Source organism: Cynocephalus volans, chromosome 8, assembly GCF_027409185.1.
Source record: "Cynocephalus volans isolate mCynVol1 chromosome 8, mCynVol1.pri, whole genome shotgun sequence".
Classification (NCBI taxonomy): Eukaryota; Metazoa; Chordata; class Mammalia; order Dermoptera; family Cynocephalidae; genus Cynocephalus; species Cynocephalus volans.
The window spans coordinates 124,927,063-125,215,420 of record NC_084467.1 but is presented as its reverse complement, the minus strand read 5'-3'; the positions used below and the strand labels follow the sequence as shown (position 1 = coordinate 125,215,420).

Below are 288,358 nucleotides of genomic sequence, written 5' to 3'. Positions count from 1 at the left end.
CACTGGACCCCAGCCCTCCTGCCACTCAAGGGCATCTCTCCAGCATTTTCCCCTCTTTCTCCTACATCAATGATTTTTTTCTTTCTGATTATAATTACCAGTACAAAAACATGCTCTTTTTGCTCCTATTTAAGAAGAAAGCAAAAACGAAAACAAAACAAAACAAAACAAAGAAAAAAAAAAAAACCTTCTTTTGACCCCCTTTCCATGCCAGGCAACACTCTGTATCTATCTTTGCTCCCATAGCTAAAAATCTCAAATGTTTTATGCTCATCCACTTTCTCGTCTGTCAGTCACTATTAAACTCATTCGAATCAGGCTTTGGCCCACATACTCCCATGAAATGCTCTTGTCAAGGTTTACTAATTTCAATAATCAATTCTCAGGCCTCTCTGTATTGACTTGTCTGCAGTTAATCACTCCCTCCTCCATGAAGTGCTTTCCTCACTTGGCTTCCAGAACATCTCACTTCTCAGCCTACTTTTCTGAGACTTCCAATGTTAGAGTGCTTGAGGGCTCAGTCATTGGTCCTCGTCTCTTCTCTCACTCTCTTGATGATATGATTCCCAGTATTAGGGGTTGAATTGTGTCACCCGAAAAGATATGTTGAAGTCCTAACCCTTAGTACCTCAGAACATGATCTTACTTATAAATAAGGTCACTGCAGATGCAACTAGTTAAGATGAGGTCATAGTGGAGTAGAGCGGGCACTTAATCTAATATGGTGGGTGTCCTTATAAGAAGAGGAGAAAGACACAGAGGTAGAGACACAGTAGGGGAGAACACCATGTGATGACAGAGGCAGAGATTGAAGTTCTGCAGCTACAAGCTGAGGAATGCCAAGGAGTGCCAGCAAACTGCCAGAAGCTAGGAAAAGGCAAGGAAAGATTCTCCTCTACAGGTTTCAGCGAGAGCATCATCCAGTTTGTAACACTTTGTTATAGGAGCCCAAGTCTTATAGCTCTGAAAACAATCTATATGCTTAAGAGCTTTAAATTTATATCTCTATCTCATACCTCTTTCCAGCTGTTTTCTTCACATCCCCATTTAGGTGACTAATAGACATCTCAAACTCAACATGACCAAGCTGAATTTCTGACCCCATCATTTACCTCCACTCTCAACTTCTCCAGCTCAATTGATGGTAACTCAATCCTTTCTGCTGCTCAGGACAATAGCCTTGACACCTATTTTTTTCTTATACTCTACATCCAACATGTAAGGAAATCTTATTGTTTCTAATTTTAAAAGATAGCCAGAATCCAACTATTTCTCACCTCCCTCCCTCACATCATCCTGGCCCAAGACACAATCGTCCTCTGCTCAAAATCCTCCTGTTAGAGGTTGAAAAAAACCAGTGCCATTTTGTGCCCCAGCTGCCACGTTGGCTTCTGTTTAATCTCATTTCTTTGCTTCACTGACCAGTTATACTTTAACCTTAGGGCAAGCTGTAAAAGGAACATAGTTTTCAGGGAGTGAATAATTTATTACAATAGGTGGTGTCAGTGGTCTGAGTGCTAACATCACAAGACCTCCACCTGGTGAATCACAAGACACCTGTTGAATGATGTGATCAATTTATTTTTTCTTAAGATATTTCCTTGAAGTTATTTTTAGTAACAGGGGTTTTGCTGTAAAACAGTGTTGCCTAAATGCAGAGAGAGCTCTCATCTGCTGACATCTGATTCTTCACTGTGTCCAGTTTTCCTGTATGTAAGTCAACCTGATAAATAAATATCTTTGTATTTCTTTGAATGGACCTGCTTACCTCCTTCTTCAGTCTCAGAGTATCTTCTCAATTTGGAGGGCATTATCCTTTCAATCTCTTCCTCGCATAGCTTTTGATTCCACGCTTAGTAAAAGCCAATGTCCTCCCCATAGCCTGTGAGGCCCTGCATGAATCCTTTCCTCCCTCTTACCTGTCTGTTACCATCCCCTTCTATTTCCCCTGCTTGCCCACTCTGCTTCAGCCACCCTTCTCCCACTTCCTGTCTCTTGAACATCCAATGCATGATCCTGCCTGAGGTTCATTGCATTAGCTGATCCACTTGTCTAGAATGCTCCTTTCTTAGACATCCTAATAATTAACCTTCTCATCTCCTTCAGGTCTTTGTTCAAGTGTCAGATTCTCAATAAGCCCTACCCTGACCATCTCATTTAATATTGAAAACTGCCCTCTGTCCCCTGCACTCAGATCCTCCTTATATTGCTCTAATTTGGGTTAGAATGTAAGCTCCTAGAGGGCAGGGATCTTTGTTCATTTTGCTCACTGATGTTCTCATGAATATTTGCTGTAGGTGAAAACACACATATACATATGTATATTTGGATATGTGTTTATCAAGTGCCTAACTGCATTTTCACTTAAAAATTACATTGTTAAAATAATAACATTAGGGCTGGCGGGTTAGCTTACTTGGTTAGAGTATGGTATTGGTAACACCAAGGTCAAGGGTTTGGATCCCCATACTGGCCAGCTGCCCAAAAAAAAAAAAAGTAAATAAAAATTTAAAAAATAAATAGGTAAAATAAGATAATAAAATGATACATATTTATGGTAAAAAATTCAATACAGAACGTATGTAAAGTAAAAAGTAAAAGTGCCTCTTTCCACTAACCCACATCCAAATGTAATCACTGTTTCTGGTTTGGTATGTATTCTTCCAGACTTCTTTTAATGCACATACAAATATGCACACACACATTTATAAAAATGGGATCATATTTCTTACATATTTTTGGAACTTTTAAATTTACTATGTCATGGTCAACTTTCTATGTCAACACAGATAAATCTATTTCATTGGTTTGTGGAGATGGTCATTACCTAAAGTTGTATTCTAGCAAAATATCATCAATTTGTAATTTGAGATTTGAGATATTTCAGAAAGTACTAGCCCAATTTATATTTATTTATAAAGAAAGGAATTATGAAACATGTTATTTGTAAATAATATCACTGATGAACATACAATTTAAGAAAATACTTTTATATTACCATCTAATAAACATAGTACTAGAGAAGCCCCATTTATTTTAAAATTATAAATGTATGCGTATCTCAGAAGCTATTCTTTACCTAAACTAATTTTGCTAAAATAATTTTGGATTGGAAGGTCAGAGAGAGCTCTTTCAATTACTCCTCTCTTGCTTCCCTGCCCTTGACAGGCTCCCAGAAATGTGCGCTGCAGATACAAGTCAGTTTAAGGGAAGGTGAAGAGGTGGCAGGAGGGAAAATAGTTCCTATTGTGCTTAGGCAGCTGTCAAAAATGACCCCTACTGGAAATGTTAGTAGTTTTCTACAGCCTACTTTCAGTTTCTGTACTACAGTTGCAAGTATTCAAATATATTTCTTGCCCAATGTTTCTACCTTTCACCAATTAAGCAAGCCCCTCTCCACCCCTTCCTCATGCCTCTCTTCACTCTTTTTTTTTTCTATTTTGTCGATATACATTGTGGTTGATTATTGTTGCCCCTTACCAAAACCTCCCTCCCTCCTCCCTCTCCTCCCTCCCCCCAAAAAATGTCCTTTCTGTTTGCTTGTCGTATCAACTTCAAGTAATTGTGGTTGTTATATCTTCTTCCACCACCACCCCCGGTTTTTTTCTCTGTGTGTGTGTGTGTGAATTTATATATTTATTTTTAGCTCCCACCAATAAGTGAGAACATGTGGTATTTCTCTTTCTGTGCCTGACTCGTTTCACTTAATATAATTCTCTCTAGGTCCATCCATGTTGTTGCAAATGGCAGTATTTCATTCGTTTTTATAGCTGAGTAGTATTCCATTGTGTAGATATACCACATTTTCCGAATCCACTCATCCAATGATGGACATTTGGGCTGGTTCCAACTCTTGGCTATTGTAAAGAGTGCTGCAATGAACATTGGGGAACAGGTATACCTTCGACTTGATGATTTCCATTCCTCTGGGTATATTCCCAGCAGTGGGATAGCTGGGTCATATGGCAGATCTATCTGCAATTGTTTGAGGAACCTCCATACCATTTTCCATAGAGGCTGCACCATTTTGCAGTCCCACCAACAAAGTAGGAGAGTTCCTTTTTCTCCACAACCTCGCCAGCATTTATCGTTCAGAGTCTTTTGGATTTTAGCCATCCTAACTGGGGTTAGATGGTATCTCAGTGTGGTTTTGATTTGCATTTCCCAGATGCTGAGTGATGTTGAGCATTTTTTCATATGTCTGTTGGCCATTTGTATATCTTCCTTAGAGAAATGCCTACTTAGCTCTTTTGCCCATTTTTTAATTGGGTTGCTTGTTTTTTTCTTGTAAAGTTGTTTGAGTTCCTTATATATTCTGGATATTAATCCTTTGTCAGATGTATATTTTGCAAATATTTTCTCCCACTCTGTTGGTTGTCTTTTAACTCTGTTGTTTCTTTTGCTGTGCAGAAGCTTTTTAGTTTGATATAATCCCATTTATTTATTTTTCCTTTGGTTGCCTGTGCTTTTGGGGTCATATTCATGAAGTCTGTGTCCAGTCCTATTTCCTGAAGTGTTTCTCCTATGTTTTCTTTAAGAAGTTTTATTGTTTCAGGGTGTATACTTAAATCCTTAATCCATTTTGAGTTGATTTTAGTATATGGTGAGAGGTATGGGTCTAGTTTCATTCTCCTGCATATGAATATCCAGTCATCGCAGCACCATTTGCTGAAGAGGCAGTCCCTTCCCCAGTGAATAGGCTTGGTGCCTTTGTCAAAGATCAGATGGCAGTAAGTGTGTGGGTTGATTTCTGGATTCTCTATTCTATTCCATTGATCAGTGTGTCTGTTTTTATGCCAGTACCATACTGTTTTGGTTATTATAGCTTTGTAGTATAGCTTAAAGTCGGATAGTGTTATGCCTCCAGCTTTATTTTTTTTGCTCAGCATTGCTTTGGCTACACGTGGTCTTTTATTATTCCATATAAATGTCTGGATAGTTCTTTCCATTTCTGAGAAAAATGTCTTTGGAATTTTGATGGGGATTGCATTGAATTTGTATATCACTTTGGGTAGTATGGACATTTTCACTATGTTGATTCTCTCAATCCAAGAGCATGGGATATCTTTCCATCTTCTTGTATCCTCTCTAATTTCTCTCAGCAGTGGTTTGTAGTTCTCATCATAGAGATTTTTCACATCCTTGGTTAACTCAATTCCTAAGTATTTTATTTTTTTGGTGGCTATTGTAAATGGGCAGGCTTTCTTGATTTCTCGTTCTGCATGTTCACTATTGGAGAAAAGAAATACTACTGATTTTTGTGTGTTGATTTTGTATCCTGCTACTGTGCTGAAATCATTTATCAATTCCAAGAGTTTTTTTGTAGAGGTTTTAGGCTGTTCGATATATAGGATCATGTCATCTGCAAACGGGGACAGTTTGACTTCATCTTTTCCTATCTGGATGCCCTTTATTTCCTTCTCTTCTCTGATTGCTCTGGCTAGTACTTCCAACACTATGTTGAATAGGAGTGGTGAGAGTGGGCATCCTTGTCTAGTTCCTGTTCTTAAAGGAAAAGCTTTCAGCTTTTCCCCATTCAGGATGATATTGGCAGTGGGTTTGTCATATATGGCTTTAATTATGTTGAGATACTTTCCCTCTATACCTAACTTAAAGAGGGTCTTTGTCATGAATGAGTCTTCACTCTTATTTTTATTTAATACTTACATGGCCCTTCCTAAGTACTGCTAGTTCCTCTTCTAAGTGCTTTACAATTATTAACTCATGTAATCTTTTGAAGCGCTATTACATAATCTCCATTCTTTATGTATGTACGTGGTGTGTGCCCACACACAGCGGCATTTACTGGGCAACTGCTATGTGTGGGATTTCCATTCATTATGCCATTTAATCTTCACAAGAATCTAGTGAGTTAAGTGCAACTATGATTCCCAGTTTACAGATGTGGATTCTGAGGCAGAGAAAAGTTACATAAAATATTTTTTGGGGGGTACTGATTACAGAATTGAAGTTCTCACTTTTGAATTTAATGAATGGAGGTCTCTGTTAACAAGCTGCTTATAAGTCATTGTGGGGACAAAGTGAAATAATGCAAATAAAATGCTAGACAGGGTAACTAACTGGCACATAGTAGGAGCCCAATACATGTTTGTCAAATGTACCGAATGTCTGTGTCCTAGAGACTGTCTTTGAAATTTGCTTGGGTTTAATTAACAATTTTACATTGATTATTGGCCATCTTAAAAGCCAAAGTTTTTCTACGGAAATCTTCACATGGACGTAACTCTTGTAATTTTGGACAGGTTCTCCTCTTTTCTCTTTTGCCATCCTGTACACAGAACAGGGAAGCGAGACTGCTTCAGGTGAGGCCCACAGCCCACAGAATCATGATGGCTTCACTCAAAGGTAGACACAACCCAAGTAAAACCCACCCTTATGAAACCAGTTTGTGGGTACATTTGCTCCCTCTTCCTTACACATGGCTTTCAGTTTGTTAGAGCTATTTTGTCAGCCATAGTGTGTCCATGTCCTTTGTAAGACTCCTCCAACATTTTCTGGAAGCATGCGAGTATGAAAGCAGAAGAGAAAACTGTTATGTACAAGATATGACAAAAGGAAAAAGAACAAAGCTAAAGCTTAAAGGCTTGTTTTCCAACTTATGGATCCCAGCCATGTGCTTGACAAGATGCAGAATTCTAGATCTCCCCCCACCCCAGACCCAGACCCAGACCCAGACCCAGATGCTCATTAGAGGAATGTTTCTCTAGTATGACATGACCTTCAAAAATAGCAAATATTTTGTGACTACCTTTTCATATCCTGAAACAAATTCAATATAACATAACCTACCTACAAACAGAATTTCAAAAAATGGTTATCTTAGTAATATAAGGGAGTGATTATATCACTATTCTATCCAAAACTTTCATCTCACCCAGAGAAAAACCAAAGGATCTATAAGACCCTGCACAATCTGGTCTCCTACTTCCTCTCTGAACTCATAACCGATTTCCCTACGTCTTACTTCTCTTAAGGCACACTGGTCTTCTCACTGTCCTTCAGACAATCAAGACATGCTGCCTCCTCAGGGCCTTTAGGCTGGCTCTTCTCTACGCCTGGAATACTCTTCCCCAGATGTCTACTTGGCTGACTCCCTCACTTCCTTCAAGTCTTTTCTTAAAAGACGGTTTCTCAGTAGCTCTTTTCCAGACCACCCTATTCACTTTTCCAACCCCCACCCCTATTCCTGACACTTCATTTCTTTTTCTGAGCTTCATTTGTTTTCTTATCACCTATGACTATATAAAACAGAATATATTTTGCTTTTTTTATTGTGTCTCCCCACTCAGATATATAAGTTCCACGAGCGCATGGATTCCTGTCTGTCTTGTTTACTGTTGTATCCTTAGTGCCTAGAGCTGGCGTATAAGTGGGTACTCAGAAAATAGTTGTTGAATGAAGTAAAGAACAACAAAATAATGCTCGTTTCAATATGTCTTACCAGATGACATTATGAAGTGGTCAGACACTTGAAGTTGTGGACAGGATCACCATGAATGTGACATATATAAATGTAGAAGGAGTCATCATTATTCGTAAATCTAGTACTATGAGTGGCATTATTAACAGTGACTTGATTTCCCAAAACGATGAACAACTCTTGCTGAGGTTTGAATAAATCAAAGTAAACTCTTCCCTCAATTTACAACAGTACTTTGTTGTATTCCTGGACAAATTGGTATACAAAACTATGTGCTTTTTGCGTGGTTTTGTATACCAATATACTTGTATACAAATAGTTTGGGTCTAGACTCAATATAATAAACAGTTGGGGGGGGGGTGTTTTGTTTTTGGTTACATGTGAGAAGAATTGTTCTTTTAGCATGGGGCTCTTCCATGCACTGAAAGATGAAAGATCCTGGTATCCTTGGCCCCTACCCACTAAATGGCAGGAATGCCCTCTAATCATTGTGACAACTCCAAAATGCCCCCATAAGATTTCCAAATGTCCTATTGAGAACCTCTGAGTTAGATGCTTTCTTTTCCAAATAACAGAGAAACAAACCCATACTAGTTTAATTTAAAAAGTTATTTTTTAGCTCCTATTACTGATCAGTCCAGGGGCACATTAATTCCGGGGAAGTCTTTATCTGGGCTCAAATGGTTCATCTAGGACCTAAATTTTCCTATTTCTCAGCCCACCTCCTTTCCTTTCTATTTTTGATGGGTGGCTTGTGTGGGGATCCGAACCCCCCCTTCCTTTTCTGTGCTCTGTTTCCTAAGTTTTGGTTATACTCAGGCAGTCTCCCTTCTTGCAGTCCCAAAATGACTGCCAAAAACTAGGGCTACAAGCTTCCTCATTTACATCCACAGAGATGAGGAAGCAAGTTGTCCAGTATTTCAAGCAAAATGTCCTGGAGGCTTCACTCCGACCAGAGAGGCTTGAGGCCTGTCGTCTCCATGCCTGAACCAGTCACTGTGGCTGAAAAGGGCCTGAGGGGAGGGAGCAGGGTGAGTAGGGAATGCTCACAAGCATAGCCAGCCCTGGAGCTGAGGGAGAGATCAATACTATGCAAACCCCGTGGCAGACCCCCAGGAAGAAGCAGTGGCTTCCCAAAGAAAATCTGAAGGTATGCTCCCTGCAGGAGAGGCAACAGATGCTGCACAAACAGCAGCTATCCACAACTTGGGAAGAGTCGGTATCTCTGGGAATGGGGCCTGAGACTCCTTTTAACAAACACTCCAGGGGATTTCCTTAATTTTAAAACAGCTCTATTGAGATAATTTCTGTACCATGTAAATTATGAGTTCACCCATTTAAAGTGCACAATTCACTAGGTTTTAGTATATTCAAGGAGTTGTGCAACCATCATCATACTGTATTTTTAGAACATTTTCATCATCTCCAAAAGAAACCTTCTATCCATTAGCAGTCACTCCTCATACCCACCCCATCCCCAGCGGGGAACTGCTGGGTCATATGGTAACTTCATACTTAACATTTTGAGGAACTGCCAAACTGTCTTCTAGAGTGGCTGCAGCATTTCACATTCCCACCAGCAACTTATAAGGGCTCTAATTTCTCCACATCTTCGACAATACTTGTTACTGTCTTTTTGATTATAGCCATCCTGGTGGGTGCAAAGTGGAATCTCATTGGTATTTGATATGGATTTCCCTAATGATGAATGATATTGAGCAGCTTTTCATATAACTTCTTTGAAGAAATGTCTGTTCAGATCCCTTGCCCAGTTTTAAATGGATTATTTACCTTTTTATTGAGTTATAGGAGTTCTTTATATATTCTAGATACAAGTCCTTTATCAGATGTATGATTTGCAAATACTTTAGTTCATTCTGTGAGCTGTCTTCTCATTTTCTTGATGGTGTGTTGTTTGAAGGACTAAGTTTTTATTTTGATGGAGTCCAACATATCAAACCTCTTTTATCAAGTGTGCCTTTAGTGTTGTATCTAAGAAATTTCCAAGGGATTATTATACTCATATATTCCAAAGTTTGAGAACCAGAGGCCCCTGAAGACATAATTTATTTATTTTTGTCATTAATTTATTTTAAAGGTTTTATTGTGCTAGGCCCTGGTTCTATATTAGTGAATAAAAAAGCTATGTGTTTTACTCTGTGAGAGTTCTGCTCTCATGGAGATTACATCTACTAGTGCGGCACACCATAAAGAAATAAACAGAAAAAATAGATATATATGTAATAAATCGGGATGTATTTTATATAGAAAAAGAACAGGGAGCTACAAGAGAGAACCTCTATTAGATGGTCAGGGAAGACTTCTCTGAGGAGGTGACTTAAGCTAAGATGTGATGCTTCAGCCTGTGAAGAATCGGGGAATAATATTCCATTTGGAACAGATAGCACACATCACAATTTTGTTTTTACTAGTTTTATGTGGACTGTTGGACTGAAACAAAATTTTATATAAAAGATGTCTCATCATATGTTGATTCTTCAACAAGCATTTAGGATTCAGTTGGGTGAGGTCTCTCATGATCTTAGTTCAAAAGTCTTTGGAGGATCCTAAAGGAAAATGGCTTATGAAACTGATTTAGGAAAGGAAAATTATTATGTATCTTTCTCTTCTTCTAACTCACAAAAAAATTAAATTCCTTCACAAAATCAATGTCATGTTTTCACACGAATGTCACCTATACAGTGATATATAGTGAAATAATTACTTTAATAACAATTTTGTTTTCTCTACGCCTGACTGAATACCACGTATAGCTCAATATTAGCTCTAGAAGGAGGAAAAAAAAAAAAAAAACAATCTTAAGGGAGGAATTGAAAAATGCATTTGTTGGCAGCAATTTCTATCCCTGAATGCACAGTAAGTTCTGAGCTCATGAGCTATGGGAAAAAAATCTTTTGTGATAAATAATATATTTGATAATGAACAGCTGGAGAAAATAATGTTTTCCATTGAAAAGTTCAAAATGAAATAGAATAAGCACAGGAAAACCTTGCTCAGTATGCAGGACATCTTTTGCATCATGGATGGATATGGAGCCAATAGAGCCCTAATTGTTTGCTTTTGATTCTCATTCCTTCCAGGCCAGATTGTGGCATATATTTCAGATCTTTCTTGAATACCATCCTTTAAAAGGGATTAGTTCTCAGATTCTATGACACTAGGTGATTTACTTACATGATCTCATTTAACCTTTTCAACTCTACAGATAGGCAGGTATGAGTGTCCCTATTTTGTATATGAATAAACTGAGACTCAGAAAGGTTAACTAACTTCCCCAGGGTCACAGAGCTTAGCCAGTGTCTGAGTCAGTGTAAATTAAGTAAATATCCAGGGATTTCAGAATCAATGTCTAAAATACTCTTGGGAACAGACTGCTTTAAGCTCCTTCAAGCATCTGGCTTGCTGGGTGACCTATACTTTGAGGAGTTTCAGCTTCCAGTTTTTGACCAAATAAGGTATCTCTCCCACAGGGATATTAAGGCATCCATTTAGTTTTTTTCCCTCCCCATTATCCCATTTGTCCCTGAAGCAATCTGAGTGTTTGGCAGGTGCTAGATAGTAAATTATTGTTCTAAATGGTGCCTCAGTGGCCTAATAATAATAAGGAAGCAGCTCCCACAGTGGCAATCTGTAGACAAGGGAATAATTAATGAATTTATCAAAGCAAATGGATTTCAGAGGAATTCAAATCCTGCTCTAGGCACAGCATCAATTTTTTGCTGGAGTTTAGTGAACTGGGCTTTATAACTTCTTGCCTGATTATTTTGCTGCCCTGTTTGTCCTTCCTTCCTTCCCTTTTTAGCAGTTTTACCGTTTGTTTCAACTTTTCATCCCCCTAAGACTGCTGCATGGAAAACATAGGAGGCCGGGGACAGGTACGGACAGTGGGGAATGAGAAAGGGGAAAAAACATTATGAGAAAAAACTGTTCTGTCCTCTTAGCTGAGGGCACCCTGGTCTTTGTATTCTAATTACTGCTCCCTGGACTTCTGGTTCAGAGAGAGCGGAGAGCCGCAGTAACGATCTGTTTACTTCCACGCCCCACTCCCAGGAGCTGCGGATTCCTCAAAGTCTGGCTTCGTGGTTGATTCACTGTGATATTTCCAGGGCCCAGGACAGTGCCCAGCCCGAGGCAGATGCTCATACCCGTTGGCCGGATGAATGAAAGGTGAGCAGGGGAAGCGATGCCAGGAGAAGTCCATGGCGAGACTGGAGGAAGGGGAGAATGGGATGCTGAGAAGGCTACAGAAAAACCCGAGAATATACGTGTGATGGAGAAATGGAAAAGGGGACGTCCCAACGGATGGAACCGGGACGAAAGGACGGAAGCAGGGAAGGCCCGAGCAGGGACCGCAAAGGTTTACAGGAAAGAAGTGGGGAGAGCCGGGAGGGCAAGGGCGAGACAAAGAGCGGCAGCCAGGGCCGATCGTGGGAAGAAATGGGAAAGAAGTGGCCGGGGAGGGAGGGCCGACGCGAAGGAAGGGGCGTGAGGGACGGCGGGCGGCGGCGCGCGGGAGGCGGGCTCGGGGGCGCGGGGAGCCGGGGGGCCGGCCGGGGCCGCGGAGGAGGGGCGCGAGCGCGCAAAGTTACTTGGCCCGCGGCCGGCCGGGCTCCGCGTGCTGGTGGCGGGCCGGCGGGAGGAGCGAAGCGGGGCTCGGCGGGCTGAAACCCGAAACCTCCAGTCCCCGAGCGCGGCCGGGAGGAAGGAAGCGGCGGCGGCGGCGGCGGCCGGGCCCTGAGCTGCGGCGGCGGCGGCTCCTCGGTGAGCAGCGGGCGGGGGGCGCAGGCCGGCGCGAGCACGGCGGGGAGGGGCTTGCCGGGCAGAGTTCATCGTGCGGGGCGCGGGGGCGCGGGCCCCTTCCCCCACGCGCTTTTCTTCTCCCCGCACCCGTCTTGGAGGTGGGGGCTGCCCCTCGGCCGCACTGCGCATTGCTTGGGAGAGCTGGAGCTCTTTGTGGGAAGATCTTGGGGGCGCGCCCTCCCCGGCGGCCAGGGGCTTCTGAGAGGCCCACTCCATTCTGCTGGGTGCAGCCCGCCCCATTTCTCCAGCGCCTTCGGAAGCCCCCTACCACGTACCCCGGGAAGGGAGGGCGTCGGTGTGTGCCCTGGACGCGGGGCTGATGGGGTCCGCGCCCCCTGAGGCCAAGGGGCTTCACGCCCCGCTCAAAGATTAGAGGTGTGGGGCGAAGCGGCCACGATGCTGGGCTGGAGAGCATGAAGACCAGGTGAGAAACATTCTCCCAGTCGGCACTCGGGGTGCAGTCTCCCCGAGCCTGGGCTGGAGGCGCGCCCAGAAGTCGCCCGGCGCCGCGGGGTGGGCGCCTCTGCCCCTCAGGTCTGCGACCCCGAGATTCCGTTAGTTTGGGAGCTGGGACGACTTGGCCAGCGCCTTCTGGGCCCGAGCATTTGGGCCCTGTGCGACCTTTGGACAAAGGCGTGTGGAGTGAGAACGTTTGTTGGATAACTGGGATGATCTCCTGCGCTTCCGAGAGGTCAGCCCACCAGTAACCATACAGCTGTTCATTGGCATCACTTTATATCACATCTTCGAGGCTATTTTTGTTCGTTATTGTACCTTTCATCCTTTTTGCAAACTGCTTTGAAGAGCAGGTCATTTGATCGTCCTCTCTGTGAAGTGGGGAGGTGGTGTGTGGTTTTGGAGGGAAAGGACCTCAGTTCCTTGATCTGTCCAATGGGGCTACTGATAGCATCAGGCGAGCCTGTCACAGCATGCTAGAGGCTGGGGGAGGACGGGCATCCCTGTGCCTCCTGCCTGTCCAGCCAGCGGAGGGTTCAGCCTGGCCTCTTCTCCCTCAGTGATCTGGACCTCCAGATGACCTCTGGAGAGCTACTGCTTCGAGAAATAGGTGGTTTTCTCTTATAATCCATTTTACTACAGCCACTAGGAGCAGTTGAGGAGACACAGTTCCCAGGCCTTCAGGACAGAAAGAGGAGGTAGGAGGGACCTCGGATCACACAGACAGGGTCTCTTCTTCCAACTCTAACGGGGTTGTGTGCCACCCACTTCTGTCACTTCTTCCACAGAGCCCTTCTTTCTGTCCTAGTCTACACCCATTTTATATTACCCTTGTAAGGTGCTTACAGGCGCTTTCATATGCAGTTCTTTATTTCAGTGACACAACCCCTGTAAAGCACTATTAGTCCATTTGATAAGTGAAGAAACTGAGACCCAGGAGAGGTGCAGTACTCTGCTCAGGTATTAAGAAGCTAAGATTGAACTCAGGTCTTTTGACTTGGCAATACTTTTCACTGTGGCCTCCCCAATAGCACACAGGCGGGTCTCTTAACTCAGGACTTCTCTTGCCCTACAGCTTCACCGCCATACCAGTGAGAACAGAGACCCCTCATAAAGAGGCTCCTTGGCATTTTGGAACCAAATCCAAGGACTTAAGTACTAAAAGTGTTCTCCTTGTGTTGCAGCCTGGTGCACTGGGAGTCCTCTGAGAAACCAAGGATTGCCGTGTGGTCAGAGGGGTGTGAGCTCTCTGTTTGGGTTCTGTGGAAGACAGAATGGGCTGAACTGGAACTGACCTAAATGTCAGCAAAAGGAGGTATAGTTCTGTGTGTGAATTCCACTGCTGGCTGGGGCCAGTTAGGAAGGCTGGGTGCAGGAGGAGGGTGGGCAGGAGGGCTGGCGGGGGTGGGGGATGGGGGGGGCTGTGTGCAGAGCCCGCCTCCCCATAAGGAGGCAGCTGCAGGTGCGACAGGTTTCCAGCAGATTGTTGCCTGATCTGAGTTTGGGCGGAAGATGAACATTTTTATGGGGAAAAACTCTGTATTTTTAAAGATGGCAACAAATTCAAAACATTTTTTAAAATGTTCAGGGTAACCAAATTATGTGTGCATGCTGGTTGTGGCCTGTAGACTACCAGTTTACAGTGTCTGTGTTAGTCCTTAGGAGATACTTATTGTCATTCCAGGATGCAATAAAGCCTGGCAGGAGGGGAGAAGTGGTGCCTTCTTGCTCTTCTTTAAGAACAAAAAACATCAACAAGACTAAAGATTAGTCAGTGCTAACTGGAGTTTGTCTCTTCATTCATTTTCTGACTACTTCATTCATTCAACCAGTACTAATCTTATCTATGATTCTGTTTCACACCAAAAGAGAATGCTTACAACTAGTTTTTATCTATTTCCTTGGACATTTTCTGTGCCCAGTAGGGGAGAAGATGGTACTGATGGCTAATATGTTCAGGGAATGCTGGGAGCATAAAGGAAGGAGTTTTTAGTTGGCCAGAAGTAAAACATGAGGAGGTACATTTGAATTTTATTTTGGTTTGTGTTTTTTTAATGCTAAAGTAATAGGTGAGGAAGCACTGTTAAGAACAGAGTCTGAAGTGAGAAGTGAGTCTGCAGTGAAGCATTTCAGCCCTGCCCTTTACAAACTTGTCACCTTGGGTAAAGCATGTAATATAGTAATTTTTCAAAAATATGGGTTATTATAAGAGTTTTAAAAAATACAGAAATATATAGGAAAATAAATTAAAGTTCCCTCTGCCTCTCCTCTACTCTCTCTCCCCACCTCAGAGGTAACTACTGTAAATGTATTTCTTTCCAGGTCTTTTTCAATGCATAAGTATATGCCCACCAAGTCTGGAAATATAGGTGAATATGTAATACATGGCTTATTAATATTTTAGTATACACATGGTAAAATACTATTTGCATTTCCAGTTTTAGGACCAACCTGGATATATTGAACGTACTTTAAAAAATACATAAGTGGGGGTCATATATAATAATGCTCTGTGATTTACTTTTGTGATTTAACAATATCAGTTGGAAGTCTGTCCCTATCAATAACAGATATTTTTTATTTTTTTTAATGGCTACAAAGTATTTCATAATATAAATTCACTATAACCTATTTAAACATTCCTTATTGATGGACTCCAACTTAATCTGTGTTTATTTATCTGTGTACATGTAGAGTATTTCTGGATAAAAATTATTCCTAGACGTGGAATTGGTGGGTCAAAGAGAATGTACATTTTAAGCAGTTATTTAAGGAGAACTCACTTTGTTTATTGAGGTCTTGGAGGTTGTGCAGAAAAAGAGATAAAATTTATTTATTTATTAAATTTACTTGTTTGGGATAGTAGTATATTTGAAAGATACGACATTCAAAAGTTATAAAAGATAATGTCTCCCTCCCACTCCTGTTCCCCAGCCGTCTATTTCCCTTTTAGATACAACTAATTTTGCCAGGTTTTTTTGTATTCTTTCAGAGATAGTCTATGCACCTACAGGCAAATAAAATGAATCTTCCATTTTCTCCCTTCCAAAAATAAGCATACTATATACTCTGTTCTGCATATGGCATTTTAAAAGTCTAACCTAGATCTTGGAGACCATTCCATATCTGAGTTATGTGCATTTTTAAGTGCTGATAGATTCTCCCAAGTTTACCTTAAAATAAAAAAGGCTTAATTTGATTTACACTTCCTCTAATTTCTCTGTCAAATCCTTTGCCAATTTTTCTGTTCAATTATTTGTAATTTCATCAACTTGCGAGGATCTTTCTGAATTCTGGACTTAATTCTTTTCTTGTTAATAAATCAAATATCTTGCCTTTCAAGTCTTCTTCCTCAACTTTGCTTTGATTGTGTAGTATTTAATTTTCATGAGGTTAAATCTATATCGTTTTTCTTTGGGGCTTCAAGTTTTCTGTCTTGCCTAGGAAGTCCTCTCCTACTTCAAGAGGCCGGCCCCGTGGCTCACTTGGGAAGAGTGTGGCGCTGGTAGCCCCGAGGCTGTGGGTTCGGATCCTATATGGGGATGGCCGGTGTGCTCACTGGCTGAGCATGGTGCAGACCACTCCGTGCCAAGGGTTGCGATCCCCTTACTGGTCAAAAAAAAAAAACAAAACTATTTTTAATTATTGCTTCTTTTCTTTCTCCTTTTTTTCTGTTTCTCTCCTATCTGTAACACTGAGGAAGTCAGGGTTTGAATGTGCCTGTGAGCCTCTTTAGCTAATCTATATCTATTTGACCTTTAAAGTGACTTTTTCTACCAAGTCTTAAAGATGAGTTCTTCTCCATGTGAGTGAAGAGGGAGAAAGGGCATTCTGGACAATGGGAACAGTGTGCCAAGTCACAGAGTTGGAGGTCAGCAGTGAGTATTTAGAGAGCTGTAAGCAGTTTGGGATAGCTGAAGAGGGGGTCTCTGCAAATGAATGAATTCTGCAGGTGGCAGGGAATAACCTGGTGTGATCCGGCTTGTGTAGGGGACGATCAGTCTGGCAACAGTGGAGAGGACAGATTGGAGTAGGGGTGAGATCAAAGAGAAGATGAGATAGAAATGACTGGTAATAATCCAGGGGAAAGATGGTGAGGCTTTGAGTTTTGAGTTAGAATTTATTGATGCACCAGATGTCCATGATAGGGAATGGAACAGACCAACATTTATTGCATTATCTCATTCAGTCCTAGCAAATCAGTTTGGAAATCTAAGGCTCTCACAAGTTCATTTATCTGCCCAAGGTCACACAGTCAGAAAGTGTCAGTCAGGGCCTTAGCCCCGTCAGGATTACCTGGCAAGAGTGGTCTGGGAGGTCCTAAGTTTCTGTCTTGAGAGGCTGGGTGGGTGGTGATGTTTTACCTAATGTAGAGAAAAACACAGAGAATAGCATATTGGGATGGTAGCAGCAGAGGTGATGAATTCCATTTCGTGCATCTTTTATCTGAGGTGCCTGGGTGTGATATATGGGAAAAAACATCTACTAGGGGGGTGGATATGAATCTGGAGCTCCAAAGAGTTGTCTCGGCTATAGACGGAGATTTTGGATTCGTCAGTGTTGTGGGCAGAGATATGGAGCATTTAGAGTGAAGAGGTATCAAATAGGACTCTTTGTTTTGCAAGTGGAAGAAAATCCGGTTCAAACTGACTTAAGCAAAAAGGAAAGTTATTGACTCATGTCGCTCATAAGCTCAAGACTGTATTTGGCCTCTGGCGTGGGTTCCGGATTCAAGGGATTTCAGCAGGACTCATTCTCTCACCTCCTTTTGTCTCGACCTTCCTCCATGCTAAGGTTCCATGTGGTGGCCCCCGGTAGCTCCAGGCTCTACCCTTACGATGGCAAGGGGAAGCTGCAGGTTTAAATCCAACAGGAGAGGGGGAGCTGTCTGTCTCCAAGCCATCCCAGTGACAGTCCCATTACATCTCAGAAACTCTGAGTCAGAGGGAGTTGGAAGGTGCTGGTTGGCGAGACATAGATCATGGAATGGAAAGGGTGCATCTCCAGAGGAGATTCAAGGCCAACTACCAGAGCGAGGGGAGGAGATGTTGAGGAGGCAGATGAAAAAGGACGAAATGGTGCCCCAGAGGGCATCTTGGGTAAAAGTGACACTTACAGGGCAGGGTGATTAGTGGGTAAACAGAACTGGTAAGAAACCTAAGGAGGGAGAGACAGGAGACAGCAGGAGCAAGGGAGCCAAGGGGAGAGGGAGTCTCAGAAGGAAATGAAAGCAGTCAAAGGGGTCAGAGGCTGCAGAGTGCTCAAAGAAAGGCCTATTGAATTTGGCTAGGAGGTCATTGGTGACCTTGCCCAAAGCAAAAATAGTCATTTATTTTGCACCTGGCTAGGACTACCTTCTATAGGTAGACACCTCTGCCTACCTGTCTTCTGCATTCCCCACCCCAGCCTGGGGTCGGCCAGGTAAGGGCAGAGGTGTCATGATGGCAATTGGGAAATTTGGGCTTTGTCAATAATTAGGTATGTCACTTTACCTCTTCAGCTTCGGTTTCATCATCTGTAAAATGACAGACTAGAATGAGTTACTTCTATGGCCTCTTTTAGCTCTAAAACAGTGGCGTCTTTAGGGAGGTTAATGAATTGAATCGCTTCTCACCACCTCTGTTACCATGGTCCTGGTCCAAGCCTTTGCTTCTACTTGGGCTGTAGCTGCGGCCTCCAAACTGGTCCTGCCTCCACACTTGCCCCCTGACGTCCATCCTTCACCCCACAGCAGCGTAACCCTTTTAGAGCGTAAGCCAGTTACCTCCCTCCAGGGGCTTCCGTTCACGAGAGTCCATTCCACACTCCTTACCCTGGCCCGATTGTCTTCAAAGTTAACCTTTCTCCTGTTCTCTCCCTCCCCTACAGCCTTCTTGCTATTCTTTAAACATGCCAAGCTCTTTCTAGCCTTAGGGCCTTTGCGAGGGCTCTTCCCTTGGCCTGAAATTTCCTGGCATCATTTTCTGGTTTCTGCTCAAATGTCACCTCCTTGGAGAGCCTTCCCTGACTATCCACTCCTGACCCACCCACCCATTCCCTCTCCCCTTACTCTGTTTTATTTTTCTTAATAGCACCTACTACTGCCTGGAATTATTTTATATATCTACTGCTTATTTGTTTACTGTCTGTGTCTGTTCCCCCTAAAGATAGGCTTCAGGAGCTGAGAGATTTTGGCAAGCCTTGGTCAGTGCTGTGCCCAGCTGTAGAGGAGAGTTGGGCACAGAGTAGGTATTCAATAAATATGTTTTGTGTAGCTCAGTGAGGAACGAGAAGGGGAAAGCTAACTGGAAGACAAGAATATAGAAGTTTCCAGAAACCAGTGGCAGCATGGCTATCATGGTGAAGGAGGGAGGGGACATGCCCTACCCCTTAGTCTCAGATACGGCCATCAGGAAAAAAAAAGCATTCAGAAGAAATACTCCTTTAAGCCATTTAAAAACAATATTCTCAATTTTAGCAGTACGGGTTTCATTAATTTGCTTGGTTCTATCGGGATAATGAGTAAAAAATTAAGGGTAAAAACCAATTAACGTAGTAATCATTGTCTCGTGATAGAAGCAATCATCTCAGTCTTGTTCTCAGCATAGCTTCTGTCTCTTCTTGTCTTCACGGAGCATGGGAGTTTTATATTTCTCGATCTGTTTATTAAGTATATACAGTAAAAAATAGAATGAGAAGAGTGAACTCCACTTGCTCCTGTAAAGCAAGACTTCTTAGCCTCAGCATTACTGACATTTCGGGCTGGATAATCTTTGTGGTGGGGCGGGGCTGTTCTGTGTATTGTAGGATGTTTAACAGCATCCCCCACCCTTAGAGGCCAGTAGTGTCCCCCCAGGTGTGACAACCAGAAATGTCTCCAGGTATTTCCAGGTGTCTCCTGGTGGGGATGCAGAATCACCCCTCCTTGGGAACCAGTGATGTAGGATGTTGGGGAAGTGACTGGGTTTAATTGTTTTCTAGGGTCTTCTGCTTGGACATTTTCAGACCCTCCCCAGCCATCCTGATTCTCTTTGCTGACATCACTTTGGCTTTTCTGCTTAAAAAGATGAAATTTGCTCTTTCAGGGAAGGGGTTGTAAGCCAAAGGAAGCATGGACCATGGGCCCCCATAGTCACAGGTAGAAGTAAATGAAAATTCCATTTTCTCTGTCAGCTGGTTACGTGTATGCTGCAACCCTGGCTCAGCTCAAGCTCCTGCGTGGTCACTACAGCAGCCCAGCTCTGGGAGGGAGCACATTTCTGCCGTTGACTTCAAATCTTGAGGCCCTAAGCTCCTGCTGCCGTCAGAGAAGCATCCATTTTGCATTCTCTTGCGGTGCATCCTTTTTCTCTTCCATTTCATGCAGTTAAGTAGTCAAATGAAACCTCTTTGGTTTTAATTAAAATTCAAAGTAGGAAAAAAAGAATGGAGTTTTCTTTTCATGTCTTAAATAACTTTCTTAAACATTTTTTGAGTTTGTTTTCCAACATCTACTGTGCTAGCTGCTTTCACCCACGTTACCTCAAATATTCCTCTTGACAATCTTATAAAATAGGTTAATTTTACTCTTTTCTCATGAGAAAATTGAGGCTCAGAGAGGTTGAGAGGCACACACACATAGGATCACATGGAAGTCAAACCTTGGTTTAGGGAAGATTCCAAAGCCTGTGTTCTTTCTACTGAATATCAGGTCTAAGTGGACGTTAGTGACTAGAGGGAGTAGAAAATATTTATTTTCTCCTCATGCAAACTGCTGCTGGGAATTCAAAGGGGAAGCTGAGGAAGCATTCATAGTCTACCTGGAAGGGAAAGCATCCTCACCTAAAATAAAACCTTGTGCTATGAGAAGGCATGTATGTCCAAAAGGATAACTAAAATATAAAAGGAGAACTGTGGACAGTAAGAGATGGCAAGGGTCATTGTGGGGATGGAATGTTCTAGGAAGGCATCTTCAGAATTTGGTTCTTAAGGTGAGCCTTGATCTAGTTGTTATTCAAATAAGTGATAATAAGGAGGTGAGTGGCCTGGGACAGGGAATGGATCGTGGTGGTGAACCCCAGGCTTTCCCAGGCTGCATGGATCTTCTCCTGCCCTTTTAGTATCACTTCAATTGGAGAAAATGCTTAATTACAAAAAGCTTCTGTGAATCAGTAACAGTGTAAAAAATGAATTTGCCGTATCCACTCATCTGATGATGGGCATTTGGGCTGGTTCCAACTCTTGGCTATTGTAAAGAGTGCTGCGATGAACATTGGGGAACAGGTATACCTTCAAATGTGGTACATCTACACAATGGAATACTACTCAGCTATAAAAACGAATGAAATACTGCCATTTGCAACAACATGGATGGACCTTGAGAGAATTATATTAAGTGAAACAAGTCAGGCACAGAAAGAGAAATACCACATGTTCTCACTTATTGGAGGGAGCTAAAAATTAATATATAAATTCACACACACACATACACACACACACACACAAACCGGGGGGGGGGGGGGAAGAAGATATAACAACCACAATTATTTGAAGTTGATACAACAAGCAAACAGAAAGGACATTGTTGGGGGGATGGGGGGAGGGAGGAGGGAGGGAGGTTTTGGTGATGGGGAGCAATAATCAGCTACAATGTATATCGACAAAATAAAATTTAAAATAAATAAATAAATAAATAAAAAATAAAGCATCTTGGGAGAAATAAAAAAAAAAAAAAAAAGAATTTGCATTTTATCGACCACAATAGCATTTGTAGATGTTTGCAGAGTAATAGTTTATATATGTGGGAGACATCATTTATTTGGTCTTCAGATGGTGCAGGCCCCTCACAGTAACTGCCATGCACAGTGTGGGAATGCCTAACTTAGAGGATGTGTGACAGGATAGTGTATCAAGGAAATAAAAAGGAAGGGGAAGCAAGATAGCCGAGAAATAGGAACATGCTACCTTGCTATGCAGGCCTGTGCAGATAGCTTCCACACAGACATGTGGTCTCTTCAAGAGATTTGGCCTTTTGGAAAATTCTAATGATAGTCCTTTAGTATAAAATATATTTGTCTGCACTTAAATACCTACCTTTCTGGTGCTATCAAACTCAATAGGACTAACGGTCTTGCTTTTAAATTCAGCAGTTTCCCTCAAACCACTTAAAAAATATTAAAGCTAGATTCTGAGCTCTGAGCTCTTCCAAGGGTCCCTGTTTTACTGGAACATGCCTCTGTTACCAGAGCCATGTCATTTATCTGCAAAGTGCTAAGAAGTACAAAAGCAGCTCTCCCCAAAGGCACAGGAGGACATGACATATGTTTGACAGAGTCCATACTTGGATGCTTTGCACCATAGCCCTCCCTTAGGATATTGCTAACTCTTACCTTTAGTAAGCTTGACAAGGGAGACTACAGGTAAGTATACTTTGTATAGGGAAAAGGGACAGTTAAAGGTTGAAACAAATTGCAGAGAAAGTATAGAAAGGAGGTACAGAATACGCGAGGCACAACGGTATAAGAGGAAATAACACTACCTTTCTCAGTCTTGAGGGAATGACTGTGTTTCAGATCCTATAACAATGGCTCACTGTGATAACCCACTAGCTGAGTGACTGCGGGCAAGCTAACAACCTTCTCTGAGGTGCCAAAAGAAAGTGATTACATTAGAATTGATCTCTAAGGCCTTTTCCAAGTCAAAATTCCCTGTATCTTGGGATTTAATGACCTGGAAATATTATGAAAATCATTACGCTTTATTTACTTTGTTTTAAAATATAGGTAGAATAAATTTTCATAAATTTTGCTTGAAGATTTATGATACAGAGTTTTGACGTTTTAAGGTGGTAAGGTGGTCAAACCCCACCAATTCAGGAAACTTGGCTATCCCAAATGAAGCATTTTCTAAGGATCAGTTTGGGCTTCCGTGCATTTTTGAAAGGGAAATTGTTACTGGAGGACCTCTCCTTCTATTGATTGGAATCTTTGATGTTTAGAGATATCACAGGAAAGGACGGGCAAGTTAGGGTAGTGGGGTTGTTTGCACTGGGGGTTGAGGAGAATGGGACAGGGTAGATTGGAGCAGTGGATGGATGAATGAAGACCCCATTGCATCAATCCCTACCAGCAGTTGGACTGCACCAGAATATTCATGCACAATACAGTTTGCCTTCCTCAGCATCTCTCTTCTCACCTTCAACCTATCGTCAAATTAGGATTGCTTTTCACAACGTGTAAAGGAAACTTTACTGTAGGGACTTAACTAAAAAGGGGTTGACTAGCTGTGGCTGGGTACGGTGGCTTCACAGATTGTTACGTGACTTGGGCTACTTCAGTCTTTCTGCTTTCCACATCCAACCGCATGGTCAAAAAATAACTGTGTTGCCTTCAAGCATTGGGTTTGAACTCCAGTCAAGAGAAAGGGAAAGGAAAAGGGCAGAAGCCACAGTTGAGTCCGTCCCTTTTTATCAGGAAGTGGATAGCTTCCTGCCACCTTGTAGACTGGGTCTAATGGCCACCCAAGCTCTGTACAAGCAGGTATATATTTATAGGCATATGTGGTACCCCACATCAAATCAGGTTTCTGTTGATGGGGTGAAAGGAGAATGGATATTGACTGGATAATGAATAGTGTCTGCTACTCATCTGCAAAAATACTCTCCAAAAGCAAGAAATGCCTAGTGTGCCAAGGTGTCCAGTGTCCCATTGTTCATTTATGTATTTATCACATATATTGGGCATGCACTGTGTGCCAGGCACTGTTCTAGGTGCTGACCGAAAAATTTATGGACCAAAATTTCCATGCCCTCATGGAACCTACAGTCTTGTGGGAAAGAAAGACATTAATGAGATAAATAAATAAGTACACACCCATGTGCTAAGGAAAAAAAGTAAAAAGAGAATGGGGCTGCATAGTGCTGGAGGAAGTTATGAGATGTTACATGGTGTGGGCTGGGAAGGCTTTGCTTAAAAGGTGACTTAAGACCTAAAGCAAGTGAGAGCAACTCACAAAGATATCTGGAGTAAGTGTATAGGAAACAGCAGGTGCAAAGACCCTGAGGTGGAAGCATGCTTGATGTGTTTGAGAAATAGTGAGGAGGCCAGAGCAGTTGGAGTGGAAGGAATAAAAGGTAATTTTTATTTCCAGGAGTAATGGAGAACCAGACCACGTCGGTTAGAACTCTGGGCTTATTCTGAGTGACATGGACATCCTTTTGGGTTTTGAGTAGAGCAGTGACTTATTTTGACCTCTGTTTTAACAGGTGCACTCTGGTTTTGTGTTGAGAATGGGGGAATGGGCAGAAGCAGGTAGATTAATGGAAAGCTATTTTAATAATCCAGAGAAGACATAATGTAGCCTGGACCAGAGAGTTGGCAGCAGAGACATAGTAGATTTCTAGATACTTTTCAAATGTAGAGCCAAAAGATTTGCTAATGGACCAGATATGGGATGTGAGAAAATGTGAGGAACCAGGAGTGACTCCAGAGTCTAGGGTCTGAGCAGCTGGAAGGATGGGCGTACCACACATGAGATGAATGTGGAAGGAGCAGGTTTGAGAGGCTAAAGACTGGTTTTGGACACAGTAAGCTTGCGATGCCTATGACATGCAAGTGGAGATGTTGAGTAGCCAGTTGGATGGAGAAGTCTGGAGCTACAGGGAGTGGCATTGGCTTCTTTGTGTCTGAGCAGGAGCTCCTTAGCAGACCTTTGGTCCAGTTGCTTGTTGAATCACCACAGCCACTTCTGGCAACAGCACCCAAGAGACTTGGAACAGCCACGGGCAGTTCTGACCTGGCCTGACCCAGCTTTGCCTTTGGGATTTGCTGGGATGCAAGTTCCAGGCAGGATGGCTGTGGACCAGTGTCTGTGGAGCCTTCCCTGAGCCTGCTTGGGAAAAGCTGGCGTTTCTGCTCTTCTCCCACTGAGGGAATAACGCGGTCCAGGCTGACAACAGAAAGATACCTGCCTCATGCGCAGCTGGAAAAGTTACTTCTATGGTGAGGACTTGCTCTACCCTCAGATTGCTAAAGCCTTCCCAGAGAGACTCTCCCCTGAGTGAGTTGTCTTCATTATGAGTTCAGCTGGTTGTTCGTGAATTTTCTGGGAGGCTGACATGGACCCTATGCTGCCCTTGTTGACTGGGAAACGTTAGGGCAGTTAAAGCAGCTTTTAATGTTGCTGGAGGCCTGAGAAAAAGGCCAGTTGCCTTTTAAAAAAACTCACTGACCATCTATGGCTCCAGCTTTGCTTAGAACTGAGTGTTCCTCACATTCTCCAGCATACCACAACAAAAACTGCAAACAGAGGCATTCGATGAACAAAAAGTCGAGCTGTGTTTTACCTTGTAGCCTGGGGGTCATCCCACCTGCCAGGATCAGTGCAGCCCGATTAATGGTTTTATTCAGAAGGCCCAGCCTGGGAAGTCACCACTGTATTAGTCCCTCATCTGTTACAGGAGGAGGCTGGACTGACATTTTTTGAGGTTCTTCTCATCTCTAACAGAGGGTGAGAAGCTGTGAAGATAGCTGACTTTGTTCATTTCATGGCTCTCCAAACCCTATGGGGGAGAGAAGTTAAAGAGAAGATGCCCATGTGTATTTCTTTTTCAAATTTTTTTTTATTGTGGTAAAATACGCATAACATAAAATTTACCGTCTTAGCCACTTCTAAGCCTACAGTCAGTGGTACTGAATACGTTCCTATTTTGGTGCAGCCGTCATCACCATCCATGCGCAGAACTCTTCTCCTCCCCAAACTCAAACTGTATATTCCCAGTGAACAATAACTGCCCCTTCCCCTCTCCATGTAGCCCCTCACAACCACCCTTCTACTTTCCGACTTTGTGATTTGGTTACTTAAGAACCTCACGTAAGTGGAATCATAAAGTATTTGTCTATTTTGTGGCTTAGTGTAATGTGCTCAGGGTTCATCTGAGTTGTATGTCAGAATTTCCTTCCTTTGTTAAGGCTGAATAATATTCCATTGTGTGGATATACCACATTTTTCTTAACCATTCATCTGTCAATGGACATTTGAGTTGCTTCTACATTTTAGAAATTGTGAATAATGCTGCTATGAGCATGAGTGTACAAATATCTCTTAGAGACCCTGTTGTCAGTTCTTTTGGGTATATAACCAGAAGTGGAATTGCTGGATCCTATGGAAATTCTGTTTCATTTTTTGAGGAACTCCTGTACTGTTTTCCACAGCAGCTGTACTGTTTTACATTCCCACCAATGGTGTACAAGGGTTCCAATTTCTTCACATCCTCACCAACACCTGTTTTTTATGTTTTTGTTGTTGGGTTTTTTTGTTTGTTTGTTTTTGTTTGTTTGTTTGTTTGTTTTTGTCTTTTTCGTGACCGGCACTCAGCCAGTGAGCGCACCGGCCATTCCTATATAGGATCTGATCCCGTGGTGGGAGCGTCGCCACGCTCCCAGCACCGCACTCTCCGGAGTGCGCCACGGGCTCAGCCCATTGTTTTTTGTTTTTGATAATAGCTATCCTATGAGGTGGTATCTCATTGTAGTTTTGATTTGCATTTCCCTAATGATTGGTGATACTGAGCATCTTTTCATGTGCTTGTGGGCCATTTGCATGTCTTCTTTGGAGAAATGTCTGTTCACGTCCTTCGCCTATCTTTGAATAGGATTGTTTATATTTTTGTTGTTGAATTTTAGGAGTCCTCTCTATATATTCTGGACATTAATCCCTTATCAGACAAATGTCTTACAGATATTTTTGCTCATTCCGTGGGTTGCCTTTTTACTCTATTGACAGTGTCTTTGGATGCACAAAATCTAAAAATTTTCTTAAAGTCTAGTTTGTCTTTTTTCTTTTGTTGCCCGTGCCTTTGGTGTTATATCTGAAAAATCATTGCCAAATCCAATGTCATGAGTTGGTATATTTTTTTGTGTTGTCCTCAAGCTTTAATCTCCTCCCTCCCTCATTTTTTGTCTGTTTCTTTCTCTCTTTCAATAATGTTATTAGAACAATAGATCATAAAATATTTTAGACTAACTAAATCTTTATTAACTTATTCCACAAACATGGAGAGTATTCCCAGTAGAATATTGGCATAAATGAAAGCAGATTGGGAGCGGGAGCACAGTAGCACACCTGGCTGGAGCAGAGGGTCCATGAACGGGCTGGTGGGGGAGAAGTCTGGAACGCAGCTGAGGCTAGACCATGGAGAATCTCATCTGCTGTGGGAATGGATGGATTAAATATAGATGGTACATTCACAGCCATAGGACCAACTTGTAGAGTAAAGCCTACGGTTCTCTTGAACTAGTCGCTTAACCTTTCTGAGCCTCAGTTTTCCCATTTTATTTATTTAGCAAATATGTAGTACCAAGCATATTCTAAGTGCTGTACAAATATGAACTCATTGACTCCTCTCACCGACCCTACAAGGTAGGTACTCCTCTTATCCCTAGTGGGAAAACTTATGCCCAGAGAGGTTAAGCAACATGTTGAGGTCACAGAGCCAGTAAGTAGTGGAAGTGGGATTCGAACTCAGGTTCTCTAGTTCATGCTCTAAACCATTATGTTATGGTGCTTCTCAAAAGAGGGGAGAAGAGTAATCCCCACCTCTAAAAATTATTCAGGAAATCAAATGAGATGATGTGTGTAAAAGTATGCCATGTGTTGCACTGTGTTTTGCAAATACTGATTATTTTTAGTTAATAATAATTAAGCAACACTCTGGAAATGGGTAAGATTCTGAAGGGCATAGGGAGAAAGGAGTGGATCAAGGACTGAGCCTTGGAAATGTCTATACTGAGAAGCTGCGAGCTTGGATTTGGAAAGATATTTGACAGCCTCACCGCTGATGCCCTTGTTGACAAGGTCGTCATAGTCCATGACAGGAGCTGGAGAAGAACCCTGAACTGCAGACTTCCAACTCCACTTTCAGGAGGATGCTGTGAAGGGCAGTGAGGTACTCCATAATGCACATGCGGAGAATACCAAAGCCTGGTGTCTCCCACTGGCAAATTAAGAATTCAGAAAGGGACCATATGGTCACTTGGAGTTCTAGCTCTCACTTTTCCTTTCCCTGATACATTTTCCCAAGCAGAGCAGAGCTCAGACCTGCTCCACATGTCAAGTGAGAGGTTCTGAACAGGACAGTACTAGATCTCTGGTACCCTAGTGAAGAGAAGAGCAAAGCACCAGGCATTGCAGCAGACTCTGGGTGCTCGATGGGCACATCCTCCTGGGGTTGCAGAGCCAAGTCCCTGCACCTGCCCTCTTTGGAACAACATTTGAGTGACTGCCAGGGAAGGACAGAGGGAGTGCAGGGAGGGAGCTGGGCACCTGGCTCTTTACGCACGTATGTGTAGAGACCCAGGGATCATGTGATCTCTTTCTGGATCTCAGTGAGTTGTGTGGCCTGGTTTGTGGGTGGGACGGGAGTGGGGGTTCACTCTCTATCTTAGTCACCTTTAGTGCAAAACAAGGTGATTATTAGAACCTTCTTCCCAACTCTGTACCCTGCCCCCGCACACATACCACCCCAGCTAGTGACTGATGTGTATGAAGTGCTTTGAGGTGCTCAGATGGAGAGTCCCTAAGAGTACCACCAAGACAGCAGCGTGGTGCCTCCACGTGGGTTGTCTGCAGTGGTGTTCAGGAATATCTCCTCACCTACAGGGCTGTCCATTTGAACATCTTATGTACCTGCTTGTTCACATTTGCTTTCTTTAGAACAGGGATCTGGTGGTCCCCACATTTCAGCGGGTGGGCTCTTTATAAGAATTGGGTGTGGGATGCATGGAATAGGAGTGAAGTGGTGTGGCTTGCTCTAAGAGGGATGGGACTGGAGCCCCAGGGAGGCTGTGGAGGAGGAGATGGACCACTGCCTTGCTCAGGCATGTTTAAGGGTATCCGAAAATACCTCTGTATATTTTCTAGAGCAGAATTCTGGAGAAGACGGGTATGTCTTGTCCTGTCCAGTGGCCCCTGGTTAGAGAGCTGAGCCTGTTTGCAGGCTCTCAGGCTGTCCCTTAGATAGCCCCATTTATAAGGGGAAAAGGTCTCCTTTTCCTTGCAGTGGCTTGTGGACTGGGACACGGATCTTCTAATCCCGAAGAGACTGCACCCCGGGAGTGAAAAGCTTCCCTATGCGTTCCATAAGAAGAAAGTACATGATGCTAGGGCCTAGGGGTCCCTGGTAAGGTCCATAGAAGACAAGGATAAGAGGGCTTTGAGAAGGAGGTGGAGGTGAGCAGAGCCTTGCCTGAAGAGTCAGCCTAAGCTTGGAAAAGGGAAGGTTCCTGGTGCCACTGTCCACAGGGGTGGAGCCCTGGCATGTTATATGCAGACCACGATGTACCAGCCTATTAGTCAGCATTCTTTAAGTTGTGGGTGATAACAGAAACGCAGCAAATTTAGCATAAGTGAAGGGTGAAACTGACAGGCTTATGTGACAGGAGAACAAGAAGATGCAGATCTCAGCTGCTTTCATTGGCATTTGCGGACGGCTTCACTTGTGCTCTTTCTCTCCGCTTCACTTGCTGGTAAGCTCGCGCCCTGTAGTGTCACAGACGGCCAGCCAGCTGCTGTGAACCCAGGCTCGTCTTTTATCAGACCGCCAACCCTATAGCAGGCTAGTCTGTCCTCCACCAGTTCCAGCCAAAGTCCTGGGCCTAGAGTCCTGTGACCAATCACAGAGTCCCACTCCAATCACTGTACCTAACTGGCCCACCCCAGGTCAAGAGCTGACCCCTGGAGCTGGAAATGAGGTTGGCTTTGCTGAAATCACATGGCCTAAACATAAAGGAAGGTCGTTTGCCAAAGTAAAATGAGGGTAAACTCTCCTAGCATGCAGTGAAGGCACACTGTGCCAGGTGCTGTTCTAGGCACTTTATACAAACTCAGTCCTCACAGTAACTCCATGAGGAAGATAATACTCATTTATAAGCAATGAAACAGAAGTCAACTAATTCACTTAGGCTTATGCAGCTAAAAGGTAGAGGAGCTGGGCTTCTAACCCAGGCAGTTTGGCTTCAGAGTCTGTAGCCTTGACCACCATGCCATGCAGTCTTTCTGACGAAGGCAGGACAGCAGCAAAATGAGCAGGAAAAAAAGTTCACTGTGCGTCAGCCAGCATCAAAGAGCTCTAGGTGAAAATATGTGGTGAGACCACAAAATATCCAAATTTACACAATTAAATAAGAAAGAGATCCTACTACTATATTGTAGCAATCTGTCCTTGCAACTTAAGGCATTTCTAGAATTCTTTATTAGGAATAACCACGCAATGACCACAATAGATACCCATCTCAAAACTCTAGAGTGTTGCCCTGTTTGTTTTTGGCAGCTGGCTGGTACAGGGATCGAACCCTGGACCTTAGTGTTATCAGCACAACGCTCTGGCAGCTGAGCTACCTGGCCAGCCCTTGCATTGTTTTTTAACCCAAAATGATATTGATCACTGACTTGAGTGACAAGATTTGGCTCTGAATGACTTGAGGCCACTGCCGGTAGTCTAATCCAACAGACAGTTTACTATTTTGGGGAATGTACAAGAAGACTGAAGGTGATTCCAAAAGAGGAGTGACTGTGATACATTGAGCTGTGGTGGTAAAGGTGAGTGAGTGTTCAGCTTCCCGGGTAACCTGTCTGAGAGGAATAGCTCTCTTTCTCAGGGATAATTTCTGATAGATTTATTAAAACCTCAGTCATGTTACTGTCTAGTTGTTTCTCAGAGGAGCCGCACAAGGTGATGATGTATTTGGTCGGGAGAGGGAGGGTGTAGTGAGCATGGGAATTCTGAAACACCTTTGTGTCTGGCAGCACAGCTGCCCAGGAGAGTGGAGATGTGAGTCACACTTGAATTTGCTTCCACCCAATGGGCCCTGGCTTGTCAGGCCCTGGGTGAGCTAAGCTGGCTACCTGCCAGGAACCTCCATGGGCTGGGGCATTCCGAATCCCCTCTCTTGTTCTTTAAAGATATACCCCTGAGGGGTTTGCTTGTGTCTTCCCCACTCCAGACCTCCTGGCAGAGACTGGGATTTTGCATTTCCCAGGGGGAGGGCAGCTCTTTGGCACACATTCCCACTCTGCCTCCTGGGGAGGATTGGACCAGAGGACCTCAAGGGCTGCAGCCAAGCCTGGGCTCGGATTCTCCAGTTCATCGGTGTGCCTGCTGATGGGCCCCTGAGAGCAATGAGGTCAAGTGGGACTTTTTTCCTTTTGTTCCATCGCCTGGTATGGAAGTTTTGCATCCTATTTTTATTCTTTTAGTGGTTACCTTTATAATGTTAACATTCATATTTGACTTAACAGTGGCAATGTTTTGCAAGCATTCATCAACAAATAATTATTGAGTTACCTACTGTGTACCAGGTACTTGTCCTGGAATATTAAGCTTCTGTTTTCAGTTAGACAGGAGGAATAAGTTTTTGAGATCTATTGCATAGCATGGGGATTATAGTTAATATTAATGTTATGTATGTTTCAAAACTGCTGAGAGTAGATTTTAAATGTTCATACCAGTAAAAAATGTTAAGTATTGAGGTGATGGATAAGTTAATTAGCTTGATTTAATCCATAATGGATTTAATTCCATAATGTATACATATAACAAAATATCACATTGTACCCCATAAATATATACAATTGTTTGTAATTTTTAAAAAGAGCTTTCGTTTTGTTTAGTATTTTAGTTTCAGCTTAGTTTTAAAGCTTCCAAATTAGTTATTTTTATATTTGTGGTTGATGTTTAATTTTTTAAATTTATTTATTTATTTATTTATTTTTATTTTATTTTTTTAAAAGATGACCGGTAAGGGGATCTTAACCCTTGACTTGGTGTTGTCAGCACCACGCTCAGCCAGTGAGCGAACCGGCCATCCGTATATGGGATCCGAACCCGGGGCCTTGGTGTTATCAGCACCGCACTCTCCCGAGTGAGCCACGGGCCGGCCCTAATTTTTTAAATTTAAACTTCATTTTTTACACTTTTTATTTAGATTTATGCACACATTTACCAATTTCTTTTCTAACAGTAGATTTTTGCATCAGTTTTCTCTGGATTCAGTTTTCTTCTTCATGAAATGTATCCTTAAGTAGATCACTGAGTTAGGACTCATTAGTAATCATTCAGGCTTTGCCTCAGAAGTATATTTTGCCCTCTCTGCAATGATATTATTGAACTTTAGGGCACACGTTTTTTCCTTAGTACTCTGAAGATATTATTTCACTGTTTTCTGGCCTTTCTTTTTGCTTTTGAAGAGTCTGCTTTTTATCTAGTTGTTTCTCCTTTATAGGCAAATTTGCTTTTGCAGTTTCTCTGTAGCTCGGTATTTGTCATTTTTCATTATGATGTGGTATAGACTTTTTATGATTTATTCTCAGAACTTGATATACTCTTTCAATTTGAGGACTCATGTTTCTTTAATTCTAGAAAGTGTTCAGTCATACCTGTAAATTCTGTGTCAACATTAGTAAGTTAGATACTTTTGATTCAAGTAACAGAAACTCAACTCAAAATAACTTTAAAAATAATTTTTTTAAATGTACTGCTTCATGTAACAAAAAGCCAGGGGAAAGATGACTTCAGGCTTTGTAAATTTATTAGCTCAAGGATCCAGCTTTTCTGCACAGCATCCCTAATGTCCCCAAGATGACTGTTACAGGTCCAGGCTGTCTTTCTCCTTGCCATTGGGATCATTAAAAGAGATTTTTCTTCCCAGTGTCTTCATGAGATCAAAGTAGCTTTTCCCAGAAATCCTCTTTCACCACCTCTACAAACTTCTCCTCCTGCTTAATTTGCCAGAATTGCAGGGCACAAGGGAACACAATGATGTTCCAATCAGTAACTGGATCCCAGAGCTAGGGATAGGACCAACCTTCTGAATCATTTGGAGGAGGATTGGACACCAGAAGAAAGAGTCTGCTAATAAGAAAAAACTGAGAATGGTTGTTGGGTAGGAACCCAGTAGTATCTACTACTCTCTAACTGCTCCTGCTGCCCTTCTATTCAATATATGTTGGATCTTCTTTATCTTGTCCTTGTATCTTGACTTTTATTTCATACTTTCAGTTTCTTATTCTGATTGCATTCTGAGTAATTTCCTCAGAACTCTCTTCCAGTTCACCATCTTTCTCTTCAACTAAAGCTGCTGTTAACATACCCATGAGTTTGTAATTTTGATGACTGCAATTTTAATTTCTGGAAGTTCCATTTTGTTCTTTTTGACAATTGCATATTATTTTTCATGATGTCTTGTTCTTTCATTATGGTTTCTACTTCCTTTGCTTTTAAAGCTTTTAACTGCGGGGCCAGCCCCGTTGCTCACTCAGGAGAGTGTGGCGCTGGTAGCACCTAGGCCACGGGTTCGGATCCTATGTAGGGATGGCCGCTGCGCTCACTGGTTGAGCATGGTGCAAAAAAAAAAAAAGCTTTTAACTGCATTTATTTTATAGTCTCTTTCATGTTTTTCTACTAATTCAAGTTCTTGCAACATCAGTTCTCCTGTTTTTTGTTTTGTTGACTGCCCCTCATGGTGAATACTGTGTGCTCACCTTCATCAGGTGTTTTTTGTTGTTTGTTTGTTTTTGGTTGTTTTGTGAGTTTGGAAATTCCCTGCAGAGTCATTTTGTGTTTTCATCTGCCAGCATTAATTCTTACATGGATTTGTTAGCTTGGACTTCTGCACCATGAGGAATGTATACATTTGGAACTCCCATCAGCATGGCACATGTCTCACTGTTTGATTTTTCATGGAAAAAATTTTTGGTGATCCGCTGGAGCCTCAGATAAATGACTGTGTTTTTGCTACTTCCCTTTGCCAGTGGGAGGAATTTTTCTAATCTCTTTTTCATGAAGGGGGAAACCCTTCTAGAACCTACTCTTTATGCAGGGTATTGGTTCTAGTTCTCTGCCTATGGGGCCTAAAGTCATCCTCCCACATAAAAACTTCTATTCTAGGGGTCTTGAACTAGGTCTAACACCCTTCTGGTTATAGGTGTGAGATTACACCTCTGCTTTTGAGTTTTCTTCTGTTTCTATTACCTGTAGATTTCTCTTTCTATTTTCAAGTTTGGCTTTTTTTTTTTTTTTTTTTTTTTTAAGTTTTGGGTCATATTTAAACCAGCATTTCTGTGCATTTGGGATAGGAAAGATGTTCCCATCACTGTTGCCATGTTGTTGTCTGGCTCCTGTAATAAGTGAAATATGCTGTGCTTTGCTTGAATAAAGTGGTTATATCTTATAAAGTACTTCCTGTTTATTTTCTCATTTGCCTTTACTTTATATTTTAATTTCTTAATCTTTGACTGCATCTTGGGGAATTTCCTGGGACCTATTTGTAATTGAATAGTGAGTTCATACTGATACCTCCAGTGATCCATATAACACCACAAGATTCTTCCTCATTTTCCCCTTTCTGTAATTTGTATCTTCTTTTTCCCACAGTGAGAAACTTTGTTCCCAACATAAGCATGTAACTCAATTGTTGTACACTCAAACAGCTGTAAAATTACACCACCATTACCAATATATAACCTACTAAGTAAACTTAGTTCTTTTTTCTGTAGAATTTATACCACTGAGGATATACAGTCAAAATATTGTGTTTAAAAGCTACTTGACTTAATTCTTTTCTGTATATGGTTATGTTATCAGTCTAATATATATTAGACTTATTTTTTTTCTGTCTGCAGTCAATTTTAGGTTTACTTTTTGCATCCATCTTGATTGAATTTTTTTTGTGTATGTAAAACATTTACATGATTCAAAAATCAAAACTGTAAAAAATACTTAGGGAAATTTTACTTCTATCTCTATCTTAATTTCTGATTTATCTTTCCTGTGTTTCTTTTAAAATAAACATATTTGTGTATTTTTGTGTGCATATGTATTCTCATTTCAACTTCTTTCTCACTTATTTCCAGTTTTCTTTTTTTTTTTTTTTTTTTTACAACTAGTGCCTCAATGAATAAAATAACCTTGTCCATCGATATTTCATATTGTATCTTCAGGGTAAATACTTAGGAAGGGGATTGCTGGGTCAGAGTGTACATGCACATGTAGTTTGTTAGATATTGCCAAATCCCCCTCCATAGGGCTGTGCCAGTGTGCATTCTCATTTGGAAGGCAGGGGAGTGCCTGTTTCCCCACTGCCTCACCGACAGGGAGCGCTGCCAAGCTTTTGCATTTTTGCTGGTCTGAAAGGAAAAGAAAGGTATCTCGATGTAGTTTTAATGTGCATTTCTCTTATTTTGAGTGAAATTGAGCATCTTTTCATATGTTTAAGTACCATTGGTATATATATATATATATTTTTTTTTTTTTTTAAGATGACCGGTAAGGGGATCTTAACCCTTGACTTGGTGTTGTCAGCACCATGCTCTCCCAAGTGAGCTAACTGGCCATCCCTATATAGGGATCCAAACCCGTGGCCTTGGTGTTATCAACACCACACTCTCCCAAGTGAGCCACAGGCCGGCCGGTATATATTTTTTGTGTGCTCTCTGTTTTTACCCACTCTTCTGTTCTGATTTTTTGTTTGTTTTTCTCTTGATTTTTTAAGGAATTCTTTATAAATTAAGATGATTAGTACTTTATCTCTGATATGTCATAAATATTTTCTTCCATTGTTTCACTTGTCTAATAATTCAAAGATTATTTTCTTAATCATCATACTTACAATAATATACTTACAAGAGTAATATGCTTATGTAGAAACTTTGAGACATTAATTAATAATATACTTACAAGAGTCAACAAAACCCAGAACTCACCAGCTAAAGACAAATAGCAGAAACAACTTTACAAAGACATAGATGTAGGAGGCATACCTATAAAGTATATTTATGGCACAAAGCTGGAGTAACTAATATCTTGCATAACTGAATCAAAATTCAGAATATTTTAGCAGCCTGGAAATATGGGCCAAAATGCACAAAATAAAATTTAGTAGAAATAATGTTTTGTACTTAGGCTTAAAAACATTAATTCCATATGTTCAAGATTGGGGACATCTGCCTTCACATAAATTCATGTATGCATAAACTTTGGGTTTTAGTTAATCACACACTTATATAAGCCCCACAGGATGACATAGTTGCTACAAGAAAATGTATTCTTGTACAGTGTACATGGAAGGAGATTATCCTGACCATGGAGAAAATTGCCCCTTTGGAGTTGGCACTTACCAGACCACATCCAGAAAGGTATGTTTAGTTTTGGGGACCACAGATCAAGAGGGTCATATATTATCCATGAGCAAGTCCAAAGCAGGGAGGCTAAGATAGTGAAGGATCTCGAAACTGTGTCATGACAAATGATCAGGGACTGGAGAGATTTAATCTGCAGAAGGAAGGCAAGTAGTTTTTGAAATATTTGAAGGCTCTCATTGGAAGAGATATTTAAATTATTTGTTGCTGCTCTGTAGAGCAGGCCCGGTATCAGAGTTATAACCTATGCACAGCCAGGCTCACTACAAGGGAAACTTTCTTACTATCATTTAGGACTCCTGGCAAGGGAAGGGCTGCCTTCTTAACCTACACACTCCCTGTGGCCACAGGTGTTTGGATAGAGGTGGCAGAACCACCAGGAGGGATGTGGGGATGGTCCTGCTACTGTGTATAGGCAGTTTAGGCACTAGGGTTCTTGTTGTCTGGCTCATGTACAACAATCTTTCCTTTCTTTCTGGTGACTTCTGTTTGTGGGAATGAGAGCAGGTGGGGAAAGTGATCTGTGGGATTTTTTGGCTGACTAAAGTAGATGAAAAGTTTTGGAGAAACATTAGTCTGTAGGATTTAATGCTAACATGTGTCAACCTTGAGTTTTAGCCAATATCCTGAGCCAGTTTCCTGAGAGCAGGGACTGCACCTTATAGACAGTGATGTCTGTGGGCCAAGACCTCACATTGTGCCTCCACTTACCCATTTGCAATTAGTGCTTGTATCCTTGCCCTCCCTTGCCATGTCTGATGAGAACAAATAATGTTGTGTCAGTATAAATTGTACTGATCAAGCCCTGTGCAGGGAACTCAGAATTATTCCTATTGTAATCTTACTGTCAAACTCTAATGTGCATACGAACCAACTGGGGATGGGGTTAAAATGCAGATTTTGGTTCTGTAAGTCAGAGGTGGGCCTGAGATTCTGCGCCTATAGTAAGCTCCCAGGTGATGCTGATCCTGCCGGTTCAGGGCCCACCCTGAGTAGCAAGGGTCTACAGGCAGCAGTCTGCAGGGTGTCCCCCATAGACCACTTGTGACAGGACCACCTGTCCCTGCCCCAGCCTGCTTGTTTAAAACGCAGATTCCTAGGCCATACCTCTGATCTCTGGGACCCAGATATCAGTGACGGATCAGCCCAAGAATTTGATTTTCGAACTGGCAGTTCAGGTGATTCTTAAGCACATTAAAGGTTTTGAATCACTGGCCTTGGGGCAATAGATAGGGTGGTTTAGATTGAAGGAAGAGATCATTCAAGGGACATAGTGAGTCACACACAAAGTTGGAAGTAGAAAATAGGCCACTTATGCAGAGCTTGAGTGGGGAGGACTGGCTGAGAGTCTCTGGACTAGCTGGGCGACACTGGGCATGGGCCTGTAAGCCTTAGCCTTCCCTTTGTAAAGTGGCGATTATGTGACTTGATGAATCTCTCCTGTCCCCTGGTCTTGCCTTGTTTTTCCAGTCGTCCAGCATGCTCTGCCCACTCCACGCCGAGGTGCACTGACCATGAGCCTCAACTCCTCCCTCGGCCACAGGAAGGAGCTGAGTAACCTCACTGAGCAGGAGGGTGGTGGAGGAGGTGTCATCATCACCGAGTTCATCGCCATCATCATCATCACCATTTTTGTCTGCCTGGGCAACCTGGTCATCGTGGTCACCTTGTACAAGAAGTCTTACCTCCTCACCCTCAGCAACAAGTTTGTCTTCAGCCTGACCCTGTCCAACCTCCTGCTGTCTGTGTTGGTGCTGCCCTTCGTGGTAACCAGCTCCATTCGGAGGGAATGGATCTTTGGCGTGGTCTGGTGCAACTTCTCCGCCCTGCTCTACCTGCTGATCAGCTCGGCCAGCATGCTCACGCTCGGGGTCATTGCCATCGACCGGTAAGCTTGCTTCAGACTTAGGGAATTGAAGAATGCCAGGATGAGAGATCGTCTGGTCCAGCACCTTACAGATGGTCTCAGCTCCTTGGGAGAGTGTCTGGGGCCTTGGCTGGGGAAGGATGAGCAAGTGCAGTTCTGCCTCTTCTTGTCTCTTCAGCCAGAGCCCCTCTGGTTTTATCGGTCCTACACTGCATGTAATTTTATTGTTTTGAAAGAGGTTCTATTGCTCACATTTAAAATGTAGAAACCTAGGCCGGCCCGTGGCTCACTCGGTAGAGTGCGGTGCTGATAACACCAAGGCCACGGGTTCGGATCCTATATAGGGATGGCTGGTTTGCTCACTGGCTGAGCGTGGTGCTGACAACACCAAGCCAAGGGTTGAGATCCCCTTACCGGTCATCTTTTTAAAAAAAATAAATAAATAAAAATAAAATGTAGAAACCTTTGATTCTCAGTTTGCAGATGGAGAAATGGAAGCTGAGGAAGGTGAAGTGTCAGAGTAGCTGTTGGGTCCAGGTCTTCTGCCTCTGCCTGTCCTTTTTCCTAACGTGCTGCCTGCTGTGTCTTGCTGTGCTTTTGCCTGAGCTTGACTGGTGGAGCCCAATGAGGAAACGCCCTAGCTCTCCCACAGCCCAGGACTGGAAGGAGAGCAGGGGGAAGGGAGACAGCCCAGGAATGAAGACAGTGATGCCATGGAGGCTGTGTGCACTTTTAGGTGGCCCCTGAGCTCGGGGTAGCTGCGCGTGGTAAGGAACAGCCTTGCTGCTGCTCTGAGGCCCTGTCTCACTGGGTCTTCACACTCCTGCCTTATGCTGTCAGATTTAGTTGTACAAGTCTCATGGGCTTTGTTTATTGGAATTTTGCTGATGGTCACTTCATTCATCACAGGCAAGGGTTGGCTTCATAAGAGCAGAGAAGGCAGATTTGAGGTCTGTGTGGTTTACCAGAAATTGGGGAAGAAGTTAGCAATGGGGTCAGGGAAAACACAGAGGGGGCTTACCAGGGATATTGTCACTGGGTGACACAAGGCCCCAAGCTTTTTTGAGACCACCAGTTTTTCAGCCAATGAGTGGTAGTTGGACTGTCCATCCGGAGCACAGGCCTCAGTTGTACCTAAGGCAGGAATCCTTTTGGCTCTCTGGGGCTGTGTGGTGTATGTAGAATGAATGAAGCCTCTTAGTCAAAACAGTCAGTCAGCTTCTCTGAATGTGTTTTTTTTTTTCCCAATAATAAAATACAGAAAATACAAAGAATGAAATCATAATCTAACAAATCAGAAGCGATCACTATTTTCGTTTTTAGTATATTTGCTTCCAGTAATTTTTCGTTACATGCAGTACGTTTGTGAAATAGGCTCACGGCACGTATGGTTTTGTGACCTGCTTTTTTCACTTAACACATGATCATGAGCATTTTCTCCCATGTGCAAATATCCTTGTAGAGCATGATTTTGAATGGTTATCCATCCTGTGGATATACAATATCTTATTTTTAAAGTCTCCAGTTGCTAGATATAGGTTGTTTCAAATAGCCTACTATTACATATAGCACTTTGAGGAGCATGTATGTTTGTGGAATGGCTGTGTTTTCAATAACAATAAATGCATTTTTAAGATTCTTTACATACAATGGCAAATTGTCCTTCAGAAAGTTGTACAGATTTTTACTCCAGCAGCCATTTGTCAGTCTGCTATCAAGACTGCTGTATAACATTTTTTAAAAAGTTTGAAAGTTTGTTGGCAATGGGGAGGAATGAGATCTCATTGTTGTTGTAATTTCTGTTATTAAAAAAATCATTAATTTTTGAACCTCCCTTCCCAGGCTCTGGGTCCTGTGGAACATGGAGTGAGGATAAACAGTTCAGTTGCAGGGATGAGAACTGGTCTTTAGGTGCCTCTTACAGAGCTGTCTATATGTAGAGGCTCGGTACACAGTACCAGCTGTCTGCAGTGGTTACTCTAGGAGGCTGTAAGTTGCTTGCCTAGATCATGGGTCTAGATAAACGAGAATGAGATTTTTCACCAGCAAGCATGACAAATCCTCAAATCCTGCCATCAAAATGCACCATTTTGAGATGCAAACCCTCTTGAGAGGGTTTACCTCTTTCAATGCCTTGTTCTTTGATGCTGGGAATATTTGTCAGATATCTACTCTATGTGAGGCCCTGTGCTAAATCCTTGAGGTGGTAGGACGTGAACGTGAACAGGATGCAGATCCTGCCAACCAGGAATTCACAGTTGAGTGGCAGAGGCTGACCTGTGCGTGCTGATGTTAACACAAAGCAGAAATGACTGCAAAGAGAGCTCCACCACTGCTGCCACTGATGGGAGTGTGCTTCAGGGAAAAGGTGGCATTTGAGCGAGGCCCTAAACAGCAAGTAGGATCTCACAAGTATGTATGTAAGAGGTGAAAAGGGGCCCTTCTGACTGAAGGAGCAGCTTCTATTCATTCATATGGCATGCAATTATTGAGCACCTAATGTATACCTGGTACAGTGGTTGTGCTGGGAATACATAGCTGTAAAAGACGAGTAAACGTGCTGAGAAGTTCACAGTGCAGGAGAGGAAGGCATGCGATCAAAAAGCTCTGGGACCACGTGGTATGTATGTGATGCAGTATGTTTAAGGTGCTGTGAGAATGCAGTGGGGCAGGACAGAACGGGGTGGAAGTGCATCAGATGTGCACATGGTATGGTGCCTGACACGCTGGAGCCCAGTGGAGTTGCTGGACATGAACAGATTCATCCCTCTGCAGCTTTAATGCAGGCTCCACAGCCTGGCCCCAGGGTCATCTAGTGACAGAGCTGAAGGTGGAGAAGGGACTCCTGCCTCACCGTGATGGCAAGTTTTCCAGGTCTGGTTATCTTTGAAAAACAGTTCTTTTCCCCCTCCAAGCACAAGATGGATTCACAGTGGTTTGGCTTGATCTTTATGACTAAAATGTATACGTGTTGTAAAATTTGGTGTCGTCAAATATTTTAATGGCAGATACCATTTATTTTTGATTATTGGTCATTCGTGTGGCTTAAAAACACAAATTGACTGGACCAGCTACCATTTCTATATCCATAAAAATGATCATCATTTGACCAGATATTTATATGTTCCTTCCCCTGCCTTCTTAATTTCAGGGAACTAATTTTGCTTGCTCTTAGTAATTTTGGAGGTCATGTATTTGCCCTCTAGATCAGAAATCTGAAGATACAACCTGTGTGTGTGTGCATGCATGTGTATGTGTCTTGTGTGTGTGTGTTTCTCTGGGTGTGTGTGTGTGTGTGTGTGTGTGTGTGTGTGTGTGTGTGTGTGTGTGTGTGTGTGTGTGTGTGTGTGTGTGTGTGAAAGACCGAGACAAAGACACAGAGAAAGGAAGGAGAAGGAGGGAGGAAAAACAAGGCTAGTGGTCGTGCTTTTAGCTATAGTGTGTTATGTGCTTGTCATGTGCCGGGCACTGCCCTACGCTCTCATCAGTATTTAGCTCAGCTCACCCTCACAACAGCCCTGTTAGCCCCCATTTTGCAGATGAGCAAAGTGAGATTTTAAGACCTTAAGTAAACTTGCCCCCAAAGTCCATCTTGCAGCCCAGTGAAAAGAGAGCAAAGGCAGAATATCACAGTTGACTGGAGTGAAAGTCACCATTTAAATGTCAATGCCCTAAACCAGCCAGGTGGAAATAGGACCAGCTGGGGACTTTGACCTGTAAAGAGTTTTACTATGAATAAGTCTATAACATGTGGTTGCCTCTGGCTTAGCTGTGAAGCTGCTAGGGTGCCAGGTCCATTTAAAATACTGCTCTTATGTTCATCTCACCCTATGGTGGATAAAATTCCAGTTCTAAAAATAATATTGTAATACATGAAAGGAGCTGGAACTACGGATGGTTAGTTATAGAGAAGATCATGAATGCTTTTAGGAGATTGTCCAGTGTAAGTTAATGTGTTCACCCCAAGGTAGCTGGAGTTGGCTTAGATTTTGTTCATGTTTTTAGAGAAGATATCTTATTAAAAATAAAGTTTGCTGTCGAAGTGGTTGGTCTTGAGGCAGAAGGGCTAAGCATCTGGAACACGTTACAACTTTTCAGTCACATGTGACATTATGAAAGCCTCTGTTGGGTTCAAGGGTCGAGCTTGGACTTGTGTCTAAAAATGAGTCGTTAGAGAAGAGATCGAAAACCTCACAGAAAGCAAAAGAAAACCCCTCTCTTTTGGCCTGTGTTAACCTGCAGAGAACAGGGAGTTGCTTTTGTTCTGTATTTTCTTTTGAACCTACAACTAGGCCTCAATGAGGTTTCAGCTTAAGAAAGGAGTTTTGAATCTGTGCTTGAGAACATGTAAACCCATGTTTTGTGGGAATGTTCTATATCTTGATAGAAGTGTAGATTTCTGCATTTCAACATATATAAAATTTACCACCCTCTTCTAGAAAAGAACTAAAAACCAAGTGACTCATGGAGGGTATGGCTGTCGTGAGCAGCGCTGTAGCGTAGGGGCTTTTCTGACTCTGGGAGACTGACCTTAAGGGAGCTGGCTCTGGTTCCACTGTCCAGGCATCCTAAGGGGACTCAGGATGGGAGAAATCACTGCCATGTCCCTCTGGAATTGCCCATACCCAGACCTTAGCCATTGAGTGATATAAATGCTGTTAAATAAAGGAGAAGTCTCACCATAGAGTAATAATAATAGCTGGGTGTTGAGAATAGCCAGAAGGAAATCTGGCAGAGGGCAGCTTCTTAATTGTAATTATTTTTATGGCTGCCAGGACAGGGCTTGTCAAAGGAGCCAGGACAGTTAACATTCACCAGGCCTGGCCTCCCACACCCACACCCAGCTGCCCGCCCCGCAGGATGGTGAGGTCGGGATGCCTGAACACTCTTTAAAGGGGCAGAGGAAAGGAGAAATCTCTGGCTTGTTTCTTTTCAAAACTGAAGGAAACCTTCCTAGAAACCCCTCTCCCCCCAATCCCAACCTAGCAAACTCCCTGCACATTTCACCTGCCAGAATGATGTCCCAGTTGGTCACTTGGCAAGGGGAAGTAGACCACCATAATGGCTGGATTCATCTCCTAGGACACAGAAGGGCCCTGTGTCCCTGTGGGTCATGATGTTTTGCAGGATCATGAGCAGTATGGAGATTGCATCCTCAAGAAGGCCGGGGGAAAGGCCGGGGGCAGGCAGAGAACAAGTTCTGTCCCCACTGCCATTTAAAGGTTACCACGATCCAGGACTACTGCACGTTCTAGCCAATTCATTCCAAGAGGCAGTCCTGTGATGTGGGTCCTGTAATTCCCATTTTACAGCTGAAGGAACTGAAGCTCTGAGAGGTTAAATCAGCTACTCAAGGTCACATGGCTAGTAGACATCAGAGCCTCCATCTGAACTCGGGGACTTTCAGCTCCAAAGTCATGCTTTTTCGTCTTGGCCACACAGCCTGTGTAAGATGCAAACCCAGATACCCATCAGTGTGAGTCACCACCCACCCCAGTTCACTGTTCAGCCACTGCAGTACATACCCTAATCACAGTGGGGTCCTCTCCTTGGACCTCATACTCCAAAACACTCTCTTTCCAAGCGAGATCTTGGCTTGGGTTCTGGCTCGAGATCAGAGCAGCCCCAGGCTTACCCCTGATGAGGTGGCAGCAGCTCCCGTCAGCATGTGGCCGTTCAGCGGCTGGTGCCCAAGGGTGACTAAGAAAGTTCTGGTGGAAGAGGTGGCTTCCCAGGTGAGGTGCAAGGCATGTAGCCATAGTCATTTCCCAATATCCTGCCTACACCAGGCAGCATCAGTGTGGCCACTGTGTCTCTTCCACACATTGCCCTCGTGGGAAAGTCCTATTCATGTAAACAGCATTTTCTTTGGATAAAATGTCTGGGTGGGAAGAGTGGTGGTTTACTTTCAACACCATGGTCTAAGTCCTCCCATCCTAGGCTCCCAGGCTCCACGTGCGCTGGCTCCTGCACACCCTTCCTACCTTGCGCTCCACGCTTCTGCCTGACGGGGCTGCGGGCTGGTTTCTACCCAGACTGGCCCTGGGCCAGTGCCTCTGACCTTTTAAGACCCAGGCTATGAGTGTCACCTCCTCCGGGAAGCCTGACCTGACCCTCCAGTCTGGCTCAGGGGCTGCTGATTTGAATTCTTAGCCCTCCTGGCCTACCTTCCTTGCAACAGAGCCTAGGGATTGGGAACCACCCGCTGGTCCATGGACTCTGGAACAAGATGGCTTGTAAGGAATTCCTGGGCATATGCATTGGGGACCATAGAGTCAGATTGCTGGGGTTTGTATCTTGTTTCCTGCATCTATTCAGGGCAGGTTATTTGGCCTTTCTCCACTTTAGTGTCCTCATCTGTAAAATGAGGATAATGACATACCTACTGCTTGCAGTTATGAGGGTTCAGCGTGGCCCTTCCTGCTCCAGACTCTCATCCTCTGCTTGAGTGTCTGTCTTCCCCCACATCTTCCCACCTGTATTCCCAGGACATAGTACAGTAATTGGCACATAGTACAGTAATTGGCACATAGGAGGCTTTCAGTACATGTCCATCAAGTGGTGAACCCCAGAGTCCTTAGACATCATTCTGGTTCTCAATGATCCCTCTGAAAACCGATCTAAATGGATTAACGTCAACAACAGCAGGACTGATCTGGCTGCTGCATGAGCCCTCAGGACCTCAAGGTCCTCAAGACTAGCCACACTACCAAATGTGCAGTGACTTGGAAACAGGACCGTCTGAGCTCTGTGTTCTTGCTGGTGTCCGGCTCTTCACTGAGGAAGAGTCCTGCAGAACTGTGACATGTGGTACCATCTGTGACTTGTCCCGGGAGGGTTGGAAGAAGGTGCTGCTTTTAGGAGCATCCACCCATGGCTGTGTCAGCTGAGAGAAACTCAACAGAGTCCCTACCCAGGAAAGCAGCAGAGCCCATCCTGGTGTGTTCTCTTGCTTTTGACTCCTCTCTCTCACCTCCCTCCATCCCTTTTCTAGCTACTATGCTGTCCTGTACCCCATGGTGTACCCCACGAAGATGACGGGGAACCGCGCGGTCATGGCACTTGTCTACATCTGGCTCCACTCCCTCGTTGGCTGTCTGCCACCCCTGTTTGGTTGGTCGTCGGTGGAGTTTGCTGAGTTCAAGTGGATGTGTGTGGCTGCGTGGCACCGGGAGCCTGGCTACACCGCCTTCTGGCAGATCTGGTGCGCCTTGTTCCCCTTTCTGGTCATGCTGGTGTGCTATGGCTTCATCTTTCGCGTGGCCAGAGTAAAGGCACGCAAGGTGCACTGTGGCACGGTGGTCATCGTGGAGGAGGACGGCCAGAGGACTGGGAGGAAGAACTCCAGCACCTCCACCTCCTCTTCGGGCAGTAGGAGGAACGCCTTTCAGGGTGTGGTCTACTCGGCCAACCAGTGCAAAGCCCTCATCACCATCCTGGTGGTCATTGGTGCCTTCATGGTCACCTGGGGCCCCTACATGCTTGTCATCACCTCCGAGGCCCTCTGGGGGAAGAACTGTGTCTCCCCGACCTTGGAGACCTGGGCCACATGGCTGTCCTTCACCAGTGCCATCTGCCACCCCCTGATCTATGGACTCTGGAACAAGACGGTTCGCAAGGAACTACTGGGCATGTGCTTTGGGGACCGGTATTACCGGGAACCATTTGTGCAGCGACAGAGGACTTCCAGGCTCTTCAGCATTTCCAACAGGATCACAGGTAACTTGGGAACTTGTTAGGAAAGGGATACCCACCCTGAGGCAGATGCGGTCTCTGGTCCTCTCAGCTGCTCTGGCCCATTGATGGGTGAGTTCTCAGGCTGGCTGTGGCCTCAAGACTCAGAGCACAGATATTTCCTTTGGAGAAGGAACATCCCAGAGTATCAGGAACCCCCAGGTAGTTTTCTGTCTCTCAGCAGCTCAGGGCCATACCGTGGAAGAGGCCAGATGCACTCCCTGATGTGCATCCCAAAAGAATTCGGCAGAGGGTGCCACTGGTCAGAAAGCTGTTTTCTGAAACCCCAGCCAAGCCCCACTGGCCTCAAGAGTGTAGTTACTTCTTTCCTAGAGAAAAAGGAATCCAAGTTGGACCAGGCTACCTTCTCCTCTTGGCACATTCTTTCCTTTCAATGTGTCCTCTTTTCAGTATTCCCTCCCCACCTCAGCTGCTCGTCCAGCCTGTCTCTCATCTTCCAACCACTCAGGCCCTTCCTCATGTGGCCTCTGACAGTACCGGGTGCCAGTGCCAAGCCTCAGTCCTCCGCTGAAGCGTCACTGTCTTGTATGCGCAAGGCCGCCCCTCCGTCTGATCTCTGATCCAGAGCGCTCAGGCTCTGGAGACAGTCCCACTGCCCTTCATGAGACTCAGAGGAATTTCTCTAGTCAGGAGTTAGATACTTTTTTCCCTTTTTTATTTTGAAAGAATTTTAGATTTCAAAATTTAGTTGGAAAAGCAGTACAGAGAATTTTCATACACCTAGCTTCCTCTCGTGTTAACATCTTGCATAACCATAGCTCGATGGTCAGACCTAAGACATTAACTTTGGGGCAGTGCTGTTAACTACAGACTTGATTCAGATTTCATCCATTTTTTCCATTAATGTCCTTTTTCTTTCCCAGGATCCAGTTCAGGACCCCACATGGTCTCTGGTTGTCATATCTCCCTTTGTCTTCTGCAATCTCTGATAGCTCTTCATTCTTTCCTTATCTTTCGTGACGTGGACGCTTTTGTAGAGTTCATGTCAGGGATTTTGTAGAAGGCCTCTCTGTGTTTGTCTGGTGCTTTCTCAAGTTTAGAATGAGGTTTTACGTTTTTGGCAAGACTGCCACAGGGATGATGTGCTCTTCTTAGTGTCGTTTCAGGGGACCCTGTGTCGACATGCCATGTTACTAATTATGTCACTCTTGATCTCTTGGTTATGGTGGTATCTGTTAGTTTTCTTCACTGTAAAGTCACTAATTTTTGCATTGTGACTAATACCTACCACAGAGGGGGACATGCTTTGAGACTGTGCACATATCCTGTTTCTCCTCAGCCCTTGCCCACTGTTTTCAGCATGCACTGGTGGGTCTTGCCTCCAGCTGTTATTACCATGTTGTACTGAGGTAAAGTATCTGGATTTTTAGGGCCATGTTTGAGGGAGACCATCATCTGGCCAAGCCACTAGAAGAGAGATTTTGAGAGCACTTGGTACTGACTGTAGTTCTTATCCCTTGCTAGATGACTTTGGGCAACTCTTCAAACCACTCCGGTTAATTTTTCCTCTTCATGTAATAGGGAGAAAGAAATAACGACCTAAAGAACATGACTACTGTGGCAGTGATAACAAGAGATTCTTTCTATGTGACAATGAAACACACCAACATCACTAATTTATTTCATGGGTTGATGGAGTATTATATCGTTTTTTCTTTTTTGGCAACTGGCTGGTATGGGGAGTAGTGTTATGTCTTGAGAGAGGAAGGAAGTCTAGGACTTATTTTGACCACAGGAGAAAAAAAATCTCTCTATATCCTAGTATTTTAACCACTCAAATGCCCACCCCCTGCCACTGGCAAGCCCACATTTCCAAGTATGACTTGTGAGCCAGGAGTACATGCAATTTTTGGCTTCATTTCACTGATTAACTTATTTGTTCAGATTTTGTAAGAATCACTTGTCTGCTAGGCAAAAATGTAATAGATGTTTCCTCTTCCTATGAAGTTTAGAATGAGGAAGTACAAAATTGAGGAAAGAGAACAGAAGAGGGGAGGGTAGATAGAACAAAGCCAAACATCTGCATTTTGCATGGGTTAACTGTACCCATGCAAAAATCACTGTGATTCTCCTGGAAGAGTTTGTGAGGCTGTGATTACAAGCAGAAAACACCAGCTGTGGTTACGTTGGCAAGTCCAGGACAGCCGGTGGTCTCATCCTCATTTAGGGAAAAGCATCTGCTGGCATGCTTTTGGGTTGAAGAGCTTGTGGGATGATGGGTTGTTGGCCTTCCCCAGGAATGGGAGCTGGGGAGTCCCTGGTGTTCTTCCCCAACGCTTCTGATCCCGGGAGGCTGCCAGCAGCATCAGCATGCGTCTGGGAACAAAGCAGAATGCAGGCCCCCAGCCCAACTCCACACCCTGTGCTGCCCATGCCAGGAGTGCCGGCTGCCTTTCTGATTGGGAGGACCCCGGCCACCTCATGTCCCTGGTCCCTCTGTCTGAGCCAGGGCTGCCAAGATCCTGTCTAACACCCTATGTGGGCATGGCGTGGATCTGCAGCAGATTCCTAAATCCAAATCACTTCCCCTGCCATCAAGCTGCTTCCAGGCCACCTCCCTCATCCTCAGAGAATGCAAGAGCTCTGGTGTTAGCACGGGGAAGAAAGATGATCAGATTTGTTCCAAAGCCAGCAAGAAACGACTTGGAGGCTCTGTCTTGGTTTTGTTCCTCTCCGTTTGCATGGGCACCTGGAAAGTTTTAACCAAAGAAATCAGTAAATGATAAACTTGTCTAAAACAGGGTTTATGAGCAATGGCAGAAACAGAATTTCACAAATACCTGGAACTTCATGAGCACAGGACAACGGTTATTTAATACATAGATAGATTTCAGCTATAATCGGATTTTAGTTTTCTCATTCTGTTGACCTCAAAGTGAACAAGTGCAAATACTTAGGCTTTCTCTGCGGTGCCAGCTATCACTGGGCCACCAAATACCTTCTGCTTGTGAAATCTCATTAGCAGATTCTGGAGGGAAGGGCTCACTTAGGAATTTAGGTCTCTGGGCTACCTGGACGTTGCCAGGCACTGCCACCTCATGGTGGACCCTGGGGCACACATTGGCTTCTAAGTGCTTAAATGTAAGATAAATGCTAACATTTGGTTTTAGGATGCTAAACCACAAATCCAAAACTGACAGCTGGCTAATAGCAATCAGAACAAAGAGGAGGCCTTCGGGAGAGAGAGCAAGTAGCTCTTGCATCAGCCCTTCACCCGCAGAAACAGACCCTTCCCTCCGTCCAGGGCTGGGGAGCCTAAGCACCGCCCCTTACCCAGCCCTGGAGGTAGCCTGGACATTGTGGGAGGGCAGCCTCTCCAGTGCCGCTCTTACCTGGGGCTGATGCTCAAAGCACCTCCAACTGGGCACAGAACCTTTCCAGTTATCTCCTGGAAAGGAGGACACTGACTCACACTTACTCAGGAGAAAATGCCTTGCTCCAGGTCCTTCTTTGAGAGGTGTGGGCTGGAGGGAGGGAAGGGTGAGCCTGGAGCCTTTGAAGTTTCTTCCTTTGGTTTTTTTAAGTTCCTTTCCTGGTAGCACTTACAGATCTTCTGATTGCTACAAAGTGCCTGCTTCACACCAGAATCATGCTCCTGTTCTTTTAGCTTCAAAAAGGCACTAGTGCCTTTTAACCACCCTGTGCTTCTTGGAAGCTGCAAGCCTGATCTCTTGGTGTTTTTTTTGTTGTTTTTTTTTTTGAGGGGTTGGACTGGGCTCAGCCAGTAGATTTATTGTTGTTTCATGTGAAAAATCTCAGGTTAACTGTACCCACTCTCCAGTATTGAATGCTGGATAACATAGCATAGAGAGATGCTACCTGGCTGCTGTTTCCAGGCCTTTTAGCTGAGCCACATTGGTCTGGCTCAAATGATTCCTCCCAGTGGCAGAGACCAAGACATGTTCCTGGCTTTCACCGCAGCCTCAGAGATGGTGTCCAAAACCCACTGTGGCTTCAGCTGTCCCAGCTGGCAGGGGCTGGACCCACAGGCTCCACTCCCCAAGGCCAGGCTTCCTGCTGAACACAGTCATCCGTGTTTGGAGGCCAAGACCCTGGAGGGGATGGTCACATGCAGGGGAGATGCTTGAGGTCTTCTCTGGTCTCAGCCCTCTACACCAACCCCCAGGAAAGGCAAAGGCCTCTGGCAAAAGCGGGACTCCCAAAGGTAATGAAAGGGACATTCGGAGAGAAGCTCGCTGTGACCGCCCTCCCTCCCTCCACCACCCTTTCCTGCTGGGGTCCAGGGAGGAAAGAAAAGAGTATGTTGTATCACCTGTACCCTCAGAAGAATTAGGATAAAATTAAAGAATGGGGACTTCTCTTATCTGTGGGTAAGCTGTAGTAGAATACAAGACTGTCCTTTATGGCAGGTCATTAAATCTACTAGGCAGTAGATCCTCCTCGTGAGATCTGAGGAGTTTGACTTTTTTGTGCTATATTTTTAATTTCTAAGAGGTTTATGTTATCTCTGTGTTCCTTGTTTTTTACAGCCATCAGCTCTTTTTTTATGGATTCATTATTTTCCCAACTTTTTGAGGATGCCCAATTATAATTTTTTTTCTTAAGCTACCTGCATTGTCTCCACTGAGATCCATCTCTCATGTTTTCTTTTTTTTTCCTCACCTCTGTCTTTTATGCTAGTGCCTTTACTTAAATGTGTAGTGACCCTTGGGCATCCCTTTGCCTTTAATAACGAGTCACTAGAAAGCCATTGGGAAGCCCTGGGTGTGGTGGGGCTGGCAGGTTTCTTGACTTTAGGGTGGTCTGGCTAGGCCATTTTATGGGGCACTGAACTCTTGGTGTCTGCAGGTCTTTTCTCTAGGGTTGATTGGTTTTCCCAGGGAAGGGTTCTCTAGTCTCCACCCCAGGTTGAGTGGGATAAGGGGTCAGGGTCTCATTGTTAAATACAAGAGTACTCAAAAGTTTGTGGATCAATGGAATTAAACAATTATATAGGGCCTGGCTGGTTAGCTCAGTTGGTTAGAGCGTGGTGTTCTAACACCAAGGTCAAGGGTTCAGATCCCCATACCAGGCAGCTGCCAAAAAACCAACCAAATAAAAACAAACAAAAGATGATACTGTTGTGAGGTTGTCACCCAGGAAAGGAACCAAACAATTAAGAATTTTAACAGACTCTTTATTAGCCAGCTGGCGACTACCTCCCCTAAGTATTTTGGAAGAGCAGCAGCTAGTCTTGGTCTGGTGGAGTTTATAAAGGCAAAAACCACATCCCGTTGGCACACGGGTTTGTCCAGGTGCACAAAGCAAGCTAGGGAGCTAGATTACAGGAGCCAAAAGTGAGCAATTAAAGCAATCAAGCATAAAAATTCTCATTGTATATGGTTCCCGTTTCTATGCAACGGTTTTTGTTTCTGTGAGGTCAACGGTTTCTCACGCAGAGGGGGGTAGTCTGGCAATGAGAATGGAGTAGTGCCTACCTGAGATGGCGTTGGTCATGTCAGGGTTTTCTGTTACAATACAAATCTTTCCATGAAGCTTTGAGGACCCCTCGTATGTTGACTCTCACTTTTCTCTCTGTCTTTACCGTGTTGCTCCCACCCTTGGCCGTGCCTGTGTCTCCGAATCCAGAAACCTTGCTTCAGTCTCTCCACTCTCCTACCAACACCGGGGTTGGCTGCCCAAAGCCCGGACTGGAGAAAGGCAGGGGAAGGGCCCAGCTGCTTTCTACAGAGACTTTCCATGGAGCCCCACCTGCCAGCAGATTCGTGGGCCTCCAATTCCTGAGCTTAGGCCTCCCCCACTGCCAGCTCAGTTCTCTTTCCTGAGTCAGTTTCATCACCCTCACTCATCTGTCTTACAGCTTCTAAAAGGCCTCTCCCCCTTTGGGGTTTAAACTTCTTTTAAACTATCTCTTTTTGGTATTCAAGTAGGACTTTGGGAGGTATACACGGGGGTTAAGTCCTCCATGTTTAATTGGAAGATCTTCTCACAAGACTTAGATTTTCCTCTTCCATCTGCCTTATGGGTGTTTTGCATTGTCAGGAGAACTGTCCCCTTTGGGAGAACCCAGGAATCCTGACACAGTGGGTTAGGAATGAGGAGCAAGGTGGAGAAAGAGCAGCCAGGGTCACCTACCTTTCAGTGGGCTGAGAGCAAGTTTTGCAAGGGGGAGCAGGGAGAACAGGAGGGTGGGAGGCGAGGGCCGTGGGGAAGACTGAAGTGGAAGAGTCCATGTTCCATGCCTCAGCAGTGTGTGATCGTGCCCTCAGTGCCAACTTTACCTTTCAGACCTGGGCCTGTCCCCACACCTCACAGCGCTCATGGCCGGTGGACAGCCCCTGGGGAACAGCAGCAGCACTGGGGACACTGGCTTCAGCTGCTCTCAGGACTCAGGTAACCTCCATGCTTCATAAGCCTCTCACCAGTTGTGCACCCTGATGCAGGTCAGGGAGCTGGTGGGAGGGATCTTTCCCATGGTGTGTGGAAAGGGCATAGGGAGCAATAATCATGAGTCTTGGTTTCCAGTCGCAGCTTTTATCTTTCCCGCTGTTCTGTGCTTCGGTTTCCTTCTCTATAAAATGGGGATCTTAGTTCCTGTTCCCTCTGCCACGCAGTGCTATTGGGAGGTTGAAAGTAAGTGGAAGCCTTCAAAAAGCCGTGAAATGATCATGAGTTGTTACCTGATTACAATAGCCATTGGCCAGTACAGGCCCCAGAGTCAACCTGACTGGTTTTCAGTCTCCAATTGGCTTTCTACGAGCTGTGTTATCTTAGGCAAGCTGTTTAATCTCTTTCTAAGCCTCGAGTTTCTGCGTTTGTGAAATGGGGGTAGTAATCCCTGTATCCAAGTGCAGTTGTGAGAATTAAGAGGCGTAATGGTAGAAAGGCACTCGGCTCGGTCCCGGGAGAGAGCATGCCCTCCACAGACCGGTCTCATCATCATTCACACCCGGCTCCTTTTGAGGAGCTCAGTCCCCATGAAGAAACACGTCCAGGGCACCCAGCTATGTCCGTTCCCCATCCTGGGGCTGGCGTTCATGGGTGTGCCAGGCAGGAAAGGAGCAGTGCTGAATCCCGGAACATGGAGCAGCAAGCTCAGCAGTGGGCATTTTGCTCCAAGCCCCCCTCTCTCTCTACTGCTGGTAGCTTTGGAGAAATCATCTCTGCCTTGACCTGTTTGCTGTCCTCTGAGGCTGCCGGGTCATTGAACTCTGGGGTCAGGCCTTGGGGCTGGCATCGAGAGCAGGCCTTTTGTCACATTCCCTCACCTGGCAACCCAGAGGGTCCCACATCACATTGAGTCACATAATGCACCACTGGCCACACTTTCCCTTCTAGACCCAAGTCTCTCATGTGAGTTGGAGTAAAAGAAGGTCTCTGTTACTCCCTGGGCTACATCCCCATGCTAAGACAACCAGCAGGGATCCAGAAGCACCGGGCCTTCATTCATTGAACAAATGCAATTTGCTGAGCCTCTGCTGTGGCCAGGCGCTGTGCTAGTTCTGGGGGTGTGGTGGTGAAACTGCCCTTTTGGAGCTTTCAGTTTAGTGGGAAGACAGACATTCATCTCGTGGAATTGTATACTTTAAATAGGCAGTTGTATGGTATGTGAATTATATGTCAGTAAAACTATTAAGAAAACATTATGAATGCGATGAGAGCTACAAAAGGGGAAGCTGGAATGCTATGGGAACATGTAATGGAGGCACGAGTTACTATGGGGAGGAGGGTTAGGAGAAGTCAGAGGAAATGATGTCAAAGCTGAAGAATAACCAGGAAGTGGCCAGGCACAGGGAGTAAGGGACAGCATTTTAGGCAGAAGGAGCGTGGGCTTTAGGGTCACACAGACCTGAGTGTGAGCTTCAGCCCTGCCATTTATTCACTGTGTCCTTATTAATAATGACTTCCGTGGATGTGGCCTTTGCTGTGTGCCATGCACTGTGCTACATTTTACGTCTCAACTCACAGCAACTCTGTGAGGCAGATTGAATGATGGTCCCCATTTCACAGATGTGGAAAGGCACTGAAGGATTAAATAACCTGCCAGTGATCCTGGTCTGTCCAACTGGAACCTGTGTGCTTAACCACCATATTCTAATGCCTGCCAAAGGACTGTTCCTTCTAGGCAAGGTGTTCTGGAACTGCATACATGGAGCTCCAGGCTTTCCTTTCTTTCTAATTTCCTGATCACCCAGACCTTGATGGGTTGAAGGCTGGAAACTAAGAACAAGGCTGGTCCCAACGTTCGTCCTGGTATCGGGCCAGGGAACTGATGAGGGTCCTTCCTCCCCTCCCTGCCCTCTGCCCCCATCTCCTCCCTGCCTGCTCTGTCCAGCTCTCTCTCATAGGGCTTCCCTGACTCTCTGCCTTTATTTCCCCACTTTTTTGGGGAGGGGGTAGATTTTTCAATCCTTTTTTGATCCCCAAAGAACTTTACATTTTCAAGTTTTAAATTCGTATCGAACACAACATGCTTTAACCACGGCGATAGAAATTCAGACTGTAAGAAGAATCATTCAGAATACAAAGCTCCTCTTAACAGGACCCTCTCCTCCACTCAGCCCTCCCCTTTCCCTGCATATCAGGTCTGGCAGATGTGCCCCTGCTGTGCTGTGTTGATGGTGGCACACTGCCCCTGCTCTGGATGACATGGCTGTATTTTGTGTGTGGCCGAAGCCACGCTGGCTGGCTGGCTGCAAACTCCTGAAATGGAATGATGGATGGGATGTTTCTTGGGCAAATGCTGCAGGGCAGTTGCTGCACTGATTGTGGGTTTGCATAAATGGGAGAAAAGGATACAGGGCTGCTGAGAGAGGGAGAGAAGGAGAAGAGGAGCAGATTGACAGAGGGGACAGCGAGGACTTTGTATTGCTGGTTGTACATGCACAACCTGTCCTTCACTTTAGGGACGGACATGATGCTGCTTGAAGACTACACGTCTGATGACAACCCTCCCTCCCACTGTACTTGCCCACCCAAAAGAAGGAGCTCAGTGACGTTTGAGGATGAGGTGGAACAAATCAAAGGTTGGTTTCTGTGACTGACTGCTTCAGGAAAACAGAGAAGACAAGAAATGATCTTAAGACAATTCCTTGGCCCAGCCCTGCCCCACACCAGGACATACTAGGGCTCCACCACCTTTGCCCACCCCCTGAGTACTCCCAGCTCTGCTGTCTCACTTGAGCCCTTAGACACCCCAACTGTCAGAGCAAGTAGCATCTCCCACTGGGCACACAATTGCTGTTGAACTTGATGCACACAGAATCCAGATCCTGAGTCACATCTTCTCCCTCAGAAAGTTGCCTGATTGGATAAAAGTTTCTGAACCCCCCCATAGTTTCTTTTTTTTATGGATGATGTGCAGTTACAAATCTGAACCTTCCCCCTCTGAGCCTCAGTTTCCTCCTGTGGAAAATGGCCCAAAGAGCATGCCTTTTCTGCTGGAGGTGGAAGCTGCCATCTTGATTTTCTGTTGCCCCAGAGGCAGATGAGGGCACTAGAGTCCTGCGAGGGGCATGAGTTCTGCTGTAGTCCAGTCCCTACATTTTTCTACTCCCCTATTCTCAACTCAATCCCCAGCACGCTTGTTACCTCTGGAACTTGAGGTTAGTTTCCCATCGGACATGCTGTGACAAAGCAGCCAGCCAGGCTGCCCAGAGATGTGAGACTCTTTTCTCCTGAGTCCTGCCAAGTGAGGACAGCCATTAACATGACTGGGCTGTGGATGTGGTGATGTCCAGGGACTTTAAGGTGTCAGTTCTTCCAAAAGACTGAATATGAAAATAAGTGTGGGCCCTGTCATAGTTTTAGGTTCATAGTTAATCACATTTCTTCTACCACCCTCTTCCCCAACTTTCAGAACAAATGGAAAAGTAGTCATGGAGGTCAGAGAGGCAGATGACAAATCATCACTACACTGGCAAAGCAGAGAATAGAGCTTGGACCATGGCTCATGGCTTTATCATGTATTACTCTTCTATAGAAAAAATAAATTGAACGCCTCCCCAACGCCCCCAGCCCACATAAAGACCAAGCTTGCCCCCTCACCCCTACTTTGTGGGTGGTGGCTCTGCAAGTGCCTCTCCGCGGGCAGTGAGTGAGCACGGCACATCAGGGGACGCCCCCTCGCCTGTTGGCGAGTGGCAGGGCGGCTAGAGGCCAGGGTTCTTCACTGTTTTCCCTCTTGCAGAGTAGGGTGCAGGTTGCCTGCTCTCCAGAAAATGTGAGGAGGAGAAGATAAATTGTTCCCCTAGAACATCTGGAGAAAATAGGCAATGAGGTTAATAATAATAAGGCACTGGATGTGAAACTGATGAGCCACCTCCCTTCCTCTCTCTGTTCATTCTAGTTGTCAGGGGTCCTTATTCCTGCACAGGGTGCTTGAGACTTTATTGTAACTTCCAACCGTGAGATTCTCCATGACTTTAAGGAAGCTCTAAGCAAGTGTGAAGAGGAGAGACATGACATTTGGGTTTATGGAAGTTTATAGCCATCGATATTACACTGCTTCAGGGAGCTGAAAGACCAGAAAATCCTTTCAATGATGTAAAAAAATTTTGATTAGCATTAATAGAAAGTATTTATCAAGCCTTTTCTATGGGCCAGACCTAGGCTAAGCATCTTAGAAAGAATGATCTCATTTAATTATCACAGTAACCCTATGAAGTAAGAGTTGTCTTATTATCTTCTCTTTACAGATGAGGAAACTGAGGCTAGATTAAATAACCTCTAAGATTTCCCAGGTAGTAAGTCCAGGAGTCAAGGATTTTAGCCTAGGGAATCTGATTTTGAAACCCATGCCCTTAGCCTCAGTTTGCCTCCCCTCCTCTGGCAGTGAAGCAGCAGTGGGCATATTCCCAGGAGAGTCACTGGTCCGGTTCCTCGGCTAACCTTTTTTCTGCCTTCTTCCTTAGAAGCTGCCAAGAACTCTATTCTTCATGTGAAAGCCGAAGTACACAAGTCCTTGGACAGTTACGCAGCCAGTTTGGCCAAAGCCATTGAGGCTGAAGCCAAAATCAACTTATTTGGGGAGGAGGCTTTGCCAGGGGTCTTGTCTGCAGTACGGACTGTCCCTGGGGCTGGCTTTGGGGGCCGCCGAGGCAGCAGAACTCTTGCCAGTCAGAGGCTGCAGCTGCAGAGCATTGAAGAAGGGAACATTTTAGCTGCGGAACACAGATGAGGGCTTCCAGGTAGACTGGGGCTGGAGTTGGAGACGCTGGACCATGGAGGGATTCTCATTACCGTCTGTGCTGGGGCCGTGGGAGCACGTCACTGTGTACAGTGGGCCAAACACAGGAAGGAACAATATCTGATATGCAGCCACCAGAAGGACTGAAAATAATGTCTACAGTCTGTAACTTCAATGTCTGCTGTGAGACCACGTGTGGGCTTCTTTTAGGTCCCAATGATGGAATCAGAGACTCTAAAGCACACATGAAAAAGGAAATGGAGGTGTGGTTGCGTGGCTTTTTGGGAGGTGGGGCATAGAGGAAAGAAACCACCATATGGATCATTTCCTATTCTTCAGAACCTGCATCCTGGGAGTCCAGCCATGCACTGTCCCAGAGGCCTCGGGAGGGGAACCATTCCCAGTGCGCTTTGAAGGTCTGCAGGGAACTTCTTCCTACTAAAAGCACCCGAGAGCAGAGCACCCCAGATGGACTTCCTACACCTCCTCTTCTGGTTATGACCTGGCCTTCAGTGGCACCACCTGCTGGTGCTAATAGGGGCAGCCCACAGGCCCCTGAGGACAGGTTGCACCCCGCCTACCTCCCTAATGACAAATTCCTTGGTATTTCAAAAGAAGGGAGAAACCACTGTAAAACATAGAAGGAAGGGGCAGGTACCAGGTATTTTATTTTCAGAATTTAAATAAATCCATTCAGTTAGGACACATCAGTCTTACCAAAACTGAATGGGGCTATGCACAGCCAAGCACAGCTGGGAAATAGAGATCCTGGTATCATTGGAAGGAATCCCTTCACACACAAAAGCCTCACTGAATAGATTCTATGTGTGGTGACTGAGTGACCAATGAAAACAGCTGGCCTCAGTTCCACAGGGGATACTCCCAAGAACAAGTTACTATTGTTACAACCCCGGGGCAGCATAGATAGGATAGGGTAGAAAGAGCACTAGACCCGGAGTCAGCAACCTGGATTCTTGGCCCTGCTCTGCCTTTGTCTGCACATGTCATTTGGGACATCCTGTCACCTTTCTAAGCCATCTGTAAAATGGGTAAAGGGAGTAGGGAGTTGAACAGTCTCCAAGATCATTTCCAGCTCTGATCATCTTTGATTCTCAGAATTTGTAAATGGACCAACATTTGTATAACGTTTGAGTGTAGCTCCTAATGGGGACAGGTCCTGTGTGCTTGTCTGGCTTGTCTGTACAGCACAGTTCTGGTAGAATGCTAACCTTCAAGATGCATACATGGAGGGAGAGGGTCGCCGTCTCCTCAGAGGTGGAAGTGGAACAGCAGGAATGTGATTTGTATGGTTACACTCTCTCCTCTCCCCTTCGAGTTGGAACAGCAGTTGAAGTTTGCACTTGGAGCAATTGCTGTGGTGACTTGGGAAGCCATTGAATCTCCTCTTGTATCTGTCCTTTAGCCTGAGTGGTTAAATAAGCTGTTTGAAGACTTTCTCTTCCTTGGCTGGCAGAGGGTAGATTCCAAGGAAACCTCACTGTGTTTGCTACTAGGTAGCTATTCTAGAAAGTGAATTATCTTTGTGATGTTTTCTTCCGGGTCTAGCCAGCTCCTGGTGAGGCAGTGTCTTTTTGCTGTGTGGCAGAAACCAGTGGTTGGCTGGTCCCCTGGTCTGTAGTTGACAGAAGACCTTTTATGAGGCCTGGGGTCTTGCTACCTTCATAGTGATTGAACAAATAACTATTCTGGGTCCGCTGGGTGCCAGGCACTGGCCTAAGGTCTGGATGGGAGTGGAAAGGAGCAGAGAGCAGGCTCACCTGTGGGTTCTGCTGGTGACGTGTACAGATGAGACAGACTTTGCTCTCACTACTGGGTGGCATTCCTTAGTCTGAGGGTGGTTTATGTTTTCTATATATATTCTGTATATATTTTTTCTAGCACTTGCTTAGTTTCTGAGGGGACCGTATTCCTGATCAACTAGTAGGCACAGAGGTGGAACAGGGCAGAGATCTTTACCTTTGGGATGGGTCGCTGGTTAGGCATTTTTGAGGGCAGCGCATAGGCTTGGAACCCAAGGGTTGAATATTCCCGACTGCACTAGGCTGGGTTCTAGGGAAAGAACCCCAAGACCCCACAAACCCCCACTGGCAGACCCCAGATTAGCTTGGATATAATCCAAACTAATTTAGGAATACTGTATTTCACAAAATGATTCACTGAGGGCCATTCATTCTGTGAGACACTGCACATATACTGTGTGCAAGGCAAGCTAGGCTCTGTGGGCAATAACACTGAAGTGTCCTCACTCTAATTGAGGAAGCAAGACCTGGAGCATACTGATTCTAGTAAATAGCAAAGTCAAGGAGTGATTACAGAAAGAACTGGCTCCAGAGGGAAGTGCATATTTCCATCTAGGGAGTTAGGGGTGGCTCATGACATAGGTGGTAGTTTGAGCTAAGTCTTGAAGGATCTTTGGCAGTTAGAACCATATTTTGCATAATCAGAAATTCAAGTTTGCCTTGATTCAGCTTGAGAGAGAGAAGTGGGGGTGGGGGAGAGGGAAAAGAGACAACCCTCACACATTCCGAAGTTCCTAAGAGGCATTTTTTTAGGACACCTGCCCTTAGTGCAGGTCAAAATCCTCAAATGCCCCCACCAAACCCAAGCTCATTAGCCATAAACTGCCATGCAGTAGCAGGCCTGAGGCCTTCCTGAGGTGACCAGATGGACAATGGCAGGTGGAACAGTTGGCCACTTTTTAGCTTAAATACTTCAGTCCTGTGTCTTTTGGTTTTGATAGCACCACTTTTAGGGCTGTTTTCCATCTCTGCTTCTTTCACTGAGATTTCAACCTGACTCCCTGTGCTATGCCCCAGATACCAGGTTTGGGGGTTGTTGTGACCCAGAGGCACTGGTGTCCCTCACTGCAGAGCACACAGCTCTACACCTAGGGCTGGCATTGAGGACCTTAGGCACTAGGTGGCAGCAGTGTGGCTGTGAAGAGCTAAGGATAAACCTGAAAGCTTGTTTGCCTCTGACAGAGAGCTCTTGCTCTGAACTCTTTCACCATGTCTTGTCCTCAGCCATGGCGACTGGGGACCTCCTGGCTAGCCTGCTTACATGTGTGACCCCATTTTGGTTCACAGGTACTGCCACTACTCAGCTGCTTGATCTTAAGCAAATCACTGCTCCTGGAGAAGCAGGGCTGAGTACAAGAGTAGGGCCAGTTGGTGCTAATGATTCTCATTTCTTTGATTCTCATTTGAGGAGCTGCTGTGTAGTCTTTCTGCAAAAAATTGAGCAACCAGTGAAACTAACTTTATATTTGCAGTGGCCAAGAGTCTGGGTTGAGACAGGAGAGGGAGGAAAAGTGCTTTGATACAGTGAGAGATCTTGTTAATCTGTTTAGATTTAACTATATGAATATTTTTCCATTCTGACAATACAGCTCTGATTAGAGACATGTCTCTGGAGGGACCACAAGATACACTCATTATACATGTTCAGTCTTGAGCCCCCGCTATCTCCTGTCTGGAACAGAGGGTGATGTGGCTATAAAAGGAGACAGGGAACTAGCATGTACTAAGTGCCTATTGTGTGCATAACCTGGTAGGTATATGAGTGCCTGTTATGTGTTAGGCACTGTTAGGTATTTCCAAATACTTTATCTCACTTTACCTCAGTGCAAATGTGATATTGTGGGAATGGTGCAGGTGGGGGTATGGTTGTGAGTTCAGGTCCCATGCTGACGCTTATCAGCTGTATGTTCTTGTGCAAATTAGTCAGTACTTCTACATCTGTTTCCTCATCTGTACAATGAAGTTTTGTAATCTGTTTCTATGTGGGGAGACACAGAATTCAGGGAGGCCTCTCTCAGAAGGTAATTGTGTGGATTATTCTGATTCTGTTGCCTGTAACAGAATACCTGGAACTGGGTAACTTATGAAGAAACATTATTTATTGCTTATAATTTCAGAGGCTGGGAAGTCCAAAGTCCAGGAAACACATCTGGTGAGAGCCTTGTTGGTAGTGCCAGTGACACAGGGGTCTCATATGGTAGAGTGGCGGAACAGAGAGAGAGCTAACTCCTCCTCCTCCTTTTAAAACCCTCAGAACCATGCCCTTGATTCCAAGAATGGATCAATCCACTCATAAGGGTATAGTCCTCACAATCTAATCACCTCCTCAAGGCCCTACCTTTCAACTACCACAACAGGATTTCCCAACCTCTTAACATTATCACACAGGGGGCCAGGCCTCCAACACATGAAACTTTAGGGGGTGACAATTCAATCCATCATAACTTGTAAAGCGTCCAGCACAGTACCGGGGGTGTAGTTGAGCTGGGCCATAACTCTGTGAGGGGGTGTATTATTCTTGTTTTATAGGGCTTTCTATAACGAGAAATGAGAATCTTGAAAAGATAACTGTTATCCTCCTAGATTGGAGGTGTTGAAGGTTGTTGCCATGGGAATTGCCATGTTTGCTGTGTAGCACAAAATGACTTTAGGGAAAGAAGGGACGTAAGGAAGGGGAAGGCACTCTAGAGGAGGGAGGCAAGGCTAGGTAGCATCTGGAACTCAAGAGATCTGAGGAGTTTTCTATGAAAAAAAGGTCTGTCCTCCACTGGCCTGTTTGTACAAAGATAAAATAATTCTACATTTCCCTGAATGGCTATCAATGATGACCAAACACAGGGCCTGGCAGAGAGTCCCAAGTCACAGGACAAAGGACAAATCAGCCTTGACCTTCTTTACAGCCCAGAGGGACATTCTCCCTGAGAAGTGTCCTGGGGTGCTAATGACAGCTCTGTCCTGCAGTGACAGAGTGACTGCTTGGCTGTGGCTCTTGGGTTCACACAGTCTCTAATTCTCTAAGCCTCTGAGGAAAGAGGTGAGGCAGGGATAGGAGTCCATGCTACTACCTGCAGTATATGCAGAGATGCAGATGAAGCCTGAGGGAGAGAGAAGGGAAACACAGTCTTCACCCTGAGGCAAAGGAGAATACATGGCTGGGCTGAGTCATATATGACTACGAGAAGGGGATAGGGGACACATAGAATCCAGGGAAGACTAGAGAAACTGTCTAAGGTCTCAAAGTGAGGTAAGCCAGAGGCAAGGCCAAACTCCAGATCTTGGCCATGGGGCTGAGAGAATGAAGGAGTCAGCCTTGTAGCTCAAGGAGAATGAGGGATAGTTAAAAGTCATCATTAGAACAGGACAGCGGGGCTTTATTAGGTAGGTAGAAAGAACCATTGTAAACCAAGGAGCTTGAGATAATAATATCTGTTGACCAGACCTAAAAAGTGAAGGCCCAAGGAAAGTGATTGAACTCATTGGAAAGAATTCAAAGCACAAACTCAAATCTGCATAAGATTACAAAGAGCACAATTTTGATCAATGTTATTTTTAGGAGAACATAATACACAAAGCTGTGTTCATTTCCCTCAGAAAGCATTTTCCTGGGCAGTATTAATAGCTTAGAAGTAGAAGCCACTTGTTTTTATGACACCATTTTGAAATATCATAAATCACAGGTGAGTCAGCCCCTCCCATAGGAAAAGCATCATAGGGAGGATCAAGGCCTGGGCAGAAAAGGCCATGTTCAGAGGGCAGTAGAATGAGTCTGTTTGTCTAGGCTAAGTCTGTCAATCAGTGATGTGGACATGCTTAAGGGACAGAGTCCTGTGTTTTGTTCTGACAATAGACCCCTCGCTGCAGAAGTGGTTAAAGAAACAAACTTTCAAAAAACCAACCAACAAAAAAGCCCAAGCTACTCCTGAAATATATTTAACTTGAAGTTTTTGGATGACTTTTTTTTAAAGATAAGAAAAATGTTTAGGATTATTATAAATCAATATTTATGAACAAGTGAAAGTATTTAGAATAGTTTTGTTTACCTAATTAAATATGTTTTTGGTATGTGTACAACTGTGGAAATTGTGAATGTGTGCTTGGACTTGTGGTATGTGGACTTTTTTGGGTGCCTCTCTTTTTTCCCCATTTTCTGCAGCTCTATTCCTTTCTCCAGCCTCCCTTCTCATGGGCTAAAAAGAGGGACACTGAGCAGTAAGGGGCAGATTGTTGTGGAACTGGGGGCAGTGGTGCCCATACCAAAGTCACCTGGGTACATCTATACATGCTTTTTTCACAAATTCCTCCAAGGCAATTAAATTCATGGAGTATTATTAAACAACCTGTTTCTCACCATACCAAGAAACACTCTTAACCCTAAGTTTTTAAAGGAACTTTAAAGCATCAATGCCAAATCAATCTATCTGTCTAGACATAGATATATTCTCCAATCCATAATCAAAAGTCAGAGAGGGTGAATGGCAGATTTTCATTATCACTGAGCCTCAGAACAACCAAGGGCATAAAATCCACCAGAGCTTTATCTGACCCCCTCACCTGCCACCACTGAAGTCATCTTCCTTTTTCTGAGTCAGCAGAGGAGCCCTAGGATCCAGTCACCTAACTTTCTGGGGTCTCCCCCAAATACACTTAATCTTGGAAATGGCCAGGACTTGTTAACTCTTCCTCTGTAAAATATTCTCTCTTTGCTGCCTTTGACTACTTGTCTGGCTTGCTCTCCTGAGTAACATGCAACACCCAAACTGCAAAATCGCTATAGGTAGGGGACTGAATTTCTCTGACAAATGCTTTAAAAAATATATTTTTTAAGAGCAGTTTTAGGTTGACAGAAAAACTAGGAAGAAAGTAGAGTTCCCATACCCCACCCCACTAACCCCTGGCATCAACATCCTGCGCTAGAGTGGACAAATACCATTTTGATTTTCTTCTATTGCTTCTCCTGCCAAAGAAGTATTCCTTGACCTCACTGAGTCCTCAAGTAGCCTCTGTCCTGTCAGTTTTCCAACGCTCCTCAATAGCATATCCATGTTACTGTTTTATTACAGTGGAAGAAATAACATCATCTCGTGCACTTACGGTAGTCTTTTCACTTATCCCGTAAAGCCCTTCAACATCCATAGTTTCATGTGGTCCTAACACAGCTCCTTTCACACAAGTGGGGCAAATATGACTACCCCACTTTAGAGAAAACAGAGACCCAGAGAAGTCAGATGGTTTGAGCAAGGCACATTAACTAATTGGGAACCAGAAACTAAGACCCTAGCACTTTCTAGACATCATGCAGTTACCCTGTTTGGTTAAAGCTCTGATTCCTTTATCCCTTTGGCCACTTCCATATTTTCTAATGTGGATACATATGTGCCTTTGTCCAGGGTAAGAGCTAGATGCTGAAGTCCAATTAAACTTAGCCAACCAGAGTTTTTCCCCCCTCTATACAAAAAGCTCACTTGTCGTCTCTCAGCAGCTGGTGGCCCCAGGCTTGCATCCATCTACTGGAGAGTAGAGATCCTGTTCACTGTACAAGAGAATGATGCTTGGCTTGGCTACACCTGTGAGATTATTCATGGCCCAGCCAAAGAGAGATTATGTTTTCCTCTTAATATCTGACTTAGTCCCTTCTCTCCAGGGCATTTGTGTTCCTGAAAATAAGAGGAACATTTTAACTACCTGCTATTAAACAATAAGAAATACAGTACTTTGAACAAAAAAGAGCAGCTGTTACAGCAACAACACTAAAGGCATCAACAGAGAGGAGCCCAGGTTTGAGATGACCATGGCAGACTATCAGATTTGCATTGGCATTGGCCCTTTTTAGCTACCACACACAGTCACCGATGATCTGATATCTACCTCAGGAATGTGGTCAAGAGCTAGAGCTCAACACTAGTGTTAGATGGTGACAGATGAAGTATCATATGGATCTATAACTGACCTTGACAACTTCAACATTTTCTTTCCTCTGTCAGTGTTATAATTTTGGCAGCAATGGATGGCTGACTCAAGACGACTTCAGTGATCAGTCCAAATATGTAATTCAATTTCTTCTCCAACTGCTGGGTGGCAAGGAGTTATAGTACAGATAGTTACTAGCTGGACTACAGGTCACAGAGAAGTTGCTGGGGTTAGTTGCTGTCCTTCACAAGTGAAACAGTTCCCCAGAGCTCACTGACAGCAAACTCGAGGCACTTCTCTCAAAAAGGGAGAACCGATCTGCCATTCCAGAAACTCCTTTGTTTACCAAACACTGGACACACCACTCTGCCATGCTTGCATTTTTGCCTTCAAGGTATTGTGGGGCAAACCAACTGACTCCTCTCCTACCTGGCAAGTCTGGCTTAAACAGAATAATTTGGTACTAAGAAAAGATTTTATTTTGTGAATGGATTGAAAAGATATGAACATGTGACTAGACTGAGGGAAAGACACAGAAGAATGAAAATTTAGGGGCGGGGAAGGAAGATGACTGAAGGGTTAGGTCTGCAGGAGCAATTTCAGGTCATAACCTATAAGATAAATGAGCATAGGCCTAGGAGTAGATGACTTTAGTCTAAAGTTAAAGAAGACTAGAAATTAGAAGACTGGATGGTCAATAATTTGCAATGAAATTTAGAATTTGGAAAGAGAGGGAGACCAGAAGCCAGTGCTTTCAGAAGTAGTTTGTGCCAATATGTGAATTATCCATAATGCTCTCAATTTCTTTTCTTTTTTTAAAGAGATGACCGGTAAGGGGATCTTAACCCTTGACTTGGTGTTGTCAGTACCACGCTCTCCCAAGTGAGCTAACCGGCCATCCCTATATAGGGATCCGAACCCGTGGCCTTGATGTTATCAGCACCGCACTCTCCCAAGTGAGCCACGGGCTGGCCCTAATAACGCTCTCAATTTCTGCTTGAAGCCTGACTCCTATATTTGTGTAATGAGGTACCACTAATCATAAAAGTTGATGATTGGAGGTGAAGATAAAGTACTTTGAAAGATAAATGAAAAAAAGCCCTTCTATGTGATTCTATCACACAGAAGTCAAAACAGAAAAGGTATTAAATATAGAAAAGAATAGAGAAAGATAGTCTTAAGTTACAGAAAAGATTGGAAAATGTGGGACAAAGAAGCACGGCATTAAATAAAAGGTCAAATTCAGGATATCTTAAAACAACCAACTTCTTTAATTAGAAAGCAACAAACATGCAAATGGCAAGTGTAGAAATTTATTTGAACCAACATTGTCACTATAATGAAAATTACTCTTCAACATTGATCCAAGCTCCCACATCTGCAGGTTAGGGAAAATATTGCACTTTGCATTTTCTAGCACTCCTCATACATGGCAAAAAGTTTTAAAAACATTTTGCTAGTTTTGTTTTACACACTCTCCCAAATTCATGCACACAATCATTCCAAACCAATGTTAGGCTGTCCCCAAAAAGGGAGAAACTCCAAAAAAATCACAACCTTAAAATTGCACTAAAGCTCTGTAAAGAAAAAAATATAATTAATGTCTTATACAAATTCAGAACATCTAAGTGCTTGCCAAAAAGGGCTGATTATTCCTCATCCTCATTTTCATTCTCCTGCCCAGAGCCTTCTGATCTGTCACCCTCCAACCGGTCTGGAAAACACAGATATGAGAATCACAAAAAGAAATACTTTTAGCATTATCATTATAAATAATATCCAATGCATTTTTTAAAAAATGATTAAGATGTATATAATTCAAGACATCACTTTTGTTTTCCTCTAGAGGCAAATGGAAAAAAGTAAAGAAAACACACACTATTAGCTTTGAACATGCATGTAACTCTAAAACATATTTCAAAAACCCACCCCTAAAGATTCTGATCTATTATGTTCTACTGCAGAGGTTTTCAAACAGTGTTCCTTGGAATCTAGGTTTCTAAGGAAGTTTATCAGGTGCTACTGAGGGTAATGAGAGGGAGGCTTCATAAAAGAGAATACAGGGACCATTCCTGATAATTTGGGATTTTTTAAAATTAAATATCTACTATGTTTCCAGGCATTGTGCTAAAAACTGAGAATACAATAGTGACCAAAAATAGATGTAGTTTCAGCTCTCAAGGAGCTTGTCTAGGTTAAATACTCAAGTGAATATATAATTACAAACTGTGGTGAGTGAGCACAGAATGTTTCTCAACATTTCATGATTTACACTTCCTGTTCCTCTCTGCTTGAGACACTTCTGCCCAATTCTTTAGCTATAAAGGTTCTGCTTACTTGCCTCAATACAACTATTCTTCCCTTTGTGAAACTTTTCCAAACACCCAATCTGCAGAATTATGAACCCCCTCCCTCCAGATTCCAGAATATCTTGTATGACCCTTATAATGATGATCCTAATTATAGCAATAGTTGTTTGAATGTCTTCCTGTAGACCAGACTGTGAGCTCCTGGAGGGCAGGAGTTATTTCTTTTTATCTTTATATCCTCAGGGCCTAGTACAGGATGTCCAATGAAGGTTTACTGAATAATGAATATACATTTTAGGAAGATAAGATACACTGCATTAGGGTATATGAAGAAGGCAACAGTACAAAATTACTACTACCACTAGGATGGAACCTAGGCTGTTTCTGCCACAGAAACATTTCCCCAAGGTAACATAGCAAATATAAAGGTTGCACAAGGGAAACAGTTCAGTCCCACTGTCAACAGCAAGAGAAGACCAAATCCTGAGATTTTATTTATTATCTACAGAGGCTTAAACCCTCTTTCTGAATCCTTGGTCAACAGCACCAAGGACAGGATACAGAACAGACTATATGTTTAGTTGTTCAAGTGAGTTAGATGCAATCTCCTCTATGCCAACTCTATGTCAAAGCAATGAGATAACGTACGTGTATGAGATTTATAACCTTAATTATACAAATTTTAGCTATTATAAGTACTCAATATATACTCGTAGAATAGATGAACAAAATATGATATGAAAAGACCTTAATAGATCATTAAGGAATCTAAACCCATGGAAGAATTTCTGACCAATAAAAGGCTACCTAAGGAATGTCAGTATAAAAAAGATTACATTATTTTTATTGTGTGATACACTTTCATGAGAGAACAAAACATTAAGTTGCTATTCTACTTAAGTATATATATCATGAATGGGAATCCTGGATGTGATTGACTATATTCAGGAAACCTATTCTGTCATGTTAATGGAGCATGAGGAAATAGTATCATCCTATTTCAAAGCCTGCAGGCTTCTTACCCAAATTTCTTTTGGTTGTCACATTATAAATGAAGGTGGAGAAATGGAGGGTTAAGAAGAAATGTCATAGCCTTTAAATCATTAAGTTTGCAGTAGAGATTAGAATTCTGCAGTTCAAAGCATTCCATAAGGTGACAAGTGAGGACCAAGAGTTTCTTACAATAGGTCACTGGAATGAGGAGAGCAGAATACAGATGACCGTGAAACAACACGGGTTTGAACTGCACAGGTTCACTTATATGTGAATTTTTTTCAATAAATATATGTAAAGTACTATAAATGTATTTTCTTTTCTTTATGATTTTTCTTAACATTTTCTTTTCTCTAGCTTACTTTATTGTAAAAATACAGTATATAATATATATAACCTACAAAATTTATGTTATTGTTATTGTTGTTATATGTTATTGTTATTTATGTTTATGTTATTGGTAATGCTTCCAGTCAACAGTAGACTATCAGTAGTTAAGTTTTGGGGGAGTCAAAAGTTATATGTGGATCTTTGACTGCATGGGGGATGGCACCCCAACTCCCACAATATTCAAGGGTCAATTGCAGATGTTCTCTTCTTAAATCCAACTCCTTTAACTGCTACATAGTCATCTCTCTCGGAATGTAAACCCAATTTCTAAGAATAAATTAAATGAAATCTTCTGTTTGCAAAGTGCTACTGAATTAGTAAAACTGCAAAGCAGTTCAATACTTCCACAAATATCTGGTTGGCAATTACAGACCAAGAGGTCCTAAGGAACACTGTGTTCTTTTAAGTGAAAACTGGAAATAAGAATTGCTTCTATATTCACTGTTTTCAAAAGTAGACAATGCCAAATTGCGTTTATGAATAAGGTTTACATTTGTGGAAAGGTTCTTTTCATTCTGTCTGAATATTTCTTCAGGAAATTATTTTTGAGGAAGACATGATAGGAAGAGACATTAAGTTTCCGGGGAGGACGAGGGAGATGAAAAAAATTCCCCAAAGGAAACCTGTGTTCTATTAAAAAACTGTTGTTTTATTTTCCAGGCTATCCTTTGCAAAGAATTTATTTATTTCTTAAGAAAAAGAATAAAATACAAAACTCATAGTTAGCCAGAGATTTGATACCCATTTAATCAGTGTGGTAGTAGGCACTGTTCTAGGAGCTAAAGATCCAGATGGGAATAAGACAAATTAGGTCTCTGCTCTTTATAAGCTTACTTTCTAGAGGAGAAATACAGACAACAAACAAGACAACAAATGCATTTTTCTCCCTTAATCTGTAATAAGGCAGTAAATAAAGAAATAAAAAGTTAAGAGTGATAAGTACTTGAAAACAAAGCAATGAACACTGAGTGACTAAGCAAGAGGGAGAATACCAAAAAGAGCAAAGCTACTTTAGATTAGGTGACCAGGAAAGACTTTTCTAAAGAGGTGACACTGGAGCTGAGACTTCACCTATATGTGAAGTTCTGGAGACAAAGTCTTGCAGGCAGAGGAAACGGCAAAGTGAAAAGGTCTTAAGTGTGCTAACAAGCGGATGAGTTTGAGGAAGAGAAGCCAACATAGTGAGATAGGGGAAAGCTAGAATGAGTTGAAGTCAGTTTTCTTGGGAGGTCTGGGGAATAAATGTGATACACGTTTGCAGGGTTTCATGTAGAACCATGGCTTTTATTTTAAGAGCAATGGATAGAGCTTGAGAATTTTAAGAGTGGATGATATAATCTAATTTATGTTTTAAAAGAGGGGTCAGTAGACTATGGTCTATGGACAAATCCAGCCCATTGCCCATTTTTGTAAATAAAGTTTTATTAGAACAGAGCTACGCCCATCCATTTGCATGGATGCTGTGGTTGTCTATGGCTGCTTTTAAATTATGATGGCAGAGTTGAGTGGTTGCAACAGAAACTGTGTGGCCCACAAAGCCTAATATATTTACTATCTGGCTATTTAAAGAAAAGGTTTACTAATTCCTGTTTTAAAAGGATCCCTCTGGCTGTTGTGTGAAAATCAGACTGTATCAGAGCAAGAGAAACAGGGAGACTAGGGGTAGATAAATATTAGGTATATCCTGGAGTAAAGTTAACATCATTTGCTGATGGGGTGAATTTGTGCATGACTTGGTAAGTGATTGTAGGCTCAACATGATAACAGGCTCTGCAAACCTATCATGGAGAAACTACGGCTATCTAACTCTCCATGTGCCAAGTCCAGAGGTATGAAGGGAAGAACGTCAAGAGATAATGCAGGGTTTTATAAGATACTTTAATGCATTTGGACTCTATGCTAAGAACATGGGGAGGCACAGGGGAATTTTATACAGGAAAGTACCTTGATCAGATTCTAAGATATTCTAGAAGAGTCTAGAATGGTCCATACACACCATTACCATCTTTTCAAAGCCTTTCAAAGCTTCTAGGAATGTTAGAAATGTCCTTACCTCTCAAAAAGTAGCCTAGACTAGATTTTAGTGCATTATTCATGCATATAATTTTGGTTGCTTTTTTAAAATGCAGAAGTTCAAACCCTATTCAAATAAAATAAATAAGAATTTTAGGAAGCGGGATCCCCATATCTGTAGTTTTACAAAGCCCCACAGGTGATTTGAATAGAATCCTTCTTTAAAAATAACAGCTTCAGTAGGAAGAAACTCTCATATCTACTCCCTGGATCTCTCAGGAAATCTTACAGAGTAATGGTTGGGTGGAGGTATCCTGTGACCAGCCTGTGCTTATTTGGCCAAAGTCCACTCCTAATTCTCCTGAATATGTATACGTCATTGTACCTGAACCACTGAACACTGAGGTGAAGGAGAGAAAAAGAATGGTTGACTAATTGACCCATCAAATAACTAGATACATTTTAAGCAGCAGAAATATAACTCTTGGGTACCTTATTCCATCTAGTCTTTTGCATATGACAAGCAAGATGAGATGACTAAGCCAACTAGAAATTACCTGTCTTTGATTGTTGGCAAAAAGAAATGGAAGGAAGGTTTTATATTATAAAATATCTTATCTAGTTCTAAAACCAAAGGGTGGTAGTAGCTATTAGCTAATAAGCCATTGCCACATTTAACACCTGTTTAAAAGAGATTCTTGCACAACTGGAAGGAGAATTGGTCCTCCATAGAAAAACTCTTGAGGAATAGCCATCTACCAGATACTGTTTTTATAAAAGCCAGCACATTTTAGGAGTCATAATCAGCAAACTTGTTGTTGTTGTTGTTCTATAAAATGCTGCCTCCTCAAATCTGAAATCCAAATGGATGAGTTTTAAGGGGTACTCACTGTTATTAAAGAAAACGAATCAAAGAATGTTACAGTGAAGATAATTTAGTAACACAGGAGCCGAAAGAAGTATTATAAAAACATTTTATTGGACTATTTTTTGTTTATATTCCAGTTTATCTTTTGTTTTATCTTGACCATGAGATTTTCCCTCTTTCCTGGTAATATTAATATTAATATTTACAATTTGAGGATTATTTTCTAAATCTTTTAATACAAACATATGGGGCTTCTTTCCAATTTTTCAGACGTGCTACATGTTCTCCTCTAGGGCTTAGAAAAATGCTATATGCTGTTTACTTTGCCTAGAATACCTGTCTCTCCATTCCCAACTCTCTCTGTGGAAGTGATATTTAATCCACTGCTTATATAAATCTGGAGGATAAGTACAGGTTATCTTAACAAAGAATGAGGATGGAATGAACAGCATGATTATAAAAACCCTGAGGTGGGAAAGTGGTGTATCCCCAAAATCCAAAGAGGGTCAGGATGGATGGAGTGATTAGAGAAGGAAAGAATGCTGCAAATGAGCTAGAAAAATAGTTTGAGATCAGATCAGAGATGTGCATGTCATATTAATGACTTGAATATATTACTGTAAGTGAAATTTAAAGGTCAAAGGGAAGCAAGGGCTTAGAAGCTAGTTTCAAATTCAGGCTTTAACATTTACCAGTTATGTGACCTGGAGTAAGTTATTACAAATAACCTACTTTCTAAAGGGTTGGAGTTAAATGAGGATAAATTTGTGAAATGATTAGTGTAATGCCTGATATATTATAAATACTCATAAACGGTAGTTATTATTAACTGATAGATAATACCCAACATATAAAGAAATTTAATTTATGAAATCAGTGAGGAATGAGAAACACTCTTTTGTCTGAGAAACATATTTTGTTTACAATGTATACTGGAACTTTACTATTGTTATGAGTACAGATTATTCATTTCCTTCTTGAATATTATTTGTAATATATGCATTTTTGTGTATCTGTGGCACTGAACCTCACAGTTTATCACCTAAAACAAAAGAATATTGGAAAATACATTTCTTAGCATACTTAAGATATTTTCATATCTTATTTCTTAGCATGTCACACTTATTTTTGTCTGGGCTATGAATTGATTTTGACGAAACCTACTATTAAAGTGTACTTAACATAACATATCTTAAGGTTTATGGTATGGTCCTGTACTCTAAGAAAACAGCAGCTGATGAAAGCTTTCAAGTGACTGTCTTTCCATTTTGACCATTTTTCAATACATTATTTCATGAGGAAACAAGTTATTATGCTCAGATCAAGCATTCACATATATCCCAGTTCAGAAGTTAAGCTGCCTTCATTTTGTAAGAAAGGCAATTACATAAATCCCTTTAAAGTAGATCTTAAATCATAATTTTTTTCAAATATAATAATTTTAATAGTACATTGAAAATTCTTACCTGCTCGGATATGATTCAGTGAAGCCAACATCCTCAACATGAAAGAGGCTGGAACTGTAATGGTGTTTCTAGTCTCTTCAAGCATGAGTTCATTTCGAGTTATAACCTATAAGGCAAATTACACAACCATGTCAAATATCACGAATAACTACCTTTTTCTTGAAGATTATGAAAACACTAAAAAGTTAGCATGTCTTAAGAGGAATTGCTTTATTCCTCCTCTGAATGATGTTTACATTTCTGCCTTAAGGATACTATGACAAATAATTACTTTTACTTGTATTTAAAGGAGGAAGATCAAAGAACTCTACTCTTTCAACTGGCAGAAAGACAAAGGTCAAACTTTGAAGCTACTTAAAACATTCAAGAATTCAATTTAGCTTATACTTATAACTTGTTTCCCAGAGCAGTCTACTTTGTGTTGGCTCATTGTTTTCCCTGTAGCAGAACTGATACTTTTAGTGACACCATAGTGTTAAATTATTATCCCTTAGGTCACTTGGATCACTTGAGAAAATGTTCCCTTAACTAAGTGAGGCAAAGTAGTTTGAAAAATAAACTTTTGGGCAAGAGTTAGCAATGAAGTGTGTATGAGAACCAAGAAAAGGGCTAAATGAATATTCATGAACATCTAGAGATCTAATGTGGAATCATGAGCAAAGAAAGAGGAAAAGGAAACAGTATGGCAATGGAAAAAAAAGAAGGAAGAAAGGAGAGCATCAGAGGAAGAGAAAGATGCTAATCTGATCAACAGTTCCTCAGCGATATAACAATAAATTCCTAATTCATCAGGATGTCCCACAGGCCCTTTATAATCCTGCCCCCACCTATCTGTTTAGTCTGATTAGTTATGTACTTTTGTACAGGTACTTTAGGGTTCCAGACACAATGATGGTTCATTTGCCTTACAACAACTTGGCACACACAGATCCTTTTATCTCAAATGCTCCTTTGCTCCTTGTCTGCCCGGTGAACTATTACTTCTTAAACTTCAGTCCAATCTTCTTTCCTCTGTGAAGACTTCCCCATCCTATCTACTCCATTTATAAGCATAGCTGTTCTTTTCTAAGGGCTTCCAGAACACTATGCATATATATCTGCTGACACTGATCCCATTATATTCTAATTGTTTCTTTACATGTCTATCTTTCCCACTAGACCCTAAACTCTGAGTGAAGGCCTCATCGTTTTAATCCCAGCACTGTGTTTGACATACAAGTGTTTTATCAATGTCTATGAAATGAATCAAAGTATATGTGGGAATTGTGCTGTGAACTGTCAGCCTTGGTCTAGAGTAGTGGTTTTCCAACTTACTAACATTTTCAGCAATGGACCCTCATTTTCAAAAGAAATCTTCTATGAAAACCCACACCCCTAAAAGCCCTGGTTAAGGTGAGGAGGAAAGGCCCAGAGTTTAGCCTTCCTGTCATCTACCTTCCTTCTTCCAACCCTGTAAGAAACCTAGAGCTTCGCAGAACTCAGTTTGAAAACTACTGCTTTAATAAGAAGCTAAGGAAATCTTATAATATAATAATAAAAGAAAATATTATTCAATAATTTGTTCTGCTACCTACTGATTCTGAAAAAGAAAGTCCCATTCACTTTTTAAGAAAAACTCAAAAAGGAAAAATAGGTATGATTATGGAGGATGGCTATAGTAAAACTATTTTCTTAAAACAACAGAATTTTTTTTTTTTTTAATTCTTTATTGTTATAAGCACAAATAGGCAAACCTATTTTTCTTAAACTATAATACGCCTAATCTGGTATTACTAATAATCAACATTATAATTAGCAAGCAACTCTTTTTGATTTTACCTCTGTAGTACTATAGGCATATTTTTATCTTAATTTTTCTTTTTCTTAAAATTTGATCTCACTAATTGCATTAACTTGTTTTATGTTAGCAACTAATGATAAACTGCTTTGATTTTTCTGGAAAGTATTTTAGGAACAAATTGAAATATGAACTATAATAAGTATAATAAAAAATCTTACTTCATCAGCAAGTTTTCGGTTAAAAATCCTTGATTCTTCTAGTGGCGACCAGATTTTTATGTCATAATCTATGCCAGATGAAGCTAGAACTAGAAATAAAATTTGCATATTAATATACAGCTTAGAAACATGCCATTAATTCAGGACATGCATATATTATGCATATATGTATATATACAGCAAAATTGAGCTTCAGCAAAAACTGTACCTATGTATTTAACTGTTAATTGAGAACATTATTTTGAAGATTCCTAAAGCTACCCTAGAATATAATTTTAAGACCATCTTGAAGCCACTCAAATTTCTGTTTATTTATTGTTCTCTTATGAGATACGTGGGCAATTTCAAATAGAAGGCAAAAGCAAGCCAATGCTCTTTTGTTTTGGTAAATTAATTCAGACATGTGAAGACTAAAAAAGGCTTAGAGGTTCAATTTGGATAAGGAGTGAAAAGTTCAGTCATGCCAAATATCTTATAGCTGATAAAACACAGAAGAAACATTAGGAGAATAAATTCTTTAACTTATTTCCTTATACTTTCGAAGAAAAGCAGATTGTAGGTGTTTTTTGTTTTAAACCCAAGTAGAGGTATAATTAACTCTAGTGGTGCCTTGTAGGATAACTTGGATTATTCTTATAACACTAAAACTAGAAAAAAATTGTAGTCAATAAATGATACAAATGATTTCTAGCCTTGTTCTACAAAAGTCATCTTACTTGGGTCAAATGGATGTGGCTGTAGGCAGTTTACCACATGATTATCAGCTTCCAGAAGCATCAAATGCTCGGCAGTGTGCCGATCCCAGATGAAGATATGGCCACAGTCAGAGCCACTCATTACAAAGTTAGCACCCCAAAAATTGGCTTCTTTTATCTAAGGGTTTAAAAAAAGCAAATTATAAGAAAATTCAAATTAAAGTTATTAAAACAAAAATTTATGCTATTCTTATGTTAAAAAATAAATTGGCTTACAAAATAATAACATTAAAAATTGAACAGAGTCTATGTTTTCTAGTTTCTTAAAATCATGATAGAGATTCATTAGCAGGGGTAATATGACAGTATGTAATAAAAAGTCCCCCATGAGAATAGGGGCTTTGCTTTATTTAATGATAATTTTACAGTGCCTGGAACAGTACTTGGCATATAGTAGGTGCTTAATTAATAACTGCTAAATGAATGAGATTTCTGGGTTTTGGACAGTATAACAATATTTTTTATATATGTTGCTGAATTTCCAAAAATTGTCCCTTTTTAGCTTTACAAGACAAAAACTCAATTCACAGAAAAAAGGAATAGCTCTCTTTTTATTTTGCTTTATGCTGAAAGAACAAAAACTACCAATTTTTTCATTAGCTATAGAAACTCATACAACTGAGAAGAAAAGATATAAACATATTTATGAAGCAATGAGATAAAGAAATATGGTATACTGAAATGGTTATGATGACATTGTTAAGTGGCTACACATGAATGAACCATCAAAAATCTTTGTATTTCAAATCAGGATATTTAAAATCATTTTATCTGTAGTTGCTACTTTGCCATTTTTGGTACTCAAAGAAAAGTTCCCGTTTTGTTGTTACTTGTAGCTACTGTTATAATTTACTTATCTTCTCGTTTTTTCATCCCTTCCCCTAATTATTTTCATCCAAAATTTTAACCAGCAAAATGCAAGAAATGTAAGTTGGTTACTTCTATTAATAATGAGCATCCTTTTAAAAATGATTAAAATGTTACTACCAATGATAATTATAGAGAGAGCTAATTATTTCCCCAATCCAAAGTTAATTATTTACCTAGACTCTAAAGAAAGCAGATTAAAATAAATTCTGTAGATAATTTTTGATACCTCAATGAATATATGAGAACAACACTTTTTAGATATGAATAATTCAGAGTAACAGTTATAACAACTACTCATCTTGAAAGATTCTCAAAATAATTTTTTAAAAGCTACATATATTTTTTCAGTAGGATAGAGTTTTCTTGTTAGAAAAAATAACGGGCTTTCATAATATATCATAGGACTAAAAGAACCATATTTAGAAAAAGAGATAACCGTAACAGTTCAGTAACGTTATACTGAAATCACACTGGCAATATATGAAGACAATTATGGAAAAAACATTCATATTATGAAACTGCAATGAATGCCATGAGCATTTGGTACCATTGTCCTGGAGTTGCGATGGCCCTTATAAACCATCTTTACTAGTGGCCTTCTAATGTTCAAAGTATCCAATTCTTCCATTTCTTTCCTTTCTTTTCTCCGCCTGAAGAACTCCTGAATGCGGGCAACAGCAGAGCGTCTACGAATTACATATTAAAACAAAAAACAAAAATAAATAAAAAACATTCACAGGCCAATACAGAATGATAATGAGAAACTTTAACATACAGTAAGTATAGAAAATATTTAAACACATTATCTCAACCAAAAGCGTAAGAAAAGCAGACACGAGTGAGACTATACCAGACTAGTTGAGTTACAACAACAAAATTTTTAGTTCAGAAATCACTTAGAAATTTGGTACTGGTTGAAAAAGTAAAGGAAATAGCATGCGGCACACTGGTTTTTAAAGGACTATTTTATAAAAACATAATACAGACAAAATTCATGTGCAATTTTAATACAAATAAAACAAATCCTGTACAATGTTCTTTTTCCTCCTGTCCATATTAGGAAAAGTAAAAAGCATAAAGAGAAAAACCAAAAGAAATTAGGAGTAACAAATAATAGCAGTGGATAAACTTATGTCTTGAGATTTGTTTAAAGATGTTCCAAGAACAGTCTTGTTTAAAGATGTTCCAAGACTAGTCAAGAAAAAGAGAATAAATGTTAATATATAAGCAATAAAACAAGGACCTTCTAATAGCATCTTTTCTGTACGGACTCTATATTGAAGTAGAGATTTAGAGCTAACGAACTAGATGTGATTCTCCTAAGAACTGAACTGGTGACAGAATTGGAGACTGAAGAACAAAGAACTCTTTTATAATTAATTTAATTATTAGAAGAAACTTCTCCTAACACATGATATTACTTGTTAGTATGAATTTGTTATTTAAAATATTGTATTTTAATATACAATAGAAAAAGTCCATAATGGTTTTTTTTTTTTTTTTTTTTTAATTTTATTTTGTCGATATACATTGTAGCTGATTAATGCTCCCCATCACCAAAACCTCCCTCCCTTCTCCCTCCCCCCCCTCCCCCCCAACAATGTCCTTTCTGTTTGCTTGTTGTATCAACTTCAAATAATTGTGGTTGTTATATCTTCTTCCCTCCCCCCCCCGATTTGTGTGTGTGTGTGTGTATGTGTGTGTGTGAATTTATATATTAATGTTTAGCTCCCTCCAATAAGTGAGAACATGTGGTATTTCTCTTTCTGTGCCTGACTTGTTTCACTTAATATAATTCTCTCAAGGTCCATCCATGTTGTTGCAAATGGCAGTATTTCATTCGTTTTTATAGCTGAGTAGTATTCCATTGTGTAGATGTACCACATTTTCCGTATCCACTCATCTGATGATGGGCATTTGGGCTGGTTCCAACTCTTGGCTATTGTAAAGAGTGCTGCGATGAACATTGGGGAACAGGTATACCTTCGACTTGATGATTTCCATTCCTCTGGGTATATTCCCAACAGTGGGATGGCTGGGTCGTATGGTAGATCTATTTGCAATTGCTTAAGGAACCTCCATACCATTTTCCATAGAGGCTGCACCATTTTGCAGTCCCACCAACAATGTATGAGAGTTCCTTTTTCTCCGCAGCCTCGCCAGCATTTATCGTTCATAGTCTTTTGGATTTTAGCCATCCTAACTGGGGTTAGATGGTATCTCAATGTGGTTTTGATTTGCATTTCCCGGATGCTGAGTGATGTTGAGCATTTTTTCATATGTCTGTTGGCCATTTGGATATCTTCCTTAGAGAAATGCCTACTTAGCTCTTTTGCCCATTTTTTAATTGGGTTGCTTGTTTTCTTCTTGTAAAGTTGTTTTAGTTCCTTATATATTCTGGATATTAATCCTTTGTCAGATGTATATTTTGCAAATATTTTCTCCCACTCTGTTGGTTGTCTTTTAACTCTTTTAATTGTTTCTTTTGCTGTGCAGAAGCTTTTTAGTTTGATATAATCCCATTTGTTTATTTTTCCTTTGGCTGCCCGTGCTTTTGGGGTCGTATTCATGAAGTCTGTGCCCAGTCCTATTTCCTGAAGTGTTTCCCCTACGTTTTCTTTAAGAAGTTTTATTGTCTCAGGGTGTATATTTAAATCCTTAATCCATTTTGAGTTGATTTTAGTATACGGTGAGAGGTATGGATCTAGTTTCATTCTCCTGCATATCGATATCCAGTTATCCCAACACCACTTGCTGAAGAGGCAGTCCCTTCCCCAGTGAATAGGCTTGGTACCTTTGTCAAAGATCAGATGGCAGTAAGTGTGTGGGTTGATTTCTGGATTCTCTATTCTATTCCATTGGTCAGTGTGTCTGTTTTTATGCCAGTACCATACTGTTTTGGTTATTATAGCTTTGTAGTATAGCTTAAAGTCAGGTAGTGTTATGCCTCCAGCTTTATTTTTTTTGCTGAGCATTGCTTTGGCTATTCGTGGTCTTTTATTGTTCCATATAAATGTCTGAATAGTTTTTTCCATTTCTGAGAAAAATGTCTTTGGAATTTTGATGGGGATTGCATTGAATTTGTATATCACTTTGGGTAGTATGGACATTTTCACTATGTTGATTCTTCCAATCCAAGAGCATGGAATATCTTTCCATCTTCTTGTATCCTCTCTAATTTCTCTCAGCAGTGGTTTGTAGTTCTCATTATAGAGATTTTTCACCTCCTTGGTTAACTCAATTCCTAAGTATTTTATTTTTTTGGTGGCTATTGTAAATGGGCAGGCTTTCTTGATTTCTCCTTCTGCATGTTCACTAATGGAGAAAAGAAATGCTACTGATTTTTGTGTGTTGATTTTGTATCCTGCTACTGTGCTGAAATCATTTATCAATTCCAACAGTTTTTTTGTAGAGGTTTTAGGCTGTTCGATATATAGGATCATGTCATCTGCAAACAGGGACAGTTTGACTTCATCTTTTCCAATCTGGATGCCCTTTATTTCCTTCTCTTCTCTGATTGCTCTGGCTAGTACTTCCAACACTATGTTGAATAGGAGTGGTGAGAGTGGGCATCCTTGTCTAGTGCCTGTTCTTAAAGGAAAAGCTTTCAGCTTTTCCCCATTCAGGATGATATTGGCAGTGGGTTTGTCATATATGGCTTTAATTATGTTGAGATACTTTCCCTCTATACCTAACTTATAGAGGGTCTTTGTCATGAATGAGTGCTGAACTTTATCAAATGCTTTTTCAGCATCTATAGAGATGATCATATGGTCCTGGTGTTTGAGTTTATTAATATGGTGTATCACATTTATTGATTTGCGTATGTTGAACCAACCTTGCATCCCTGGGATGAATCCCACTTGATCATGATGAATAATTTTTCGTATGTGTTGCTGTATTCTGTTTGCTAGTATTTTAGTGAGGATTTTTGCATCTATATTCATCAAGGATATCGGCCTGTAGTTTTCTTTTTTGGTTATATCTTTACCTGGTTTTGGTATCAGGATGATGTTTGCTTCATAGAATGAGTTTGGGAGATTTGCGTCCGTTTCAATCTTTTGGAATAGTTTGTAAAGAATCGGTGTCAATTCCTCTTTGAATGTTTGGTAAAATTCTGCTGTGAATCCATCTGGTCCTGGGCTTTTCTTTGTTGGGAGCCTTCTGATAACAGTTTCAATCTCCTTTATTGTTATTGGTCTGTTCAAATTTTCTACGTCTTCACGGTTCAGTTTTGGGAGCTTGTGTGTGTCCAGAAATTTATCCATTTCCTCCAGATTTTCAAATTTGTTGGCGTATAGTTGTTTATAGTAGTCTCGAATGATTCCTTGTATTTCAGATGAATCAGTTGTAATATCGCCTTTTTCATTTCTAAGTTTTGTTATTTGAGTCTTCTCTCTTCTTTTTTTTGTTAGCCATGCTAATGGTTTGTCAATTTTATTTATCTTTTCAAAAAACCAACTTTTTGATTCGTTGATCTTTTGAATTGTTTTTTGGTTTTCAATTTCATTCAGTTCTGCTCTGATCTTAACGATTTCTTTCCGTCTGCTAACTTTAGGATTGGATTGTTCTTGTTTTTCTAGTTCTTTAAGGTGAAGTGTTAGGTTGTTCACTTGCCATCTTTCCATTCTTCTGAAGTGAGCATTTAATGCAATAAATTTTCCCCTCAATACTGCTTTTGCAGTATCCCACAGGTTTTGGTATGATGTATCATTGTTTTCATTAGTTTCAATAAACTTTTTGATTTCCTGCTTGATTTCTTCTTGGACCCATATGTCATTAAGTAGAATGCTGTTTAATTTCCATGTGTTTGCATAGTTTCCAGAGTTTTGTTTGTTATTAATTTCTAGTTTTAATCCATTGTGGTCTGAGAAGATACATGGGATAATTCCAATTTTTTTGAATTTATTGAGACTTGATTTGTGACCTAATATGTGATCTATCCTGGAGAATGATCCATGTGCTGATGAGAAGAATGAATATTCTGAGGTTGTTGGGTGGAATGTTCTGTAGATATCTGCCAATTCCAATTGGTCTAGAGTCTTGTTTAGATCTTGTGTTTCTCTACTGATTCTTTGCCTAGATGATCTGTCTAATATTGACAGTGGAGTGTTCAGGTCCCCTGCTATTATGGTATTAGTGTCTATTTCCTTCTTTAGGTCTAATAGAGTTTGTTTTATAAATCTGGCTGCTCCAACATTGGGTGCGTACATATTTATGATTGTTATGTCTTCTTGATGGATCAGTCCTTTTATCATTAAGTAGTGTCCCTCATTGTCTCTTTTTATGGTTTTTAGTTTAAAGTCTATTTTGTCAGATATAAGAATAGCCACTCCTGCTCGTTTTTCTTTTCTATTTGCATGGTAAATCTTTTTCCATCCTTTCACTCTTAGTCTGTGTGAATCTTTATGGGTGAGGTGGGTCTCTTGTAGGCAGCATATAGTTGGGTCCTGCTTTTTGATCCAGTCAGCCAGTCTGTGTCTTTTAATTGGGGAATTTAAGCCTTTAACATTAAGAGTTGTTATTGAAAGGTGTTGATTTATTCCTAGCATTTTATTGGTTGTTTGGTTGTCTTAGGTGTCTTTTGTTCCTTGCTTTCTGATTTACTGTTTGGTTTCTTTGTTTGTTGGTTCCTTAGGTTGTAGATAGTGTTTTTGTTAGCTTGTTTTCTCTTCATGAATGCCATTTTTATTGTACTAGCGGGTTTAGATTTTTCTTATGTTTTTATGGCAGTGGTAGTTATTTTTCGGGAACCAAACCCAGTACTCCCTTGAGGATTTCTTGTAAGGGTGGTCTTGTGGTAGTGAACTCCCGCAGTTTTTGTTTGTCTGAGAAATATACTATTTGCCCCTCATTTCGGAAGGATAGCCTTGCAGGGTAGAGTATTCTTGGCTGGCAATCTTTGTCTTTTAGTATTTTGAAAATATCATCCCATTCCTTTCTAGCTTTTAGGGTTTGTGATGAGAACTCTGATGTTAACCTGATTGGGGCTCCCTTATAGGTGATTTGACGCTTCTCTCTTGCAGCTTTTAAGATTCTCTCTTTGTCTCTGAGTTTTGCCAATTTGACTATGACATGTCTTGGAGAAGGCCTTTTTGGGTTGAATACGTTTGGAGATCGTTGAGCTTCCTGGATCTGAAGATTTGTGATTTTTCCTATACCTGGGAAGTTTTCTGCCACTATTTTGTTGAATATGTTTTCAATGGAATCTCCATTTTCCTCCCCTTCTGGAATACCCATGACTCGGATATTTGAGCGCTTGAGGTTGTCTGATATCTCTCTCAGATTTTCTTCCATGTCCTTGATTCTTTTTTCTTTCTTTTTGTCTGCTTGTGTTATTTCAAACAGCCCATCTTCAAGTTCAGAGGTTCTCTCTTCAACTTCGACAAGCCTGCTGGTTAAACTCTCCGTTGTGTTTTTTATTTCGCTGAATAATTTCTTCAGTTCAGCAAGTTCTGCTACATTTTTTTTCAGGACATTGATTTCCTTGTATATTTCCTCTTTCAGATCCTGTATACTTTTCCTCATTTCATCATGATGTCTAGCTGAGTTTTCTTGTATCTCATTCAGTTTCCTTAGAATTATCACTCGAAATTCCTTGTCAGTTATTTCAAGGGCTTCTTGTTCTATAGGATCTAGAGTATGAGATTTATTAACTTTTGGTGGTGTACTTTCTTGATTTTTTGTATTTCTGGTGTCTTTTTTTTGGTGTTTATTCATTGTGGCAGGGGGTTTCACAGTCCACCGGTTTGAGACTAATGACTAACTAGGATGTTGCTGTGGTTGCTAATTTGGTATGGCTCCCGCCGTGACTGCTCAGTTGGCCTCTAGTGTCTTGTGTGTGTGGTTGCCTCGGGTCTTGGGCTTCTCCGGGGATCCACCTTTCTGGTCAGCTTGTACTCTGCTGGGCTGGTGGATCACGTACCACAGGGTGTGTGATCTCTGTTGAGCTTTCACTTTCTGTACAGGACTTCTCCCCATTCCGTGTGCTCTGGCCCAGGCTGTTAGATCGTGCAGTGGCGACCCCACCGGGTGTGTGGTTTCTGTTGAGTCTCCGCCTCCCTGGCCGCACGTCTCCCCCCTCTGTGCACACTGTGCTGGGCTGGGGCGTGTCTTCTGCACCCCTCGTCTATCAGCTGGGCCTTCAAGACCCTGCTCAGCACCGCCTCGCCCAGGAAGTCTATCAGGTTTCTGCTAGGCACAGACAACCGGTCTCTCTGGGTGCCTTTGTAGCACTGTGTAGATCTTTCTCGGGTCTTGTTCACCTTTGTATCCCCCCGGTATAAACCGAGTCTAGTGCCTGCCTGCAGCCTGCTCTCCGGCAGGTTCAAGCGGACCTGGGAACTCTCCTACCACACTATTCCCAACCAGAAATTCGTTAGGCTTTTTTCCAAACTGGTGGTCGCAGAGATGTTATCTGCCTCCCAGTAACAGGAAGTTTACCGGGGCGGAGTCCAGGGTGTGGTGGAGTGACAGTCGGCCCGCCCGTACTTTCTAGCCCTCCCAACACTGGTCGGGACGCCCCACACCCCCAGCCCCGCCAGAGAACCGCGGAGGGAGTGCGAGAGGAGGCCGGCCCGCAGGGTCCGGAAAGCCCCGCGCCAGGCCAAGCAAATGGGCTCAGTGATGGCCGAGCAGGGCGGAGCTGCCCGCACCTGGGAAAATGGAGGCAGCACCGGGGCAGTGAGTGGCCTGGTGGTGCAGGCGGGAGCCGCGTGGGCCAGGGATCACTCACAGTGCTGTGCCAGGTCGGGCGCTCGCTCTGTCTCTGGTTTGTTGCCTTCCGTGTTCTCGGCGCTGCCGCCTCGGGCTGTTCAGTCGCGGCGCCGCTCGGGCGCTCCCAGGAATCTTCTTTAATGCCGGCCTGAAACCTCGAATCCTGAATAGGGCAGCTGGCCACCTTCAGTGCGGCCCCAGCCTCCGGGATCCTGGCTGCATCCACAGCAGCCCTGGCGCCGTGTTCCCTGTTTCAAGACTCGCTTTTGCAGCTAAGAATCAGTTCTTTTCCTGCTCCACACTTCAAAGCTGTTGCCTGTAAATGAGGCAGCCTCTCCTGCCGGGGGCAAAGTGGCGTTGAGCCCCCACGACCGGCCAGCAGCAGCAGTCCTCCCTTAAGAGATGGCCAGAGGAAGGTCCACAAGTTTCCCGGCTGCCTGAGGCCCAGTGGCCACCTTTTCCACCTCAGCTACTCCGCGCCAGCCGCTGCAGCCGCCGCCATCTTGAAACCTCTCAAAAGTCCATAATGTTTTAAAAGTCTACAAATCAGTAACAAAAATGAACTTCATAATAGTTAATCAATATAGAAAAAGATGCTCAATTCACTAATATAAACAACAAATTGTTCTCTTTTTATTTTTATCAGATTGAGAAGATTTTTATGTCTATCAGAGTAGCAAGAGTTTAGGAAAATCGGTACTATAGGTAGGAGTTTGAATGTGGTTCTACATTAAAAAAAGAAAGTGCACTCTTTTATTGTAAACTTTTCATTGAAGTACAACACATACACAGGAAGGTACAAAATCGTAGGGTTATTAGTCAGTTTTCACAAATGATAGAGGCGCATGTAATCACACCAGTACTGAGAAACAGAGCATAAGCAGAATTCAAGTGCCCCATTCCCATCATTACTCTTCCCTTAAAGGAATCCAATATTCTGACTTCTAATACCATGGATTAATTCTGCTTGTTTGTGAACTTCAATTAAATAGAATAATATTCTTTTAATATATATCTTAAAATATTCTTTTATGTCCAACTTCTTTAGCTCAACATTATATTTATAAGATTCATCCATGTTATATTTAGCTATAGAGTTCATTCATCCTCTTCGCTGTAAGACTATTAATTTGTATAACTTATAACATTTATCTATTCTACTGGTGGTAGACACTGGGTTGTTTACAGTTTTAATTATTGAAACAGAGCTACTATCACCATTTGCTTATGTCTTTTGGTGAACATATGTACATATTTATGTTGGATATCTACCTAGTAGAGGAATTGCTGGACCACAGTATGTTCATAATGTTCAGCTTTAATAGATACTCCCAGTTTCCCAAAGTGGTTGTACAAATTTACACTCTCACCAGCAGTATATTAAAGATCCGGCACAATATATTTTTGAGGAAAAATTAGATAATATCTATTAAAATTTAAAACATGTATAAGCTTTGGCTCAGAAATTTTACTTTTAAAACATGTATACTGTAGGAAAACAAACAAACATGCAGATATAGAGATTTTTTTTTCACTGCAGAACTGTAATTGAGAAAGACTGGATGTTCACATAGAAAGGATAGGTTAAATAAATTATAGCACATCTATCTATACAATGGAATATTTATGCCACCATTGAAAAGGATAAGATCCATAAACAACTCATGAAAGATATCAGCATTACACAGCTGAATCCAAAACATAAACTAAAAAATTATATATAGGAAAAAATTTATATGTACCTAGAAAGGGTCTAGAAAGATAGATACCAAATTGTTTATAAGAATTTAAAAAATAATTACACAATTAGGAACTATCACTTTTTAAATAAAAGTATTTTTTCATAAAATAAAATGGTATACTCTCTTAGTTACATAGACTTATTTAAAAAGTTTAAAAAACTTTTTCCTATGCTTTTTTTATCTAATAGAAAGAGTCTACACATAAATTTTTAAGGTAGATGTAGTAGTTAGAAACTCCCAGACGGAAAGCCAACATTTTTGGTTTACTCTAATTATCTCGTTCCGATCAGGAGGTGAGAATGGGAAGGATTGAGAGGTCCAATGCTCTCAAAAGATATGTGATTAATATGGTTGGATCTCTCTCTTTTTTTCTGAAGTGGAAGAAAAGAAAAAAGAACATTCTAATCTGTTAAAAATATGTGATTAGCGAGAAACCAATAATGAAAAAACTCTCCTGCTAAGAAAGTATCAGGTAGCAGAGGAAGTAACCTTGTTGATAAGCCCAAGGCCTTAGGAAGTATAAAGGGAAAAATAAATTATATGTCAAGTTAAGAATTTAGGTTGTAGCTCAAATCATTTAAAGCGAAATGTGTGGATAAAATTAAAGCTGTATTAGTAATGAGGTGATAATAATTAAGAATTGTGAGAACTATACCAAGCATAAATGTTCACTTAAAAAGTTTGTTCTAGAAAATGTTCTAATTTACTTCTTAATGTTTGTTTGGCTTAACTGCCTAATAAGGAATAAGTTTAAAACCTGGATCTCAACTTACGTAGTTTGTGTTATATAGTTTAGATCAAAGATTAGGTCACCTACCACTATCCCACCATAGGAAAATTATCTAAGAGAGAGAAAGCTTCAAAGTGCACAAATTTCAAATTACAAGATATAAAGTGGCAGCAGATGTTATAACTATGTGTATATAATCATGTAAATATCACACTCAGCTAACAGTTCTAAAGAAGTGAATAGGGCCGGTCCCGTGGCTCACTTGGGAGAGTGTGGCACTGGTAACGCCAAGGCCGCGGGTTCAGATCCTATATAGGGATGGCCAGTGCGCTCACTGGCTGAGTGTGGTGCAGACAACACCTTGCTGGGGGTTGCGATCCCCTTACCGGTCAAAAAAAAGAAGTGAATAAACACAGAATGAATATATTGAAATTATTTTCCTAGAGGATATTTTATAAGAAACACTGAAAGAATATGCCACTGAAAATAATTTGTACTTTATTACTTCATAAACTGATCAAATGAAAATTAAAATGAAGTATACAAACACCACCAATCAGCAAACATTTATTAAAATCCTACTATTCGCAAAGTTGTTTTTGAGACTATTATTCTCTTATGACATGTTATACTCATTTTCAAACAATTTAAAATTCATAAAAGATTTATAAAGTTAAATAAGAATAAGAAATTTCAGAAGTAAACAATAAAGTAATAGTAACAAAGAGTACAAGTTCCAACCCAATGGATAAAAAAGGCAGAATAGAAGAAAAAGTAAAACCAACCACAAGGGGAAAAAAAGAAATAGGACAATTAGAAGTAAAAAGTTGGAAACAAGTCCAAATGTAGCCATAATGATTATAAATTTAGAGTAAAATCACCTATAGAGAAAAAAGGGATTGTCTAGGACACATCTAAAGCATGAGCACAAGGAAAGGTTTCAAGTAAAAAGATATTGTGCAAATACTAATCAAATGAAAGGTGGCATAGTGACATTAATCAGACAAAATAAACTAAGATTAATAAGCAGCATTAACAATAGAGAGGACTACTACATAATGTAATAAGTTCAATTCACCAGGATAATAACAGTTTAACACAGGTACCCAATAAAAGCCTCAAAATGCATTAAAAAGAAAATGATAGAACTACAAGGAGAATTAGACAAATCCACCATTAGAGTGGTTATTTCAACACACCTCTCTCACTGTTATATAAGTCGAGCTGTCAAAAAAAACAATCAGCAAAAATATAGATGATTTGAACACCACAATTAACAATCAATCCAATGGTCACATATAAAATTCTGCATTTAACAATTAGTTATATTCTTTTGAGGCATACATGAAACATTTACAATTTTATCATGTATAAGGCCACAAAGCCAGTTTCTACAAATTTGAAAGAATAGGTCTCACATCAACCACATTCTCTGACAAATTAGTTGTTAATGACAAAAAAGCTGAATTTGTACAACTTAAGAAGCTAGAAATCTCAAAGAGTAGAAGGAAGGAGATAAAGAAAAAAACAGAATTAGAAAATGAAGAGGTTAACATATATGAGAGGATCAATAAAACCAAAAGTTGTTTATTTGAAAACAGTAACAACATAGAAGCTGCCATGACTGATGAAGAAAAAAATGAAAGGAACTCAAACAATGTTTTCAATGAAAAGATGGCTATAACTAAAGACAGCAGAAATCAAAAAGATAATTAAAAAATACTACAATAATTTGAAAATTTAGATTGAGAAATTAAAAAAAAACAATAACTCCTAAAGGTGACTAAAGAAGAAATAGTCTGAATAGTCCTATAACTATTAAAGAATTGAAATAATTCTTAGAAACCTTCCCCAAAAGAAAATACCAAGCCCAGAAGGTTTTATAGGTAGGGTCCACTAAACTTTCAAAGAAAAGGTCATTCTTATGTTATTCAAACTCTGCCAGAGAAAGGAAAAAGAGGAAACATTTTTTCCTACTCATTCTCTGAGTAGGAAACAGGCCATAAAAGAAAAAAATTCGCTCAGAATACAGATGCTGTTTTAGTCTGTTTTGTGTTGCTATGACAGAATTACCTGAGGTTGGGTAATTTATAAAGGAAAGAGGTTTATTTGGCTTTTGAGTCTGGGACAGCTGCATTTAGCATGAACCTCAGGCTGCTTCTACTAATGGCGGAAAGTGGCAGGCAGCCGGCGGGTACAAGCAGATCACATGGCGACAGGAAGCAAGAGAGAGGAAGCAAGAGAGAGAGAGAAGGTGCCAGGGTCTTTTTAAGCAACGAGCTCTCATGGGAACTAATAGAGCAAGAACTCACTCATTAATCCTCCCTCCCCCAGGGAGAGCATTAATCCATTCATGAGGGATCTGCCCCAGTGACTCAATCAGTTTCCAACACTGCCACACTGGAGATCAAATTTCCAAATGCGTTTTGGAGGGGACAACACATCTAAACTCCAGCAGATGCAAAAATCCTTCACAAAATATCAGCAAACCAAATCCAACAATATATCAAAAAGATAATATATTACCAAGTTAGGTTTATCCCAGGAATAAAAAAAGATGGTTTAATGTTAGATAATACATAATCCACTTTATTAGGTTAAAGGAGAAAAACAATATAATAATAGCTCAATAGATGTAGAAAAAGTATTTGATTAAAATCAACACCTATTCATGATTTAAAAAAAAAAAAAAACTTAGCAAACTAGGACAGAAAGAAACATCCCTAATCTAAGGTATCTACTACCATAAAACACCAACCTAAAGAAACTAATAGAGGCATTCTTTTCAAAATCAGGAGCAAGATGTGATACCTACTATCATTATTCACTGGCATAATAAGAAAATAGTAAATATGCAGAGGAAAGAAAACTCACATTTGCAAATTGTATGCCTGTCCACACATACACGAAACTCAAACAAATCTACAGGCCAATTAATAGAAATAATAGAAGAGCAATGTGGCCAGATATATGATCAAAGTATGAGGGTACTTGAAAAAGCTCATGGAAATATTCATATTATCTTTTAATTCTATTTTTCCACAAACTTTTTGAAGTACCCTCATATAAGTCAACCGCATTTCTAAACAACAGCAGCAAACAAGACCAGGAGATATTATTATACACCCAATCAATTAGCAAAAGCAAGAAATGTGACAACAGCAAGTATTAGAAACAAGGATAAGTGTGATTTGTAAAGAGTACTGCTAGTGACTGCACTAATTTACACTCCCACTTTGGAAATTAATTTGAGATTATCTTGTAAAATTAAACATTCCATTCCTAGGTTTATACCCAAGAAAAACTGTATCAGAAGAAATATTTCAGAATGTTCAAGGCAACACTGTTAATAATAGCTAAAACCAGAAACAATCTCAATGTCCATTAACAGGAAAATAGATAGACTGTGGTATAGTCACATATGGATTATTAGATAGCAGTGAAAATGACTGAGCAACTACTACACATAACATGGATAAATCTTAGTAAGATAATATTGTCTAAGAAAAACCCCAGTCCCATATACAGTATGATATCACTTTTTTACAAAGTTCAAAAGTGGGTAGGACAAATTATATATTGTTTTAGTATTTATGTTTACATGATAATGTTTTGTATTTTAAAGCAAAGCATGATAAACATCATTCAGGAGAGTGGTTACCACTTGTGTGGTGGGCAGGTGGGCAGAATGGAGAGGAACACAGGTAGATTTAAGTTATAGATAGTTTTCTGTTTCTTGGGTTGGGTTGGTGGGTTCATGGGTATTTACTGATTACTAAATAAACAAAGAAAGAAAAGGAGCCAAGTATGAATCAACAAACCAAGAATTATAAAAATACAATTCTCCCCCTCCTTCAGATTAGGTAAGGAGTTCTTAAAACTCTCACAGTTCATGCAAGGCTCTATCACTGTAATTACTGTACTGTAATTGTGTATTTTATCTGTGAATCCCATGAACTGAGAGCTTACAGAGGCCAGGGGCTGTGTTTTTATTATCATCAGCACCCACTAGAGTATCTAGCACACAACAGGATTACTGAATGAACAAAATGATAAATAAATAATGAATACAAAATGGATTCATCCAGGAAGTTCAAGGCAACAACAAAACAGCTCAAGGTATATTATTATTCTATTTGAGAGAAACATTTAACAGATGGAGAAAAAGACAGAGTGAATCTGAAGGACGTACAATTGACCTAAGAATATAAAACCTAGATTTCTGGTTTACATTTTATTTTTAGTATTGCGTATTCTAAAAAATTCTGTCTCTAAATGGTCAGCAAAATTTCATAAGAAACCAAGGTCAAATTAGGAAATAAGTCATATGAACCAGAAATAATCTGTAAAGGCCATTAAAAAATACTAAATTGTCACATTTAAGTAGTTAAAAAAAAAACTAGGCTAAAATATAAGCAGAAATCCATTAAACAGCACTAAGAAATATAAAATAAGAATTACTTTGCCTACTGTTTTCAACACAGTATAAACACTTTTAAAATGCCATTACACATAACTAGAATGGCACAAATTAATTAATATTATAGATCATACCAAACTAGCTTGCAGGAGAACAAAGAATATTTAGGGTAGAAAAAAAAAACAGTATAATCAATGACTAAGAAAGGACTGATTTATTTCACCTAGAATGAAGTGACTTAAGGGGTAATTCAGTTAGCTAAACAAGGTTAATATACAAAAGATACTGTACAAAGGATAGAATATGAGGACATGACTAGAATTACAACAGGTAAATTTTGAATTAATCTGTAGAAATAAATTCTTTACTGTGCTGGAGTGAAACACTACAAGGAAGTCAGAGTCTCCTAGTCTAGGTTTATAATGATCTCAATACTCACAGTCTAGAATGTAGTCAGAATGACCTAGAAGGAGAACATTTCCCAAACTGTGGGATTTTCATAGGTGTTCCACAAAACAGATTTATGATCAAATAAATGTGAAAAATGATAGATTAAACAAAGATAAACAGGTTTCTTTGCTGCGAGTCTTCTCAGAAGCTTTATTATCCTAATATGCACTGTGAATCTCAAAAAGAGTTACTACACAATGTAGTATATCCAATATTTTGTGACCACATTGTAGAGTATTGGAACACTTTGGACAAAAGTAACCTCTACCTTCTAGTTTCATAATTAAATTATTTCATCCAAAAAGAAACTGAGTTTGCATTTATTTTACAAAACTTGAGCTTGATTTCTTCAATTCAAAGACTGAAGAATTAGGTTCTTACAAATATAGGGAAGCTATTCTCAACACCTTCTCCAACAGGAGAGTTTCTGCAATAAATATTACATTTCTATGTCTCTACTTTCATAATAGCTATAAAACTTTAGCATAAGAACAAAGTTGCTATGGGTATATGTCAAGGAAGCATTCCTTAGGCATAAAAAAGAAAAAGAAAGATATTAAAAGCAAAGAATAAATTAAATTCCATTTATCTATGCCTCATTGGAAATGCTCACTTTAATTCTGAATACCACTGTTCCTTTGTATACTAAGTTCAAACCTTTAAGTTCTTTTAATTGATATCATAGATACATTTTTCTCATATTGACTTAGTAGTTTTCAGAAAAGAAAACCTCATTAATTTGAACATTCTAATTCAGAATTTATGATTGTTCAGAGAGGGGTAAGCTAAAATTTATCTTTAAATTATGAAAAAGTATTTGTAGTCCCAATGAATATATGACTAAGATTTTAGAAAAAATGTTAATTGCTTTTTAAAAAATAACACTTTTAAGTACTTAAAACACTTGTAAAAGTGTTTTATAGTAAAAGCCATATTAGTTTAGTCATCTAGCTTTACCAAGAAGAAAGGTCTATATATTGGAAATTATGTCATTTCAGCACACATCTTTCCAAATAAGTGAAATAAGTGAGGTAGATTGGTTGTTAGAGAGCATCTTGCTGTTTCTGCTCTTTTTGGAAGTGGGGAGGGAGAAACGGGATTCTTAGCCTTACCAGGTGTTTGTAAAGGGGTAGGTGGCCTAATGCTGCCATCTTTAGAAGAGTCTGCTTAAGAGGCAAGCCCTTGGCTGGCATAGGGAACTTGACTTTCGAATATTCCCTCCATTGTTTTGTCTGCCTGGGACATTGAACCCTAACCCTACTGTGTCTTCCTGCCTAGTTTGCCTGTAAAAATAATGTGATTTATGATGAATACCTACGAAGTGTTCTGGGTCTGGAATTTAGGAGGTTGTGGTTGGGTGCACAGGCAGAGGGTGCCAATACAATCAGCCCCTGGTAAACATGCTAGACTTAGAGTCATAATCAGCCTTCCCTGGGCAGAAACACTATTCAAGTGTTACTGCATTTTATTGCTAAAGAAAGGAACACATTCTGTGTGGCCTCTCCTAAGAGGAAGAATGTTGGAAGTTTGTGCCCAGATTTTTCTACTCTGTCTAATGTGTCTTTTTCCCTTGTCATAATAAACCATAGCTATGATTACAAGTGCCTTTGATTCCTGTGAGTCCTACAGCAAGTCATCAGATGTACGGGGATAGTGGACTCCTGAAACAATAATTCACAGGCCTCTCATTTATTTTTAAGTCTTAGGAAGCAGAGGAAGAAAGCAATAAGGCAAGTCATCTAGAGAAATATGAATGAAAATTTAGTTAGATAGAGCTTTTGACAAAAAGGTGTGGGCCAACTTTTATTTCTGTATACATGTACATAATATATTGGCCTTAAAGGTGCCTTCATTCTTATACAGAAAAACATACCAATATACAATAAAGTGTTACAGGTAGTACAGCAGATGTATATAAGGGCACACAGTTGGGTTTATAAAATATATGGGCCAGGAAAAGTTTTTTTTTTAAGTATCTTAAGATAAATGTTGAGGCTGGACAGTTAGCTCAGTTGATTATAGCATGGTGCTGATAACACCAAGGTCCAGAGTTTGATCCCTGTACTGGCCAGCTGCCAAAAGGAGGTGGGGGGAAGAGATGAATGTTGAAAGATGAGGTGGCCAAAATGATGGTGATGGGAGATCAATTCAGTAAGAGGGCACTGAGTAGGTAAAGATATGGAGGCTTAAGGCAGCATAACATATTCAGAGAACTCCAATAGTTCCCTGAATGTATTCAGTGACATTCCAAGTATGGCTGATACAAAGAGTATGAGCAATTCTTGACAGCAGCCATAACATGGAGTGCCCTACATACCAGGCAAAGAAGCCAGGGTTTTCCTGTATCATGAGCAATGGAGAGCCACTGTAAGCAGACCCGATGAGAGGGACAGATTGGAGGAAGTTGGAGGACTATTTCAATAGATCGCATGAGAGGTGATGAGGTAAAACAGTAGAATAAGGAGTAGAGGATTACTACCATCTTATTTATTATTGAAAGAAATAGAAAATATGGCACCTATCATTCAGAATCTTAGCAAGTCACAATAAGACCCATTCACAAAACATTACAAGACAGTCCCTAATGAAGACCAGTTATATGAGCAGTAGAGATAATAATCTGTAATAATCTTATTTTTCTAATTTTCTTTTTCTTAAGCAGAATTTTACATTCTTTGAGCATCCCCAATTGCTGAAAGGGGAAGCAGAACAAATATGTGTTTGGTGTCAGGAAAATACTGCCTTATAATCAGAAATTTCCCCAGATATTCTCTATAACTGAGGTCTGATCTCAACCACTCTAAGAGGTAACTGTCACCTTTTCTGTTGTACTATGTTTATTAGTGCATATTAATCTCTACTTCAATGTTTTAGCTTTTCTAAAACTCATTTAAAGCAACATGGTACTTTTTAGTTGCAATCTTCATTGTAATAGCAGCTTTGAGTACTTGTGATAAAAAGTATAAATTAGAAAATCAAAGGCCCTGTAACGAATTCCATTTTAGTGTCATTTAATCAGAAAGTGATAACTAGTAATAGACTAACTTGTAAAAAGTTATGTCAAATATATCTTAATTTTAAAACAGCTTACAAACACCAGCAAAAAAGCAAAAACAAGTCTGAGACTTTTACAGGGGAATCTGAGAATAGGTCTTAACCAGGAAAATCTACAAATGCATAATATTTTTTTGGCATATTTCATTATTTCTGTATTCCCAAGGGGAACTCTACCAATTTTACATTCCTCATTGCTGCTATATATTATGTTTAAGTTCTACTTTGTTTTAGAAACTGATGGTAAATAACAGATATATGCCATAAGAATTAGGTATAAGGTTGACTTCTTCAGTAAACCAGGTCTTGAGCAGATGATGATGGGAATGAGGTTCATTTTAAGATCTATTAAAAAATGAACCCCATTGTGTGACTTCAAATTAGAGAACTGTTTGAGGGTTATATATTATCTTGATGTGTGACACTTCTATGGTATTAAGCTATTTCTAAAAAAACAGCTTTCTTTAAAAAAATCAGAATCTTAAGCCTACGCACAAAATTAGATTCAAGTCCATCTTTAGTTATTGATCTCAAGGAAGAAGAGTATATTTGAATAACAAAAAGTTGCTGTTATCCCAATTAAGTTTTTAAAAAAGTAAGTAGCATTCTTTAACAAAATATTCAAAGCAAGTAACTGATATTAAAGTATATCATTTCATATGATAGTTACTTTGTCATATGACACACTTGAAGTGAACATCAGTTATATCTACACACGGGAAATCTCTTTTCATTCTATTCCCATGCAGTGCATGCAGCTAAATATAGTTTGTGAAAAGCAACCTGTTTTACAATGCTTAGCACTTAGAGCTCAGTAAGTTCAAAGGAAGTATTAACTGTTAATAGGAAAGGTGGTTAGCTGTGGCAAAAGAGGACCTGGCAAATCCATCATAAAGAAAAAATAAAATGAAGGAACATACTGAATTACCTCATTATTCTATCACCTATTGTTGTTCCTCTGATATTAAATCTAGTGAAGGGAACACAATAACTAAAGTCACTTACAAAGACTTCAAGGAACCAAATATTTAAAGCATTAAGGTCACCACTTTTATCATCAATCATCTCAATCTAAAACAACTTTTGTTTCTCTCTGTGATTAAATAAGGAATATGTCGTCCAACTAAATGCGTATGAAGAAATTAAGGAAACAGAAACATTTACTGAAGACAGATTAGAAGGAAGACATTGCACTTAATCCCTTTTATCCTTTAAATAAATTAGAACCTAATCCTGTTACAGAATATGAGGAACTGCACTGACTCATTATGAATGCCATCCACTGGAACACCTACATTATATTACGCTCCTTGGGGCTGGGCTGCTGTTTGGGAAATAAATAATTAAACTCTGAGCTGACTCATTTGGCCTAACACAGACTATGTAACAAGCAAGCAAAGAATAACAGGCTTGGAACTCCCTAGGAGCCCAGTTCTTTCTCTTTGATTACTTTAAATAAAGAATAAAGTTGAATCATTAGAAATATGGGAAGACTGATTATAATGATGGCTGAATAAATGGTGGCAAATCTACAGTATAAAGAATTTTGTCTTTAAAAATGAAGGCCATGTTCCATAGAGTCCAGAGTAGATAGATGGGAACAAATTTCTATGCAAATAATACTTCTAAAAGGCAATACAGAATTAATATCCTTAAATCTCTAGGAAAAAAAATCATTAGAGCATCTCAACGGAGGCTATAACTAAAAAGGAAGCTTACTCAAAAGCTTGTCTTTTTTTTTTTTTAGAGAGCAATTTATTTTTCCTCTTGGATTTAGCAAGAGGAAGAGCTACCAGCCAGGCCATCACACCATTTACTCTCTAATAGATTTGGTGCTGTGAAAAAAATTTACATGAAGATCACCTAAATAAAAAACCTAACCATTCTCCTTTCATTCCAAGGGCTCATATTCATGTTTCTAACTCCAGTATATTAATCACTAAAGGATAAACATACTAACTTTGTTCATTGTTTTTTAATACCACGATTATAAAGCATATTTTTTTTCAATTTATTTTCCATTTAATGTTCTATGTTCTTTCCCTAGAGAACATTAAAGGGGATCCAAGTACGTGGTGATTCACAGATTACACTGTTTTTAATTGGATTTCTGCCAGTAGAGGCATTTTACCATAGATGATAGCTTGGTTTCACTCTGTAAGACTGATCTACTATAGAGCAGCGATCAGCAAACTACGGCTCTTGGACTAAATCTTCGCCAGCTGCCTGTTTTTGTAATGACTCTTAGACTAAGGACTGTTTTTACATTTTTAAATTGTTATATTTTAAATAGTTATATGAGTACCTACATAATAGCCTCCTCTTTGCCTCTTGGCCAGCAAAGCCTAAAATATTTACTATCTGGCCCGTATGAAAAAGTCAGCTGACCTCTGCTATAGACAGTCCCAGTTATATTTTTATAGACTTGCTATATAGTTAATAAGAAAAGCATTCCATTTAAAAATATCTATGTTAGTTGTTAAGGCCTTTATTTTCTAAGACATTTCCTTCTCATGCTTAATCTCAGCCCAAAAGTGAAAACTTGGATCCTATCTGTTTAACCAAATTATAAGAATGTAAATATCTTTAAAAAAATCATTACATTGCAAGGAACTGTTTAGATATTTTTATTAAATGTATGCCAAAAATGACATAGCTATAAGCTTTTTAAGTTTCATTTTAAAAATTAAATTTGGGGCAGAAAAATTGAGATCCACTATATAGTTCTTCATATAAATTAAAGTACAGATCTAATTAAGTATATACTTCTACAATACTTAATTGTGGGACCATTTCTCCACCCTAACTAAACTGATATTGACTGGGCTTTTCAAATGGCAGCAAGGAGGAAACTTTAAGACAGGTATCCTTTTAGTTGGGCATTTCATCCATGTGTGAAATGTATGAGGGTACTTAAAAAAAGATTGTGGAAAAGTAGAATTAAAAGATTTAATTAAAAGAATTAAAAGATAATACAAATCTTTCTTTTCTAATTGGACTTTAGGAACTAAATGGTATGATTTTTACAGTATAGCTTCAGAAATTTTAGCCTCTTTGGAAACAGAAATTCTCCAAAATCATATGTCTAATTATAAGCTAGTAAATGATTCTTTTCATGTTCTTAAGAAGCAAAAATTTCTTAAACTTTCTCTCTTGAGAATAAAAGTCAACATATCTATCCCTCCAAATTGAAATGCATGATAAACTGGCAGTGGTCTCAATGATGAAGAGCCCTTAGAAAGGTACAGAAATATTAAGAATATATTTTATATAGGTAGTTCAAGATTAAATCAAGGCGGTGCTAAGGAAGTTAAGAACTATAAAAATTATTTAGATAAAATTTGGGGGAATATTTTTCACCATTTACAAATTTTTGGTAAAGAGGTAACTAAGAATAATGCAAATCTAAAAGGAAAATTAATGTTAATTGTGAAATGGGCACTCTAATCACTTTAGAATCACCTCAGTTATGCACATCCTTATAAATATATATGTCATTGTATTTAATTTCATATATTTATTAAATCTGTTTTCCATGTTTTTATAAATGGCTTGTATATTTGTTCCCTCTCTTTTAATAATTCTCTTGAAAGGTAAGAACTTTATTATTATTCTGTTTCTCTTTAGTAAGTTTACTACTATGCCCTATAAAATAAAACAAAATAAGGCTAAATACCTAGAGTAAACAGAATATTAAATAATTTTTAATAAAAAAAAAAAACCCAGGAAGCAAGTGTGGACCCAGAGTGGTTTCAAATCTGGATCTAACCATGAGAGTATGAATTTAAGACTATATGCGTGAATCAGGGTCAGTTCCAGGCTATTGTCCCTTATCTCTCTTCTAAAAGATTCTGCTAGTCTAGTTCAGCACCTGGATTTCCTGGGTCAGTAAGGCTAGGAACTATGTGGTGGATACAAACCTGAAGAGAATCCCTAAAACAAATGAAACATCTAAGTATTATAAAAATAAGTAAATGATAAAGCCCTATAGAAAGATTACAGTTTTCAGATTCTCTAGGATCCACCCTCCCCCAAAATCTTCCTCTCTCTCTGATATTATCTACTGTGTTTTAAAAAAAATCTCCTAAATCTAGAATATAAAAAAAATCCTGCTTAGCACCTCATTTTCCTTAGCCACAAAAGCAAGCTTGGCATACAAGTTTTATAATTAGCCAGGACAGAAGCTGATAAATAATAATAATTTTCTCCAAGTGTCTAGTATCCATTAAAAATATAATTTCTTATTTAAACAAATGAACCTAGAAAGTGATATGGTGCATTTTACTAAAAACTGGATACTTAACTTCTGTTTTCAATTATGACCTTGTATCATGCTCCACTACTTAAATACAGAAAAAAACAAAGACACATGATCACTTATATAAATAGAAGGCCATAAATGTAAAGCTTAATTATAGAATATAGCTCTCCAACCTGGGTTTAGAAACCATCAGTTTGATTTTCAAATTGTGCCATGCTTGCTAACCTTATCTATATACATCAAAGCACAGAAATATGTGAATGGTTCAAATAGAACCTCATTCCTATGTGAACTAGGATTTTAAAGATAAAACTAGATTCTCTGGAAGAGGAAAGAAACTACAATGAGATATAATGGCACTAAGTGTAGAAATAGTTTTCTATAAGTCAAATATGCTTTAAAGACTTATTTATATTCTAAAAAATAAAATATACCATCGTGATCACATAAAATGAAAAATGGAAAAACTATATGAACATGTTAGCAATTTAATTCTTTACTGTAGCTACAATATGTTATTTCGTGCAAATTTTTCATTTTCTAAACTGAGTCAATAGGTTTAGCAGAAATCAGAGAAAAAAACAATGTTCTCAAAAGGAGAACTATTATCATACTACCTTTGTCCAGGGTGGATAGAAAAGCAGAAAAAATTAACATTAAAACAAAAACAAAACTGATAAAGTCCAAGATATGTACAGGGAAATCTGATGGCTAAATACAAACATGACTTCATAAATAACCTGTTGTTCATTCTTCACATTCCTTTCTCTTGATCTGTAAGTTGAAGAGCAAGTCTTATTTAGTGTTAGAGATACAGAGCAATGAAGACATTTTATTTCCCTCTTAATGCACAGTTTGCTCAAACAATGTAATATGTGAAATCATTTACAGTTTAAAAAATTCTGTGGATTTACATGACTGAGACACCTTTAGAGGAAGGAACTGTCAGAAATGGAGAGACTTCCTTATGTGACTTTAAACAAACCCTTGAGAAATACATATTTTTACAGTTCATGTTAATTAAAAATTTACCAACCTATCACCAGGTCCTGCTCGGTATCTTGCACCTGGGATCAGGATGGGGTCATCATCACTGTCATCTGTATCCTGGAGAGCAGAATCCCTGGCTGATGTTTCCTCATGAGCTGAAGGCCCAATGGCTTCTGTTTGGGACTGAGGCTCAGGATTGGTGTTATTTTGATTGGCAGCACTCTCAGTGCTAGTATGATCTGAAGTTTCTGGTTCCTTATCTTTTTCAGACAAAGTGAATTCTTCTGGAACCCCACAAGGGCTATCAAGATTGAGGTCATTCCTTTCTCCTGAGTTGGAATCCAATGGCTCAGCTGTGTAGTTATCTGCTTGTGCTGTCAGAAAATAAGAGTAGTAAGAGTTGGTCATGTGGGCAACATTAATTATTTAACCTAACTTAGGAGCTGACAGACATTTTCTAATGTGAAGCCCAATTCCCCAATAAGGAGAGGAAAATTCCACAACATATCTTTGCAAATGGCCTCTAACTCTGGAGAGACTAACATAGATTAAGGCTTTTTATTTTCCCATATGAAGCAATCATCAAAAGAGATTAGGACAACTCACCTATATCTACAGGGTTCTGAACTGGGTTTTCTACAGATGTACCTTCCTGATATTTTGTCACATCCTCTGGTGATTTTTCGAGAGCCTCTAGAAATAAACCAAATTATCATTAAATCCAAATTTTTTTAGAAAAATAAATAACAACTTAACACTCCAGCCTTCCTATGGTTAAACCATTCTTAACCCTTTCTGAGTCATTGAAACCTTTGACATTCTGATAAAACCTTTCCCCAGTGCAATGCAAATATGTACTTGTACACAGAATTGTACAAACATTATCACACATGAATGGGACCACTCACCGCCTCTTCCCAAAGTCCAGGCATTGAGCTTCATGAACTCCATGTGAAGAATCTGCTTTGAATTATCCCTCATGGCTGACATTACTTGATCTTACTTTTTTTCCTAACTTTCTCAAAATCTAAACTTAAAACTGAGTATTTTTCTGTCCTTTTATCGTGCAATCGGTACAATCCAAACTAACATGAATAGCAAAGTTGATCCTACCACAAATTTTGTTCTGACCATTGAAAATATTTAATTCTGGGATTTAACTGTAAGACCCATCAAGGATCAGTCTTTTTGCTCCTAATTGGACATTTGCTTACTAGACTTACACATATTTAATTCTAAACTCTGTTATACTGAGATACCTATACATTGAATAAGAAATAGTATTCATTTGTTCCTTCATTTATAAAGCATTTATTGAACATTTACTATGTTCCAGTTTCTATGCTAGACACTAAATTTCATATAATGGTCATGTAAAAAGGGCACTTCCTTTATGAAAGAGATCCACTCATAACCTGTTTTAGATTTTATGTTTTTTCCTTCATAAACTACTTATACTCTGAAACAATCAAGAGAGGTACTGTGGGTTTTGATGCTATGTATAAAAATTGCAAAGACAACTCACACTAACATTTACATCTCACATATTTATAGTAATGATGAACAACTATTCTGGTCATTGTGTCTATAGAGGGGACTGTACTTTACTGTGTCCCCCTATCTTAACTACTTAAGGCCCTTACCTTTTGCACCTGCTATTTATCAATATAATAGCTAGACTACAGAAGCAAAAGTAATTTATTAAAAATAAGAAACAAAAATGCAGCATCAGAGGGAATAGAAAAATAGGTGGACATCCAACGTTGGGGTTTTAAAAGTACAAAAGCAAAATAACACCTTACTTGTTTCACTATCTTCTTCTGGTGGCTGCATTGAGTTCTGTGGGACCAATGATTCCTCCTGACACTCAGATTTGCAATGGCTCCCATTTCCTCTAGAACTTGAAGCTGTACTGCTCCTATCATCAAAATAAGAAAAGTGGTTCCGCCAAAAAGTTAACAAATATGAACTTTTAGGATATTTTTATATTTTACAACTAGAGAAGTAGATAAAAAATCCAGAATACAAATAACATATAGAATTTATTATTTTAATAGTACTTGCAAACATAATTTTAAAAAATCAAGATTGACTACTCTAAGGCACTTTACAAAAAGATGTAAAAATACAAATGGACCACTTCGATTTGATGCTTCTATTACCTAGTATGTATTTCTACATGTCTCTCTATTGAATTTTAAGTCAATTACATTAATTGTCTCCCTCCTTATCCTCATTACAGATGCTTCACCATATCCAAATCATTAATAGTTTTAACAGACTTTGATCATATGCCCTTTTTGACTTTGTTGTTCCAGGTTATTTTTAAACAGATACACGAACAGGACCCTGGCCATTTCTTCGGTCTTTTGAACGGGCCCCTGTGGATCACTTCCAGCTCTGGTTTGTTGTTCAAATATGGCAGGTGACTGATCATCATAGTTTTGCAAAAAGACAGGGAAATGTTTTCTGTTTTAGTTTTAATACCCACCCACCTGATGATGACCCATAGTTCTGTTAACATTTTGGCTATAGCAGAATACTATGTCAATTTAGATAAACTTCGATGAGTATTCTATGACAAATCATGGCATATGTGAAAGGAGAGAACTGAGTGGGAAAGAGGAAAATGTATAACAATCTGACTAAGTTTAAAATTAAATTCACATGAGAGTACGTCTAAAAGTTTGTGGAAAAAAATAGAATTAGAAAATCAAATCTTTCCATGAACTTTTTGAAGAAATGCAAAAATTCCTTAAATTTAGAATAAATGTGAACAAGAAAAAGAAACAAGAGTCACGATAACTTAAAAAATGTTAATTATAGACAAACAGCATTGACTCAATAAACAATTGAAATTATCATGGACTTTTGCCAAGTCTTTACAAAAACCCTTTCAGGCTAATTGCAGGAGTCAATTTGATTATTTTTTTAAAGAGCATATATGTATATTATTTTAAATAAGACTGTACTAGGATACGTCAAAAAGTTCAGGAAAAATAGAATTAAAAGATAATACAAATCTTTCCATGAACTTTTTGAAGGGCCCCTGTGTATCTACATAAGTATGTATGCAGAGAAAAATGTCAGGACGACTATGTTCCAGTGTGAAATGTCATCTCAGTAGGATTATTGCAGGTGAATTTTTTTTATAAGGAATTTTGTTTCTTGGCAATGGACATGTATTTATTTTTAACCAGAAAGACATATACAGCTATTTTGGAAAAAAGAAGCCAATGTTATATAAAAACCTCCCCCCTCCCCATGAGAAGGATATGATATAGGCATAAAAAAATGCTCAGTGTATAGCAGTTACAATAATTAAAATATTATGAAACTGATGTAAAAACAGAGAGCCATTAGTTGAAAAGACACAGTAACCAAGTAAATATATTTAGCATTTGTTAAAATGGCATTTTAAATCACAGAGAAATGAAAAGACTGTTCAATTAATGGTACTGAGACAAAGGAATAGCCATGTGGAAAAACTAAAGCTACATTTCTACCTCATACTGTAGCAGAAAACAAATTTTAGAAGGATTAAATATGTATGTTTTATATAAAATTATAGAAAATATAAGAGGAAAATAAGAAGAAACTTTCCCTCTAATTGTGGGAAAGACATCGCTTTTCTAAACAGGAGATCAGAGGCAGAAACCATAAAGCAAAACCACAATAAGTTAAACTAAAAAACAAACACCAAACTGGGAAAAATACACACAACAAATTAAAGACAAAAGATATTACCCTCACTTAATTCTATAACAAATAAATAGCTCTAATAAATTAATAATATAAATACCACAATAGAAAAGGGGGAAAAGTATTTAAAAGGCAATTTTACAAAAGATGGTAATTGTAGCTAACAATTATTTAGGGCCTATCATGTGCTAGTCAATGTACTAAGTCCTATGTACTTTCTATACATGATCTCATTAAATCCTCACAATAAACCTTTGAAGTAGGTTCTATTAAATATACCCACTTTCAAGTAAGAAAACTGAGATTTAGAAAAGTTCAACAGATTGCCAAGTTCAGAGTCCAAGCTCATAGTGTGTTCTACTGCATCATCTGTCATCAAAGAAACTAAAATAAAAGCAAGACACCATACTGGCATAGGTGAAAAAGACTGCATACTTTTTTGAATGTTCTGGTTTTTGTGTTTTTTTTTTTTTTAAACAAGTATCAAATACTTTCATAATCAGAAAGAATGCTTATTACTTTTCTCACAAAGAAATAAGAAACTGATGAATGAGAAAATATAATTCATGGTCAGTTTTTAGAGAAGGAAAAGTAGCACTCAAAAGAATGAGGCTAATGATTTTTTTCTAAAAAAAGTTCAGATGGTATTCTTTATAACAAGTCAGTTCTTCTGTACAGAAATACGAGAATAGAAAAACATAAAATATAAGTATGACAACCTCCTGTCATCTTCAATTATGTATTACAAAAAAGGACCACAGATATCATGATGTTAAAATGTTAAGGTCAATGCTAGGGCTCATAAAGAAATCTTACTGTGTACCTTCAAATACATAGGTAGAATCCAATCACTTTTTACCACCTCTACTGCTCCCATCCTGATCTAAGTCACCACTAGCTCTCACCTTGCTTACCGCCATAGTCTTTTAACTGGTCTCCTGTCTTCTACCTATGGCATATTCTCAACACAGAAACCAAAAATATCACTTATCCTTTTAAATGCCCTCCTCACATTCCTGGCTGACCTCATCTGTTACTACTCTCTCTCCTTTTGTCACTTGACTCCAGCTACTCCAGTCTTCTTAAAGATCCTTGAACATAATAGGTCTGTTTCTGCTTCAGTCAATACTGAATTCTGGATTTATTTCTGCCTAGAATGTTCTTCCCCCAGACATATGCATGGCTCACTCCTTCTCACCCTTTGAGTTTTTGCGCAAATGTCAACTTCTCAATGATGCCTATTCCTTGCCTAGGTTTTCCAATCAACTTTATCTGCTCTATATTCTTCCATAGTACTTAGTACCTTCTAAAATGCTATACAGTACACTGATTTATTATGTTTATTGTCTGTCTCCTCCACCTAGAATGTAAGCTCCAATAGGGCAGGAATTTCTTTTCACTGATATATTTCCAATGTCTAGAATAGTCCCTGGAACAAAGAAGGTATTCAATAATATTTTAAAATCCTACTTAATCAAAGATTTTAATATAAAATACATATACACATAAATACAATGGAAATGAGTGAATTTGAATAAATACAATTAATATTATCATGTATCAACATATAATTAATTATATATTAATAAATAATATATATTATATATGTTATATATTATTTATATCTAAACAGATAACATAATCATATATTAATATATATTTAAAATATATTAATATACTATATTAATTATAAATAATTAATACATTAGAAAACAATATAACATATATTAACCAATATATAATTGTATTAATATGTTAATTAATATGTTATATATTAAGAAATATACTGCCAATATATTAACATTAATATATTACTATTAAAATTTTTAAATTAAAAATTTTGATGCTGTCTCAAACAGAAGGACATGAGACAGTGGGAAAGAATATGAAAAATTTGATTGTTAAAAAATGTAAAAGTCAACTAGATTAATGAGCAAAAAATATAATCACAAATGTCATTTAAAGACATTTATAACTATATAACTACTATATATAACTATATAACTACTAAAGAAAAAGCTCAACCTTAATCAAATAAAAATTTAAATTATTTTAAGATCAAATATATAAGGTAAAAATAAATGAATATATTGAACATTGGCCTGGAGACAGTAAAATGTTATGCTTCTGGTAAAAATGTAATAAGACAAGATCCTTTTGAAAATTAACGTTTTGTGTAGATATAGTTCATTTCTCGAAATATATCTCAAACAAATAATCTTGAAAGCAGGAAAAAGCTTTGTAACAAAGCTATTCATTAAAGCCTCATCTGGTAAAAAAAAATGGTAAACAAATTCACAGTCCAGTTAAAGGAAAATGATTAAGTAAACTGTGATACATCTACTTGATGGACTGTTATACAGCTAGTAAAATATTTATTAAAACTGAGTAGTCATGTGAGGATATTTATTATAAAGTTAAATCAAACAAAGGAAGGCAAGAATACAGTGTATTTAGTATGATTTAAAACTATGTTTTTAAACTCGAAAGAAAAATCATACATATACATATACCTATACTGCAAAATAGGACCAAAACTGCAAAAAGTTCCAAAATGTTAGATTTGTTATTTTTGCACTAATGTCGATAGGTGATTTATTATTACCATCTTTAACATTTTCTATCAGAAGAAATATCTGAGAATGAGCAACATCAGCATCATCTGGAAAGTTTTTAGAAATGCAAATTCTCAGACCCCACCCAAACCTAATTCTGAGAGTGGGGTCAATAATCTGTATTTTAACAAGTTCTCCAAGTGATTCTGAAGCACACTAAAGTTTGAGAGCCAATGCATTATATCAAAACAAAACATAAAGATGATGAAGTGTTAAAAATGAACATCTAATACAATCATACGAAACGGCTAAGAACATCTTTACAAAAATATTAACTTACCATTCATCTGTAAAGTTCAGTTTTATTGTGCTTGTAGTTGTTCCTTCTGTGCTGTAGTGCAAACTTAAAACTGGTTCACCTGTCCCTGGTTTGGGGCTCAGCTTTTCATTATTGTTATCTGAAAATTGTGTTTAAAACATTTGAAAACATCTCTGAAACCAGTAAAAAGATGACATTTCCTAAAATTTATAAAACTTAAATTAGGTTGTCCTTGTCATATTCTTTTTCACATCTATCATGGTTCTCATTTAAAGTTTGAAGGCAAGCGTTACAGGAACACTATATTTCAGAGTAGCACATATCAAATTCTAGCTTTGTGTGCATGACTCCCTTTGATTCAGTTGGAAATCACACACATTGAGAACCATATTGAGTCATTACGGAACCAAAGAATATTAACATGCAATGACATATGTTATAAACTGGTACCCTTATTTAATAGAATTCTCATGATATTATTCAGTTACTAGAGTATCAAGAATAACACTGGCTCCTTCAGAAACATTGAGACATAAGATTCAAGGGCTCCATAAGAAGTTGTTCAGCAAAAACTCTGCTCCAATTAAATGCTATCAAATTATTTGTTCTTTCAAATTCACAGATTCATAATCTAGAGAGGAATCATAGCCTGTATACTCTATGGGGGGGGGGGGGTGTTGTGCTTTGATATTTTCTAAAACTGTCTTTCTTATAAGATCATATATTGTGATATGAACAGCTTCTCTTTACTAATCTTGCAAGGCATTTGTTTCTTAATTATGGAAAAGTCCATTTCACCTTAAGAGTCTATAGGAGATGTCCATGATATCTATCTATCTATCTATCTATATATCTTTTTAAAATGGCAAATAAAATCAAGAAACTCTACAGAAATTGATATAGACTCTTCAAAGCCACCCTCCACCAAGAAAGAGTACACAGATATTCACAGACAAAATTACACAGGGATTTAAAAATTTTTCCTTTTATAATAAATAACAGTTTGGGGAGATATTAAAATAATGGAGAACACAAATACAGACATAATCAAATATGTGACATTTGCTTGCAGAAAGAAAACTCTTCTGTGATATAATCATTTTCTTGATACCATACAATAAATAAGGTTTCTCTCTTAAAAAATAACAAAAAAATAAAACAAATTATAACTTAATAAAACCAAAATTACTCAGACTTTTTGATTATTAGGTCCACTTTAATTGCAATGAAGGACATATCTTTTTCATTCCTTTTGAAGAGGTTGGAGCACTTATTAAAAGAAATCTCACAGAACCTCTGCTCTAGCTTTTATCCTGTGAGAGGACAATTAACAAGACTTCAAATACAGAGCTGCATTAGAAACGAAAACATATTCTCCAAGAGATGAGGAGTCAAGCTGATAAAACTCAGGAGTATCGACTCTTATGTTTTAACTCCTAACTCATGAGATATCCTGTCCTATACAATTAATTGCCATTTGAAAATAATAGTGTTAATTATAAAGTTGGCATCTGAAATGGTAATAATCACTTGGTTTCTGTCCTATTTTTGTCATGACTTTGTCCTTGATATAAACAGCAGCTGGAGAAAAATTAATAACCCATTACAACTTTCAAATGTTCAGTATTACATTCAGTTTTTTAGAGAAGGCATTTTACCAAATGACATCGTGGTAAAATAACTGACTTAACAGATCTTTAACTTATATAAAATTATTATAATGAAACTCTTAAAACATCTGTCCTACTCTTGACCATCTTTGAAAAATCTGCTGTTTGCTAGCCATTTGTCCACATATGGTTTTCCCTTATTCTTTAGTTATGTTCCTGGATTTTTGTTCCACTGCTGCTGAAGTCACTGTCATCTTTAGGCTTCTGGAATTGGTGGGTACAGAAGCTAAAGACTGGATGATCATGGAAACTGAGAGGTAGAGTTAGGGCTAGTTCTTTCATTACATCTCACAACATTTTATAAAGTGGTTTGCTATTTATTTTTCTTTTAAGGTAAAGAAGAAATAGAAAACAAAAGTAGGTGTGAGAGAAATGCAGGATTTGAATTTCTTAGACCTATCTTGGTTAGAAGCATAAGTTGCAAGAAGCTTTGTGGAATTTAACTGCTATATCAAAACTTTCCTTTTGAGAAAAATTAAAGAGACAGTTATAGATATTTACATGCTATAACTACAGGAATATAGTAAAGATCTATTAAGAGGTCGAACAGAGCAGAAAACATTTTATTTAATAAGATGATCAATGACAATCGAAACTTTCTTTCTAAGATATCTACTAACACAGTTCTTATTTAATCTCCTGGGAATATAATCTACATATTGTAAATCATGTAAAATATGGTAGTATTCATTTAATCATAAAATGATAATAGTTGATAGAATTTGTTAACTTCAGTTGTCAATGAGTGCATTAGTCTTATGTAATATTGGCCCATTGCTATAATAGACTCTTCTGTTAGTTACAACAACTTCAGATCCCTCAGTCTATTTCCTTGTAGCCTGCTCATAAATATAGTGTCTCTGGCAGAAACAATACACAATGCAGAACCTGGTTTCTTCAATTGCAGTATTAACGGAAGTATATATCCGAGATTTAGAATTCATTTCCTAGGCTTTATTCCATTCTACTTTTCCTAGTTTAATCCTCCTCTTCTTGATCATATACAACCTATCAGTTTGAATTTTTCTTAGGATTGTAAACCCCCGGGCTACTAATAAATGCATTCGCCACTTATTTGTGACAAAATGCATAATTTAAGCTACAAATGTTTATGAAAAATCTACTTTAAAGATGTAAAAAATTCAATATTTTAACTTTATTTGAAAAAAAAAATTGTAACCATTTAAATTTAAACTTGCTGTATGTTTTAAAGTTGGTTCAGCAAACACATTCAAAGTCTTACATAACACAGACACATATTATTAAAATATCTTGCTTAACAAGTAGATTTTTACTTAAAAGATTTAGAGTTTAGAACTTCACCTAAACACACAATGGCTTTATGTAGAAAGCACCATTATAATAACTGCAATTTATTGAGCATTACCGTGTACCAAGATATGTGTGTTAGTGTTACTGCTCTTAATAATCTTTGTAGCAGGTATTATCATCTCGATTTTACAGACGATGAAACTGATGATAATAAGTTGGATTTTTTCCTCTAATTACACAGGTTTCCTTTTATATGAAATTCCTACTTACTATACTATATTGGAACTAATCTGAACACAAGGAAGAAAATAAGATTGCTTAAATAAGTAACTATTTTAATTAAGAAATATCAAATCTTGGTGGTGTTATTCTTCAATTCATATCAACATTAATATAACTGATAAAACTTCTGACAGCCAAAATTGTCAGTTTGGCATCAGAGTACTGGAAGACTACATTGTATCTTCTTCTAGGGCATTTGGAGATTGAACTGTTGCTTCTCCTTCTAAAAACATTGTAGGAGAATATTTTGTGGTGCACTCAGCACATGTGCAATGTAGTGGGGTTATTCAACTTATTCAACACTGCTAAGGTTTTACACGGCCATTCTATATTGCTTAGTAATTATAATTATTAAAAACAATTGATACTAACTGTTTAGTGTGGTCTCTATCAAGGCTAACTATTGCTTATTTAAGACACATGCTTCAGAATCACAGCAAAAACTACATAAAAATCAAGGCAATATACTGCAAAGGACTTTATTTTGGGGGGTTAGAAGTGAAAAAGTCCGTACCATGAGATTCAGGAAATCAAATTTAAAAGATTCTTTCCAGAAATAGTACTAGACCCCTTTCAGACTAGTGCTTTGGCTCAGGAAAAAATTTCAGAATGGGCTGTAATATAATTTGAAAGCAACTTCTTTGAACTATATTCATATTTAATTATCTTCCAAGTCTTTGACATAAGAACAAGATATTTTTTGTAATACGTCCTTTTCAAGTAATTTAATCTGTGCATTTCCACTATGAAATTATAATCATTAGTGGTTCTAAAAAACATACCAAAAAATTGTGATTATAGTAGTACAAAATATGCTATCTTGGTAACTAGTTTTGTATATTTAAATATTGATCTAAATACTGATATGACCTAAATATCTAAATATTGATGTGGATGTTCAGATTTCTAGCTAGGATACCCCTGAAGATCTACCCTATGAGTAAATTCAAAGTCTTCAAAATGAAGATAATTAACTAGGATATGGCAACAATAATTTGTTTAGAACCACTATGCCCAACAGTTTTCTCTCTTGCTGGGTCACTATTATAACTGTACAATCATACAATAATAAACTGTAGTAGCTTAGATAACCTATTGAACATATAAAAATAATATATTCTTTACCTAAGGAATTTTCTATTATATAATAATGTTCTGCTATATAATTAATATTCCTTATTCTATTATACCAAATATTTTTAAAAATCAAATCTAAAATAGGGAAATCCTCTGAAAAAATGTAGATATATCAGTGAAAAAGTTCAACTACCTCCCCAAATTTTACACCCCAACTTACTTGACTTATATAGAAGTAAAGGCAAATTTCTCAAGTATAGCTTCTAAACCAATGCAAAACGTTTCATTTTCATAGGTTAGGAAATCTGTAACTTTTTTGCAGATTCCAGATTATAAGATATCCAGTTCTCCTTCCAATCACTGGTAGAAGGAAGCATATTCTGATTCAAAGTGGAGATGCTGCTTCTAGGAGTAGATTCTTAACAGAGAACACCCCTCTACCATACAGGTAACTGCAAGGCAAGGCATTTGATTCTAAAAGTGAGTGCTTGCACTAGTGCGGATCTAGTTTTATGAATATAGAACTACTTTAGGAAAGCCAAACCAAACAAAGTGCAATTTCAGCACTAATATTTATTAGGAAATCTCTTCTATATTATAATCTTTTGGATATATGTTAATATTCTTGTCAAATTTTCTTCGGACTATCAAAACTTATCTCTATGTCAATTACAATAATTTTAACCCAAAAACTTTTTTCAAGACCTAACACAGAAATGTAAATTGAACTTAACGATGGGGCTGGGACACATATGGATTCAGACTACGTGCTTCCACATTCTCACCGATATTTAGAATTTATGGGTTGAAATGTAGTATTTTACCTTTGCTACCTAGGCCTCCTTTTCCTCTACTTCAGAATTATTATTAGTCTTATATCCCTCTATTTATAAGTTTCCTATTCTAATTTCACTTTCATTCTTGAGGGAGAACAGTATAGGAAGAAAATCAGTAAAGATGCCCACCCCATGTGGCACATAAGCCCTGCCAAAATCTTCCTCCAGTGTCTCTTTTCATAATTGTTTCCTGAGGTATATTCTCCTTTAAAAACAAAAAAATCAAACTCGTCTGTCATATATACACTATGATCAAGTAAATAAATTGATATGTTGAAATGTGACTTCCAGATGAAAATAAACAAATGAGCCTAGCTTAGAAGAACACTCCCTTTAACCAATTTGCACTCCAGTTACTGTCCTTCCTGGTTACTGTTTTGGAATGCTTTTCTTCTCATTTCCATTTCTTCATCTCCTACTCTAAAATCTGGCCTCAGCCTCTATCACTCCAGTGAAATTGCTCTACTGATGAGATCAACCAACTCCATGTTCATTAAATTAGTGGAGAATTTTGTAGAACCAATTTAGTTGATCTCTCAACAGCACTCAAGTAGACAACTCTCTCATTTGAAAATTTCTCTTCTCTTGATCACAAGACATCACAATGTTTACTTTGCCTTACACCTCTCCAAATCATCCTTTTCAGTCTCCTCTCATAAAATCTTTATTTTTTTTTCTGAATTTTCTTGAGATGTTCTAGATCTTCTACTTCCTTCTCTACTTTTTACTCTCATCCTAGTTGGTTTCATCTACTTTCATGGCTTCAATTACCATCTACATTCAGAAAATCCCCAAATCTACTTCTTAGGCTCTGATATTTTTTCTGAGCTCCACTATAAACACAGCCAACTTTCCATTTGGGTGTCTCACACAGGCAACTCAAATTCAATATATTCAAAACCATGTTCATGATCTCCATCTCTCTCTACACTTCCCCTCCCACACCTTATTCCTTTTCCAGGTTTATCTATTTAAGGAATTAACCACCGACTTAATTGTGCTCAATCAAAACAGGGGAGTTACCCTTGTAGTGACTAGAAAAGTTACCTGCTAATCTCTATCAGTACCTCCCACAAAGCATCACAAGTAAATGTATTCTCTAATTAAAAATAGTGTATTTGCTATATGAAGGAAGACTTAAGACACATACCCTGGCCTTGTCTCCTCCAATCAGATTGCCATTATTGAACTGTCTCCATATAGAAATTCTGGAGTTATATTGCATCTTATACTTCGGACTCCTCCTCAACCCTTTGTCCATTTAATCTACATCTTTATGGTTTCTTGAATCTCTTCACATCTCTCTTTTTATCACCAGGTCAACATCTCTATTACCAGGAGAACTTCCTAAGTGATTTAGTCTCTAATCAATTCTCCACACTCTATACAGAACATCAGGCCATACTCCCTATTTTAACCCTTCATTAGCTTTCCTCTGTCCTTAAAATCCCAAACCATAAAATGTCCAAAAGGTACTTCTCAATCTGGGCCCTTGAAGCCATGGTGCTGCCCAGCCATAGTGGGAGTCTTCCAGCAATTCTAATGTGGTATCTCAGAGCCTCTGCACACACTATTCATGCTTCCCTTTACTCACTCTTTCACCTAACTTATTCAGACTCATCTTTCAGATGTCATTGTAATGTCTCATCCTCAGGGATGCCTTATTTGGCCCCCTATCCAAGGAGACAAAGGCTCACCCTTTTATGTTTCCCATTTTACCCTATTATTGCCCCTTTTATAACACTCATCACACTTACATTGAGTAGTTCTCCATCTGTCTTTACCATTAGAAGACGCAAAGCAAAGAGGTTATGATCACAGATGCCAAAGCCTTGCTGCTGGGGTCTGAATCACATTTCTAATACTTACTAGCTGTGTATGACCTTAGACATATTTCTTAACCTCTCTTTGCCTCAGTTTCCTCATCTGGAAAATGGGAATAATAATAGTACCTACTGCATAAAGATGTGGTGAGGATTAAGTAAATTAACATATAAAAATTGCTCAAAGCAATGTTTGGTACAAAGAAAATATGATATTAAGTGTCTATGTTGTTGTTGCTGCTACTATTACTGTTAATCAACTCAATGCTCCAAGAACAGACAGCATTCAGCTTTATTCATTCATGCATACTAGTGTCTAGCCCAGTACTTGCTACAGGTTGGTAGGCATTTAAATCAGTTGAATAAAGTAAACATACAAATATGGCTCTACCACTTATTTCACTTGTCTTTACGTATCTCTTAAAGTAAGTTTCTTCATCTGTAAAATAAGAATAATAGTATTCACCTAAGTAAGTTACCAGTGCAAATGAGGTGATGCGTGTGAAATTCTTAACACAGTGCCAGTCACAAAGAAACTCAATAGATGTAATTTTTACCATACACAATTCTAAGTTAGAAAACAATTTAGCTGGAGGCACAGATATAGATTTGATTAGCAGGAGAGTAGAACAAGTGAGGATATGCAACAAAAATTAAATAGGGTTTAACCTCCAAGATCAGATATATCACTCATTGGAAGAATCTAGACCTACTAGTTGGGGATGGGGGGAAATCAGTTATTTCTTTCCAAGTAACTAAGTGATAACTAGTTCTAAGGAATACAAAGAATCTGGAATGAAGTCTGATTTCACTAACTTATTTTTTCGCTATAATTTAAAATACAGTGTTTATATTGAACTTTCAAAATGAGAGAATAGAACTGTGATTGGTTATTAGAGTTGGGAAAGGGAGAGGGGGAGGGAAGTTAGAGATCTACTGATTAAGTTTACTTTTTGCAAAGACGAATATACTAATTATCCCGATTTGATCATCATGTATTGTACACAGATATTAATATTCAACTCTGTACCCCATAAATACATATATTAAAACTCTGATCAAAAAATAAAATAAAATATAGTATTTACACATGTATTCTAGTGTGGTGAGCATTAAATTTATGTTTCCCATTAATACAGCAGGCTTTAATCATTAGATATTTACTTAATAAAAATTAGAATTGTCAGTGTACACTTAATGGCTATCTAAAATATCACTTGATGTAATATTATTAACATGATATTACTAAAATGAAACTTCAATTTGATGACAGTATATCATCTTAAGGAAATAATATATTTAATGCATGACAGGTCCAATTTTTCCATTTTGCAATCTACTCTAGTAGAATTAGTAAGATCTGTTTCATTGGTTTCTGTTTATTTACAAATCTCCTATAGATGAATGTTTTATAAATACCAAAGGAAGTATGCTTACATAAAATGACATATAACGATAGTTAACATTTATATTTCTAAAGCCTACAAATTAGTATTTATATTTCTGTAAATCCAGGATAGAAAATGAGTGCCTGACAGATGCACGACTGTCTACAGTGTAAATTTTTAAACTTAACAGCATTATCAACTTCCACTTAATGATTATCAGTATAATAAATATAAAGTACCTTGCTTCAATTATGGCCAAAATTTAAAACTCAAAGTTATTTTCTTATGCCTCTCAAAAATTAATTTTTCTCAAAAGAACAATCATAGATTCTTTTTTTGTTTATTTTCTTTATAAAATAAGAGGGTAATTACTGTCCTAAATATTTTTAAGAGGAAAAAAATTTGTTTTAATAATATAAACAGGCAAGAAAAATATATGTCAGAAAAGGGTTTTTCCCTTTAGAGTACAATAGGCATAGCACAGATACATAAGTAAAAAACAAACAAAACTACTCACTAAAACATATTGTTCAAACTAAAAAAAATGCACAACACATACCACTGTGCTTTGATTCAAATAGTTTCACTTTGTCCATAATTAACACAGAAAAAAGGCCACCTTTTTAGGATTTGCACACAACCCTAAATTTGGACAATATTGAAAAGTATTTTACAACAGGATAGGATTAAAAATAATGTACATTCTATATATTTATTTCCCTACCATATTGTTTCTTAAAGTATTTTAATCAAAGAAAATAAAAACTATTGAGACAATCAGGCAATTGCATTTATGACTCTGAAGGTTCAGACTAAATATACTTTTGTTTATCAAATTGTAATTTTGTTAAAAATTCAAATAAGCAAAATACTGGTTTGCAATCAACCAGCTCAATAATGTATGTATAATTATTCAAAGAAAAAAAATTATTCCATGAAGCAAGCTCATTAAAATTTAAAATTTTTTATTAGTACTATTTTTACTCTTAGTAACTTCCTTAAATAAAGAAATGTATAAACTATAGGAAATTAAATTAAACATATGAAAGTGCTGGGCACCTGGAAGATGTTAAATAAATATTTTGTACTGTAAATATAAAACTGAATATCTAGTAAAAAAGTATTAGTGTCTCTGTAAAAGTATGAAAAAGAAATTTTAAATATGCTTAAACAATCATTAGAGATATATTCAGAACAGAAATGTATTAAATGTTCCATTTTTTCCATTCTATGGGGTAAAATTTGAGGTAAAAACTTAAAATAATAGCATATTGGGGATATCAACTATCCCTGACATCTTTAACGAGGACTCTTTTTGCTTATTCTATACACATGCTCAGTTTTGAAACTTCAACCCCTGTCCCCCCAACAGACATTACCTCTTTTCTATCTTTTCATTCTTAATTGAGCTTATGAAGCTCAAACCTTTCTTTTCAGACCACTGCTATCTGGTTCTGCCTCCACCACAGCATAACTCAACCTGCAATGTCAAAGCAATCAATAACCCACAAATTAACAGATTCAAATAACATTTCTCTACCCTTTTTGTACTTGATATCATTACTTCAGACATCATTACTGACCAGTTCCTCCCTGAACTTCTTTTCTCCTCGCTTTGGATATGGCATTCTTTCTGGCCCCCCATTTCTCTGATCATTCCTTTTCAGTGTCCTTAGCTAGATCCTTTTCTCTGCTTGCTCCCGGTAGTGTAGCTCTCCTCTTTTCACTTTATCTGCTTTTCTCAGACAGTCTCATCCACTCCCATGGTCTCAACTGCTGTCTATAAATTGATTATTCCTAATCTTTATCTCCACCTCAGACCTCTCTGGGACTTCCAGAATCATGAGATTTCTCCATTTGGATATCCAAAGGCATTTCAAACTCAACATTTAAAAAAAAAAAACTCACATACTTTCTTTCCCCTTACATCAGCTGTTCCTCCTGAAATCTCTATCCTGGTTGATGGTTCACTATTTATCACCCTATCAAGACACCCAGATATCATTATTTCATTAATTTCTAACTAATCAGTCTCAAAGTCCCATTAATTCTGCCTCTCAAATATTTTTTAACAAAAACTTCCTTTATTATCAAATTTTTAAAACAGAATCAGGTTCGTTAAAAATCTGTCCATTTTCATTTTCCATCACTATTGCCTTAGACTGGATCCCTCATCATTTCTAACCTAGATTACTGCAATAGCCTCTTGCACGCTCTTGCTGTTTTCTATCTTAATTCTTTCCAATCGATCATCTGTAATGCTGCCAAAATGAACTTTCCAGTACATAACTCTGGTCATGCTTCCTCTCAAGCTGAAATAATCTCTGTAGCTCCTCACTGCTTAAACAATTAATTCAGTTACCCTCCCATTCAACAATATTTTTTACTATATAACATCATATAAAATATGATTTTAGGCACTGCATATATTATACTGAATGAAAACAACATTTAGAGAATATGGAGAAAGGCAGATATTAAACAAACAATCCCCTAAATAAATGTATGATTATGAATTTGACAAATCAATGAAGGAAGATAAGTCACATAGAATGAAAAAGAGGGGAGAACTACTGCAGATTGGGAGGTCATATTATTTCTGAGAAAGTGATATCTAAGTGGGATTGGAAGGGTGAAAAGCTGCTCAACCGAAAAGTATTTCTGGTAGAGGGAAGAGCATGTACAAGGGATTTGAGAGAAAAAGGAGCTTAGCGTGTTAGAAGAACTGAAAGCAGCCCTGTTTGGCAGGAGCTTAGTTGTGAGGGGAGTGGCTTGAGGTGAGGTTAGAGAGACAGGGCTCAGGTCATGTTCAACTTGTATGCCAAGGTATGCTTTCTCAGATTCTTGTGAAGGGCTGAGAAGCAATTAAAAAATTCCTGGCAGATGAATGACATTTACATTTTTAAAAGCTTCACTCTAGGTACTGGTAGAGAATAGACTATAGTAATTTAGACCAAGTGGATATGAAGACCAGTGAAGGTTATTCCATGAGGTAACAGGCAGTCTCCCTTAACTTTCACAGCAGAAGTTATCTTTAGGTAATGTAAGCCTGAAATGTGAAGTCCCCAGGACTTTAAAAGATGTAGTCCTGCTGAACAAAAAGGCATGTAAAAATTCAGCATTTAATTAACTTGGATATATTTCCCACCATTACAGCATTTCTGCTCAGAGGTCTTATTATAAAGCTACATTTTACAATGCAGCTTCTCCCAAGCCCACTCAATATGTGACCTCCTATACAACACTTCTACTTATTATGAATAAAAGGCATATCATAATTTACATGGCCCAAAACACAAAGAACCTCTTGATTTCTGCTTCCAAGCAAGTCACCCTTAGCAAATGGCATCCCCATTTATCCAGGCATTAATGCCAAAAATCTGGGAGTTAACCTTGATTCTTCTATCTCTCATGTTCCAAATCATATGTAAATTAAGTACCAATGTAAGTTGAATATAGTATTCAATATAATTCTATGAAAATTATTCTATGTGATTAAACAGAATATGAATCTGGCTACATACTCTTTGAGAGTGATATACTGTTTACATTCATATACCCTTACAAAAAAGATTATTTGATTAGAGAGTAGTTTTAAACAGTAGTCCAATATATTATAATATGATTTTATAATTGTGTTTTACCTTAAATTATTTTTCAGTGTTAATAGCTCTACAATAAATATATAAAGATAAAACATGCTTAATTTCTTAGTTCACAAATTCATTTACCAATAGTTCTCAAATTCATTTATCGATTCTTTCTTTCTTAAGAATAATTTACAAAGAATAATTTAAAATCAGAAGCACAAAGGAAGTTTTCTAATTTGTTTTTAAAATTAGCTGCCGAATATTTCTCTAAGCAGATAGTTAACAAAAGATCTACTATAATATTTAATTTCTCCATTACTGTTGACAAATGAGTTATTCTACATATGTAAACTTTCCACCAACCAAATTTTACAGCTTTAGTGCTAATTTAAAAAAAATTTTTTTGAAAGAAATATTTGTAAAATCTATTAGGCGATCATCTGCCTTTATTGAATAGAGAAAAGTAATTATCATTTTAAGTTATTCTTGATGACTTAACATTATTAACAATATTTAACATATTGTGCTGCAATACATTTAGAAAACTTCAGGGAATTGAGGCAAGACAGTAAACTATTTGCCCCAATTCTAAATAATCCATTTGTTTTTTATAGTCTTCCTCTCTCCATCCTTCTTTTCAAATGCCCATTCTTGTCATAATGTATTACTCTACCAATCCCTCTCTGTATTGTATTTGATGTGCTAGTAATAAATTGATAAATAAGTAACCTATCTCATAAGGTTCTACTCAAGGCTTGAGGTTGATTCTACACCTCTCCTACTTCAAAAAGTACAAGTGGAAATGGAAGCTATTTTCCCTTCTGATTGGTGGCTTCTAAGTTTATCTTGTGTTCTTAACTGTATTCCTTGTAGTTAAAGCTATCAGGAGTTTGCCCATCAGGTAAGTGAGACATAAAACCCAGTATCATTACCATAGCAATGTAGTAATACAGAATATTATCTTTTCCTAAATGAGCAACAAGGTAGTATGCTAACCTGATACCCAGAGTTCTACACAATTTTATGATATCCAGAATGAAAAAATGGATATAGTTTATATCTATTACAGTGTTGTTAGAGGGAGAGAATTCAAAGTTGGCATAAAGGGCCAAAGTAGAAATTAACTTAAGTTACATAGGAAATAATTTGCATAGGCCAAGGAGGTCCTTTGTGAACAATACCACCTAGGGCAATTTAGTCTACAAAATAATGACTATAAGATCATAATCAAAATGAAATGCGGTGAAAAAGAGAGAGAGCTTTGTTTATGCACTGTAATAAAACTATGGATGGATGGGCATAGCGCATCTCCTGTTTCACGCACCCTGTTGCTCGTCAAGTGACATGGATCCGAGCTGTTTGTTAACCACAGAAGAAGGAGAATCTGAAACAAAAATGAGATTTCAACTTAAAAGTAAGCAGCAGAAAACTGCACAGCAATGTCATGATCATCTCTAAGCTTAAGAAACAAAAGTATAAGCGGAGGGAATAGAAGTAAGTACTGTGGTGTGTCTCCCAAGCAGTGAGTAAGCAGGGCCATGTGCTTAAGATATGTTATTCCAGGCAAGCATTTAGCAACTTTGAGAATGAGTTAAGGAAATAGGCTTCTACTTCCATGCATATATCTTTTATCAAATTCATTTAGCACAGGCACAAAGTGCAAGGTAGATAAATTAAAAGTGGGGTATCTCCTTCACTGAAGAGAAAATTCCTTGCCCTTCTCAAACTCCCTCTCCAGTTCCTTAAGATGGCTTTCATCCTCCCTTGGAGGATTCAAAGTGTGAAATGAGATGCTCACTACACTTTGCAAGATGTTTGCTGTACCATGAACAAGGAGCTCAAGTCAAGATGTTAGACAAAGAAAATGGCTGATAAGAAAAAGATTCAATATAGCAATAATTACCATCACAGAAACATACATAACTTTAAAATTCTATGGTATACTGTGCATATTAAAACTATACTCTGTGAAGGCTTGGGTTTCTTTAGAGGTATGTGGTGGGGAAAGGAAAAGAGGCAAGGAGAAGGCTTATTGGTCTGGGCTTTACACTATCTACCTTGGCTTCAAATAGGACAGCTTTGTTTTCATCTTTTTGATATACTGAGTTTCTATGTAAGAATTTATTTTATAAACGGGTTCTACTGTTTGGAAAACACTGGTATAGAAGAAGGCAGCATGATAAAATGGAAAGAGCACTCATCTGGTAAGTTGTGAAGTTTTAATTCTAAACCAGTTTCTGACAATAATTAGCAATAGTTTTAGGGCTAAGCTTCTCCTTTTTTCTTTACCAGCCTAGAGATCTAGTAACCTAAGCAAGGAACTAAGGAACAGAAAGAAGTATCTTCTTCCCATTCCTAGCTTGGGTTCCAGTGTCCCAGTGGGGCTCTAAAGTAAAACGAAAAATGTAGGTAATAAGCATAGCTCTCCTCCAAATGTAACAATAATTCCTAATTTCTAATATCCTATGCTCTAGTTCTTGGCAAATATTAATAAAACACTTTTGGCCTATCACCAGTTTCTGCTCATAAAGGCATTTCATTTCCCCAAAAGTAGGTATTTTAAGTGAAGATTATCCTTAATGGGATAGTTATGAGAAGTTTGCCAGTATATCCTGAATTCACACCAATTTTACATCATTTGGTTGTTTACATTTGCACATTTAAAAGTCTGAATCCTGCTACTGGTACCACTTGTATCGACTTTAAATCTTCCATTTTCTAAAAGCACCAGTTTGCTCATAGATTTTTGTCTTACTAGATTTTGATAAAGCATAACCATTATTTGAATAACAGCTTTTACCTGTCTTTACTTATCACCTCTTCATAAAAACATTCAGGTAAACAAATCTTTACTACATACAGAAAAAGAAAGTGGGAACAATAGTATTTCAATCAGTTCCCTAATCTTTACTTTCCTTTTTAGGACTTCTCACTTATCCATTTCAGAGTTAGATTCAACATTATCACCTATGCTGTTTTTCAAGAACAGATAACTTAGTCTTTAGAAATAAAATTATATTCTTTAAAGTAAGGAAAAGCATAATAATAATATGACTCAGTGAAATAAATATTGGAAAAACCTCCTACAAAGTTTCTTACGAAATATTTTTCATTCCTTTGAATTTGTTATAGATTTCACTGTGATCTCATTTAATAATTAAGAGCCCTAAGACAACTATAAGCTCTCCAAGAAATCTCCTTTTTGAACAATTTTTTCATAAATATTATGGAACGTACAAATCTTACTGAAATAAAATGTATCTTATTTAATTTTTTAATAAAATTTAGGAAGGAGTAAGTCATTGAAAAACCACACTGATGAAGGACCTAGAATGCTGTCATCTCCAACAAACTATTTTAAACTCTTAAAGGATTCAAAATATTAAAGCTTATGTTAAAACGGAAAGATAGTATTAAAATAAAAGGGTTTCCTTTTTGGTTTTACATTCTGTCACAGATATTGTGTATTTTCTGGGGAATTTGTTTTTCCTCTCATCTTGAAGATTAATCTTAATAAGAAATCCTTCTCAGTCATTGCTTCCATTATATTGATAATCTGGGACCATGCCATTTTTGATAGGATTATTTTCATATTACATAAACATTTTAAGTGACTTTTTTTTACCACTAGGTATTCATAAATACAATACCATAACTCGTATTTTACAGAAATATTTCCAAATATTAATACAATAACATCAGAATAGCTAGTATAAAAAAAATGTAATTGTTAGTCCAAGTTGATTACTTCGGTTGTTTGCATACTCTCCTCCGTTTCCCTGTGAAATATCTTCTAGAAAGCACCATCACAAAATAAAAATCTGAATACATGGCCCAATGATAATTCATTATAAAATGTAATATGATTGGTCATCTTACATGAAGTGTTTAGAATTAAAATATTATTTTTAAGGTAGAATTAAACTTTAAGGAAAAGCTCATTCAGTACTAAGCTCAATGTATCTCATCATCGATTACTATAAATTTCTGAAAAATCATCATTTTGGTCTTGAGAAAATTCTTTAGCCCCCTGACACCAGAATTTTCTCAATTGTAGAAAAAGAGATAGATAATTATAGCCTAATAGGTACATAACAACTATTCTTCAGCCAGATTTCTTGGGTTCAAATGTGGCTTTTCTACTTAGTAATATTGTAACCCTGGGCAAGTTATTTAACTTATCTAAGTTTCAATTGCTCCGTCTGTAAAATAGGAATAATCATAATATCTACCACCTAGTATTCTTGTGAAGATTTACTGAGGTGTAAACTACTTAGCACATTAGAAACAGTTGTTATTACTACTTGCCTATTTTTCAGATATGGTATTGAATAAAAAAATGATACATAGCTGTTCTGAAAAATATGGAACATATTACCATGTTTAAAGTTCTAAAAGACTCATCATTGTTTTGCTTAGGACTCTGTCATTCATGGTAGTTAAAGAATGCCTGCAGAACTAGGCCAATATCACATCTGATTTATGAACTACTTACAAACACTAAAAACATGGGTTTGAGAAGTGCTAATATGTGACTGTCATTATGGACACTGTGGGGGACTCTGATGTTGTATAGAGCCTGCTTGCACAGGATCGGGTAAGTGCTGATTTTTTCCAATATGGCTCAGTTTTGAAAAGCCCTTTTTCAAAAATAATCACCAATGTTTTAAACGTTTTCGGGGTATAAAAGTTACTTTTTTTTTTTTTCCAATTGGCAAAACCGTGCCATAAAGTGAAAAAACAGTTCCTACCTGACCCTCTCTAGGCTGGCTCCATGCTCCAGTGGGGTTCTGTGGTGGTTGGGCCAGTACCAGCAGACTCCACAGGGTGCTGTCACTCTGAGCAGGAGCCAGCAACCCATGACTTCAGGGGACCTGAAATGGAAAAAAAGAGTTGGGCTTAAAAATCAGCCATATGCTGAATGCCTCTGCCATAGCTGTTTAGGGCATTCATGTGATAAACATACATACAGCTCATTCAAAACCCTGAATGCTATCAACCTTAAGTGGCCTTGATATGAAGACATTTTGAAGTAGTAAACAAAAGATACTATAATTAATATAGTACATTATTATGTGTACTACTCTCCTTAGGAGTATAAAAACTTTATATATGTAGCATTGTCTAAACCATCCTTATGCCATCTCTGTAAATTATGGCAGGTCACACTATCTAAATAAATCAATAACTGGGAAACTGAGGCATTAAAGCAGCCAAATGACCTGCCCAAGGTCATCTGCTCATGGGGCCAGGGACAAGAATTCAGCCAGTCTAATACCCAGGCACTGATGTGATGAAGGCAAATTATCTCTTCATGAATTAAAAAAAAAAAAAAAATGACTAAAAGATTTCACTTACTATGAGTTATGGTATATTTCCTATAAGTCTAGAAATGAATTATGATGTATTTCCTAAATGAATTAGGGTGTATTTCTAAACAGTCTAGAAAAAAGGTACTTTTTAAAAACTAAAGTAAAAATATTTTAAAATGCTGTATTCTGATGCTGAAAAACTGTATTTTAAAAAATTAGTTCTGAAGAATTATCATTTACAGGGATCAAAAATTCTTTTAGAGCAGTGGTTTTTCAAACTGGGCTTTGGGGAGCAGAGGAGCCTTGGTGGTAGCAAGAGGAGCAAGCAGGTATCTCCCTTCATATTTAAATTACGACAGTGCTATTTTTACATATTTTACACATAAGACTCTGATGAAAGAGTGCACAGCTGGGGGGGGAATAAAAAGGAAAATAAAAAGGAAAATCACTGTTTAAACATCTCCTAACATCCATTTCATATAGCTCATTTTAATAACTTGAACCTGAAGGTGATATCATCTGGTGCCTTGGAATGATGTTTTAGTCTTCAATTACCAAGAAACACTGGCAACAGATAATATCACATCTGGGATTATCATTAAATACCATCAGGCTCCTTCCATTTGATCTCACTAAAAATATAGATTATTATTTGTACAAAGTGGTTTGTTTGATGGTTTGATCTCACTTTCCTACAGAAATTAGGTATTGTTGATTCATCTTACACTTAGCCTTTCACAAAAGATTCTCATTGAGTCCTATAGTTTGAAGAGACAATAAAACGTTTGCCAGACAATGTAATAATTCAGAAATTCTTCCTACACTTATTAAAATTTCAGTTTCAAATCACAGTAATGTCTCCTTTGGATACCTTACACCTAAAAAACTTAAATAGGTGAGAAGACAATAGAAATATAATTTATTGGCAGTATCATCACTTATTGATTTTAGATTCTAAAGATAGCAAGGTATAATGGAAAAAAATTTTATATATAAGAAATGCACATCCTTCTATTATTAACAAATTAAAACCTAGAATACTAATTTTGGTGCTTTCTGTACCAGTAGATAATAGTAATGTCTATCATAAAAGAATCAATGTCCCTAATACACATACACGAAATTGTATTTAATCATTAAGTATAAGATAAAGTTTTACTGTTATTCAATTAAAACTTATCCCCCTGAATTTCATAAATTTAATTTCTATTCTGTATTTTTATAATCTGTTCTGAAATGAAGAATTTTGTATTAGAACAACTCATTTTTCCTCACATCCAAAATTTACTCAATGAACAAAATATATAGATTAGTTGTCCCTTATAACTAATTCACAACACATTATTAACTGTTCCTAATACTTGTAATTACCAAATAGTGTTCCTGTGACATGTGAGAACAGAATAAAAGTAGCACTAGCAAATGAATCCATGGCATGTTACATACTAGATTTATTAGGGCCTCATATGAATGCTGTGTTAAAAACACATGATATAGATGAAGTACTTCACCTTGTAGGTAAAGGGAGCAACATACATTGAGTGACAGCACTAAGGGCTTCTAATATTGGTCCATGTGGATAGCGTTGGGGACCCAAGAATGTTGTCTGATAACAAAGAAAAGATAACATGTTTCTCAACTTCAAAACTCGGAAGGTGTCTACTCAACTTTACCTTTTTATAGATGATCACAAATAAACTGGTTACCAAACTAGATACTATTTAATAAGAATGACACAGAGTTGGGAAGACAGCATCTTATTTCACAGAGCCCATAAAAAAGTACCTTAAAAAGATCATGGAAAGAAAGACTAGTATTATCTTTTATTTCTATTTTTAACATTTACTTGTACATATTTGTGGGGTACAGTGTGCTGTTTCAGTACATGCATATAGTGAACAATGATTCACTTAGGGTAGATAACAGTTTTGTACTTGTTAGTCCACCACTTCTCCTCACAGCCCACTCTCCTTCCCTTCCTGGCCTCTGGTAACCATTATTCTACTCTCTACTTCTATGAGAACCACTTTTTTTTTCAGATTTCACAATGAGTGAGATCACATGGTATTTTTCTTTCTATGCCTGACTTACTTCACTTAACATGATGATTTTCAGTTCCATCCATGTTGCTGTAAATAATAGGATATCATTTCTTTTTACAGCTGAATGGTATTCCATTGTGTGTATATACCACAGTTTATTAATCCACTCATCCATTGATGGGCATTTAGGTTGATTCCATCTTTTGGCCATTGTGAATAGCATTGCGATGAACATGGGAATGCAGATGTCTTTTTGATATATTGATTTCATTTCCTTTGGGTATATCCCTAGTAGTGAGATAGCTGGGTTGTAAGGTACATTTATTTTTAGTTCTCTGAGGAACCTCCATACTGTTTTCCACATGGCTGTCCCAATTTACACTACCACCAACAATGTAAGAGAGTTCCCTTACCTCTGAATCCTTGCGAGCTTTTGTTATTTTCTGTCTTGATAATAGCCACTCTAACTGGGGTAAGATGATATCTCATTGTGGTTTTAATTTGCATTTTCCTGACGATCAGTACTTTTGAGCATTTTTTCATGTGCTTTTTGGCCATTTGTATGTCTTCTTTTGAGAAATGTCTGTTCAGGTCCTTTCTCATTTTTTAATTGGGTTATTTGTTTTTCTGCTGTTGAGTTGTTTGAGTTTTATTTCTAATTTTCCATGAACTTTCTGAAGTACTCTCATATAATCCCCCTAAACCTTTCTGATTCTAAAAAGAACCTGCTTCAACTCAAATTGGTGAACTAGATATGAAAGGCTAGTGAGTCTTAAAATATTTTTCTAACATCCAAACTGCACACTTATTTCCTGCTAATATAGACAGTTTTGCTTTATACTCAAATTTACTTTTTAATACTTGGTTTTTACCTATGAAATTTCGGTATTTTAAAAATATTTGTATGTGTAGGGACAAATTATTTTCCTTTTTACTAGTTTTTATGTTTCATGATTTTTTTTTTGTTACGTTCAAAATACTTTGCTTAGGTTTTATATACAGCACAAAATCACAGCAAAACGTTTTATAATTAAATGTCATCATTGTAATCTGATCAAACTTTCTTGTTAATTTTCAGTATAGGAAAAAATTTCCTTAGAGAAAAAAGAGAGACATCTTTGTCTGCCTGATATTCCCTCTATTAGTAACACTGAATTAAAATCAAGTCTATGTTTTGTCCCAAATATCATATCTTTATTACAATGGTTTTAACTTATTTTATTTTATCACAGTATTATACAATGTGCTTTCATTACCCTAGCACTTACTGGAACAGATATTTATAAAGTGAAGGTAGTGCAGTTTTACCAATATACAAATTAATTCCAAGTAATTAACAACCACACTCACTACTCTTTAGGGTGGCAGAACAAAGTATATCAAGCCAAGTATTATAAACTCATTAGTATGAGAACTGAGACATTCTCATTTTTAAATAAAGATTTATAGCACCTACTATAATACCTATACCATAGGATTTAAGGTACCTATTATCCATCTTGAAAGAACTAACTGACAAATTATTTTGTGCTGTATATAATTAATTCTTTCAACAAATTAATATTGAGCATTATGAGCTTTCTGGTCATTAAAATAACTGGGCCATTAAAATACTCAATGAAAAAGACAGTGGCACAAATTATTACTGTTTTATCATAATTTTATAGCATAAGAACAGGAACATGAGACTGAAGTACTTTTGCTGCCCTACATATTAGAAAGTTGATTATGTATAGAAGGAATAACTCAGCAAATACTGGAACAATTGAAATAATAATAAAAGGGAATGACTGAGTCAGCATGCTAGTATGGCCAAACAATACTATAATTTTAAAATCTAGCATTACTCGGCTTATATGGAAATATAAGTTGACTTTCAAAGCAAAAAAAAGAGCTAGAAGCCATAAACATAAATTTATTTTGGCATATAGAAAATTTCAACCAAAATATCAACACAGACTCTACATCACTAGATAATTATTAGAAAGTAGTTCATCAGCTATTAAAGTAACAAATATTTGCCTCTCTCCAAATATAATTAGAAATAAAATAATGGGTTATTTTATGTTTATATTTCAGGCAAATGCTGCAGCCAATATGTCTCTCTAGCACGTGATGTTGAATACCACCACGTGCAAGGAAGGGAGGGGATAAGCTGCAAGCGCATTAGCTCTCTTTTTGAATGGGAAAAGGGAAGCATCTTATTACACACTAGCAGTATTAAAAAACAACTCTACCAGCTGCTTAAGGACACTTGACATTAATGACCTGAAGCATGAGGGTCCTGTGAAGAGCCCTCATGAGAAGACTGATCAGAAGTGGAAGGCTGTTGTTGGGTTTGTGCAGCTAGCTCTTGCTGCCTCTGCTGCTCGGCCTTCTTAAGCCTCAGTTGCTGCAGGCGCTTACGGAGCAAAGCTATCTCAGGCCCCCTTAAAAATTCTGACACAAATAGGAAAGAAAGTTGAAAAGATAGTAATAACATAAAAACAATAAGAATTTGATTATACATTAAGAGACAAAGGATATAAATAAAACATGTCTCACAAAAGAATACTGAAAACAAATTACTGATAAAAAAGAAATTACTGGTCATTAAATTATGAGACAAACTATATACAAACACCCAACTACTTCTCTTTTACTATGATGAATTAGAGACATATTTATCTAAGAATATTTAGGTAATTAAACAGAATGGAAATAAAGAACTCCATAAGCAAAAGATTTTTAAATGAACATTTCTATCCTCACTAATTTTATCTCAAACAAATACTAGGAAAAAACCAAAAATCGAAAAATACCAGTTAAATCATCTAATCTACAGACAAAAATTTAAGTTTTTTCACTAATTTCAATCAATAATTAAATTAAATAATGAAAATTCCTAAATTCTCTAGGAATTTACTAGAAAAGAGCTCTTTAAAAAGTAAAAGTTACATATTCTTCAGCTAAATGTTTCTTTTTATGTTAGAACTATTATTTACTTTTTCTTTTTTTTTGAGTTCAAAAAGATTTACACAACCATTAATAATTTCTTAACCTTTATTGAAGAAGTGGTCACAGATAAAAAGTAGAAAAATAACTGAAAATTCTGTAAAGAGATATTTTATTCAGTGCCTACTATCTATGAGGCATTGTTTTCGGCTCCGGGATAAATAAAATATTAAACAAAATGTTCCCTACTCCTATGGAGTTTGTGTTCTGAGGGAAAAACAAACGTGAACACACATACATAGCATATATACGCGTTTGTATGTGTCATGTGGGGATAATGGCTATGAATTAAACTGGTAGGGTAAGGTAAGGGGTATAGAGACAGTAAGGGAGGGGCTGTTGTTTTCCATATGGTCATTAGGGAAAGCTTCTTGTAAGGTGCCATTTGAAAAAAGACCTCAAGGACATGAAGGCATAAACCACATGGATATCCAGAGGAAGAACGTTCCAGGTGGATGGAAGAGCAAGTGCAAATGCTCAGGAGGTAGTGTATCGGGATGTGAGATGTATTTTAAAGACAGCAAAATTTGCTGAGAGTTTGGATATAGAGGGATCCCAAAGTTTTTGGTCTAAGTTACAGGAAAAATAGAGTTGCTATTTATTGCAACTGGGAAGAATGAAAGAGGAACAAGCAATATTGGGGGGAATAAAAGAACTAATAGACATCCAAGTGGAGAAATTAAGTAGGGACTGAATATAAGAATCTAGGATTCAGAGGAGATATAGGATGACACTGGTGATGTTCTGTTAAGCCCCCTTGAGAATAAGTGATGACAGAGAAGAGGTCTAAGAACTGAACTCTGGGGCACTCCAATGTTTAAAAGGAGGAGGACCTCTAAAAAGAGTAAGAAGGAAAAGCCAGACAGGAGTGAGAGAACTGAGTGAACAGAGTTCTGTAGGATAAGTGATGAAAGTGTGTCACAAAGGATGGAATAAGCAGTGTCAAGTGCTGATGACATACTGAAAAGGACGCTGACTGAGATCCAACCACTGAATTTTGCACCATGGAAGTTAATAATGACCTGTTTCAGTGAAATAAACAGGTCAAAACCTGACTGTGGATGGTTCAAGAGAAAGGGTAGGTAATAAAATAAAGACACAAAGCATATACAGCCATGTATCGCTTAACCATGGGGACAGGCTCTGAGAAATGCATCATTACACGATTCTGTTCATTGTGTGAACATCACAGAGTGCACTTACAGAAACTTATACGGTACAGCCTACTACACACCTAGGCTATATAGTATAGCCATTACAATCTTGTGGGACAACCATTGTACATTCAGTTTGTCACTGAATGAAACATCATTATGTGGCACGTGACTGTATGCTCTTTGCAGAAGTCTTGCTCTAAGTAGGGAACAGAAAAATTGGATGATTTTTGGTAGGGGAACAGAGTCAAAGGAGATGTGTGTTTTAGTTTGGGAGATAATACACATTTGCATTCTGATGGAGAATGCTTAATTTGGGGGAAGGGAAAAAGTTGATGCATGAAAAGTGGGCAACTGCAGAAACAATGTCCTTGGGAGGAGTTTCAGTGGATAAGAGAAGGAACTGGTTTTGAATAGGTGCATTAAAATTTCACAACTGTAAACAAAGGCGGGGGTGTGGGCAGAGAATATTGGTAGAGAAGTTAATAGTTGTAGATTTGGTTGTGGGAGCATGTGACAGTAGCAACAAATTACATAAACTACTAAATAAGTTTCAGCCTCTTATACATAGATTATAAGGGTGCAAAATTTGGTTTATTATTTCAGGAATTAATCATGCCAGAGATACTACAATCTCTTGTTATCATGGCCTCTGTTAATAAAGAATTTTATTCAATTAGCCAATTGGTAGCTAAGATTTAATAAACAATTCAAGTATCATCACAGTCCCTCATAATTAGTTTTCAAGAAAATTCTCCAGTACCAACTACGATAGTATTCATTGACAAATAAATGGTCATGTTCAATGGCACAGTGCATCCTTCTTAGGTATGTACAGATACCTTATTTACAGTCTGAGTAATAGTAATGCTTTTAGCAATATAAAATAAAGCATTAGTATACAGCCATAAGTTTGTCATTTTAGACTTCAAAAGAAATCTATATAGAAAGAATACATATAGGTAAAATTTTGCTTAAAAAAAAAAAGAAAAATCACAAAAACTCAATTTCATTGGAGTTTCAAACCCTCTCTCTTGAGCTGCCAAATGTTTTATGAGGATTTAAGTCTCCATCCTAGAACCACCTCCATTTATTTTATGTAGCAAATAAATAGCAGGCTCTAGATGCATGTGGTGATGCTCTATAATTTGGAAAATCAAGATTTAGTTATGATAACCTTAATAACTACTTATTCAATGTTTCCAGTTCTTTTCAAAGAAGAATTTGTCTACTTTTACAGCTGGTTGTATGGTGGCTTTTCCCCTTATGTTAAAAAAAAAAATATTGAGGCTAAGAAAATAAGTCACCACTTAACTAGGAAAGAAAAGTATTAAATTAAAAATTCCAACCAAACATACCATATTAAACAAACAGTTTGGCTAGCAGCTTGAAATATTAAAGTAAAGATACATATACATTACATCCTTTTAAAAACATACCCATATAATTCATAAATGTGGATAAATGCTTGGAGACTTAGTTTTCGTTAACATAAGCCAATTGAAAACGAATACAAAGAATATCTTGGTTTGAATTTTAAAAACAGCAACAAAAAACTGAACAAGGTATCTGGAACTGCTACCGGAAATCTGTACTCTCATTTCCTAAAACGACTAACTCTATTCTTTTCTTCTGAAAGACTCTAGGCTATTCTCCCTAATGGCTTAATTCTAGGTCCACTTGGTTCTAACTTCACATCCTGCCTCTACAATACACAGGGTCTTCTGTCCTGGGCTCTGAATTATTTTTATATCTAATTCAGCGGTACTTTATCTGCCTGCTATCAATCTGTCTTCTAGTCCCAACTTGCTTCTTGTCCTGGTGATCCTTGTGCATTTTTTCTTCTTGGATTGGTCACTCCTTCACTGACTTTCAAGTTTCTCTGTTTTCTTATTTAGTTTCCCCAAAGTGCCATCAACTTAATATCTCCACTTTTTTCTAACCTATAAATGGCCTATACCTAGTCTGACTAATCACTAACCCCATTTAAGAAAACTGTAATGTAGATATTTGGGCTTTGACAAGTTTGCTTTGATATGCTGTACAACAGAGTTCTTACTTCCCCAGCAATTTTTCTCAACTTAACTATAATGATTCTGCATAGGCCTGAATAAATTTGTAATTTGAGTGACACAATTATTTGTAAATAAGTAGGAATCCACACATAGACCATATCATGTATTATCTTTAAAAACTAAATACTCATGGTCTGAGTGGTCTATTTAATTGGAAACATAGGGATCCTTTAAGTGACTCGCTTCTCAAGGTGAGCCCCCAAAACTCAATTTTAGATTGGACGGGGATATCAGTACATTTAAAGTTACCTCATTCTCTAATCATATTCTTTACATAGGTTAAAATAAAACCAAAGGAAAAAATTAAACTGTAACACTGGAAAGACTGCCTCATTTACTACTCTCTCATTATAAGAAGATTGTTAACATGGGAAAAATTTACAAATAATGCACTAAACGAAACATTTTCAGGCTTAGTTTAAGAAATAACTAAAAGAAAGATCTGACAGGCCTTACTAAGAAAAGAAGAAAATATTTTATAGTTACTTTGAAATACTTTTTGTTAATAAAATTATGAAGATTTCATTTTAACCTATGCAGTTTCAGCTTATAGTCATATCTTTCTGATTTTTAAATATATAATTTTATACCCACATTTTAAAAAGCACAGTCTTTTGTTACATGCTCAAGAAAAAAAATGTATAAGAATCAAAATGTCTAATGAAATTCTGAGCTATATACATAAAATATGATTTAAATGATCTGACACAAGAATTAAAGTAAAATTTGAGAATACAAAGGGTGAAGAAGAAAAAAAAAGACCTATCAGCTAATTTCAAATTCCAATTTGAGTATATTCATCTTTCTAATCCAGTGACATAACCTGAAGCCAACTTTGTGGCCCCCTCTAGATATACTCTTCTTCAGGTCATGCCTTTTGTATATTCACCTGACTTGTGGCTTCATTTTATTTTATTTTCTCCTATTCATATTTCTGTTTATCCTGATCTACTGATTTACATATATAACCATGTGACTTTAAAAAAGTATTTCTGTTAAGTTACCTTAAAATTTTTTTTGAACAAGATAAGAAAAATTATCTACTCAGTCTTATGTGGTCTAGACAGCCAAGGGCGAACAACAGATCCAAAATGATGAATGACTGGATATCTAATCACAGCATCTACTAGGTGTCATCAAACTTTGGGAGCCTACTGGAAACACACAGAATTAATGAAGTAGGGCTGCAACTACAAGGGTATTTCAAAAGGTTTGTGGAAAAATAGAGTTAAAAGATAATATGAATCTTTCCATGAACTTTTTGAAGTACCCTCACGTAATATAAAGAATAAAAATATAGCTAAATATACCCTACTTATCCTACACCAGCTTAAAGATAACTAAACGTCTCATAATTCTTATTGTATATGTAGAAAGTGACTATTGTTGGGGAAAAAAGATGCTTACTCAGAGACAAGATAGACAACATCCTTGTTTTCATGACAGCATATTCTAAGAAATTATAAAAAAATCAATCAAAAATGAAAAAAATGTAAAAATTTATAAGTGCTTTTCAGAAAATAAGCAGGGTTATATAAGAGAGTAACATGTTAGGAAGAGTAGAAAGAAAGAGGACTCTACCTGAAGTGGGTCTTTTTTTTTTTTTTTTTTTTTTAAAAAGATGACCGGTAAGGGGATCTCAACCCTTGGCTTGGTGTTGTCAGCACCACGCTCAGCCAGTGAGCGAACCAGCCATCCCTATATAGGATCCGAACCCGTGGCCTTGGTGTTATCAGCACCGCACTCTACCGAGTGAGCCACGGGCCGGCCTCTGAGGTGGGTCTTTTATAATTGAGATGGTTTTTGGCTTTGAGCTGAGATCCAAGGAAAAATGAGTTGGCCATGTGGAAAAATGGGGAAAGAGCTTCCCAGATACAGAGAACAGTCTCAGATGAAGAAAGAAAGAAAGAGAGACAAAGGAAGGAAGGAGGGAGGCAGGGAGGGAGGGAGGGAGGGAAGGAGGGAGCGAGGGAGGGAGGAAGGAAGGAAGGAAAGAAAGAAAAAGACAGACAGAAGGACAGACAAAAGGACAGAGAGAAAGAAAGAAAAAAAGAAAGAAGCAGAAGCGAATTTGGCACATTAAAGGAATTGAAAGGAAATGTGTACATCTAAAGTGTAATGATCATCAGGGACTGAGAAAGTGGAATTAGATGAGGCTAGAGAGGTAGGCAAGGGTCAGGCCATGTAGCTTCTTACAGGTCCATGGTAAGGAGTTTGATTTTTTTTCCTTCTGTAGTTGTATTTCTAAATGCAATTAGAAGCCTCTGAGGGGTTCTAACTGGCAAAGTTAGATAATCAGATTTAGCATTTTAAAATACTCATTCTAGCTGCTGCACAGAGAATAAATTACAAAGGAGTAAGAGTAGAAGCAGGAAGATCAATTGGGAGACAAAAAATATAGTGAGATGGAAAGAAGATATATTTTGGATAGAGAACCAACAGAACTTGCTGATGAATTGGGTGTGGGACATAAGGGGAAAGGAAGAATCAAGAATAACTCACAGGTTATTAAAATTAGCAAATGGGCAGGTAGTATTACAATTTACTAAGCCATAAATGGACCATGAACAGATTAGAGAACAGAAAGGGTAGGAGGCTGAATTAAGTTTTAGTTTGGATGTGTTAAATTTAAGAGGTCCAAAGATAAACAAAAGAAGTGTCAAAATAGCAGTTGGACACAGAGTTCTGGAACTCAGGGTATAAAATCAGATTGTTGATATACCTATCAGAGTCAGCAATATAGAGGAGATACTAAAAACTATGGGGAACTAATACAATCACCCAGGGATACAGTGTATGCAAACTATAATATTCAATAGCAGACAAGAAACATGAACAATGTTTGCTACAAAACCAGTCAGAATTGATAATAAGAGTAAACAGGCAAAAGTAATGTCATAGATACCAGGAAAGGGAAGAGTTTCAAGAAAGAAGTTACAAGACTACGTTAAATGCAACTGGGTTAAAAAATCTAGTAAGATACTAAGAAATATCCTCTAAATTTGGCAGGATGGAGGTCACTAATGACTTTGATAAAAAGTTTCAGGGGGTAAAGGGGTTGAAAAGCAGATTGGGGTTGGTTGATAAATAAAAATGGAATATGATAAGAAAATGGAGATAATACATGTGAGCAATTATTTTGAGAACTCTGATTATAAAAGGAGCAGAGAAATAGGGCAGTAGCTGGAGAGGAATGTGAGATAATTAAGAGAGAATTTTTAAGAAATGAAATATTAAGAGCCTGTTTGAGGCAGAAAGGAACAATTTCAGCAGAAAAGGCAATGATAATGATGCAGGAGAAGGAGCGAAGTCTTTGAGAATCTGGAAAGGGATGGGAATGGCACTGGTTAACTTTTGGTAGGAGCAGACATGTTTCTTCCAAAATGTGTTTCTGCCTCTAGCACAATGTGAATACAGATAAGATTCAATAGTAGGAAAATGAGTGCTTTCCTTTTCACTATGAATGAGGGTTAGCAGCTGGGGGTGGGGCAAGGGTGAGGGAGAGCGTTAAACATTTGAGAGACATGAAGGTATAAAACAAACATTTTGTATGGTTGGAGAGCAACAGTGTTAAAAGACAAATTACTCCCACACAGTGCTGAGCACACTGAAATCTGCAGTCATGACTTTCTTCACTAACATTCAGTGATTCAGTTGTAGACCAAGAAAAGGCAGACAATTAGGTTCAACCAGAGATGGAGTTTTGCCTGGCAAATTTTCACATTCCCATTGTCCCTTTCCTTCACTCCAGTAAAAATGACAGAGGAAATGCAAGGGATATGAAGGAAAGGCATAAACATTTACATAAAAAGGTATCCACAGCAGGCAAGTATAGACAGAAGCATACTTTTTCATTTTCTCTATCTCTACTCAAGGCAATAATAGAAATCATGGCTCTAATCTGACACTCCCACCTGCTACATTTACGCAATGGACAATTCCCAATATCCACAAAACTATCTGGACTTAGATGGGCTATAGCAAGTGGAAAAGAGACGGGAAAAAACAAAAATAAAACAAAACAAAAATCATTAAGCCCTTAGTGTTGAAATGTTGGAATATATAATAATAAAAGGGCTATTATCAAAACAATTACAGACATAACCTCTAGACATTACATCTAACACAAAATCATTTTCCTCAAAAGTGATACTGTCTTGGTAATATGAAAGTATTCCAATTATCCATAATTTAGTCGACCAAAATTCTCTCAGTAATCTCCCAGTTAAAAATAGTTCCTTATTTCCTTTGAAAAAGGTACTAAGTAATGTTCAAATAATAATCACATGATCATCACAAAAATTTTTTTTCTATTTCAATTGTGGTATTTAATACCGACATTAAAAAGGAATCTAGCCTAAATTTAAAATATAGTATTAAAATGCATTAAATTTTTAAAAAGAAGCTCCAAATACTTTATTCACAAATGTGTTTAAGAAACAATAGGAATTAGTTAAGTTCAGTGGAACTTGAACATAAGCTAGAGAGTCTAAGTTTTCCTGATAACTTATAATTGATCAGAATTTTTAAGAATATTTCCAAGAATGCTATGACCTTAAAAATTCTTCCTTTTACCAATTTACCTGCTTTGAGAAACAAACTTTAACTGCTTCTGTCCCTCCTTCTCAAACCCTCCAAAACATTTTGCTTTCCCATAAGTTGAAATGTTGTGTCAATTAGAAGGTGGAAAACCTGGTTTTGTAGTTCAGCTTTAGCTTATTATTATGGATAAAATGCACACAGTGCTAACAGTTATGTAATTGACTCTGGCTTCCACTCCCATAGAAACTGAAAGTGAATTGCCAAAAATGGGATATACTGATAAAAGAGTGTTTAATTTAAAATACCCCATATTTGGTGATCTGGCATCAGTTTCCGGAGAAGCAAGTGACAGCTTGGCAGCTAAGCTGTTAGAAATTTTTAAAATGGGTTTTAGCTCAGGCCTGCCAGCTGTATGTCTAGTTACTAATATTTTTGATTCTGTATCAAATAAAATACTTCCTTAGAAGAACCTAAAGAAAAATATGAATAAACATATTATTGGTTATTATAACTATATCTATACAGTTAAAATGCAAAGTAAACTACGGACTAAAAAACTAGAAAAGTAAAGTAATTTTGCTGAAAATTACTATTATATGCTTATACATTCCATAGTTGGGGGGAAAAAGTTGAACACGAGGAGTAATAATATTGAGGGAAAAAACAGTATTTAACAGAATTTAGGATTTGATTTTTTTCACTAGCATCAAGTATCAAGAAGATAAAGATTTGGTAAAATAATTCCCTTTCATGAAAATATTTGAAAAATAATTCTTTTGGTAAATTGTATATATTGTCGGCAAGAAACCACATCAAATCTACCATACAGAATGTATTAAAAGTATTTCATGATTTGAGGAAAAATAATCAAGAATATAAATACAACAGAAATAATAAGAGCTTAATCTCACCATCCCTTTATACAGACATACAACCAAATAAATCTAGAAAGATATTTTGGTCTATAATGGTCTGTAAAATAATCTTTAACTCCAAGTACATTAAACTATGTCAAAACACTATCTGTTGGTACCTGTATTTTTTTAAATAAACTGTTTTATGTAAATTAAAGATTCCTGCTATTTGTTAAAATTCATGCAAGTTAGGCACACTTTAATTTTGTATTTAAGTTACATGTTCACAGTTTACATGTCATTTTGATCATTTATTCCAGCAAGAAGTTGATGTGATTTTGTATCTTTCAAAACAGCCTAAAAGAAGTCTCCATTATCAGAAATCATCAGATGAATCATAACCTACTTAAAGAGTAAAATCCTCACCAGACTGATGATGTGTACGGTGTCCAGATGCCTCACCAGACTGCCTTTGTTCAGTGTCTGGGGAAGATAGCAAAGAAGTAGAATGAGGGCTTTCTGTGGAAGATGATGTTGAAGGAACCTGAGCTGATAATGTAGAGGATGTAGAAGGCTGAAGAAATTGTTCAGCTGGAGTATCTACTTCCATTGCAGTTTCACCCACTTCCAAATCAGAACTTGATGGGACTGTAGGAAGAGCTGAAACATCTGACTGACTCGTTCCACCTTCAAAAAATACATTAATACAAATTCAACTTTAAATGCTTTCCAAAACCAACTACTCTAAAGAGATACATTCAGGAAACATACACACACACCTGCACTCAAGCATACATACACACACAAAAAAATGTAATTTCAAAATATGAATAACAACCATGGATGGTTTGGTCCATTTGACCAGATAGGCTAATCAAGAGCGATAAAAATCTATCTACTACACATTCTTGTTAAAACAATAAATCTTTCCAACTATATAAAATCTGTCTGTCTATAGAATTTTATATATTTCTATTCTTAGAGTACATTGAAGAGGGCTAAAAATGGGAAATCTCAGATTCTTCCTTTTTTTGTTGAGAAAAGCAAAAGACAGGTCTAGGTCTAGTGGAATCAGAAGGGACAAATTATATTTAATACCTTTTGTCCTCTACTGCTTCACACAATACAAGAACAACCTAGGGATAATTGTAGATATAAAACGTGGCATAATTTAGATGATATAAATAAAACTAGCTTCAATAAATAGTTTTTGCCAGCTTTCTGATGACTTTAATCAACAAGAAAAATTACCTCTGGGTCGAGATCTTCCTCGTCCTCTATTGCTTTGTGCAACTTCGCTTGCTTCTTCAAACCATCTTGATAACATATCAGACATTCTCTGCATCAACGACACATTGGGACTTTGCTCTCCTATTACAACATAGGTCTTGTCAGTGAATTTAACAATAAGTCATGATCTTTAATTAATGCAAAAACCTAGATTTGAAGGGCTTTAAAATGAAAGCAATTAAAAACCCATTTGCCTAAATAAACTATATTAATGTACATAAATCTATTAGCAACATCACACATTTTATAGCAATTGTTTATGTGAGTGACTCTCCATCTGTATGGTGACTTCCTTGAAAACGAGGCTTATATCTCCTCATCTTTGCCTACTGTTACGCATCTCCACACCTCCTACCCTTAGCCCAACCTACATCTTCAGCAGATCTTAGAATCTTCAGCTCTAAGAATTCCCAGCTAGGAAGGGCTAATGAATTCCAAGTTGAATCGATTAAAAGAAAGGTTTTCTCTCTCACTAAGTCGTTATCATCAAACATAGACACAAAATAGACATGTTTTTGCATGAATTTTTCTTAATTATTAAAATCATTTACTGTAAGCGAATTCCAGATACTTGAAACAAACTGAATCCAGAAATAATTTCGTTTCTTCCCTCATTCCTTTTCCTCCTTCAAATAAATGAATTGTTTTCTTAAGGTCATTTTCAAATTAAAAGTATGATGTCAAATTAAAAATGTCACAACTCCATTCTACAATTATATAATTTTAAATGAAAATCGCTTGTTTTTGCATTTTCTGTGAAATCAGAATTTATTTTACACTTTATTGTTTTTATATAATGTAGTTTTATACTTAAATATATATTGTAGAATAATACTAAGGATAATATACTGGGGAATATGCTTTTGATCATAAAAGAAGTTTCAGAAATCATTAGAATAAGATTTTGGCTACAGACCCATTTAATAAAATATACTCAGATTAATTCTATTTTAAAGTGTGCCATCTTAAAGCTCTTAAGGTAGTTTCTTATACTTATAAAAGGCACTTGATAGAAAAAAAACTTTTTCTTGTGCTATTATAAAACTCTTGGGTTAGAAATTTCATCTTCATTTCTCTTTATATCTAGTAGAAAGGCTAAAATAAATAAGTTTGATAATACCCAATATTCTCTCGGGCAATGAGCATTGTCATACTTTCAGTGGGAATATAAATTAGTGCATCCTTTTTGGAGAATAATTTGGTAACTATCAAAATTAAAATGGAACAATACAGAGAAGATTAGCATGGTCCCTGTACAAGCATGACATGCAAATTAGTGAAGTGTTTCATAGTTTTGGTTCTTCTATTCTGCAGCACTGTATGGTGACTATAGTTAATAATTTATTGTATAATTTCAAACAGCTAGAAGGGAGGACTTGGAATGTTTCCAACACAGACATGACAAATGTTTGAAATAAACATGTTAATTACCCTGTTTCGATCATTACACATTGTATACATGTATCCAAACATCACATTGTACCCCCTCAATTTGTACAATTATTATGTGTCAATTAAAATTTTTAAAAAATTTTTTAAATTAAAATATATTTATCCAGTGACTCAGCCATTCCACTTTTTAGGAATTTATTCTAAGATACATTTGCACAAATATACCAATATATATGCACAAGGATATTCATTACAGTGTCATTTATAAATAATAAAACCATTGGAAATAAGTTAAAATACTAATTTTTAAATACCATACACAAAAAAAGCTGACGCAAGTATAGTTACCATCTCGTTCTCGCTCACTCTCAGGCCTTGCTCTGGGTCCAGTATCTGACCAATCACCGCGAAGTCTCAAACGCTTAACTGGAGGCTGTCGTAACTAAAACATAAGGATCAACAGATTCCATGTAAGTCTAAAAGAAAACACATTTGCTCTCAACTCTTATAGCATACTTTAAGTCTAACAGATTATCTCAAGTTCCCCATTTTCTTTACTGAGTATGCAAGTGAGACACTAGATCAAAATATGAAAGACACTGATATAAGCTAAATAAGTCTTTTGTAGCACTCATGATGATAAATATCCATTGAGGCTGACAGCCTATACTTTAATATCTTTAATCTAAGGAGTCTGAATGCAACTTTGAAATCATGTACATGTGATTTCTAATCCCACCTGTATCGCTTTCCGGCTGACAAGAGGAAGTTATTTAACCACATTGAGCCTTAGTTTTCTATTGTGATGGCAAATATAGTCTAGGTAAAGTACCTATATACCTACCAATGGAGGTTATCATTATTTCTACTTAGTACTGACAGTTTTCTCTCTAATCCTCCTCAGCAACTATTCCAACCCTTTATCATTTGCCTCTAGCTCTCTACTCCATCTTGCTGCCATCATCCTTGGCTAGTAACCTTCCTTCCTATTTCACAGAAAATAAAGCCACAGAGAAATGACATCAATTTTCTCAGCTGAATTCTACAAATTCATCTATAACTTCTTAACTCCTTCCAACCTTTCTCAAGGGACGTATCATTTATTCTGCTTAAGCCTAATCCCTCTATCTGTGTTTTTTACTTTATTCCTTTAACTCCTCAAGCACCTTGCTTCAACAATTAGTCTCTCTTTTCTGTACCTACACTTATCCCTTCTCTCCTGGTTCTTTCTCACAACAAACTAAAAGCTCTTATATTTAACAAACAAAACAATGCCTCAGTTTTATATTTCTCTCCAGGTATAGTCCTTTCTGTTCTTTCACTTCACTCTCAAGCTTCTTGAGAAAAGTCTGTATTCACTCTACCACTCCTCCCTCGATCCACTGCAGTTAATCTTTGCATTGATTTCATCCTCAACAAGTTTGTCAACAAATGATCAATTGCCAAGTTCACTGATCAATGACAAAAATGGTCACTAATATGATTGATAATCAATTGCCAAGTCAAACAGCACCTTTCAGAGCTTATGACATGTCTATGGCATCTGACATTCTACCACTTCCTTGAATTTTTACATTCTTAACATTTTTAATTAAAATATAATCCATACTATGATATTCTTCTTTTAAAGTATACAATTCATATTTTAAAGTATACAATTTAGTGGTGTATATTCATAAAGTTGTACAATCATCACTACTAACTAATTCCAGAACATCTTCATTATCCTAAAAAGAAACCCTATACCCATTTAGCAGTCACCCCTTACTTATTCCTCCACTCAGCTCCTGGCAAACATTAATCTACTTTCTATCTCTGTGGATATGTGGACATATGGACATTTCATATAAATGGAATCATATATTATGGGACCTTTTGTGTCTGGCTTCTTTCACTTAGCATAATGTTTTCAAGGTTTATTCACATTGTAGCATGGATCAGTACTTCATTTCTTTTTATGGCTGAATAATATTCCATTTTATGAACATACCACATTTTGTTTATCCATTGGTCACCTGATGGGTGCTGAGCTGTTTCCACTTATTGGCTATTATGACTAATGCTGTTATGAACACTCATGTACAAGTTTTTGTAAGGAAATATGTTTTCAATTCCTTTGGAAAGCTAGGGGAGAAATTTCTAAGTCATATGATAACTCTAAGTTTAATTTTTGAGGAATTGCTGAACTGTTTTCCAAAGCAGCTGAACCATTTTACATTCCCACCAACAAAATATATGAGGGTTCCAGTTTCTTCACATCCTCATCTACACTTGTTCTTGTCTTTTTTTTTTTAGCCATCCTAGCAGGTTTGAAGTGGTACCTCACTGTGGTTTTGATTTACACTTCCCTGATGACTAGTGATGTCGAGTATCTCCTTATGTACTTATTGGCCATTTATTTATCTTCTCTGGAGGAAAGTCTATTCAAGTCCTTTACCAACTTTTTAATTGGGATATTTGTCTTCTTATTGTTGAGTTGTAAATTTTCTTTATATATTCCGGATACTACACTATAATCAGATATATAATTTTTGTAAATATTTTCTCCCATTCTGTGGGTCACTCCTTCTATTTTTATTTATTTTTTAAAAATAACATTCATTGATTTTTTTTTTCCTTCTCACAATTTTTAGGTAGGTTTTGATAAAAACTTGGTAAACAGCTTAGTTGTAAATTTTCTGGTTTCTCCTGGAAACCATACTAAGCAACAAGGAGAATGGAAAAAAATCTCTACACCCTCAGTGAAGGAGACAAAAAAAAACCCCAAACTCTCACAGATTACATATTATGTGTAAGTATGGCTAAGAGTGATTGAAAATAGAAAAATCTACACAAGATATCACAAATGTGTGACAGGGAATAACCAGAACAGAAGAAGTCTAGTGTGGCAGCTGTCCAAAATCCCAAATTACCATTCCCAGAAAGAGAGGGCCTCACCCTTTATATAAGCTATATTTAAAATAACAAAATAGAACACTGCTCCATGGGTATGAGAGAGGGATATTTATATTATACAGACAAAGAACTGGTGTTACATCCTGTGATATTATGATTTATATGTTGGTTTTTGTCCTCGGTTTCTGGTTCATAATTCAAGTAACCTTTATCCTTTCATTATAATGTTGGAGCACTTTAGGCCTCACAAGCAGGCCTCAGGAAACCAAGTCTTTCTCTCTTAACTTTCTCCTGCCTTCCTTTCACCTGCCCTTTTTTCTCCCTAAGGCAGGATATACAAACTAGAATCCCTTTTCCCCAAGCCTGGTCGTAAAAACAAGCCTGTCATAAAGCCCTAATCTTTCTGTCTTAGAGATGGCCATAAAGAAATTCTCTGATCCACCTTGTCTGATTGTAGGCCATAAGATCCCATTCCAGCAGGGGCCCTGCCCCATGCCCGGACGAAGAAATACTACACAGAGAAGTCAAGAACCTGAGCAAACAGGCCTTGTTGGGTTTTTCTACCCAGTGTTAGTCCAATCACATTTGTTCATGGTTGTCCACATTTCAATCATGCCTATCCAATCAAGTCTCCATAAAAGACCCAAGAGGATAGGGTACGGGGAGCTTCTGGTCAGCTGAACTTATCCACGTGCTGAGAAGGTGGCATACCCCAACTCCAGGCAACAGAAGCTCCTCAATTCAGGACCCTTCCAGACCTCACCCTATGTATGTCTTGAACTGGCTTTTCTTTATATCCTTTAAAATATCCTTTGTAATAAACTGATAAACTTAAGTGTTACCCTGAGTTCTGGAACCACTCTAGCAAACTAATCAAACCCAGGAAGGGGACTGTAGGAACCCCAGTTTATAACTGGTTGCTCACAAGTTTCAGAGGCCTGGGCTTGCAAATGGCATCTGAAGTGGAGGCAGTCCTGGAGAATGAGCCCTCAACTGTGAAACTTGACACTATCTCCAGATAGGTAGTGTTGGAATTAAATTAGAGAGCACCCAGCCAGTATCTGTTTCAGAATTGCTTGGTGTGTGGGGAAAAAAACTCAGCATCTGGTCACAGAAGTCAGAAGTCTGTTTTCTGTGTTGGTTGCCGTGGTATGAGAGCAGAGGAAAACAGTTTGTGTTTTTTCCCTCCCATTTTACTTTGTGTGTGTTTTCCCACTCACATATAATCTCAGCAATTATTTCTAGAACAAGATCTTCAAATTAAAAACAATCGCTAGTTAGATTTTTCAATTATGTAAAATAACCTAGTCAAGAATACTTAAAATGGTATAGTATTCATTCACTCATTCACTCAGTAAACAAATATTTTTCTGAACATTTTTTATTTGTCGGGTACTATTCTGCATACTGGAAAGGAACAATGGACAAAACAAAAAAATCACCAATGTCACAGAATTTATGGTCTAGTGGAACAAACAATACATGAAATAAAAAAGTAAAATATACATAAAAAGTGGTAAGTATTATAGAAGAAAATAAAGTAGAAAGGAATAGGTAGTACCACAGAGTTAGAGGTTGCTATTTTAAATAGGGTGGTGAGGTAGAGCCTCACCAAGAAGGTGATGTGAGCAAAACCCTGAAATACACAAGTGAAAAAGAAATCCAGCTATCTGGGCAGGAGCATTTCAAGCAGAGCAAATGCAAAAGTTCTAATGTAGAGGCATGCTTATCCTGTGTGAGTAAGTAGGTAGATGTGACTAGAGCAAAGGAGAGAGCAGTAGAAGCAGTTATGAGCACCAGATACTATAAGGTCTTGAAGCCATTGTAAAGTCCTCAGCTTTGCTTTGAGTGAGAAGGAGAGACACTGGACTGCCCATAAGAGTAGCATCATTTGCTGTATGTTTCAAAGGATCACTTTGACTGCTATGTAGCTAAAAGACTGCAGCGGGTGAAAGCAGGAAGATTGGCTAGAAGCTACCAAAATAATCTAGCAGAGAGATGCTGATGCCTTGGATCAAGACAGTAGTTTAGTCAGGGTGGTAAATAGTAGTCAGATCTGGGATATATTTTTAGGAACAAGCTATGGGGACACAGAGAAAATGAGAGAATGGATTCAACAAAGAATCCATTGATAGGCAGATGGGAAAATGTCAAAAAGATGTTGGAAGGAAAGGAAAAGAGAAGAGAGACAATAAAAAGAAAAGAGGAATACAAAAATAAAGGAAAATGAAATGTATCCTCAAAATTGAATGAAGACAATAGAATACACCAAAGAAAGGAGGGAGAAAATAAAAGAGAAATTATTAGAGGACATAAAGAAATAAAAAGAGACCCCCCACAAACTGAGAAATATTATTCTAGAATATAATTTCTATATAGTATTTAAATGTTATTATTAAAAATATTTAAATATTTAAATATTTTCCATATTATAAAATATTATGAAACATAAGAAAAAAATCACATATTAAACTTTAATTCATGCTTTAAAACTCTGCTCAAGCTTTACTTATGTTCCCAATCAAAATCAATTATTCCTTCCTTTGTTCTACGTATACAGAATATAGTCCTTACATGTAATTTATTATTTTAAGTTTCACACATTTATTTATTTATTTATATCTCTACTTTCCCTAAACTATAAATTCCTTGAGTGAGGGGCCATGTATTTGTTTGGCCACCCTTTGATTTTCTGAAGTGTAGTATAGTACTTCATATATAGTAGGCACCCAAAAAATATTTGGTGAGTTGAGATGAGTTTGTCTGAAAACTACTGTTAAGGTTTTAATATAAAACACCAAAACACAGTGTTGGAATTAAAAGGGATTATTAATTTCTTCTATACACACCTCTGAACTGTTTGATTTATTTTTATAATTTTAGTCCATTTTGAGAATTATTTTTCTTAATTTAGTTAATTCCACGAAGAATACCAGGAAAAACACTTCTAGAAAAAAACCAACTGCTCATGACTCAGCCTTATTCACTGACTATATAAATATCTTTTGGCTAAGTACTCCATGATATCAAAGCTAGTTGACCCACTTAAAATGTCTGTGCACTTCCAACTCCTTCATTATGTAACAGTCATGAAGTTTGACTGCATCTTTCCTAGAGCAGATTTCATATTTTCAACCATACCAATAAACTCAAAAACAGCTTTCATTAGCCATCATACTCTTCTTCTTTGTCAATTTCCTAATTTATTTAAATACACGGCCATATTTAAAATCCCAAAATATATTTATAAAGTAATCCTGATTTTTTTCAAGTTTTATAGCCCTCTAAACCTGCAATTATAAAAAATCAATTTAGTCTTGCATCTCACAGGAATTATAACATCACTGTTGTTCTCTAGTAAACTTTAAAATGTACTATCATTAATAGGCATTGATTTAATACTAAAAAGTCACTGATAATTAATAAAAACCAATGGTTAATTTTAAAAGACACTTACAAGACAAAGTGTAGAATGAATAAACATAGGACATTATAAAATAAAAAACCCAAAGTGAAAAACATGCTGGGGAAAGAAGCTTAATAGGTTAAAGCAAACATTTTCCTATGGCTGTATACTGTCAAAGATACATTATTTCTACTTTTCCCTTTTTCTAAATAAAAAAATTGTTAACCATTTTATAGTCTCTTTGGTGAAAGTAATTGAATTGATTCACCTAATTTCAATATATATATACGTACTTTAACTTACCGTTTTCCCACTTTTAACATATTTTGTAAAATGTGCCTAGGGATAATATTATATGTCACAAGTCCATAATTGTGAACAAGAAGCACAATCGGGAGAGGAGGAAAATGCCATCCACATATGAATAGTAAATGGTAATAGGTAAAATCTCTTTCGCTACGTGGACATAAACATTTAGTCTCATCACATTTTCTATTTTAATTGCCTTTTCAGCAAGTGTTGGAACTGTTGATCTTTCTTACTGCTGCTTTGCATCTACAAAGTTAGAGAAACATCTTGCTATTAAATATTTTCCCTTTGAAAATAGTTTACAATATTTTTTTCTAGAGCCTTACCCTTAATTATTTATTAGCTCCTGTTCTTTCATGTGTGTTTCATGTCCTTGTTCCTTAAACTGTAAATTCCTTGAAAATTAACACTACCTTGTTTTGGGCCTTCAGGACCCAGAAGTCACTGAGTTGCTTTCTGAACTGAATCAAGAACATGGTTTTCAGTAAACCTACCTCTTCTCTTCTCTCTTCTGCAGAAGGAGTTTTAAGTTCTCGTGCTGTATCATCTTTTGGGTCAAAAAGATATATATAATCTGAAGAATAACTAACGAGAATCTCTTGACCATCTTCACTGTAACACAGAGATGTCACTCTGCAGGACTTATTATTAAGATGGGAAGGGATAAAACGAGCAACCATTCCAGTAGTCCCTCGACCTGCATAATTCCCTAAATAAGAAAAGAAGCTATTTAATAATAATAATGTTTTTACAGAAAAACATTTTTGAAACTCTTAACCTGAATTATGAGATATCTGACTTCATGGAGCAATATAAATCCAAGGTATCACATCCTATTTCTAGAAGTTCTTTCCTCAATAGTCAGATTTTATAACAAAACAAACAAAAAAATACAGTATAAAGATAACATCTACCAAAAAAATTCACAATAGTCTAGAATTCCAGATCACATGTTATGTTGAAATGAGTTATTTAATAAATTAAAATGATTTATGATTATAGTTACACCAAGTCATCTTTCAAAAATTTCCCCCGAATTATGATAATGTAATTTTTGAAATAGGAAAGCTGATATTTATTAGCATACTAGACAAACAGCATAATATTCTTTTAAGATGATTCATTCTTTTTTTTAAAAAGATTTCTGATTGTCATAAAATTTCCCTCTTTTATAGTAACAGAGTAAGAATACTATTCCAATTTTAATTAACTCTGGTAGTTTTCAAAACAAATATGACAGCGAGGAGTACAATCAGCTTTGGGCCCTGCATTCCCCGGAATGCTAAATTCTAAGAATTCCACGAAACTGTATAATCCTGTATACAAGGTATTGTCCAGCTCCAATGTCAATTGTGTCCCATCTGCTGAGAAACAATAATTAAGTCTATAATTTCATATTATATTACTACTGTTTCACTTAAATGTACATATCTAAACAGGACTCCTCAGTCACAATTCAAAGAAGATTCCATGTGGTATTCCCATTTCAATAACCTATGTCCATTTTTACCAACATTGTTGTATCTGCCCAAGTCCTCTTTTTAACAATATGAAATGTGAACCTATATATGCATATTCAATATTTGTGTTTATGTGTGTGTGCACGTGTGTGTGTGTAAGTAATCCTGGCCTTCCTTTACTGAGAAAATGCTAATGGAAGTTGGCTTTCAATTGGTTGTTTCAGAAGTGGTTTGATTCTATAGTGGATAAGGAGAACAAGAACTGGCTTAAATTAGATTCAAATCCAGTACTGCAGCATTATTAACAGTACTTTAACCAAGCTAAGAAGGTATAAATATATGCTATACATTAATACATACCCAAGTCACCGTTCTTTTTAACTTTTCTCTCCATGTTTACCATTATCTTTTTGATTGAAAAATGGCAGATCCTCCCCAAAATTCATGTCCCCCCAAAATTCACATCTACAAGAACCTGAGAATGTGGCTTTATTTGGAAATAGAGTCTTTACAGATACAATTAGTTAAGATGAGGTCACACTGGATTAGGGTGGGCCCTAAATCCAATATGATGTTGTCCTAAGAAGAGGGAAATGTGGACACAGGCACACACAGGAGAGAATGGCATGTAAAGATGGAGCAGAAATTGGAGTGATACATCTACAAACCAAGGGATGCCAAGGATCGGCAGCAACCACTAAAACCCAGGTGTGAGACATAGAACAGATTTTTCCTCACAGCCTCCAGTAGAAACCAAACCTGAGACATCCTGATTTCAAATACCTAGCCTCCAGAAATATGAGAGAATAAACTTCTGTTGTTCCTAAGATACCCAGTTTGTGGTAACTAGTTATGGCAGTCCTGGGAGAATAATACACCAAGTGTAACAATTTTTTAAAGTGACAAATTAAACAGCAAAACTATCATCCCAATAGGTCGTAAAAACTTCGAGAAATGCTATTTTTCATAAAAATCCACATTATTTAAATACATTCTATTTCCTAAAATTTTATAACTAAATAAGTTTTAAACTTAAAAATATGTCATAAAGATTTATTCTTTGAACTGATAGACTCTTATATTTTCTCTAATATTATCTTCATACCTGTAGCTCTTGTGCCCAGCATTCGCCGATCAAATATTCGTACTGAGCTATCAGAACAACCAACAGCAAGATAATATGGTATTGGAGGACAAATAGCTACAGATGTGGCAGCACGTCGACAGTTAATTAAAATGTCCTACAAAAGATAACATAATACCAGTTACATAGAGTTATTCAATAGAGATGAGATTATATTTCAAACAATTTCTCTTTAATTAGAAGAAAATCACTTTTCTCAGAAATCCTAATTCGGTCAGCATGACGAGGGTTTTCTTTTAATTTATTGAGAAAACCAACAACATGGTTTTCTTTTAATTTATTTTTCAGATTTCTATTGGAAATTGTTATAACATATTCAGCCTATGTGAAACCATAATAAATATACTCAGTCAATGTTCCTCCATGGCAATTTATCACTTTAAGGAAAATAATTTTTCTTTATAGTTTGCTATACAACTCCAAAATTGATTGATTTCTACTATAATATTGTACACTTTTCTTATGAACCAATCAAAATAAGGAAAAATATATGGAAGTACTAAACTCAGAGACTTAAAAACAATCAATTTTGAGTATCACAAAGCACATTTTGAAGAGGAAAAAATAAAAATTACTCCCAAATATAAGACTAAAACACTGAGCATTTATGCTGGATCAGCAGCAGCTACAAAAAGCTGGTAATAATTCTAGAAACTCAATATTTACTACTACCACAATTTAAACCCTTTTTCAAAACTAGCTACATATCATATGATAATGATATAATACAATTTGAATTATTTCTTAGAAATGCCTGCTAAATACCCCATACTCATGAATAATGAATATCTTCTTTAGAAATGTAAAAAACTCATACATGACCTAAGTAATATATCAGTAAGTCATTAACAGAAATGCCTATTGTTTGTCCACTTGAAAGTAAAGATGGAGGTATAATCTACCTTTGTCTATGATAAATATTAAAGATTAATTTATATGGTATTCATAATATTTTAATTATAACCATTGCTATTAAAATACAACAAAAATATTATTAACTGACTTAAAATTTTTATGCTTACCTTAACTTGTAAAATTTTTCTCCTTACCAGCTCAAAAATAAAGTACACATATACAAACCCTGCAAAAAACAGGTCTTACTATAATGTCATTACTTATCTCTATAGAAGCATTTGAAAATGTAAGTTACTACTCCAGAGATATATCCTTAAGGTATTCTGTTGATTCCATATTATTTTGTCTAATGACTCTGGCTCCTCATTCTTCCTAGTATAGCTATGGTTTTAAATTAATTTACCTTAAGATCTATTTATTTATTAACCTCAGAACATTATTCCTATTACGTAGAGTTAATTTACCAAACACCATTCATAATTCTAAGTTTTTAGTAGTTAAGAATTACTTCAGTTACCAGTTTTTCTTTATACTCTCTGCCTCTATTCAGCTTTACATATAAACGAAAAGTTTTATTAAGGAAAGAATACTCTCACTTCTTATTAGCCTTGTTTTATTATTTTCACAGAGTTTTTATTTAGAAAAGCATAACTAAATCCTAGTACATTGAACACTAAAATACAGTTTAAAATAATTTGGAATAACAAACTTTCAAATCTACCACTTACTAAGAAACTGGTATACAAAATGCCTCTAATAAGCTGATATTTTAAAATTACTTCTGCCTTCAGTTCAATGCTTTCATATGTGTGTGTGTATACACACATATATAACATAAAAACTGATTAAAAATTGTATGTTTAAAATTTTTTCCAATTTCTACCTTTTGTTTTCTTTTCCTTCTCTGTTTCAAATATATAAAATAATCTTTTTACTCCTAAAGCATGTTAACTATGGTAACTGGTTTAGTTAGCAAACACTTACCCTGATTACTAGTAATTCTTTTTTATTTTTTTTCTAGCTTTCAGTAAAAATATATTAAGCAATATTTTCTTATTTCATCTACTACTTCAAAATGATCCAAGAAAAAACTACTGTGCTCTAAATAATGTATGACAGAAAAAAACGCTTGAGGTTAGTTGTCTGGGGACAAAAGTCTGAATGATTTCTCAGGCCTTTTATAATTTTACAATAGTATTAAAAAGTAAAACACTAAGAGCTGGCTGGTTAGCTTAGTTGGTTAGAGCACTGTGCTGGTAACACCAAGGTCCAGGGTTCAATCCCTCTACTGGTCAACCACCAAAAAAGTAAAAAGCTGTTAGTGAAGATATATCTTTACAGAAGTGAGCTAAATTTGAATGAACATATTGATAGAACGGTTTCTTACTGTTTTGTTTAAAAAAAGAGAGATAACCTATAATTCTTGGTTTAAAAGACAGAGAAAAAAAAACAGTAAACTGCTACACGTTTTTGCCACTGTTACTTGGTAAGCCAGAATTGTCTTCATCAGTAAGAGATATATTGATCAATTCTCCAAGTTTTTATAATACTAGAGTATTTACTGAACAATTATGCAAATTTTCATAAATATAATTTAAAGTTACAATTAAAATAAGTTCCACAACTTCGATATTATATTTTAATTAAAATTTTTTTCTATTCTAAAATATGAGATTATTTAAAAATTCACCCATAATCTTATCACCCAGAGATAACTTACTATCCAATTTTAATTATAAACTTAATTTTTTCTGCATCATTTGTACAAAAATTGGATTCTTACATCTTTGCAATCTTCTTTTGTGCAGCTAGTTTTGATGCGTGTATCAAACCATCTAACAGTTCCATCTTCACCACAGGAGAGAAAAGTGTAAGGGTCATTTGGTACAGTCATAATCTAAAGATGAAAACAAAAGTATAGGTAACCATACTGAATATTTAAATAGATGGCTTTAAAAAACACTGATACTATTTCATAAAATGATTAAGGTAAAAGCAATAAAAACCATATTTAAATTATTTATGATTTATCCACATGATTCAAACCAGTACAACACGGATAGACATACACAAGAATTGTTCAATTAATACAATTCATTACTTTGACAATTAGAATTAATATAACTTCAAATAGAAAGTTCTTTAAAATTACAAACTTCTAACAACTTTGACAAGAAATAGTCTCCCCTAGGTAGCCTGTTCAAACTATTATAAAACGTCATTTTTATGTTTTCTTGTATATGAATTTATAATTGTTATTATAAATACCTGATAAAATTTTCTTCTCTGGTAATGTTTAAGAAAACTGTGGGATACTGAAATGATTTAAACTGATAAATTGACCTCTCAAAAAAATTTCTTTAATGGTAGTGATGGCTGCACAACAACGTGAATGTACTTACTGAAATGTACACTTAAAAACAGTTAAAACAGCAAATTTTGTTATGTAAATTTTACCACAATATAAACATTATTTAAAGAAGTGAAATATTTTAGTTATTCATGTATTCGCTTCTAATTTAGAAATTATTGTAAGCTGAGGCCCACCGTGAACCCTGTCTCAACAATCTCCCCCCTCCCCCATCCTGAGAAGGAGACACTACCAAAATTGGGTATTTAGCATTTCTATATCTGGTTTTATGTACCCACACAATGGAAGGCATGTTCCTATGTTTTAAACATTGTATACATGAAAAGGTGCTCAAACTGATTAGTCATCAAGGGAATACAAATTAACACCTTAAGGAAATACCACTATACACCACCAGTATGACCAAAATGAAAGAGACTGATAATATCAAGTGTTGATGAGGATGTGGAGCAACTAGGACAATCACACATTATTGATGGGAGTGTAACAGTACAATCATAATGGAAAATCATTGTCAATATCTACCAATCTGTTTATATGCCTCTGCTGTAACCCAGCATTTCCACTAAAAATAAATGCCTGCATATGGGTACCTAAAGACATAGACATGTACTAGAATGTTCACAGCAGCACTATTCATATTAGCCAAATACTTGAAACAATCCAAATATCCAACAATAAGGAGACTGCTGGGAGGGAGGGGGAGAGGGAGGGGGAGAGGGAGGAGGGAGGGAGGCTTCAGTAATGGGCCACAATAATCAACCACATTGTATATTCACAAAATAAAATTAAATTAAAAACAAACAAACAAAAAACAAATATCCAACAATAGAGTGGAATAGAAACTGTGACCAATTTCTAAGATACACAGATACTTTAAAAGAGCACTCTACAGTGCAAGCAATTTTTCTCAGCCAAATAAAGCAGCATTATTGAGTCTTAAATTCCCTCCACCTCATTCAATTCACTCAAGACTAGAAAGCTGATTCTTTTGTCTACTGCACTAGTGGTCCTTTGGATGTGAAAATTTGATAAGCATTCTAGCAAAGACTTTATGCAAGCCAGTGATTAAAGTGTTTAACAGGGTAACATGTAGTACAGAGCCATGTAGCACAATAACAGAGACATCTGCAAAGGTTGACGTCTGCTTGCTTAAAGTATGGTTGATCAAGCAATTACAAACCCATCTTACAATACTAACATTCACATCTTATTTCTTAACTTTATCTACAAGCCTATCGAGACACATTTTCCTAAACGCTTTGTTGAAATCTAGATATTCCATCAATAATTTCTATGTATGAACATGTATATATACACACACACCTATATATTTATACATACACACATCTACACATGTATACACACTCAAAAATATATACTTACATATACAAATATATCATATATATAATTACAATAATACCATACCTCATAGGTAGTTCCATAATGGCACGTAAATTGGCATTGTCTGTTGGTTTCTGCATCTTGCTCAACATTGGTATAAAATATTACTCCATCTCCAGAGCAGGATACAATCTGCTTATCATTTGTACATGGTAAGAATTTTGCACTAAATATATTTGCTCGGTGCCCTGAACGAATTGTTGTCAAAACCTAAAACACACAGAGAAAGTAGTTCATGATAACTCATTATTTCCTAGACATTCATATGTAATATAATCATAGTCAGTAATTCTCATTAACATTCTCATTTCAATGAAAGATTATGTGATTCTAAACTATCATAATCAGAAAAAAATGAGAATCTCACATATTTTCTTTTTGTTCCCTCTGAGATGCAAAGATCAAGAACCACCAATTAGAATAATGCCATGAAAATCAAATATACATATTTCCACCTATTTGGTTTATCAGACTCACTCATAAAATCTCAGTAAATAAGAAAGAACTATTTTGACTGACTTTTGATTATTCCCTTTCAGGATGAAGAAAAATAGCCTGAATTTAAATGACTCATAAAATCAAAGTAATGAAATGGTAATGATGAGAATACAGCAGACGTTTCAACATCCAATTCCTCAATTACATTTAAAAGACCAGAACAATTGTAACAGAAATAAAATTTAAAATTATTATTTTCATATTTGTAACATACATTGCATATGATGACTAATTCCAATGGCAGTGCTTAAAAGTGAAGGGGAAAAATAACCAAGATCTGATTAAAAAAAAAAAAATGAGAAAAAGACCCAAACAGTCCACAAACAGATATACAAATAGTACTTAAAAATATGAAAAAACAGAAATTTATTTATAAGGAAAATGAAAATTGAAATTATCCTGTAATAACAATTCTCACTTAGATTGGCAAAAATTCAAAAGCTTGACAACAGACTCTATAAGCAAGTCTATGGGAAAATAGGTTCTTAGAGCACTGCTGGTGGGAGTGCTAAGGGAAACTTAGCAATATCTCACAAAGCTGAATATATGTTTACCCTTTGACCAGGCAAACTGGTCAAAAATTCTGTTTCTAGGAATTTATCCTAAAGGTACACATCCAACAACACACACACAAAAAAGTACAAAATTATTTATATTTATAATAGCATAACACAGGAGACTGGTTGAATTAACTACAGTACATCCCCATAATGGATATACAATACAGTACAAAGTAAGTAGGGTGAGTTAAGTACCTGCTGTGTTTAAAAAAATATATATATAGGGATATCTCAAAACACAGAAAGTAAGTTGGCTTGAAATGTCCACAGAACAAATTTGGGACAATATGAATATCAAAAATAATATAAGTGATAGATTTTAATACATTGAATAAAAATAAAAATCTATAAATCCATAATAATTTCTTAAAAGGCTCTAGGGACAGAGGAAATGCCCTTTTATTTTTTTTACAGAAAAATGTAAATTAAAAAATGTAGGAAGAATGACAATTTTAAAAAATCACTGTTTTGTAACCATATTATAACAACTGATTCAGTTGACTATATAACTACATAATTTTCACAATTAATGTGAAAGACACTGGATGAAAGTTAGGAAAAAGAATATTCACACATTCTCAATATATCATCTCACAGAGAGCTTATTAATTACAAAAGGTACCTCAATGGAGGGAACATACCTAATATCACCAATAAGGGAACAAACTAAACTAACATCATGCACCACAGTATCATCTGTGAAAAATTCTTACCAAAAATGTTTAATCTGAATCTACTCATGAAGAAACATTCAGACAAATCCAAGTTGAGAGACATTCTGTAAAATAACTAGCCTGACATGTCAATGTCAAGAAACACAGAAGACTTAATATAAAGCCTTTAAACAAGATAGATATCATGGTCTTTAACCCTGTCAGATATTTCAGGATGGTTAACCAAGGAGCTAACTATATAAGTCACTAAATAGAGCATTTTGGTTCTTACTCTGGTAGGTCTTTGGCTTTGCATTAGTCATATCCAACAGGTACCACTCTTAATTTGCCATTTAAGAAGTTTGTGTACAGCTTCAGAAACAAAAGCAGGAGCTTCACTGATTCATTACTCACTCAAGTTGAAAAGGATTCCTTTATTAACTAATTGAGATTTAGTTATTAAAAACACTGGAGATCCTTCCTTTTGAACACATCTCTTGATTTCAGATGTTTCTCTCCAAACTTACTCCCCTTTCTAATATTCCCCATCTCAATGGCATCAATATCTATTCACAGAGCTGATCAAGTCAAAAACTAAGTTGTCAACCTTCACTTCCCTTTTTCTCATCCACTAAACCCACCAGAAAAAACATTCCAAAATACATCTCAAATAACTTCTCACCAATCCGATGCTATTTTCTTTGTCTGGGCCATCATTCCCTCTTACCTATATTACTTCAGTGGACTCCTATCCCCTACTTACAATCTTGTTCAAACTCTACTCTCCAAACAGCAGCCAGAGCTATTTTTTAACAATGTAAATCATACCACTTGCATGTTTAAAACCCTACCATGACTCTCCATTTCAATTACACACACTAAAATATAAACTCCCTAATATAGCCTACTATCTGATCCCTGACTACCATTTTAACTTCATTTTGTACCACTTTCTCCCTAATGTATTATTAGGATACATTATTTAACAATAGATCATTATTAAAAGGATGAATACTCGTGTATATAGTTATCAATTTCAACCACTTTGGAATTTGTTTTTTAATTGTTGAAACTGAATCTAGGTTTGGGGAGGGATAGGCTGGGTAAAGGGCATAAAGAAAAATCACAATTTGTAATAATATGTTTATAATAAATAATATTTTAAAAAGAAAAAAGAAACTGAATCTATGTAGTCAATACAAGTGTGTATGTTATTGGAGGTAAACAGCAATAAGGTTGATAAAAATACACATATATACACTTAGGAAGAGTTATAATATTGATAGCTGGATTTATTTTCTTAGTTGTGCTTTCCTTGGATCAATGTATTGTAATACTTATTCAGAAAACATCTATGGATAATGCTCTAGAGAGACAGAAGTTGGCAGGGTAACTTAATCCAAGATGAAAATAACATATTGATAAGTACAATGATTACTAAATGTGAAGGTGATCTAGTTGTAACATCTATCACTCTGCTGATCACATCATTTGGCCAAGCAGGTATCTCCTTTCCTCTTTCATCCTGTCATAGATAACCCTTCCAAAACTTGAAGCTTGGTCCAAAAGTATCCAGATAGTAGAGAATGGTTTTTCAATCCCTTGGTAAAAATCACTCCTCTCCAAGCCCAACTCACACCCCTGTCTAAGGTTTCAAATATAAAATCTGTACCTTTCTTTTACTAAGATTTATTGGGCACCAACTACATGACAAGCAAATAAACAATCTGCTGAGTTTTGAAAATACAAAAAGGAAAAAATAAATTGTCAATGTCTCAAAGAAGTTACAGTCTAAGCACAAAAGGCAAACAAATATAATACAATATAATAATATAATAATACTTAGCCACAAAGTACAAGAACATAGACAAAGGAGTGGCTACCTGTGTCTAGGGAAGATAGAAAAATATACCAAAAACAGGTGAAACTTGAAGGATTAGTTTTAAATTTGCCAAATAGATGGAAGGTACATGGGAAAGTGGGAGAACATTCCACAAAGAGAGAAAAGTACAAACAAAAGCATACGGTACAGAAAACATTTTATGCTCTGAGAACTACACATAGCTGGCTGAGACTAAATCAAGAAAAGTCTTGAATATACTACACACTCGAAATTTATCTTACAGAAGATACTGCAAGGCCATCTGAAGGCATAGTTCCTCCTCTTTCATCTATGCCCTCAGTGGGTAGCCCTTTAAGGGTGCCAGTGTATTGTGGATGGTCTCTAAGCCATATTTACTTAAAATATAATCACATTAATAAGGAATATCTCCAGTCTCTTAAATCTATAAAAAAGTGTTTCAAAAATGTTATTTGCAATAAACTAATATTCCCATGAACTCACAGGATCTAAAAATAGAGTCAAAGTATAAGAACATTTTTTGACAAGATCAAAAATTTATTCTCCTGTGTAATTAATCATCAGTGCTTTAAAATAAAAATTCCTGTATCATGGCAAATTTGCATCTATTAAAACCACTATGTGAAAAAGATAAAACCTCATTATAGTTACCATCATTAAAAGTATAAATGATTAATCATTTCCCAAGCTAGAAAGAAGAATAATCACGTTTTCAAATATACACATACTATTAGTAACCATGGATCAAAATAAACGTCATTTCTTAAAAAATAGCAAATAAAAGAAAAACAAGGTCTTCTAAAAATCATTCCCTTGGGACCCAGATGATTGTTTTGTACATTAAAAGAGTTAAAATTCTGATAGTAATGATCAAAAGGCATTCTGTATATACATTATTCCAAGAAATTTTCTCTGTTGTAAGAAAAAGGTTGTTCTACTAATTACTAACCCAAGAGAAGAAGGATTTGAAAACATAAAGTGTTCCATTTGCTAAGTCAGAACAATTAAATATAACTATCACTGAAATAAAACTATAACATTAATAAAAGATATTCTCAACAGGTACTTTATAGGTTGAAGGATGATAAGCATTTACTTAAATATCAACTGTTTAAATGTGGAAAACTAAGAAAAACATGAATTTATTTTGTAGGATTGAAAATATTAAACAAGACTCTGTTCTGCCAATCTACCACGTTCTCACCAATATAAAAATAGTTGTATACTTCCTCTCTACATAAACTCAGGAGCTAAGAGCCAATGAAAATCAGGACACAATCCTAATTAAAACTCAATATAATATCCCAGTTTATTGAATTGGATGTCTTGAAGCATTCCACTAGAATCTAGTCACTGCTTGTAAACTGATAAAATCCAGTTTCTTAAATTACCTGCCTAAAGATTAAATTCTGAGAGTCTAAAAAGAAATTATAACCTGTAAGATCCGGCTTCAAGCAGCCAACCAGGCCCCTTTACACATCACTATATAACCTAAATGAATAAACAAAAATTTTTAAAGAGTAAAGGGAAACAGAAGTATAAAACATTAATATTAGAAAGGATTTTAGAGATTAGTTATGACTTTCTTAACTTACATATGAGGAAGATGGCTCAGGAAAGTTTAAATAACTTGACCAGGATAACAACAAAATCCATCTAACAAATAAATCTATATGTGAGGGTACTTCAAAAAGTTCAAGGAAAAATTCGTACTATCTTTTAATTCTATTTTTCCATGAACTTTTTGAAATACCCTCATATATATCATTATACTAATCATAATGTAATTTTTAAAATGTTATGGAACTCTTCTCCATTCAAAGACCTATATATTAATTAAGTAAATCTCACACTGCAGTAGTACCAAAAAGTAGACAGGGGTACAACTACTATGCCACTTATCAAATTATTGCCTCTCAGATCCAAATTTACCCTTCACTTTTACAGCTCAGGCAATGGAACTGGGTCCTTTATGTATTGTTTTCTTCGCCAGTTGCCATAACGTTAAGCTTTTTTAGTAGAAGCCACTGGAAAAAATGTTGCAAGAAAAAGGAACATGCTTCCTATTTCTGATGTACTCCCTTGGCTGGCTCCTGTGACGTGCACAGATTCTCCAGTGCTACGGTCCTCTAGCATGGGCAGCTTCTCCAGCATCATAGCACCACAGTCCTACAGGGTGGTCAGCTTCATTCAGGTTCCAGCTCCTGAATGAATAGTATGGTATCCAGGAGCCAGCAGCTTCTTCTACATTACCATCTCCCAACATCCCAGGACATTTTGTAGCATACTATCTCTGATGAAACAACTCCCTTTAAGCAACCTTCCCCAGTGCCCTAGAGGGAGGTGTTCCAGCAAGTTCCACTAGCAATGGCATCACAGCAACTTCTCTGCCATCCAGTGAGCCATGGCACATCCTCTTCAATAAAATCTAGATCTCAGCACTGGGGTGCCTCTTCCTTGGGTGGTTTATCTCAGTTGTAAGGTTCGTGGAAGCTCATTCTATCTGTTATTTCTGTATTTTTTTAGAGTCCTCTTTACTTTTTAGTAGCCAAGCCCTTATTACTCCAATCTCCTGTTATAGGTAGTAATTCTTTATATTAAAATTTCCCTGTTGAAATTACTGTGTGGTTTTTCTGACTGGGCTCTTACTGATACAACCACCAATATACAGTTGCTATTACTGCAAAAAAAAATGAAACATTTTAAAGATACATTTTCAGAATTACTGTTAAAAGATTAGATGTTAAAAGACCTAAGATAGAAAATTTAAGAAAATCAGGAGAGAAAAATGTATCATCTGAGTTGGGAGGCAGCCAGGAAATGTACATATTCCTATTCTTAACTTGAACTTTAAATTATCCTGAATGTTTCAGATGTTACAAATCTTAATTATTTAGCCATATTTCTAAAACAGAAGGTTTCTCTTTGTAACTGGTAAAGTGTAAAGGATGTCTTTTTATTACACTCAGTCAGCTGTTTATAGCTTTATCATTCAGTAGCTAAGTTTCCCTGTAACCATTCTTATGGACCAAACATTCTACAGATATAATAAAGATTGTTATTTGAAGCAATAATTAAAATAGTTACCCAAGAGTTAGAAAATTATGTAATTCTTAGATATTTCTTGATCTTCTGGTGAGAAGGATTATTCGTTTATGCTAATTTTTAAATTAAAAACCATTTTAAATTTTCTCTGTATTTCAGACATAGTCACATGGCAGTTGTTTGGTTGCCTGTGTCTAAAAAAGTTCTAAATGCTACTAAATTTTCTAAAAGACTAAATTTCAAATTCTTAAGAAAATAAGAAAATGAAGCTTGGTAACTTTATTTGCATAATTCTTAGTATTAAAATAAATAACTGTTTTAAATGTTAAGATAATATACTAATGTTACATGTAAAAGTAACTTTCTCAGTTAACTCAGACTTCATATATGGCACATGCTTTTCCTATAGACTGTGTAAAGAAAACAGAGCCAAAGGCAAGAGCACTTTATAAAGAACTTGTTCTGAGTGCATAAAAACTTTTTCATATAGCTGGTCCCACTGACCCTAAGAGTTATATAACTGGATGTTTTGTCCTTAGTAATTAGGGATTAAAAACTCCAACTGAATAAGGCAAATTGTTGGGAAACATGACTTGGAACAACCTTCCTCTAAGAAATCCTTTTTGTCCAAGTACAGCTGACTACTTCTAGTTTTATGTCCTCAATATCATGTCCACTTTCACGCTTAACTCTACTACTACTATAGTATCTATCAGAATACATTATTATTATTTATTTACTAACAATTAATTGTATACTTTCCAAAACTCACATGGACAAGATCAAAGTCAACTGGGTGGGGAGTATACTGTGCCTAACGACAATACTTTATATCACTGTACCTAGTGTAATGCCTAGCACAGAGCAGTAGTTTTGTGTTATAATGTTATCTCCATAAGAAAATTTGATAACAGTACAATAAAAAAATGTTCACAATATTTTAGGGAAAAAAGAATGAAACTGACGGTATTTTGTTTCTACATAAAAGTAGGCTAATAAAAAGTAATCATTCCTGAAAAACTAAAAGTTAATGGTGAAAGTAAATATAATAAAATAGGCTAGTTGAGAGAAGCTCATTCTAGGTGATCAAATAAGAGTACTAGTTTTTCACTATCTTCTACAAAATTTTTAAATATAAAAAAATACATCTTCCTTTAATACTTTTAATATTCCTTCTAAATGTTTAAAATTAAAATAATTAAACATGAGTGCTCATAAAATGAAGTTGTTATGTACAGAATGTCATGATACACAAGTTGGAACAAGACTCACGGGGATTCAAAACTCTCTTTTAGAACACTGGTAATCAAACTTAAATAATGTATGTCATTAATTCTGCTGTGAATACTTACATCTCAACATGCTCTTAAATACAAAAGAAAGTACCCAATGTGGAGAAACCCTAGCTTCACAAATAGTAAAAATTAAAAAGCTATTTCTAATATGCTAGAGATAGATAAACCACAGTGGTAAGACAATTCATTTACTGAGATACCCTCATGCTGAAGAAAAAAAAATTACATTGTCTTTTTTTCCCCCAAACAATGTAATTCAGATAATCTCAATTGTGGCAAGTATTATCCACTAGAATAAAATAAAGCATATTCCAATTTCCTAAAGCTAAGGCTAAATGAAATCTTATGTTTCCCTAAGGAAACCAAGATACCTACGTGTAATAACTTTTAAATTATACAATTAACTTTAGCAAAATAAGGAGGATATTCTATTACAAATGTCCATTCCATGACTCTTTACAATTTCTTCATTTCTAGCTTCTTGATTTTCTTCTCTCATTAAATTATAGAGTTTTTAAACCACTTTACCTTTCTGCTGTAAGGATTACTAATTACTAACTTGGTGTCGTCTGAGCCAGATAAAATATATTCTCCAGTGTCATTCCAACAGATTGTATTAACCTAAAAAGAAAGCAAGAAAGACATGTAAGTAAACTGAACATAAAAAGAAATGTCATCTTTCACTTACCTGATGGTACAAAATTTATATCACTAATAATAACATCATATTTACAATAAAAAGTATTAAACAGTTTACACATTGAAAAAACAGACTACCAGTTTCAAGTTCCACATATAAGAAACTTGGAAGTCACCACTCCAAACTCATAACAAGTAAAATGCTGAAAAGAATACAAAATCAACAACTCCTCATATCCTTCAAAGGAGGTGAGGACATAGGACAAAATGCTGTCCCCAAGATTGGAGAGACTGACAGGTAAATAAAGGGAGTCTTGGCTTACCAGGGCAGAGACTCACCAGCTATTTTGAAACCTCTGTGGGAAACAGTGCCAGGGTAGGAAAACCTGGACTATAACTGACAAATTGCTGGAAGCTTGGAAAGGACAAGTCTGATTGTTAAGAACTCCAGAGGTAACCAGTCATTGGGTGGAGGGGAGTAAACTTTTCTGAATTTTAACTTCAGAGACACAACCAGGTTCTCACAATAAATTTCAGAGAAAAATCCCCCAGTGTACCCAGCAGTGCGAGGGAACCATTTTGAAGTTCACTAGCATACTCTGTTCTTCTCAACAAGGTCTGCCCTCAGGAGAAGCTATTTAACTCCAGCCTAATCCACTGGGGTTTTATTAGAACCCAAGTAACCTAGGGGAAAACAAATACCCAATTCCAGCCAGCTCTAGCCTTCCATATAGGGGAAGGAAAATACCTAACTCCAGCTCAGTCTACTGTCCTTGCCATTTAAGAAGCAAGGGCAATAAGAGGGACTGAGAATCTTTTGTGAAGTTCATAGCCCAGAGACACTGGTTTGCTAAGACATAGAGTCCTAATTATGGGACTACAGAATACTTCTTCCCCCTACAACTTACCACTACATTAGTAAAGACCTATTTACACCAGTTTCTTTACCTAGTACATCATGCCCAGCCATTAAGAAGAAATTACAGGACATAATAAAAGGTAAAAAAAAACAATCTGAAAAGACAGCTAGCTTCAGAACCAAACACAGGGATACTGGAACTATCAGACAGGAAATTTGAAACAACTATGATTAATACACTAAGGGCTCTAATGATAAAAGTGAACAGCATGTAAAAACAGATGAACAATGTAAGCAGAGAGATGAAAATTCTAGGAAAGAATAAAAAAGAAATGTTAAAGATCAAAAATGCTGTAAAAGAAGTGAAGGATGCCTTGAATGGGCTTCTTAGTAGACTGGACACGTTGAGGAAAGAATCACTGACTTTGAGGATACATCACTAGAAGCCTACAAAACTGAAAAGCAAAGAGAATAAAGACTGAAAAACAAAAAGAATACCCAAGGACTGTGAGAAGACTACAAAAGGTATAACCTACCTGCAATAGGAATATCAGAAGGAGAAGAGAGAAAAGAAGAAATATTTGATACATAATAACTGAGAATTTCTGCAAATTAATGGCAGACATCAAACCACAAATCCAGGAAGTTCACAGAACACCATGCATGATAAACAGCCAAAGAACTATACTTAAGCATATCGTTTTCAAACTAAAAAAAGAAACTCAAAGGTAGATACCTTACCTATAGAGAAATAAAGGTGAGAGTTACATTCAACTCAAAAAGTATGTAAGCAAGAAGAGAGTAGAGTGAAATAAAGCACTGAGAGGAAAAAAACCCACCAACTTGAAATTCTGTACCCTGCAAAATTATCCTTCAAAAATGAATCAGAAATAAAAGTTTTTCTCAGACAAACATTGGGAGAATTTGTTGCCAGTAGACCAACCTTGCAAGAAATGTTAAAAGAAGTTCATTAGAGAATTAAAAAATAATATAGGTCAGAAACTTGGATCTACATAAAGAAAGGAAGAGCACTGAAGGAGAAATAAGTGAAGATAAGAGAAAAACTTTTATTTTACTTATTCTTAATTGATCTAAAAGATTATTATTGTTCAAAATAATAGCAAAAATATATTTGATTATGCATGTTTAAGTATATATCACATAATATATAAAAATATGTTTATGTATGCTAATAAATAAGTGAAATGAATGATAGCAATGATATAAGGTACAGGAGGGAGGATTTAGGATGATTTCTTTACTCACACTACCTGCGAAATGGTATAGTATTATTTGAAACAAAGTGGACTTTGATTAGTTATATACCTATATTGCAAACTCTAGGGCAACCACTAAAAAAGGTTTAAAAAGAAGTATAACTGATAAATACTAAGGAAGGAGGGAAAATGAAATCATATGAATGCTCAGTTAAAACCACAAGAGACAGAACAGTGCGAGACAAAAACATAAACAAAGAATAAGGGCAACAAATAGAAAACAGTAACAAATGTAGTAGATATTAATACAACTATATCAATAATCATTCTGAACATCAATGTTCTAATGCACCAATTAAAAAACAGAGAGAATGGATCAAAAAACAAGACCCAAATATATGTTGTCTACAAAACCCCACATTAAATATAAAGACACATGTAGATTAAAAGTAAATGGATGGAGAAAAATATACCGTGCTAACCCTGATCAAAAGAAAGTAGTAGTTAATATTAATTTTAGATGAAGCAGACTTCAAAGCAAGGAAAGTTATCAGGGAAAAAGAAAGCCACTTCATAATGGTGAGTGAGGTCATTTCTCCAAGAAGACATAACAATCCTTAACATGTATGTGCATAGTAACAATGGTACATCAAACTACATCAGGCAAAAACTGATAGAACTGCAAGGAGAAATAGATGAATCCACTAACATACCTGGAGACTTCAACACCCCTGTATCAGAAATAGATCCAGCAGGCAGAAAATCAGTAAGGACACAGCTGAACTGAACACCACCATCAATTTTCTGTATATAATTGATATTTACAGACTACTTCATCCAACAACAGCAGAATACACAGTCTTCTCAAGCTCACATGGGACATTTACCAAGAAAGATCACATTCTGAGCCTTAAAATACACCTTAACAAATTTAACAGAAATCATACAGTGTCTGTTCTCAGACCATAGTAAAATTAAACTAGAAATCAGTACCAGAAAGATAATTGGAAAATCCCAAAATACATGGGGTTTAAACAACACACTTTGAAATAACACAAGAATCAGAGAAAAAATCTCAAGGAAAATTATAAAATGTTTTGAACTAAATGAAAATCAAAACACAACAAATCAAAATTTGTGGGGTGCAGAAAAAGAAATTCTTACAGGAAAATTGACACCAAAAAAAGGTTTAAAATCAATAATTTAAGTTCCCACCTTAGAAAACTAGAAAAAGAAAAGCAAGTTAAATCCAAAGATTAGTGCAAAAAATCAATGAAATTGAAAACAGGAAACAAATAAAGAAAATCAATGAAATGAAAAGTGGTTCTTTAAAAAGATCAATAAAATTGATTAGACAGGCTTACTAAGAAAAAAAGAAAGAAGACACAAATTACTAGCATCAAAAATGAAAGTAAGTTCATCATTAACGATCCCATGAACACTAACGGATAATACAGAAATGCTATGAACAACTCTATGCTGACGTATTTGATAACCTAGATGAAACAGACCAATTCCTTGAAAGACACAACCTGCCAAAAATCACATAAGAGGAAACAGACTATCTGAAAAGGCCAATATCTAATAAGGAAATTTGAATCAATAATTAACAACCTTCCAAAACAGGAAGCAACAAAGATGAGTTCACTGGTGAAGTCTAACAAACATTTAAGAAAGAAAATCATACCAATTCTCTATAATCTCTTTCATAAGATAGAAGTAGAGGAAACAATTCCTAACTCATTCTATGAAACTAGCATTAGTCTAATACCAGAACAAGACAAAGATATTACTAGAAAACTACAGACCAATATCTCCCATGAACATAGATGCAAAAATCCGTAACAGAATATTAGCAAATTGAATCCAACAATGTATAAAAAGAATTATATACCACAACTAAGTGGGATATATCCCAGGTATGCAAGGCTTGTTCAACATTCAAAAATCAATTAATTTAATCCATCACATCAACAGGCTAAAGAAGAAAAAAATCACACAATCATTAACAGATGCAGAAAAAGCACTTGACAAAATCTAACACTCATTCGTAATTAAAAACTCTCAGTAGAGTAGAAATAGAGTAGGACTTCCTCAGCTTAATAAAGAATATACATTTTAAAAAACCTATAGCTAACATCAAACTTAATGGTGAGAATCTAGAAGCTTTCCCACGGATACCAAGAACAAGGCAAGGATTTCCTCTCTCACCACTTCTTTTCAACATTGTACTAGAAGTCCTACCTAATGCAATAAAACAAGAAAAGGAAACGAAAGGTAAGCAAATTGGGAAGGAATAAATAAAACTTTCTTTGTTTGCAGATGACAAGATCGATCATTTATATAGAAAATCCCGAAGAATAAAGAAAATAAAACAAAGAAAAAAACACTCCTGGAACTAATAAGTAATTACAGAAATTTCAGTACACAAGGTTAATATACAAAAGTCCATTGTTTTCCTGCACACCATCAATGAACAAGTAAAATATAAAATTAAAAACATGACACCATTTACATTTGCACTCCAAAAAATGTAATACTTAGGTATAAATCTAACAAAATGTGTACAAGATCTTTATGAGGAAAACTGCAAAACTCTAGTGAAAGAAATCAAAAAAGAATTAAATAAATGGAGAGTTATACTTTGTTTATGGATAGGAAGATTCAATATTTTCAAGATGTCAATTCCTTCCAACTTAATCTATAGATTCAGTCATAATTCCAGCAAGTTATTTTGTGGATAGCAACAAACTGATACTAAAATTTATAAGGAGAAGCCAAAGAATCAGGATAGCCAACACAGTACTCCAAAGCTGGAGAACTGACAATACCCAAATGCAAGACTTACTATAAAGCTACAGTAATTAAGACTGTACAGTATTGGCAAAAGAACAGACAAATAGATCAATGGAACAGAATTCACAGCCCACATAAATACAGTAACTGATCTTTGACAAAGAAGAAAAGACAATACAGCGGAGATAGTCTTTTCAACAAATGGGGTTGGAATAACTGGATAGCCACAAGCAAGAAAAAAAAAATCGGTCTAGACGTAGACATTACACCCTTCACAAAAATAAACTCAAAATGGATCACAAACCTACATGTAAAATGTAAAACTACAAAACTCCTAGAAGATAACACAGGAGAAAACTTACATGACCTTGGGTATGACAATGACTTATTAGATACAACACCAAAGGCATGATCCATGGAAGAAATAATTGATAAGCTGGACTTGATTAAAATTAAAAATTTCTGCCCTGTAAAAGATAATTTCAAGAAAATGAGAAGACAAGCCACAGACTGGGGGAAAATATTTGCAAAAGACACATCTGATAAAGTACTATTATTCAAAATATACAAAGAGCTCTTAAAACTCAACAATAAGAAAACAACCCAATTAAAAAATGGGCCAAAGGCCTTAATGGACACCTGACCAAACAAGATATGTGGCATATGTGTATGCCATGCTACATGCAAACAGGCATATGAAAAGATGCTCCATCATAGCATGTCATCAGGGAAATGGAAATTAAAACAAGGAGACTATACATATATCAGAATGGTCAAAAATACAGAACACTGACAACACCAAATACCGGTGATGATATGGAGCAACAGGAACACTCATTCACTGCTGGTGGGAAAGCAACATAGTACCACGACTTTAGGAAAGAGCCAACAATTTCTTACTAAACTAAACATACTCTAACCACATGATACAGCAATCATGCTCCTTGGTACTTACCCAAATAAGCCAAAAATATGTCCACACTAAAACCTATATATTGATTTTTATGACAACTTTATTCATAATGGCCAAAACTTAGAAGCAATCAACATGTTGTTCAGTGGGTGAATGGATAAATAAATTGTGATACAGCCAGACAATAACATATTATTCAGTGCTAAAAAGAAACAAGCTATCAAGCCAACAAAACACATGGAGTAAATGCATATTACTAAGTGAAAGAAGCCAATCTGAAAAGGCTACATACTATGTGATTCCAACTATATGATATTCTCGAAAAGGCAAAACTATGGAGCCTTTAAAAGACTAGTGGTTGTCAGAGGTTGGGGAGGGGAGGGATGAACAGACAGAGCACAGAGGATTTTTAAAGCAGTGAAACAACTCTGTATGATACTATAATGGTGGATACATATCATTACATGTATCTAAACCCACAGAATGTCCAACACCAAGAGTAAACCCTAATGTAGTAAACTATGTACTTTGGGTGATTATGATGTGTCAATGTAAGTTCATAAATTGTAACAAATATACCACTCTGGTGGGGGATGTTGATAGTCAGAGAGGCTATGCACGTGTATCAGTAGGGGGTATATGGGAAATCTCTGTACCTTCCTCTCAATTTTGCTGTGAACCTAAAAGTTCTTTAACAAAAAAAAGTCTTAAAAAAAATGATATCCACTTCCATTTAGCAAACATAATGTTCTCACATTTCACAATGAAATGTCTGTGTCATTAAGTTTATTGTTTAAATTTGCTATTATAATTCACTTTGTATCCAAAGACTTAAACCAAGTCATCTAAAATAAAATTACAAAAACTTACTTCAATGCCACAATAATCAGGACTGTGTCATACTGGCAAAAACAGAGACAGGATCTATGGAATGACACTGAAAGTCCAGAAATAAACTCATACACTAATAGTCAAGTGATTTTTGACAAGTGGTGCACGATGATTCAATGAAAGAAAAGCCTTTTTCAAAACAAATGGTGCTGGAACTACTAGATATCCACAAACAAAACAATGAAGTTGGACCTCTACTTCACACCATATACAAAAATTAACTGAAAATAGATCAAAGATGTAAACTTAAGATCTAAAACTATAAAACTCTTAGAAGAAAATATAAGTGTAAATCTTCATGACCTTTGATTAAGCAACAGTTTCTTAAATATGACACTCAAATCCCAAACAAACAAAATGAAGAGAAATTAAATTTCATTAAAATTAAAAACTTTTGTAAACCAAAGGATACTACTAAGAAACTGAAAAGGCAACCCACAGAACGGATAGTTGCAAATCATATATCTGATAAGGGTCTAGAGTATCCAGAATATATAAACACAACTCAACAACAAAAAATAAACAACCCAATTAAAAAAAAAATAGGTAAAGGATTTGAAAGGACATTTCTCTAAAGAAGATATATGAATGACTAATACACACATAAACATCATTAACATAAACGCACATGCTCATAGAGAAATGAAAACCATAACCACAATGAATTACCATTTCACACCCATTAGGATGATTATAATAATATACTAAAAAACCCAAAACAGAAAATAACAAGAGTTGACAAGGATGCTGAGAAATTGCAACCCTATACATTATTGTTAGGAACATAAAACGGTACAGCTCTTTGAAAAACAGTTTGACAGTTCCTCAAAAAGTGAAACAGACTTACCATACAATCCAGCAATTCCACAACTAGGTATATACTTAAGAGAAATGAAAACTTACATCACATAAAAGCTTGTACACAAACATTAATAGTAGCATTATTAATAATAGACAAAAAGTGGAAATAACCTAAATATCCAACAAGCGATGAACAGATAAACAAAATGTAATATATCTGTACAATGAAATATTTATTCAGTCATAAAAAGGAATGAAATACTGATACATGCTACAACATGGATATACCTTGAAAACATTATGCTAAGTGAAAGAAGCATGACATTAAAGGCCACATATTGTATAACACTATTTATATGAACTGTCCAGAACAGGCATATCCATAGACAGAAAGTAGATTAGTGATTGCTAATTACTAGGTGGAAGAAGAATGGAAAGTGACTGATAATTAATATTCTTTTTCAGATGATGAAAACACACCAGAATAAGATAGTGGTGAGGGCTGCACAACTTTACAAATATACTAAAAACACCAAACTATACACTTCTAATGGGTGAGTTTTATAGAGCGTAAACTATATTTAAATTAAAAAGAAAAAAGCAGACCTACACTGTCAGTCAAGATGGAGTAACAAGGACTAGACTTACCATCATGCCTAAAATAACTAAAAAATGACAAAATATACATTCTTTTTTAGTGCACAGAAAACATTTATCAATACAGACAATATTCTGGGCACAAAACAAATCTTAATATATTTAAAAGACTACAAATCATAGAAGGTATGTTCTCTGATCAAAACAGAATTAAATTAGAAATCACTGACACAAAGCTATGTTCGAAAACCATGAAGTGGTCATAGAAATAACAAATGGTCAAAAAATAAATTACAAAATAAATTACAAAGTATTTTGAACAGAATAAAAATAAAAACACATCATATCTTAATTTATGGGTCTCAGCTAAAGCAGTACTTAGAAGGAAATTTATAATACCAAAATACCTATATTAGAAAAGATAAAAGTCTCACATCAATGACCCCAGCTTACATTCAAAAAACTATTTAAAAAAAGAGCAAATGAAACCCAGAAGCTGCAGAAGATTTCAAATAATAAGTATCAGAGCAGAAATCAATGAAACAGAAAACAGGAAAACAATGGAAAAAATTAATAAAACCAGAGGCTGATCCTTTGAGAAGACAAAATTAATAAGCTTCTGGACACACTAATCAGGAAGAAAAGGCAGAGGGGAGACAGTACATATTACCAATATCAGGAATGAGAAAGGTAGTATCATACACCACAAATTCTACAAATATTTAAAGACATAAGCAAAATATTATGGACAATTTTATGTGACTAACTCAACAATTTCTATAAAATAGACAAACTCCTCAGAGCACACATATTAAACAAGATTCAATAAAGACAGAGAAACCCTGAATAGTGTAGTATTTTTTATTAAAGAAATGTAACTGTAGTCACACATTTCCCACAAAGAAAATCCAGCCCCAGATGGCTATACTGGTAAATTATGCCAAACGTTTAAAAAATAAATGACAACAATTCTGCTCAAAGTTTTTTGGAAAACTGAAGAGGTCAAAATACTTACCAACTGATTGGTACAAAAAAAGAAAACTACAGACCAATATCCTTAATAAATATATATGAAAAAATTCTAAAACAAAATTTCAGCAAATTGAATAAAACAATATATATAAAAAAGTAATACATCATCACCAAGTGGGGTTCATTTCTGTAATGCAAGATTAGTTTAACACTCAAAAATTAATGTATTTCACAATATTAGACTTAAAAAAAATCATATAATCATTTCAACAACTGCAGAAAAGACAGTTGACAAAATCCAACAATTCCTGATAATAGCTCACAGCTTTTAGGTTTACACATGGGGTTGAAATGATATGATATCTAGGATTCACTTTAAAATACTTCAGTGGGGGGTGAGGGGGAGAAAAAGTAAATAAAATAGAAAAAAAGATGTGGCAAAATCTTGATGACTGCTAAGTCCAAGTGATGACTATATAAAAAGTATGTTTGAAATTTTTATAAAGACTGTGATTTGGACCTGTTATATTGGTGTGCCCGTTAGACATGCAAAATCAGGAACATTAAGTAGAAAGTTAGAGATATGAATCTGGTGTTCTGGGAAGAGGTAGAAGTCATGGATTTTTTTGTTTGTTTTAGCCACAGGACTGGATTGGGTCACTTAGCACTGGATAGTAAAGAGGGTGGGAGGTGCCAGGACAGTCTTTGTGCACCCAACATTTGAAGGTCAAGAAGTGGAGGAGTCAGCCAAGAAAACAAACAAGATGCAATGAGCTAATAGGATAGGAAGAAAACCAAGAGAGTGTGGTGTTAGCAAAAACCAAGAGAAAAAGTATTTCTAAAAAGAAGACATCTTCAACCAATGTCTAAAATATCTGAGAAGTGACCACTAGATTTGTAGATATGAAAGGCACTAGTGACATTCACAAAAGCAGTTTCAGCAGAGAGAATGAGATGGAAGTCATTTGATAACATTACAAAAACTCATCTGTACTTAGAAAAGTATATCCAAGATTTTTTAAAGTTCAAAATATATTTTTATGTTTGAAAGTAAAACTTTATTCTCCTATTTTATTATATGTGACTAACTATAAGTCACAACCCCTTCTGAGTGGGGCATTTCATCACACATTTAAACAGTATTAAAGCTCTTCATACTCAAGAATTAACTATTACTTACACAGCCATCATGCACATTCAGGGTTGCTTCAAGTTTTAATCTTTGGATAAATTCTCTTCTTCCTGTTTAAAAAGAAAGAAAGAACTAAATATATCATACAATTTATTGGTGAGAAATGTGTAACAGTGAAGTTAAGAGGCTAGGACCTGGCATAATAAGGTAGATTCAAGCTCTAATTTCATCTCTACCATTTATAAGCTGAGTGATACTGGGCAAATTAACCTCCTTCTAAGCCCTAGTTTCCTCATGTGGCTATTTTAAGTACTAAATGATTCAAGGACAGAAAGGGCTTAACATAGTGTCTGGACCACAGCAAACACACAAATGTTTCTTCATTCATTCATTCATTCATTCAACAAATATTTATTGAGTCCTCACTCTGTTCCAGGTAATGTTCTAGAAGGTAAGAATACAGTGGTAAAATAAAACAAGAAAAGATCTCTGCCCTCCTGTGAAAAGAGAAAGACAATAAATAGTATGTCAGTTGACGAAAATACTATATGAAAAAATAAAGCAGGAAAAGGGGAATAAAACAGAGCTGGAGGTAGGAGAAAGGTCTTCAATTTTAAATAGGGTGACAGAACTGATCCTCCACAGAGCACCAAGAATATACACTGGGGAAAGAACAGCCTCGTCAATAACTGGTTCTACGAAAACTGGATATCCATATGTAGAAGAATGAAAATAGACCTGTACCTCTCGCCATATGCCAAAATCAACTCAAAATAGATTAAAGACTTAAATATAAGACCAGAAACTATAAAACTGTTACAAGAAAACATAGGGGAAACACTTCAAGGTGTAGGACTGGGTAATGACTTTATGAATAAGACCCCAAAAGCACAGACAACAAATGAAAATAAATAAATGGGATTATAACTAACTATAAATATAAAGCTTATGCACAGTAAAGGAAACAATCAACAGAATGAAAAGACAACCTACAGAATGGGAGGAAATATTTGCAAACTATAAATCCAATGAGGGATTAATATTCAGAATATACAAGGAACTCATACAATTTAACAGTAAAAAAACCCAAATAATCTGATTAAAAAATGGGCAAAGGAGCTGAATAGACATTTCTCAAGGGAAGACATACAAATGGCCAACTACATGAAAAAATGCTCAACGTCACGAAGCATCAGGGAAATGCAATCAAAACCACTTTGAAGGCTGGCTGGTTAGCTCAGTCAGTTAGAGCACTGTGTTGTAACACCAAGGCCAAGGGTTCAGATCCCCATACCAGCCAGCCACCAAAAAAACCCAAAACAAAACCAAACCACTTTGAGATACCATCTCACCCCAATCAGACTGGCTGTTATCAAAAAGACAGAGAATAACAAATGATGGCAAAGATGCAGATAAAGGAGAACCTTTCTACACTGTTGATGGGACTGTACATTAGTACAGCCACTACAGAAAACAGTATGAAGGTTTCTCAACAACTACAGATAGAACTAGCATACGATCCAGCAATCCCACAACCCAGTATATACCCAATACAGCAATCCAGTATATATGACAATCCAGTATATACCCAAAGGAATGGAAATCATCATGTCAAAGGGATATATGCACTCCCACATTTATCACAGCTCTGTTTACAATAGCCAAGTTATGGAACCAACCTAAATGTCCATTGATGGATGACTGGATAAGGAAAATGTGGTATATACACACAACGGAATACTACTCAGCCATAAGAAAGAATGAAATACTGCCACTTGCAGCAACATGGGTGAGCTTGGAGAAAATTATGTTAAGTGAAATAAGCCAGGCATGGAAAGAGAAATATCACATGTCCTCACTCATAAGTGAGAGCTAAAAAATAATTAAATAAATAAGAAAGAAAGAAAGAGAAAGAGAGAAAGAGAGAGAGAGAGAAACAACCACAACAATAATACATTGAACTTTCAGAAGTAGAAGATAGAACTGTGGTTGCTAGAAGTGGGGAAGGGGAAGGGGGAGGGGTTTAGCAGAAAATCAGTTAATGGACAGAACGAATGATTACATGGTGTAACGATGAATAAGCTAATTATCCTGATTTAACCATCACATATTGTATACAAGTATTGAAAGTCAACTCTGTACCCCACAAATATGTATAATCAATTATGTTTCAATAATAATCTTTAAAAACCCCAGCAAAATAAACAAACAAATAAATAAACAGGGTGGCAGGGCTGGCTGGTTAGCTCAGTTGGTTAGAACATGGTGTTATAACACCAAGGTCAAGGGTTCAGATCCCTGTTCCAGCAAGGTGCCAACAAAACAGTGATAGAAGCCAACTATTTTTAAACATATCTCAATTTCAGTAATGTTAAAATCTTATTTATTTATTTATGTTTTGAATTGAAACATAATCAATTATACATATTCATAAGGTACAGAGTTGACTAGAAGTTCTGTGTACAGTACGTGATGACCAAGTCAATATTATTAGCATGTTCCTCATTACAAATCGTAATTATTCTTTGTGTAGAAATGTTAAAATACTTTAAAGTTAATTTTACAATGATGAAATGTGGCAACAAAAATAAAATAAAGTCAACCTAAAAGCCCATCAATAGCAAAATAGTTAAAATATTGCAAAAATATACTAGGTTCCTTCTTTCAAAGAGAAATGTCTCCCTCTAAAAAATGAATCACCTTTACTAAAGATAGATCAAAAGCATGTTTATTCAGAAGCTGTAATGAAAGGAAGCAGAATTTATGAGAAAAAGCAATAATTAACTAAATAATTAGGCTGATGAGATCGCTAATAAAGTTAAAGTTGACTATACTCTCTATACTGTCACAAAGGACAGATTTCTCTGTTATATTTTCTTGCCATTTAACATAAAGATCAAGATGCTCTTGAAGCCAATTTGTTTTATTTCTTTCTCCTTGTTTATAACTGGTAAGATGGCTAGGTAAAGGATGAACATACAGGTAAAAAAGTAAATTATGAGGTTTTTTTGAGAGGGGGATGCTCTATAGTTTCTAAATTTATTGCAATAAAACAAACGAGAGAAATTCAGTAAAGTATTTTTATGAACTAAGTTGTACTTTATATAATTAACTGTTCAAATCTGATTTTTGGTTTTAAAAAGATGCTAAACTATAGTAAACATACAATTTTTTTAAAAAATCATTTCTTTTTGACCAAAGTCAGGCTTGGTAGTCTTGATGAGTTATAAATTAGAGTTAAGAAACAAGGTATTTGGATTAAAATTATGAAAACAATTAGAACTCATTAAAATGCTAAAGTATTGGAAATATTTTTTTCCAAATTTTTTAAATCTGGGTTTGAAAACACAGCTCTAGCCATTTCAGATAAATGGACATGAGAGAATAGAAGATAAAGTAAGTTTTCTAGCAAGAACTCTTATATATGAAATTTGTAAATATGAATATAAATTTGCATTGAGACATGATATAGTTAAATAGATAGCTCCTGAATTATATTTTTGTATGTGACTTTGAAGGTAAAACCGATCTGCTTTGTCCAGACATTCCATAAAGTATGCTTCTAGAACAAACTACCACAAACATTTTCTACCCTTTTAGTAATTAAATGCACCACCAAGAAATAGAAGCTAAAAGCCACCAAAAAACAAGAACTGTAAGTTAAAAAAACTGAGCTCCCTCAATTACAATAAAAATAAACTCATGTCTGAATGCTAATAAAAACTGTCAAGGGTCTAGCAAGATAACCAATTTGCATGTCACCATTTCTTGGATGATAGCAGAAGACAGAAGAATCCTAAGTCAGAGGCAAAGGATTTTACTACTCAGCACAACAAGCAGTATGAGCTTCAGGTTTGCACCGGTTTCCCTTGCCCCCCAAGTCCTATAGAGCAACTCAGAGAAGCCTGGGTGGATGCTGTGCATGCAATGGGTTTGAATCACAACTGAGAAACCGTGAACTAAGGAAACTCAAATCTTATATCAAGCAAACCTGTAGGACCTTCGTCCTGAAGGGAGACATTATCTTTATTATACTGGACAATAAATAAACTTGCCCTCTGCTCCAGAGGGAGATACTGTATTTTCCAAGGCTACTGACTATATAAACATCATTAAAAAGATAGTCGAAAACAAAGCAGCTATTGCCTCTGTTCACAAGATGTTCAGAAATCCGAAAGAGCCATTGAGAATCCTCTCCCAACAATTACACAGTTGTTATGGATAAACTTACCATTGTGGCCTCTTACTCAAGTCTTTCTGCACCCTAAGATGCATCTTATAATTCCATCTCTACTCTGACATTCCAGTCTATATTAATAGACTATAAGCTCCATAAGAAGAGGGATAGGATACTCTTTTATTCTCCCAAGTACCCCAAGTGCCTAGCACAATGTAGGCATTCAATATTCATTTACTGAATCAGTGAATAAATAATTGGTAATATCCATTCTGTTCTGTAATCTGCATTTTCATTCAATACATGGCAAATATCTACCTTCCAGTGACAATAAATAAAGAGCTACTGCTCATTTTTAATGGTTGTATAACTTAACAACTTTGTAATTTTATTCATATACCTATTTCCCTTACTAGACTATGAGATGCTTGGGGCAAGAAACTTTGGACCTAGGTTTAAATATCTAATTTGAAACATACTACATGTATGCTTGGCAAAACTTAACCTCTCAAAACCTTAGTTTTACATTTATAAAAGTGGGAATAATACCATGAACTTTACAGGTTTATTGTGAGGCATAAGTAGTATATGCAAAACTCCTAAATGTGCTTGATAATACTGTAGACACAAAATTAATTCTCTCCCTACGTACATGGGGATTGTTCTAAGTTAATGCTGTCTGAATAGAAAGACAATGATAAGACTTCATTTAAAAAAATATGACTTCATTAAAGGAGTTGAGGTAAAAGGGAAAAGAATAAGGCTAGTGATACTGAGAAGTAGAGATGGAAAAGCACTTTAACAAAATTTTTATTCCACTTTTACTTGACCTTATTGTCCTCCGAGCTACTTTTCTTTAATGTCAAACTTCCCAGTCACCTACATATACTGCCTTTACTAGCTTACTGTTAGATCTTCCTTGTTCTGATTTGTCTCTGTGTTAGTCAGATCAGGCTGCTTCAACAAAGTATCTTTGAGTAGCTTATAAAGATACTTTGGGTAGGTGAAAAACAACAGAAATTTATTTCTCACAGTACTGGAGGTTGGAAAGCCCAAGGTCAAGGCACAGCAGATTCGGTGTCCAGTAAGGGCTAGTTCCTCATAGACAGCATCTTTTTTCTGTGTCCTCACTTGGAAGAGAAGCAAACAAGTTCCATAGGGCCTCTTTTTTAAGGGCACTAATTTCACTCATGACAGCTCCACCCTCATGATCTAATCACTTCCCAAATCACCTCTTAATACCATCACCTTGGGGATTAGGATTGCAACATATGAATTTTGGAGAGACACAAACATTCAGACCACAGCAGTCCCTTTTGGCCCCTCCTCTCCATTGGTTTTGTTCTCAGAAATCATGGGTGACCAGTAAATCCAATCATCTCTTTCAAGGCACATTTTTCATGACTTTATCTGTCACAGCTGATGTTGTCTTGTTGAAAACTGCAGATGCTCCTTGACCTACCATGGGGTTATGTCTTGATAAACTCATCATAAATCTAAAATATCGTTAAGTCAAAAATATGCATTTAATACACCTAACCTACCAAAAACATCACAGCTTAACATAGCCTACCTCAAATGTGTCTGGAACACTTAAAATTAGCCTACAATTGGGCAAAATCACCTAACACAAAGCCTATTTTATCATAAAGCACTGAATACCTCATGTAATTTATTGAATACTGTACTAAAAGTGAAAAACAGAATGGTTTTATGGGTACTCCAAGTACAGTTTCTACTAAATGTGTATCACTTTCGCAACACTGTAAAGTCAAAAAATCCTAAGTCAAACCATAAGTTGGGGACTATAATTCTCTTTAGCTCCCACGGCATCTTACCAGATAACCAGGAGAACTAACCAAAGTATACAAACCCCTCCCAGGAGAGACAGGATACATAACTATTTCATCTTTGGCAGAACACAGGACAAAGCAGTGACTGCCACTAAAGTATGTAAGAAAAAGAAAACAGAAAATTTAAATGAATGCTTAAAGGCCAACTGTGGGCTAGAGAAACTAGAATCTCTGGGAACCCCGGACATAGGCAGAGTCTGCAATCATTCGTCAGCTCTTTTCTATGAGCTTCCACCAAGTACTCATAAGAAACAGTGAAAAAAGAGCAGGAGACCTGAGAGAGCCTCTGTATGGCAGGACAAATAAATGAAACTCTACTCACTTTCCAGACCATTCTCTCTGGGAAGCAAATGTCTTAAGCCATTGGGGAAAACCCTAGCAAACAGGGCCTCAGTAAAGGTTCACTACCTCTGAGAGAGTCAGGAAACCCTCATATCCCTGTTTCAGGCAAAGGCAAACTGACCCAAGGAAGGGGCATAAACTGCTTATCCTTAAGGGAAGGGCAGGGAACACCCTCCCATCCCTACTATGAAACCAACACTGAACAACAAGCAAAACAGTTAAATACGGTGGTTCTGAAATATGTCAACTTGGCCAGACTGAACAACGTCTCCCAGAATTCCTTCCCTGGAATGTTTCTGGTTAGGTTGAGTCACCATCTGACAAAGGTCTAGTACCTAAAATACATAAGGAATTCTTAAAATTCAACAGTTGAAAAAAAAATAATAATCCAAATAGAAAATAAGCAAAACACATTAAGAGACATTTCACTGAAAATATACAGATGGCAAATAAGCACATGAAAAGATGTTCAACATCATTAGCCATTAGGGAAATGCAAATTAAAACCACAATGTGTTATCACTACATACCTATAATAATAGCTAAAATTTACAAGAGTGATAACAAAAGTGCTAGAGAAGATATAAAGAAACTGGATTACCTATCTCTGGCTGACAGAAATGTAAAATGGTACTGGAAGATTATGGCAATTTCTTACAAAATTAAAGAATGTGCTTACCATACAGCCCAGTAACTGATTCTTGGGCATTTATCCCAGAAAAATGAAAACTTATGTTCATACAAAAATCTGTACATAAATGTTAGTAACACCTATATTCCTAACAGCCAAAAACTGGAAACAATCCAAATATCCAACAACAGGAAAATGGTTAAACAGTCATATTTCCATACAATTGACTGCTATTCAACAATAAAAAGGAATAAACTATTGATACATGCAACAATTTGGATTGATCTCAAGAGAATTATACTGAGTGAAAAAAGCAAATCTCAAAAGGTTACAAACTGTCATTTATAAAGTTACATAGAAATGTTGCCTACTGTCTATATAACATTCTTGAAGTGGCAAAATTATAGAGATGGAGAACAGATCCATGTTTGCCAGGGATGAGCAAGGGAGAGGAAAGGATATGACCACAGCTATAAAAGGTTATTGCAAGAGATCCTTGTGATGGAAATGTTCGGTATCTTAACCACATTAATCTATTAAAACGAGGTAATTAAAATAAATATTAATCTATTAAAATTAATTAAAATTAATATGTTGAACTGCATGGAATTAAATACACACATGCATGCATGGAACACTAGTGACATCTGAATGAGGTTCATGGATTACATCTATGTCAATTTCTTGGCTGTGACATTGTGCTATAGTTGTTACCATTGGGAGAAACTGGTTGAAGGGTATATGAGATCTCTGTATTATTTCTTAGAACTGTATATGAATCTACAATTAGCTCAAAATAAAAAGGTTTTAAAAGTATCAAAAAAAAAAATCTTCCCACAAAGACAACTCCAAGCACAGATGGCTTCAATAATGAAATTTATCAGACATTTAGGGAAAAAGTAAGTTCAATTCTTCACAAACTCTTAAGAAAAAGAGAAAAAACAAATCCCAACTCATTTATGAGGCCAGCATTATCTTGATACCAAAACCAGGTAAAACTAATACTAGAAAACTATAGACTAATAAATATCCTTTACGAACAGGCACTAAATTCTTACCAAAATTTAAGCCAGCGATACCTGAAAAATAATCTACCACAACCAAGAGGGATTTTGCCCAGGAACTGAATGTTGGTTCAATATTCAAAAATCGATCAATATGTCAATATATCATATTAACAGTAAAAGAAAAATCATATAATCATCTCAACAGATACAGGAAAAAAACCTTGACAAAATTCACCAGCCAGTGAAGATAAGTACTCTCAGCAATTTGGGAATAGAAGGGAATGTCCTCAATCTGATAAAGGGTATCTAAAAAAAACCTATAGCTAACAACATACATAATAGTGAAAGACAATGTTTTCTATCTAACCATCAGGAATGAGGAAAGGACATCCACTCTCATCTACTTCCATTAAAAATTCTATTAAGTCCTGCCCAGTGCAATTAAGGAGGGGAAAAAAAAGGAGGAAAAGGATGACATAAAACTGTCTTGATATGCAATGATATGCAGTGACATAATCATCTACATAAAATCCCAAAAAATCTGCCTAAAAATAAAATTTACAAGAACCAATGAGTAGGTTTAGTGAGGTTGCAGAATGTAAGACCAATAAAAAAAAAAAATTGTATCTCTATATACCTGCAATGAACTGGATATTGAAATTAAACAACAATACCTCTAAAATAGCAATAAAAACATGAAATATTTAGGGATGAATCGAACACCGAAAAATATAAAATAATGCTGAGAGAACCAAAGAATACCTAAATACATGGAGATAAACCACAATCACAGATTGGAATATTCGATATTGTAAAGATGCCAGTTTTCCCTGAAATAATGCATAAATTCAACACAAAATCCCAACAGTCTTTCTTGAAGAAATAGACAATCTGGTTCTAAAATTTATATGGAAACGGAAAGGGCCCACAATAGCCAAGAATAATTATTTTAAAAAAGGACTAAGTTCAAAGTATCTCACTAGCTGATTTTAATACTCACTGTAAAAACATGAAATACTGGGGTAAGGGTAGACACCCAGATCAATGGAATGTAGTTAAGAAATTGACTTACACATAGTCAATTGATTTTCAACAGAGAGAAAAAGGATAGTCTTCTCACAAATAGTGCTGGTCAATTTCACATTCATATGCAAAGAAATGAAACTTGACCCTTACCTCACAGCATATATAAAAATTAACTCAAAATTGTTCATAGACCGAAATGTAAGACCAAACTTCCAGGAGGAAAAAATAGTAATAATCTTTGTGACCTTGGATTAGGTTAAGATTCTTAAGACACAAAAAGTATGAACTGTAAAAGGCCCTGCTGGGAAAAAGAAAAGACAACACACAAACTGGGAGAACACATATGTAAAATACATATCTGATTAAGGACTTACATCAAGAATATATAAAGAATTCTTACAGTATTAAAAAGGTAAACCTGAACACTTACGTACAGTATACAGATGGCAAAAAAAAAAAAAAAAAAAAAAAGGTCCATGAAAAGATACTCAACATCATTAATCATCAGGGAAATGCAAATTAGGACAACGATACAGTTCTACACACCTACCCAAAGGACTAAAATTAGGAAGACTCACTACACCAAATGTTGATGAGAATGTGGAGCAACTGAAACTCTCACACACTGCTGGTGGGAACCCAGCATGGTACAATTATTTTGGAAAACAGTCTGGCAGTTTCTTATAAAGTTAAACACACTTATCACACAACTCACCAATCTCACTATAGGTATTTACCCAAGGAATGAGGATTTAAAAGTGTCCTATCCTTGTTATTTTTTCCAAGGTATAAACAAAGGATCGCTATTTATATATTCCTCATCAGCCATAACCAGTGTTTAATTTAAAACATTTTTCAAAATCTGCTTCAAGTAGTTGGGAACCTCACTCACCATTACTCTGAAGTCAATAACATCAATTACAATTATAAAAAATACACACCATTTAGAATAGTTTTGCAAACCTCAAGCCAAGACTCATTAGTGGGTATTCTACAGCATTGACACCAACATTTTTTAAGTACATTAAAGAAAACAGAAAATGGAATGCACTTCACCTAGTAATGTTAAATTTATATCCGAAGAATCTTTTGTTCTAGTTGTGTGTATTACAAATTGCCATGTAAACGTATTTTTACTGTGGACTGTGGTCAAAACATTTACAAACATTGACCTTAACATATCTGTAATGTAAATTCTATGCTGCCAGAAGCTTCTAGATCTTCTAAGCACTTTCAACTCAATTCATGCTATACCAGGGAGGAATTAAATCCACAGTAGAACTATCATAGTGTCTACAGCTGTTATGATTGCTAATATACCTTTGGTGGTTTTACCATAAGGAATTATCAGCATACTCTATTTTAAGTTTCTTATATTTGACAGACATTTTTCACTACTAAAATCATATATTTCCAACTTTCACTGAGATTTCGAGACTAAAGAAACAAAATACAAATATTCCACTAACTTTTTTCCCAAGTGGCTAAAAAAGGAGGCAAAGTCAGAACTTATTTATTACATTGTAACTTAATGACACATTATGAAGAACCTGGTAATTAGAATGTAGATGTATTCAGGACATGCTAAAGAGTAATTTACATGCAAAATTATCCATTTCAATACATACTGGCTCTAATGATATTCAAAGCACACTTCCTTATAAAAAGAGATTTCAATCCTCACTAAAAAGTTGTCACTGGCTGCCTAGTCATAATATAAGCATTTTATATTAAATATGTTATACATCATAGTAAACGACTCCTTCAAAAAGTTCCTTAACTAGAGAGTATAAACTCAAATTGTAGGCAAGTCTGTACAAAAGGAGAAAAATGAGTAGAAACAGGAAATGCATGAAAATAAGTTTCTTTTATGAGCAATATTTACCTTTATAAAACTGTATATACATATAGAAATGAAATATGTGTGGCTATTATTATTCTAAAAGCACTACTCTAAGTATCTTGAGAAACTTTGAAACATTTAAACCTACAGGTGTGTCTGACTCTGGACTTTGACAATTACTCTTTTAAAAATAAAGAAAAATCCTGCATTGAAACTTAGATCAGATTCATAAAGGTTATAATCCCTGGGCTAGCCTCTGAATCCATGCTAGTCCAAAACAACACTCTGTTGATTCAGGTGAATCTTGTGAATTTCGGAGCTATAAGTAAACACGTTAAGTCTTTTTCTTGTAAATAACATATGGGAAATTATTCATCTTCATTCCCACATCATAAAAGGATATTTTGTGAACTGTAATTTTCTTTGATGGGAAGAAAAGAGGTAATTAATCAAAGTTAATTACAAAGCTGGAATACTACTATTGGAAAGACACATGCTATGTGGTGAAATAACTTGAAACATAAATTTTACAAGAAAAATTCATTTTATCCCAATTTTGCTGTTATTTAGTAGTAGTTCAATATTAGAAACACAAATAATGGAAATACATCAAAAAAATTTAACCTACAATACGGCAGATAAACAATTATAATGTTTAAATACTGATGTCTTAAAAAAAAAGAGAGAATCAAGGGCTAGCAGGTTAGCTCAGTTGGTTACAGAGCGGTGTTATAAAACCAAGGTCAGGGGTTTGGATCAGCCAGCAGCACCCAAAAAAAGAATCAATTTACTTTCTAAAATCCTTGGACTTGGAATTTCACTTTTAAAAGGAAGGTTTTATAAGAATACTTTAAAAAGTCATTTTATCATCACATAAAAAAAGTAATTATGTGAGATGATGAATACGTTAATTACCCTTACTGTAGTGATAATTTCACAATGCATGCGTATATCAAATTATCAAGTTGTACACCTTAGATATATTTAAAATATAAAATTTTAATTGTCAATTACACCTCAATTAAAATATAAAATTTTAATTGTCAATTACACCTCTCAAAAACTGAGAAAAGAAGTAACTTTTTTAAAAACCTTATTAATTCAGGCACTACTGATGTGGATCTTAGTGTCTTCTGAATGCGAAGCCAAGATAAGCACCGCAATGTGGAAGACTTAGATAAACTAATGGGGTAAAGGACTACCAACTGTCAAGGCCGAGAAATTACAAACTATTTTCAGATACTTAGAAAACCACTTTTAAAGGAAGTTTTTCCAAGAATGAACTAATTATAAAGTATATATTATTATCACATTTAAAATATGTAAGATAATGAACTCCCTTGTATGTGTACATGTATTTGAAAATCTATAATTCTGTCTCTACTAAAGTCAATGAACTCTTAACTCTTTGATTCCCTTACACCCAACACATAAACTCCATTCTGGTTAGGGAGTTAAGAGAAGGAAGGGAAAAAGAAAGGTACGGTTTTGCTATACTGTAATTAATTCGATCATACATACAGCTGAACAATCTCAACCAGAACTAAACATTAACATATAAATCTATAGAGAATATCAGTACTTAAACTGTCCAACTGATTAAGATAAAGGACCAAATTATAAATTCATTTATGCAAAACAATGTTAATGTTTATTAAGCTAAAATTAAGTTATTTCTCAGCAAATAAATTCTAAAAGAAATACTGCACACTTTTTTACGTTAAGGGTTTTAAAAAGCACTCTTAACACGTTTGATTTTTAAATGATTTATCACCACTCTAGGTACTTATCCTACAACAGATTCACAAAGGCATGTACAAGGGTGTTCACTGCAGTGCTTTCCATTTAAAGAACATCCATTTAAAGAAAAGAGGTTGAGTCCACCATAGTACTTCATACTGTTGAATACTATGTAATAATTTAAAAGACAGAATGGATCTGTTTTTACTGCCATAGAAAGATCTCCAAGATGTACTGGAGAACAAGATGCCAAACAGTGCTTACAATATGACATCATGTTTCTGTCTCTGTCTTTTTCTCACACACAACTATAACATTTCTATAGATGTATATATATGTTCTGAAGAATGCAAAGAATAAAGATCTGGAAGAACATTCAGGAAACAGAAAACATTATTACTCTAAAGGCGGAGGTGTGAAATTGTAAAGGTAGGGATCACTGGGATTTTTGCTTCATTTTCATTAAGTTTTCACAAAAAGAATGTATTCACATGTTACTTGAGACACTAAAAAGCAAGAATTTTAAAAATGAGCGCTAACTTCTCTCAATTTATAAACCAGAACTGCTGGCTGCAAATGGAATTTCATTTTCTTCTACTTACTTTAACTCAAAAAACAAATGACAGCAACAAATACTTTTACCTAACAAGAAGTGACGAAATTAGAAGGGAAAATTTTTTATTTGATGTTGTTTGCCTTATCTCCAGAGAGAGGGAGGGAGGAAGGAAAAGAGTACACGGGCAGAAACAAAAAAGACCCTTATTAAGTACGTCCACTTTTAAGAAACTGGACGTTTTAGTTGACTCAGGCGTGACCCAGAAACCTCAACAAAACTATGTTATCCAAAACGAACAAAAGTAGAATACTGTTATCTCAAGTACTGAAGGTTGTTTTTAGAAAGCTTAACTAAGAAACAGTAAATGCCAAGTGTGTTTTCCAGGGGTGGGAATAGGAACGTGAAACCCTACACCACCTTAAAGCGGTCAAAACGAGCTGAACTGCAAAGTGGATCCGGGAAAGCGCGCAGGGGTGGGGAGAGCTCTGCTATCACTTTTTGGTTTTGGCTCAGCGCCGCAGAACAGTTTACGCCGAGTCTGTTTGGAGCGTGAAGTCCCTGAGGGTGGTAAGCGCGTCGCAGCTGACACCTAAGCCCTCGGGAGATTAAAGGGGAGGGTGGTCGACAGAAACTTGGGTTCTTCGGCTGAGCAGGGAGAGCGCTGGAGAAGAGCAAAAGCTCCAACTTTTGCTCTGAACACCATAGCTCTATGAGGTTGAGCAAGTCTTCTCCGAGTTCCGACCCACACCAGACCCCAACACCTTTCCAAGCCAATACGGTCGGCCCGTGACCCGACCCACAGAGGAAAACCCAGCAAGGGCGGCGGCTGGCAGCATGTAAAGGAGGCTTGACCATGGAAAGCGTGGTTGCGGGACACGGTGGAAGAGGTCCCAACCCGCACCCCAGAGTCCGCGCCCCTACCGAGGCGCTGTCCCACCTCCAACAGCCCGGCGGCACGGCCCCCTCCCCCACCTCTGGGCGGCGACCTCAGCGCCTCCGCCCCGGGGCCCCCGCTCACCCAGGTAGCGGCTCCGTAGCCGGGAAGGGTCCTCCAGCCCGAGGGACCTTTTCCTCACGTCCCACAACAGGTGTGGGCAGGAGCCACCCCGAGACATAGCTCTGCCGGAGCCGGGTAGAAGGTGAGACCACCGCGTGGGGGAGGGGAATAAGGGGAAGGGACACGCGGATCAACACCCGAACAGCGCCTGCACCATCCGCGCGCCGGGCCTCGAGGGTGCAGCTACTCAGATACCCATGGCGGCGGCGCCCTCGCCGCCGAAACCCGGCCGCACCCGGGCCGGACCTCGCCTCATACTCTTCTTCTCAGACTACCCAGAACATCCAGAGATCAGAAACAGTCTCCTCCCTCAGCCCCCTCCAACAGGAGGAGGAGGCGGAGGCGGAGGCGGTCGCGACTCCTCCTTCTCATCTTCCTGGACACCCTCCTCTCCAGGCCTTTCTCGCGAGATGACGACCATCCCGGGGTCTGAGGCTGGTGTGTGTCTGGGCTGCCCTCACCCTAGAAAAGTGGATTCAGGACACTCTAGCCCACGTCTTCATTGTCTGTGGATAACACAGTAGAGAGAGAAGAAGCTTAGATCGGTGGTCTCTCGCTCGCGAGTCTCAGTTCAAAGGAAGAGAGTTGTACAGCGTCATCTTTAGTTGGGGCACGGAAGGCCCGAAAAGCCCATTTTAACTACGGGGTCTCCTTAGGCAAAGTGAAGGGGCATTAGACCAGGTGTAGCTTCACTTTCCCTTCTCCAACATGGCCTCGAGGGCAGGAAGGAGAAGTAGGAGGTTCCCTCGGCCCCGCCCGCGCTGTGGGGCAGGCCAATCATAGCGGACAGCTCCGCCTGCGCAAGCGCGCCGCCCGCAGGGCTCTGAGGGACTCGTGAGGCAATCCCTTTGGCACCTGTTGTTATGACTCCTCCCTGTCTCACCCGCCGGAGGGCAGGAGGCGGGCCCCGGGCGGGCCGTCGCGGAGCCTCCGCCCCCTCAGCTTTCTCGACGCTAGCTGCTGGGTGGTTCTCAGGGGTCCGGCAGAGCCGCGGGAAGGGCATCCTAGGGGAGAGTCGAACACGAGGAGCTGTGGCAGGAGAAATTGACGAGCTGCGCTTCGTTGTCAGTCAGGGACAAGGACACGGCCACGCACCCACCCAGCTGCCCACGATCACTCGGCGGCAGAAATGTCAGCCGCCGGCGCTCGAGGCCTGCGGGCCACCTACCACCGGTTCCTGGATAAAGTGGAGCTGATGCTGCCCGAGAAACTGAGGCCATTGTACAACCACCCGGCAGGTAATGGACCCAGAATGGCTCCCACCTCCCTCTCCCTCTAAAATGCACCTTTTAGAGGCTCACTGACAACTCTGCCGCCGGAGGCATCCCGCAGCCACAACCCCTTACCATCAAGTATATCCGTCTACTCTCCTAACCTCATTGCATTTCACCTCTTATCTAACATCTCTTATAAACCTGTGAATCTCAAATCAGCGCCCTTCCTGACCTTTGTTGTATCCGTTCCCGGACCTGGCCTCCAGATTTGAACCTTCTCAATTTCAGGGGCCACGAAGGGGTCTGGGGCCACCACGAAAACACTATTCTCCCCTCTTTCCCTCCATGAATTGTGGTATATTACCCACGCGGGGCAGAGCTGGATAGGTGGCCTGTCGCATTGGAGGGTATGGAGTAAAGGTCACACTTTCCTTCAGTTCCTGCTGGCCTGCACATTGAGCCCTCCCCCAAACTGGATGGGCTACCCGGGTTTGAGTCAGTGTCATTCCATTCCTCATCCAATATGTCCAGTTTGTTTCTTTAAGTCTATCCTTATTTCTGAACAATCTCTACCTGGACCTTTTTGTGTGGACAGACCTGGATATAATTCTTTTGTACCACTTACTATAGATGTGACCTTGGGCAAAAATCCTAGATCTCTGTCTTAGTTTCTGTAAAATGTGATCGATGTGAGAATTAAAGGTAACATGTATGCTTGATTCTTTGTAAATGCTCAGTAGATGGTAGCTCTTTCTTGTACTGGAAAACTGTTCTTATGGTTGAAAAAAATAATTCTGTGAGAAATTGGAAGATTCCAATTCTTCCAACACTTTATTAAAGACCTGGAATTCTGTTACCTCTTCTATAAAATGGGAGGTAATAATACTTATTTGGCTGGGTACTAAAATCAGATATATTCTGAGGTCTCTTTCAAGCCTAAAAGTTAATAAATGTGAAAAATGTGTTATAAACTGAAAAACGGAAGTGCTACCCCCAAAGTGGCTTTTTCTCTTATAGTTAAATCTATATTCTGCAATTAGTGTCATTGTCTAGAACCCACCATATCTGACTATGAAGCAGCTCTCTGGAGTCTGATCTGGTTACTAAATCTGATTTCCAGCTTGATAAAGGAATGAACTGTACCTCCAGATTATATTTTAATCTGTAATGTTATTTACTGCAATATTGAACCCATTATAAAACTGATCTTTAAAGAGAGGTTGTTATTGATGAAGAAGTTTATTATTTGCCTTTTAGTTTTTTTAACATTCAGATTTTTGGAATTATGCTGTGTTTTGTGGCAAAGCTATTCAAGAGGCAATGTTTCTGTAATGATCTGGACATTACAGAGTAAATAGAATTTGGTGGAGTCAATTTGACCCTGTTAAGCTTGGGTTAGTGCTGTAGGATAAGGGCAGGGAAGTGGAGGAGCAATTTTAAACTACTCAATACAGAATTGGAGGGTAGGCTTATGTTGATCTTTTCCTAGTCCTTGGCTTTTAGCCACCTGTAATTACTGCTTGCAATACTTTACTCAACTTTCAGAATGGAGGAGTTACCATTCACTTGTAGATTGTGCATTTTATCTGGGTATCCTGGGATTTGTTCACTTATTTTAATTCCCATCTTTTTGTGTAGTGAAAGGAGCATAGGCTTTGAAGCCAAAGACCTAGGTTTGAGTGATCTTGACCTTAAATTCCCCAAGCCTTAGTTTTCTAATCTATAAAATAGGGATAATAATTATCACCATTTAAGGATTGTTGTGAAAATTAAGTGATATAATGTCTGTGGAACATGTAGTACAGCATTTGCACTTAGACTCTCAACAAATGTTAGTTCTCTCCCTTCTAAGCTTTTGAACAATATGCAGTGTAAGGGTATCTATTACTGCAAAATTATTTATAAGTGAAAAATTGTAGGCACACCAATGTAAAAATGGAGAATCATGAAAAATATAACTGATGACTAATTAGTATTAGATAAAATCTGAGGAAACAAAATTATTTTTCCAAGAGTTATCCAGAGTAAATATTCAAGGGTTTTGCATACTATTTTGCATAATAGTATTCATTATTGAATCACTGTTTAAACATTAGACAAGATTTACATACAGGGGTTTTTAAAAATGATATGCAAGCCTAGAATATTAACAGTTGGAAATCATACATTGCCATTTCTAAATTTTGGAGATTTAATTTTATCACTACAAGTATGTCTAGATGGGTAACAAGAATATGTTTTTATAGAGATATATTGTAGTTAGAGTATTGTATCTCTGACCTGTGGCCCAGAATTCTGAGGCTTTCATCATCCATTTGCCTGTTGTGTTGTTTCTAGCACATCAGGATCTGCCTCTATAGAGGAAGAATAGAGTTCTAGCCAAATGTGTGTCCTAGTCAAGTTCTCCAATTCGCATAAGAGGTCGTCATTCCCCTCTCCCCACCTGACTGTGAAAGTATGTGACTCTGCACTAACCAGCTACATAGCTGTACTCTAGATATTTGTCAGAGAAATAACCTTGAAGAGGTTGCCCAGTGTTTACTTAAAAGCTTAACTGAGAAAAGAAAAAACATTATTAGTGGAGGAGTATCATTTTTTTTTTGTATTTGTGAGCTCCAAAACGGGGTGAATCATCCAAAGGGGTACACAAAATGAAACATTGGAATGTAGGAAGAAAATAATGGAACTTCTATTTAAAGATGTTATTTCATCTTTTAAAATTTTTCATTGTGTAATATGAAAAATATTAGTATAGTACATATTAGTACATAGTAAATATTAGTACATATTTTATAATATGAAACATATTAGTACAGTAATTATAGCTTATGAATGTGTAAACTACATATAAGGGATGTATACTGAAATTTTTTTTATTGATAGGGGCATATGTTCAAAAGAAGTTGGAAGACCTCAACTCTAAAAAGTCTAAAAACTTTTGTTTAATTAGCCCAGAAAACAGCTATCTGAACCGTATAATTTAGCTCAATAATTTTATTGAATTATATTTTGGCTTAAGTGGAAGAGCTTTTGGAAAAATAGTTCTGTGAAATTTGTTACACTGCTTGATGTGCTACTGCTGAGAATATCATTCTCTACATTACATGGTGTTCTCTCTGTGAAGACTCGGGAAAGAAGTTATATTAAGTTTTTAATAAGGAGAATATTAGCTGTCCCATTAGCTCAGTTGGTTAGAGCACAGCCTTTTAACACCAGGGTCAAGGGCTCAGTTCCCCATATAGGCCAACTGCAAAAAAAAAAAAAAAAAAAAAAGAGTAAAGAGTATTTTCATTTTTCCTAGGTAAGAGAATTGTTTTTTCTTTTTTCCCTTAAAGATCTAGAGAATATTTTTTTAAAAATAAAAACATACTAAATGAACCAATGTTATTTTTTATTATATGTAAATAAAGCCGAGTGTAGACCAAATGATTAGTGACATACCCATAGAGTTTGAATTAACATTGTTCTTTAGCATCTCTATTATAACAACTTATTCTCTTGCTGCAGATTGTCAATGAAGTATTTTAATGCCAGTATAAGATATTTATACATACATTGAATATATATATTCTTAAATATACATTTAATATGTTTAAATATTGACATTGAATATATAAATATACATATATTATTTTTTAACATAACCTCTGTTACCTTAAAATTACGAGATGAGGGATGGCCTGTTAGCTCAGTTGGTTAGAGCACAGTGTTATAACACTAAGTTCAAAGGTTCTATTCGCTGTGCCAGCCAGCAGCAAAAAAAAAATTAAGAGATGAGAACCAAAATGAGAGGAAAGTTGGAATTCAAAATACAACTGTAAGATATTGATTAAAAAAATAGAATACCTTTAAACAATCACCTACTAAGAAATTTGATTGGTTCAGTATTTATTGAGGGCTACTGCATATTAGGCCTTTGGGATACATTGTGTCTGATACTTGGAATACGTTAGTGAATAAAATTAAAATCCTTGCCCACACAGAGTGTGTATTTTCAGAAGAGATCATAAAAGGAAAACAATTCTTGCTATAGTTGTTAGTTCAGCACTTAACATTTTTGTCCACTAACCTCATTTTAAACTAATTTTAAGAAATTAGAATTGTTTATGCCTTACCTAATTTGATTCATCAGATGTGCACAGGAGAAGAAAGCCCTAAGAAAAGCTATCAATAATTTATCATTTCAAAGTAATGTAAAAATATTAATTTTGCTTATAATGAGTATGAAATATGTTTAAAATGTTATATAGTAGAAAGAGAACTATGATCAAAGAGACCTATGCTCTGGTCCTTGCTCTATCCAGAACTACCTGAGTGTAAGACAAATTACTTAACTTTTAAGTGCCTCTTCTTTTTCATTTATAAAAATAAGAGAGTTTGGACTTCCCTTAAGGTTCTTCCTGACTATAATAATTTACAATTCTGTTTTACTTGGGCTTTTCTGACTTTCATATCCTTCAGGAAACTCAGATTTCACTGGGGAAGATCATATAATTATTGTTATATTAGAATTTAGGGATCTAGGCTTTTATCCTTGCTGTACTATGTATTTTACACAAGTAATTTCACCTCTCTGGTCCTCATTTACCTGATCTATGAGTAACTACGGCAGATGATTTCAACAATCTAAGTCTCAAAGTCACTGATTCTTCATAACTGAAGAAATACATAAATTTAAAATATATCAACCCTATTTCATTCTTTTTTAAGGCTGAGTGGTATTCCATTGTGCATATATACCACATTTTTCTTATCCAATTGCAACATGGATGAGCTTAGAGAAAATTAAATGAAATAAGCCAGACACAGAAAGAGAAATACTGCCTGTCCTCCTCACTTATAAGTGGGTGCAAGGAAGGAAGGATGGACGGAAGGAGGGAGGGAGGGAGGACGAAGGAAGGAGAATGAGAGAAGGAAAGAAAAGGAAGGAAGAAGGACAGAGGAAGAAAGAAAGGAAGGAAGGAAGAGAAAGAGGGAAAGAAAGAAAAAAACCTTTCAGGAGAGAACAAATCTGTGGTTACTAGAAGTGGTGGGGGGAGGCAGAGGGGAGTCGGGGAGACACTGAAAGGTACACAAAGAATAATTATGATTTGTAATAATGAATATGCTTGTAATATTGATTTGATCATCACCTGATGTACACAAGTAATGGTAGTCAATGCTGTACCCCAAAAATATGTATAATCAAGTATGCTTCAATAAAAATAAATAAATAGCCAAAAAACCTCACAAAAATTTAAAAAATAAAATAAAATAAATCAACCCTAAAATGTATCTCAGCTATTTTAGGTAGTCTCTTCACCTGTTTTTTTACCTGGAATTTCAAACCAAAGCCTGTTTTCAATCAACATGTTAAAAAGCATTGTATATCCATGATGTTTGGGTACCATTTGAGTGATAGCTATTTCTAAGGCATTGTGGAAGATATAAAGATTATATGATTCTAAAATAGAAACCCAGTCATGTTCTTGGGTTAAATCTGAACTAGCTTTAGCACAAATAAAAATGAATGATTTTTGGCAGTCAATATCTGTGTCAAAGACTAACATTTGCAAATTCTAAGGATTTGAATGTAGTTTGTTGCATAATAGCAAACAGGTAAAGTTGCATAATATGAGGAACTAGGAGGGATGTTAAAAAGTAACAAACCATAGGGATGTGGTATGAAAGGGAGGGAAAGAGGTAGTGGAAAGGTAGTAATTTTTATGACCTCTAAGCATTCAGTAAAAAATTGGAAAAAAAAAAAAAAGACTTTATTTTTCATATTGGGACATGTAAATACCTCAATTCAGTGTTTGTAAGTGCGTATGTGTGTATAAATTACCTATTCTGTTCCAAAAAAGAAGTCTTCCCATAGGGAGAGAATCATACATACAATAAATTACTTACTTTCTTGGGTAGAATACATATAATATTTCATTAACAGTAATTCCTCTCAGGTAAGGAAATTAGGAAATAAATTCGTCATTTTATCAACAGGTTCATCAAAGTTCATCAGGGCAAACTAGATTTGTTCATTTGTTTGAAAATTTATGTCACTATTTGGTTATGATATTCACTTGCAGAATTTCTCAAATTCTATGAAAAGTTTGAACTTTAAAAAACATCAATTTCACCTTTAAAATAAGACAAACAATAAAATGCAAAAGAAAATAATTGTTGTATTATTTTCTGTATTTTTGTTATTCTGGAAAATAGTTCATAGTTTTAAATATATGTATATATATTTTTTGAATATTTGTTCAATGTTTCTAAATTGTCAGTATTTGAGGTCTTTTTCAACTTCCAACAGTAGATTTCTAAGAAACAAGGTGAAAATGTGTTAATTGTTAGTTCTTTGTTTAAGAGAATGTACATCTGTATCTGAAGGAGACACACTTCCTTTCTCTAGGGCTCCAAATAAAATTTCTTATGAGGTGATTTTTACAAGGTACATTTTCAGCAGTTCAAATATTCCAATCAAGTTATTTCATTTATCATTGTCATGCTCTTTTACCTTCCCCTAATCCTGCCGACTGAGCCAATTGTCAAGCTCTTTTACCTGCCCATAATCCTGCCGACTGGGCCAATTGTTGAGCTAGGGCTGGGTCTGGAGTTCATGGACCCCTCTAGCCCGTTTGCAGACTGGGTCACAAACCCTTCACATGCCAGGCTGGGTCTCCAGACCCCTCACATGCAGGTCTATGAGCTAGGTAACCGGCAAACAGGTCCTTGGAAGCCGTAGGTTGGAGAGTATGGCTGCGTGGGGCAGACGCCCAAGGCTGTAGATGCCAGTCAAGTCATGGCACTGCCCATGCACACTAATTCCACCCATACACAACTTGCTTACAAAGAATGCACCACACCACCCCCAACTGGACCTAAGGTGAAGAGGCCTGATTAAATTATTCTATTTTCCCAACAATCATAATGAATGTTACGCAGTTATTCTGTTAGTTTATACTTCTGTTATGACTTTAAAGTATTTTAAAAGTTATTTGTGTATGTGTATATATATACACATATGTATTTATATTATATATGCACATACATATTTACTTATATATTTGGGTAATAAACTCCAGTTAATATAAACTGCTTCCAACTGTGCTGGCTAACTTTCCTTTTTATTTAACATTCTAACTTTCAAAAGGAGAGAACAGAACTGAGGTTACCAGAGGTGGGAAAGGGGGAAGAGGTAACAGAGAATTAGTAAAGGGCCATGAAAAATAATTATATTGTATGATGTTGAATATGCTAATTATCCTGATTTGAGCATCACATGTTGCACACAGGTAATGTTATTCAACTCTATACACCACAGAAATGTACAATCAACTATGTTACAATAAAAAAAAATAAAAAAAAAAACCACCCTGGCCCCAAGGAGAAAAGAAAAGAAAAAAAGTTCTATTAGGTAGTTGAGGTACAAGTATGAATAGTAATTAGCCACTATCCTCAAGAAAGTCATAATCTTGATAGGCATGTAGATATACAACTAACTACAGTGGAATATTTAAAGTGTACTATGGTACGTTTTAAAATCCCATTGTGTTAAAATCACATTGATTTAATGAATTTAGCTGTAAGAATAATGTGAATTAGTTGGAGAGGAGTAAAAAATATCAAGGATTATGTTAAATTGTGAAATAGTAGTCCGAAATATGTAACATTGCTATTAATGTTAAAGGCAAGTAATAGTTTATACTATCTGTCTGATACTTATCTAGAAATGCTTAATAAGCAAAAGTTACAGAAGAAGCAACTGCCAGTTTTACATTTTTCTAATTTTTCTTCTTAATGTTAAGATTAACCAACTACTTTTGATAGTAATTTAGCCAGAATGCACGCAAAAAAAAGGCGTGTTATCGTTGGGTTCATTTTCACTTGGGATGATGGCGTGAAACTAGTATGGCTTTGGAAGTACTTTAGAGTTGTTTCCCTAAAACGTTTTTATATGGCTTCTAGACATGGTTTTACTTAAACAGCCTTTCTGTTCTTAGGTCATTAAAAGCCATCACTGTATTTTATTTACCAAAGTATCCCCAGTGCCTGGTCTGCTGTAAACTATGTGGTAATTATTATGGGTGAATGAATGAATGATGATTTTGTCTGCAACAAATTAGACCCAGAACTACAACTGGCTCTTAACTCAGTGCTTTTTCTACTTCACTATCTTTCTTTCGTTGTTTTTTGTTTGTTTCTAAATAATAGGTTTAACTCAATTTTATCTTTTAAGTATTACTTAAGCATATGTGAACAAAATTACTCCTTGTTATTAATGAAAGTGAATGCTCACCTATTGGGGGAAGATGGATAAAGGCATCTTTACCTTCGGGCACTATTAAGAAGTATTAGTTGGAGGGCCTGCCCAGTTGGCTCAGTTGGTTAGAGCACAGCCTTGTAACATGAAGGCCAAGGTTTCAGATCCCTATACTGGCCAGCTGCCAAAAAAAGAAAAAGTATTAATTGGGGGCTGGCCAGCTAACTCAGTTGGTTAGAAAGGTCATGGGTTTGGGTCCCCACACCAGCCAGCCACCAAAGAAAGAAAGAAAGAAAAAAGTATTAGTTGGGAGCAGATGAAAAGAAGTAAAATGTGTAAATGTGTTATACTTGGGTGATGGTACCACTATAGATGTGATTTTTGTGATCTATAAACACAAATTATTCTTGCAAAGTAAAGTAGAATATTAAAGCAGCAATAATTGTCATGAATATAATAGGATTTTAAACCTTTTGAGTTGGTTATAAATCACTGTTGTTTTATATAAGATTGCTTAATTTGTGTGTTAAGAAGTAAATGTATTTTGTTTATCTAGTGTGTGAGGGCATACACAACATATTAAGTGCTCTGGTGTGTATTGGACTTAGCATGCTCAGTTCCATTTTAAATTCCCATGTACAAAGTCTCTTTCTTTCCTCTCACCATATCCCCTAAAGGTTAAAGGAGAGGTGTATGATTGGAAGAGTTAAAAGTGGAGAGTTTATACAGCAAGAAAGCACTAGTTTAAGAGTTAGAAAACTTAGGTTCCATTCGCACTCTACTGCTTACTAGCTGCATGACTTGAGTAGGTCATGGAGCTTCTCTTGAGTCTCACTGATAAAATGAAGGATTTGTATTAGATGATCTCTGAGTTTCCTTCCAGCTCTGAAACATCATGCTTCTCAAATCCTAGGTTACTTAAGAAACCAAAATTATTTTCAGTACTTAAAACATTTATTTAACATTTTGCACAGGCAGATGAATAAAACAAGGACCCTGCTATTAAGGAGCTTATAAATCTGTTCTTTCTGCTTTCTCACGTGATCTTTAAAATTAGATTCATTAATTTTTACTAGGATATGTAGAATTTTTTACAAGAACTTTTACTAGGATACATATGGTAAAATGTCTTTTACAGTTATAAATATTAATAAATTAGTAAATATACACATTCTACTGCAGCTCTTATCACTAAAATTCCCCTATTTAAAAATTATCTGTTACTCTATGAACATTAAGTTCCATGTTTGATGCAAATCACTGGGAATAGTTTCCAAAACCATCTCCATTATACTTTAGCTAATTTTTGACATGTCACTGTCTTAGTCCTTTTGTATTGCTGTAATGGAATACCTGAGACTGGGTAGTTTATAAAGAAAAGAGGTTTATTTAGCTCATGATTTTGCAGGCTGAGAAATTCAAAATTGGGCAGCTGCATCTGGTGAGGCCTCAGGCTGCATCAACTCATGGCAGAAAAAAGGAGGGGAGCGGGCATGTGGGAAGAGATCACATGGCGAGAGAGGAAGCAAGAAAGAAACTGAGGAAGCCAGACTCTTTTTTAACAACCTGCTCTTGGGAGAACTAATTAATTGCTGCCAGAGCAGGAGGGCATTAATTTATTCATGAGGGATCATACTCATGACCCAAATACTTCCCATGAGGCCCCACGTTCCAACAGCACCATATTGGGGATCAAATTTCAACATGATTTTGGTGGGGAAAAACCACATCCAAACCATAGCAGTCACAAAAATACAAATAATTGACAAGGAGAGCATAACAACTTGTGTGAAAGATTAATACTGTGATACTGTGGTGCCTTTCTAAATGTTAAATACAAAGTATACAGCAATCATAGTAAAAATATTTGGTTTATTCCTGAATTTTTCTGTGTTTTTTTCTTTTCAGGCCCCAAAACAGTTTTTTTCTGGGCTCCAATTATGAAATGGGTAAGTCATGAGTATTTGGAGAAGCTGCTGAAAAAAAAACTTACTAATTAGAACTTATTAATTTGCAGTAACTTTTATGAAGGATATACTTTAAGATATTCTTGGTGTGCTAAATGGTTCATGGCAGATAGCCTCAGATGTATCATTTTTACTGCATAAAGCACACTAGTTACTTTAGTTTTTCTGAATTCCTTAGATAAGAAGCCTTCTGGGAGCATATTTGTTATCAAAAAACTTAAAATTGTGTACCCTAGGAACATGAAATTTTATTCTACAATTGTATGACTAAGTAAAACAAATTAGTTAGAGCCCCCCAAATTAACTTTTATTATTAATTTGGTATGAGAACTGAAGCAACTGACACCACAATATAGGCGAGGAAAGTTAGTCTCAGGAGGTAGATGGATTTATCTGCATATATATATAATATAAACATTTGGTAAATGATAGAGCCTAAGACTTCTGACTCTAAGCCCAATGTTTTTTACTCTACACCAGGGTTTCTTTTCCTAAAGTTTTCATTTAGCTGAAAAACAATTGTGGTGGCTCTCTGTAGCAAATCATTAATTTTATGTTGAAAGGGCCAGTTTTGGTCTATAGAGTTGCTTCTCAAAATGTCATCCCTGGACCTGCAGTGGTGTCATTTGAGAACTTGTTAGAAATGCAAATCTTCAGGCCCCTTCACAGACCTACTAAATCTGAAGCTCTAGGTAGGGAGCCTAGTAAGGTGTATTTTGATAACCCTTCCTTCCAGGTAAGTCTGATGCCCTCTAAAAGCTAAAAAACTATTTTTTTTTTAATTGTGGTAAAATACACATAAAATGTATCATCTTATCATTTTTGCGTGTGTGTGTGTGTGTGTGTGTGTGTGTGTGTGTGTGTGTGTGAGAGAGAGAGAGAGAGAGAGAGAGAGAGAGAGAGAGAGAGAGAGAGAGAGAGAGAGAGAGAGAGAGACCGATAAGGGGATTGTAACCCTTGGCTCGGCGTCATCCGCACCACGCTCAGCCAGTGAGCACACCAGCCATCCCTATGTAGGATCCGAACCCACGGCCTCAGCGCTATCAGCGCCACACTCTTCAAGTGAGCCACGGGGCCGGCTCTATCATCTTATCATTTTTTAAGTGTACAGTTCAGTAGCGTTAAGTACACTCACATCATTGTGCAACCAATATCCAGAACTCTTTTCATCTTGCAAAACTAAGTCTCTGTACCATTACACAACTTGCTGTTTCCCTCAGCCCCTGGCAACCAATATTCTACTTTCTATCTCTATGAAGTTGACTAGGTATCTCATGTAAGTGAAATAATACAGTATTTGTCTTTTCATGGCTGGCTTATTTCACTTAGCATAATGTCTTCAAGGTTCATCCACGTTGTAGCGTGTGTCATAATTTCCTTCCTTTTTAGGGCTGAATAACATTCCATTGTATGTATTGTCAACCAAAATTAAGACTGTCAAGGCAGAAATAATTCTGTAAAGTTTGTTGGGAGCCAGATGTGAGGGTTGACCTGGCAAACACCATCCGAAAGAGTCGGAAAAGTGCTCCAAAGTTTATTACATATAACAAAGACTTTATAGACAGAAAAGGCTGAAGAAAGCAGAAATGAAGAACAAAAAACGAATTGGTCGTTTCAAAGTTACTTTCCTTGTAAGGTGGGGACATGGAGACAGAACTATAGGAAAATAACTGATTAGTTAACATCAGGTTACTTCAGTCTATCTCTTGTATAAGAATTAAAGCAGAGGGAACTTTGATCTTACCTACTGATGATTTAAACTGGCCTGTTGGGGAAATTGGCTGTTATCTCTTTTCCCTAACTTCTCTGAAGGTCCAACCACAAGCTAAGTGACACGGGAATTTAGCAGGGGTGACTCTAGTTTGGTTTTTAGCCTGGACTGTTGAGGCCTAGTGCAGGAACTTAGTCTAAAACAATGGCTTCTGATAATTTTAATTTAACATATATACCACATTTTGCTTATCCATTCATCCATTGATTGGACACTTGGGTTGCTTCCACATTTTGGCTATTGTTAATAGTGCTACTGTGAACACTGGTGTACGAATATCTGTTCAAGTCCTTCTGGGTTCATACCCAGAAGTGGAATTCTTGGATCATATGGTAATTCTTTGTTTAATATTTTGGAGGAAACACCATATTGTTTTCCTCAGAAGCTGCACTATTTTGCATTTCTGCCAGCAGTTCACGAGGTTTCTAATTTATGTACATCCTCACTAACACATTACTTTTTGGGGAGTAGGGGGGTGGGATGATAGCCCTCCCAGCAGGTATGAAATGGTATCTCATTGTGGTTTTGATTTGCATTTCACTAACGATTAGTCATGTTGAAGATCTTTTCATGTGCTTATTGGACATTTGTGTATCTTTGGAGAAATGTCTTATTCAAGTTCTTTGCCCATTTTTTATTTAATCAAGTCATTTGGTGTTTGGTGTTGAGCCTATTTTAATTCTCTCAAATGTACTATTTTACATTGTTAGAACAATTGAGAAAGTTATAAATCCAAGTAGTTGAGCATGTTAGAGCTGGAATTGGCTATGCCTCAATCTTATGACCTTAGGCAAGTTTAGTCTCTTTGGCATTTTGTCTTCTCAACTATAAAATGACAAGATTACAGTAGATCAGTGGTTTGGGAACTGTATTTTACAGACCTAAGGAGCAATATTTCTTCTTAATGGTTCTGCTGCTTCTCAGCATTCAAAAATAGTGTGATGTGCAAGGATAAAAACCCCAAAAATGCAAGGCACGTTACTATTCCCCTCCTCTTCTCTCCCTACCCACACTTAAAATTATATTTTGTATCTTTAATGTGGAATTGATTCCTGAAGTATTTTGTTTCTAGCACCATCATTAAAAGAATAAGAGTGATTTCATCTATTTAAGATAAACTCGGGGGCCTCTTTGACCTCAAATTTACTACAGTTTAGGATTTTATTGATTTTATCAATATTTTTGGTGTTTATTTGATCTGGTTCATCAATGTTTTGAGACATTGACAGTATTATATACTCATAAGTGACTTCCTGACTATCTTTGTCTCCTTTAGAAACATCTATTTTAAGTTCATGTTGAAATCATACATAGTCTCCTGATGACAGCATAGCAATGGAAACTTCTGTGTCTTGTCCTCTGGTGGGAGACTTCTTCTGTTAGATGTTTACTTTATGTACATATTAATGTGTTTTCTTATCGGACTACTTGATAATTAGTCTGAGGTAGTCTATACATGACACATAACAGCTGGTCTTCAAGCCACATTTTTCTGTATTAAGACTCAGACTATACTTCAGACATTTACTATACTGGAGTCCTTTGAAGCCACTTTAGTTAAAACCAAATAATCATAAAGGTCAAAGTGGATAATCCCAGAAAATAATACCTGTGAATCTTAAATATTTATTTTAACCTGAAGAATATAAATATATATTTATTTGCTACTCATTTGCTATAAGGCTAAAGATTTTATTTGTGTATGGATCCACTGTTTTTTTGAGTTTCAGATTTTCTATCTTGGATAAATTACACCATAGTGCATCCTGTATAATTTCCAATTTAGTTTTCTTTAAAGCAGAGTAGTTTCATAGACACTTTCAAACAGAATGAGAACAGAAACCTGCTAGATTTTTATATGGCTTTCTACCAGTCTTTTTACATTTGTCTTGTTCACTCCAAATTTGACAGCAGGGGTTTAACAACTTTTATTTAATCTTTTATTTAATCTTTCCAAAGCAGTCACTTTAGTTTTCATACAAATATTAACCCTCTTTTTGTATTTCATGTTTACCTAATAGTTTATTCAATTATGTAAATTACAATAACTGGCAAAACTGGCATAAACAGGTTTGGAGACAAACACAGTAACTTGGTAAAAATAGAACTCAACTGGTGGGAGCAAAAACGTATGAGTTCAATAGGTATTAAGCATGCCACGGGCATATGTTAGCTTGTTAACAGAGAAATGGAAATCATTGGCTGTCCAGGGGAAACATATGTGAAGGTCAGTTAAAAGAGCTTTTTTTATTTTTATTCATAGTCTTTTTGTACAGCACTGTCATCACTTAGCTCTTGAACAATATATTATTTGGTGTAGCTAACTTTTGTATTTTTTCTTCTCCTTAGGAATAAGTTAAACTATTTCATAGTTATCCATGCAGATTTTTAATACTCACCCATTTGCTTTTCCAATTGGAACTACTTATACAGATTAGTTCACAGTTTAAAATCCTGAGGTCTTTCCTATCTAAGCATTTCAGAATTGGAATAGTCATGGTGGTATTTCATTTTTTTAACACTTCTTCTCTAAATGTATCATATGACATTTTTTTCCAATAAACAAGAAAATATTGAAAGAAAAGAAGGAGCGGAAGAAGAGAAAGAGAAAAAATAATTTTTTAAACTATCTCATGAGTATTTATCCCAACCCAGTGAAGGTAATTAGATATCAGAAAGAATCACAAACATGGAGTTCAGATGTTTGAAAAACATTTTTTAATTAATGGAAACAAGGGGAGCTAACTTGAATCTACTAGATGCCAAATTGTCTGTATTAGGTTGTTTAATACTTTGTCTCATATGTAATCTTCATCCACCTAAAATATGAGAAATAAATATTATCACTATTTTTCAGGTAAGGATACTGAGGTTCAAAGAACTAGATAACTGTACATATTGTTGTTTGTAAGTAGCAGAATCAGTGTTTGAACCTCCAGGTCCATTTTACTCCAAAGCCTATGCTCTTGACCACTTATATTACCACATTTAGAATAGTCGCAGTAGATCTGTCTATAACAGTGCTTTCTTAGTATATTAGGGAGTATTTTACATTCTTGTGTGGTATACTCCAAGCACTTTCTTAAACGACAGTTCTATTATTTGAGTTAAGTTCAGAATAAAGATGAAAAGGAACAAAGACCTTCTTCCCCTCATTCTAAGTCTAGTAATGCAGGAAAGGGTACAGGGACTAACATTCTTTTATTTATTAGTTACCTAATATCTTTAGAGCAGCATAAATAATATATTATTTTTATGATAATATTAATGATAATATTTTCCAGGCTCTGTGGTAAATACTTTTAAAGCATATTATCTCATTTAATCATTATGTCTGTCTTGCAGGGGAGGTACTAATATTCTCATTTTACTTGTGAAGAATTTAGGACAGGTTGGTAATATAATTTTTTTTTTTTTTCTTTTTTTTGGTGGCTGGCCAGTTGGGGGTACCCTTGACCTTGGTGTTACCAGCACTGCGTTCTTACCAACTGAACTAACTGGCCAGCCTCTGGTTGTTATGTAACTTGATGGAAGTCACACAGCTAGTTAGTAGCAGACATTAGATTCACAATGAGATTTTGTAAAACAACTTACGTAAGGTTAGAGTGATATAGAAATAGAAAGGGATTTTTTAGAAACTTCAGAAATGGAGCTCAAGACCTTTGTGAGAGAGAACATTTACTAACATATCCTAGAAAAATAAAATGTGTACTGGTAATGTACTGGGAGCATCAACAATCATGACTGCTGACTTCTTCCTAAAGAATGCTGGAAGATAGCCTGTAGTCTTCATAGATCTAACTATTCATCAAGCCACAGTATAATATGGGGACCCAGTGGAATAGTAGTAGGTGTCAGTCTCTTTCTTTCCCTATACAATGGAAAGGGAAATAATAGAAGTACTTTCCACCCTGTAGAAGTAGTAGAACAAATACAGAGCAGAGAACATGTACATTAGGACCTGGAAGAAGGAAGTAGGAGGGATGATTAGGAAGGCATTTGGGAAGAAAATCACAGGTCTGTGGGTAAATGTTAACAAGAAGAATAAAGTAGTGCTGGCCATGATCTACCTCTAATTATACCTCTGTGTTTAATCATTTACCCCTTTTAAAACTAGAATCATTGCTTTTTTAGAACAACAAACTTCATTGATTTAAAACCATTTGTACTTTTAAAATTTTATATATAAATTGATAAATATGTGTGGGTTCTATTTAGGAGCAAAACCCTTTGCTGATTTATATTTTCCTCACAAGGGCATCTTTTAGAAACTCCGTTAAAAACCTGAAAATAACTTCTTAGAAACGTAGTCTCTAATGATATATTTAGGATTTGCTCTAAAATACCTAAAGAAAAAAATGGGAGGGGCTGGCTGGTTAGCTGAGTTGGTTAGAGCATGGTGCTGATAACACCAAGGTCCAGGGATCAATCTCTGTACCAGCCAGCCATCAAAAAAGGAAAAAAATGGGAACAGGAGGAGTGGAGGCAGAGCAAGGGCAGCAGAACCTCAGTAATTGTTGACTCTGGATGGTAGGTATGTAGGGGTTGTTTGTACTATTCTCTTACTTTGTGTAGGTTTGAATTTTTTATTAATAAAAATTGTTTTATTACATATTCTAATCTCTGCATAACTAATATTGTAGTGAGGACTCATTACTAAACTTTCTGAATGATACGGATGATAGGATATGAGTGGGATGACTCTGTAAAAGACAACGTTAAAGACGCAACAGAGAAGAAATGACCTTGTGTACTCTGATGTTAAAAAAAAATTATCCAACTAAAAAAGTAAAATTATAACAGCTTTTCTGATACTTCCACTTTTAAGAAAGAATAACACTGACAGAAAACATGAAAGGAAGTATCTGTACAAATGACATTAAATAGCCCTCAAGCATCCTCCATACCAGTGCTTCCCGACATGTGTAAAGAATATTTAAACTAATATGAAATAAGTATCATTTGTAGACCAAAAAAACACCAAAACCATGTATGTATAGATATAAAACATATATATAATTTATATCTTACCTATATATGTACTACTGTTTTTCAGATATATGAGGCTGCTTAACGTTATTAACAAAATAAAAATATGTTCAAAAAGCACTTCTGAATTTATGGTAGCATTTTGTCACGATGTATATTTTCTTAAAGCATGGATACTAAAATTATAGCTCCCTATCGTATGGAAATCTCAGAAATATTTTGTGTTTAATATAAAGTTAAAAACCATTACTGCACATTCATGATGCTTGTTTTTTTCTTTCTGTGTGTTAATACATATTTCCAGGGGTTGGTGTGTGCTGGACTGGCTGACATGGCCAGACCTGCAGAAAAACTTAGCACAGCTCAATCTACGGTTTTGATGGCTACAGGTAAATTAAATGAATATCTTTTATGTTCCGTATAGAACATAAATTATTTTTCTCCTGTTTTACATCAATTTATTTAACAGTTTAGTGTTTGAAATACATACACACACACACACACAAAGGAATTAACAGTGTTATCTCTAGGAAGTTATTAGATTACGCATGGAGGTGACAGAGGAAGGTTACCAGAGTAAGTATCTGCATGGGTTTTTGTTTTTCAGGTTTTTGCCATGAACATGTTTTTATGAGTAGGAAAAAAGTTGCAGTTAATACTCACTAGACCTATAAAGATTCCTATTTAATGTAAGAACTGAGTATTATTACTGAAGACTCAGAGTATAGCACTTTCGTCCTTCATCCTACATTATTGTTGTCATAGTTTTATTTATAATTATTGTACGCTAATATTAAATATTCAGATAAGTTATCACAGCAATACTATGGTTTTTTGTTTTGACAGCTGGCCAGTATGTCTGTAGTCTTAAAAAATATATATATTTTGTTTCAACAGGGTTTATTTGGTCAAGATACTCCCTTGTAATTATTCCAAAAAATTGGAGTCTGTTTGCTGTTAATTTCTTTGTGGGGGCAGCTGGAGCCTCTCAGCTCTTTCGTATTTGGAGGTAAGCCTAACAAAGGTATAAAGAGGTCTGCTTCAGAAATTACCCAGACGTAATATTTCTTTTTTAAAGATTCACATATAATGCTAAGACAGGAGTGTGCCTGAATCAGAAGTTTAACATTTCTAGAAAAGTCTGAGGGTTTACAAATAAGCTAAAAGCAGTCAAGCAGTATGTTACCTAGTTTTTAGATTTAACTGTGCATTGTCTAGATTGATAGCCCTTTCACATAGTCACTTTTATTAAGACAACATTTACAGTTTATGATTTACTAAGTCCTAATGAACCTTTTACCACTCACTTTCAGTTGTATATAATAAAGTGGTACTTAAATGTATAGTTATGTAGTAGTATTGGACATTATATTTAGAGTGAGGTCACTGGTTTCATTGGAAAGTATTCTATGAACACTAGAAATTTTTAAAGCTACTCAATAGTTAACATTATTTGTCACTGACTAATGGTAATGATAATATGATCAAATATTTCTTTTTGGCTTTTTTTGTTTGTTTGGTTGGGTTTTTTTTGTTTGTTTGGTTGGTTTTTTTTCTAAAAGATGGCCAGTAAGGGGATCTTAACCCTTGACTTGGTGTTGTCAGCACCACACTCTTGCAAGTGAGTGAACTGGCCATCCCTATATAGGGATCTGAACCCATGGCCTTGGTGTTACAAGCACCACACTCTCCCAAGTGAGCCATGAGCCGGCCCTATGATCAAGTATTTGAATCAGATCTTTTGAGAAGTCTAGGAGGTATAGTAGGCTTCATGGAATAAGTTCTTTCTTATGCTTATACTATTCTCTACTCTATTGTAAACTGGGAAAAATAGTAAATGAAGCCCCAGGTGTTACAGAAGGGAAACACTCGGTGGTCATTTCTTTTTTGGTTTAACAAGAATTGAAGAAACAGTCCTTAGCCTCAAGAAATGTAAGTGTTTACAGCCTATTAACCCAATGTGATGCCTGACAGCATCACAGAAGTATATTTTACTTTTAGTGATTAGACAGGAACCCATTCTCAATTGATTTTATTCTTAGGAAAGGTGCTTTGTGAGTGTAAAGTAAGAAATTCTAAATGGCCACATTTTGCTAAATTTTATACATATGTTCGCATGTTTGTCATACTCTTGTATAGTTCAAGAATGAAAACATTCATTAAAATAATATTTTTGCACAATAAATGGTATGCCAGTTAAACTCTTAAAACTTTTTGGCAGTTGTAATGTTTCTTTATTATCTGAAACACAAACCAGATACAAATGAGCTCTTTGGGTTGCTTTCCCTTCTGCCTGTTTTTACCTGTAAGTCCCTGGGAAGATTGTGTTTACAACTCTATAGCCACATAACAACTGGGAAAGAAGAAATGGAATATGCTTCCCATTCTCTCCTTACCATAAATTTACCTATTATTACTGATGATTATTTTTCTTTCTGTTTTCTTTATAGATATAACCAAGAACTAAAAGCTAAGGCAAACAAATAAAAGAGTTCCTGATCACCTGAACAATCCAGATGTGGACATAACCACTGGGACCTAGTTTATTACTTGATTATTGATAAGGTGATGCTAACTGCGCTAACATTTGGAAAGCACAAAAAAATCTAACTGTAACTGGTAGCTAGTGCTTGATTCAACAGAAAAATAAAGCAAACTTTTATTATAATTTCTCTTTACATATGACTTAAGGAATTTATCTATGGATATTAGTAACATTTTTTCTACCATTTGTCCATAATAAATTATACTTGCTCATACAGGCCCCTAGTCTCCTTCTGTTCTAGTCAGCCAAAGTGTGTACATACAAGAGCACACAGATTCAAGTGAGCTAAAAACACAGTTGAAAGGTTAAATAATCTGCTTATTTAGTATATGGTGAAAGGGAATATTGATGAAGAGATTGGGAAATGGTGTTTTAGTCTGTTTTGTGTTGCTATAACAGAATTACCTGAGACTGGGTAATTTATAAAGAAGAGAGGTTTATTTGGCTTATGATTCTGGGACAGCTGCATCTGGAACGGGCCTCAGGCTGCTTTTACTCATGGCAGAAAGTGGCAGGCAGTGGCAAGTACAAGCAGATCACATGGCGAGAGGAAGCAAGAGAGGGAGAGAGGAGGTGCCAGGGTCCTTTAAACAATCAGCTCTCACGGGAACTAATAGAGCAAGAACTCACTACCCCTCCTTCCCCAAGGAGAGCATTAATCCATTCATGAGGGATCCGCCCCCATGACTCAGTTTCCAGCACTGCCACACTGGGGATCAAATTTCCACATGAGTTTTGGAGGGGACAACACATCCAAACTCCATCAAATGGGTAGTTGGAATGGTGTGATATTGTGAAGAGATATATTTTGTCCCATCTCCTGGCATACAACTCCTGATATCCTTACAATCTCCAAAGTGATAAGTGCTGTTTTCTCATATGCTAATCAGTTGACCTATGGCTGGTAGCCCCCAGGTAGTTTCAGGATGAGGACTGATCACAGGAAGGACCAAGACGTGATTAAGATGGAAGGGAGAATGAAGGTTATATTGATCACCAATGGGCAATAATTTGGTCAAACATCCCTATGTAATGATATCTCCATAAAAACCCAAGATGCCTGGGTTCAAAGAGCTTCTGGATAGCTGAACATGTGAAGATTCTGAGGGCAGCATGCCAGGGAGGGCATAGAAGTTCCATACCTCTTCCCTCATACCTTCCCCTATGCATCTCTTCATCGGTATCCTTTGAAATATCCTTTATAATAAATGGGTAAACATAAGTGTTTCCCTGAGCTCTGTGAGCCACTCAGAAAACTACTGAAACCCAGGGAGGGGGTTGTGGGAACCCCGATTTATAGCTGGTCAGTCAGAAGTTTCAGAGGCCTGGGTTTGTGACTGGCATCTGAAGTGGGGGGCCATATTGGGGACTGAGCCGTCAACCTATGAGATCTGACACTATCTCCAGATTGATAGTGTTAAAATTGAATGAGAAGATACCCAACTGGCATCTGCTGGAGAATTGGTTGCTTGCTTGCTTAGCGTGTGGAGAGAAACCCCTACACATTTGGTGTCAGAAGCATGTTGTAAGAGTATAACGGGAGAAACAACTGAGTGTGTTTTTTTCCCCCACTCAAATGGCTAACAAAATGACCTCAAACTATTTGAAAATATTTTAACTTGACCTGAAGAATCTTGTTTTTTTTGGGTTTTTTTTTGCTTTTTGTATGATTCTTTTATAGCTACAGATGATTAAATAGGATTGCTGTAAAGATTAATTGAGATAATGTTTTAACAGGTGCCTCGTTCATGATGAGTGTTAAATTTTTGAATTATACTCAGTAACTGATATGATTCAGTAGCAGAAAAAGCCTCTAGAGGCAGACAGTCCTGAATGTGAATCTCAACTCTGTGACTGGTAAGGCTATGACTTTGGGCTGAGTAAGTGCCTAGCAGAGTACCTGGGACATAAGTAGGCTTTCTGTATATGTTCGTGACCTTTGTCCCCATTGTGAAGAGAGACTGGGCATGGATTACTCCATACTAGAAATACTTAACAGTCTATCTGATTTGGGCTTCAATTTGGAGTACGAGCTTTTTCCGAAAAGTGTGACTAAAGCTGGTCCTCATTAGCACTATAGTCAGATGAATCAGCAAAGCAAGTTTTTATAAAATTTGAAGAAATGAGATAAAATAGCTTTTTAAATAATACTGTACTATAAAAGATTAAAATTTGGCAATTAGCAGTTGAAAACCTTGTATATCGTTTGGCCCTTCACCACAGTTCATCTCTGAGGAGGAGGGGATAGAGAATTTGACATAGGCAAAAATGAAGAGCTTCTGAAGAGTCAAATTATTATTACTCTCTTTTCATAAGCCACACTGTTAAATTTGTTTGTTTGGTTGGCATGTGTGTGCATATGTGTGTGTGTTTCCTAGGTTAAGCTTTTAGGAAAAACATATATCCTGAAATATGACATAGACAAAAAAAGTTTATTAAAATGTATATGCTGAATTGGTATTTCACTTCCTTTTCATTAAAACCTTCTCTTCTATGGGATCTCCTAAGCCCCACTTGTCAGTCAAGTTAATTGTAGCATTTAGATGCAATCATGCGCAATCCACCTCTTTGTTCTCAGAAGTTTCATTGACAAACTACCATGACATGCTTCCTTTCTGCCCCCAAACTCTCAATCCATCTGTATTAGTTTCTGTTGCTTATAACATAACAGAAATACCTGAAACTGAGTAATTTATAAAGAAACGATATTTGTTGCTTATAGTTTCAGAGGCTGGGAAGTCCTGAGTCCAGGAAACGTCTGGTGAAGGCCTTGGTGGTGGTGACAGTGATGCAGGGGACTCATGGCAGATGGTGGAGAAGAGAGAGTAACCTCCTTGTTCATTCTCCTTTTAAAGCCACTATAACCACTTCCATTATTTCAAGAATAGATCAATCCATTTGGGAGGGTACAGTACTCACAATCTATTCACCTCCTCAAGGCCCTGCCTTTCAATTACTACAACAGGATTTCTCACCCCAAACAGTTACAGTGGTGATTAAGTTTTGGGGGGACATTCAATCCAAGCTACCATCCCATCATTGAACCTTTAAAATTAAATGACTTTAATATGTAATCTGTCAAAAACTCTCATTGCCACTTGAAACATAGTCTAGTGATCAGTTTCACAACTACTCTCAAAGACTTAGTAAGAATAATTTATATACTGGAAGTCCCTACTGTTAATGTAGAAACTGAACTCTGTAAAAATACCTTGCACAATGGTACAAATCATTTGATCAGTGTAGTTGACTTGAATTTTATAACACAGTTTTCTAACAAGGCCTTTATTCATGCTTCGTTAGGCAAGTTTTCAAGATGGCAGTTCTGACAGGCGTGGATTTCAACTCAACTCTGTCACATATTAACCGTAAGACCTTGTTAACCTCTGTCTCCGAGGTTCAGTATTTTCAAAAGTAAAACAGGGAATCTGATCAGTTAGCTTAACTGGGAGAGCGTGGTACTGGTAACACTAAGGTCACAGGTTTGGATCCCTATACTGGCCATCTGCCCCCCTCCCCTGCCAAAAAGTAAAATGAGGATAATAATAGTACTTACTTCACGGGATTGTTGAAGATTGAGATAATGTTTTAACACAGTGTCTGGGCCATGATGAGTGTTAAATAAATGTAGAAAGTTCAGAAAATGTTAAGCTTATTAACTGAAACTAGACCAGAAAGTATTTTCTTAGACTAAAGAAGTTTTAATTTAGCTGAAAAAAAGGATATACTGTGTTAACCTATTTGCACACCTTCTGAGCTAAGCACTACTGGAACTCTTGAGGCTTTCACTGTTTACAGCAGAAAACAAGCTGCTTAGGGTAGGGGTGGGAGGCTGGGTGGAGAATGCCTAATAAGAGGTAAATTTTTTAACCTAACCTTTTTTGTGGTTTGACATTTATTTCAAGGAAACATTGACCCAAGGTAGGTACATCAATGCTGCTACTTCTCCATAGTAAACATACTTTCTTTTTTAAATTGTTAAAATAGTAGTAGTGAAAGGTTGAATGTTAACAAGGATTGACCTCAAAGTGCAGGTTCCTCTCTATAAAGCAAAATTCTCTACTGGAGATTGTTTATATACTGAAACAAATAGAAAGCACTGGCATTTATTAAGACTGGCTCTCTCCGTAGGGGGTCTGTTTAATTATATGAGGTATTACTCTAATTATAAGACCACGTTCTACAACTAACACCAGAAAATTCACTCAAACATAATTAAATGAACCTCCTTTTCCTCCCTTAAGACAACTGCGTTTTACAACATTTTGAAGCACACAGTAAATTTAATTATTAAACTGGACTTTCTCTGAGAACATTTTTCAGTTAGATTTTTTAAGTTCAAGTTTTAAATATATGTTCCTAAATGTTAATTATGGCTGTGATATACATAAGAACAGCCAGAAAGTCAAAATGTGATTTAAGCTGTTAGAAAATATGCCACCATCTTAAAACACATTTTTCCAGTGTCACATTGGATGAAGAAAACTCAAATCCAGTGCCACATTGAAGTTCAAGTTATCTCTGGAGTCAACTTGATTAGAAGTATGCACTTGACCAGTCAGAAAGGACTGGTATGTAATTCTTTGAACAAAAATTTACCTGACAAAAATATCTGAAAATAAATATTGAATTCATTATAACTGGTAACTTCATAGTCCTGGTATAAGCTGTAATCATTATTGACTAAAATTAGGTGCTTTCTTGCTCAGCCTATACTTCTTTTTATGATGATCACCTACCAACTATTGTCTAATTTCAACCACCCTCCACAAGGTCAGGGAAAGAGTTGTGTAAACTACTTTGGGGTCATATCAATCTCCCCTGCCCCTTGCTGCACACGTCTGGACAAGAGAACCTGAAACTGAGCCAGTCCTTGTATGAGCAGTAGACCACTCTGGGGGGAGGGGAGGCCAGTTCCAACCAATCAGAAGCCCAGTCAGTGCACGTGAAACAATCAGCTGCTGATGCGGGTGTGGCCTGGAAAACAAAAAACGACTTTCAGGCAAAACTGTCATTTTATGGGTCAGCTATACACAGACATGGCACTGTCTTCAAAATAATGTCATCCAGGCCCCTTTCCTGTTTTCTGCACTCCTGAAAGATCTAGTCCCTAATCTAAGCTCTGGCTTTTCCTCGGCCTTGGAGGAATTAGAGGTATGTGGAAGTAGGAGTCTCAGAGAAAGAATGATGGTGGAGCTAAAGATGAGAGCACCTGTCTGGGAAGAAGACAGGTATTGGAGCTTAGTGGAAGATGGGAAAGCTTTGGTCTAGGTGTCAGGGTTCAAGCTTGTATAAATCTTTGTCAGTCTTTTAAGTGAGGTTAGAAGCTTCAAGGCTTAAATGTTACCTCATCCTGTTTATCCTGGATGTTTTGTCTTTCTAGCTTACCCTCTTTATTTGCTTCTTTTCTGCGACTTCTCATATAATATCCTTCTTTTTATCAATCATCAACTAGCTGGCGCCTACCATGTGAAGGGGCCCTAGGAAGATGCTGTGGAAAAACAAAGACATGCAGAAGGTGGTCTCTAAACAGGGAGCTTACAATTCAAAGGAAGACAAAATATAACAAGGTCAAAAGATAACCAGGAATATTTACATAGAAAATAAGCCACGTAAGTTTATAGACACTGAGTGCCATAATAGCTCAGAAGAAAAATTACCATGGCTAGAGTGTTCAGGCAAGCTTCCACAACAGGTAAAACTATCTCTTTAAGTTCAGAGTATCTCCTTCTTTGGACACCTGTCAAACCTGATCTACATGTTTAAAAGTTGAACACATTCTGAGATCTATTAGGAAATTCTAGAATAGATTTAGAGAAACAATAATGGATAGAATTAATCCCTAATTTCTCCTTAATTTAATTTGTGGGTACTGCTGCGTTTTCTTTAAACAGAGCAAAACTATACAAACTCCTTCATTCAGGCAACTCTTTCTTGGTATATCCTGGGGGGCTCATTTACCTGCTTGCTCTTTGATTTAGGTGTCCTCATTCCTAGCCGTTTTCATGCTTCCTCAGTGTCCAGTCTTCACGCTCTGTTTTTCACTGTGATAGAATCGGTCAAATGATTGATGAGGGTCCCATCAACATGCATTGAAAGTGCTCTAAAATTAAATACATCTTTCTCTAAGTCGTAAACATCCCCAAAGTGTCATACAGCATATACAAGTGGGATATAGCGGGGACTTTCAAGTCCTGCAGATCTGGGTTGTCCAGCTATGTGGCCTAGGACAAGTTAATATGTCTGAGTTTCAGTTTCCATATGTATAAAATGGGGATCAGGCCTACTTCATAATGCTGTTTTGAGGATTCATTGAAGCAATCTATGTAAAATGCTTCACATAAAAAGGTCTCAATAAATCATAACTACAATGTGGTATGTGCCTATAGAAAGTAAATATCTCTATCACTAATCAGTTTCTGTTCTTGCAAAACTTAAAGCAGAAGACTTTAAAGAAGTCTTCTAAAATAGAAAATGTCTATTGTCCTCTTATGGGTGTTCATAAGAAAAACTCCCAGGTATTCATTTTAGATGTCTCTGCCTTTTGAGTCCATAAACAAATAATTTTCTTCTAGTTTCACTTCTGCATTTGTCATCATCTCAAAATGCATCTACTTTCCTTGCTTAGTAATCATAAACAGAAAACTCTGTCCAAGCCCTCAAATCACCTTATTTAAAACAATGGAATCTAAGCAATCATCTAATTCATCTTCCCACTAAGTAGAAGAATCACCTCTAGCCTCACAGGCAGATAGCTATCCAACACTTCTTAAGACCACCCAATTTGAACATTCATCATCACATTGTTTATATTTACCTCCCAGTGATTGCCAGTCATTGATCCTAGGTGATCCTTCTGGAGCAGAAAAGAATAAATCCAACCCACTTTCCCTATGGTGTTAAAACTTAGGGCCGGCCCGTGGCTCACTCGGGAGAGTGCGGTGCTGATAACACCAAGGCCACGGGTTCAGATCCTATATAGGGATGGCCGGTTAGCTCAATGGCTGAGCGTGGTGCTGACAACACCAAGTCAAGGGTTGAGATCCCCTTACCGGTCATCTTTTTAAAAAAAATAAAAATTAAAAAATTAAAAAAATAAAATAAAATAAAACTTAAACAAAGTAGTCTATACTGTACGTGTGAAGAGGGTATGGTATTGTCAAGATTGAAGGGGCTGGTAGTAGGGTTGTTGGTTGGGGGGAAAGGAGGGAAGAATAGAGACATTCTGCTCAGTTCTGACCAGTCCTATCTCAGTTCTGTGGCTGCTCAGCTCATCTGTAGAAGCCTCGAAAGAGCATCTATGTCTACAAAAAACACACTGCTTAAGATCACTTATTCTTTAATAAACTAGCTCCCTCCACTGAAGGAAAAAATACCTTTCCTTTCCCTCTTCACCTTCCTCATGAACTTTATTCTTGCTTAGCCAAACCAAATCCCTATCAGGGCAAAAGTCAGTGTGTTCTTTTGCTGACTGAAGGGGCCCACGTTGGACTTTGTATGGGGACCTGTGTCTCCTCCTTACCCCACTACTTTCACATTTCATTCCAAATATTTGAAGAAAACTACCATTTTAACCCCAACATCATCATCTCCTGACTAATTTCCAATCTCTCCCATCATTCCTTGTGTTCCATAGTCAACAAACTTGAAATAAAGTGGGCAGACCAAACCCAATCCTCTGGATCAGATTTGAACACTGCTTATGTACCTTAAGATGGCATTGCATACAAACGGACAATAAACATATGAAAATGTGCTTAATTTCATTAGTACCACCAGGGAAACACAAAACCACAGATACCAGCACTTCTGTACCAAGATGGCTAAAACTTAAAAAGACTGAAAATAGCAAGTGTTGGGTGGGATACACAGCAACTTAACTCTCATATCTTGCTTGTGGGAGTGTAAATTCAAGCCACCACTTTGGAAAGCCATTGGCAAGATCTACTAAAGCTCAATATGTATGTATCTTATGACCCAGCAATTTTATTCCTAGGTATATACCCAAGAGAAAAGCATACATAAGGTCACCAAAACACATATTCAAGAATATTCTTAGTGGCATTATTCCTAATAGCCTTAAATTGGGAACAATCCACATGTCAATAGTAGAATGCATAAACACTTTGTGGTATGATCAGGTGATGGTATACCATACAGCACTGCAAAAGACCAATTCTTGTACACATAACAACATGGATAAATATTACAAACACGTAAGAAAAAAATGATATTGTATGATTCCATTTACATAAAGTTAAAAAAAACTGGTAAAGGTGATTTATGGTGTTAGAAACCAAGAGAGAAGTTCCCTTTGGGGAGAATAGTGGGAGAATGACTGGGGAATGGCATTAGAAGGGCTTTCTGAAGTGTTGATAATGTTCTCTTTCTTGATATGAGTGGGTCTTATGTGGATTTGTTTATTTTATAATAATTCAGGCTGTACAGTTAAGATTTGTGCATTTTTCTGCATGTATGTTATGTTTCAATAAAAGATTTCTGAAAGATAGCATTAACTTGGAGTAAATGTAGTTTTTCACATCAATATGCTTATACATTTGATTTAACTCTAAACACAGCACTTTGCATTTATTCTTCTTAAATTTCATTGTTATTTCATATTTTAAGACCCCGGTTCTGTCATTTAGAGCAATAGCTCTCTCTCCAATTAAATATTTTAAAATTTTATTTATTTCCCCCCCACCCGCTTTATTGAGGTAAAATTGACAAATAAAAACTACGTATTTACAGGGTACTATGTGATGTTTTGTTATATGAAAACATTGTGAAATGATTAAAACAAGCTAATTAACATATCCATCACCTCACATACTTATTTTTTTGTGGTGAGAACATTTAAGGTCTACTCTCTTAGCCATTTTGAAGTATACAGTCCATTATTAACTATAGTCACCATGCTGTATGTAAAATCTCCAGAACTTACTCATCTTGTCTAACTGAAACTTTGTATCCTTTGACCAACATCTTCTCATTCCCCCACCCCACTCCCAGCCCCTGGCAGCCACCATTCTACTCTCTGCTTCCATGAGTTGACTTTCCCAGATTCCATACATATGTGAGATTATGCAGTGTTGTCTTAGTGTCTAGCTCATTTCACTCACCAAAATGTCCTCTAGGTTCATCTATGTTGTCATAGATGACAGGATTTTCTTCTGTTTTAAAGCTGAATAGTATCCCATTGTGTGTGTGTCTGTGTGTGTGTGTGTGTGTGTGTGTGTGTATACACACACCATATTTTCTATACATTTGTTTCTCCATGGGCACTTAGGTTGATTTCCTTATCTTGGCTATTGTGAAAAGTTCTGCAGTGAACACAAGAGTGCAGATCTATCTTGACATACTAATTTCATTCCTTTGGATATATACTTACAAGTGGGATTGCTAGATCACCTGGTAGTTCTATTTTAAATTTTTTGAGGAACTGCCATGCTGTTCTCCATAATGGCTTTACTTCCAATTATCTCTTTATCAAAATCCTGTAGCATTCCCTGGAGGCTTCCCTCTGAGTTGAGACTGGAACACTAATCAATATTCCTTAGATGTGATTGTTAACCAGCTAACTATATTTTCATCATTCCTATAATTTTGTACTATACCCAAAAGGACATGAGAAATTTGGTCAAATGCCTTGTTAAAGTCAAGATATATGTTGTCTATAGCATTCTCTTGATTTAAAATTTTAATAACCCTTTTTAAAAAGAAAAAAAGGTAGCTTGCTCTTGGCTCTGTATCCATTTGACTCATTATAATCACCTCTTACTGGTCTGTATAACCATTGAGGCTGCTCACAAATACTTCAACTCTCTCTCATGTTGCACAATGGTAGGATTGCACTGCACTGCCTGCTTGATAGTAGGTGTGTTCTTGTAACTTGCTTTGGTCAATGTCATAAGTAGAAGTGAAATATGTCACTTCTGGGAGGAGAATGAGTCAATCCCACTGCATCCTCTTTCCCACTGCCTTTCCCATTGAAAATGTCCCAGTCTGAATCCCAAAGTGAAGGTAGAGGACAGTCCCAGCTAACCCACAATGGACATATAGTATGAGCAGGAAATGAACAAGAAATTCGTTCATAAAGTATAACCTAGATTATCTTGACTGATACACCATGTTTACCAGTCTGTGCTTTCTGGAATTCACAGGTAGCCTCACCTTTTGAAATTCAGAAGAGAATGTGCACATCTGCAGTTTTCCAAACCATCTCTTGTTCTCCATTATTTTTTGAGATTACTGTCATTATTTCTGTTGGTTCTTTCAGAATTGTATATATAAGTTGTCCAGGGCTGGCTATTTATTTTAAATGACTGGGTGCTTTATCACTACTTATCTTGGATTTCAGTTCTTCCTTAGCAGTATTTGTTATACTTTTTAATTCTCTATGGTAGAGAAGACAGAAAGAAAAGAAGAGTTGTGTGGTACACCATATTTAAGCTTTGTCCTTATTCATCTTTTATTAATTTCCTCGCTTTCAACAAAGCCTAAAAAGCTATCTAGGTTGTCCTAACTTTAGCATTTTTCTTAAGTCTCAGCTCATTCTGGGCGTTGTTTTCTCACACCCTTCTTAAAAGTTCATATAACACATCAAATTCACTGTCTGAAATTATTTACTTGATTTACTTGTTATCTATTGACTTCTTGTTACATGCTATAGTTTTTATTGGGTGTTTAATGTTATACTTTTTATTAACCTTAGTTATATGCTTCTCCTTCTATTTTTGTTCACTTCCTAACATTTGAGTTCACCAGAGCTTTTCCTTTAAAAAGTTATCCAGTATCTAATGTTTAGTACTCATTTTTAGAGATGTCTATAAATTTTAAGTTTATCTGTTAAGTATACTCATGTTTTCCCTGACTTAAAAAAAGAATGTTTTCCTTAAGTCTAAGGATTATATGTGACTGACACACTTTTTCCTTCTAACTCTTATGCATCCCAGTATGACCTATGTCTGGTTGGAATTACTAACCATTTCCGTCCAGCTGGTCAGAATTAAACCAAAACAACAGTTCCTTTAAAAAAAAAAAAATTCTCTTATTTTCTGTATGGCCTGTTACAGGAACTTGGATTGCTCTGAAGAAATTGGAGTTGCTATTACTGTTCAGGCTGTTAGAGCATGATTTTTACAACATTTAGGCATGAGCATTTAATCTGCCCCAGCAGCTAAAGGAAGGCCTTAGGAAATCCTAGTTTTTTCAGAATTGGTCAGCAAATTGAAATTTCAGCATTTCCTCTCACTTCTTACTTAAGGCCTTCTATCATTCCAGCTGTTGCGCGCGCGCACACACACACACACACACACACACACACACACACACACACACACTCTCTCTCTCTCTCTCTCTCTCTCTTTCCTGCTTTGAAATCTTTCCCTCTGTATATTTAACATTATTCCTTAGTACACTTGATCTCTTGCTTATATATAATGCTCTATTCTAATAGTCACCCACATATAAATATTTACACACATAGACTCACATGTACACTTTTTTTTTTCCAAAAAAAGGGTGAAAAGATGAGAGACCAAAAGGGTGGGATAGAGGAAAAGGAAATCTGAGGAGAGAGGGGAAAGGAGTGTGGCCTGAGCGAAGAGTGTTACTGGCCCCCTCTACCAGGACTTGCCCAGTGAGGGTGTACCCCTTCATGAAAATGTATGGCCCCATTAGGCTACCCTCTCACCCCATCCTCTTTGTAACGGGGCTCATTTATGTCACAGCTATTCAGGGTTGCAGGTCCAGTCTATGAGGGTTTTTCCTCTGCTCAGAAAATTGGCCCTTCTGCTTTTTTTTTTTTTTTTAATTAAATTTTATTTTTTTGATGGTTGGCCAGTAATGGGATCCGAACCCTTGACCTTGGTGTTACGAGGCCATGCTCTAACCAACTGAGCTAATCATCTAGCCCACCTTGTATTATTGGATTTTTTTTTTTTTTTTAATATTTATTTCCTTTTGAAGTGTGACTCAACAACTCTGGCATTATCACCAGTCAATCACCTAAATAAGCAGCCCACAGGTTAGAACAAAGCAAATAGAGAAAAAGAAATAGGAAAGTCAGTAAGTGTGCATGGCAGATGTCCTTCATTCCCAACTTTTCTTTCTAGAAGGCTATCTGGGGACTACTTCCTGTCACCATAAAGTCTTGAACATTTGCTTTGAACATGAACACTCGAAGAGAAAAATCACAGGACCGGGCCATCGTCAGAATAGCAGCTCATTTACCAGACCTCATTGTCTATGGCGATTTCTCTCCAGAGCGGCCCTGTTTGGATTATTTTGATGGAGTCCTAATGTTTGTTGATATTTCAGGCAAGTGCAAAAGGGATATTTGTTTAATGTGTGTGAACAATGGGCTGCCATCAGAATTCACATGCAGAGCTGATTGATTGCAGGGTGGGGACGCCATTTTTGAGCTCCTGTGCTGTGACAGCAGATATTCTCCACTGAGAACACAGGAGGGAGGGATAACCAGTGCACCTGCTCTCTCTCATCTTCCCTTACCCAGCACTTCCAATCATGGTTACATCTTTAAGATGCCCAAGTCCCACGCCTGGGACTTCAGGCTCTATTTCCTGCCCCAACTTCACTGACTCAACCCCCCAATGCCCACACACATCCCGGTCAAAACTGACCTCAAGAAATGATCTATCTAGATGATGTTTACATCTTAACAGTAAATTCACCATCTCTTCAGAAGTGTTTGAAATGTGAGTGTTTTCATTATCGTGAAATGAAAGTTCTATTCCCAGTTAAAGGAACTACAGTAAGCACTGTACAAGTTGAGAATTTGTAAGGAAGAGATATCTAGAGCCTTTCTCTGATCCTTAAAATAATAAACATAGATAGAAGAAGCTGCATGTCTGACCCTTGACCAGCCACAAATATCATTAAGAAGAAACGCTGCCAATTTTTAAAAGCCAATGCTCCAGCATAGTCCTCTACCGGCTCTGTTTGGTTCCTCCAAACAGTCAGAGAAACCAGCTGCACCTTTATTACAGGTTTTACTGCAATGACTGAGAAGTTCAGCACATCCATGTACATGGACCGAGGTGCTGAGCAGCTGGTGGAGGTCCTCAACTACTACATAAGTGCAATAGTGGAGAGTAAGTGTTCCCATAGGTTTCTGGCTTGAGAATATTTCAACCCATTGTTTTTTCCATATTTGTTGGGTATAACTTGACAGTACAATTGCTTAGCACTCTTCATTTTCCCGATGAAATGTGTATGAAACTGTATCATTTTGAAATATGATACAGTACAACTGAAGGAATATAATACAGACTACCTGAGGGAAAGGGTGTTTCGTATTAGTTAAAGGGCTGAATTAGACTCCTTTTAAAAGAACTGTAGTAGTAATGCTTTTAGTTATATTCAATATATTCAAATATTTTTAAAAGCTAGCATCAGTATGTCAGTAAACGTAGTCAGTAAAAGTTTCTTGAATGAATAGATGAGAAGGATTTATAGTTACCGTGTCAGTAATTTGTCTCCTGATGATGTATTCTGAAGCACCTACAGCTAACTGAAAAGGTGGCCCCCTTTCCAACCTCAGCCTGGCATCTTCTTTGCATTGTTAATTTAAACTATTCGTGAAGAAAAGGATTTACTCTATTAAGGTAAACTCTAAGTCTAGTGTTTTATCAGGCTCTAAGTTCCCTGGTAATACCTTAGTGTTACCCACCAGACAAAATTTAATGGTCCTTAAAAGAAAAAACTATGTCTAATTCCTTTTTGCATCCACTTGGCACAATAGGTGCTTGCTGTGGATTGACTATCCTTCCAAAATTCATTGAAGCTTGATCTCCCTAGTAACAGTGCTGAGGGTAGGAAAATCCAGTTATGGTATTTGAAAGATGAGGCCTTTAAGAGGTGATGAGATTGCAAGGATGGTGCCCTAGTGAATGGATTGAACCATTCATGGAGTAATAGGTTGATGGTTTAATGGGTGCTCATGGGTGTGGTTCTGATGGCTTTATAAGGATAGTGAGTGAGAAGGTTAGCTCTCTTGCTCAGCCCATTTACCATGTAATACCCTGCATCGCTGTAGAAGAAGGTCCTAACCCTGACCTTGGACTTCCCAACCTCAGAAACTGTAAGGAATAAATTTAATTTCTTTACAAATTACCAAGTTTCAGGTATTCCGTTATAAGCAACAGATACAGACTAATATAGTGTTCAACAAATTTGTGATGATGCATAACTAAGAGAAAAAAATGACCATTTGTACTACAAAGTCTAGATAAACAAAACATCAGTCAGTAATAAACAAAACCCAAGTTGACTATGGTTGTGATTGCCGCACTTCCTGACTCGAAGTTCTTGTGGAGTCCTGTCACTCATCTACCTACCCACGCTCACTCAAGCCCCAGCCTAAAACATATATTGATCAATTAAAAGCATGCCACTGATTTGTGGGAGGAGGGCAGCTGTTCTCAGGTCTCTCGGAAACCTCACCCCCCTCTTTCCTGACCTTTCCATTCATGGAAATGGAGCATAGACATAATCTGGTTCACTGTACTCACTCTACGGTTGAGGAAAAATGGGTTTAACCCAAATGGGTTAAGTGACTTGTCTGAAATGACTTCTTTAGTATAAGTCTATTCTCTGAATTGCTGTGCTCTTGACCCAGTTTTTATTCTACTAATGAAGAATGAATTCATTTTACTAGCTTTAAGGACTCAGAGTTTTATTTAATTTATTATTTCTTTTTTCTCAGAAGTGTTGATTTTTGGAGGAGACATCCTAAAATTTGCAGGTATGGAGGCTTACTGAGATGGGAGGGATAAGAAAAGAGTGCTGAGGTGCCTGTGCTGTGACAAAGGAGGCATCTCAGAGAAAACAGTGGCCAAGAGCTGGGTTGAAGAATGTTTGTAAGTCTCTGCACAGATCTTATACCAAATAGACTGACCCCCAGAGCCAGTCAAAAGCCCCCAGTGTGTCTCTCTCTTAAAGGTGATGCGCTGTTAGCCCTGTGGAAGGTAGAACGAAAGCAGCTGAAAAACATTATCACGGTGGTAATTAAATGTAGCCTGGAGATCCATGGATTGTTTAAGGCACAGGAGTCTGAAGAAGGCCTAGATGTCCGAGTCAAGATAGGTAAGCATTTGAGAAAGAGCAGATGCTATAGCAGTTTGGATATGGGTCCTGACTCCTGGGGTACTTCTTTCCCAAAGAGAAAATGGTGGACCATGGCAGCTCAGCCCATGCCTTGATCTTGGGAGTGAGGCTGACCAGAATGTGAATCTTGGCTCCCTCACTTACCAGTTAAGAGAATTTGGGCCAATCATTATATCTACCTAATAGGCTATTACAAAAAGGCAAATTAGTTAGTAAATACTTGGCACATAGTAACCACTCAACAAAATAGTCTTTATTACTACTGTTGCTGTTATTTTTTATCTTACTGCTGCTTGTCAAGTTGTGTAAATTAAGTACAATAGAGAGTAGCCTGTCATTATGTAGATTCAGCAGTGACATGAGACTGGGTATCCCCCTCTTCCTAAGAATGATGTGCAAGGAAAGCTTAACAGGTCAGCCTACAACACATCTCCACCTCCATATAGGGCTTCTTAAGGCCCTACATGTAATATAGTTAACAATCATACACATTTCCATCTTGCATTGGAGACATAACACATTATGTCATTCCCCACAGTCCTGAGGTACAGACGTCATGAGGAATGAGATTCTGAGAGGTGTAAATGAGTAACAGCAAGAGTTACTGTTGGTGCTGCTGGTGTTAGCTTCTGCCTAACCAAACTTTGCAAAATTTAGAATTCTCAAGTATCAGAGCTGATGGGATCATCAGAGGTTATCCAATTAACTGTTTCTCAACCTTCTTTAACCTATGCTCCCTTTTGATGTTATTTAAAATTTCCAAGTAAGTTACATATTTTGTTGAAAAAACACCAAAGTCTTTATAATATTGAATATTTTTTCCAAGTGAACACCCAGGGAATCTGATGTATTATCCTTCAAACATGCTGAGAACCCAACCCCCTCATGGGCATGCCAATTGGCTGCTAGAGAGGTAGGTTCCAGTACCTTTTGTTTTAGTGAGTCTAAGCATCAGTGTGTTTCACACGGAAAACAAACCATATATCATATCAGGGAAAGTCAGCATTGATAAATCAGCACAGCAGAGACCAAAGATACGAACAAACTTTGATTATATTATAGTCATGAAAAGAACTGTGTGTCACTCTTAGTTCATTTATACATATGTTTTGTGTACCTGTCATATTTTACAACATCTGTCTTCTGTTGCTTGGGCATCAAAGTTTTCATCTCCCAACTCGAAGACAGAGAAATCCTTGTGGAGATGGGACTGTCAAGTGCCTACTCCCCCCCCCCGCACCCCGCTCTGCCTCTTGTCTGATATTTGACCCTAAGGGTTTCTTTTCAGTTAAAGCCTCAATAGCTGATAAAATACACATCCTCCCCAAATAGGAATTATTAATATTGTTCTCTGTTGCCTTAATTATAAATAAATGGAAGAAAACGTAAAATAACTTCTGGGGCTGAGAGAGCCATCTGGGGAGATAAATGTCACAGAAAGGCAAAAACTAGTAGCTGAACTTTCTAGCTTTGGAAGAAGAGGAAGTTTGGAAGGCCTGGGCCTGGAAGAGGCATTCTCTGATTCTTATGTAAAATTTTAGAAATGAAATTTTGCTCTGAGGTAGTTAGTATAGTCCCATCAAGATTCTAATTTTTTTCCAAGAACTAGTGCTGCTGGGGAATAAGCCAGAACTTCTTGTGCAAACCTGTTGCTTGCCTTCTTGCCAGGGCTGGCTGCCGGCCACATCACCGTGTTGGTCTTTGGAGACGAAACACGCAACCACTTTCTGGTGATTGGCCAGGCGGTGGATGATGTGCGCCGTGCACAGAACATGGCACAGATGAATGATGTCATTCTGTCACCAAACTGCTGGCAGCTTTGTGACCGGAGCATGATTGAAATTGAGAGGATTCCAGATCAGAGAGCGGTTAAGGTAGGTGTGATGCTGCTGCTTGCAGTAAGCCCTGCTAGTTTGTGCCAGGAGCTCCCTGCCAGAAGAGCCACTGGGAAGGCCGGTTCCCTGAAGCTCCTGGGCTGGAGACTGGACTGTGTCAGTCTGGGTTAGGCTAAGGAGGCTTTAGTCCAGAACAACTCCTCTGGGAGAAGCAAGGCTTGTAAGCTCAAGAAGGAAATGATTAGGCCTCTTTGTGGGTAACTAAAGATGTGGAATTTGGGTATTGGGTTCTTTTGGGGGACTATGACCTTCCTTGAGAAACAGGAAAGGGGTCTGCTGGCTATTCTCTGGGAGCAGAGGGGAGTAGTTTTGAGGACTGCCAATGTCCTTCACTTTCATTACCCAGTAACATCCTAAGCCAGGGCAAAGAATCACTGAAGGTGAGGATTGGAGGTGAGCAAGTACAGCAAAGGTTAGTGAGAGGAGAAAGACTTTTCCTGTGGCTCTGCCTAGTAGAAAATAATAGTTAAGTTGAAATTGACTACAAGCAGAACCGTCCTTGGGGTATGGCCAGTTAGAGAACCTGAGCTTTGAGGGTATGAAAAGGGAGAAGAGCCGTGCTGCTGAATGAGTCCAAGGAATGGGACTGTTTGGCAGAAAAAAGGAGAAGCCAGAGAATCCCTGTAGATGCTGGTGAAGATGGAAGTCTCCCCACCCTGATGCCTCAGTCCACACCCTCTCCACCAGCAGCCCTCATTCACAGTCCCCGCAGTGGTGCACACCCCAGCTGCATGGCCTCACTGGCTCACAGCAACACCCTGTTCCCCACTGTCTTCAGTCACTCTTTATACCTTTAAAAATTGTTTTAATTTTGAATTAATGTTATACTTACAGAAAGGTTATAAAAATAATGCAGAGAATTTCTGTATACCCTTCACCCAACTTCCCCTAATGTTAACATCTTACATGACAGAGTGCAATAGTCAAAACCAGGAAACTGACATTGCTACAATACTACTCACTAATTAAACACCTTATTTGAATTTCACCAGTTTTTTCACTAATGTGCTTAGTTCAGTGTCCATTAGTTCAGTCATCTATTCATGATCTCACATTGCATTTTGTTGTTTTTATTTAGTCTCCTGCAGTCTGTAACAGTTCTTCAATCTTCCTTGTCTTTTATGACCTTGACACTTAAGACGAGTGCTGATCAGTTATTTTGTTAAATGGCCTCCATTTGGTTTTGCCTAATGTTTTTCTCATTATTGAACTAAGTTTATGCATTTTAGGGGGCAGGAATACCACAGAAACAAGATTATACTATTCTTAGTATATTATCATATCCTGGCGTTCATAATCTCAATATGTCTTATCACTGGTGATGTTTCTAATACCTTTTTGGGCATTAGCCCCCTTTGTCCTTTAACACTTACAAGAAAGAAATGGTGTACAATTTAATCAGGTTTTATCTGAATTAAAATGTTAAGAAGGAAAAAAAAACAGAAAAAAAGTTCTAAGTGTGGAAAAGTATAAAGATTAGTCCCCTGAAATGGCCATCTGTGTGTATACACTGAACACTGATATCTTAATGAATAATTGGAAAAACTTCATAAATTGTCAGTTTCAAATTTCAATTTTAGGGCCAGCCCATGGCTCCCTTGGGAGAGTGTGGTGCTGATAACACAAGGCCACGGGTTTGGATCCCTATATAGGGATGGCCGGTTAGCTCACTTGAGAGAGCGTGGTGCTGACAACACCAAGTCAGGGGTTAAGATCCCCTTACCAGTCATCTTTAAAAAAAAAAAAAGTTTCAATTTTATAAATTGAAGATCTTCGGTGTTTAAGGATGCTAATCACTATTCACCATATCCTAGACATTCAAAAGCATACTCCTTGACTCTCTGCTGAGAAATTACTTTCAAAGGATCAGACAACCCACACAATAATAAAAAACTTCTCTATTTTATTTAGGTTAACTTCTTAAAACCACCCCCTACTTTTAACTTTGATGAATTTTTCACGAAGTGTATGACCTTCATGAATTATTATCCTTCTGGCGATGACAAAAGTAAGTACCCTCCGTGGACAAGAGCCTTTGCCTTACCAGTGGTCAGAAGAGTCTTACACCACTGCCAGCAGCTCCATTACAAGCGCCAGACTCCTCAACACAGTGCCCAGTGCTCACACTTTCCCTACTTCCCACTTTCCAGGACAGGGGTTCTAAGTACAACCCTGCTCGCACCCTCCACCTCTCCCAAAGAACTGACTCTTTTCCCTTGTCTTCCAAATATTTGTAAGTCTTCCCCACGATGGAAGAAAAAAGAAAGCTTCTCTGAACTCTACTTTCCCCTCCTGACCTTCACCAACAAAACTTCTCAGAAGAGTAATCTGTACATTTCTTTGCACCTGTTTTTCTATCCCCTCATTTATTTACTCACCCAATAAATGCCAACTGCACACACCTCGGGGTATGTGCTCACCTACTCTTCAGTCTTATGCTCTTGACATCTAGCTTTTACCTTCTCCTTACGTCAGCTGAGACTGTGTATGTCAGGACCACCAATGACTGTTAACTTACCAAACCAGGTAACCTCTTCTCAGGCCTCATCCTAGGTGGTTGGCCTTAGATTACTCTCTTTTTCTATACATTATCTTCTCCTTTTTCCCTTGGGTTCAAAAATATTCTTCTTTCCTACTTCTGCTTTTAACCCTCCAAACACCCATTTCCAGGGTCTTTTGCTTGGTTTCCTTTCCATTCCTTAAATGTTGGTGACTTCAGGGGTCAGTTTTTGACCTTCTAGTCTTCCCTACTGACTTCTTGGTGAACCACTCATTCATGCTGAACTTCTGTGTGACTAGGGTGAGGCAGGCTAGGGTACAAAATTTAAGGAGGCACTCACTGCCAAGATCCTACAAGTTGCTTGCCTCACCCAAGTCCTGATCCTAACTGCCAGAACTCAGCCAAGACTTTTGTTCTGAATTCATTTTAAAAAACCACCTATGGGCCATCTCCACTGGATATCAACCAGACACCCAACACTAATATGTCTAAACTTGAAGCTACTTGTCCTTCCCTAAAAACTGTTTCTTCATCCAAACTGGAAACCTCAGAAACATCTTTGAACCATTTTTCCTTATCATTTAAGTTACAGGTCTTAAATATTTTGAATATTACAATAGTAGGTTGCACTAGGTAACAGGGTGGAGGTTCGGGGGCAGGGGGACTGTAGGAATATTGATCAGGAAAGCCCAAGAACCCCAGAAGCTCCAGAGATGAAGGAGAAAGCCCAGTGACACTACTTGAGCTCAACCCTATCCCGTCTCCATTTTGAGCACTGCAATACTGCAATGTAATTTTTATGTTAATTACATGGAGTTAGTGCAGGTTGAGTCCTCCACAAGACTCCTCTCGCTTCAGACACCAGCTGCAATCTCTGGGATTCATAGACCATCTTCATTTCTGACCAACTGCCTGCAAATTTAAGGATTCCCTCAATGCCCTCAGATTCAATAATTTGCTAATATGACTACAGAACTCAGGAAATTGCTACATTTATGGTTATGGTTTTATTATAAAGGATACAAATCAAGATCATCCAAATAAAGACACGTAGGGTGAGGCCTAGGAAAGTCCCAAACACAAAGCTTTTGTGTCTTCAGGAAGCATCCCCCTTCTGGCACAGCGACGTATGACTGCCAACCAGGAAAGCTCGCCTGAGCTTCAGGTGTCCAGAGTTTTTACTGGAATTTCATTACATAGACATGATTGAGTGAATAATTGGCTAGGTGGTTGAACTCAGAGGCTGAGTTCCCTTCCTTTGCCACCATAATAATCCAGGCCTTCACGGCTCCTCCCTTATTCCTGAGCTCCTTGCCTTTCTCCACTGTCTGTTCAATGTCATTTCTTCTTAACTCCCAGTGCACACCTGGGACTCCAGCCAGGCCAGAGTCTTTTCAGTCCTTTAACAGGTTGTGTTCTTTCTTTGGCATTAGCCTACTGTTTTGCTCTGCTAGGCATGTTCTCCTCAATTCTTTTAGTAAAATACCATAAATCATTCAGAAAACCAGTTAAATTCCTATTTCTCCTGTGAAGCTTTTTTCTGATTAAATCAGCTCATATTGGTCACTACTTCCTCTCTGGTCCTTATAATCTGTTAGCTTATTTGACCTAGCTACTTTTATTTTTCTATTTAACTTTTCCATACATACACTTGAATATTCAACGAGACAATATGTGCTTCAAGGGAAAAGCCCGAGTTTCCTTATTGCTTTCTTATTCTCAGACAGTCCCTAGCATGGTGTTTTGAGTAGATTAGGTGACCAATAAAGAGTTTTAAAATTAAATTTGCTGACTAACGTATATTCCTTTCACATTCCGTCTTTATTTTTCATCTCTTTTTTATACACTATTATCCTATTTCCTTCTGAAAACCTCTAATCATTTCTCTCTCCCTTATTTTTTGATTTGTTTGAGCTCATTCCTACCATCTCTTAGTCTCTGCTAGAGCATGGAACTATCAACCACTATAGTGAAGGGGACCGCAGAGATAGTGGAGCCCGACTGCTTTTTTCCCAGGCAAGGCAGTAAGAGACAACCAGGGCAGTGAAGTGACCTGTCCAGGGCCACACAGCGAGTTGCTATCAAGCCTGTGATCAGAATCCAGTCTCCTGAATCTTACTCCTGCTGCTGGTTCAACTCTTACCTCCCCCTTCTTAAAACCACCCCCTACTTTTAACTTTGATGAATTTTTCACGAAGTGTATGACCTGTCAACACCTGCCTCTATTGTTTGTCCATTCTGATCTCCTGTTGCAATAGTCGTAGGTCAAGCCCAGAGGTGAAAAATCTCCCCAAGTTCCAAGGCAGGATGACAATTAGAATGGGGTTTTGAGCTACACGCAACTAAATTTTGGGAAACACGCAACCTCTTTGGGCTTCCTTTGGCCCTTTTTGTTTTGTTTTATGGGGGGGGTATTGGTGGCTGGCCGGTTCCAGTTCAGGGATCTGAACCCTTGACCTTGGTGTTACCATGCTCTCCCAAGTTAGCTAACCAGCCAGCCCCTTTTGGGCCACTAGGTTTCCCGGAGTCTCCTGACTGAACTGTGAGGACCAGTGCCCAGGGGAATGGGGACTGGGAGGATCCTCTGTCCTGCATTGTACAGCAAAGACTCCCTTTCTGAGTCTGCCCCCTCCTTCTGGCCCTCTTAGGCCTCCTGAGGCTTGCGTGCATGCTGGAGTCTGATCCTGAACTGGAGTTGTCTCTACAAAAGTTTGTGATGGAAATCATTTTGAAGCAGGTATTTTCATAATTGAATTTATTGGCTTTTGGGGTTTAGGGTATCTTGGATAGCTGGAAAGATTAAAAAAAAAACAAAACCAGTAGCTGGTAAAAAGTTCCACTGAAATAAAAAGACATTCTCTACATGTAAGTGACTACAAAATTTATTGTTCAAATAAGGATGCTTTTAAGAGTTAAAGGGGGCATTAAACATAATTACACAGGCATAAACTAGAACTGTGTTGCCTTACATAACTGGGCAAACTGGAGCTGTTGCAAGCATATAAGAACGTATGGTCACCCTTTCCATATGCTGCATAGGAAAAAGATAAAAGTGAATAAGAATTGGTAAACTGTTTCTCTAAGTCACTTGCATTAGATTTTAAGTCTTGAGATTTAACAATTCAGGTAATTAGAATACGCCAAATTACCTCTACCCTCCAAAATTTTCCCTTTTTGTTTTCTTAGATCTGGGCTCTCTCAAATATATTAATCCATGTGAATTATATCTCTTACCACTCACCACATGCTAGTCACTCTGCTATTTCATGTATTTATTCTTCATAGTCCTTGGTAGATCTCTTTATCCCCATTTTATGTATGAGAAAACTGAGACCTGAAGGATACCAGGAACTTCCCTGAGGTTGTAAAGTAAGAAGTATTGCTAGGATTTAAACCCTGGTCTTCTGAACCCTAGAATTTTTGCACAGGCTATGCACCCCCCTAACATATGCCTGTTTTAGTACTTAATCCCTTCAAAATGCAGTTGTGTCCTGCAGGAAATCTTTGTACGCAGGCCTGACCAGTGGGCAGTGGCCTTCCTAATGTGGGTTGAGGAGGTGTAAGAATGCACCCTTCCATCTTCAGCCCAATGTAAAAACACTACCTGTAGTGCCTGCAATTGTTCGACTCTTCAAGGTTTTTGAAGCTCAAGAAAGTCACCCTCTGTTCCCCTTTCTGTTCTCAAGAGATATAGTAAATTGTGCTTCTTTAGCTGCAGCCAGCTGAGAGCAAGGTCTACAGGAATGGGATATAAGATGGACTCTGTGAGTCACTGGGAAAATTGTGGATAGGAAGAATGAACACCAGGTAAGAGATACAGCTAAAGGGGCTAAAGGAAGCAAAAGCCAAACCTTCAGTAACTTTACCAAGGCTTGCCCTGCACCTAAAGAATGGAGGTCCTTAGAGATACTGTGGTCCAGTTTGTTTTTTAAGCCAAAACTCAGAACACATGTTCTGAAACAATAATTTTTTAATTTGTGAATGAATTTATTTGAAAAATCAGAGAAAATCATTACATTGGTTAGTCAGAAATTATTAAATCACCTTTAATGAAAAGATTAAAATTATGTGAAACCAGGACTATGCTAGGCAGTTAGGAAGCGTGGCTGCATTATTCCCTATACCAACTCTCTCCTTCATCTAGCATATGCTTTGCATTGTCAGTTTGCTGTGCACTTAATTTAACAAAATTCAGGGATGATGATTGGCAGTGATAATTTGGGAACACTCTCCTTTCTTTTCCCTGTGCCTATTGTGGATAGGCTTGGAGAGAACAGGGGAGCCAAATGACACATGCCACCCCAGAAAGGCAGGAGTGTGTCATAGATAAAATGTTGAACTAGGAGTCTGGAGATTTGGGTTCTAGTCTACTACTGTCTCCCATGTGGCCTTGGGAAGTTGTGTTTCTTCTCCATGTCTATTACTAATCAGTAAAATGGGGACAATAATAATGATTTTATTTCGTTTGAAGATAGAGTGGGATAACATGTGAAAATGTTCCAGAAGTACCAGGCTATGAAAATATAAGGTTGAATTACATAGCATGCCATTTTTTCCCCCTAAACTGTAAAAATAAGAAAGCCAAGAGGAACAGTAATTCTTTCTCTTATGGTGGTGTCTCATATTGGCATGAGGGAGCCTGCAGTTGTGGTAATGGAATGGTTGCCAACCAAAATGAAAGTGTATAAGTTCCCTTTGGAAGAGATTTTGATAAAGTGCATCCCATTTCCATCTGCTCGACTTCAGGTGGGCTGGCTCTGCCATGTTGTACTTCACATGTACTGTTAACTTTGGCTTCCCCAGAGAATCTCAAAAGGCTACTTTTCTTCTGGTGATGATTTCTGGTAGCAGGGTGGGGGTGGTGTCAGGAGGAAAGATCCTGCCAAGGACACGTGCTAAGGAAAGCTGCTCTCCACCTCGCAGATTGATGACAAACAGCTTCGGGGTTATTTGTCTGAACTTCGCCCAGTAACAATTGTGTTTGTGAACCTGATCTTCAAAGAGCAAAATAAAGCAGAAGTCATAGGCCCTGCCATCCAGGATGCCTGTGTGCACATCAACTCTGTCCTGAAGGTCTTCCGAGGTCAAATCAATAAAGTCTTCATGTTTGACAAGGTAAATGTGAACTCAGGGATGGGAACCTACCAATAGTTTGAGGTTAGCATCCATCGACCAGCACATTGGTGAGATGAAGGGAATAGACACTAGAAATTTAGCCTAGAAAGATCAGTCTTTGCTTATAAATATAACAGCTTAAATTGTGGGCTTGGCACTTACTATGCACCAGGCATTGTTCTCAACACTTTACATACGTTGACTTGTTTCATCCTCATGACTTCTCTAAGCAGTAGGTGCTCTCGTTATTATCCCCATTTTATGGATGAGGATGCTGAGGTAGAGATGAGGATACCGAGCCAAGGCAAGAGTGGGTTTTGCTCATGATCATCCAGCTAGTAAGCGGGGGCTGGGTTCAAACCCAGGTAGTCTGCCTTCCCAGTCTATGCACTATACATGTGTCTCTAGCCCGAACTGTCATGTATTTCCCAGGGATTTTAGGTCAGGTGTCTAGTAGCCCTCCCACCCCGGAAGCTTGCCATGTCACACCTTCAGTTCCCCTCTCATTTCCATCCTTTGCGGGCAGTGGGCTCCAGCTCCCAGTGTTTTCAGTCTGTTCTTAGTCAGTTCAGAGAAAAACGATGTGATAAACAAATGACCATGGAAGTGTTAGTAAGAATTGATTCCCCATCTCAGCACTTAATTCCTGCCCCACATCCACTCACTCACTAATTCAATGAATTCATGTCGTAGAAGACTGAAAGCTAGTGCTGGGCAGCAAAGATGAGTAACTCACACATATTGCCAAACAACTAGGCAGGAAGCACAAATTCTACATGAGAAAAATGAACAATGTGCTGCGAGAGTTCCGGGGGAGCGATTACTTCCAGCTTGGTGCCCTCCAGTACTTTCTTCAATATTCATTCATGAGTATCTTAAGAAAAGAGCATAAACTCTATGAGAACAGTCTGTAGTGTTCTGCAGACATGGCTCCAACAGTCCCTAGCTGTGTGACCTTAGTAAGTCATTGAACTTCTCTGAGCCTTGGTTTATCCCTCTTTGAATGGGGATAGTATTTGCATCAGATGATTATTGAATGTTTTAGATAATATGTATGAAGCACTTGTTGCAATACCTATCTCACAGTCAACACTCAATAAGTGAGTGCTGCTATTCTCATTGCCAGAGTGAGTCAAATGCTCGCTGTGCCAAGTCACAAAATTTTTGGGCAAAGCAAACACACAGATGCCCCCAAAGGGGTTGCCCTCCATAGAGTTTTTATATAAACCTGGAAACAGGGTTTCCTCTCTCGTGTCAAGATATAGCCCAGCCCCTTTTAGAATCTGACACTTGATCAAATTCTTTTTGGAGAGGATTGAAGAAATTGAGGTATTTCAGTGTTGTTGTTGTTTTTCCATTTCATCAGGATATAACACATATAGACTCAAACATTTAACCAATCACCCTTTATTTATTAGACCCTTTTCAAGTCCTACTGTTGTTGATGCACTAGAAGTTATATAAATTTTACTGAAAATAAAATGTGTGTGAGAGAAATCATAATGAAATCTGATTCAGACAACAACATCTGACTGAGGTCATTTTTTTTTTTTAATTTAATTTTATTATTTTATTTATTTTTATTTTTTTTTTGTCCTTTTCGTGACTGGCACTCAGCCAGAGAGCGCACCGGCCAGTCCTATATAGGATCCGAACCCGCGGCGGGAGTGTCGCCGCGCTCCCAGGGCCGTACTCTACCAAGTGCGCCACGGGCTCGGCCCCGACTGAGGTCATTTTTAAGTGACTAAGAATGCCAATCTTTAGTTTAATCTTTGCTTGAACAATTAGCTTCATGCCAAGAAAACCCACTCCCAGCTTAAACCTTTATTCCTAAGATTAATAACAATATCAGAAAAAATACTTCATAGTTTACAAAGTCTTTTTAAAATATATATATAACATTAATCCTTTTAGTAGCCACAAAAACCTTGGCATATTTATATTATATCCATTTTCAGAATGATAAATTGAAGTTCATAGAGTATAATGGACTTAACCAAGTTTCTGCAATTGGGAAGTGGCCTGAAAACACAGATTTTCTGATTCCAGAGCTAACGCCTTTCCCACTGCTCTGTGTTGCTTTTTAGACTTAAACTTAGCACCTTGCAATGCAAGACCTTGGCTACAGGAGAAAGTAGACAAAAGAGTGCACACAAACAGCTCAGCACAGTTCACGATCTCTGGAGCAAAAGCAAGCCCTTCCCAAGGGCTCAATCCCTACTGTTGACGATGCAGTAGTAGTTATGTGAAGTTTACTAAAAATACAATAGGTGTGAGAGAAATCATGATCAAATCTCATTCAGAAAGTGGATATGGTCTCAGCCCTCTGGCGGGCCTCCTGTCTGGTCCAGTCTGAAGCTCACCAGCCCTGCTTGCTGATTCTCCCTCACAGGGCTGTTCCTTCCTCTGTGTCTTTGGTTTTCCTGGAGAAAAAGCGCCCAATGAGGTCACTCATGCTTTGGAAAGTGCTGTGGACATATTTGATTTCTGTTCCCAGGTTTACAAAATCCGGTGAGTGTTGACCCTGATGCCACCCAGTGGCCTCGGACCCCTTTAAAGACTATGGGAGGGGGTACGCGCATGCAAGAGGAAAGAAGACCTGAGAACTTACTTCTTATTTATTTATTTGTTTATTTATTTATTTATTTTTTTTGAGAACTTAGTTCTGTGTCACAAACTGTCCCTTCTTCATATCTCCAGGCCATGTACAATTGCCCTCAACTAATTACAGAGGGGAGATAAATATTTATTTATTTATTTATTTATTTATTTATTTATTTTTTGTCTTTTTCGTGACCGGTACTCAGCCAGTGAGTGCACCGGCCATTCCTATATAGGATCCGAACCCGCAGCGGGAGCGTCGCTGTGCTCCCAGTGCCGCACTCTCCCGAGTGCGCCACGGGCTCGGCCCGGAGATAAATATTTATTGAAAATTCTTCCCCCCAACACACTTTCTCTATGCTCACTATCCTTCTCTCTTCCCTCCCAACTCTCTTCTCCCGGCGCCAGCACTGTGTCCATCGGCGTTGCCAGCGGGATTGTCTTCTGTGGGATCGTGGGACACACTGTGAGGCACGAGTACACAGGTGTGCTCACCTGGATCATCTCCGTTTTCTTTCAGCAAACACAGTGCCTTGCCACTGGGCCATGTGGGAGGAAGCACGGAAATGAGTGAGACGTGGGCCCCACCCTCAGAAAGTTGACAGTCTTCCAGATGCAACCAAGCTGTGTGGCTTTGCCCATCAACAGCTCAGTGCTTGCAAAGTACTCTGCATGAGTGTAAAAAATACGTAGTCATTGGAGGGTAGCAGTGGGAATGAGGGGCTTCTATAATAATCTCCTGTTAACAATAAACTGTTATTCCTCTTAATTCCTGGAATACATTAGTACTGCTTCTTAAAAATTATGCATGTTGGCATTACTGAAAAATAATACTGCTCTCAAAAGAGAGTAGTAATAAGTCAGCATTACCTGCAGATTTCGTGACTCTTACCGTTACTTCTCTCTTCAATCCTATTAGGGTTTAATATGGTCAGCAATAATACTTCTAAAAGACTGAATAAACCTAAAATACTGAAATAGTTATGTCTGAAATGACACAATGTTTGAGATTTTCTTCAAAATAATACAGGCTGTGGGGTAGATGGGGCAGGATTGGTTGTGGGTTAACAGCTGTGGCCAAATTTCTCCATAGTAAAAAGTAAGAAAAAAAATAGAAAAGAAAAAAAAAAATCTTGATCAGAAATATTCAACTGTATGTTGAAGTGAAATATTTAATATCTAATTAGTAGTAATATCGATTGAGGGCTCCCTGGCAGCCAGGCACTGTTCAAAGTGCTAAACATGTATTCACTCATTAATCTTCAAAAACTACTGTATTAGTCCATTTATGTTGCTTATAACAAAATACCTGAACCTGGGTGATTTATAAAGAAAAATGACATTTATTGCTTACAGTTTCTGAGGCTGAGAAGTCCAAAGTCCATCTGGTGGTGACAACAGTGACCCAGGGGTCTCACTCACATTGCAAGATGGTGGAAGCAGAGAGAGAACAAAGAGAGAGCAAGAAAGGGACTCTCCTCTTTTTTAAAGCCCTCAGAGCCGGGCCGGCCCATGGCTCACTTGGGAGAGTGTGGTGCTGACAACACCAAGCCAAGGGTTGAGATCCCCTTACCCGGTCATCTTTTAAAAATAAATAAATAAATAAATAAAGCCCTCAGAGCCACACCCCTGACCACCATTTTTAATCCATTCACTACCGCACAGTTCTACAATCCAATCTCCTCTTCAAGGCCCCACCTTTCAATTACCATAATCGGATTTCCCACCCTGTTAACAGTCACAGTGGGGGCTAAGTTTCTAAGACTTAAAACTTGGGGGACACAATTCAAATTTCAATGAGTTTTGGGAGGACATAATTCAGTCCACTGCAACTACTCTCTTAGATAGTTACTATTATCATCCCTGTTTTATAGATCAGGAAACTGAGGAATGAAGAATAAAAGTAATTTGCCCAGGTAATTTGCACATAGTAGGTAGAAGGTAGTGAGGGGGTTCAAATCTACACAGTCTGGCTTCAGAGTCTGTGCACTCCGTACAGTGTATTGCCTCTTTAAAATCTCCTAAATCAGTCCTCCACGCAAATCCTTCCAATCTCGTTTACTCACTCTTAGGAAATCAGCAAATGAAGGTTCATTCACAAGAGCATAGACACAATTTTGTGTCTCATTTGGGGATCAGCACCCCGGGCCCAAGCTTGTCCTTGTCCACCTTGTAGCAGAAAACCAGCTACACCTTCTCTGCAAGCCCACAGGCCTGTGGCCATCCCACTTTCAGAATCCTCTCCATATTCAAGGCCCTTCCATCCCTGAGCAGATCATCCTCTTGGCCTCCCAGGTGAGGTAGAAATTTTGCTAAAGGCTAATTGAATTAACTTCCTGCATATATTTTTAAATAGCCATTGGCTGAACGTATGTAGTTGAAGGCTAGATTTGTGTGTCATTCATAAGAGGTGAATGGAGTAAAAGGTAAAATGCCATTTGAGGGCAGGATTACATTCAGTTCAATGGCTTTTTCCCTCTCTCTGACTTTCTCTTTTCTGTTTTAGTCATTGGTCAAAAAGTCAACATAGCTGCCAGGATGATGATGTACTACCCAGGAATCGTGACCTGTGACTCCGTTACCTACAATGGCAGCAACCTACCAGCCTACTTTTTTAAAGAGCTCCCGAAGAAAGTTATGAAAGGTGTTGGAGATTCTGGACCAATCTATCAGTGTTTGGGCCTTAATGAGAAAGTGTGAGTGTGGGGCATTGATTTTGCAGCATTTTTAGTAAAGAAGTTGGGAAATTATGATAGCAAAGCAATCAGTCACTCATTTGAGATTTGAAGACAATTTATGAAATTGAAATCTATTCTTTCCCAGACCAAGATCCAGACTTCAAAATCCTTCATCTTTCCTCCATCCTACACATATTGCAGCATGGTGGAAGATACCATTCTTCCCTCAGGTCTGAGAAGCCAAGAGTGATTCTTCAAAGGTTGTGCAAACAGAACAGAAAATCCCCCTAGTTGAGTATGAATTTGCACCCAGATAGGCCCAATCCCCAGCCACTAAATATTTACTGATTATGCCAGCTATGTTTCCAGGTATTGCTAGAGTTAAAAGAATAAAAGATATCATTCCTCCTCTAGGTCTTAAGTGAAATTTCCCAAAAGCCCAACTTAGATGTGTGGGTGTTACTATGGAACTAAAAATTCTTCAATGGCTTCCAATTATTTCCATGATAATGTTCAAATTCCTTGCAATGACATGCAAGATACCAACTGCCTTTCCAACCTCATCTCCTTCTTTGCCCCCTCTTCTGGGGTGTTGTGCTAGTGGAAAAAACACGCACCGAAGTGCTTTTTTCCTGCAGTCTTAGCAGCAATCAACACAGAAGACTGACATCTGTGACCAAATGTGTGGGGTTTCCCCCCACACATCAAGCAAGCAATTTTCCAGCAGGCACCAGCTAAGTGCCCTCCAATTGAATTCTGATACTATCTACCTGGAGATAATGTCATATCCCACAGTTGGGCTCAGTCCCACAAGACTGCCCCCCCCCCCCCCCCCCCCCCCCGCCTTGAGATGCCAGGCATAAGCCTTAACTTGTTTCCCTGGCTATAAATTGGGATTCTTACAACTCCCTCCTTGGGTTCAATTAGTTTCCTAGAGTGGCTCACAGAACTCAGGGAAACACGCTTACCAGTTTTGTATAAAGGATATCACAAAGGATACAGATGAAGAGATGCACAGGGCGAGGTATGGGGGAAGGGGCTTGGAGCTTCCATGCCCTCCCCAGGAGCATCACCCTCCAGGAACCTCCACCTGTTCAGCTATCTGGAAGCTCCTTAAACCCTGTGCTCTTGGGTTTTTACAGAAGCTTCATTACATAGGTAGGATCGAAGCACGGACAACCGTGTAGAAATGTAACTGGACAAAAAGGGTATGATCTAACACTGTGTGGGCAAAACCACCAAGGCCTGTTTGTTCAGATTCTTCCTGACCTCCCCGTGCAGCATTTCTTCCTCTTGGGCATGGGGATCATATGGTCTACAATCAGATAAGGTAGGTCAGAGAATTTTTTTATGGCCAACTCCGAGACAGAAAGGCAGGGAAAAGGTAGAATAAGCCAGGAACTGTGGATGAGAATGAAAATATACATATGATAATAATCTAAGTGGATTGTCCTCATCAGCACCCACCCCACCCTGGTCTGTTGGGAAAACCACAGTCAGTTTTTGAAATCCAGCTCAAAGATCTACTCCTCTATGAAGGTGTCTCTGGCACTACTCCGTCCCAGCTCAGACAGTGTAACTCCCTTGTGTGACTCTACAGCACATGCCTGTGTTAGAGCACACATCACATTGTATCACAATTATTGATGTGTTATGCTTTTCACTTATCACACTGTGAGTTCTTTGAGGATCCCGATTATTTCTTGTCCATTCTCATGTCCCCAGCACTTGGTGCACAATAAAACCTTCAATAATGATGAATAAGTGAATAGATGGGTAAATGAATAGTATGGAAAGTTGTTACTCTTTATATTAGCAAGCTAGAATCTAGGTCCTAAAGAGTCAGATAACAGAACCAGGCTGCAATTTGTTCAAGCAGTCTCTGTTATTCACCTTTGTATTCCTGTGGCTTAGCATTCCTGGTGCTTGGCATGCATAGGTTATCAATAAAATGCTGTTTGAATCAATGGATGAATAATGATAATAATGAGCACTTAAATTTTAGGTGCTTTATCTCAAAATATACAATTTTTTCTTAATATTGACTGTATGAGGTAGAAATATTATTAAGTCTATTTTATAAATTTAAACACTGAGGCTCAAAGATATTAAATGGCTTGTCCATGGTCATATCTCTAGTAAGCAATGGAGCCAAGATTCAAATCACTGCAATAATGTGGTATTACAGGCAACCATAAAACCTCAGTGGTATGCAACAATAAACATTTATTTATCTCATGAATATGTGGGGTTCAGTTGATCCTGGCTGGATTTGGCTGATCTTGCCTTAGCTTATTCACATGCCTGGACCTTCAGCATGTTGTTGGTCAATCCACGATGGCCTCTGCTGAGATAATTGGGGCAGTTTGGCTCTACGTGTCTCATCCTCCATCAAGTATGTCATTGTGGCAATATGAGAGGAGTGAGAGAGCAGGCCCAATGCACAAGGATTTTTCAAGCCTTTTCCTTCTCATGATTACTGGCAACCCATTGGCCAAAGCATTCACAAGGCTGAGCCCAGAGCAAGAAGACACTGCCAAGTTACATAACAAAGGGCGTAGGTACAAGTAGGGGTGAAGAAGTGGAGCCATTAATGAAGTCCATCTAACACACAGACCCAGAACCATCTGATCCCAAAACCTGAACTCTTCATGATTTTTCTACACCCTCTCTGCAGATAAAAGGGTGTAGAAATACACATACAGATGTAAACAGGGCCTGGTTCCTATCCCTGAAAATTTATATTCTAATGGAGAAGACCAACATATTCAAAATCAGCTGTAGTACATGGGAGACTTCAATATGTGCTATAAGAGAGGCATAACAAAGTACTGTGGTAGTACAGACAAGAGAATAATGCATTCTGATTAAAAGTCTCCTTCAAGAGGCAGTATTATGTTGTGGGCAAGCATCTGAACGCTGGCTTTGGTTTAGAGAGTGTCACTATCCTGTGTCACTGCTAGCCATGGGATCTCGGGCAAGTTAAATTCTCTGTGCCTGTATTTCCTCATTTGTAAAATGGACATAATATATCACTTCTTGATAATGTATTTGTCAGGAATAGAGGAAATGATACAAGAGTACTTCAAAACGTTCATGAAAAAATAGAATTGAAGGATAATACAATTTTTCCATGAATGTTTTGAAGTACCCTCTTATGTGTAGAGCACTTGGAACTGTGCCAGACACATAGCACGTGCTTAGCAAAGGTGAGCTATTATCGTTTGAGCAATCGATGGAATCTTTCCAGGTGTGAGACTCTGCACCAAATCCAAGTCTATTGGGTTCTATATTGGGTGTCTGGTCTCCCAGAAAGGGGCTGTTCTACCAATGCAGACTTAACAAGCATTTATTGAACAACATGTCAGGTACAGTGGTAACAGCTGCTGTATAAGTTGTTTGGACTCTCTTTTACCAAGTAAGAAATTCTCTTCTCTCTTCTTCTTGGCATTTGCAACCCTTGAGTCAGGGGATAGAATCTTGTTAGAGATTGAAAAGAAGGCTTTCTGGGAACTAAGAACTAGTCAGTTTTGCTATCTCTGTTTTGAATATAACATCTTTCCTTTTTTTCTTCTCTTCAGCATGTTTGGTATGGCATACCTCATCTGCAACAGAAATGAGCGTTACCCTTTGCTGGGTAGGTAGTGGGCCTTGATTTTAAACTTCTTTATTGAACTATAATAAAACATACAGAAAAGTACACCAATGTTAAGTGTGCAGGTTAATGAATTATCACAAAATGAAAATATAATCATCACCCAGGTCAAGAAATAGAAAAATAGCAATATTCCTGGAACCCCCACATGCTCTCTCCTGCTCCCTTTCCCCAAAGTCTTTTAACACCCTAGATTACTTATTCCTGTTTTAAAATTTGATATAGATGGAATCATACATTGTGTAATTATATATATCGTCTTTTATTCATGGTATGTTAAGGAATCCGTCCATGTTGTTGGGAGTAGCTGTAATTCATTCTCTGTCATTACTATGTAGTATTCCATTTTGTGAATATAAACAATTTATCCATTCTGCTGTTTCACATTTGTTTCCAGTTTTTGGTTCTTATGACTAACACTGCTATAAGTGTTCTTGCACAAGACTTTTGGTGAACGCGTGTATGCATTTCTGTTGAGTATATATGTAGGAGTAAAATTGTCAGGACAAAGGATATAGTTTTGGAATCCTAACCTTTCTGCAAGATTGCAGATGTCACATTAGAACACACTGGTACAATATGCATTTCTCAGTCTGATCTCTTTGCCTTTTTGCCCTGATTCTTTACCAGTATCAGTTAAAGATCAGGCCCATATACCTTACCTTAAAGCTATAGCCAAAACCAGATTGTCAGAAGTTAGCAGTATGGAAAATGCCCTTCTTTTTACAAGAGCTCCTGTAAGTGAAATTGTAACAACATAGATGACAAGAAAACTGTAATGAACAAATAGTGGCTTTTTAGGGTCAAAAATGCATACAGCAGTCACAGATATCAGGGCCTTGTTTAGACAGAAACAAGGTGCACATATTTCAAGTCAAGTTGACTTAACCTCATTTTAGAATCCAGCTAAAGACAATTCATAAAGTGTATCCTGTATGTGTTCTGTATGAGTAGACCACAAAGAGCTAGAAGATTCGGCTGCACAGCCTCTTGAGCCTCATCTTCTGAGTGCCTATGTGAGCCTCAGGCCAGAGAAGAACACAACACATCTCACAAAATTGAAGTTCGAATGCATTATCAGAAAGGGAATGTTTCACCCGAAAGAAACAATATAGTCTGCAGAGCAGTTCTCACTAAACCATACCCAGCAATTTACATTACCAAACAAAGCATTTAGCTACTTTTTATAAACAATCTATACTTGGATTAACGGTTCTGGTTTTTAACAAAGATGTTAGATAGTACCCAAGTATGTATTTGCTTTATCCATGAATGACAAAATAGAACTTCCACAGTCATCTGTCCAGCAAAGAAGGAATAGTTGAGTCTCCAATTCTTGATAGTGATTGCTCTGCTTTTAATTTACAATTCTTCCAACTCTTTCCTGTCCACTGAGATTTCAAAGACTGTGAGCTGAGTTTCAGATTTCATCCAGGGCATCCTGTTACATGTTTTCAAAAACACACAAGAAAAATAACAGTGATGGGGTTATAACTCAAGGTGATTTTTATTTATTTTCTTTTTTTATTGAAATATAATTTATTATACATATTTGTGGAGTACAGAGTTGAATATCAATACTTTTGTACAATATCTGATGATCAAATCAGGATAATTATTATACTCATCTTTACAAAATGTAATCATTCTTTGCTTTATTTTTTTTTCTTTTACTGTGTTTTCCATTTTTTCTCAGTGAGCATGTTAGTTTAATTATCAGAAAAAATCTTCAATTTATTTTTACTACGAATTTTACTAAGGATAGATTTCTCTTATGATAGAAATAATCTATACTTGTATTTATTTTTACTAAGAATTTTACTATGAATAAGTTGCTCTTATATAGAAGTGATCTATACATGATTTAAAAAGGCAAATTGAATTTTCTTATCACTGAAAATTCTTCTACTAGCCCTGAGGGGCAAGTTTCATTGGTAGAGGGCAAGTTTCCTTCATCATAGAATTGGAAATAAAAACATTTTATCCATAATTGTTCAATATGGGACCCCTAACTTTAACAAATTTATTTCCTAATGTAACAATTTACAGATTACTTCTGGCATGATGTAGAAAAAAAATAAAATGGAAAAGAAACAAGCTTTAGGGTTAGATAGCCTTGGTTTAATTCCTGGTTGTACAATCTAAGCAAATCTCAGTTTTCTACACTATAATTAAATGGAATTATAACAAGCTTTATAAAAATACTTTCCTTCACAGCTTGTGGTAATCAAATAAAACTGTAAAACCTCCTTGTCAACTAGAAAGCTCTAGAGAAAGATTTACAAAATTTTAAAAGTGCTCAGGGCATCAAGAACATCCGTGAACAATGCCACGAAAGTTCCAAGGATATTTTTAGAAGGGTTGTCGCCATGTGCTTTTTTAAATACCCCTAGCCTATTTTATGTTGATTGAGTTTGCTCCCTCTTTTAAAAAAAAAAAAATGACAGGACGTGATAAGGAGATCAAATACTTCATGTGTATTATGAAGGAATTTTTGATATCTAACTGCAGCCGAGTACTGATGTATGAAGGATTATCAGGATATGGAAAAAGCCAGATACTTATGGAAATCGAGTACCTGGCCCAAGGTGAGAACCACAGGTGAGTGTCTCAGAATTACCACTCTTTGTGAACTCAGAGAATCCTGATATCCTTAAAGAGTTTCACTAATTTTTATTCTCCTCTTCTTTATATAACTTGCCTTATGTAAACTATCCACAATCTACAACTGTTGAGTGTTGTGACCTTTGTGCTGAACAGATAATTGATGGTAAACATATTCAACTAAGAGAAAGAGAAACTGGGCTGACCCCTGGAAATCCTGATTCAGGTGGAGCTTGGGTATTTTAAATCTTCCTAAGTAATCCCAATGTGCAGAGAGGTTGAGAACAACTGACACGGATGTTAAGATCAATGTTAGATTTAGTCTGCAGAACAGACACATAAGTTTATCCAGCTAGCAGACAGGCAATCGCCAGTTCAAACCATTTAGCCCTGAGAACGGGGACAGAGAATAACAGGTCTCTGGGTTTTCCTGTGGAAGACAGAACTAATGTACTTAGCTCTATTTTCATATATGGAATGTAATGAGGGCTCTCTTTGGGACAATCCATCTAGCACCCTCAGAGAAGTGAATAGTATGGTATTCAACAACAGTAATGATGACCGCGACAATGATGATGGTGTCTCATAGCCTTTCACCATCTAACCTAGAGGCTATGAGGGGAAAATGCTTGTTAACTGTGTATTATTTTTAGCTGATTTCTAGCTCTCTTTAATGTCAGGCCTGAGAAATGCAAGTTTTAAAATACCTTTAACATTGCTGAGGGGATAATCACAACAACCAGAAGACTTTTATTTATTCAATCACTCATTGAATTCCTACTGTGTTCCAGGAAATGTTAAGTGCTGTATTCATTTGCCAGGGCTACCATAACAAAGTACCGCAACCAGGTGGCTTAAACAACACAAATGTATTGTTTCATAGTTCTGGAGGCTAGGAGCCTGAGTTCAAGGTGCCATCTGTGTTGGTTCTCTCGCTGGACTATGGAGAAGAATCTGTTCCAAGCCTCTCCCCTAGTTTCTGGCCATCTTTGGTGTTCCTTGGCTTGTAGAAGTGTCACCTGGATCTCAGCCTTTATGTTCACGTAGCATTCTCCCTGTGTACTGTCTGTGTCCCAATCTTCTCTTTTTATAAGGATACCAGTCATATTGGATTGGGGCCCACCCTACTTGAGTATGGTCTCATCTTTACTAATTACATCTGCCACAACCTTCTTCCCAAATAAGGTCACATTTTGAGGTCCCAGGGGCTGAAACTTTGACATATGAATTTTGGGAGAACATGAGTCAACACAACAAGTGCCAAAGTCCTGAATATGAATAAGACCTGATCCCTGCCCTAAAGGAGCTCTCATAGAAGAAGAGGAGGAGAGAGATAACAATAAAATAGAATGTGGTGAGGGCAATGATAGAGATGGTGGAAGCTCAGAGGCAGAGGGTTGTGTAAGCCAACCTGGGGTGTCAGGGCAGGTTTCCAGGAGGCTGCTCCTGAGCTGAGACTTGCAGAGGAACAGTGAATGAGGGACTGTGAGGAGTGACACCACTCCAGGCTGAGGAGACAGCATAGAGAGGCAAGCCAGGGAACTCTCACCCACCTGTTGTTGGTGGAGAGCAGATCACTAGGCAGAGAGTGGCAAGAAATGACAAATGAGGCCTTGGAAGGTCTTGTATGTCACATAAAGGTGTCTGAATCTACACCTTTAGGTGATGGGAGCCGCTGAAAAATTTTAACTGGGAGAGCAACACAAGAAGAATTGCATCTAACTAGATCCTTCAGGTTTTCGTGAAGGTGATGCATTCAGAGGGTCTTGACACTAGGGGGTGGAAGTGGCATGCTATTGCGGTAGCATAGCTGAGCGTGCTAGGGCCTGACCAGTGGTTGTAGGACTAGAAAGGAGGGGGTTGCTAGGTTAAGTTATCAGGGCCTAGCAATGTGATGGAATGATGGGAGTACATCAGAAGCAGGAATAAAGAACAGCTTCCAGATAGCTTGGTAAATCTCTGTCATCAGAGCTATGAGGTATCAGAGCTTTCCTTTATTATTATCATCTTTATTATTTCCAAAAAAATATTTAAAAACTCTCATCTGATTCTTGACTTTCTCATAAACAGGATTATTGCTATTGCATTAACTAAGATCAGCTTCCATCAAAATTTTAATACCATCCAGATACTCATGGCCAATGTATTAGGTCTGGATACTTGTAAACATTATAAAGAACGACAGACCAAACTTCAAAATAAAGTCAAGACACTGTTGGATGAAAAGTTCCACTGTCTTCTTAATGACATTTTCCATGTCCAGGTAACTAGCTAGTATTAGACTTCTGCAAGAAATAGCCATGGGGCAGATGCAGCACCTCCTCCCTAATGCTTCATGACTTAGCATCTCTTTGGCCTTTATTACCCTTTTCTTTTCTCATCTGGAGCATCCAGATGGTGAGTAAATGGTTCCCAGTCCTCCTTGAATGTGCATCCACATTCTTGAGACATATTGGAGGTATCTAGAAATACCGGACTCAAGAAAATCTAAACGGCCACCTGCTGATTTATTTTTTTCTCACATTTCTATCATAGCTATCCTATTCTGGCTAGTCTGGGACATACAATCACTCTGCTCCCACAAGTAATTGCCATGCAAAGACAGTATGCCTTGTTCTTTCCTGTTCTGTTAGAGTCCATGGCATAGGGTCTTAGAGCTGGAAGGGACATTATGGATCATCTAACACATGAAGGTGCAGAACAGTTAAGTGTTTTGCCCAAAGTCGCACAGGTAGGAGTTCCCTTTGCTATTTTCCCATACTCAATATTTTCGTAATTCTTTGTACAGTTTCCAATTTCACGGGAGATTTCCAGGATGAGCTCCTCGAGAAAGCAAAAGCAATTGGAAACATTGTTTATGAAGATTTTGGAGCAAGTAAGAGCATTTGTGGGTAAAGCAATGGGGGGAGGAAACCTGGACAAATCACCACAAAGGCAGATGGTTAGAGGGGTTCAGACTCCAATGACAAGAAGCTTTGGAAGTATGTGAAAACTTTATACTAAAGGGCGTCACTCTCCTTCATCCTTCCAAACGTGAGCTAAGATTCTGCTTGGAATTTGCATATCCTTGAAAGGACTCTCTTAACATTACTCTGGGGAGTTTGGCCTCTCCCAGCCCTCTTTTTTTTTACATTCTCTGGATGAGATGTAAGATACCAAAGCCTGTATATATGCAGGCTCTGTACTCAGACTATTGTGGTTTGAACTTTTAGGCCTAACGGTAGCCAGTGACTTTATGCTTCTGTTTTATCATCTATCAAATGGGGGAAATAATAGTACCTAGCTCACAAGGGGGTGTAAGGTTTAAATGACTAAATTATATATAAAACACTTAGAACAGTGCCTCCTTCATAGGAATCACTCAACAAATGTTAGCTGTCTGAGTAATTTTATGACTCCAACTGTCCACTATACATTGATGATCACCAAATTTATATTCCAATCCCTCCCTCCCTTATAAGTACCAGAACCATATTTCCAAGATCCTTTTATATACTTCACTTGGATGTAGTAACTCACACTGAGTTCAATATCTGATACCACATTCATTTTTTTTTCTACTACAATGCCCTTTCTTCCTCATCCTGATCCTGATCCTTGATTTGGTTAATGGCAAATTCATTCGTGCATTATTTAATGTTATCCTTGCCCTCTTCCTCACCCCTGTACCCCATATCTACTCAATTGCCAAGTCCTGCTGTTTCTACCTTGAACCATCTCTGGAATCTCCCTGTCTTCTGTTCCTACTGCCATAGTCCAGGCTTTTGTCTTTTCCTGGACTATTTCCATAGCTTTCCTCTAATCCCTGTGCTTCACCCCTCTCTACTCCAATTCATTCCCCATATAATTGCCAGAGTAAATGCAAATCACATCAACCCACACTTCATTCTCTCCAAATAAGTCCCAGTGCTAATAAGATTAAAGCCAAAAAAATTTTTTTTTTAAACCTGGAGAAATGCTACTCATCCTTCAGTATCACCTGTTTGGTGAGAACTTTGCCAAATCACTAGGCATAACTAATTCCTCCTCCACATGCTTCTGTAATGCTTTGAACACATTTATTACTATACTTACCACACTGTGTTGCAGTTCATTACTTATTTGTCGGTCTGTCTCCCTCAGGAGATTCTGAGCTTCTTGAGGACAGGGAGCCCCTTACTCATTTTTGTATCAGCAGTAGAGTGCCTGGCACGTAATAAATGATCAGTATAAGTTTGTTGCATTGTATTAAATTTATAGTACAACCTTCTGCAACTTCAGTTATATAGGCAAGGCAATATTAGGAGTTCCTAAATGTCAAGCTTTGGATTATTTGCACCACAAGTGTATCTAAGGAAGTTCTTTAAAAATATGGATTCGTGAGTTCTATCACTACATGTTAAAGAAGGAGGGCTTGGGTTGAGCCTAGGAATCCATTTAGTTGTTTGCTTTTTTTTAAAACTTCTCAGTTGGTTCTGATGCAGAATCTAGTTTGGAAATCCCTGCTGAAGCTGTGCTTTGACTATCTGCTATGACAACAGTCTTTGGATCATTAACTATAGGTGTGAACTTGGGCAAGTTACCTAATTTCTCTGTGCCTAAATTTTCTTAGTAAATAGATATCTGAAGGTCAGCCAAAAGTAAAGTGCCCACCAAACTGAGAAGGTATCTTAAGACCAAAACATGAGGCAGGCACTTCCATGCCGTAAGGCAAAGAATTTTATTAAAAGGGTGATTTACTTATGGGATGATGTATCAGGTGGGCAATGACCCAGAAGTGTACACGAAGTTTCTCTGTGCCACATCCTGGTCCAGTGCAAGTTTTTACAGACAGTTCACACAAAGCAGTGGAAAAAGCCAAGAAGCAATTACTAGCTAAGAAACAAGCTAACATCACTAACTCCAAATATCTTATGACTATGATTACTATCTTTTGTGGTCTTGTGCTGCAGGTAGCCAGACCTGATGTTGCCATACCAGAACTTAATCATTAAGTTCCTTCTTTGTAGTCAGCAAGTTGTTTCTACCTATTGTTTTAACTACCTTCCCCCAATTACTGTATAACTTCTGTGGACAGGGTTCATACAGAGGACATAGCAAGTGGTAAGGGCTTCAAGGTGGAGTAAGTTATGTTCACAGTCTCACACAGATTCAATAGTATCACTTCTCATGGATGTTGTGAGGATTAAATGAATTAATCTATGTAAAGAGAGTCACACAGTGCTTGGAAAACAATAAGTACAATGTAAATGTTGGCTTTTATTCACATTAGAGAGAACCCAATTCAACCTCCTCATTTGATTTTTACTTATTTGTTTATTTGAGGCTGGCCAGTAAGGGGATCCGAACCCTTGACCTTGGTGTTATCAGCACCATGCTCTAACCAGCTGAGCTAACTGGCCAGCCCTGATCTCCTCATTTTAAATTGGAAGAAACCAGGGCCAATGATGTACTAGTGAATGAATTCATGCTTTTGTAGTTCTGCTTTACTGTCCTCATTCATAAGTAGTTCACTGCAAGGCCATTACATGACTAATACTCACATCTCTGTCTGCTCCATCTTTTTTAAAGATAACAGTCAAAAAGAAAACAATGTAATGCTACCCCACCCCACCCCACCAGACCCACCAGTAATTAAAATGTTTTCAGGGCTAGTGAAGGGCCAAGCATTTGGTGACAGAATGAGGCCATAGGAGTAGCCTTATTATGTATATACAATAAGCCAGGTTGTAACACCTTATGATGATTGTCTTATGAAATTTGTGGTTTTGAAACACACAAATAATTTTAACTTTTGTAAAAGCACAGAGGAAAAGAATGAGTTAACCCAATCTCTTCTCAGAGGAACAGGAAAATAAGCCACAAGCAGTCTGGAGCAGTGAGAATTGGGGAGAAGGTTTTCTCCATTTAGACGCCTCACCCAATGGGAAGGCAGGGCCTGCTATGCAGGTGGCTGACACTGAAATGTAAGCTTCATATTTTGTTTAAGACTGTATCCCTAGCGCCTATTACAGTGCCCGACCCTAACAGATGCACAATAAATGCTTAATGAGTGAGTGAATAATTCAGACTAGTTAAGAAAGGATCTGTATGAGAAAAGGGACACGTAATCTTCTTTTAAGCATTTTATATATATATATATATCACAGTTCAAACTAGTATAGCATGAACTGCCATACATACCCATACATAAGTATAAAATCCTGAAGTCTTACAGCATTTTTCTGTTTCTCTACCTTGTCCAGACAGTGAAAGAGGAAAGAATCATTTTCATCATTGATGAGGCCCAGTTTGTGGATTCAACCTCCTGGGCCTTTATGGAGAAGCTTATCCAGACTATTCCTATCTTCATCATCATGTCCCTGTCTCCCTTCATCGATATGCCCTGTGCAGCTGCCAGTGCCATAATGAAGAACAGGAACACCACCTTTGTCAGCCTTGGTGCAGTGCAGCCGAAGGACATCTGCAGCAAGGTCTGTCTTGACCTCAACGTGAGCAGCATCCCCAAAGAACTGGACTTGTAAGTAATCTGTTTCTATCCTGAGGTCACGATATCTGCGTTCATTCCCCAGGTCCAGACTTCATCAGATTCCTTAGGATGTATCTCGAAATATTACAGTATTTTTGCTGGTGCCACCTTTCGAAGGGGCCATTCATTATGCTTAGGTAGGACAGATGTTGGTCACTTTTCCATGTTATGACCCTCTTAAGCTTTCTCAAACTTTACTTAGTTGGTTTGTTTCTCTTTCATCTTTCTGGGTATGGGTATACTCACTTTAATCAGCAGTGGCTGAAAGCTTCATCCTGGACAGGTGACAGGACAGGCAAACTGGTAAGCATTAAAGGCTACAATATGCAACTAAGCGAGGTCTTACTTGGCTGGCAATAGTGTGGTCTGGCATTGGTATTCTCTGTCTGTGGCAGATGTTGCTGACTCTCTAGTGAGTGCTATCTTAGCTTTTCAGTGACTCCTCTGCTGGGATCTTGACAGCAATCCCCTTAACAACACAGACAACGTCTCTTCTTTGGCTGGCTGTTTACAACCCACCTGCATCCATTCTTTCTAACGGGGTTGCCTTGTTTCTAGAAGAAGGGTGTCTTGGACAAAGGCTCATTTAAAATAACTCCAAGCATAAATTTCTCTCTCTCTCTCTCCTTCTCTCTCTTGGATTCTCTGGACTGGGCTAAAGAATGTATACCTGTGATAGACATAAAGGAACACTGAGAAATCTCAAGGCCCAGAATCAGAACTGAAGAGAGACTTATATACTATCTAGAAAAAAAATTTCTCGTTTTCTAGAGATAAAAGGACTAGTTCAAAGTGAATCATCATCAAAGTTCCCATGCTACAGAGATGTACAGGGGGATGAAATTTGAGATGATGGCATGAAGGAATCCAGCTGGAATATTTAGAAAACTGAAAGGGCGGGAGTCAGAGAACGGTGTAAGGATGCAAGTTGGAATATAGAGAATTAAGACTAGAGAGAGCAGGCTTTATTGGGGCTTTTTTTGTTTGTATGTCCTTGGTGTTTCTGGGTTGCCAGATTCTTCAGCTTCAAGTCTAGGATGTATGAGGCAAATATATGATATGTGTATGTATATATATATATCATATATATATGTGAGGAACTTTAAAAAGTTCATGGAAACATTTATATCATCTTTCAATTCTATTTTCCGATGAACTTTTTGAAGTACCCTTGTGTATGGGGGGGTGTGGGTATGGGTATGTGTATCTATATTTATGTATCTGCATTTACCATTTGATCTAGCAATCCCAATTCTAGGATTCTATCTCAAATATATATTTACAAAAATATGAAGTGACATATGGACAAAGTTTTTATTGGGGCATTATCTGTATTCATAAAGGACTAGAAACCATCCGAATGTCCATCTCTAAGGGGACAGGTTGAATATACTAGGACACATCCACATAATGGTGCACTGCATAATAGCAAAAAGAGATAAGAAAGATCTGCTGATATTGGAGGGAAGTTCAAGGACACATGGTTGAGTGAAAAAACAATATGCAGCTCAGTATGCAGTGTGTATAACATGCTACCTTTTGTCTTAAAAAGGGATGAAATAGAGGGGTGTGTGTGTGTGTGTGTGTGTGTGTGTGTGTGTATGCACTCATTTATATTCTTAAAAAGAAACATTGGAAGGATAAACCAAAAACTAACTGAAATGGTTACCCATAGCGTGAGGAATGGAAGCAAGACTAAAAATATACCTTATGGGCCAACCTCGTGGCGCACTCGGTAGAGTGCTGCGCTGGGAGCGCAGCAACGCTCCCACCGCAGGTTCGGATCCTATATAGGAATGACCGGTGCACTCACTGGCTGAGTGCCGGTCACGAAAAAAAAAAAAAAAAAAAAAGATATACCTTATGTAGTTTTGAATTTGGAAAGATTTCAATTACATAAATGTTTTACACAATTTAAAAAGTGAAATAAAAAGAAAAAAAAAAAGCAATCCCTAAAAGTTGAAAACAAACTGAAACAAATGGAGAATGAGAAGAGATTATTTTGAGGTGATGGAGAAGACACAAAAGTATTAAAATAATAATATTTTTCTTTCCTAAAAGATGGTTCTTCAATGTAAACAGATTACCTTGTTTTTACTACAGGTACCTGGTGGAGGGAAGCTGTGGAATTCCATTTTACTGTGAAGAATTGCTAAAAAATCTTGAGCATCACAGGGTACTCATTTTCCATCAAATGGAGTCTGAGGAAAAGACAGATGTGACCTGGAATAACCTGTTCAGTGAGTCCTGCAGTGAATGTTCTTTCTCACTCTGTCCTTCTGTGTAACTAAGTCCTCACGCAAGAATTGGCTGTTCCATAGGTTGCCTCCTGTAGGGTCAGAGGGTTTTGGGGAGGCAAGAAATGTTGGATCTGCATGTATTGAAACAACACAAATATGTACACGTAAATGTTAAATTAAAAAATCAAATACATTTTTTTAAAGTAAAAAAAAAAGAAGAAAAGGATATTGGATCTGATATTCCAAGTTGTAGAGAACTTAACATTGCCTGGTATTCACTGGACTGGGCTAAAGAATGTTTACCTATGATAGACATAAAAAAAACACTGAGAAATCTCAAGGACCCAAATCAGAACTGAAGGGGGACTTAGATGCTAGCTAGAAAAAAAAATTACTTGTTTTCTAGAGATAAAATTAGTAGTTTAAAGTGAATCATCAACAAGGTTCCCATGCTACAGAGACGTACAAGGGGATGAAACTTGAGATGACAGCATGAAGTAAACCAGCTGGAATATTTAGAAAAATAATTTTAGTGCAGGGAAAAGGGCTGCCTTTTCCTGAAAATCCCCCGTCTCCTGGGTGAATGAATGAAGCTCAGATGCCCCATATCCCTCCGTGAACTGTGTTGCAGCTGCATCTGATGCCTCTCACTTCATGTACAATCACATGACTTCAGGACCATGTGGCCAGTGTGGTCACTTCTGGAAGATACATGAGACGGTTGTCTGAGAGAACAGCAGGGTCCAAGTTAAGAATTTTCTTAAACAGAGGAACAAGAGACATAAGCTTGCTTTTTAAGGGATCAATTTTTTTTTTTTTCTTTCTGGGTGATTGTGATAAAAAAAACAGTTAGCTTTGCCTGGCCAAATTAGTTTTCTAGAAAGAAAGAATGAGAGAGAGAGAGAGAAAGAAAGAATGATCACAATAATGCGTCGAACTTTCAGAAGGAGAGAACAGAACTGTGGTTACTAGAGGTGGGAAAGGGAGAGGGGGAGGGGGGCTAGCGAGAAATTGGCTAATGGACACAAAGAATGATTGCATTGTGTAGTGATGAGCATGCTAATTATCCCGAGTTGATCGTCACGCATTGTACACAGCCATTGATATTCAACTCTGCCCCCCACAAATATGTATAATCAATCATTTTTCAATAATAAAAAAATAAAGTAACATGTTTCAATAAAAAAAATAATAAAATAAACAAATTTAAAAATTTTTTAAATCAGTTTTCTTTCTTTTCTTTTTTTTCTTTGGCAGCTAGCCAGTACAGGGATCAAACCCTGGATCTTAGTGTTATCATCACCATGCTCCCACCAACCAAGCTAAATGGCCAGCCCCCAAATTAGTTTTAAATATGGTAAAAAAGTCATTAAAAGACAATGACTGCTATGATCATTATTTTTAGACTAAATAGTACTGTTAAAATAATGTATTAGCCAATAAATTATGGGAAGGAAATATGTAAATATAAATACTGCAGAGCAATACTTTTTTCACATATTATATGGAAATAAATGATAATAAATAATACTATTTCCACATTTTACTCATTCAACAAACATTTATTCAGTGTTATGAGATGAGATTTTTTTTTTTTTTTTTGGGAGCTGGCCAATGTGGGGAACCAATGTTATGAGATCTTTTAAGACAATCAGGTGTCTTTCCTATTTAAAACCTGTCAGTGACAAGCAAACAGAAAGGACATTGTTGGGTGGGGAGGGAGGAGAGGAAGGAGGAAGGGAGGTTTTGGTAAGGGGCAACAATAATCAACCATAATGTATATCGACAAAATAAAAGTTAAAAAAAAAAACCCAAAAAACAAAACCTGTCAGTGTCTTCTGGGATAATGAAAAAATTTGAAGCTAAGGAGAGGTGCTAGTTACACAATATAGTGAATACACTAAATGGCACTAAATTGTGTGTGCTTTAAAATTGGTTAATTGTATGTTATGAGAATTTTACTTCAATAAAAAAACACAACTAAATATACTACATAATCCTAGACTGAATCCTATATTGGAAGAAAAAAGAATGCTAAAGGACATTATTGGTTCAACTGGCCAAACTGGAATATGGACAATAAAGTATTGTATCAATGTTGAATTTTTAAGGTGATAAGTGTACTCTAGTTATCTAAGAGAATGTTGTTATTCTTAGGAAATACAGGGTAAAGTATATGTGAATAAGGGGCATGATATATGCAGCTTAAGTTCAAATGCTTCAATAAAAATATGTACATATAGAGAAAACAAAAGATATAGCAAGTAAGGCAAAATGTTAACAGGTGAATTTGAGTAGAGTATGCCGTGTCTATCACCCTTTTATTTCTTTGTCACAACCGAATCACATTATGAGGTTATCCCATTGATTTATGTATCTACTGTTTACTGTCTGTCTCCCATGGTCAGAATGGGAGCTCCGTGAGGCAGAGAGTCTTGTACACTCCTGAATCTCCAGTCCTAGAATGATGCCTCTTAGCCTGAGGTACTCAGTTGGTATTGGTTGGGTAATGGGAAGAATGATCATCACAGCACTAGGTTGTGGAAGGGAAGGGAAATAAACAAGCATAAAAGAGCATGGACCATGTCATACTCTTGCGCCCCACACTCTTACCACCAACACACACACACTCACACATACACACACACTCACATCTGGCACCTTTTTAGTATGCTGCCCTTTCTTGGCTTTTCTGATCCCACACTCTTCCTATTCCCCTCCCTTACCTCTCTGACCAGCCCTCGGCTGCTCCTTGGCTCTCTCTTTGGATCTGCTCCTCCTATGAGACATTATTTTTTTATTTTTTTTATTTTTTGTCTTTTTTGTGACCGGCACTCAGCCAGTGAGTGCACCGGCCAGTCCTATATAGGATCCGAACCCGCGGCGGGAGCGTCGCTGCGCTCCCAGCGCCGCACTCTCCCGAGTGCGCCACGGGCTCGGCCCGAGACATTATATTTTTAACCCTCTTTGCCAGCTCAGTACTCTCTCTCCAGTGGTTTTCACTTATGCACCCATTCCCCAGTTTTAATGTGTGCATGTGTGCAAAATCGCCCATGCTAACCTCACTCTTAATTCCAGAAATTGTAAATACAGATTTCCAATTTCCAATTGGACTATCCCATAGATTCCCTCAAACTCAACACATCTAAAACTTAATGCATTATCCTTCATCTCAAACTGTACCTACTCCCATATTCCCCAGCTTGATTAATGGTATCATTCATGTCTCTCTCATTTCCATTACTATCTTGCTTAGGCCCTATTTCCTTAATATCTTTAGTATTTGCTTTCTCTCCTTGCTGTAGCACTTACCTGGTTCTATCCATCATCACTTCTTGATATCCCCTGGTTAGGTTCATTTTTTTTTTTTTTTTTTTTTTTTTGGCAGCTAGCCAGTATGAGGATCCAAACCCATGACCTTGTGTTATGAGGCTGCGCTCTCACCAGCTGAGCTAACCGGCCAGCCCCTGTAGCTTCTTACATAGTCTTCCCTGTCCTATTCTCTGCCTTCTCTCATATGCTGCTTCCAGTGTTACTCTCCTAAAAACAACTGGTTGGATTACCACTATCTCCCCTTCAGAAATCTGTGATATTTCCCCATTGTCTAAAAAGTCCAATCCTCAGAGTATGGTATTATATGACCCCCATACTCTGCTCCAAAACTAGCTCTCCAAATACATTTCCCTCAGCAGCACTCCAGCACTCCACACACTGCACTTCAGCTCCACTGGTTAGCTCACACTCCCCTGACTCGCTGAGTACCCCGAGGCTCTTCGCCCTTGCATTTTATCTCCCCTTCAATTTCTGCTCAGAATACCCCATCATCCTTCAAGCATCAATCAAAATACTTTCTCCTTTATGAAACCTTTCTGAATCCACCAAGTCTGAATTAATTGTTCTTCTCTGTTCCCATAACGTATTCTTCTTTGCTCATTAGCTCTTAAGTCACTCTTCCTGGTATTATGATTAGTTACTTATATATATATGCCCCTGTAGATTTTAAGCTTCTTGAGGGCTGGAAGTATATGCTATTCACTATTATATCCTTCACAGGATATGATGCATAAAAAGTCCTTACTACGTGTGTGCTGTATTGACACAGCCTCTCTGCTGCTTGCTGTTTGCACCCAATCACATGGCATTCACTCACTGCCTGGTCTAGCTCTTTGTGTACATGACTAATTATCCAGAAAATGAGGAACTTGGTTATGTTTACCTTCATATTTCCATCTCACCTATCATAGTGTCTTGCAGCTACCAAGTATTACTTGAATGACTGAAAGGATAAATAAATAATACATTATGGAGTACAAGGAGACCAGATTACTAGGCAAGTTCACTCTTCAAACCTCACCATTTTAAATATCTCTTTCTGATAGTAGCCACGTCCTAGCCCTAATTAGAGTACAGTCTCCTACAGAGTGTGTGTATCTGACAATGAGTAGGTGAATGTGCATACAAGTATATGTTACTATATTCTATACAATATATCCTGATAATCTGACTGTGAATCAAATTTTTGTAGAACTGTGTATCCTATGGAAGACATCAACAGTGCCAGTCTTTTTGGTTGGGGGGCTGGGAAGGGATGACAAAAGCTTTTTGAGTAAATTTAGATTTTCATATGTAAGTTTTACTTAAAACAAGATATTCCAGAGTATTTGGTGAGCCAACACACATCCCTGCCCATTCTTTTTCACCAGAGATCCATCTCAAAATTGATTGGAAAATGAGACTTTATAAGATAGTAACTTTCAACTTTTCTTCTCCTTTATCACCCTGTAGAGAATTTCACTAAGCCGACAGAGGTCTTAAACCTATTTGCTGTCACTACTGAGGACAGAAATGAAGTCTGTAACCTTGCAAGTGGTGTGAGACTGAAAAACTTGTCACCACCAGCATCATTAAAAGGTAAGAAAATTTGACCTGGTATTCATTTTCTCATACCTAGACTTCACTTTTGCTTTCTCTAGGATGAAGATCTAAAAAAGGAGGAAGAACATAGCAGCATAGGTTGTTTGTCTGTTTTATATTACCCCAGGCAGACGGAAGGCTCCAGGATAGGCTTGGCTTGTCTACTTCCAATTAGTAGCCACCTTCCCCCTGTCCCCTTTGCATATTCTGGGGTCTGATTTGAACAAAGGTTTATTCACTTGCATAAAAAAGAATGAGGTATAGTACATTTCTAATTAAACAGAAACCAAATAATGAGGGAGAAAAATCTAATACTGAAACATTTTCTGCCATCTACTTTTATACGAAAAAAATAACAAGGGAGTATATATCAGCGATGTATTATTATTCTTTTAAAGAAAAATGACTTTTTAGCAATGTTCTAGTATGCATCCATCTCCAACCCATGGCATCCATAAGATAGACTAGTTTAGCTTTTACTGTGTTTTGTGGACAAATTGAAAGTTCCCATCTTGTCCCTAATGGAGAAACATCCTGATCAAAATGCCCAGGAAGCTACATGAGCTATGATACTCAAGCTTGGATGAACAGTTAGGATAGGAGTTATAAACTCTCTGACACTGGTTATGACATAGAGATGATAATGTATGTCACGAGAATAAATGAATCTCAGGGCAAAAAGAGAGAAGCTTTACTGCGAGGAGTTTCCCGGAGAAAGAGGAGTGAGTGAAGAAGACGGAGAAGGACCAGCTGGAAAAGTCAACAACAAACAGGAGTGGAGGCCCTGCTCCTCACTACTGTGGCTACAGTGACCGCTCCTCTGCTCGTACACCCTTGCCACACTTTAACACCAAATCAGAACATCTTGAAATCCATCTTATTTTTGTCTGGTCATTGTGGCTTGTGTCGTTTTAGACCATAGGTCTGCATCTGTTGTACTCCCAACACAAGTGCTATCCATGAATTAGGTTCTAAACAAATACTTCTTTTGACTTTGTGTGGCTGGGTTTCTGTGAACAAGAACTATAGAGCTGGGCGGCTGTCCACCTCTGGGATGGATCTGATCAAGACAGGTAACTCGCTCCCTCTCCTGTGTCTTTCCATGCGCAGAAATCTCTCTGGTCCAGCTGGATAGCATGAGCCTCTCCCTCCAAATGTTGGTGAGATGTGCCGCCATCACTGGTCTGACCTTCACCACGGTGTTACTATTTGAGATTCTCCCGTGCTGGAACATGAAGATGATGATCAAAGCCCTGGCAACACTAGTGGAATCTAACATTTTCGATTGCTTCCGGAATGGCAAGGAACTTCGAATGGCCCTGAAACAGAATGCAGCCTCATTTGAGGTGAATTATCGCTCCTTGTCTCTGAAGCCCAGTGAAGGGATGGGTGAGTAGTCCCTGGAAGTGACCCATATTTCCCCTGAAAGGCACATCTAGATCAAGAATGGATGTACTTTAGGTTGCAGAAGCTGATTTGTTGCCCACTGCCTGGCTGAAAACCTTTTTCTGTTCTCACTAGCTCACGGTGAAGAAGAAGAGCTTCGGGAACTGGAAAGCGAGGTGATCGAGTGCCACATCATTCGATTCTGCAGGCCTATGATGCAGAAAACAGCCTACGAGCTGTGGCTCAAGGACCAGAAGAAAGCCATGCACTTGAAATGTGCACGATTTTTAGAAGAAATTGCACACAGATGTGACCACTGCAGAAGCGGGGACTTCATTCCCTATCACCACTTCACAGGGAACATTCGGCTCAACACTTTGGACCTGGATACCATCAAGAAGATGGCTAAATCCCATGGATTTGAAAGTAAACTTACGTTATTTTTAATTAATCTTAACTATTCTTGGGAAATCTGGAGACTAAGATCTAGAAAGAGTGGGTCTGCAGCTTGAGGGTTTTGAGTTCCCCTGAGGGCTTGAGCACTGGAAATGGTGAGAGGCCAGTGTCATGAGCCAGCTGGGAAGGGACCAGTCAGGGAAGGAACATGCAGCTGAGTCTAGCCAAGCCAATCTCACCTTGAGACTGTCGGGAAGGGTTTGGGGATAAGGGGCTCTGGGAAATGGGGTGTACCAGAGCTCAAATTAAAATGTCCTGCTTAATTCACACCAAGGGTTGGAATGTACGGGGGCTGGGGGCATGGTCTGACATGATGAAGTAGCCAGGCGGGAGGTAGGCCCCAGTTTTGTGTGTCCTCTAACAGATTCCAGTAAAGACCCCTTACCAGGCTTGAGGTAATAAAGGAAACAACCAGCTTGAGGAGGGCACACAGTACCTCACCAGTTCTTGCCCAAGAAATCTCCTTACAAATGTTGGCCCTTTCCACACTCTTCCTCATTCTTAAGTCTTGGATCTGGATGAAAGACCCAACATTATAATTGATTCTCAGCTATTTCCTTTGTAAATTCTGTATACCCATCACTTTGGACTGCAGCGTTGACTGTATCTTGCTGCCTTGGTACAAATTTCAATTTCAACATCATGTCATGTACATACTTTTTAAATAATAATAATAATATTAAAAACATTTCCAATTTTGGAAAAATACAATGCATGAGGGAAAATGTAATAAATGCTAGTAATGAACATTAGATTCAGCTACATGTACATTCCTCTGACATCTTTCCTGCCCCAATGGGGTGAAACTACTGATGAAATCTCATCTTCTTATTGTCCAAGCCCTCAGAGAACTTGAAATCCTCATGGTCCAGACCCTAAGGCTCTGAAACTAAAGCCTGATTTCTTTTCTGGGAGGGCAGCTTGGCTGGGTAAGGGTCTCTCATGGATCAGATATAACCCACCTATGAGGAAAAGCCAATCTGAAGCCACTTTAAGTTCTTCCCAGGAGTGCCCTTGGGAGTGTAAGAAGACCCCTACAAGTGGACTGCTAGAACAAAACAGGGCTAAAGGGGCCAGCAGAGGAGAGCTGAAGAGGGTGCATTGCCTGAATCAAGGGAGCTTCAGTGAAGGATCCCAAAGCAGGGCCACATTCAAAGAGCCCTGAATGAAAGCATCAAGAGGAGAGAGTTGAGGGAAAGAGAAAAGAATATTCCAGACTGTGTGGGATCAGTGAGTCTCTCACACACACACACACACACACACACACACACACACACACACACACACACACACACACACACATTTACATATACAAATATACTGTATATACTATTTATGTATGACATTTTATTTTGGGGGGTAAAATAAGCTAAAATAAGCTGGCAGAAAGGTCAGTCTGAGCAGTGGGCCTTCAGCAGGCTGGCTCGGGTCATCAAAGAAAACAATTTCAGTTATTTTTGGATTCTCCAAAATTTATTGGAGAATCCAAAAAACTGTGGCAGTTTAGCTCTGGAGCAAACGTGATCAGATGTCTCTGAATAGTGTCTGCTGGTATCCTTTCATCAACACCTGCATCTGAGAGAGATCAGAGCTTTACTATTTCTCTTAGAAGTTTGAACAGGTAAAAAATTCTATCAACTAGACAAATTATAAATAAAGACTATTTTTTAGTTTACTAAAACTTTTATCACAAAAACAGTAATCCAGGACCCACTCTCCCCACACATCTTCAGTAATTCTCTCTTGGGCAAACATTTTTAACTCAGCTGTTCTGTCTAGTCATTACCTCCATATACTAAAGGGTGTGTTAATATCACTTTTTAAAAAAATCAGATTCTGACATTATCTGTTTTCTTCTTTGTATGGTAGATGAGAATTTAACTCTGTTTTTACCACTCTTCAGCACTTCTCCCCCATATTGTTATATTATTAGCATTTGATAATGAAGTATTCACATTACTAAGACCGTGTAAATGTTGTCCATTACAGAACCAAATAATAAACCGTGAATAGATTTCTTAACAAATGTTTATTTTTCCTAGAGTTTCTAGGAAATTTTTCTTTTGGCAATGTCTTCCTTATAATATTCTGTTTCAATCTTGACTGGATACTTTATCCATTATTCCCAAAGTGTGGAGTATGACCTTTAGGTAATACTGGTCAAGGACATAATTGGAGGAGATTCCACAACACTGTGTTAGATATAAATCAGATAGTAAGGAAGGCTTATTCCCTTTTTCCCTCCCGGGCTTTCTCCTTCCGCTTTTTCCATCCACTTACCAATGACCACTCTTCTTACTCCTTTGTCTTCCAGAAATGCATTGAAATCTCATTCAACATTTCATTTACTGGTTCAACAAATGTTTATTAAGTTTCTACTATGTGCCAGACACTGCTCACTGCTCTAGTCACATCAGTGAATAAAATAGCATCCCACTAGGGAAAAATAGACAATGCAGGAAAAAAAGAATAAAGAAGTGAAATGTATAGTATAAGTGATAAATTCCATGGAGAAAGACAAAAAAGAATGTTATGTAGGACAAGGGGGATTAGTAGTGCACAGCCATTAGGGTAGCCCCACTGAGAAGTGAAATTTGTGTAAAGACAGAGGAGTAAGGGATTTGCTGTGTGGATGGCTGGGGAAGAGTATTCTAGGCAGAGGCAATAGCCAGTGCACTGGCCCTAAGACAGGAAAGTGACCCCTACCATTCTATACATTGTGGGTTTGTGCTTTAAAAAATTATTTTATTCTCATTTAATAGGGAAAAATGTCTTAGACCTTGAGAGACAAGAGACAAACACAAGCGGTAAGTCTGACACCTTGAACTTGAAGTCCTGTTTCTAGGCCTTTGAAACCAGGGGGGTGATGAATAGGTGGTATCTTTGCTTTTCTTCATTTTTCTGAGAACCTACAAGCATTTTGTATTGTATCTTTTTTTCTTGTGATTTTTACAGATGCTCTTTATCATAGGAAACTCTTAATATAATATCTCCTTTGTAAATGAAAAAAATTAAGAACCAGAAATAATATGACTCACTCATGGGGTAAATAATATAATGATAAAGAGGATATCTTATATACCCTGATGTTATTTGCTTTATCTAGCCAATATTGCTTTTCTCTCCATCTCATTCTATCACCATTACAATTTGAAACATAAAAAATACATAGTATATTGAAAGAGAAATAGCATTTTATTTTTATTCATTTCTTTTTTAACAAACGTGCTTTTATGCAGCAAATATTTATTGAGCATCTACTACATGCCAGGAAGTGATGTAGATACTGGGACTACACGGTGAAAATGATAGTCATGTATCTACTCTCATAAACTTGAAATTACTAAATTTATTTCTCTCTCATGTAAAATGCTAGCCTTATCACTGGGACAAATATGGAAGCTTCATGATCATCGGGGACTTTGGTCCAAAATAGCTGCTGGAGAAACTGGAGGGAAGGAATAATGAGAGGGTATTGCTTAATGGGTACGAAGTTTACGTTTAGGATGACAAAAAAGTCTTGGACATAGATAAAGGTAGTGGTCACACAGCACTGTGAATATAATTAATTCCATGCAACTATATGTTTAAAACTGCTTAAAATACAATCCTTATGTTATATATATTTTATCACTGTAAAAAATTATTTGTGGGAGCTAAAAATAAATAAATAAATATACAAACGAACGGTGGGGCAGGGAAAGAAGACACAACAATCACAACAATTCCTTGAACTTTTTAAGACAAGTGAACAGATATGATGTCAATGGGTGGGAGTGGGGAGAGGGAGGGGGGAAAAGAGGAACCGGTAAAGAGACACGAAAATCAACTACATTGTATATTGATAAATTAAAATAAATAAAATAAAATAAAATAAGATAAAAAACACATGTTCATTAAAACAAAAACAAAATAGATGCTGGAGCTCTGCCCATCATATTCATATTTTAATGTCAGAACAAGGTAAAAGAAGCAAAAAAATGAAAGGGTTGTTTCCTCCCTTTGAAGGAATTTTATAGAAGTCCTACCCAATATTTCCTCTTACATCTCACTAGAACTTAGTTGCATGACCACATCCAGTTGTAGGAGAGGCTGGAAAATGTAGCTGCCCTGAATAAAATCGAGTTCTATTACTAAGAAGAAAAGGGCTAATAGAAGTTGGAGTTGGAAACCAGTAGTTTCTGTCACAAAGATCTGAATCTTATTTTTAAAAACTTAATCTGTCTTTTCTATAGAAACATATTGAAAAGAATAAGAATAGAAGGGAGATCAGTTTTTTGCAGCTGTCCAGATAAAATTTTGGCAATGGACTAGGATGGTTCTATGGTGAAGATGAACATAGATTCAGATATGTTTTTGAGTAAAGTCAATGGGACTTTCTTTTTTATTTATTTATTTATTTATTTATTTATTAAAAGATGACTGGTAAGGGGATCTTAACCCTTGACTTGGTGTTGTCAGCACCACACTCACCCAATGAGCTAACCGGCCATCCCTATGTAAGATCCAAACCCATGGCCTTGGTGCTATCAGCACCACACTCTCTCGAGTGAGCCACGGGCTGGCCCGTCATTGAGACTTTCTGAAGGATTGAATGGGAACAGAGTTAGGGAAAGAGAAGGTGCAAACAGATTATTGCCTAGATCTTTGACTTGAGAGAATGGATAAACAGCAGTGATGCTTACTAAGATACGAAAGACGTAACTGGGTGTAGGTTTATGGAAATAAGATTCAAGAACTCTGTTTGAATCATGTTAATTGTTCAATACCAAGTGGCAGTTGCCAAGGGGGCATATGGATATAGGTCTGTCATTAAAGTAGATGTCAGGGCTTATAGATATAAAATTTAAAGTCACTGGCATATGGATGAAATTTAAAGTCATGGGTTGATGAAATTACCTAGGGAGAAATTGTGGATGGAAAAGGGAGCTCAGGACCAAACTGAAGCTTATCAACACATAGAATGTTGGCAGAGGAGCAGGAACCAGTTAAGTGGGCAGCCAAGGAGGAAGGGAAACAAGGGAACGCGTGTAACAAAAGCCAGTGAAAAGAGATAGTGATTAATTGTATTAATGCTACTGAGAGGTGTAATCAAATGCACACAAAGATGTCACCTTTGGATTTGGCAACATGGTGGTCCCTGGTAACCTTGATCAGAGCAGTTTTAGAGGCATAAGGGGATAGAGGCATAATTCAATATATTCAGCTTCTAGTCACTAAGGATACAATAAACAGGAATCTAGCAGAAGAGGTGGACAAATTGATCCCTATATGTGTGATAAGGACTGTGATAAAGGTCTGCACATGGGTTTATGGGCACACATAAGTTGAGGCACTTATTCTATGGGGGCAAGGGCACAGAAGGCTTTCAGAAGAAGGTGATAAGTTCTTAGATGCTCGAACTGCATTACTGTAAAGTAAAAGACCTGTGGAGTAACTCAGTAGCCTTGGAGCTAGAAGACCTATGTTCTAGTCTTACCTCTGCCACTAACAGATACGTGCTCTGAGAGAGGTTTCTTCCCTCTCCCTGGATGGAGAAATGGCTGGAGCAGGCAATTATCATTTGCTTTCTGCTATAAGATTATGAAATTTCCTAACCTATTAAAGTCTGATTAGACGGAAGTGTTTAAGTTCAAGATTCTCTGCCCTTTAGTTAGCCTTTTGGGCAATTTCATTTAAGTATCTTTATTTCTTCACTAGAAACTGATGTCATTTTCTTCAGGATTGTTAATTAACGGTTGTAGTTAGTACAGGGTATATTAGTTAGGATAATGTTACCAGCTCCAATAAACCCCATTCAGTGGCTTAACACAATAGAATAATAGTTTATTTCCTGCTCACGTAAAAATCCTATGAAATTTTTGACAAATGGCCTTGCATGCAGTTAGTCAGTGACCCAGGCTCCTTCCAACTTGTGGTTTTGCTGTCCCTTAAGGCCTCCGAATGATTTGTTTTCCTGTGGAAGGACAGGGTAGAGAAGACACATAACCACCTCAGCCAAGAGGTGACTTATGTCACTTCTGATCTAATTCCATTGTGAGAACTAATCATGGCTTCACTGAAAACACAATGGGGCCTGGGAAATGGAGTTCCTGGCTGGGCAGCAACGACTCTATTGTGAAAAGGGAACAAGAGTCTCTGGCAGATACCAGACATCTCCACTACAGGGAACATTTCAATGACCCAAACAGCTCATTTGTTTATTTGTTTTCTAGTTGAAGAAATGAACATCTTTTCCAAAGCAAAGATTCCTAAGAAATCTGAGTTTTGTCCTGAAAATCTCAGGTACGGGCATATATAATTGTTAAGGAGGTAGAGCATGAACAATCGTCATTAAATTCAAAACACTGTTACAAATATTTGTGTGGTCAGTACTTTTGGCCTCTTAGGTCCACATGGGAAAATGCTGGGAGGTAATATGCATGGTGAGTTTAGTCAGTAGGATCTACATTAGGTTTTATTATCTTGCTCTTTCATTAGTTTTTGAAGCTATTTTCATATCCAAAGCTAGACTATATTTGTAAGTTATTACTCCTATTTATTTCCGCATTTGGACAGTCTTGAAGAAAAGAAAGCAAAGATTTTGAATTTCTTTGACACCGTTATAACAAGAATGAAGATATCTGAGGAAGACATCATCCCTCTAGAGTCTTGCCAGTGTGAGGAGATCCTAGAAACTGTCGTCTTGCCTCTGGCCCACCATTTTCTGGCTTTGGAAGAAAACAACAAAGCCTTATATTACTTCCTAGAAACTGCATCTGCTTATCTCATCTTGGGTGATAACTATATGGTAAGCTGTTTCCACCCAGACCTCCTCCACCCAAGAGACAACATATAGACCACAGAGCCAGAAAGGAAGCTCCACTGTGCTTTTTTATTACTTCATGTTCTTGATTCCTACCAGCAACCCTTTCCTTTGAAAATGACATTGCTCAGAGGGGAAATGATCTAAGATTAAAAAGAGAGTTGGAACAAAGTGCAACTAGCATTATACATCATTTAAAATATTGCTACCTTTAGAAACTTACCATGAATTGTCTACCTGTATGGGAGGTAAGAGGTAATGTCTCATTCCCAAAATGATGCCTAGAGGACTTTTAGTATCAATGCTTCAGTTACAGCATAGACTTCTTCAGTAGTGTCCCAGTGGCATTTGTCCTCTGTCATCCCCAAATACCTGTGAGCACAAAATACCTATCTGGTTTTAATCTTGTGATCCCCAAAAAGCTCACCCACATTCATCTTCGTGCAATTTGTGCTACGTCATCATACATACCTTTAGATCACAAAAGCACTAGGATATTTCTCTAGGATAGTTGTAACTAAGGTTCCAGGGCAATATGCCCCTAGAAATGAGGTGATTTAATACATATTATGAAATAAAACGAATGTATTGCTAAGAAAATTAGGAAGCACTGAGCTGAATACAGCTAAATAAGTTTCTTTACTGTAGATATTTCAGAGCCTTTGCTATGCTATGACATGTATGAATCTCTTAGAGGACAGAGAAGGGGAAGGATCGGGCTAAGACTGAGGCAGACTATGTTTCTCAAACTTATTTGACTTTAAATCACTTTTCATGGAGCAGCTGTCTGGACTAACCTTTCACGGATTCCCTTGAGGAAATGTCTTTCTGGGCCTTGCTTCAATCTGACTCCAGCAAGTTTGGGGGAGGGTTTCACATACCTGAGTAGTCATGTCTCAAGTCTTTCGTGCCCACACTGGTGGTCTGTCCCATATTTTACAGTTGCTGTTAATCATAGCAGCCTCATCAACCCTCATAACTTAGATTTATATAAAATTTACAAGTTAAACTGCTAAAAATGTCAGTAAGCCCTGTTCTCTCAAGTATTTATGTTAAGAACGAAAGTCTCTGGCATATATCATGCATGTGTTGGGGGTGCTCATGGGAATGTGCCCAGTGAGTTCCAGGAAGAGGAAGTTCAGGTAGTCCCAGGGGCTGACTTTCTAAAACCTGTGCATACTTATTTCACTCCACAAGGAGTAGTGAATGATCAGGAAGACAATGACTGGAAGCAGAGCCGCAGTGCAAGATGCCAGAATGTGCCATTTGCACCCCCTCTCCCATCAAAGAAAATCTGGTGGGACTGGGGCTGGAGGCCAAGTCATCCTGGTTGCCTCTTCTTGCCTCCCACACATACCTCTTAGCCTGCATGAGACTTGGAGATACTGCCTCACCTTATTTTACTCTTCAAGTCTCATCTTGCCCTGGTGTTTACCTGTGCCAAGGCTCACCCGTCGAATGATATCAGGAGGTTGAGGATGAAGTGAGGAGAGTTATTTAAGGACTTACATTCCTCTTCTGCCTTCTAAAGATGGGTCTGGCAAAGGAAACTTGGGTGGCTTGTAACTCATTTCAAAAGTAGAGACCAGCTTCTCAGAGATGTGGGGATACAGTCAGTGGGTACGTTGTTGGAAATAGGTTGGGGGTGGAATTACTGAGAGGAGGAAATTGCCCTGAGGAAAACTTCAGGTAAGGCAACTTATGTGACAGCATGAGGAAAGGTGAAAACTGACAGATTCATCCTCTTGATGGAGTAATATAGCAGACTCAGGTAAGCATGAAGGTGCAAGGCTTTACCCACCCAGCTCCTGTCTAGAGTTTGGAGGCCCATTCTAATCCGTGGAGCTGGGGAGAGAGGTGGATGCAGTGCCTGGAGTGACTCCTGCTTTTCTTCCTTCAGTAGAGTCTGGGGCAGTGGCCCCTCTGTGTTCTGGATCGCTGCCGACTAACACTTTTCTACTCTTTGTGCTGTGTTCAGGCATATGTGTATTTGAATGAGGGAGAGAGGTTGCTGAAAACTCTCAGGAAGGAAGGATCCTGGAGTCACACTTTTGAGTCTGCCACCTTTTATAGCCTCAAAGGTCAGGTAAGAAACCATTAAAAACATAAATTAATCTGTTATTTGCTTGGGGCCTTTCCACAGAAGCAGAAATCATTCCTATACTTGCTGCATTCTCTTCCCAGCCTCCACCACGGATTCCTATCCAAGACTCTAGAACCCCAGCCCCCAGACTCAAAACTCCTCACCATCACTTACCAGCAGCAAATCTTCCCTGTCCCTAGGTTGACATCTTTATGAAATATTTTTGTAACAACCTTTAAAAATGGGTAAACATTTTCTCAGATGTAGATGGTGCACAACCAAGATGCTAAATCCTTGTCATTCAGCCATCCTTCATGCATACATCCAGTAAACATTTACTATTATGCCAGGCATAGGATTTTGTTTCTGGGCCACAAATTATTTCTTCAGCTAAGAATCCCCCAAATATGTATTGTTGGAAGCTACCAGCTAAGTCCAGAATCATTTTTTTCCTCTTTCCTCTCTTCCCCTCCCACCTCCCTGTAGGTCTGTTTCAATATGGGCCAGATGGTGCTTGCCAAGAAAATGCTGAGGAAGGCCCTGAAGCTCCTCGACCGAGTCTTTCCTTACAGCTTAATGTCCCTGAGTCTCCATACCCATGTTGAGAAAAACAGACATTTTTCTTATTTGAAGCAGCAGGCCAAAGAGAGTTCACCTCCAGGGTAAGGGAAGGAGCTGGGGAAAGCTGAGTGTCTTATCTCACTCCCCAGAGGAGAGAGACCTACACCTAATCCAACTCAGCCCTCAAAGCCCAGGCCTCAGTCTCAAGGGGGCGCAGGACTCCTGCTTGGCTCTGACTACTCACTGGTGGGGGAGGGGGGCAAGCGTGGGGGGTGCTCCCAGGCCAGGTCTGAATTGCCCCAGAGCACTTCACAGGCAGCTTTTGTCAAAGGAAGTTCAGATGACAAAAAAATGAGTGATCCCTTTGCAAGGTAAGCTCCAGCACCCCTCCCTACTCATCTAGTCCACTGACATCCCTGGCCACCCATGTTCCAATAGGAGCCCGCACCTCTGCTCCTGGAACCTCAGTCACAAGACTTCTTCCATGCAGTGCTAAGACACTGGATACTGTCACTGCCCCAAAGAAAAATAGCAGACCCCAAAGACATCTGGCAAAGGACAAAATTCCCCATCCATCTATGCATCTCCTATGGATGTGGATTACATGGGGTTATCCATTGGTCAAAATTGTACTTTAAGATTTGTGCATTTCAGTGTAGGTAACTTTTATCTATAAAAGAACTATAAAAAATAACAAGGGTTAGGGGAAACAATGAGTGGAGAGGTAGATGAAATAAGAATGTTAGCAGTCGCTGAAGCTAGGTTTGGATACAACTCTTTAATTTGCTCCATCTATGTTTGAACTTTTCCATAATAAAAGTTTTAAAAAATAGTCCACCTATCTAGCAATTCATACCAAGGGGGATTCCACCTTGCTGGGGATCTGGAGAGTTGAAAAGACCGTCTCTTCTATGTAAGGAGAGGTCAGTAGCAATATTCCTAAAGGTTCTGCCTAAGATACAAATGTCTATTCCTATGAGCAAGTTGCTATAACTCTTTTACAATCCTATCAAAAACTGCTTTTCCTAGCTCCCAAAAGTGTTCCATTAAATGTGGGGGATACTGAGGTGGAAAGGAGATGAGATGGAGCTGAGCTTCTTTGCAGGTTGAAGGGAGGTTCCTGGGAATACCTGGCTGCTCCTGGAGACACCAGGAGGGAGCGGTGGGGGGAAGTTCAGCAGAGATCTGTCTGAGAGGTAAGAAGGAAGTGGTCTTTGGGTTGCATATAAGGTTGCCAGATAAAATACAGGATGCCTAGTTAAATTTTAATTTTAGAGAGAAAATAATTTTTAATATACATATGTCACATGCAATATTTAGGACATATGGCTTCTAAAAAAAATTACTTGTTTTTAAATTCAAATGTAACTAGGCATCCTGAATTTTCATTTGCTAAATTGGATAACCTTAGTTTGCAACCACATTTTATAAAAGGAATAAGAAATACCTGCACAAAGGGAAAAGGTGAAAAGTGTTGAAGAGGAAAGAACTGCAGAGCTGTTGGCTTAACACACCCACCAGTCAAAAGGTTCTTATCTCAAAAATGAGGACAGTAAGAAACAACATGTCATGCCAGAGTGTCCAGGATCCTAACAAATGTCCTATTATATTATGTTGTATATTATACCCGGTCCGTAGTTCTTAGAACATTTAAAAAATAATTTCCACAACAGAAAAGTACCTGGAATTCTTATTTAGCCTCTCTACAATGTCTCTTTTCTTCTTCCTTCTCATCTTGATTTACAATCTGCCTTTTGAAAAATATTTCTAATTATATTTTGTTTTCTTGGTTTTGTTAAGCTGGCTAATATTGCAGCCTTCTTGTTGGGGCTACCGTTTTTGTTACATACATACAGGATTTTTGGCTGCATTAACACTTATGTGGCCTGTCCAGCCGGGAAATGAGAACCTCAACATTCTTTGTGGAAGGTCGTTCATCCTGCCCTTGAATACCTCCAGCACTGGATATTCACCACCTCCTGAGACATTGTTAAAAATGCTCATTTTCTTTGTTGAGTGGAGACCTACTTCCTAACAGCAATGTGCTGTGGGGGAAATAATAGCTTGGACTGGCTGGGCTGTAGGCAGTATTTTGGGAAGGTTGAATTAGTCTTGTTATGAAAGACTTCCCGTTCTCATTGCCTGTCATACTTTTTTTCTTAACATTCCATTAATGAAACGGTGGGAGTTTTTTTTCAGTTGGAGGTGTGACTTTGAATTAATTACTTAACCTGTCTGAGTGTTGCCTTCCCCATTTGTAAAATGGGGTCGATTGTTTCTTCCTTTCTTACAGAGTTATCATCCCAATCAAATAGGATAAGTGATATCAATGTGCTTTTCAAATAGCTTCACTGAACTAGCAATTACCTGACAAGGGACAGGTACTTTACATAAATTATCTTCATCATCACAAAGTAGGTATTATGGTCACCATTTTACAATGGAGAAAATGTGCTCCGTAAAAATTATTGTGCTTGTTAGTAAGTAATGGAGGCAGGCCTCAAATTCATGTCGGTCTTGACTCCCAAGTGAGGATACTGTGAAACCTGTGCTCCCCTAAAGCATGACGATGATCGGACCTTCTTTCTATGTTCCATTTGTGTTTACTTTATCTGATAGGAAGAAGCGGCTGGCACAACTTTACCGCCAGAGCGTCTGCTTCTCCTTGCTGTGGCAGATCTACAGCTTAAATTATTTTTTTCACCACAAGTATTTCGGCCACCTGGCGGCTTTGATGCAAGTGAACACTGCACTGGAAACTCAAAATGATTTCCAGGTAGGGTGTTTTGGTAGCTCCTCTGTAAATTTCTGAATCTCATTTGAAGAGAAAAGCCCATTAGCCAATCGGGATTCAGAATCACGAGAATATAATAAAAGCCTTTCTGATTGTTTTGCAGTTCACGCTCTTAAAAATTATTGAGGATTCCAAATAGCTTTTATTTATATGGGTTGTATCTATTAATAATATCATATAAGAAACAATAACTGAAATAATTTTAAAGTATTTATTTTAAAATAAAAATAATGAACCCATTACATATTATTTAACATTTTCATTTAAAAAAAACTATATGTCCCCAAAGAAGAAATTTAATGCGTGGCATTATATTAAATTTTTGCAAATATCTTAATATCTGGTTTCAGAGAAGGCGACTAGATTCTCACACCTGCTTCAACCTTCACTTTGTTGGAATATCACATATGCTGCCTCTGGAAAACTCATTATATACTCATGAGAGAAAGGGGGTGAAAAGGGATCATGTTAAACGATAATTCCTTAAACAAAAAATAGAATCAAGAGCTGGCCAGTTAGCTCAGTTGGTTTGAGTGTGGTGTTGTATCTCCAAGGTCAAAAGTTCAGATTCCCATACTGGCCAGCCGTCAAAAAAAAAAAAAAAAAGATAGAATCATAATTCATACTAATATAAAAAGAACACCTGTCAAATATTTTATTTAACTCACTGAGTTAACTCAATGAGAGAACTAGTTAAGATGTTACAACTGGTTCCAAGGAGAATTCAGTTTACAAGTGGATACAAACCCAGTTTAGTCAAAGGGCAATAATCACTTGTATTTCACCAGACATTTACATTTATATGAAAAAGAATCATATCATTTACATTATTATCAGTTTTCTACAACTTACAGAGTTGTAAAATGGCCCAAAGACAATGAAAGGTAGAGATAATCTTGATTGGTTTTTGTTTTGGTCCACTTCAAGGTCTTTCTCTGTTTTCCCTGACATTAATAATGCCTTGACATTATGGAAAGAGCTTTGACCTCGTGTGTTCTCTAAAAGGGTCTCAGGAACCCCTAGGAGTCCCAGGACCAATTGGGGGAACCACTAACTAGTCCGTTTCATAAACTGGGAAGTCTTAGATTGGATGAGGAAGACTCCAGGAGCCAAGATCAAGAGATTATTAAGCTAAATCCAATTCACCTAATGAGAGTGACCTGGCTCCTTTATAAAAGTACATCAAGTCTGGGTTTCTTCAGGGGCAGTGACTTCCTCTTGCAGTCGGTAATTATCAAGAATTAAGGGGAATGGTCAAACAGCACTGTAAATATTGGAGGAGCTTAAATTTCTAACCGGGTCTGTCCTCAGCATTAGTTCCTTTCTGTAGACCCAGGCTGGCTTTCTCAGGGTACAAAATTATTTACAAAGCCCATCAATATTGAGTACCTGCCTATTTTCCATTCTCCTCTCCTAGGTCCGTGGGCCACTAAGGAGCCACAAGGCCCTGCCATGTTGGTCCTCTTTTGGTTCCTCGGACATTGAAGTCCAGTCTCATCTTTGCACTGAATGTTTCCTCTGCCTGGAGCGTTCATCCCCCAATCTTTTTTTTTTTTTTTTTTTTTTGATGACTAGTATTGCCTTATTCATGACTCCTTTCCTCCACTTATTCAGTAAATAAATTTAAGAATGTCAGTGTTTATTGATGAGCCAAGAATCAAACTGTAGCTCTCCACCCCCTCTCAAATTTTTCCCTTCATAATCTTAACTCTTTTACTTTAAAATCCTGTTCCAAGGATGGCCCTGTACAAACTTAATTCTTCAATAAAAACAATAATGACTGCTAATACTTACTATGTGCCAGGTCCTAAGCTCATTACATTTATTTACTCATTTAATCCTCAAAACAATCCTAAGATATGTGTTTTGATCATCCTCACTCTATAGGTGAGGAAACTGAGGCACAGGATCAAATAACCCAAAGTCTCACAGGAAGTGGAGGAAATGACATTTGATCCCAGACTGTTTGGGCTCCAGTCTGTGCAGTACTCCATTATAGACTCTACATGGCCAACACCAGCCCCAGTATGTGTGATGATTTGAGTCTAACATAATGAACATACTTTAGTAGGGAAAACAGTACGTTTTAGTAGGTTAAACTACAAATACATTTATTCCATTAGCAACAGTATACCATCTTTCCAGGTTTTCAAAATTTTATTATCAATTATCTCTGCAGTTTGCTTACTCTTATTAAGCTCATTTTAAAAATCCCAGACAGAGCAGAGCAATTCACCAGCACCATCATCAAGTGGGCTGCAAATCTATCCTTAGCCACAGAGCAAGAAGACACTTAAGATCAACTCAAGAAAAGAGCTTAAAGTGTTCTCAGGAGTACCCATATCCATTTGTCATGCATTCCAGGGCCTCGGAGTCCCCCTTTTTAATGTCTAACTCCTACCCCAGTTTCTTTTTATAGTCTAAAAATAAGGAATCACTCAAATAAAATATCTCTTCAAAGCACTGTTGAAAATAAACACAGATATATCTCAGATCCCTGTTCTCAAACTTTAAAAATATTTTATATTAGCTCATAAGAATATCCTTAGATACATTGTTATGTTCTAATGAGTTTTTGTTTCTCCCCTTTTGATAATGTCTTCAGTTTCCTCTGAGACCTTTCCTTAATAATCATTTGATTCTACTGCTTTTAACTTCTTTTGATATTTCAGTGGGAACTATTTTCTTTTGCACCCATGCAAATAACCTTTTTATTTAGATCCTGGTGCTGGCCAGCCACCAAAAAAAACCCCAAAACCCAAAAGAAACAAAAGACAAATAACCTTTTTATATTGTGCTGATGGGTGAGTACTCTCATAATTTGTCATCAGATAACTTCAATAGGTTATTTCTCTTCCTTCTTGAGTTGAAACTTTAATTTCAATTATGATATATGTTCCACTTTTAATCATTTCTTGCCTCCCAGGCCAAGTTTGTCTTGTTTTGCCTTGGGAATTGCCAAAGTCAAGCTTAAAATCCTGCAGGCGGGCCCCCACAGCAGAACATGGCCGAAGGGTTCTGGAGATGGGTCCTTTCCATAGGCAAGTTGCTGCCATAGACGAAAGTACACGAAGTACAGAAAACTCTCCTCCTCCCGGCCCCTGGCCCTCCTTGCAGCTGGAGTTCACCAGGTCCCGCCAGACACCTGCTGCAGAGCTCAGGGATCCGGAGCAGGGGAGTGATGGGCCAACAACCCCTGCCCAGTGACCACCACACTGCAACCTCCCTGCGCGGGGGCCATCTCCTGATCTTTACTGGGCTTACTCTATCAGCTTAAATGTCACCCCTCAGTGAGGCCTTCTGGACCACCTCATCTAAAGTAGCCACCCATTCACTTTCTAACCCATCACCCTATCTTAGTAGGTCTTATTACTACCATTTGACATTTTCTTGTTTGTCCTTGGTTGGTTCATGATCTGTCTCCCTTACTAGCCTGTAAACTCTGGGAGAGCAGGGATCTTGTCTGCTGCCTTGTTCACAACCTGAGCACCCAGAGCACTGACCCGGCACATAGCAGGTGCTCAGCAAATATTTATTGCATGAAATCCTTTACTTCTCCTCCACACTTGGGGCTATCTTCTAAAAACTGTGGTGGAGTTGGGGGTGTGGGGCAGGATAAAATGGAAAAGTCACATTTGGAAAGCAAATCAAGATACTTATTTTCAAAGAGGGCAGAGCAGCAGGAGATGTGCTTCCCTTGGTGTTTAAGAGTAGATGAGGCACTCAGCATAGGATAATCAAAACATCCAGATTGAGAACCAAGACAGTGGTTTCCAGGACTCCACCTGTCTGGGTGTCACCACTGGCAAGCCACAAAACCTCTGAGCTTTATATTTTCCCCATAAAATGAAGCAGTTGGATTGCATTCTCTCGGTCCAAATCCAAGAAGTCCTAGGCTTTATTGCACCTTTGGATTTTACATTTGCTCAACAATTCTCTTTTTTCTACCACTGTTTCTGGCTATTCATCCCTTCTGCTAGCATTATCTGAAGCATATTTCATACCAGGAATAAAGGAATTCCTTAAGATTGACTTTGTGTTTTAACAAATAACTGGGAACCTGCCTTTAACACAGAATTTGTGGACTTGTTATTTTGTGTGATTTCAGGAATTCCAGGAAAAAAGTTCCTACCTTAAAATGCCTCCTTTACCTAATACAAAATGTCCAATACTTCTACCATTGGAGATTTTGTATTTCTCCTGATTGTATTTTTCAAAGCAGTTTACATATATTCTGTTGTTGTTTTTAGAAATAAAATAAAACTGCTTCTTTTAGAAGGATCTATTTTCTCCTCGCCCTTCTCTAAGCATTTATATTATTAAGCAACTTTAATTATCATTTTAAAAAGCTGTTTAAAGAGTAACTATCTTCTCTTAAATCTCCAAATTAGGTTTAGAACTAGTCTTTACTTGTTTTAAAAAGCAAACAAATGAAACCAACATTCCTTTTTGGTTAAATTACAAAAGGAATACATGCTTGTCATAACACATTAAAAGTCACAGAAATGCATAAAGTAAAAAGAAAAGTCCCTTTCTCCCTCAAATCTCCCCCTCCACCCCCATCAAATAGGTAACAATTGTTTACACTTTGGGGTGCATCCTTTCAGGCTTATTGCTATGCAATTATATATCCACATATATAAGCTATTGCTTTTATTTTTCACATAAATTAAAATTACTTTATTTTGCTTAAGGACTCTGCGGGCAAGAGGGGTCGGGAGCTTATCGTGGATGACTCAGTAAATAGGTGGCAGAAACCCAGTTTGATTTCCGCACCTAAGCCCATGGCTTTGGCCCAGTGACCAGCTCTATTCCCAAGCTTAATAAACAGATGTTCACTGACAGACATTGGGTGATGTCTCTGGGCTTTCTGCTTCGGGTTCCACCTCAGTCTTGCCCCTTCTCTCCTCCACTGCTGCCATTTCAGATCATTAAGGCTTACCTGGACTATTCGCTATACCACCAGCTGGCTGGCTACAAGGGTGTGTGGTTCAAATATGAACTCATGGCCATGGAGAAGATCATCAACCTTCCCCTGGAAGGTGAGGGCATTGAAATCGTGGCATATGTGGCCGATACACTGGGCTACATCAAGCTCATAACGGGTCACCTGGACTTGGCCATTGAGCTAGGTAAGAGCTGGCTGGGCAAGACGGGACGTGGAGATACAAGTAATGCCCCCAAATACAATGGAAATTTTTTCTTTCCAGGCTCTCGAGCCCACAAGATGTGGGCACTGCTCCAGAATCCCAACAAACACTATCGAGTCCTCTGCAGACTTAGTAGATCTCTCTTCTTGAAAAGCAGGTATTTATCTTAAAGCATTTTCCAAAGTTAGGGGGAAGAAGTCACGTTATTGAGTGTTCTGAGCTCACTTTGTCCTGGCCACGGGGTGGTGAAGAGAGAATGGTTTACAGTAAGATCCTGGAACTGATAATAATCATCTTTTACCTTTGCATACCACCACTCTTTTCACAGAATTCTTCCACGTGCATCGTCTCTGATCTATTCACTCATCTCCACAATGGGAATCAGATCTCCACCCCTTTGAAGGGGAGGGAAAGGGAAAAGTCTTATAGGAAGGCCAATTCCCAGAGAATAGCAACCAGGACGAGAGGTCCAGGCCAATTTGGCCTGACTCTGGTCACCCTGATGCAGAGGACACATGAAAGAACAGTTTGAAAAAAGAGCCAGTTTGTTATTTAGGTTTTAGCTGTGAGTAGGGGTGGTCTTGAAGTCTGTTTAAGATTGTATTTGGTTTTGAATTACTGGGCAAGACCAAGACTAGACCACGACTGAACTTCATCCTCTCCTCTCCATCACTTTTTAATTCCACCACTGTTTTTTTTTTTTTTTTTTTTTTTCCCGTAGATACAAGAAATTGATCAAGGTGCTAGAGTGGCTGTGGGATCTTTCTATATCAGAAGAGCACATCTTCAGCAAGGCATTTTTCTATTTTGTCTGCTTGGACATCATGCTTTATTCTGGTAAGTGTGACTTTGGAATTTAAAAGAAATTGGGGGTGTGGCACCTATGCTGGTGTGGTGTGGCAGCTGTCAGGGCCAGGGCTTTGAGGCCCTTAGGTTTCTGGATGTGTAAACTTACAGGACAGGAATGGAGAGAGCCTGCTGGTGTGAGCTGGTGTAGCATGTGCCTAGATTGTAAGGCAGCAGCAAGAAGGAGAATTAAGTCTAGAGGAACCTGTTGGGTATAAGCTGCCAGTTAAACTGTCAGATCAATTTACACATAAGTGATAGTGACTGACATTGTCTTACTGTATGTCTTTTACTGAGGGTATTTAATTTTTAGCAGGATATATTTAGAGACTTCATGCAATAGAATGAAGGATTGGATTGCTAATGGTGAGAGTTCCAGACATTGGTAGCTGCTGGTGATTTGGAAAATAAATTCTTTCCTGATAATCTTCAAGTGACACCAAGTAGACAGCCCTCAATGTACATATTAAACTGGAGGGAACAACCTGGGGATTGTTTTTCCCACCCAATAAAGGGGGTGCAGATATTGCTGCCAACAAGGGAAGCAAGGGCAATAGAGAAGTCCTAGGCAGCATGAAGGCCTTACTCCTTGCACTTGGGCCAGCAAGGGTTGTTTTAAACACCACTCCTTCCTGGTCTATACTGTGGAATTATATTTCAGATGCCCAGCATTCCACGATAGCTGGGACTCAGCAAACACAGAGCAATACAGGCACGTGGTTGTTGCAATCTACCTGACCCTTTGGATTCATAAAGTAATCAGAGACCAACTAGGCCAGAAAGATGACCACCCACCACCAAAGAGCAAAGCTCTCCTGTTTCTCTCTTTTTAGGCTTTGTTTATCGAACATTTGAAGAATGTTTGGAATTCATATACCAAAATGAAGACAACAGAATCCTCAAGTTCCAAAGTGGAATCCTCCTGGGACTTTATTCGTGTACAGCAATCTGGTAACAATGTGTTGCATGTCACTAAATTCCTAAAGTGAAAATGCTGAATCCTGAATAAGAGTTTTATAAATTTTTTTAAAAGAAAGAAAAAAATTCATAATTTACACCTTAGACAGCTGAAAGATGTCAGACAATATTTATACTGAAAGCCACTTTAGGGATCACCTAGTTCATCCCCCTCAACTGAGGTCAGAAAAGTGATGTTGTCTCAATTGTATTCAATGTAATGAAACTTTATTACATACGAATCATGTTGTAATAATACAGGAATAAATAAGAAAAGATTACTTACTTCTGGGGAGTGTTGGGGTTTGAGGGAAACTCATAAATAGCATCACTTGCCCACCCACAGCCACCCAGATCTAATCACATGGAGTAATTGTCGATAAAGCTGATGTTGGAGGAGATAGGGCTTATGTCTGCAGGCAAGTGAGTTTCCTCATATTGAGCCCCAAGATTAGACTTACCCACTCAGCAGCAGGCAATTCTGGAAAACTGCAGCTCTCTCCGCACCGAGGCAGGCCTCTTTCTACCACAGGCAGAGAGATTAGTCCCAGGCTCTCTGTCAGCTTCACTGGCCGTCAGGATGAAGGAGGAAGATAGGTACTGAGCTTTAATTAACCCTGAGGCTTCATCCCTTTAACCTACTAAGTTTTTAACCTAGTAAGCCTGTAGCTACTATGGTCATACTCTCTCTAGGAAGAAGTTGAACAGTAAGGCTCCAAAATGGGTCAGAATAGAACATTAATTAAATTACTTTCATTACTATCTCCAAGACTGAAAATCACCCTCTCTTCTATTTCCCATCTCAAATTATATGCAGCCATGTTGTCCAATGTGGTCCATCAGAGGTTTTGTGATTAGATTAAATAACAATATGAAGACATTCCTATATAAAATGCCACGAATTAGAGTAGCTCTAAATTTAAATAGAGAGACCCTCTTATTATAAACTTACTTGCGAGAAATTAACATCCCCAGACGAATTACCCTTGCCAGTTAAAGTTCAGAGCAAAGTAACTTGCCCATGTGAGTTAAAGTTCAAGAAATCTAAAGTCCAAAAATTATCCTAATTTCTTATTCTTCCTCATCTCAGCTGGAGAGTTCTTTCAAAAGCTGTGTCCTGGGCCAATGCTTCCCACACTTTCCCAAACACAAGAATCATCTGGAGTGCTTTCTTGTTGTTAACTAAGAGGATTCCTGGCCACACCTCCAGAGTCTGTCTGATTGAGGAGATCTGGGTTGGAACAGAAAATTGTGTTTATAAAGAGAACCCAGGTGATACTAATGATGCAAATCTGTGGACCACACTTTGAGTAGTACTGGCCTAAGCCTTCTCTCTTTGGAATTGGAGCAAGTTCTTAAGGTTGAAGAATTTGTAGCTCCAAGCGTTTGATTGACCTCACTTTTTAAAGAGTCCAAAGAGTTCAATAAATGGTATCTAATATTGCCTAGTTGTTCCCAAGGATTCTGTTCATCTCAAATCATGAAAAAGTTCTATTCTTTGCTTGCTCCATGTCACATAATTTCCTGCATTTTTAGGGAGAGTCGGTAGGAGGCAGACCTTTAGAGGCCCAGGTAATTGAAGAATCCATTCCAGAAAATCGGCACATTCCAAGAGTGATATTTAATTTTCTTATTCTTCTGTGTTGGTGCAGGTATGCCCGACTTCAGGAATGGGACAACTTTTACATATTTTCCAATAGAGCTAAAAATCTAGTGCCAAGAAGAACCCCAACAGTTTTTTACTACGAAGGAATAACTAGATACATGGAGGGCCAAGTTCTCCACCTTCAAAAGCAAATTCAAGAACAATCTGAGAATGCCCAGGACAGTGGAGTTGAGCTACTTAAGGTGAGGCCCATTCTCCAGTTTCTATTATAAATCATTTCTTAAATGGATTTCTATCTACCTCCTATGCTAATTATTTTTTGATCACAGAATTTATTGATGTTTATAACAGAATTTTTTGAAGGCAGCCCCCACCAAAAAATTAGAAAGAAGAAAATATAAATTGCCCATAATCTTACTACTTAACATTTTTATATATTTACATATTTATGTATTTATATTTTATATATTATTATTCTCTATATTCATGTTTATATGTTATTTATATATTTATATATTTTATATATTGATATATCACTTTTCGAGTTTTTTTCTGTGTGTGCACACACATTTCCATTTTTTGTAACTTGCTTTTAAATATATTGTGAATAATTTATTGTCATTAAATTGTTCTTCACACTACTATTTAAAAGGAAGCACAATATTTTATCTTATGCATATACTATTAAATACTCCAATTATTCTTGGATAAAACTTTTCTGCAGTGTTTTATTGCTGTTGCTGTAAGAAGCATCCTGGTAGATAAATCTTTGCACATGACAATTTTAAATATTCAACTAATACATATTAAGTACCAGATACTAGGTGCTGAGGTACAAGAATGAGCAAATTAGACCCAATACCTACCTCTGAGAGTTTACAGCCTAGCAAGGGCAAGAGAGTGAAGGGCTAAACCACTGGTGTCGGCTGGACACTTGTCTGCCTTGTTCTCAAAAAAATTGAGCACAGCTGTATTAGTTTTCTATTGCTGTGTCACAGATGACCACAGACTTAGCTTTAAGCAACACCCACTTCTTATCTCACAGTTTGGCAAGTCAGAGGTCTGGATGGGCTTGGCTGGGCTCTCTGTTTAGGGTCTTACTATGCTAAACCCAAGATATCGGCAGACCTGTGTTCTCATCTGGAGGATCTAGGGAAGAATCTGCTTCCGAGCTCTTTCAGGTTGTTGGCAGAATCCAGATGCTGACTATTTTAAGGCACGTCACTATTTTAGAGATGTTAAAATGTTAAAACAACAACAACAACAAAAAGCCACAATGCATCTTGGGATTAGTGAAGTATAGTAGCTCATTCAATCCTCTGAGTTGTTATAAGGTAGGTCTTTTTCAATCCTGTTTTAAAGAAGAGAAAGTCTTAAATTGCCCAGGTGGGATCCCACTCATTACCACTTTCATACTCATGCACGGTCTCAGGAACTCTTCCTGCAGTTTGTTCACACCAGCTTACTAAATCACTGCCTCTAAAAACACAAAAGTTCATTGTCATCACCCCCTTGGAGGTACCTACTCTTTGACGAAGAACATGTATTTACATCTCAGATTCATAAAACATTCTACTGGCTCTCACCAAGAATACAGTAATTGCATGGTTATATAAAACATTATTTTGTAATATAATTTGATAGAGTAAATGTTTCTTAAGAAAGTAACTTTTTAGGGGTTTGAGACATGCTTAACTCCATGATATTCGGAAAAATATTTTTGACCATAGTACACATGATTTAGTTTATTCCAAGATTCTCTTTTTCTCTCCAAATTCTAGAAGTATTACTTATGACAAGTGAGTTGGCTATCATTATCACTTTTAAATATTGATAGAGTACTAATAGAGGTATACCTCACTTTTGACCAAACTGATATATGAAAATCCAGATAGATAAATTAGCAGGTGAATAAAAGAAAGCACATCTCGATTTAATGAGTAGTAAAGTGATAAAACTCACCAATATCCCAAAGACAGTATAGGTTAAAAATATAGTAGATTCTACTGGGATTACAACATAGACAACTAAAGCACTGTTTTCACACTCAAGGAGTTTGTGATTTTTTTTTTCAAGAAGCAGGTGGGGGTGGGAAGCCTGGGGAAGCAGGGGAGGGACATGACGGGGAGTAGAAAGAATTCAAGAACACAAATGACACAAAATTGAACTCTTGTGTCTTCCACAGTACACGGAACAATGCCTTGTACGCAGATGTTTAATTAATTTAATTGATCATTGATGGACTAAATAGATATGTGACAGGTTAGTCAGGAAAACTCAATGCTGTTGATTCCTTTTCTGTGATACTGAAGTAAATGCAATAAAACAGTAAGATATTGTTTTGCTGACCATCAAATTAGCAAAGACACGAGAGAAGATACATTCATGATCTGGAAGAATCTCAAAGAGCATTCTGGCAAAATACATATATGTCTTTAAAATATGCACTTCATTGTCCCCGTAATTCTCCTCCCAGGAACTATCCTAAAGAAATAATCAGATGACAAAAAAAATTATATATAAAGATGTTGATCTCAGGTTTATAGTATTGAAAGCTAGGACAAATTAAAGACCACATACCCTTCAAAAAGAAGATTGATTATGTCAGAAATAGCACACGTAAACATCAGGATATTTCACATAAAAAAAATCTAAATTTCTGATTCTTCTTTTAAAAATTGGAGTATTTGACAACACCAGGCCCACATTCCCAAAGGACAGCTATTGGCTGGAATTAACAAGGGGTGATACTTAGACAGGGCATGCCTTCTCCAGTATGACACAATCCCCTCTACTTCTAATCATGCTACATCAAGCCTGCTTATTAATATTACTTGACTGGCTCCTGTCAGCATTAGAGTTTGTGAGCTCTGATGTAAAATAATAATGCCGTCAGAAAATATTCGTAATGTAAAATTAATCGAAAAAAATGTTATTCCACTATGTGACAAGTATGATCTTAATTGTGGGGTGTGTGTGTGTAGTAGGCCGAGAAATAAAAAAGTGGAAAAGCCTGTACCCAAATGTTAAAAAGACATTTGTTTCTGGGTTCTAGGGTTATAGGTAATTCTTACTTTCTTTCAGTTCTTTTAAATTTTTCCCTACATTTTTTTTAAGACTATTTTTTTTTAGTGCAGTTTTAGGTTCACAGCAATATTGAGAGAAAGGTACAGAGCACACATACACAGCTTCCCCCGTTGTCAACGTCAGAGTGGCACATTTGTTAAAACTGATGAACCCACGTTAACACATCATAATCACCCAAAGTCTGTAGTCTACATTAGGCATCACTCTTACTGTTAGACATTCTGTAGGTTTGGACAAATATAATGACGTGTATCCACCATTGTAGTATCGTACAGTGCATTTTCACTACCTTAAAATTCCTCTGTACTCTGCCTATTCATCCCTCCCCCACCCCAACCATGGCAACCAGTGATCTTTTTACCATCTCCATAGTTTTGCCTTTTCCAGAATATCTTATAGTTGGAATCACATAGTATGTAGCCTTTTCAGACTGTTTTTTTTTTTTTTTCACTTAGTAATATGCATTTAATGTTTCTCCATATCTTCATGGCTTGATAACTCATTTTTTTAAATTGCTGAATAATATTACATTGTCTGGATATACCACAGTTTGTTTATCCATTCATTGCTGAAGGAAGTCTTGGTTGTTTCCAAGTTTTAGCAATTATAAATAAAGCTGCTATAAGCATCTGTGTGCAGGTATTTGTGTAGACATAAGTTTTCACCTCCTTTGGGTGGATACCGGGGAGTGTGATTGCTGGATCATATGGTAAGACTATGTTTAGTTTCATAAAAAACTGCCAAACTGCCTTTCTAGTGGCTGTACCATTTTGCATTTCCACCAGCAATGAATGAGAGTTCTTGCTGCTCCTCACCCTCAGCAGCATTTGGCATTGTTAACTGTTTGAATTTTGGCCATTCTCATTGGTCTGTAATCATATCTCATTGTTGTTTTAATTTGCATTTCCCTGATGGCATGTGATTTGGAACATCTTTTCCTATACTTATTTGTATATAGCATTGCATATACATATGCTCTATATCTTCTTTGGTAAGGTGTCTGCTAAGGTCATTTGATATTTATTAATAGGGCTGTTTTCTTATTGTTGAGTTGTAAGAGTTCTTTTTATGTTTGGGTAACAGTCCTTTATCAGATATATCTTTTGCAAGTATTTTCCCCCAGTCTGTAGCTTGTCTTGTCATTCTTTTCACATTGTCTTTTGTGGGGCAGAGGTTTTCAATTTTAATGAAGTTCAACTTATCAGTTATCTCATGTCATCTGCAAACAGGGACAATTTGACTTCCTTCTTTCCAATTTGGATGCCCTTTATTTCTTTTTCTTGCCTAATTGCTATGGCTAGGACTTCCAGGACTATTCTGAGTAATAGTGGAGAGAGTGGGCCTCTTTGTCTTGTTCCAGTTCTTAGAGGAAAAACTTTGGCTTTTCCTTGCTCAATATGATATTAGCAAAGGTTTGTCATATATGGCCTTTATTGTGTTGAGGTACATTCTTTTTATACCCAATTTGTTGAAGGGATGTTGAGTTTTATCAAATGCTTTTGTTTACCTGGGAATGTATTAATTTCTCCCTCACTTTGGAAGGACAGTTTTGCCAGATAGAACACTCTTGGTTGACAGGTTTCTTTTGTTTTTTGTTTTTTTCTTTTAGCACTTTGAATATATCAGCCTGCTGCCTTCTGGCTTCCAATTTTTCTGATTAGAAATCTGCTGATAATCTTATGGAGGATCCCTCATATATGATGAGTTGCTTCTCTCTTGCTGCTTTCAAAATTCTCTCTCTGTCTTTGTCTTTCAAAAGTTTGATTTTAATTTTCTTGGTGTGGGTCTCCTTGCATTCATCTTAGAGTTTGTTGAGCTTTTTGAGTGTTTATATTCATATTTTTAATCAAATTTGGGAAGTTTTCAGCTATTATTTTTTCAAATATTTTCTTTGTTCCTTTCTCTTTCTTTTCTCGTTATGAGACCTCCACAATGCATACATTGGTCTGCTTGTTGGTGTCCCACAGGTCCCTTAGGCTATGTTCACTTTTCTTTAATTATTTTTCTCTTTGTTTCTCAGACTCAATAATTTCCATTTTCTCATCTTCAGGTTTGCTGATTCTTCTGCTTGCTCAAATCTTCCTTTGAATGCCTCTAGTGGATTTTTTATTTTAGTTTTTGTACCTTTGACCTCCAAAATTTCATTTTGGTTTCTTTTCAGGTTTTTCTATTTCTTTATTGATATTTCCATTTTGTTCATACATTATTTTTTTGACTTTATCCACATATCTTCCCTTAGTTTTTCAAACATCTTTAAGGGTTGTTTTAAAGTCTTTGTTTAGGATATCTACCAACAGATCTACCTTTTTTCAGGGTCAGTTTCTGTTTATTTTTTTTTTCTGCAAATGGGCTGTACTTTCTTGTTTCTTTGTATGCCTCATGATTTTTTTGAAAACTGGACATTTGAATCTAATAATATGGGAGCTCTGGACATCAGATTCTCCTCTTTCCCCAGGGTTTGCTGGTTTTTTGTTGTTGCTTTTGCTTTTGTTTTTTATTGTTGTAGGCTGTCTCTGTGACAAGGATCAGCCTGCACTGTAAACTTAGGGTCTTCTCAGGTCTTTTCTGAGCCTGTGCCTTTCCCTAGGCATGCATGGCCACTTTCTAATTTTCCTCATATAGGCAGTTGCTTTTGAATATCCTACCCTTTAATGTCTGGTTCTCAAAGGGAAAAAGAGAAAAATGAAGTGGGGGAGGGGAACTGGCCCTTTAATTTCACTGGAAGTCACTTTAGCCAGAGGGAGAGAGGGGCTTACAACAACAGAGTGAGGTGCAGCCAAAGTGGCTGCCTGCCTCTTTGCACACCTCTGATCAGAAGCAGCAGTGATCAAGCACAGATCCCTGATATTTAGGATAGAATCCTTTTTACCCACCCTGGTTTCTGCGAGTTGTATAAAGGTTGCTTCACAAACATATGCACAGCTTCTTGTCATAGAGCCGGGAGTGGGCATAGGTAGCTACTACTCTGCTGTGAACTGAAATCGACAGAAATTATCTTCAATTTACTATCCAAGGCTTCCCTGGCAGTTGTAGGCTTTCAACAGACTCCAGAGCTCTAAAATAGTTACATTCTGACAGATTCTGCCAGTATAATTATTGTCTAGGTATGGATACAGATACTTGCTCCTTCCTCACTCTGCCATCTTCCCAGAACCCTCTCCCCGCTGGAGTTTTTAACTCATAGACTTGTCCACTCTTAATCTTCAGCAATTCATTGATTACAGTTCAGATTTTGCTATCCTGGCACTGGTCCCCACAGTGGTTTCTACTTGAGAGTGTCTGCTCTAGTAAGCTGTGACTACCTGTGTTCATCTGTCTGTCTCTCCAATCTTGGGAGCAGTGAATTGCCCTGGGTGTCCTCACCTTTCTTAAGGATCCAAGAAGAGTTGTTGATTGTTCAGTCTGTTCAGCTTTCACTTGTTGCTAGGAACAAGTGATGATTTCCAAACTCCTTACATGCAGAACTAGCCAATTTTTTCCTAAAACTTTCAACAACTAACTTGTATTGCGTTGATAATCAGAAGAATGTGTGTGTGCGTGTATGTGTTTGTTTAAAGTTGTTGCAGAAAAGTATTAATTGGCCCTTTCATATCACATTCCTGGTCTGGGTGGACCATGGGGGCTATTCCACCTGACATTTCTCATCTTATCTCCAGTACTCTCCAGTATTCTCACTTGATTGCTTATATCCTTGAAATGTCCTCAAATCATCTTTGCCGTTAAGGATCCCTCTCTGATTCTAATATACTGTTTTGGTTTTTTTCTCATTAGAACTTGGAGAGTCTGGTGACTCAAAATACCACTGGCCCTGTGTTCTACCCAAGGCTCTACCACCTGATGGCCTATATCTGTATACTAATGGGAGATGGGCAGAACTGTGACCTCTTCCTGAACACAGCCTTGAAGCTTTCTGAAACACAGGGGAATGTGCTGGAGAAATGCTGGCTGAACATGAGCAAAGTATGTACCAGCAGCTAGCAAGCTGGGGTGAGCAATGCTCACCTTCTAAGGAAGCCCAGAAAGCTACTGCCCATTTAGATTTCACCAGGCACGGAAGGTCATTGTCTTAGTTCAGTCAGGCTGCTATAACAAAATACCTTAGGTTGAGTTATTTATAAACAATAGAAATCTACTGCTCACATTTTTGGAGGCTGGAAAGTCCAAGATGGAGTCGCTAGAGATTTGATGTCTGGTGAGGAACTGTTCCTTATAGATGACACCTCTTGCTGTGTCCTCACATGAAGGATGGGTGAACCCCTTATATAAGGGCACCAGTCCCATCTATGAGGGCAGAGCCTTCATGACCTAATCACCTCCCAAAGCCACCCCCACTTAATATCTTCACCTTGGGAGTTAAGTTCCAACATATGGGTTTTGGGGGGACACCAACATTCAGACCATAGCAGTCATCGTAGGCCTTAATGGATTCTTACCAAAAGGGGTGACATGTCCACAGTTGAGGTTTGTAAGCCTCCTCGTCCCCTTTAAGTGCTCATGAAACGTCTCTCCTCATCCTTAGCATGGTCTCTGCCCCTCTTTGTGGCCCTTACCACTTTCCACTTTGTGTTACATCTGTTTACATGTCTTTCCTTCCCTAGAGAATGTGAACTCTTTGAAGGTAAAAAATCATGCTTAGTACCTAGCACAGTGCCTTATACTCAGTATTTGTTGAATAAGTGAATGAATGTACAATTACATGTGTTTATTTAAAGAGGCATGGGCTGGTTGGTTAACTCATTTGGTTAAAGCAAGATGTTTTAACACCAAGGGCAAGGGTTCGTATCCCCTTACCAGCCAGCTGAAATAAAATAAAGAGGCATGTGTCAGTGTCTGCATGAGACAGCAAAATTTATTTTTATCGCTGGGTTCAAATGATTTTAAAAGCTCAAGGATATTTTGCCATTTCTGGTATCTGACCAGTCTTGATTACACAAACCAAGGAGCACTAATTAATTTTTCATTCCCTTTCCCTCCTCTCAGGAATGGTGGTACTCAACCTCTGAGTTAACAGTAGACCAATGGCTTCAAACAACCTTGAGTCTCCCATCATGGGACCAAATTGTATCGGGCAAGGTAAACATTCAGGATATTCAAAAAAACAAATTTCTGATGAGAGTTAATATCCTGGACAATCCTTTCTAACATTTCATGAAAAGAACAAAGATTTAGTAAGATCCAGCCCCTTGTGATGATCTGTTATTGACCTTTCTCTGCAGCCAGCACCCTCCAAGTTCCTGTCTACGCTCTCCTGTTCCGCACACAGAACCAGATGTGTTTAATTTCTTCTCTTTCTGGAGTGTTAAAAAGGGTCAGCAGTATCTTGCTTTATTTTCTTGTCGCTTCACACAAATTGCCTTTACCTTTCATATTGTTTTAGCTTGACCTGTTTATTTTAGCCAGTGTGAAATTGTATAATATGGGAAAATACTAATATCAGCGTAGTGTAACATCTTGTGTTACGACAGACATGTTTCCAGTTAATGTATTCAACTATAAATGCTTGTTTTATAATGTCTAGTTGTTAAATCTTTTGGAGATAGCACATTATTATAAATAGCAAGCTTTTGTCATGGTCTGTAAGGACAAGATTCAAAAAGACACATCTTTTGTAGTGCCTGATGCAGCTTCCAAAGCCAGGGTGATGTCGTAGCCCCTCTAACCACATACATTAAATATCTGTAGAAATAAAATTTTTAA

At 37.9% G+C, this 288,358-nt stretch overlaps 4 protein-coding genes, 2 non-coding genes and 1 pseudogene across 11 annotated transcripts; 4 read left to right on the top strand and 3 right to left on the bottom strand.

Annotated features, from left to right (window-relative positions):
• Positions 1-37,332: 37,332 nt before the first annotated feature.
• On the top strand, positions 37,333-56,628 carry GPR161 (G protein-coupled receptor 161). Its single transcript, XM_063106845.1, has 5 exons — positions 37,333-37,754; positions 44,728-45,452; positions 51,738-51,842; positions 54,356-54,475; positions 56,363-56,628. Exons 1-5 carry the CDS (start codon positions 37,381-37,383, stop codon positions 56,626-56,628), a joined length of 1,590 nt encoding a protein of 529 aa, XP_062962915.1. The 5' UTR covers positions 37,333-37,380.
• An 8,986-nt stretch (positions 56,629-65,614) lies between these two features.
• On the bottom strand, positions 65,615-186,673 carry DCAF6 (DDB1 and CUL4 associated factor 6). Of its 6 annotated transcripts, XM_063104689.1 has the most exons (22): positions 186,325-186,673; positions 172,180-172,241; positions 161,843-161,935; positions 153,427-153,612; positions 151,411-151,524; positions 148,734-148,869; positions 146,663-146,877; positions 139,907-140,000; positions 138,128-138,247; positions 137,303-137,563; positions 127,526-127,696; positions 119,228-119,287; positions 105,987-106,104; positions 101,192-101,307; positions 99,996-100,082; positions 99,436-99,763; positions 95,067-95,108; positions 76,574-76,712; positions 75,118-75,274; positions 74,402-74,490; positions 72,404-72,509; positions 65,615-66,078 (listed from the first exon to the last, which is right to left on the bottom strand). In XM_063104689.1, the coding sequence occupies exons 1-22, from the start codon at positions 186,419-186,421 to the stop codon at positions 66,014-66,016; spliced, it is 2,856 nt and encodes a 951-aa protein (XP_062960759.1). In that variant the 5' UTR covers positions 186,422-186,673; the 3' UTR covers positions 65,615-66,013. The 6 variants fall into 6 exon arrangements, with proteins under 6 accessions (XP_062960759.1, XP_062960761.1, XP_062960760.1 ...); XM_063104691.1 differs by lacking the exon at positions 127,526-127,696; XM_063104690.1 differs by lacking the exon at positions 95,067-95,108 and having other exon boundaries at positions 186,325-186,672.
• LOC134385320 (U6 spliceosomal RNA) lies at positions 139,361-139,462 on the top strand. The gene has a single exon (XR_010024312.1). It is a non-coding gene; the product is annotated as a U6 spliceosomal RNA (small nuclear RNA).
• A 572-nt stretch (positions 186,674-187,245) lies between the features above and the next one.
• On the top strand, positions 187,246-207,224 carry MPC2 (mitochondrial pyruvate carrier 2). The gene is made up of 5 exons (XM_063106367.1): positions 187,246-187,601; positions 197,728-197,768; positions 204,851-204,935; positions 205,444-205,555; positions 206,997-207,224. Exons 1-5 carry the CDS (start codon positions 187,493-187,495, stop codon positions 207,031-207,033), a joined length of 384 nt encoding a protein of 127 aa, XP_062962437.1. The 5' UTR covers positions 187,246-187,492; the 3' UTR covers positions 207,034-207,224.
• A 12,040-nt stretch (positions 207,225-219,264) lies between these two features.
• ADCY10 (adenylate cyclase 10) lies at positions 219,265-287,803 on the top strand. Its single transcript, XM_063106503.1, has 32 exons — positions 219,265-219,412; positions 220,102-220,206; positions 221,820-221,858; positions 222,056-222,199; positions 223,889-224,094; positions 226,027-226,123; positions 229,264-229,352; positions 231,539-231,730; positions 234,123-234,241; positions 234,740-234,816; positions 236,838-237,027; positions 240,591-240,646; positions 243,112-243,265; positions 245,339-245,531; positions 246,057-246,143; positions 249,493-249,767; positions 251,880-252,016; positions 256,802-256,927; positions 258,041-258,319; positions 258,452-258,742; positions 264,988-265,057; positions 265,331-265,562; positions 267,556-267,663; positions 268,147-268,322; positions 270,841-270,997; positions 275,943-276,147; positions 276,226-276,322; positions 276,887-277,002; positions 277,845-277,962; positions 279,621-279,816; positions 286,433-286,621; positions 287,642-287,803. Exons 1-32 carry the CDS (start codon positions 219,265-219,267, stop codon positions 287,801-287,803), a joined length of 4,830 nt encoding a protein of 1,609 aa, XP_062962573.1.
• Positions 248,575-248,649, bottom strand: TRNAI-GAU (transfer RNA isoleucine (anticodon GAU)). Its single transcript has one exon. It is a non-coding gene; the product is annotated as a tRNA-Ile (tRNA).
• On the bottom strand, positions 273,580-275,864 carry LOC134383288 (gamma-glutamylcyclotransferase-like; annotated as a pseudogene).
• Positions 287,804-288,358: the final 555 nt, after the last annotated feature.

What these genes read in the sequence shown, in the direction of transcription:
- GPR161 (XM_063106845.1), top strand. Translation starts at nt 37,381, where the DNA reads ATGAGCCTCAACTCCTCCCTCGGCCACAGGAAGGAGCTGAGTAACCTC. An exon ending in CATTTCCAACAGGATCACAG is followed by an intron (nt 45,453 to 51,737) that starts GTAACTTGGGAA and finishes TTTACCTTTCAG; the next exon opens with ACCTGGGCCTGTCCCCACAC. An exon ending in CAGCTGCTCTCAGGACTCAG is followed by an intron (nt 51,843 to 54,355) that starts GTAACCTCCATG and finishes CCTTCACTTTAG; the next exon opens with GGACGGACATGATGCTGCTT.
- DCAF6 (XM_063104689.1), bottom strand. Translation starts at nt 186,421, where the DNA reads ATGTCTCGGGGTGGCTCCTGCCCACACCTGTTGTGGGACGTGAGGAAA. An exon ending in CAGAAGAGAGAAGAGAAGAG is followed by an intron (nt 140,001 to 146,662) that starts GTAGGTTTACTG and finishes CTTATGTTTTAG; the next exon opens with TTACGACAGCCTCCAGTTAA. An exon ending in TCAGAACCCTGTAGATATAG is followed by an intron (nt 99,764 to 99,995) that starts GTGAGTTGTCCT and finishes ATTTTCTGACAG; the next exon opens with CACAAGCAGATAACTACACA.
- MPC2 (XM_063106367.1), top strand. Translation starts at nt 187,493, where the DNA reads ATGTCAGCCGCCGGCGCTCGAGGCCTGCGGGCCACCTACCACCGGTTC. An exon ending in GGGCTCCAATTATGAAATGG is followed by an intron (nt 197,769 to 204,850) that starts GTAAGTCATGAG and finishes ACATATTTCCAG; the next exon opens with GGGTTGGTGTGTGCTGGACT. An exon ending in TACGGTTTTGATGGCTACAG is followed by an intron (nt 204,936 to 205,443) that starts GTAAATTAAATG and finishes TTGTTTCAACAG; the next exon opens with GGTTTATTTGGTCAAGATAC.
- ADCY10 (XM_063106503.1), top strand. Translation starts at nt 219,265, where the DNA reads ATGAACACTCGAAGAGAAAAATCACAGGACCGGGCCATCGTCAGAATA. An exon ending in TAAATCCCATGGATTTGAAA is followed by an intron (nt 258,743 to 264,987) that starts GTAAACTTACGT and finishes TTTGTTTTCTAG; the next exon opens with TTGAAGAAATGAACATCTTT. An exon ending in GTGGAGTTGAGCTACTTAAG is followed by an intron (nt 279,817 to 286,432) that starts GTGAGGCCCATT and finishes TTTTCTCATTAG; the next exon opens with AACTTGGAGAGTCTGGTGAC.